This window comes from Pelodiscus sinensis, chromosome 20 (assembly GCF_049634645.1).
Source record: "Pelodiscus sinensis isolate JC-2024 chromosome 20, ASM4963464v1, whole genome shotgun sequence".
Taxonomy (NCBI): Eukaryota; Metazoa; Chordata; order Testudines; family Trionychidae; genus Pelodiscus; species Pelodiscus sinensis.
This window is the reverse complement of record NC_134730.1, coordinates 4,370,770-4,638,792: the sequence shown is the minus strand read 5'-3', so window position 1 is coordinate 4,638,792 and position 268,023 is coordinate 4,370,770. Positions and strand designations below refer to the sequence as shown.

General features: G+C 50.2%; 2 long non-coding RNA genes across 2 annotated transcripts; one reads left to right on the top strand and one right to left on the bottom strand.

Annotated features, from left to right (window-relative positions):
* Positions 1–116,890: 116,890 nt before the first annotated feature.
* LOC142819082 (uncharacterized) lies at positions 116,891–134,385 on the bottom strand. The gene is made up of 2 exons (XR_012896779.1): positions 134,269–134,385; positions 116,891–118,389 (listed from the first exon to the last, which is right to left on the bottom strand). It is a non-coding gene; the product is annotated as an uncharacterized LOC142819082 (long non-coding RNA).
* On the top strand, positions 124,975–243,741 carry LOC142819081 (uncharacterized). The gene is made up of 2 exons (XR_012896778.1): positions 124,975–125,119; positions 243,522–243,741. It is a non-coding gene; the product is annotated as an uncharacterized LOC142819081 (long non-coding RNA).
* The last annotated feature ends 24,282 nt before the right edge of the window (positions 243,742–268,023 follow it).

Here is a 268,023-nt window from a genome sequence, read left to right as displayed (position 1 = left end):
GGCTCTGGGGCTCGGTTACTGGGCTCCAGAAGCTGCATTGGGGCTATAAAGGGCATCTTTGAATCAAGAGACGCTCCTGCAGCTTTTCCCTAGCAGGCAGGTTGGGTCTGGGGAAGGGAGGGGACGTATGATGCGGCTTTCCTGGGCCTCCTCTGAACAGGTGGGAGACTGGCCTGGGCTGACCCAGGGCTCTTCCGGTGGTGCAGGCTTGTAGCCCAGGCTCAGGGAGGAGGAGCGGCTTTTCGCCCCGGTGCTCTCATGGACCTAGGTCAGGGGCAGGGACCCTTTTTTGGGGTTGGAGGCTGCTGACCCATGGAAAAATCAGACAGGGCTGCACACAAATGAGAAGCAAAAAAACCCTCCCTCAGTGACGTGGCCCGACTGGGAAGGAGAAAGACACTCCGGACCGTCCCCTCCCATGCCAGCGCCGAGAGGGGCCCAGCCCAGTGGATTCTGTGGGCTCCTGTCCCACGGTGGGGCAGTGGGGGTGCTGAGGCACCAGTGCAGGCTCCCCAATGCTGGCAAGTGGGAGGCTAAATCTATCCCCTGGGCCAGAAGTTCCCCAGCCCTAGGTCAAGCCCACACTGCCTGTCTCTGGTGGGCTGAGCCCCCATGGCCCCACAGTCGTTGGCCTGCAACGCTCGGACTGCTCAGCCTGAGGAGCAAAGGGCCTGCTTATGAAAACCAGCTCTGGGAATCCAGAGGCCGCTGGAGGTTGGCTGCTGTGATAAACCCACTGAGCAGAGAAATAGTTTCAAAGATGACTCACCCTGGGTGAGACTGACTTCTTAATCCCCTGCTGCTGAGGGCCTGGATGTTCCAGGCAGCTGTACTGGAATCTACAACCGCCATGCCTAGGCTCCAGCCTGAATCTAGGGACTGCTCAGTGGCATAGGCTGGGAGACCAGTGGCTGGGTCCCTGTGTTCCTCTATCCCTATGCCGCTTCAGGTGGGCAGGCAGAACTGAATGAAAGCGGAGTCCTGCACTACCTGCTCTCACAGCTCAGCGGGTCTTTGCAGCGAGGGCGAGACGGTGCCGCTGAGACCTGTACTAAGCTTCCTGTGCTGACCCTGTTCTTCAGAGAGACGTCGCAGGCCCTGTAGTCCTAGGGGGCCGACCCAAGGCTGGATTCAGGGAGGAGAAAGGCAGCCCTCGCCTCAGCACAAGCCAGACTGACAGAGTGATGATGGTGTGAAGTTTGCAGAGCCTGGCGCAGAGAAGTGCATGTCATTGACAAGCCAGAGCAGGGAGTGCAAAACTGGTCATAAGAATGGCCAGACTGGGTCAGACCAAAGGTCCATCTAACCCAGTGTCCTGTCTGCTGACATTGGCCAATGCCAGATGCCCCAGAAGTAGAGAACACAACAGGGAATCCTCATGTGATCCCTCTCCAGTCATCCATTTCCAGACCAACAGAGGCTAGGAACACCATTCCCACCCATTCTGGCTAACAGCCAGTGATGGGCCTAACCTCCATGAATCTATCTAGCTGTTTTTTGAACCCTGTTAAAGTCCTGTTCTTCACAACATCCTCTGGCAAGGAGTTCCACAGGTTGACTGTGCTGTGTGAAGAAATTTTTCCTTTTGTTTGTTTTAAACCTGCTGCCTATTAATTTCATTTGGTGACCCCTACTTCTTATATGGTGGGAATAAGTAAATAACTTTTTCCACACCAGTCATGATTTTATAGACTTTTCTCATATCCCCCCTTAGTCTCCTCTTTTCCAAGTCTTTTTAACCTCTCTTCATATGGGACCCGTTCCAAACCCCTCATCATTTTTGTTGCCCTTTTCTGAACCTTTTCCAATGCCAATATCTCTTTTTCGAGATGAGGTGACCACATCTGTACGCAGTATTCAAGATGTGGGCATATCATGGTTTTGATTCAGACTGAAGTGGAAACTGGGCTGACAGCAGAGGAAATAGAATAAAGGTGACGCCACAAGAGGGCGCTCTTCTCCCACAACAAAGTTTCTATGGCAGGGTTAAAACATCCACCTGAAATTCTGGCTTCCTGACACTGTGGCAGGCATTTGTGTGGAAGTGGCTCCCAGCGCCGGACCGGGACGTTTGCCAGCTGCCTGTGGAGACCAAGGTTCCTGTCTGGGGAGAATTCCCACATGGAAAACAGGACTCTTGTGAGTTACAGGGTAACAGCACATCAGGATAAAAAGCCAGTGAACTTGGAGACCACTGTGGCTTCCTGCTCATTGGAGAAGCGGGGCCTGGAAAGGAAGGGGAATACTCCAGACGCACCCACAGAGCCGTGTGGAAGCTCGCGGCTAGCGGATCAGGGGGGTGGGAGACATGTCTCAAATGAGATGCTTCAGCAGAGCTGCACGGGGCCCCAGAATGGGAATAGTGGGGGTGTTGTTGGCCAGGACTGGGGTGCACTGGCACAGTGGCATGGGGAAGCCCATAAAGGGAACGGTTTTAGTCATACTCTGTTCCCATTCCACCCCGTACGTTCCTGTCCCCACCAGGAGCTTGTGGCACAGTCAGATCACGGAGGGTCAGACTGTTCTTTGCAATACTGAACGGCCGGGTGCTGCAGTCCTTGGAGCCCCTGCAAGACACCCGCATGGCTAAGTGCATCCCCGGAGTTCTGCCAAGGCTGAATGTGGGCAGGTCCGGCCCTGTTGGGAGCAGGCTTAGTGGCCATCTCCACTAATGGAACAAGACAGCCAGCTCAGAAAGTCTAAGCAAACCCCACTTCATTATTTGCTCTGTGCCCCCTTCTTCCCCGGCATGTTCGGCTCTCGCTGGCGTTTTCACCGCTGCGGGCAGAACTGTCATCGGCCAAAGCGCTTCAACTTAGCAAAACTAGAGAGGGGAGGGGAAATCAGGGTCTTTGTGGGGGGGCTTCTCACTTCCTCATGCAGCTCTCCAGCAAAGCCACTGCTCAGTGGCCCTGCTGTGCCTTGACTTTGCTCTCCGGCCGGGAACACAGAGGCCCTGGAGAACTAGGGGAGGGGAAGGGGAAAGGAAAGCAGGAAGAAACTACGGCTGGATTCTTCTCTTCCGTGTTCATTGCAGAGGGGCTCTCGTTACTGTCCGAGAGAACGGAGGGTTTCTTCGTTAAATGAAACTGCCCCCAAGGCCTACTCAGCACCAGCCCAGTGACCAGGCAATCTCGCTGCCATTCAGAGGGTCAGAGACTGGATTCCAGCTCTGTGGGGTGGCGAGTCTGTGGTGGTAACATGCTTTCGCCCTCAGGAACTGAGCATTTTATGTCACAGCTCAGCAGTCCTCGGGCCCAATCAGCAGAGTCAGTGGGCACAGAAGGAACCAGCCCTAGAGGATCTTGGAGAAGGGAGAGAGAGTTGCATAGAAACCTTTCTCCCACAACAACAAAAGGTCTTAAAATGCACCTAGGAAGGGAAAACCCTTTACAGAAAGATGGAGCGAAACAGCCTATGGATACAACTTGATAAAGCCAGCAATACTGGGAGATAGAAGGGCACACTTCAAAGCCAGTGATCATAGAATCATAGAACCATAGAGCTGGAAGAGACCTCAGAAGGTTATCAAGTCCAGCCCCCTGGTCTAGGCAGGACCAATCCCAACTAAATCAACCCGGCCAGGGCTTTGTCAAGCCAAGACTTAAACACCTCTAGGGATGGAGACTCCACTACTCCCCTAGGTAACCCATCCCAGTGCTTCACCACCCTCCTAGTGAAATAGTTTTTCCTAATATCCAACCTGGACCTCTCCCACCACAACTTGAGACCATTGCTCCTTGTTCTGCCATCTGTCACTACTGAGAACAGCCTCTCTCCATCCTCTTTGGAACCTCCCTTCAGGAAGTTGCAGGCTGCTATCAAAACCCCCCTCACTCTTCTCTTCTGCAGACTAAACAGACCCAAGTCCCTCAGCCTCTCCTCATAAGTCATATGCTCCAGCCCCCTAATCATTTTGGTTGCCCTCTGCTGGACCCTCTCCAATGCATCCACATCCTTTTTGTAGTGGGGGGCCCAGAACTGGACACAATACTCCAGATGTGGCCTCACCAAAGCTGAATAAAGGGGAATAATGACATCTCTGGATCTGCTGGCAATGCTCCTCTTAATGCAACCTAATATGCCATTCGCCTTCTTGGCTACAAGGGCACCCTGTTGACTCATATCCAGCTTCTCATCCACTGTAACCCCCCAGGTCCTTTTCTGTAGAACTACTACTTAGGTGGTTGGTCTCCAGCTTGTAACAATGCTTGGGATTCTTCCGTCCCAAGTGCAGGACTCTGCACTTGTCCTTGTTGAACCTCATCAGATTTCTTGTGGCCCAATCCTCCAATTTGTCTAAGTCACTCTGGACCCTATCTCTGCCCTCAAGCAGATCTACCTCTCCCCCTAGCTTAGTGTCATCTGCAAACTTGCTGAGGGTGCAATCCATCCCCTCATCCAGATCATTAATAAAGATATTGAACAAAACCGGTCCTAGAACCGAACCTTGGGGCACTCCGCTAGAAACCGACCGCCATCCTGACATCGAGCCGTTCGATGTAGCTAAGCAGCTGATGATGTAGATTTCAGGGCATAACTCAGTTGACTCTCTGGAAGTGGGGGAAACATTGCCTTGGCATTGCCCAATTTTTCAGGGGGGAAACATGAAGGCCATTCCTGGAGATCAGACACCAGAGAGAGAAATATAAACCTCCATGCTTCAGGTTATACACCATGAACTGCCTGGGGGTCAGGAAGGAAATTTCCCTAGACTCTGGTTATTCTATCACTGCCTGGCAGGGTTCTTACACCTTCCTCTGAAGAAGCAGGGAGTGGGTACTGTTGGGCTGTGGCTAGACCGCAGGCTTCTTTCGGAAGAACCTCTTTTCGGAAGAGATCTTCTGAAAAAACATCTTGGCTGTGTCCAGACTCAGGGGTTTTTTCGAAAAAAGTAGACTTTTTTTGAAAAAACCTCACCTGCGTCCAGACTCAAGCCGCGTTCTTTCGAAATTAAATCGAAAGAACGCGGCTTTTCTTTTGATGGCGGTAAACCTCATTTCACGAGGAAGAACGTCTTCTTTCGAAAGTTCCTCTTTCGAAAGAAGGCATTCTTCAATGTAAATAGGGCTTCTTCGAAAGAGAGCATCCAGACTCACTGGATGCTTTCTTTCGAAAAAGCAAGCCGCTTTTTCGAAAGTTCAACGTGCAGTCTAGACGCTCTCTTTCGAAAGAGGCTTGCAGTCTAGACATAGCCCTTCTGAAAGAGAGCGTCCACACTGCAAAAGTGCATTGAAAAGTGATCTGCTTTTTCGAAAGAGAGCATCCACACTGAACGGACGCTATCTCGCATCTAAGCTGTGATTACTATGGACGGAGTAGCCACCGGGACACCTGTACTTTTTCCTCTTTCCTCTTCTTTTGAAAGAACTCCCTCTTTCTTGTCCACACACGCCTTTCTCTGAAAGAGCTCTTTCGGAAAAAGGCTTCTTCCTCGTAGAAAGAGGATTACCAACGCCGGAAAACCCCTCTGCTCTTTCGATTGACTTTCAGAAGAATGCGATTGCTGTGTGGACGTAGCTCAGGTTTTGTCGGAAAAACAGCTGTTTTCCCGACAAAACTCTGTAGTGTAGACACATCCCTGGAGACAGAATATTGGACTAGATGGGATGTTGAGCCAGCTGGCAATTCCTATGCAGCTGTCTGCACTGGGGAGGGGAAATCCAACAGTATCTTTTCACATATTCCACAGCAGGGTTTCCTGTGGGGCAGCAGAGTCCTTCACTGCATCCCTGGCTGAACAGAGGCCAGCTGAGCCTGAGGGCCATCAGCTGCACTAGGAGAGTGGGAATGTCCCCAGGCTGCCTTCTCCTGCCCCAGGGGCCTCTGGGCAGCTGCCAGGCCTCTGAGCCCCAAGCCGCGGGTGCCGTGACACAAGCCCTGTAGAGTGTGCAGTGACTGGAAGGAACGTGCTGGAAAAGGGGGTTCCTATCTTCCCACTGCTGTCCACTCCCCCTCAGTCTGAATCCAAGGGGGTGCTACCAGGAACCTCCCCGGGTAAAGCCAGCACCTCCTAATGATCCAGCAAGCCTGGCAGCTGATCGAACCTGCTGTCCTGACAGGCTGCCCGACAGAGGCCCAAGGGCCCTCCCTCCTAGCAGGAGACTCTATGCTTATTAGTAGCCCGGCTGACGGGCTCTCTTCAGTTCAGAGATGTCCTGCCACCTGCCACCTGCCACCCAGCATCTCTCCCTACCCCACTTCCCTTTGCCTTGAGGAAGCAGCCATGTGGGGCAGGTGGATGTGGGGAGGACCCTCGAAGGCAGCCTGGTTCAGGAGCAGCTGTGTGTGAATGTGGCCGTTTGTAAAGGGAGCTTGGCGAAGGCCCCTCGTTTCTGTGGCCAGCAGCATTCGCGAAAGGCTGGGAAGGGCGGGGGAATCCCCCCCCCCATCTGCTTCTCCCAGTGCATGGAGTAGATCTATGGAGCCCCGTTGACGTTAGTGCCAACAGATTTACCTCCCCCCAGCCCCAAGGGTGTGACCTGACAAGCAGACCAGGAATAATAATAAAAAAAGAGCTAGATAAATTCATGGAGGCTGGTCCATCAATGGCCATGAGCCAGACTGGGCAGGGATGGTGTCCCCAGCCTCTGTTTGTCTGGAAATGGGCGACAGGAGAGGGATCATGTGATGATTATCTGTTCTGTTCACTCCCTCTGGGGTATCTGGCGTTGGCCAGTCAGCAGACAGGATACTGGGCTAGATGGGCCTTTGGTCTGACCAAATAAGGCCATTCTTATGTAATGCCTCGCCCTCCTCTCAGAGGAGGTTAGCATTAGCTCCATTTTACAGGTGGGGAAACCAAGGCACAGAGAGGAAAAGTGACTTGCCCAATGGTACCCAGCAGGCAAGGGGCAGAGGCAAAACTAGAAGACAGAGCTCCTGAGTCCCGGCACAGTGTCTACAAGCAGGAAAGAGTTCTGCTCCTCTCTGGACCGCACACGCCCAGCCTGGGAGCTGATGTACTAAGCCACCTCAGTGAGTAAAATAAGGGTCCCGTCCTAAGGGGGGAAAGAATGGAAGGCTGGCTGGGGGCTGAGGGTGGGGGAGTTGAACACAAACTCCAGGGTCTTTTCTCCGTGACCTTACTTGGTGTTAGCGCTTTTTAACAACAGGGCAGGTCAAACACCAGATTTTCCGTTTTGTGCAACCGTTTGAACCCTCTCCCCCAAAACATATTTTTCACACGTCAGAAAGTTTCATATTTTGTTAAAAGTTTTCATATTTTGCTTCATTTCATTTTGAATGGAATGATTGTTTTTGTTTTTATGGGGCAGTGTAATGAGATCCAGAGGTGGGAAGCTACATTACATTCAGGGTAGAAATAAGGTGTATGTTTTTAACACTGCGGGTAAGAAACAATGGGAACAACTTATAAGTGACATGGTAAAGTCTCTGTCTCTTGAAATCTGCCTTTGTGAAATAGATGATCCTGCTCAGGCGAGATTCTTTGGGTCTGTGATGCCGGAGCTAGGCCTTTGCTCATATGGCTTGAATTCATCCTCTTTTCCTAACATCCAGTTCTGGCCACCCCTTTGATAACCTTTGTCACTCACCTGTAAATCCTCCCTAGTTTCTCTAGCAATGGTCAGTCGTTCTCCACGTCTAATGATGGCAAGACAAAAAGTGATGGTCTTAATCTGAGGCAAGGAAGATTTCTATTGGATATTAGGAAAAGCGTTCTAACTCTAAGGCTGTGTCTACACTGGCAGCTTCTTAACATAACATAAGAATGGCCATACTGGGTCAGACCAAAGGTCCATCTAGCCCAGTAGCCTGTCTGCCGACAGTGGCCAGCACCAGGTGCCCCAGAGAGGGTGAACCGAAGACAATTGATCAAGTGATTTGTTTCCTGCCATCCTTCTCCAGCCTCTGACAACCAGAGGCCAGGGACACCATTTCTATCCCCTGGCTAATAGCCTTTTATGGACCTAACCTCCATGAAATTATTTAGCTTCTCTTTAAACTCTGTTATAGTCCTAGCCTTCACAGCCTCCTCTGGCAAGGAGTTCCACAGGTTGACTACACACTGTGTGAAGAAGAACTTTCTTTTATTCGTTTTAAACCTGCTACCCATTAATTTAATTTGGTGTCCTCTAGTTCTTCTATTTTGAGAACAAATAAATAACTTTTCTTTATCCGCCCTTTCCACACCACTCATGATTTTATAGACCTCTATCATATCCCCCCTCAGTCTCCTCTTTTCTAAACTGAAAAGTCCCAGTCGCTTTAACCTAGCTTCATATGGGACCCGTTCCAAACCCCTAATCATTTTAGTTGCCCTTTTCTGAACCCTTTCCAAGGCCAAAATATCTTTTTTGAGGCGATGTCTTTTTTGACAGCTGTTCTTGCGCAAAAACTTGCCTGCTATCTACACTGCATGTGCGTTCTTGCACAAGTAAATTTAAAGTCTAGCGTTGTAAAACAGGGCTTCTTCCGGAAGAGTTATTCCTCTCCCCACAAGGAATAAGCCCTCTTGTGCAAGAGCTCTTCCTCAAGAGGCCAGTGTAGACAGGCAACACGAATTTCTTGTGCAAGAAGCCCCTATGGTTAAAATGGCCATCAGGGCTTTCTTGTGCAAGAGAGCATCCACACTGCCATGGATGCTCTTGCGCTAAAGCACATCTCTTGCACAAAAGCACGTGCCAGTGTAGATGCACTCTTGTGGAAGATTGTTTGCGCAAGAATTCTTTTGCAAAACAGTTCTTGCGCAAGAAGCTGCAGTGTAGACGTAGCCTAAGGGTATTTAAGCTCCCAAATTGCATTAACAGGAGTGTTGTGAACAAGACACGAGAAGTCATTCTTCTACTCTACTCTGTACTGATTAGGTCTCTATTAGAGTATTGTGTCCAGTTCTGGGCGTCGCATTTCAAGAAAGATAAATAGAAAGGAACATAAACACTGTCAAATCACGTGTAAAAATGTAATAAGAAAATCAAAAAAAGATTTTGAGGAACAGCTAGCCAAAAACTCAAAAAGAAATAACAAAATGTTTTTTAAGTACATTAGAAGCAGGAAGCCTGCTAAAAAACCTGTGGGTCCCCTAGATGATCGAGCTATAAAAGGAGCAATCAAGGACGATAAAGCGATTGCGGAGAAACTAAATGATTTCTTTGTTTCAGTCTTCATGGCTGAGGACGTTGGGGAGATTCCCGAATCTGCACCGTCCTTTGTGGGTGATGAATCTGAGGAACTGTCCCGGATTGAAGTGTCATTAGAGGAGGTTTTGGAACAAATAGAAAAACTTAATGTTAACAAATCTCTGGAACCGGATGGCATTCATCCAAGGGTTCTAAAAGAACTCAAATGGGAAATTGCTGAGCTATTATCTGTGATTTGTAACCTATCCTTTAAATCGGCTTCCGTACCTAATGACCGGAAGGTAGCCAACGTGACACCAATATTTAAAAAGGGCTCTAGAGGCGATCCTGGCAATTACAGACCGGTAAATCTAACTTCAGTACCGGGCAAATTAGTCGAAACAATAGTAAAGAATAAAATTGTGAAGCATGTAGAAGAACATAATTTGTTGGACAAAAGTCAACATTGTTTCTGTAACGGGAAATTCTGTCTTACTAATCTATTAGAGTTCTTTGAAGGGGTTAACAAACATGCGGATAAGGGGGATCCAGTAGATATAGTATACTTGGATCTTCAGAAAGCCTTTGACAAGGTCCCTCACCAAAGGCTCTTGTGTAAATTACATGGCCATGGGATAAGAGGGAAGGTCCTTTCTTGGATTGAGAACTGGTTAAAAGACAGGAAACAAAGGATAGGAATAAATGGTAAATTTTCAGATTGGAGAGGGGTAACTAGTGGTGTCCCTCAAGGGTCAGTCCTGGGACCAATCCTTTTCAATTTATTCATAAATGATCTGGAGAAAGGGGTAAGCAGTGAGGTAGTAAAGTTTGCAGATGATACAAAACTGTTTAGGATAGTCAAGACAGAAGCAGACTGTGAGGGACTCCAAGAAGATCTCACCAAACTGAGTGATTGGGCAACAAGATGGCAAATGAAATTTAATGTGGATAAGTGTAAAGTAATGCACATCGGGAAAAATAACCCCAACTAAACGTACAGTATGATGGGAGCTAATTTGGCTACAACAAATCAGGAAAGAGATCTTGGCGTTATCGTGGACAGTTCTCTGAAAACTTCCACGCAGTGTACAGCGGCGGTCAAAAAGACAAATAGGATGCTAGGAATTATTAGGAAAGGGATAGAAAATAAGACCTAGAATATCTTACTGCCCCTGTATAAAACTATGGTACGCCCACATCTTGAATACTGTGTTACAAGTGTGGTCTCCTCACCTCAAAAAATATATTTTGGCCTTGGAAAGGGTTCAGAAAAGGGCAACTAAAATGATTAGTGTTTTAGCAGTGCCTGCAGTACTTGTGCTGAGTTCATGTCCCGGGCCCCACAGACAAACATCTGCTTTTGACAGGGCCTGCCTGTTACTAATAGTATAACTCTTGCTCACTTTGGTGCAAGCCCCAGGCCTTACTCCAGGCTAAGTTTCTAAAGTATCTTGAAAGGCCCCCACATGTTTAGATTAGTAAACTAGGTTTATCCTTCATACGTCTAACTTCAAATGCTGGAACGACACGTGCACACAGACAGAATATACCCGTGGGCTACATCTAGACTGGCATGATTTTCCGGAAATGCTTTTAACGGAAAAGCTTTCCGTTAAAAGCATTTTCGGAACAGAGCGTCTAGATAGGCAGGACGCTTTTCCGCAAAAGCACTTTTTGCGGAAAAGCGTCTGTGGCCAATCTAGACGCGCTTTTCTGCAAAAAAGACCCGATCGCGAAAATGGTGATGGGACCTTTTTTGCAGAAAACAAATCTGAGCTGTCTACACTGGCCCTTTTGCACAAAAGTTTTGTGCAAAAGGGACTTTTGCCCGAACGGGAGCAGCATAGTATTTCTGCAAAAAGCACTGATTTCTTACAGTAGGAAGTCAGTGCTTTTGCGGAAATTCAAGCGGCCAGTGTAGACAGCTGGCAAGTTTTTCCGGAAAAGTGGCTGATTTTCCAAAAAAACTGGCCAGTCTAGACACAGCCATTCAGTAGAGTACAAGCTTTCCAATGATACCTTAGAAGATTATTTTGCATAACATATTTCTAGTTATGCATATTCCTATTGATAAGTATATTTTCATGATGAGTAGGGAGGGCCCTCTTAGGCATGAGCCCAGCACAAGCAAGTTACAAGATACTTTATCCTACAACAAATGGCAAGGTACAGACTGGGAGCAGAGGTCCCTTCAGTTTCGTGGTTCATGTGAAGACAGAGCAGCCAGGACTCCTTTGGCCAATGACTACCACGTTAAGTTCTTTGGCTGTTATGTCTTTTTTCTCAAATCCCGTTTTCTCTCCTTTCACGTGGACACGGTCTGACAGTCTCATTCCAGCCCCTAAGGCTATCAGCCTCATCTGAAAAGCACAATACATAATTTGACTTGATTTCATTCCGCTTGCCTTGGCCAGGCCTCGTGCTAACCCAGAAACTCAATCATGTCTCATCCCTGGGGAGGCTGATCCCTCCGGGCGAGGGCTGTGGGGTCCCGGTGTACTGAGTGGCTAGTCAGCTTGGCTCTCTACCTGGCGGGTGATAAATGGGGGGGCTTGGATTCTCGTCTCTGTTGGTCTGTTCAGCTGGCGCTGTGTGACTGTGAAAGGGAGGAAGTGACTGAAGGGAAAAATGAGAAAACTAATGAACTTGAAAACCCAGCCGAGGAGAGGATGGAAACGTGGCTGGAGAGCAGGACTGTCGCCACGTCACAAACAAGCGAGTCCCACAGACAGCCCACGCCTCTTGCATGGCAGGTGGAGATTTTAGAGCAGAACACGCAATGGAGCTAGCGTGACCATATTTCCCTCTGCTGCCACAGGACACCAGGTGAAATGACTCAGATTCAATCGAGTCCAATGGCCGCCAATCAGCACTGAGCTCCTGTTAAAAAGAAAGACTGAGTAGCTGGCGTCTTTGTATTCACCTTCTTACCTTTAAGGTTTGCTTGGGGAGACGTGACGTGCACACATTTCTGGACCCCTCTCTCGCGCTGAGGTGGGGGTGACTGGCCGGCCTGACTCAGTCCTTCCTACCTAGCACACTCCAACCAGGGCTGGCCAGGGCCATTTTGACACCCCGGGCCTGGGTGTGCGGCACCGCCCCTGGGCGCACGGCGCATGCGCTGCCCGGCTCAGCTCAGCCACCGCTGCTGGCGCACAGCCCAGGGTGGGCCTCACCTAGCAATGTAGGGCCCTGCGGCTATGGGGGGAAGGGTGCTGCTAGCCGGTGCTGCAGGGATGGGGGGGGCTGGCACGCGGCACCTGATGGCAGCTATAAGGGATGCTGCACGCCCCTTAGAGCTGCCATCAGGTGCCCCCCATAGGTTGGCACCTTGGGCAGCTGCCCGACTCGTCTGGCCCTGGCTCCAACCTCCAGACCTGGCTGAGCCCCCAGAATGGGCCTGCTTCTCCTGGTACCTGGCACCGTGTCTTCTCAAGACGGTGGGGCGGCGGAGAGGGGGGGAGGAGGGGGTATGCAGGGTCACATGACCCCTCCCCAGATTTCTGTCGGAGTTCACACCAGAATGTGGCCAGCAGCATCCTTTTGGCTCTGTGCGAGGGATGGGACGGGAGCTGCTTTTGACGAGTGGAGGTGGAGGTAGGGATGACCTGGCCAGTGTTTTTCCAGAGCTCGTCCCTTCCGTCATGTCCCCCACTCTCCTCTGGCTAGAAGCAGCTTGTCCCTTCTTGCCAGCACGTGTAGGCAGGCAGCTGCTGGCCAAGAGGAAGCACCACAGCAGGGACGGCACTGACATCTGGCTCCGCACACTGCAGCTGTGCCTGGCCACCGGTCACCCCCCTCGTCAGCCACTGGACCCCCCACTTGCAGGGACTGAGGTCAGAACGACAGGCCTGTAGTTACCCCGGCCAAGGGAGCGACAGGAAGCAAAGTTTGCCTCTCCAGCCATAGCCTGCGACAACCCGGCTCACCGTGTCCTGCCGGCCTTTGCCTTACACCTCTGCATCCCGCTCTACCCACTTCCGCCTCCCATGCCAACTCCCAGGGTGGCACCGCAGTGGTGAAGCGCTAACGCGGGCTGGGGCTCCCGGCGAGTGGCTGGAGCGTCAGCCATTGGAGGAATCAAATCTCCACCTCCAACGAAACGAGACTCCCCATCAGTCGCTGAATTCATCGGCAGTGGGAAAGTCTCCTTCTTAAACCATCTGTCCGCCACCTGGGGGCACCAAAGCTGCACGGGAGGGTGTAGTGTGAGCAGGGGCCATTCCTGAACTGGCTGACATCGCGCCCTGTCCCACGCTCCGCACTGCGCCCTGTCCCACGCTCCGCACTGCGCCCTGTCCCACGCTCCGCACTGCGCTGACTGCTGAGGCTGCTGAAGAGAGGTGCCCATTGGTTTGTGCTCCCGCTTCTATTCTGGACACTACGGTACCTCCTGGAAAGGGGCGGGGGGGAGGGGGGAGTCTGACTGGGGCCTCACTATCCTGGGAGAAGGAATCCTGGGATCCTCCATGGCCACATGGTCAGGACCTTGGGTTTTATAACCCTCCATGAGAGGGCACCTCCAACAGCCCCCTGCCCCGCCGCCCCATGCACCAGCTCTGAATGCACCAGCTCAGAGAGAGCCAGGCCACTAGAATCACCGGCACCTGGGCTCTCCCTCCTCCAGGCGCCAGCCTGGCTCAGCTCGTGGAAGACGAGCAGATCCGCAGCCCCAGGCCATACGGCTGTGGCACAGCATGGGGGGGGGGGCTGGTGCAGGGTGGTAGCAGGGGTCGGGTCCCCACACTCACTCCAGTGGTGGGAGCTGCAGGGACCCAGCATCCCGCTGCCTCTGCTCCTCTGAGCTGGCGTCACTCAGGGGAGTGAAGCCGGCGGGGACCAGGCCGCTCTGCTTCTCGCTGCCGCAGTGAAGTGGCGAGGGCAGGTGTGTGTGTTGTTCCACTTCCCATGGCTCCGGCTGCTGCAGCGTGTCCACGGGGGCCCCGTCCCTGCTGCCGGCCCCAGCTTCCCTAGGTCGCCCTCTGGGTCGCCCTGACCCCTGCAGGCTATGCGGGGGAGGGGACTGTCCCATCTGTAGGACAATTGGGGCAGCTGCTGTGGGCTCCTCCCCCCCAAAACACGGGGCCTGGAGTGGCCGTCCCAAATTGTCCCCTCTGGTACTGGGACCTGCGCTCCTCAGCGTAGTCAGAGATAATCATATTAAAAACAAGGAACAAACTACCGAAGCCATCGACGGAGTCTCCAGTCCTTGATGTTTTCTAATGAAGACTAGATGCCTTTCTGCTGTGTGCTTGGATCAAAACGTAGCTCCTGTGATACGCAGGAGGGCTCTCCTGTGCCAGTTCTTCTCCAATTCTTGTTGAATAATGACCAGGGCTCGACGATCTATGTAATCTAGTCGCCCGGAGCGAGTAGATTACAACCCGGAAGAGCAGGGTTCGGGTGATCTGCGCCGCGGCTCGGCGAGCCCTGATAATGACTATGGGCAATTGCTGGGCGGCAGCTCATTTAATTCTGAGCAGTCAGCGTGTGCCAAGGGGCTGGCGAGGTCCTTGATGCCAACCTTGCAGGGGAGGGGGGGTGTGGCAGTGACATCACAAAGTCCTGTTGCAGGACCTCAGCCTGTAGAACAGGGGTGGGGAACTTCAGGCCCGGGGGCCGGATGCGGCCCCTGGCTTGCCTGGATCCAGCTCCCCCCGCCCCCATTACCCCACCAGGGGCTGGCGCACACAAAATCCACTAGGCTGAGCGCCCCTAGGCTCTGCTGGGTGAGGGGAATGTGGGGAGGGTCTTTCTCCTCCTCAGTTGGACACCACGTCAGTGAAGGGTTTTTGTGTGTGGCCCTCGACTGATTTCTCTGTGGGTCAGTGGCCCCTGAGCCAAAAAAGGTTCCCCAGCCCTGCTATAGGGGAAGGTGATGGGGAGGCGGTGCCCTCACAGAGAGACCGTGACATCAGCCAGGCAGGACAGAGGTGCGGGAAGGATGTGGAGAAATTGGAGAACGTCCAGAGGGAGTGAGAGCCTGTCGCCGAACCGGCCAGGTGAGCGTAGGGGCGCTGGCGTGAGTGAGTTTGCTCAGCTGTTTGCTTGCATTGTTCCCCCTGTTTCAGGTGATTTCAGTTACCATGGAATTGCTCTGAGACTGATCCCTTTGGTGCCCGGCTGGGCCATGTGCTGAGACCTCGCAGCCCCCTCCCCAGATTTCTGGCAGGGTTCGCACCGGAACAGGGCCAGCAGCAGCCTAGCCGTGCTGTGCCCGAGGGAAGGGGTGGGAGTGGGGGATCGGGATCACCTGGCCTGTGCATTTGAGAGGTCATCTCTTCCCTCCCGCTGTCTCCCCCATCCCCATCTTGCTCCCCTGTGGCTGGAAGCAGCTTGGCCCTGCCTGCACAGTGTTCAAAGGCAGCTGACAGCTCCAAGCTGCTGCTGGCCATCAACATAACCCAGCCCCCTCCTCATCAACATAACCCAGCCCCCTCCTGTTCCGTGGCTAGAGCACGGGCAGGAAGGGGTTAAGCCCTAAGGGTGCACTGAGCTCCAGGGCTCAGAGACTGTGTCTGCAGGGCCTTGAGTGAACCCGGCCCGAGAGGTGGCTCAGCAGGGCAGGGGGCGCAGGAGACGGAGCAGCCCCGCACTCCCCGAGGGCAGGGCCGAGGGCTGGGACAGTGTCTGAGGAGGGTGCTCAGCCCTTGCCTGGGGGGCTGCTGGGGAGCCTGCCGGGTGGGGGCGCAAACCCACTGGAAACAGCTTCCTCCCCCACTGCAGGCTTCGCTGAGGGGCAGAGAAGCTTCTGCGGGGGGCTTGGCACATGCAGGGCCCTGGGCCGTAGGGTTGGGAGTTTTCCCTGGGCGCCAGCCCAGCCAAGGCGGGGGAGGAAGGAGACTGCCGGCCAGGCCAAGGTGTGGGTGAGCTCAGGGGTCTGACCAGGAGTTGGTTGCCCGCACTGGGTCAGGAGTGGGGCATACCCTGCTGGGGGGGAGGGGCTATGGAGGAGCAGCAGGGTGTGGGGAGTGAAGGGGCACAGCAGGGAGAGGACAGTGAGAGAGGGCGCATATAAAGGGCTGATGGGGAGGTGCCACGTAACCAGCCACGGCCTGCCTGCGCTCACCAGCCACCAGCCAGTGCTGCCTGGAAAGGGGACGGGGCGAGGGAGCCCGGCTGGCCAAGAGGAGGCGCCGCAGCAGGGCCAGCACGGGGAGCATCTGGCTCCGCTCACTATAGCTGTGCCTGAGCACCGGCCTTGCACGCTCACCCCCCTCGTCAGCCACTAGACTCCCCCCCACTTACTGCTGGGGTATAAGGTTACTAGGCAGTCTTAACAGATACCGGACACACTTCATGGGGGGGAGAGGGTCCGGCCGAGAGGGGAGCAGGGCTGGCCACGAGGAAGGGGGGGCCGGAAAGCAGAGCTAGTGGGGGGGAGGTCGGGGGCTAGGTGGGGGAAATCGGTGGGGGGTGGGGTGGCCAATGGGAAGCAGAGCTGGTCAGTGGAGGAAGGGGGGAGGGCGGAGTGGGGCTGGCTGGGGGGAATCGGGAGAAGGGGGGCAGCCAGCAGGAGTGAGGCTGGCCGGGGGAGATCGGGAGAAGGGGGGCAGCCAGCAGGAGTGAGGCTGGCCGGGGGAGATCGGGAGAAGGGGGGCAGCCAGCAGGAGTGGGGCTGGCCGGGGGAGATCGGGAGAAGGGGAGCAGCCAGCAGGAGTGGGGCTGGCCGGGGGAGATCGGGAGAAGGGGGGCAGCCAGCAGGAGTGAGGCTGGCCGGGGGAGCTCAGGAGGAGGAGGAGGGGAGAACTGGCTGCCGGAAGCAGGGCTGGCGGGGGGGTGCAGCGGGGCTGGCCGGGGAAGATCCGGAGGAGAAGTGGGGGAGAACCAATCGGCTGGCCAGAGGGGGGGGGGAGCGTACCAGCTGGTGGGGAGTGGGACTGACCCGGGCGGTGCAGATCCCAGGGCGCTCCCGCCCCCACATGGTCCAGGCGAAGCGAGAGTCCGTCCGGCTGCAGCTCCACCATGCGCTTGACCAGCGCGCAGGAGGACGGACCGAGCTGCTCCTCCTCCTCCTCACACGCAAGCAAGGCTCCCAGCGCCGATCGTGCCCCCCTCCCAGCCACTCCCCTCGCCAGGCTTCCAGGCGCCCAGTCAGAAACCAGAAAATACTGGACATTGCACACTGCACACTGCACACTGAACACTGCACACTGCACACTGCACATTGCACATTGCACACTTCACACTGCACACTGCACATTGCACACTTCACACTGCACACTGCACATTGCACACTGCACATGTCCGGTATTTTCTGGATTTTTTTTACTGGTCAGAGCCCCCAAAAACCGGACACCTGGCAACCCTACTGGGGTGAGAGGGCTGGTGAGCACGGATCCGGCCAGCAGCTGGTCCCGTCAGGACTGTCGGGAGGGGAGGCAGAAAATACAGGACAATTGGCCCATTTTTTAAAAACAAGTCAGGCCACCTGCAAGAGGGCTTAAAGACGGGACTGTCCCTTTAAAACGGGACAGCTGGCCACCCGAAAGGGAGACATGAGGCCGCCAAGCCCCCGGAAGGGCCACGGCATCCTGGAAAGTCAGAGCGACTTTGGCAAGAGCGTTGTCAGGTTGCAGCCCCCCCAGAACCTGCCACTCTGCTGACTGTGGAGGAGCTGCCTTAAAATCCATCTTCTCCCCTCCCCCACTGCTCACGTCCCTCCAGAACCGCAGGGAGGTCAGTGCCCCGTCCTCGAGCTGCCGCTTCTTCCTGCCAAGGTGGCACCGAGGGAGGGAGCCAAAGGCACTGGCCAGCCCGCTGCGCTTGGCATCACGAGCCCAGTGTTCTTCTTGGGCAGGTTTCCACAAGTGCTGGCTTCGCTGGAGCTCCTCCTGGCTTATGCCTGGGAGAACATGAGGGGATTCAGCCACATGGTATAAGAAGGGTTAATGGCGCTGGGGCACTGATCCTCCCCGCACAGGGGCATGCTCACAGCCCCAGGAAGAGAGAGCAGGGCACCGGGGCATGCTCACAGCCCCAAGGAGAGAGGGCGGGGCACCCGGGGCATGCTCACAGCCCCAAGAAGAGAGGGCGGGGCACCCGGGGCATGCTCACAGCCCCAAGGAGAGAGGGCGGGGCACCCGGGGCATGCTCACAGCCCCAGGGAGAGAGGGTGGGGCACCCGGGGCATGCACACAGCCACAGAGAGAGAGAGGGCGGGGCACCGGGGCACGCTCACAGCCCCAGGGAGAGAGGGCGGGGCACCCGGGGCATGCACACAGCCCCAGGGAGAGAGGGCGGGGCACCGGGGCACGCTCACAGCCCCAGGGAGAGAGGGCGGGGCACCCGGGGCATGCTCACAGCCCCAAGGAGAGAGGGCGGGGCACCCGGGGCATGCTCACAGCCCCAGGGAGAGAGGGTGGGGCACCCGGGGCATGCTCACAGCCCCAGGGAGAGAGGGCGGGGCACCCGGGGCATGCTCACAGCCCCAAGGAGAGAGGGCAGGGCACCCGGGGCATGCTCACAGCCCCAGGGAGAGAGGGAAGGGCACCGGGGCATGCTCACAGCCCCAGGGAGAGAGGGCGGGGCACCCGGGGCATGCACACAGCCCCAGGGAGAGAGGGCGGGGCACCCGGGGCATGCTCACAGCCCCAAGGAGAGAGGGCGGGGCACCGGGGCATGCTCACAGCCCCAGGGAGAGAGGGCGGGGCACCGGGGCATGCTCACAGCCCCAAGGAGAGAGGGCGGGGCACCGGGGCATGCTCACAGCCCCAAGGAGAGAGGGCGGGGCACCGGGGCACGCTCACAGCCCCAAGGAGAGAGGGCGGGGCACCGGGGCACGCTCACAGCCCCAGGGAGAGAGGGCGGGGCACCCGGGGCACGCTCACAGCCCCAGGGAGAGAGGGCAGGGCACCCGGGGCATGCTCACAGCCCCAGGGAGAGAGGGCGGGGCACCCGGGGCACGCTCACAGCCCCAGGGAGAGAGGGCGGGGCACCCGGGGCACGCTCACAGCCCCAGGGAGAGAGGGCGGGGCACCCGGGGCACGCTCACAGCCCCAAGGAGAGAGGGCAGGGCACCCGGGGCACGCTCACAGCCCCAGGGAGAGAGGGCGGGGCACCGGGGCATGCTCACAGCCCCAGGGAGAGAGGGCAGGGCACCCGGGGCATGCTCACAGCCCCAGGGAGAGAGGGCGGGGCACCGGGGCATGCTCACAGCCCCAGGGAGAGAGGGCGGGGCACCCGGGGCATGCTCACAGCCCCAGGTAGAGAGGACGGGGCACCCGGGCATGCTCACAGCCCCAGTTTTCAGCTCCCTTCCTAACCCCATTTCTGAGGTACCAGTGTCCAGGCACTGGTTTGACTTGGAGGCTTCCTACTTGCTCTCTGCACATTCGGATGTCCCAAGGTGCACTGCACTGCCCTGCGGAAGCCCTGGTTCCCCCAGAATGCTCTGCTGCAGCCCTTATCAGGCAACGCGGGAGGTGCAGACCGACCCAGCGGACAAAGGATCGTTTAGTGCAAAAAGAGACCGCTGGGTTTGCTGCAGCCGGCCAGCGTAGTGAAGTTTCACAAGGTTTCTATCATTCCTAACGATTCAAGGTGTCACATGACCAGCGGTAGCAGTCAGGAGGGAATCTCCTGCCGGCTGACACAGAAGAAGGGATCTGGGTGCCGTGGAGCGTGGCTGCTGTCTTCCGCAGCTGATGGACGTGGCCACAGTCGTAACTGGATGGAACATTGGTCCGTTGTAAGGCGGCGTGACTCTTCTGGGGCCCTATGGGTGTCACGGGCTGCAGCAGGAGTTCCCAGCGGCTGTGGCAGTACGATAACCCAACAAACTAACCCAGCGCAGGGCAATAGACACTGTGAGTAAGGAAAAGGGGATTCTGGCCCCCTCGTGTGCTCCACAGCCCAGGGCGGGGACGCAGACCTAGAATCATAGATTAGGGTTTGTGGAAGGGTCCGCCTCCCTCCTGGGACCCTGACCCCTGTTCTGTCCACTATCCCACCCTTTGAGGGCTGCAGCAGGGCCCTCACCTGCACAGGTTTTAGCCCTGGGCCTCAGAGTAAAGAAGGGTGCATTGGGCTGAAGCCCTGGGCCAGTCATGGCTGAGTAGTAAGCCCTCTTCTAGCCCCGTGGGGATCGGGAGCCATCCAGCACTCCCTGCTAGAACCCCTCATCCCCCCCTGCAGCCTTTAGCAGGGCTGGCGGTTCCTCCAATCGAGCCTCTTTCTCACTGGGTTGTTTGATTCTCTTCGCACTCACACTCCTCGCTCCCCTTCCCGCTGCCCCGGGGAGACTTTTAAAGAGGGCCTGTGGCAGCCTGATTCAGCTCACCTGGCTCTTAATTAACCTGCAGCTGCCCCCTTTCCCTTTTAACCTTCCCTGTCACAGGTTGGAAGAGGCCTGCGGAGGTCACCTGCTTCAATTCTCTGCCCAAAGCAGAACCGACGCCAACTAATCATCCCGTCCACAGTGTCCTCAACTCTGGCTTCGAAACCTCTAGGGATGGAGATTTCACCCCCTCCCTAGGGAACCCAGCCCAGCGTTTCACCACCTCCCAGTGTTTCACCACCACCTTCCCTTGCAACAAACCCCGTTGCCAGCTTTGTCCACATATTCCTCTGCTGATACCATTATTGGACCTAACCAAGTGAGTTATAAGATCAAGAACACATATTCCTGCACATCCAGAAATATAATCTATGCTATCATGTGCCGACAGTGTCCGTCTGCTTTGTACATTGGACAAACGTCTCAGACACTTCGCCAAAGGATCAATGCCCACAAAACAGATATCAGACAGGATCACAAAGAAAAAACAGTTTCTTGCCATTTCAACCAGAAAGGACACTGTCTCAGCAACTTAATTACCTGCATCCTGCTTCAGAAGCCTTTTAAATCTGCACTTGAAAGGGAATCCTTTGAACTGTCATTCATGCTAAAATTCGACACTCTACGCGTGGGTCTCAACAAAGACCCCAGCTATCTTACCCATTACAAAGATAGCTTCCCCAATGATCACCTCTAATACCATTAGCTCACAGACATTTACCTCCCCCCCTCCCCGCATTCCCCTTCTGTTCTGAAATTTGATTTGTCCTTTTCATATGTGTTCATTTTTTAAAATTGTATCCTTTGGTATCTATGGTTGTGCCAATTTTCTTCCACATATTGATCTGAGGAAGTGGGTCTGGCCCATGAAAGCTCATCACCTAATAAACCATCTTGTTAGTCTTGAAAGTGCTGCACAGTCCTGTCTTTTGTTTCACCTCCTAGTTAAGTAGTTTTTCCTAATATCCAACCCAGACCTCCCGCGCTGCAACGTGAGACCATTGCTCCTCGTTCTGCCATCCGTCACTACTGAGAACAGCCTGGATCCATCCTCACTGGAAGCTTCAGGTAGTTTCAAGTAGCTGAAGTCTGCTATGAAATCCCCCCTCACTTTTCTCTTCCGCAGACTAAATGAACCCAAATCCCTCAGCCTCTCCTCATAAGTCACGTGCTGCAGGCCCGTCAGCATTTTCGTTGCTGTCTGCTGGACCCTCTCCAATGCATCCACATCCTTTCTGTAGTGGGGAGCCAGAACTGGATGCAATACTCCAGAGGTGGCCTCAGCAGTGCCAAATAAAGGGGAATAATCACTTCTCTGGATCTGCTGGCAATGCTCCTCCTAATGCACCCTAATATGCCATTAGCCTTCTTGGCTACAAGGGCACCCTGTTGACTCATCTCCAGCTTCTTATCCACTGTAACCCCCAGGTCCTTTTCTGCAGAACTGCTGTTTAGCCAATTGGTGTAGATTGCCACGGCTCACTGCATTATCAAGCGTGTCATGAACTGACCTCTAAGTATGGACAGATTGTTTTCCCCAGGCTCATGTGCAGAGGAGACCCCTTGTATATTGCTTGCAAGTGGGGAACACTTAAGCTTCCCCAAAACATGCCTCACTAACAGGAAACTTGATTCTAGAGAAGATTTGATGAAAGAAAGAAAGAACCTGCAGCAACAACAACAACAACAAATCCCAACAGTTGAACGGTTGACTTATTTCCACATTGCAGTTTTTTAAACCAACCCACGTCATCCTATCCTAACCAATTTTATTTTGGAATTTGTGAATGGAGAATGTTAGCGAAATGGCCAGCAGTGTTTTTGGGGGGTCATGTTAATATGTCCCATCTCTTCAATGAAAACCATTTTTTAAAAGCCGCACATTTTTCATGCAAAAGAAGCATTTTGACAAAGTTGGGGATTTTTTTCTCTCCCTTTTTTGACACTCAAAAGGGAACCCCCCCCTTATATTCAAACAATTCTGACCTGTTCTCATATGGACAGGTGAGGCAAAAGCATCAGGAAGTTATGAACTCTTACAAAGCATCAGTGATCCTTTGTCCATGCAGAAGTCTTGGACCACAAAGAAAGAGGAGAGAGGAAGTCCTAGAACAAAGCCCTTTATGAAGAGAAGGGATGAGTCTGAAATTTCTACAATGCATCAACAGCTCTTTGAAGAGGTATCAGATGTTCCTCTTGGGTTACATATGAAAGAGGCAGCACCTTTAATTTGTAGAAAGCTCACTGACCATGCCAAGGTTTTGGTTTAAAATATTTACTCTGAAACATCAATTTGCTACTTCTCTGTGAATGGCACAACATGGCTCTTTGCAGTCAGCACAGCTGCAGCCAAGCAGATGTCACCAGACCAGAATGCATTAAGCGATGATTAATTACTAACGGGCACATGTTGCCAACCCAGGTGCTCCAGACCCTTCCTCCCAAATGCCCCCAATCGCCAAAGGTTAAAACAACTGTGTAACTTGAATTTGGGCTGGTCCCCCTGTGACCCCTCCTGTTGGTCAGTTTCCCCAGATCTGAGCTCCATGACACAGTCCGTTTGTGGAAATGTGGGGCCCTCAGCATGGCACTGTCTGATCACAACAATGAGCAACCCCCAAAGAAAGTCACAGGACTTCAGCCCCAGGCTATTCTGGTTAGCAAACACCTGGGTCTCAGACCCATTGCTGCCCATGCAAGGGAAAGTCTTGTCCCTTTGACTCCCAGGCTTTTGTGTTTTGATTTGATTTGCAATTTACAAAGGGAGATTCCCAGAACAGGGGCTGTAATCCATGTGACTCTCTGGGCCTCCTCTCTGCAGCTGATGGCTTTTAATGCTGAGGATTTAGTGGAAATGGAATGGAATTTTCCTCTTAGCACAAAAGTGTTTACATTATCTGCCTATTAAATAGAAGGGAAGGCCTATAATATTTCCCCCTCCCAGCTTTTCTCCACTCCTACATAAAATGTGATTGCAGACTTTTATTATTGTGGACATTTACCAGCCTTTGGGATGGAAAACTCACCATGTCTATTGCCTTTAATTACATGCAGCCAGCTTCAGTTTTACTCATTAGCTGGCTGGGCTGTCCTGCCAAGTCATACAATGGCGAGCTGGCTGGAATATTTTTGTATGGAGTGACACACTGGCTAAGGAACAAACATCTGTACGGTGCTGAAGAGGCAGTGCTGGAGGGAAGGAAAGTGGATGAAAGAAAAAGAGCTGAAGGAGGAGAAAGAGAGAGAAAGGGCCCGGGTGTGTGTGGTGGTGACAGACCCAGGATGGAGTCATAACAACATTACAGTTTACTGTGAGCAGACTGCAACCCGGCACCCTGGGGGAGTCAGGGATTGCTGAGTAAGCTGAGATGAGCCAGGATATAAATAGGACTCAGCCTATAACGCACAGTGAGATGGTGCAGCTGAGGTCACACATTGGCCGCTATCCCAGGTTGTTAGTTACAGACAGTATGGGACAAATAAAGCCCAGCTGTAAATCCATCCGTCAATGAAGATACACTGAGCTGCCATGGCCTCCGGGCAGGGGTCCTGGGACAACGTGGACAGGGGGGTTGCTGAGAGCCATTGAACTGAACTGTAAGCCCTGAATATAGTGCAAACCGCTTCACACCGGAAGGGCAGCAGCTTTCCCCGCAGCCCTGCTCCTGCACCTGTGACCCTGGGTTGCTGCAGAAGATTATGCTGAGCCTGGAGCTGTATGGGCTGGATTCACAAGGCCTTGGTTATGGATGAGATGCACTTTAACCCCTTGTTTAGCTGGAGTGAGCCTGTCCAGTGACAGCTTCAGTCTGTCATTTGTGCTGCCTGTCACTTCAAGAGCCAGTTCCTCCTGTCATTCGGGTCAAACCCCTTCTGAGGTCAATGCAAGATGGGCTGGGACCCATCAGAGACAAAGGTCCTGCAATCCTCCTCCCTGCATTATTCTGAACTGGCAAGTAGGACTTGCACATGGAAAAAGAAAGAAAAAAGTACGGCGAGAGCGCATCAGAATGAGATCTGCGCTGCTGATGCGCATGCTCTGTTAACAACGCAGTGGATGGACATCACCAGATCAGCTGTCGCAGCATCCCTTGCAGAGGCAGGGCTAGAATGCAGGATTTCGTGCCCTGTGCTTAGACCAGTAGGGCTATGTCTACATAGCAGCGTTATTTCGGAAGAACTGCTGTTATTCTGAAATAGCACAGTCTGCGTCTACACAGCAAGCTGTTATTTCGACATAATATCAAAATAATGTTGAGCTGGAGGTCTTCTGACCTATCCTTTGCTGGATACTTTTTCCTGTCTACTTTTGCTCTGGGACTGGCTTCAGCCCTGGCAGTCCCTGGGGCTAGCAGGATTTGAGCCCAGCACCTCTGGCTCTAGAGGCTGGTGCTGCGTTTGTTTGTCTGTCTGGCCATTGGAGGACCCAGCCTTCCTCTGACGCTTTATCCTGCACCCCTTCAGCCTGGTGCCGGCTCCAGCCTCGGCCCACTGATGGTGGGTGCCTGGCAGTTTGCAATGCTGACAGGACACGAACCCACCAGCGGCTCCGGAGGCTAGTGACTTATCCGTCGGGCCATGGGACAACCCAGCCCACCTTCCCCGGATGCTTTATCCTGCCCCCTTCGGCCTGGCACCAGCTCCCGGCCCGGCCCACTGGCGGTGGGTGACCGGGTTGTATGAGGAGTGAAGGAAGTCAGAGGAAAAGTGCTCCACCTCGGACTCCTTGCTGTGCACACAGCGCTGAAAGCCGAAATAAGCTGTGTCGACTTAAGCTACCAATTGACATAGCGGAAGTTGCGTAGCTTTATTTCAGCTGTAGCCCTGCTATGTAGACATGCCCTTGGGGACCCTGCTGCTGGTCAGATATTAGGGGGCTGCCTAGTACACAAATGATTGGTGACTAGCTATAAATTATATGAAGAAATGGTTCCTCCAGGGACCCTGCTGTAGCCTTTAAAGGGGACACGTGGTCTGTAGGAGGGAGCATGGGATTCCAGCGGTCAGGGCTGCCCAAGGCCTGTTTTAAGTCATTTATTCTGCCTCCGTCCTCACCTAGGACATTTCTCTACACCCTTCCCACCAGTGCCAATCCTCTCTTCAAACACCTGCAGCAATAAGCTTACCTGCCCCCCGGCCTAATCTCCCTTCCTGCTAAGACACTTGTTCTTAAGGTCTTGCCTGAAATTTTCCATTTAGGGCTTCGGGCCCGGTGCTCCTGGCTTTACCACTCACTGATCATTCGAATAAGCCCCATTCTCCCTTTGATGGGATTTCCTTGCAGGTATTTACAGATTTCAGGCCACCCACTGAATCTTCTTTTTCCCCAGACAGTATAAATGAAGCTCTTCTCTGAGGCTGCCTAGCCCCCCAAGCCTGGTCTATTTCCAGGGCTGGGTTTGTGACCATTTTGTTTTTCACCTATTGTTGTGATCTTTACAGGAGGGAAACCGGCTGCTCTACTCCCACTGCAAAACGGGAGCGTTACTAGAACTGCCTGGGGACTTTGTTACAGAACCACCCGTGCTGTGTCTTGGGGGGTCATTCTGTGCCCCCAGACTCAGGACAGCTTCACCGCTAAGTCCAGAGGCTGTTTGGTGAGCCTGGGCCGCATTGTGGTGTTGCGGGAGCACATCCAGCCATCGGCCTCTCCAGGTGTGGACCTGAACTAGGAGGGAATTTCAAGTTTTGGGGTTTGACTGAACCCACCTGCGCTGAAACCTGTTAAATCCCTGGACGTCTGGCACAGAGTTAACCATCATGGCAGTTAAGAGACCCACATCAGGTCGTCGCCTCCTTGCAGTAGGGAGTGTAAATTGGGACGGTCCCTGTTCCAGAATTCTTGTATCCCAAATATTGTCAAAGGAGTTTTGTTTATACTCATTTACAGACAACACCTAGCTCTTCAACAGGAGGGCTCAATGCTCTACCACAGAGCTCAGTAATTAGTGTCATCCCCATTTAATAGATGGTGAAACTGAGTCAGAGTATAGTGACTTGCTCAAAGACACCCAGGAGGCTAATAATAGAGGGTATGTCTACACTACAGCACTAATTCGAACTAACTTAATTCGAATTAGTTAATTTGAACTAGTGCATCTAGACTTGAAAACTAATTCAAATTAGCATTTTGCTAATTCGAACTATCATGTCCACATTGAGTGGACCCTGAACCGAGGTTAAGGATGGCCGGAAGCAGTGCCGGCAGGGCATCAGAGGAGGACTTAGAGTGTGGAGCTGCTGTCTCAGGCTAGCTGAGGGCTGTGCTTAAAGGGACCCGACCCCCACCCCAGACAGACAGTTCTCAGGGGTTCCCCACTTGCTTGTCTAACATGATGAGGGATAGCAAAGCAGTCCTGTCTTGGAGTGCCCTGAATGCCCACACTCAGCACATCACAGCACTTGGCCATCAGCCCGGCTGCACTTGCCGCAGGCTGTGATTGCGGGGGGTCAATTGGGGGGCTGCAGGATCCAGGAGACCCTGCAGGAGAGCTTCCACCCCGAGGAGTCCACAGAGCCACCCCAGTCCTCCCCATCGGGGGCTCGTACCCCATTCCTCCCTCACCTCCTTCCACTTACCCCTCCCTAGCCCCCATTCCTGATGTAAAAAATAAAGGACACGTGTGTTCAAAAATAGAAACTCTCTTTATTGAACGAAACTTGGGGAGACTGGGAAAAGGAGGGAGAGGGGAAGAGAGAGGGTGGGAGAGGGGAGGAGGAAACCTGGGAGGAGGGAGCTGGAAGGGGGAAGCCAGGGGAAGAAGGAGGAGGGGAAGTATCAAACTATGGTACGCCATATCTTCAGTACTGTGTACAGATGTGATCTCCTCACCCCAGAAAAGATATTTTGGCCTTGGAAAAGGTTCAGAAAAGAGCAACTAAAATGATCAGGGGTTTGGAACAGGTCCCATATGAAGAAAGGCTAAAGAGACTGGGACTTTTCAGCTTAGAAAAGAGGAGACTGAGGGGGGATATGATAGAGTTCTATAAAAGCATGAGTGGTGTGGAGAGGGTGCATAAAGAAAAGTTCTTCATTAGTTCCCATAAAAGAAGGACTAGAGGACACCAAATGAAATGAATGGGTAGTAGGCTTCAAACTAATAACAGAAAGTTGTTCTTCACAAAGCAAATAGTCAATGTGTGGAACTCCTTGCTGCAGGAGGCTGTGAAGGCTAGAACTAGAACAGAGTTTAAAGAGAAGTTAGATAAAGTCATGGAGGTTGGGTCCATGGAGTGCTATTAGCCAGGGGGTAGAAATGGTGTCCCTGGCCTCTGTTTGTGGAAGGCTGGAGATGGATGGCACGAGACAAATGGCTTGGTCATTGTCTTCGGTCCATCCCCTTTAGGGTACCTAGTGTTGGCCACTGTCGGCAGACAGGCTACTGGGCTAGATGGACCTTTGGTCTGACCCAGTACGGCCGTTCTTATGTTCTTATGTTCTAAGCTCAGGGCTCAGGGTCGGGGGTCTCAGTGGACCACCTTGATTTTCATGCAGATCTGCTCCTGGGTGGCCAGGCTGGCAGCTATCCTGCCCTAGACGGCCACTTTCCTGTGTCTAGTGTGGAGGTCGTGGACGTTGGAGGCTTCCCCCCAAACCTCGATGAGGTCCACGATTTCCGCACTAGACCAGGTGGGTGCCCACCTCTTGCGTTCCCGGGCAGGCTCCTGAGAGCTTCCAGCCTGGTCTTGGGAAGAGGCGGAGGGCTGGGTGGCAGCGGGTGGCTGGCTCGTCTTGTGCCAGGTGCAGGGTCTCCTGGCTGGGTGCTGGCAGCCTTGCAACTGGCACAAGCACTGTAGCCAGACCATGCCCCTTTAAGGGCTCCGGGGCCCGGACGAGGGCAGAAGAGTTTCCCTGGTTTGGCCCAGAGTGGCAACACGGCCTCCCACTACACAGCCCTTAATTCGAACTACTTAATTCAAACTAGGCGTTAGTCCTCGTAGAATGAGGTTTACCTAGTTCGAATGAAGCGCTCCGCTAGTTCGATTTAAATTCGAACTCGCAGTTTGTATGTATAGACGCTATTAAAGTTAATTCGAATTAACGGCTGTTCGTTCAAATTAACTTTGTAGTGTAGACATACCCTGAGATCTTTTTTTACCTTTGTCTCCTTCTCTGTGTTGGCATGGTGATTGTTTCTCCACCGACCGATTCATCTTCCATGTAGTTGAATCCAATCTCCTTCCAGTTCTCTAATCTTGCAAGGTTATGGCGCAATTCCCATCTCTTTTTTACTAGAGACATAGGAGCTGCCAGTCCTAGGCTACATCTACACAGCGGAGCTATTTCAGGAACCTCCACAGAAGTGTGGCCCTTGACCACTTACCAAAGTCTTGGAGTGATCCAACCACTAAAAATGATTGCCCACCCCGATCTAGCACCTGTTAATATACTGTTACTAATGGCCAGGCCATCTGGCTGCAAAGTATTCAGCATCCCCCTCCAATAGCAGAGTCTCCCTTGCAGCATAGCTATGCTGACCTAATCCCCAGTGCAGACAACGGTAAGTCAATGGAAGAATTCTTTCGTCAGTTTAGCTACTGCCTCTCAAGGAGGTGGGTTACCTGCATTGGCAGGAGACTGGATCATTTTGTGTGTGTGCAGTCGAATTTGTTTTTTTAACTAACATGTAACTTACATTATCATATATCTAGTAGCCCAGTGTCTGTGTGTCTGTAACGCTGATGTACATGGCCACGCCCCCTGGCCGTGTACGTCAGCACCCCGCCCCCCCTCCCCCTCGTTCCGTGGTGGCAAGCGGCCGCAGGGCCCCCTGGACACCTCCCCCGCCAGCGCTGTTTCCCTCCCCCCTTCTTCCAGCCCCCTCATCCTCCCTTCCAGCCCCACAGCCCCTGATTTCCCCCCCCCAGCTCTGCTTTCCACCCTCCTTCCGGCCAGCCCCGCCCCCTTCCCCTCCCTGCATCACTCCCAGCTGAGCGGCGCTCCCACCGGGTCCCAGCGGGGGAGCAAGTGGCCCTTTGGGGTCCGTCGCTCCCGCCAGGCCCACCTGAGCAGCGCTTGCAAAGGGTCTCTTGCTGCCGCTTGCTCTCCCGCCGGGGCCCGGCCTAAGCGCTGCTCAGGTGGGCCCGGCGGGAGTGGCGGTCAGTTGGGCCCGGGGCGGCAAGCGTTTGGGGTCCGCGCTCCCCCCGCGTTGCAAGGGCCGCTTGCTCCCCCGCCGGGGCCCGGCCTGAGGGAAACTGGACTGGGACTGCAGCTAAGAAAATGCAATCTGCACATGTCCCCTAGAAAGTGACAACGCTGCAGTCTGGGAGTGAATGGCTCCTAGCCCAGAGAAGCTTCGCATGGCCCTTACGTGGCCTAGTTAGAACAACGACCTCAGGACTGGGGGGGTCTCCTTTCAGCCTGAGTTGTGGCAATGTGAACCCGTCATAATCTGCTGCCCAGCCATGGGGCCAATACCTCTGATTTAGGTAAAGGGCGTCCCTCCTATAAGTCACCCCGGTACACGTCCGTTCTGCACTGAAGTCGTTGATGCTTCTAGGAACTGACGAGTTATAAGTCCTCCCATTCCCCACTCTGAAGTTGCAGAAAAAACCCACAACAATTTGTGCAAATGGAAGTCAGCCGCGGGAAAAAAATCCCCACTTGAAGTTGTTTCGCTGTAAGTCCAAGTTTTTTGGAACGTATCTTGGACTTGTAGTGAGGCCGGCCTGTACCGAGGGCCTGATCCAGCGCCCACTGAAGTTAAGTGGGACCACCTGCCCACAGTGCCTGCAGAGGCTGTTTACATGCCTAGACCCAGGCGCCCACCCTCCGGACTGGACTACAAGAGGAATTAGCTGTTATCTCTGGCTGCATCGAGGAGTCAGTGTAGTGAGCTTGCTGACTCTGAGTGCCCCGTGCAGCCACTGATAGACTTCAACAGCCTGATTCCAAGCTCCACCAGGGAACTGCTTGAGTATAGAGGGGCTTATATAGGATTCTGCTTCTCTACTGGCCTCTTGGTTCAAATCACCTGACTCTAGATTGGGTGGGGGACTATAATTTCCATAATGAGCTTTTGTTTCCCTTTCCCAGTTGTGCAGGGTGTTCCTGGCTTTGTCCTTCCAAATCTCTGGCTGCATCTGATTCTAGTTTCCTGGTTGCACAGCGAGGCTTGGAGCGTTTGTTTCCACTCCGCGGTGTCAGCTCCAAGCAACGTGGGCCCTAATTGATTTCCGCTGCAAGTGGGTGGAAGGCTGGAGAAGCCAACACGTTTGTTCCAGGTGACCCCAAAGTTGAATCTGGCGGGTGGTCCCCAGAATGGTGAGGCATCCCCCTGGATGTAAAACCAGGATGAGACTAACTTGCATCTCCTTCTTCCAAAAAGGGAGCAGGGGTGTCTGCAGCTCTGGGTCCAAGCTGGAGGCATTTCTTGGCTCCTGTTTAGGAAAGGAGGCAGGCAAAAGGAATACACCGCAGAAAGGCAGGTCTCAGAATAATCCCATAATTGAAAATGATACGGGTGATGAGGGTGTGGTTACAATATCAGGGGCCCTTTACAGATCAGATGTAACTTGTGGCACAGACGGTGCCCGACTCTGCCAGTAGATGTCTCTCTTCCTCTCACCTAGGTTTTCCTCAGTAGGTAAAGCTGATCTCTGTGTCCCTCGCCCCATCATTAATGATCCAGGGGAGAGCAGGCGGCCCTGCCCTGCGGAGAGGGGGCTGTGCGCGAGGCAGGCGCGCAGGGAGCAGGGCTACTCCTTTTCTCTCTGGTTCATAGCACCCAACACCTCGTGTCACCCAGCAATCTGTAATTAATGAGCCGGGTTCACAGTGGCATCATTGTTTGGCATGTGTGGGATATTTAAAGAGCTGCCCCCCTTCTGCAATTACCTCATTGACAAGAAAGCAAGTGACACTCGGAGCGAAATGAAGCTTCAGTCAGAACTTGGGGCATGTGACTGAGCAGTAAATAATGATCCAGTGACCTAGCCCTGCAAATATTTACATCCCCCTGGCTTTGCTGATAGCAGGGGCTTGTTTTACCACCTCTCACCTAATCAGCAGAGGGCTGCAGTAATCCAGTGAAAGAGGCTTTGATTCCCTTTTCACCTCATTTGTAATTCCTGCCTCGGTGCTGACACAGGTTGGTGCCGTGGTACAGGGCAGTAGTAACCCCTGGCAAGGCATGTGGTGACATTGGGGGATGGGTAGGATTCAAAAACCTCAGGAGGTAGGAGGCCAAAGTCCTGGTCTCTACAGCCACCCAAGAATAAGGTTATTTTATTCCTCTCCTAAGTCCACTGTTGACCATGCCAGAGCGCTGCTGGAAATGTAAAAGTCAGAGTGGGCTATGCACATTTCCAAGTTACTTCTTTCATCCCTAGTCCTTACAGGTTCCAATCAAAATCAAGGCCTCGTTGCTCTATGGGTTGTACCAACACCTAGTAAAAGGCAGTACCTGGGCCAAAGAACTGAACTTAACGAGGCAGAATAGGATGAAGGTGGAAGAGACTGGAGAGGTGAAGTGACACGCCCAAGGTCACAGATTAGGCCAACTTCTCTTTCTTCCACGTTGATCAGGTAACATCTCGCACACACAATGCGGCAGAATCTCCATCACTCGAGATTTTGAAGAGCAGGTTAGACAAACATCTGTCAGGAACGGTCTACTCTAGATAGTGCTTGGTTCTGCCATGAGACTGGACTTGATGACCTCTCAAGGTCTCTTCCAGCCCTGTGATTCAATGATTAATTAAGGTTGCACAGGTGAGCTTAATTCTGGGATTCCCTAACTTCTGCATGCTTAACTTTGCAGCCTTCACGTTCTTATAGCTTCATTTTGTGTGTGTCTCTGTCACTCACACGCATGCTTAGATCAATCGTTTTATAACATAGCCCAGCAGAAGAGTGAATAGTAATGGGTAGGACTATTTATATGGTTCTTCAGAGATTCATCAGCTGTAGTGTGGCCTCTGTTGAAGCTCCACAGGTAGGCTGTCGGGGGCCATTCGTCGCTAGAGCGCAACGCTAGCTGCCTCTCCTCCCATGTGTCTCCCAAAGCAAAAAGATGCCTCCATGCCCCGGAGTTGGCTGCACAAAACTGGTCTTTGTTCACCTCTGAAGCTCACCAGCTCTTGGCTTCTGAGCTACAGCGGGTGCTGAACCGTGGGTCTGTTCGCTCTCAGCAGTGGAATTCCCTTGTCTAGCTGCCATTTTTAAGGGTGTTTATTTCACAAGTTGTTCAAGTCCCTAGGCCTCCGTTAGCAAACCAGGGTTTCTACCCGCTTCCTGCCAGCATCTTAGTCAAAGACCTCTGGTGGGGGCAGCTGTAGGACATGCTGCTTTGATTCAGGGCAATTATCTGCTGTAAAACACAAAGGGGTTCCCTGGGGCCTACAGACTAGGATTCTGGGGGCTCACAGAAGCAGCCTGAGCCATTTCCTGGCTGTTTAAATGGCGCCTTAATAACTTGCTGCGTGGGGCAGTTCAGCTTGCGCCATCTAATGGGCAGTTTGCCCTGCGCCGGCCTTGCTGCTGTGGCTTGCTGGGAGAGGACAGCTGAGGGTGGGTCTGCATTGTCATTGGCAGAGCCGAGTCCATAGGGCAGCCCTGCGATGTTGCGATGTGACAGCCCCAACCGTCCTATGGACAGGACCCCTGGGGTTCCTGGGGCTAGGGCCTGGTGTGACGGCCATAGGGGTCGCCCCCCGCGCTCACCGTGGCAACCCAGCGGCCTGCTCCACTCCACCCTGCCAGCCCTCCCGGCCCGCTGCGCTTGGCTTCTCAGCAGCAGTGGGAAGGAGAGGGCCCCAGGGCGCTCCGCTTCCCCTGTGGCGGAGAAGCAGGGCGCTGCTGGCTGGGAGCAAAATGGGGGGGGGGGCCGGTGGGTTTCACTTTCTGTTATCCTGGGCAGGGCAAAGAATCCTAGTGCCAGGGTGTGGATGGTAGTGTGTGTGTGTGTGTGTGTGTGTGTGTGTGTATCCCTGTGCGAGGGTGCGGATTGTAGTGTGTGTGTGTGTGTGTGTGTGTGTGTGTGTGTGTGTGTGTGTGTATCCCAGTGCGAGGGTGCGGATTGTAGTGTGTGTGTGTGTGTGTGTCTGTGTGTGTGTGTGTGTGTGGATCCCAGTGCGAGGGTGCGGATTGTAGTGTGTGTGTGTGTGGATCCCAGTGCAAGGGTGTAGATGGCATTGTGTGTGTGTGGGGGGGGGGGGGGGGTGATCCTAGCATGAGGACAAGGACAAGGGGGTGTCAGGGTGAGGACACAGTTTCAGGTCCTTTGTAGGATCCTGGTTTTGGGGGGAGATGCTGTCAACTTGCATGTGCTGTATTGCCAACCCCAAGTGTTCAAAACTCATGAATCAACCCCCCCCCCCCCCCCAAGAGACCGGCTTCTTGAAATCACAGCTCAGAATACACTTGGGGACTCTTTTCATTTGGTGTCTGGTGTTGGAGGTCTTTGGCTGAACAGGGGCACGTTTCCCCCCCACACTGAGACCTAAAGCCTTCCCCTTCGAAAAGCAGGCGGCTGGGATCGTCCTCGAATACCCTGCACCCACAAACCGGCACCATCCGCTAAGGCAGAGGCTCAGCGTTGACAGCGGAGCATGAGGCGTCCGGGAGTGACGTTCCCGGATCCGACCCGCCGGGAGGATTTGTGGACTGGCCCAAAGGTAAATCGTGTTTGCGACGCCCCGGCTGCACAGCTATTAAACAGCCCCTTAGCCCGAGCCCAGAAGCCCCAGTCAGCTGGCACCGGCTTGCCACAGAGTTTACGTGCAGGGTAGATGTACTTGGTCACCCTTCGCCCTGCCAGTGTCTTTCCAGTGTCCTTCCTCCCCTCCTCTCCCGGAGCCACAGTCCTCTGCCAATCCCCATTACGCTGGCGTCCCTCCCCACGACTTGGGCCTGGTAATGCTTCACTGGCATCCTTGGAGTGACTGTCCCAGCTCCTCGCTGCACGGAGCCTTTGCCCAGCAGCTGGTCAGTGCAGATGGAGGCCGGGGCCCTGGGAACCCCCTCGGTATTTTATGAACGTCTTCCTTCACCCCCAAATTGGGAAGATTCCCACCAAAGGCTCCCAGCGTTTTATAAACCCTAAGAAGCTCATTGTCACAAGACTCAGTGTGAAGACAGCCCCACAGAGCACAGCAGAGCCTCCGTCTGTAAATACACATAAATAACGCCCATTTCTCCCACAGGAGCCGTGACATTAGATCCATGTAACCTCAGTCCATCTGCCTGTCACCTCTCCCTCACCCACAGTGCCTGGGTATAATAAACAGGGAGCCCAGGAAGTGTGTATTCATGGGACACACAGGCACATTCACACACATACAGCTCTGCACACATGCAGACCCCTCACCCGCTCCGCCTTTTCCTTTTCTTAATTCCTGGGCTCCTGAATTTATTTTATTTTAGCCTCTTCTCTACAGAGCCCCTCCCCAAGTCCCTCACTGGAAGCTGATGGTTTTCACAGCCAGTTAGATCTGAGCTCAGGACACAATGCACTAGGGGGCACTTGGAGACCCACCGATGGGCAAGTCTCACCGATTTGCAGCAAACGGGCTGCACTGCTTTCTCCGGATTGGTCCGCTGAGGTCTGTGTGGCCTGCTGCTCCCTGCCACGGCGCCCCCTGTGGGGACAGGAAGTGCCCTCGAGGGACAAACTCAGTGTGAAAGGACAGGGATTCAAGGAGCCGTGTGTCCGATCAGACCTCTAGCTGCACCTTCCTTGCTGATGTTCTGGTTACAGCCCCTGCTGTCCGAATGCTCGGCGAGGCAAAGAACGATTTTCTCGCCAACTGATAAACTAACCGAAATAACGTTGTTGGACCCATGGCACAAGCAGCACACTGCCCTGGGCTGGAACAAGGGGCATGTCCGCCTGGCGCTGGACGTGGCTGGTGGCCTGGCAGGGGGGACGATTTGCCCCCAGCCTTTTACTACGATCTGAACCCTGCGACCGGGCCTGTGTCCCACACTGGCTCTAAAGGGTTAACTGGCGCTCAGCCCTGGTTGCACCTAGGCCCAGCCGGGAGCGGAGCTGGGTGGTGAGCACAAAGGGAGGAAGCCAGAGGGGGAAGAAAGCTGCAATCCCTCCCAGGTTGTTAGAGAGGGCAAGAAAGGCCTAGAGGGAAGCAGGAGCATTGAGCCTAGGGCGAGGCCTGAGGGAAGGCCACGGTAGGGGAAATGCAAGGAGTCAGTGATACGAGAGCAGCTCTGAGCTGCTTGCTAGAGGGTTGCTGGACTGGAGCTCAGAGGAGTGGGAGGGAACTGGGTTCCTCCGCTAAAATACCCTGAAACAAGGGGGAGAAGGACTATTGAGCTTAGAGCCTGGGCTGCCGGGAGGAAGCCCTGAGACCCGCTGCGCTGTACGAGAGCAGGCGGGCACCCTGCAGAGCGTGGGTAGAAGCGACGAGCTACGTTTGTTTGAGGCTGCAGGGCTAAGGCCTAGAAGAGGCAGGCCCCTGCCAGCAGGGGGCTCTAGACAAGAAGAGCCATGGCCAGCCAGCAGGCACACCCCTCCGGTGTCCGCTGATGTGACCGGAAAGGTTCCCGTTGCTTTGGACCAGGCTGCTGCGGAGCCTCTGGCAGTGAGTCGGTGGGTCTCCTTGCCCTGGGCACTGACGCCAGTGCCAGCGGGTGGCTCAGGAGAGGGCAGGAAAGTCCAATGGTCACTGGGCTGAGAGCAACAACTCATCTGACGAGCCCTCCGATGGCAACAATGGGCATGATCCTGCAGGTGCCCAGCTTCTTCCTCTCCCCAGCCTTTGGATGGTCCCTCCAGGGCAGGGCTACGACACACTGCAGTGTCCTTCCCAGCCCAGTGCAGGGCACTGACCCGGCAGTGCGTTCTGCATAGAGGCACCCGCACCGAGTCCTGTTGTCTTCCGTGGGGTTGTTGTGTCCTCCCATTGCAGGACAGGGGTCACGGCCCGATACAATCATTGGTGTCAGCAGATGTTGCACCGGGGCCTCGCTTTGCACAACCGGTGCTCATCTCTACTCCTTCGCTGGCTAAGCAGGGCTTTCCTCTGCGGGGGCTGGGGGAAGGGGAGTTGAACTGGCACTTTTATGAGGACAAATTAATGTTTAAATTAAAAACCAAAGCCAAAGCCAGAAATGCCAGGCTGGCCCTGCACCGTGCCCGGGGCATTCAGAGCGACTCTGCTGGAAAGGGACGTCCTCGCTGTACTTCCTGTAACATCCAGCCTGGCCGTGCCGCCATGCCCGCTCGGAGCTACGCTAGGGAGCGGGCGGTGATAAGCACGCCTTGTCTAATTTGCCGGCGTTCTGCTAAGCTGACATGTCTATGATTTATCTGTAGGAAGGAATAAAGAAGGGGGCACAATTACAAGCCTGACCTTCCATAAATTAAAAAAGAAAAGTTGTTTGTGCGGGTGGAGATTGAGTTACCAGCACAATGTGCTGTATTTAGAGGTGTCTGCCAATCGGGGAGAGAGCAGCCTGGATTGAAAGGGGCAGGTCAGATCTTAAGGATGCAGTTGCAGGAGTTGGAATACTGGATGGCAGAGAGGGAAAAGCTGGGTAATGTGCTGCAACGTTATAAACCAACAGCACCCTGGAGCTGGGAGCAAAGGCCCATTTGCATAACAAACAAGCGGATCGTTTTATTACGAATTGCTTTGCAAAATTGGATGGGGTGGGAAGCTGGGAATAAGTGGGTTGTGTTTTTTTGTAGCCTGCTAATCAACCAGGACCAACTGAATTCGCAATGCCCTGTTTTTTTTAGTGGTAGAAATGTAGCCGTGTTAGTCTGGTGCAGCTGAAACAAAAACCAGGACTGTGTAGCACTTTAAAGACTAACAAGACGGTTTAATAGGTGATGAGCTTTCGTGGGCCAGATCTGAGGAAGTGGGTCTGGCCCACGAAAGCTCATCACCTGTTAAACCATCTTGTTAGGACTGCATAGCACTTTAAAGACTGTTTTTTTTGTTTCAGCTGGTTTTTTTAGTTTGGGGAGGGACAAGGCTTAAGATGATGTTCCGGGAAGGGGAAATAAACACTCAGAGGCTACATCTACACTGGCATGATTTTCCGGAAATGCTTTTAATGGAAAAGTTTTCCGTTAAAAGCATTTTCGGAAAAGCACGTCTAGATTGGCTGGACGCTTTTCCGGAAAAGCACTTTTTGCGGAAAAGCGTCCGTGCCAATCTAGACGCGCTTTTCAGCAAAAAAGCCCCAATTGCCATTTTCGCGATCAGGGCTTTTTTGCGGAAAACAGTACTGTGCTGTCTACACTGGCCCTTTTGCGCAAAAGTCTTTCGGAAAAAGACTTTTGCCCGAACGGGAGCAGCATAGTATTTCCGGAAAATCACTGATGATCTTACATGAGATCATCAGTGCTTTTCCGGAAATTCAAGCGGCCAGTGTAGACAGTTGGCAGGTTTTTCCAGAAAAGCAGCTGATTTTCCAGAAAAACTGGCCAGTCTAGACACAGCCAGAGGGTCAGAATGTGGGACTGACCTGGCTCTTGCAAGTGCTGTGGTGGAGCACTGGGCCACCCTTCCAGAGGGGATTATTATGGGATGAGCAGGGCTCTCCCTGTGCATGGGGAGGTGCAGTTGCATTGTCCCTTAGACGGCAGCTTGCAGGAGACAGAGCTGGAAACCACTGAGCTCTGTGCTTCCCAGAAATCTCTGCTCGCCACAATGGCACAACCCCAAAGTGATCCCACTTCACACGGGCTGCACCGGGGGACAATCCAGGGGCTTCCCATTGCCCAGAAGTGCTCCCCTCGCGCCCAGTCGCTGAGCCCTGCCTGCCGGCTGCGCTTGAACCTCCAGACTCTAGTCGAGGCTTCTGCCTGCTGCCTACAAAGCTGAGTTCTGTTTCCCACCGTCTGCATACGCAGAACCGCAGTCCCGTTAGCTAGGAACGCAGCCGCAGCTGCCCCAGCCTTGCTTTCTGCTCTTCATGCCAATGAGGTTCTGCACGTGGACATTTCCTCATGCAGCAGCTACGCATGATATTGTGCAGCACCAGAGGAGAAAATGTGAAGTGATTAGCACTAAGTCCTTAGTTCGAATTCCTGTTTCACTGCCGCGTGTAGCCGCGGGCAGTTACTTCGGGCTAGTGGAATTTCAAAATGGTGACTGGACGGGAACATGCAAATAAAGCCTGGGATCACGGCTTCATTTGCAATTTCGAATGCCTACAATGGGCTCCCTAGTTCGAACTAGGGGGCTAGTGTAGACATACCTTGAGAATCACGGATGGCCTTACCATGAGGTAAACTGAGGCGGCCGCCTCAGGTGCCAGACTGTGGGGGCTGCCACTAGGACCCAGAGAATTGAGACCTTTCAAAGTTTTGGCCCAAGAGAGGGGGGCATGGAGGTGTCATTTGAGGTCCCTGTCTCAGATGCCAAAATGTTGTGGGCCGGCCCTGCTGAGAATGGTATGGGCAGAGCATGCAGGGTACATGAAGATGCAGACAGGCAGTTCCCGAGGACAGCAGCAGCAGGTGATGAGAGCAATCAGGTAAATAAAAGTCCCTAGTGACTCTAATGATCCCCCTTCTCCGTGCTGTCTTGGGGACATCTGTATGTCCCGACTGCGGGTGGCCGAGGCCACAGGGACCTTATGTTCAGGTACCTTGTGCCCCTCTTAACAACCCAAAAACAGAGCTGGAGGAACCTGAATTCTCCTGCGTTCCATCCAGATTGTTTGGTTCTGTCTGCTTCAGCCCAACCGAACAGCGAGATTAGCCACATCAGGCCCTTTCAAATCCTCCTTGAAAATGCAGCTCCTCTTTCCTTCGCTTGGCAAGTCTGCTTCTGCGGCTTTGAACGGTGAGTGACTTAGGCTGGGAGGTAGGTCTGGTTGGAGCCGTGATAGATGATGTGTCCAGAGATGCTTTACAGGCCATCATGGGGCGCTTTATTTGATGCCCTTTCGAAGCAGCCAAGTGATTTCTTATTTATGCTCAGTATTCATTTTGTATCGATTCCCTCCCTCCTTCCTCCCACACCGTGAAATTACTAAAGGACAAACAACGCCGGGGCCAAGGGAATGGGAGACGGGATTGCTCGAGGGAGCGTGAGTTAGGATGAGCATTTCACCCCCAGGTCACTGGTTCACAGCTAGCCTGGGCTGACAGCGACTGAAAGTCATTACTGGCAGGTGGCTGTGTGGTGACCTGTGGGAAATGAGCGGATGGCCCAGGTCCAGTCCCTACCAGACAAGTATCCACATTATAGAAACCATCAGCCCCGTGGGGAGCCACGAACTGGCTGAGCATCTCCGGAGAGAGGCGTTCAAACGCAGTCACATGTGAGAATACACATGGCAGTTTCAAAGCGGGTCCCCGTTAGTCCATGGCGCTAAAGGGCCTGTGATCGCAGGTGCCCAGGGAGCTGTGGTCACCTGGGTGGGATGGGAAGAGGTTGACTGGCGAGGCTAAGAGCCAGGGCAATGGGATGTGTTGCTAACAGCCTCTTGCTTTCGGGGACAATGGGATGTGTTGCATAGAAACACTGAACGAGGCCTAATTTCTCAAAAGAAAAATGTCCCCAAATTAGCTCAGGCCAGACAGCCAGGGCCGGGGAATTGTTCTCATCATTCTGCCACCGGGAAAATCAATGGCCCTCGTGCTCCCGAATCCCGCGGGAGCTTTAACAATCTCCCTAAACCAAAGAAACCGCCAGGGACAGGACCCCTCCCTCCTGCCATCGGCTCACCAACTGCGGGGAGGCGTCTGTCAGAGACGGGCTCCAGGGCAGGTTTGCCATTGCCCGGCGGGGTCCTGGCAGCGCAGTGTCACTCACAGCTGGGTTTTTTGCGGCCTTCTAGGAAGGGCACATTAATTTGGGTCAGATGAGCACTGATCCAGTCCCCATTCCCACCAGATCCTGTGTGCCTGTGGATCAGGGGTGGGGAACCTCAGGCCCAGGCGCTGTATGTGGCCTCCGGCTTGCCTGAATCTGGCCCCCGAGGTGCAGCATTAGGGAGCCTGGACTGGTGTGCCAGACCCAAAGCCACCCACTCGCAGGGCTGGAGCACACAAAATTGACTAGCTGGGCCCCCTTAGGCTCTGGTGTGTGAGAGGAAAGTGGGGAGGGCCTTCCTGCTTCTCAGTCAGGGGCGTCTCACTTGTGTGTGGCCCCTAGGGTTACCAGGTAGACCCCGCCAAAAAACCGGACACACTTTAGTGGGGGGGAGGGAGTGGCCGGGAGGGGGATGGGGCTGGCCAGGAGGGGGGCAGGGTGGGAAGCAGAGCTGGTGGGGCAGGGAGGGTGGGGGCCAGCCAGGAGGAAGGGAGGGGGATGGGAGCGGGGGGGGCGGGAAGCAGAGCTGGGGGGAGGGTCAGGGGCCGCGGGACTGGCTGGGAGGAGGGGGGGGGGCTGGGAAGCAGACCTAGTGGGGGAGTCGAGGGCCGCGGGGCTGGCTGGGAGGAGGGTGGGGCTGGGAAGCAGACCTAGTGGGGGAGTCGAGGGCTGTGGGGCTGGCCAGGAGGAGGGGGGGGGGCTGGGAAGCAGACCTAGTGGGGGAGTCGAGGGCTGCGGGGCTGGCTGGGAGGGGGGGGGTGGGCTGGGAAGCAGACCTAGTGGGGGAGTCGAGGGCTGTGGGGCTGGCTGGGAGGGGGGGGGTGGGCTGGGAAGCAGACCTAGTGGGGGAGTCGAGGGCCGAGGGGCTGGCTGGGAGGAGGGGGGGTCTGGGAAGCAGACCTAGTGGGGGAGTCGAGGGCTGTGGGGCTGGCCGGGAGGAGGGGGGGGGGCTGGGAAGCAGACCTAGTGGGGGAGTTGAGGGCTGTGGGGCTGGCTGGGAGGAGGGGGGTCTGGGAAGCAGACCTAGTGGGGGAGTCGAGGGCCGTGGGGCTGGCCGGGAGGAGGGGAGGGACCGGGGGAGAGTGGGAAGCAGACCTGGCAGCGAGGGGGGGGGTGCGTGTGTGTGCAGCCACTGGTTGCAGCCGGAGTCCAAGGGGCCGTGCCCCCAGCAGGCGCTCCCTTTAGTTGAGAGCAGAAGCCTGTCAGGGGTGGGGCTGGGAGTCCCAGTCCCTGCCCCACCTGGGTTTTGCGCGCGACCACAGGCTCCCAGCGCCAATCACGCCCCGCCTCCCAGTCGCTCCCCCGCCCCGCCCCGCCCCGCCCCGCCCCCGCCATGCTTTGGTCCGGCGTGCAGCCGGAAATTCAGAAAATACCGGACATTGCATATCTCCAGTATTTTCTGAATTTTTCTACCGGACAGATGGTGCAAATACCGGACTGTCTGGTAGAAAACCGGACACCTGGCAACCCTTGTGGCCCCCGACTAATTTTCCTGTGGATCAGCGGCCCCTGACCCAGAAATGGTCCCCTTCCCTGCTGTGGATGGACACTTGGCAGTCTGGTTCTCTTGCACATCCTCGGCCTGTCTCCCTCATCCAACAAATCCCAGCCCATCGTGGGAGGCCGCCCCCAGGTATGCTGGATGGTGCAGGCCGCGGGCACCTGTAGCAACTGTTCCCTTGCTGACCCCCCCAAATCAAACCAGGGACCTCTGCGCTGGCCCAGCGGGAGCTACCAATCCCGGCTCATGCTGGGGCTGCCACAGAGTCATGGGGCCTCTGAGCCGTGTGTCAGGCCCACACGTCAGTCCGGTCGAGGCACCCCAGAGAAGGGTCTGGAGGCAGGTGTTTCTGCTCCAGCACGACACGATTTGGATTGGCCACCCCAGCCGATCTGCTTGTGCCTTGGAAGCGCCTCAATCCCTTTGTCTCCGGATACTGTGTTTTCAGCGGCACAGCCCGCTTGAGACAAAAGCCCAGCAGGCGCAGGTGGCAGTTTGCAGGTGCCGCGTGGGGGGGAGGGTGTATTCGTGTGACACGTGCCAATGGGATTCCTGCTGCTGATGCCTCACCACATGCCACCCCCTGTGCCGCTTTCTTAGGTAGCTGCGTGGAGGGCACACCCAGAATCGCAGCAATTGACCTGCATTGCAGGGGCTCCACACACAGCTCCTTTGGAGTCAGGCAAATGAAGTGGGAGAAGAAAGTGGGCACTGTCATTGCCCCTCTCTGCCCCGCATTCTAGGGACACACTTGTATTCGAGGGCTCGGCCTTTTTCATTTTTCGAAACCACTTTGACGTTGAAAACCAAATTGTGTTTTTCTCCCTCCGCCCTCGGGAGCCCACCTAGCTTGAACTGGTTCCATCTGATGTTCAGAAGCTTCCAAGGAACAAATGTATTTTTTAAACAAGTTAAAAAAATAAAAGCAGCCACAAAGCGCAAGGCGCTCTTTCATCAGCGCGCTGGGCTGATGATAAGGAGTCTAGAGGGAATGAAACAGCCTGTTTGCAGGCATCCGCACCCAGGCTAAGCGAGGATTTCCCCTCCCTGCTTTGCTGGTGAAAGCATCCCCAGTACAAGATTCTTTCAGCTGGAAATGCCTGTAAATTGAATTTGAGTCATCCCCTTCCTCTGATACAGGCTTCCTGCATGGCCTTGGGGAAATCATTTAATCTCTCTGGGTGCTTCTACTCTGCACTACTATTTCGAGACAGACAGTGTTATTTCAAAATAACAACGTGAGCGTCTACACAGCCATTCCGTTATTTTGAAATTATTTCAAAATAACGGACGGCTTATTCCAAAATCTGCAAACCTCATTCTACGAGGAATAACACCTCTTCCGAAATAGCTATTTTGGAAGAATGTACAGTAGATGCGTGTGTAGATGCTCCACTGTTGCTATTTCAAAATAGCCCCTCACCAGGGCCTCCTGGGGCTCTAAATCAAGACAACACGTTTACAATAGAGAGTCTGCCTCGGACTCATTTTGAGGCTTCCCTGCAGCGTAGATGTGCTATTCCGGAATAGCGTATTTCCAACTAGCCGTGCAGTGTATCCATACTCTCTGTGTCTTAGCGCCCCATGGGGATAATAGCATTGTCCTACTACACAGGGGTGTCGTCAGGCTACACAGATGAGGCGAGATGCTGGTTTTGAGCGTAATGGAGGACAAGTACCAGCTGAGTATCTTCATTAAAAGCAGGAAGTGCTTGGTGTGTTCTCTCTTCATCTGGCACAAAGGTCTCATGTGGTCTTCCTTCTTTCAGCTGCGAATGCTCAGTTCTCCCCAAAAGCAGCCTTCAGAACTGGCCATCACCGCAAAGAGTCCTTCCCCCAAAGGGTTACATTTTGGCTCTGTTTTCTCCGGCAAGCAGCACCGGTGATCTCAATGGCATTTACTCTCCGAAGTCAGGGCATGGAGACTTACGGCAGAGCCATGGCCTTGTGACGTCACGCTTCCTTTGCTCTCCTCTGCCTGAGCTGAGTTGCAGCCTGGCCTGACTGCAGCCATCACAAGGCGCGTGCTTCTCCCTAGCCCATTTATGTCTGAAGAAATTGCTGTGCCTGGGTTCAGTGACATAGTGAGGGAGAGGCGGCGGGGGGGGAGGGGAGTTGCTCCCGGGCGCCACGTTGGGGGGGTGCTAATTTAGTCCCCCTCTGCTCCCCATCATCCCTTGGCTCGCCTGCTCCTCCTCTGCCTGCCGCTGCCGGCTGGAGCCTCCTCCCCGCCTCTCCACCCCAGCCCGACCCCAGATTAGGCTGATTGGCAAAGGGAAATGAAGCCGCGATTTAAATAATCACGGCTTCATTTAAATGTAAATGGCTGCCACGCTGAGCCGACAAACAGATGATCAGCTGTTTGTCGGCTCAGCGCGCTAGTCTGGATGCTCCCGTACCGACCTGAAAGCCCTTTATTGACCTCCCCGTTATGCCTTGTAGGATGAGGTTTACCGGGGAGGTCGATAAAGGGCTTTCATGTCGGCAGGGGAGCGTCCAGACTAGCACGCTGAGCCGACAAACATGTCGGCACAGCGCAGCAGCCATTTAAATTTAAATGAAGCCGCAATTATTTAAATCGCGGCTTCATTTCCCTTTGCCGAACAAACAAATCTACATGGCTCCGTCGACGGAGCCATGTAGTTTAGACATATGCTAAGGGTCCCAAACCTTCCCTGATCAGCCTCATATTGCTAATATGCCTGTAGAAACCTTTCTTGTTGCCTTTCACATCCCTTGCCAGCTGCAATTCCAGTTGTGCTTTGGCCTTCCCAGTTACACCCCTGCGTGTTCGAGCAATATATTTATGCTCCTCCCTAGTCATTGGTCCAAGTTTCCACTTCTTGTGAGCTTCCTTTTTGTGTTGGCAAACTGTTCCAATGGGTAATTACTCTCCCCATTAAAAATATCCCCCTTATTTCCAGTGTGAATTTGCTCAGCTTCAACATCCATCCATTGCATTGTTAGACCTTTCGCTGCTAAACTGAAGTACCCATTAGTAAATGTTTGTTCCTTATGTATGTATATAATAACTTTACAGCAAGGGTGGGTGAGGTCTAAGGTCCAGGGGCCAGATGCAGCTCCCGGCTTGTCCGGATCCAGCCCCTGAGGTTCACTGTTCTTCCCTTCCCCCCCTCAGCACGAGGGAGCCTGTGCTGGCACTCCAGCCCCCCCCCCCCCCCGATGCCCCACCATGGGGCTGGAACACACAACTTCTACTAGGCTGTGGTGTGGGGAGTTTCTTTCTTCTCAGCTGGGGCCCACATCGGTGAGAAGTTTTTTGCTTCTCACTTGTGGGCAGCTCCTGACTGATTTTTCTGTGGGTCAGCAGCCCCCAGTCACAAAAAGGTTCCCCTGCTTTACATAATGGTTGATACCTAGAAGGACATCTCCAAGTACTTGCCAAATCTGGGAAAATTCAGATGTAGATCTCAACTTTGCAGCTGAGGTTCTTTCTATTAGGGAAGATAGTCCCAATCACAGAGGGATACCAAACTCGGGGTCTGAGAGCCAAATGAAGAGTCCCTACAATGCAGCCCACAGATGTGTCCCCAGAAGTGGCAAATGAGGACAAAATAGTCAAACCCGCAATTTTATTTACCGTTGGTAAACTCATTCAACGAGCAATTTCTACCCAAGGAACAACCAAGTACAAGTAACTCTGATGGGTAATTATGTAAATTAAATGCAATTATATGCAGTTCCATCAAGCTGCTGGATGTTGCCATTGCAGCCAGGATGTGCCAAAGTCTGGGCCTAGGCCTGCTCCTAGACCAGTGTTTTGGTTGTAGTGACTATTCCACCTGAGCCGGTCTCGTTGTGACTCATGGACAATGAACCAAACTCCACTCCAGTCAATGGAACCTGACCCATTTACATGAGTTGCACATTTGTTCTTTTCATGTCTGGGCTTCCGGGACTCTCCAGTCTTTGCAAGGGTCTTCCCAACAGGTCAATTCTTGTATCTGGGGGTATGTCTAGACTACAGGCTTACGTCAACATATGTTTTGTTGACAGAATCTGTCGACAAAACTTACGTCGACATAGAGTGTCTAGACTACATCCAGTTCTGTCGACAAAGCAAGCTGCTTTGTCGACATAACAGTGTGGACGCAAAGGACAGTGTAGATGCAATAACGCCTTCTATCGACAGAACTCTGTTGACAAAAGGCGTTATTCCTCGTAGAATGAGGTTTACATACGTCGACAAAACTGCTGAGTTTTGTCGACGTTATGTCAACATAACTCAAAGGCAGTGTGGACGCAGGTATAGTTTTGTCAACAAAAGTCCACTTTTGTTGACAAAACCCTGTAGTCTAGACACACCCTGGGTGACAGAGTTGGCTTTCAGTTCTCCGCAATAGCTCTCCAAATAAAAGCACGCCAGGGGGAAGAAGCTCTCGGTGAAGGTGAGAAATCTGGAAGGGCAGAACCTCACTCAATTAGGACTCATCTCCCATAAGGTTTTCCTTCTCCAAAGAATCAACTAGGATTATGCGGACTCACATTAGCAAAGCTTTGCTAGCTGTTCTTCCCTGGCCGGCGTCCTTTCTGTGAATGATAAAAATTCAAGGAGATTTGGTTGAGGTGTCACCTTTTTGAGAGTGGGGCTTTGTGGGTCCGTTTCAGAGGTGTGGAAGGAAGACATGTAGTGACTTCACTAGGCTGCTGGGCTTAGTATACAGCTTCCCAGAGTTCCTGTCTCTCTGCTTATTTTCAGTGTGACAGTCCCGGGAGCTTTACTGACTGAGAGGTGGCTGAGGTATCCGTGGAAACGCCGTTACAGTCCCCACGGGGAACGTGTACCACCCCCCCCTTCAGAAAACCTCCACTAAAGATGTGCCACTGAAACTGGGTCAGAGACGCATCATGGACTTCTTTCAAGCAGCTCTTTGCGAGAGACTGACCGCACCCGGTAATGTACTGACCCAACAGTAAGATAAACTATCAAATCCTGTTGCAATAGGGTTAATGCCTTTTGGGGGTACATTGTACTGTATGTATATTTTGTACATTGTAAGTGTTATTGTGTCATTGTATGTTACCTTCCCTAGTGGGTGGGGGATATTAATGAACTTCCTCCATTATTAACCTTTGAAGCTCCCTGGAACGATACGCAAATGTTAGTTCAAACTGGAGCTTGCAGACATCAGCAAATAAAAGACTTTTGGATAAAAATCTGGGGTTGAACATGTCTCTGGGTTTCTTCCTGGTACAGTGAATGGACAGGCTACCTGCCCCATGGATGGCCCCAGAACTTGGCCTACTGTGGCCCTTATCAGACCAGGGGCTTGTTTTGAGCTGAAACTTTGATGAACTTATAATTATAAGGATGCCTCACGGATCAGGTGTTAAAAGACTGCTCCTGCAAGAGCCCATGGCAGCATTGGGAGGAACTCTGGTACGTTTATTGGCATCCTTTTATTGTTGTTAATGTTTTCCCTGTCATGCTTTCGCCTGAGGAATAAAGTAGGCTGACTTAGTAAGAGTTGCATTGTATCTTCTGTCTGTAGCAATTTTCCTGTGATCTGTCTCTGAAGAGGTAGTGTGATGGGGTGTACCAACCCCGCACTGGCCAGGGGCGTGGTGGACAGGCTTATTGGTGGAGAAAGCCCCTCCCCCGCGGCCCTGCTGGGCATGCTCCAGATGCAGCTCTGGTATAAAGGCCAGGGAAGCTGATCAGTTGGGGGCTGGCCACCAGGGGGGAAGGAGCTCCTGCCCTAACCCAGGAGGGCCTGTGCCTGAGGAGCAGTGGCCTGAGGAGCAGCCCGAGCCGGAGGGAGACGCAGCCCCAACAACAAACAATGCCCTGTGCGGCCAGACAGGGGTAGGAAGTAGCCCAAGGGCAGGGAGCCAGAAGGCAACCCAGTGAGCGTGGTGTGTTTCGGAGGAACTCCCTGCTGAGCTGGTGGTTGGGGATGTGCCCACCACCAACAGGGCCCTGGGCTGGGGCCCAGTGGAGAGGATGGGCCCGGGCCCCCATGCCTCCACCTGTGTGACCCCAAGAAAGGGGAACCCCAGGAGTTATATGGACTCGGCCGCTGGGCCTGACGCAGAGTGACTCGGCCGAGGAGCCCGACTGCCCTGAGAGAAGGGGTCATTGTCTGGGCCACAGGACTGGATTGCCTCAGTGGCTGGGGCTGGACGGCTGGCTAAGCCGCCAGGGACTACTGGTGAGGGGCCAGTTTGCGGGGTGTCACCCCTCAGGAGAGGCTAGAAGCCCCGTGACAGGTAGCAAGCAGGGGTCCAAGGGTAACCTGGATACGGGGGATGACACAGTGAGGGAAAGGCTGCTGTCCAGCCTGGGAATACTTGGTCAGGAAGACCAGAGACGTGCGAGAGAGGCAACATCTGGGGAGCTAGAAGCTGAGCAGGGCACCCTGGCTGAACCACTGAGGTGCAGTTGCCCTGAACCATGATGCTCTTGCCCAGTGATGCATTAATCCATGGCTAGAACAAGCCCAGGCTATGACAAGAGTAAATCAGGGACCACATCTCTGCATCTCACGAAGCTGTACAAAGGCGGAGAAACAGCCCTTTCAGATGGGGGCAGGGTGAGAGTGATGCCCAAAGGTGAAATCATCTGCTTGGGCCACACAGTCCACTGGTGACAGAGCTAGACCCCAGGACTCTCCTGCTGCTCAATCAAGGGACCTTTCCCTTGAAAAACACCACTGCTAGGAGCCAAGCTCTGGACTTCAGACCATTCAGACTACACACCCCACGGAGCCACCCTTGAAGATCAGCACAGAAGCTCCAGCAGGTGCAGGATTCAGCTGCTCGGGTTAGCTGCTGGAGTTATGTCTGGACAGTGCCTTGCAAAGCTGGACAGGAATGAAATGTAAATAATATGAGACGTATGATGGATGAAACTCAGGGAGCTGTTCTGGAGTGAGAGCACACGTTCCCCTTTTCACTTCCTGGCGTGATTCAAAAGGCTGACGTTGATCTATGAAGTCCTGGATGGTTTGGGACCAGGCTGTCTGAGAACTTGAAGTCAAGGTCAACCGTGGTATAGAGATTTTCCTTACAGGTTTTCCCATTGGCTGGTGTGAGTTGTCACGGGGACATTCCCATTGGCTCAGGGCAATCAAATGGTTAATCAATTGCCATCTATGTCAGGGGTCAAAAATGCAATCTCCTAGCATGCCAGAGAGATCGCTGCAATTTCTCCTTTCTTGCTGGGCATTTTTAATCACCTCAGCACTTGGATGGCATGAAAACGTTATTTCTTGCCACTCTCACTGGAAGCTCTTCTCTTGGCTTCAGGAGCAGGTGGCACTGCAGAGAGAACTGAGGCCCAGGATCTCATTTCATCTGATCCGAATTCAGAATGCTGCTTCCCACCTCTTTGCTGCCTTTCCTTTTCTAAACTTTTCAGCTCAGTTAAGCAAGCAAGTCAAACTAATCCCAAGCGCCTCTCTGGTGCAGTCACAGAGTCCTGCACTTGGGACGGAAGAATCCCAAGCATTGTTACAGGCTGGGGACCAACCAGCTAAGTAGTAGTTCTGCAGAAAAGGTCCTGGGGGTTACAGTGGTTGAGAAGCTGGATATGAGTCAACAGTGTGCCCTTATAGCCAAGAAGGCTAATGGCATATTAGGTTGCATTAAAAAGAGCATTGCCAGCAGATCCAGATATGTCATTATTCCCTTTTATTCGGCTCTGGTGAGGCCACATCTGGAGTATTGTGTCCAGTTCTGGGCCCCCCACTACAAAAGGGATGTGGATGCATTGGAGAGGGTCCAGCGGAGGGCAACCAAAATGATTAGGGGGCTGGAGGATATGACTTATGAGGAGAGGCTGAGGGAGTTGTGTCTGTTTAGTCTGCAGAAGCGAAGAGTGAGGGGGGATTTGATAGCAGCCTTCAACTTCCTGAAGGGAGGTTCCAAAGAGGATGGAGAGAGGCTGTTCTCAGTAGTGACAGATGACAGAACAAGGAGCAATGGTCTCAAGTTGTGGTGGGAGAGGTCCAGGTTGGATATTAGGAAAAACTATTTCACTAGGAGGGTGGTGAAGCACTGGGATGGGTTACCTAGGGAAGTAGTGAAGTCTCCATCCCTAGAGGTGTTTAAGTCTTGGCTTGACAAAGCCCTGGCCGGGTTGATTTATTTGGGATTGGTCCTGCCTAGAGCAGGGGCCTGGACTTGATGACCTTCTGAGGTCTCTTCCAGCTCTATGGTTCTATGATTCTATGATTCTACGGTGCCACAGGTGGGGCCCATCTGGATTAGGTGTAAAACTTTAAAAAATGACTGAGTGGCTTAAGAACCTAAGTCCTGTTGTCCAAAGAAATGTCGGCATTTAGGAGCCTGGGTCCCCTTTAAAGTTCATGGGACATTAGCTAGTAAATCTACTAGGCGCTTTTAAAAATAGTTACCACATTACTTCGGAGGAGTTAGACGAGGGGAATGGAGCCCAGTGCGTTTTCCTCCTTGCTCTTTCCATTCCCAAATTATTATTATTACCAACATGTATTTCAATTAGCACCTAGAGGCCCCACTGAGGGTAGGATCCTATTGTGTTGGGTGCTCTACAGGCACATTGTAAAAGTCTGTTCCTGCCCCTAAACATCTAGGGCTTGTCGATGCTACACAGATGATCGAAGCTGCTAGTCGATCTTCCGGGGTTCACATGAGCGGGTGTAGTGAAGACCCACTAATTTGAACTGAGAGGGCGCTCCTGTCAGCACGGATAGTCTTCTTCCCCGTGAGGAGTAAGGGAAGTCAATGGGAGTATTTGCTTCCGTTGACCTCCCACTGTGTGGACTGGGTGAAAACTCAATTTAAGATAAGTCAACTCCAGCTACGCATAGCTGGAGTTGCATATTTTAAGCTTATTTTTGCCTTTTGCCCTGGTCTCCACTAGGGAGTTATTTTGAAATAACTCGCCTTATTTCAAAATAACACGGGGCATGTCTACACTACCAAGGCCGTTATTTTGAAATAAGGGGCTGGTTATTTCGATATAATAAGTCCTGCTTTCGACGAGGAATAACGCTTATTTCAAAATAGTTCTTTCAAAATAGTAGTAGTGTGGATGCTCCACTGCTGTTATTTTGAAATAATTACTCCTCAGAGTCATTCAAAGTCATTACTCCCCAGTGCTTCCTGGGGCCCTAAGTCGAGGGAGCATGTCCACATTAAGGGAGCCTGATTAATTTTGAGGCTTCCCTGTAGTGTGGACACACTATTTCAAAATAGTTATTTCAGGAGTTATTATTTTGAAGTAAGTTATTTTGCAATAATTTCTAGTGTAGACATGCCCTTAGAGACTAACAAAAAAATACAGATGGTATCATGAGCTTTTGGGGGCACAGCCCACTACTTCAGACATTGAGTGGAGCAAGAGGCACAAAACCCCCCAAAAATGTAAAGCAGAAAAAGAGGGGAGAAGGGGAGGAGAAAAAAACCCCGTCAATTAAAATGTCCATGAAACGATGCTAATAGAATGGGTCGTAAGTGTCTGATACTTCGCTTTTGACGTCATTTGGGTATTGACTATAACAGCCCATCCAGTTAATGTCTTTGTTCAGTCCCTGGGTAAATGTGTCCAGTTTGCATATGAAGGCCAGTTCCAAAGACTCTCTCCCTAGTTGATTCCTGAAATTGCTTTGTAAGAGAATAGCCACCTTTAAATCCATTAATGAGTGCTCAGGCAGGCTACAATGTTCCCCAACAGGTTTCTGTGTGGTACCATTCTGAATATCTGATTTGTGTTCATTTTTCCTTTGTCGCAGAGATTGTCCAGTTCGGCCAATATCCATGGCAGAGGGGCCTTGGCGGCACTTGATGGCCTACATCACATTGGTGGATGAGCTTCATGAGCCTCTGATGTGGTGGCTGATGTGGTTAGGTCCTGTGGCAATGTCACTGTGTGGAAAGAGTGGGCACCGGGATTGATTGCAGGGGTGGGTTGTGTGTGTGTGCGGTGTGCTGTGTGGCTGCTGGAAAGAATTTGTTTCAGATTAGGGGGTTGTTTGCAGCCGAGGACTGGCCTGGCTCCTCTCCCAGGCACTGGGAAATATCTGCAAGCATATGGGCAGATCTCTGGGTTTCTGGTCCGCAACCCAGCATGTAGTGTGGCAGGGCTAGTGATGCCAGCTGATTCCACCATGCTGGGTGGGCATCTGTGATGGACCGGACCGTGTCTGGGCACAGCTGAGGGCATCTGCTAAGGGTGAATTGCTCAACTTCGGGGCTCGTTACAGCCCCCAGACTGGTGACTTTTCCAAACAGGCCACAAACCAGTCCCACAGAGCACTTCAGCAGCCTGCTGGAATCCTCACGAGCAAAACTCCTCCGACACCCCAGCAATGTCCATGCCCCAGATGGCCCCGGGCCTCATACACCGGTGGGGGGGGGGGTCTTAGAACCCAATTCCACCTACCCCAAATGAGTTCTGTCTGGTTCCAAGAAACCAGCCACAGATCCCTGGTCAATTTACCCTCTGGACCTTACCCACAAACCATGCTTAGCCAATCCTTTAGAATCTATCATCTAAAGGTTTATTACCACAAGAAAGAAAAGCATGAGAATGAGGTTGCACATCCTAGAATCAGGATGGGTCCACAGTTCTTTCCGGCTCTTCGATCCCTGCACTGCTGCCTCTGGGATGAAGTGCCGAGCTGAGTACCAAGATGGAGTTGACCACATGGACTCTTTATACATCCTTCCTGGTCTCTTCTTGGCTGCAGCAGGTCACCTGGCCGGCGGCCTATCCCTGTGTTCCCTGCTGGCAGCCCTCAGGTGTCAGCCCTCATTCTTTAGGTGTGTCCTTGGCCCATTGAGAGCCATTGTCGCACAGGGCCTCGCTAATTAGCATATCCATAGGCCGGGCTCTGCCCAATGCTCAACCACATGCAGGGAAATATTCATTATCCATACAAAGTACATGCTTATAATTTCACACACAGGAATTTTACAATCACATGAACAGCGTACATAGGATTAGCAGACAGTAAGCTTCTATTCAACACCTGACATGGCCCCCTTTTATACCATTTTTTGGGCCAACACCCCCACCTATGGGTGCAGCAGTGATTTGGCTGCTTCCCTCAAATTCGGTAACGTGACAGCATCATTCAGAGAAAACCATGAGGAGAAAACATCCAGCTGGTGACGATTGCTAAGCGGATGATTCAGCAATGGGAGTTCCAGGAGAGGGTTGGACGCACAGGGCGGTTTGGGAGAAATTGGGACTGGGAGGGCATTGGGGTCACTCTGCACAAAAAGTCAGAGAGCAGTGGGTGCCAGAGCATGACCCGCACACTTGCAGGCTGGCGATGGGTGTCCAGATGAGAGCCACAGCTGCACTAGCATTTCAGGCAGCCAGAGTTGCAGGGCAGGTCGGGCACAACCCTGGTGTGGGTTGAACCCGAAGTGCCAGCAGGACATTCGGCTCTCATGCTTCTAGGCGGAAGATGATTGCACACTAGTGATCAGGAGGAAACATCGTCCTTTCCGTGCTTTGCATAAATATCCAGCTCCACGTTTTTCTTCGGAAGCACCAGGTCTGACCACTGTCGTTCTGCTCTCGATGCCCAATGTCTAATCTAGGAGAGCAACAGCTGGCGTGTCCGATATTCTGGGAAGGCCTGATGAAAACAAACAGAACTTGTCAGGCCCCGTGAGGAATGTGGGAAATGTAATCACTGGAGATAGTGATGCAGCAGGTGCGTCCGTGCAGCCTGAGACCCAGGGGGTTGATCCCAATGCAGACTCTGCATCTAGTTGGGGATGCCATCGCTCAGAAGGCAAATTTGTGGCCACTGAGGAAGTCTCCAATTTCCGGGTCAGAGCATGAGGAGAATGAAGCCCCCACCCAAAGCAATCTAAAGGCCATGGTGAAGACGAGCCTAATTTTCTGCGGCTGATTGACTTCAACGGAGTTATGGCTGCCGGGAGCTGAGCCTCAGGTCCGGTGGGATCATCATTTTGCAGAATGCGTCCTCCCGCAAAATGAGAGAGTCCCCGGGATGTGGGGAGCGGATGATCCCACCACGGGGGGTGCTGCATTTCCAAAGAGAGCAGTGAAACATATTGTTGATGGGTTTTGAATGACTGAGCTCAACAGGGGCCTTTGCGTAGGTTGGACCGGGCCTGCCTGCTTTCGGAGGCTAACAAACTTTACCAGCAGCGCGAGTTCTCTCTCACATTCTCTTTATGTCTTTCTGGCTGGCTGAACTATCCACATGCGCCTGGCTCCTGCAACTATCTGAGCAGATTAGTCTGGAAGGACAGGCGAGGGCAAAACGCTCACCCGCTGCAAGGTGCCATGCTCCCCATGCAATCCAAAAAGCTTCAAGTTTGCTTTAACCGCTTCCTTCCTGCCTGTGCTGGCAGCAAGCAGAGACCTGCCCCCGGTGGCCTGGCTTCCCACGGACGCCTGTGCAAATGCTGCACAGATGCCCGGTGTGGGGCAAGGTGGCTCTGGAGCAAAGAGGTAAATACGGTGGCGGGGATGGTGTGACATAGTGGGGGTGCCGGCCACTCTTGTGGCCCTGGATCCCCTCTGGTTTTGCATTCACTGGTTGCTGTGTTGTGCTGTGTGTGTGATCCCTACAGCCCTATGCTGGTCTGCAGAGATGCTGTGTGTGTCTGTGTGGGTAGTGCAGTGTGGGTCCCTGAGGGGAGGCGTGTAGGCAATGGCCCAGCTGGCCTGACACCTGGGCTAGGTGGAGGAATCTGAACAAAGCGAGAGGCGGGGCTGCCTGGGGGCTGAGGGACAGGTTGCTGGGAGTGTGAGTTGGTCTCAGCGGGGGAAGATGAGAGGAGGCTGGGAGCAGGAAGGCGGTTAAAGGGGCCTGGGTGACCCTGTTCCCAAGAGGAATAAGGCGTCTGCTCTTGGAGCTATGCTAACATCGTGCCTGTGCGGCACTGTGTCCCTGAGAACTGCTAACACCTACTCTACTGGCCGGCTGAGCGTCACACCTGGCTTGGATGGGGGGGCAGGGTTGGGGGCTCCCTGATGTGCTGTCACAGGTGGATAACTCGGCACACTCCTCTAGTGTGTTCTGCCCATGGCACACCGAGGGCTTGCCCTCGCTGGTGAGTTACCATATCTTATTGCCCTGAACCTGAACCCACCTTCCCCGCAAGCCCCGGACTCGCGCATGGTGGCAGGAATGAGAGTTGGCCAGCAGGGAGGGCGATGGCCTCAAGTCAGCTGCTAACAGGACCACGCTGTAGTGTGCATCCAGGCTAGTGCCATGACACAATCGAGGGCAGAGAATCCATGAACGGAGAGAGGGCACTAGTGGGGTCCCTCATGGGTCTGTCCTGGGACCCGTCCTATTTAACCTAGTCAGGGGCGGCCCGTGAGCCTAGGCAAACTAGGCAGTTGCCTAGGGCGCCTGAGGATGATGTCACAGGGCGTCTTGGCACCTGATGATGACGTCACGGCCATTGTCGGCCGTGCAGGCGGGGGCGCCGATCACGCCTTCCACCTGGGGTGCCAGCTGCCGCAGCTGGCCTTGGGCCGCTCCTGAACATAGTTATAAAAGATCTACAGAAAGGGGAAAACAGGGAGGTGGCAACATTTACAGCTGATACCAAACTGCTCAAAACTGCTAAGACCAAAGCAGACTGTGAAGAGCTTTAAAAGGATCTTACAAAACTAGGCGACTGGGCAATAAAATGGCAAATGAATTTTAATGTCGATAAATGCAAAGTAATGCACATTGGAAAAAATAGTCTCAACTATACATACAAAATCATGGGGACTAATTTAGCTATAACCACTGAAGAGTGAGAGATCTTGGAGTCATTGTGGATAGCTCTCTGAAAACATCCACTCAGGCTATGTCTACACTACACTGATGTATCAGAAAAAGGAATGCAAATTGCGCCCCACATTTTGGGTACCTTTTTCTGATAGTTTTTTCAGAAGAGGCTTTTCCAAAATGTGGCCCATCTACACTGGGCTAAAATCCTTCTCTTTCGGAAGAGCCCTTTTTCCTCGTGGAAGGAGGAAGACAGGGCTTCTGAAAGAGCATGTCTGCTCTTCCGCAAGAAAAAGCGGAAGAGCAGACACATTCCCTGGACATAACCTCAGTAGTTCCTTGGACATAGCCTCCCTGTAGTGTAGACATAGCCTCAGTGTGCAGCGGCAGTCAAAAAAGCAAACAGAATGTTAGGAATCATTAAAAAAGGGATAAGAATAGCTTATTGCCTCTATATAAATCCATGGTAAGCCCACATCTTGAATAGTGCATGCAGATATGGAAGCCTCATCTCAAAAAAGAGATATTGGCATTAGAAAAGGTTCAGAAAAGAGCAACAAAATGATGAGGGGTTTGGAACGGGTCCCATATGAAGAGAGATTAAAAAGACTGGGACTTTTCAGCTTAGAAAAGAGGAGACTAAAGGGGAATATGAGAGAGGTCTATAAAATTGTGACAGGTATGGAGAAAGTGAATAAGGAAAAGTTATGTACTTCTTCCCATAACATAAGAACTAGGAGTCACATAAGAACGGCCGTACTGGCCCAGTATCCTGTCTGCCGACAGTGGCCAGTACCAGGTGCCCCAGAGAGGGTGGACCGAAGACAATGATCAAGCGATTTGTCTCCTGCCATCCCTCTCCAGCCTCTGACAAACAGAGGCCAAGGACACCATTTTATCCCCTGGCTAATAGCCTTTTATGGACCTAACCTCCATGAAATTATCTAGCTTCTCTTTAAACTCTATTATAGTCCTAGCCTTCACAGCCTCCTCTGGCAATGAGTTCCACAGGTTGACTACACACTGTGTGAAGAAGAACTTTCGTTTATTAGTTTTAAACCTGCAACCCATTAATTTCATTTGGCGTCCTCTAGTTCTTCTATTTAGGGAACTAGAATCATAGAATCATAGAATAATAGGACTGGAAGGGACCTCGAGAGGTCATCGAGTCCAGCCCCCTGCCCTCAAGGCAGGACCAAGCTCCGTCTACACCATCCCTGACAGATGTCTATCTAACCTGTTCTTAAATATCTCCAGAGAGGGAGATTCCACCACCTCCCTTGGCAATTTATTCCAATATTTGACCACCCTGACAGTTAGGAATTTTTTCCTAATGTCCAATCTAAACCTCCCCTGCTGCACTTTAAGCCCATTACTCCTTGTCCTGTCCTCAGAAACCAAGAGGAACAAATTTTCTCCTTCCTCCTTGTGACACCCTTTTAGATATTTGAAAACCGCTATCATGTCCCCCCTTAATCTTCTTTTTTCCAAACTAAACAAGCCCAGTTCATGAAGCCTGGCTTCATAGGTCATGTTCTCTAAACCTTTAATCATTCTTGTCGCTCTTCTCTGTACCCTTTCCAATTTCTCCATATCTTTCTTGAAATGTGGCGCCCAGAACTGGACACAGTACTCCAGCTGAGGCCTAACTAGTGCAGAGTAGAGCGGCAGAATGACTTCACGAGTTTTGCTTACAACACACCTGTTGATACAACCTAGAATCATATTTGCTTTTTTTGCAACAGCATCACACTGTTGACTCATATTCAACTTGTGGTCCACTATGACCCCTAGATCCCTTTCCGCCATGCTCCTTCCTAGACAGTCGCTTCCCATCTTGTATGTATGGAACTGATTGTTCCTTCCTAAGTGGAGCACTATGCATTTCTCTTTATTAAACCTCATCCTGTTTACCTCTGACCATTTCTCTAACTTGCTAAGGTCATTTTGAATTATGTCCCTATCCTCCAAAGAAGTTGCAACCCCACCCAGTTTGGTATCATCTGCAAACTTAATAAGCGTACTCTCTATCCCAATATCTACATCATTGATGAAGATATTGAACAGTACGGGTCCCAAAACAGACCCTTGAGGAACTCCACTTGTTATCCCTTTCCAGCAGGATTTAGAACCGTTAACAACAACTCTCTGACTACGGTTATCCAGCCAATTATGCACCCACCTTATCGTGGCCCTATCTAAGTTATATTTGCCTAGTTTATCAATAAGAATATCATGCGAGACCGTATCAAATGCCTTACTAAAGTCTAGGTATATGACATCCACCGCTTCTCCCTTATCCACAAGGCTCGTTATCTTATCAAAGAAAGCTATCAGATTAGTTTGGCATGACTTGTTCTTCACAAACCCATGCTGGCTATTCCCTATCACTTTATTACCTTCCAAGTGTTTGCATATGATTTCCTTAATTACCTGCTCCATTATCTTCCCCGGGACAGACGTTAAACTGACCGGTCTGTAGTTTCCTGGGTTGTTCTTATTCCCCTTTTTATAGATGGGCACAATATTTGCCCTTTTCCAGTCTTCTGGAATCTCCCCTGTCTGCCATGATTTTTCAAAGATCATAGCTAAAGGCTCAGATACCTCCTCTATCAGCTCCTTGAGTATCCTGGGATGCATTTCATCAGGACCTGGTGACTTGCTGACATCTAACTTTCCTAAGTGATTTTTAACTTGTTCTTTGTGTATCCTATCTTCTAAACTTACCCTCTCTCTGCTTGTATTCACTACGTTAGGCACACCTCCAGACTTCTCGGTGAAGACCGAAACAAAGAAGCCATTGAGCATCTCCAGCATTTCCAAGTTCCCTGTTACTGCTTCTCCCTCCTCACTGAGCAGTGGGCCTACCCTGTCCTTGGTCTTCCTCTTGCTTTTAATGTATTTATAAAAGGTCTTCTTGTTTCCCTTTATGCCTGTAGCTAGTTTGATCTCATTTTGTGCCTTTGCCTTTCTAATCTTGCCCCTGCATTCCCGTGTTGCTTGCCTATATTCATCCTTTGTTAGTTGTCCTAGTTTCCATTTTTTATAGGACTCCTTTTTTATTTTGAGATCATGCAAGATCTCCTTGTTAAGCCAAGCTGGTCTTTTGCCATATTTTCTATCTTTCCTACACAGCGGAATTGTTTGCTTTTGGGCCCTTAACAACGTCCCTTTGAAATACTTCCAACTCTCCTCAGTTGTTTTTCCCTTCAGTCTTGCTTCCCATGGGACCTTACCTACAAGTTCTCTGAGCTTATCAAAATCTGCCTTCCTGAAATCCATTACCTCAGTTGTGCTGGTCTCCCTTCTACCTTTCCTTAAGATCTTGAACTCTATTATTTCGTGATCACTGTCCCCTATATTGTCTTCCACTTTCAAGTTCTCAACTAGTTCCTCCCTATTTGTTAAAACCAAATCCAGAACAGCTTCTCCTCTGGTAGCTTTTTCAACCTTCTGAAACAGAAAGTTGTCTCCAATGCAGTCCAGAAACTTATTGGATAAACTAATAAATAACTTCTCTTTATTGGCCCTCTCCACACCACTCATGATTTTATATACCTCTATCATATCCCCCCCCAGTCTCCTCTTTTCTAATGAAATTAATAGGTAGCAGGTTTAAAACAAACAAAAGGAAGTTTTTCTTCATGAAGTCCACAGACAACCTGTGGAACTCCTTGCCAGTGGAGGCTGTGAAGACCAGGACTTTAACAGGGTTCAAAAAAGAACTAGATACATTTATGGAGGCTAGGTCCATTGATACTTATTAGCCAGGATAGGTAGGATTGGTGTCCCTAGCCTGTTGTCAGAGTCTGGAAGTGGATGATAGGAGAAGGATGACGGGACGATTCCCTGTTCTGTTCAGTCTCTCTGGGGCTCCTGGCATTGGCCACTGTCAGAAGACAGGATACTGGGCGAAATGGGCCTGTGGTCTGACCCAGGCTGGCCTGGCCGTTCTTATATTCTTATGAATGCTTTTCCACCGTTCCCTTAGGGCATTCACCCAATCAGGGCCATACCTAGTGGAGCGCAGGGCTGAAGGCAACCCTCCCCACCCCCACCCTCTGCCACAGGCCCCAACCTCCTACCTCTGCTCTCCCTGCCCCTCCTCTTCCCACCCTCTCCTGCCCCCATTGCATCCTTTCACCCAAGCCCCTCGCCAAGGGCAGCAACCCCCCGCCCCCATACTCATCATGGCAGTGGGAGATGGAGCTACCTGGCAGCCTGCTCCGCCTCCATTTCCCTGTCCACGCTGGCCCCCGCCTACTCCCCCAATCGATGCAGGGCTCCAATGTGGAGGCCGCATTCTCTGCTGTGGTGATTGGGCATCACTCCATTGACTTGACCAGGGCTAGCAACGGACTTCCCCAGGTGCTGGGCAATGGGGGGGAGGTGGCTCCAGGCCCACGGAAGGGGCGGAGCCTCAGGCCGAAAGGGCGGGGTTAGCGCAGCCTGGCCTCAGCTCTACAAAGACCTCGCTGTGTGGGGCTCTGGGGTGATTTTAAAGAGCTTGGTGCTCCAGCCCCCGTGAGGCAAGTGCCTTGCTTTGTGCCTCCTCCCCCATTGATGGCCCTGGACGGGACTTTCCACAGACAGGTCAAGGCTGATTGACTGAAATCTCGTATGCCAGTGCAAATCTGGAGTCTCTTCCCCGATGCCAACGGAGTGACACCAGCCTAAGTGTTAGGGGAACCAAGCTCTCGGTATCTCAGAGACGGTATTCCCTAGGCGGACCGTTGGCTTGGTCTGGGAAGCAGGGCTCATGCTTCCCAGTGGCCCGAGAGCCACATAGTGACTTTCTGTCCCAAGTGGCCCAGTGTGTCCTCTGGCCTGGGGTCTACTTCACAATCCGTGAGTTTGCTGGGTCAGCCCGTCTACACTACAGATTGTCCTCTTTTTCTCAGTGGACTCCAGCTAGCGCTCTCTCCCAGGCCCTGGCTGTAAGTGGCACGTCAGGCAACGTAATTACAGTCCTGTTGCTACATTGCATCGTAGTGTGGCTGCTAGGGCTTGTCATGGCTCCTTCCCCACTCTGGCATGATAAATGCAGAAGTGGGGGCCAGAAAGTGTACCCCAAAGCCTTATCTACCAGGCTTTGGTATAAAACTTCCCCCAAAATCTTAAAAACCTAGATCTTGGGAATAAAACTTCCGCTGCCACCACCCAAATGTTGCTAAAGAAACTAGGGGAAAGATCATTTGGGAAATCTCACCCCTAAAATAAAAATCAAGGCACACAATTATGCCAGGTTAATAAAAAGAAAGGAAAGAACTTTTATTATTACAACAATATTCCTGTTGTAAGCATAATGACTAGATAGGAAGGAAACAAAATATACTCATGGAGAAACTCCATGGGCCTAGAACTTAGTTACAAAAAAAAGCCAAAACATCTTTTAAGCAGTGCCAGATCTCAGATCCCATACCCAATCCTTAAAACAATAAAACCTAACGAAACTACCTAAACTTTACCCTACTTACAGAAAATGAAGAATGGTGTCTTGGAGAGAGAGAGACATGCTTGTCCCTCTCTGTAGCTGCAGAGAACTCCCCAGAGAGACAAAAGGGAGAAAGGAAGAAACCCAAATTCCTTTGTCCCAGTTTGAAAAGTCCCACCTACATTCCTATTGGTCACTCCACCTGGCTAGGTGTAGTTAACCCCTTAATCCCCAGGCTGCTGGCTAACCCTCATAATCATGACAGGGCTGTATTCACGCTCGGCATAATCCCGCCAGGTGATGAGTGCACCTATGACGTGCTGAGCAGCCTCAACTCTCATTCACTTCAGTGGTGCTCAGCACCTCACAGGATCATGCCCACTGAGATTTCTGCAGCTGTTAAAATAAGAATAAATGCTTGGCATGGTTTGCAACCCACGGAGCTTCCACTCTTGCTCTGCCTGAGATCTGGTCCATGCTGAGCCACTGACTAAGGGAGAGGGATCTCGTCATGGGGCCTCAATGGGCATTTCTCTGACCTCTTGTTCATGCTGGTGTGTGTCCTGGTCTCTTCTTCAAAGCGTCTGAGACTGTCCATTCTTCTATCACTTCCTGCCCAGCCGTCACTTCCCTCTCTCCCCTCTTGCTCAGCAAACATGCCTGTTCAGATGGGTGATTGCATCCGCCCAATGAGCTTTGGGAAGGTGTTTTTATGTGCTCCAGATGAACATTTCCCAACAGAACAGTGCTCAGGAAAACGTTGCTTCCACAAAATCAGAATGTTTCAGGAGGACACATCCTTGGGGTCGACATTTTTGTATAGGAAATTCTGGTAGTGTTTAGTTTTGTCTTTGTTATTTTGGATGTCCTGAAAATAATATAACATGCTGAAATGATAACGTGCAAGTCAGACATTTCATGAGGGTCAGAATGGCTATGTCTACAGCTCTTTTCTGGGATACCTGAGGTACCCTGGAAAAGCTATGGCACGTCCACTTTCCCGAAAACAATTTCAGAAAAGCGGATGATTCTTTCGTCATCCCTGTAAACCTTGTTGTATGAGGAAGAAGGGATGTGCTGAAAGGTTTTTTCAAAATTTGGCACCATGTAAACAAGCCAAATTTCGGAAAAGCCTCTTCCGAAAGAAAAGCAGAAAAAGATACACAAATTGTGGTTTGCAATTTGTGTATCTTTTTCCAACTTTTCTTTGTAATGTAGACACAGCCTATGAAATATTTTGGGATAGTTGCAAAAAAAAAAAAAAATGCAGAGATTTTGACCTTCCAAATCTTGGGTTTACCTTGGGACAGAGCTTCTGGTTTTTGACCAGCCTAGTTTTGGTAGAGGTCAGGACAAACAGCTCACCTTGCTGATGGAAGGAGGACTCAGATGCCTTCGCACACAATGGTCTCATCTACTTGAAGTTTGAAAAGAGAGAGTCAAGAGTCTCTTTTTTAAAATAATTCTTATTGTAAATGACACAGAGTTATTTCAGGTCATGTGTCTGCTCTGGAATCTACACAGCCAATTCTTAAGCTTTTACAATCACATTTTCCTGTTGATTTTTTTTAAACCATTTTTCTCTCCCTGTTTGTCTTTTGGAATATGCCTACAAACTGATTAGCTAGTCAGGAAAGCCATGAATTGATTATTCATAAAACACTCTCAAATGCCCACTAGAGACATTAAAAAGAAAGAAAAACAGTCTAATTTCTTTAAGTGATAATAATCTTCAGTGTTGCCTTTAACAATCGCCAGCCAGAATTTTCAGACACAGATGACTCTTTGAGGTGGATGATGTCCCTTAATGCTGAAGAAGGTTTAGACTCTGGTGGTTTGACTCTCATGCCATGGAAGGTTTTCACCAAATTTTTGCACCTATGACTTAAAACCCAACATACCCTTGTGAAATCGACTATGGATCCCAGCACAAATTGATAGATACATCTGTGACACAGCAACATCTGGGAGGCTCCAAACATAGCAGTCGTGGGATGCGATGAAGAAGAGCCTGTTCAGCGTTCCCTTTGGGTGGTCCAGTCCAGCAAAGCCCTTAAGAACGTGCTTAACTTTAAGCACATGAGATGGTGCATTGATTTAAATAGGAGTATTTATTGGCCTAAAGTTAAGCAAGTGCATAGCTGGATCAGAGCTCGTAATGGGATGATTGAGTTGGGAGTTGGTCCTGCTTTCAGCAGAGGGTTGGACTCGATGATCTCCCGAGGTCTCTTCCAATGCTATGATTCTATACTATTTCCCTAGCTCTAAAGCTACTGTAGTCTGTGCTCTAACGCCACAAAAGTCCAGTCTAAAGCTGGCCGTGCTATTTGTGCTTTGCTATATTATGCAGATCGCTGGCCTCCCAACAACAGCCATTTGGAAAGCCTTGGAACTACACAGTTGAGCAGAGAGGTGCTGAAAAAGCGGCATGGCCAGGCTCAAGTTAATTTCACATTAGACTTCTCCAGGTCACAGGTCCATATGAAACTTCCACCGTCTGGGAATTAAGGCACTAAGGAAGGAGACATGAGGGACTGAAATGGTCTTCACGGGCAATGCCTTGGGCTGGCTCCACACCGCATTTCCCTGTTTCTATGTGTGATTATAAAACCTTTTCTCACACATTTCTGTGCATTGGGCTGGGCGAGCTGACGGCCTTTTCTTTTCATGTAGAGAAATTGACCAGAGGGAGCAGGCAGTGAGCTGTACGGCTCAGCTGGTTGACCATCTGGAAGTTAATCAAGGGGTCTGGGTTCAATCCTCTGATAAGTCATCAATTTCTTTCTCACCAAAAACATCTGGTTTTAGATGCTGAGTTATGAGCTAATATTAAATACAAAAGTTTATAGCATCACATATATAATATTGTTGATTAGAAGCATCAAGTAAAGTAATTGACCAGAGGGGACTTGGTGTGAGCAGCTGGTAGAACATCTGGAGGGGAGCCAAGGGGCTAAGGCTTAATTCCCAGGTCATCTATTTCTTTTCTCACCAAAAACATCTGGATTTGGATGCTGCAAACCTCTGGACTATTGTCTTGTGCAAACATTTCTGGGCTCATGCATTTTCATGTCGATCTACATGGAAATACGCAGTCCCAGGAATGTTTCTGTCCAGTGTTTACACAAACAGAATCCCTGAAGAACAACTATCAAGAGAAACCCAGCCAGGGAGGATGAAATCCTGGCCCTAGAAAGTCAGCGAAGATGCTCTCATTGACTTCAGGGGAGGCAGGGATTCCTGCAGACCGAAAACTCTGCCTGAACACTGAGCATCACAAAATGTGCATCTAACATCCTACGATGACCCAGGAATGTTCCTAATTTTGGGACCTGAGCCCATAGCCAGGACACTCCTTGCCAATGAACCTACGCCTGTCTCATTTGGAGCAGCTTCTGGATTCACATGGGAGAAGTGCCGCACATCCCTGCACTCCAGCTCAATTAGTCCGTGTAGTGTGGCCACCGGGTGTCAGCAGAGATTCACGGTTGAAGCAGCCAGCGCTGCGTTGCCTGTGGCAGCGACACTGCTCAGCACGCAGCGAGGGCAGCCATCATCCAAATGGATTGCAGCTGACTACGCGCCTCCATTTAATATGGGCACAGTGGGAGCGGGGTAGCTATCAGTGTGGGGCTTGATTCTCAATGGCTTTCACAGGAGATGCATTTCCCAGCCTTCCGGAAAATACCTTCGTAGGTGCCGTAATGCTTGATAAATGGGAAAGGAGCAAACGTTTAGTGCGTGCTCTGTGTACTGTGCGGATTGAGTTTCGCCAATTCCCTCCCCTCCGAGGGCCGGCCCCCTTCCTGTTTAAGACAGGGTGACCACCTGCAACTCAAGGAGAGAAAGGGCAAATCCATGGAAAAGGAGGGAGGGGCCGATTTCCAGCAGCAGTTCTGAGCTGTGCTACTAAATCCCTCTTTTCTTCTGCAGCACACAGGCCTGGGCAGGGCTGCTCTAAAGCCTGCGGCCAGATCCTCAGTGGGTGTAAACTGGCTTTGCTCCAGGCACTTGAACTGAATGAACATAAGAATGGCCTGACTGGGTCAGACCAAAGGTCCATCCGGCCCAGTATCCTGTCTGCCGACAGTGGCCAATGCCAGCTTACATCAGCATAGGGCCCAGCCCTCCACTTCTTCTGACCAAGTTTTTCTTAATAGTTCCCTACTGGGTCTGAACCGGAAGGTACTAAACACGGCGCCATGGACAGACCTTAACGGCAGGGTGAGTGGCCCCATACTCCGAGCCCTGAAGATCCCCAGCTGCCACCTCTGCAGTTGCGACCTTATGGCCCTAGGAGCTCTGCATATGGTTCCCTTTGTCACCTGTCAGTGCCTCTGGGCATTGATCAGCAGACTGGTCCCTACTGGCCATCCCATTCCCTCCAGGGGTGGAGGGTCTTTGTCCCGATGATTCCCTTCCTGTGGGTCAGATCACCAGGCTGGGCCAAAGAGTGTGCAGGGCCCAAGGCAGCACGCTGAGCCACACACTTTGGGCAAGGCGCACCAGGCTGGGCCTGCAGATCTCTAGCTGGCATAAATCTATTTAGCTGTGTGCCCTGTACCTGTAGGGGTGCTAAGCTAAGCCTCCTCCCTAGGGTCCGATTGAAGTCAGTTGAAATTTTGCATTGGATTTCTCATTAACAAATTAGGGAAATGCAACCTAGATGGAGCTACTGTAAGATGGGTGCAAAAACGGGTGGAAAACCATCCCCGGAGAGCCAGTAATCCGATCATAACGTGTGCACAGAGGAACAGTCTTCCTGCCGCACCTCAGGTAGCGGTTGTGTCCCATCCCTGGCCACGAATTCCCGTTGTCCATTGGTTTATCCTTATTGCAGAAGCGTAGGTGTTCTTAGCTGTGGATGCGTGGGTTCATCCATCCATGGTCCCATTGTCTGGATTTATCGAATTGCAGATGAATAGACACCAGGGTTAGGACACCAGGGTTCCATTTTTTGCTGCACCATAGACTTCCTGGGTGACTTTGAGTAACTAGTCCCTTGGTCGCTCTGTGCTTCACTTCTGCAACTTACAGCTGGGGATAATAGCGCAGCCCTACCTCTGGGGGCAGGGTGAGGATAAATACTTTGAGGTGCTCAGATGCGATGGAACAGGGGGGCCCAAAAAGTATTTTCAGGTACACAGAAGGCGTCCTGCAGCAAGAGGTCCCAAGGGTTAATTATGAAATAGCCGCGTCACAACCGTATTTCCCCCTTTTGTCCTGGTTCTGTGGGAAGAGGTAAATAGGACCAAATGATTTAGCCTCTCTCTGCCATTCATTATTTCATATCCCTGTCACAAATTTCGGGATGTAGGACTCCCCTACACTGTCCGGGGTGTCCAGGTGCTGTGGAAGGCTTCTTTTTACAAGGCTGGGGATCACCTTCCCCATGAAGCAGGCCTGAGTTACACGATCATACACATTTCCCCAGGGACCTGCCTCGTCGAGTGCGTAGGATGTCATCTTTGCCTTTTATTGACAGCAGTATTTATTCCATGCCTTGCATCCTTGGACTGTAAAACTATATTTATCCATGTTACATATTTATGTATTTTTAAAAGCCCTTGGAAGGAAAAAAAAAAAGAATGAGTTAGAACAAATTCAATACCTGTCAACGTATGAGGCAAGACCGCCACCTAATTCATCCTTGCAAAGTTCTGCTCACCTCATTTGTCTGGAGCATGTCTATTGTTTTGACGGGTGAGTGAAAATATATTTCCTGTCACTGCCGTCAAGGTAAAGGACAGATGAATTTGTTTGCATTGCGGCAGGTAAATTTTCATGAGAATGTTGCTAGACTCGGATGAGTTTGTGGTATGGCCTGGGGAGAGAGTGGGATTAGCACCTTAGGCAAGTCTTCCATTTTGGGAGTTCCAGGGAGAACATCAGGAGCTGGAATGAATGCATTGAGGCTGGTTCTGCCTTGGGCAGGGGGCTGGACTCAATGACTCCTGAGGTCTCTTCTAGCCCTGGGATTCTATGGCTGAAGCTGCAGGTGCTTCATTTTCTGACCCTTTGTTTCAGTGGTCAGTATGACAATTAGGCTGTGTCTACACTACAGAGATTTTTAGAAGAACGGCCGTTTTTCCGATAAAACTCATGGAGCGTCCATACCTCAAGCGCATTTTTGCACAAAAAAATTCAAAAGAACAGAGGGGTTTTTCGGGGGTTTTCTACAAGGAAGAACGCCTTTTTGTGAAAGAGCTCTTGTGCAAAAAGGTGTGTGTGGACAGTGGAAGAGGGGTTTTTTTGGTGCAAAAAGAGGAAAGAGGTAAAAGCACAGGTGCCCTGGTGGCCATTCTGTGCATAGCAATCAGAGCTTACTTTCAAGAGTGTGCCCACGCAGTCTGGATACTCTCTTTTGAAAAAGCGCATTGCTTTTTCAATGCGCTTTTGCAGTGTGGACGCGCTCTTGCGCAAGAAGTTTTTGCGGAAGATCTCTTCCGATAAAAACGTCTTGCGCAAGAAGCCTGCAGTCTAGACGTAGCCTCAGAGATGGGCCTGAACTGCAGAACTTGGCTCTAGAGAACCCAGAGTTGGAGTGTGCTTGGTGGAATGAACACCATTAGAGTTGTAAGAGGGAATTGAAGCAGGAAGATGTCCAGTTGAGAGCATTAGCCACTACGGAGCTTGAGCTAAGGGAGAAAGTCTTGTGGCAAACTCTCGTACCCTCTATGGATGGGGAGTATTGGGGGACCAGTAATACACAATGACACATGGACTCCATTTGAATCCAAAGCTATCTTGGGCTGATAATGCAACACCTGTTACGTTCCATCAACAGCTTACTCCCATGTGCCCTGCTCCTTCAGGCAGCTTTTAATTAAAAAGTAAATACTCGTGTTATCTAACGTCTCTGGAAAATAGAAGGGCCTTTGGTTCAGAGTTGGCTTTCCCATTAATGCCCAACAGGCGTGTTATGAAGTGCTCATGAAGTATATATAAGTGCTGTTATTTTGAACTTTCACAAGTAGTTGACAGATTTATGCAGGAAATTAAACTGACATAATCTGCTGGAGAGATTTCGAAGGCGGCTGCTAAATGAACGCCGAAAAAATAAAACAAGAAGGGGGGTGGGTATATGTTAGCTGCTGGGGAAGGGTACAGAGAAAACTGGAAAGTGTGCTGGCTGAGGTGTGTCTACACTGCACCGTTATTTTGAGGTAACTAGTGTTATTTCGAAAGAACAATGCGAGCATCTACACAGCCATTCCGTTATTTCGAAATAATGGATGGCTTATTCCGACTTCTGTAAACCTCATTCTATGAGGAATACGACTCTTCTGAAATAGCTATTTTGAATTAGGGTGTGTGTAGACGCTCCACTCGATTATTTTGAAATAGCCCCTCCCCAGGGCCATTCTCCTCCCCAGGGCCTCCTGGGACTCTAAATCGAGATAGTACGTCTTCATTAGGGAAGCCTGCCTTGGACTAATTTTGTGGCTTTCCCGCAATGTAGACCTGCTATTTCAAAATAAGCTATTTCGGAATAACTATTCCGGAATAGCTTATTTCAAAATAATCGCGCAATGTAGACGTACCCTTGTAGATCAAATATGCTGCCTATTGAGTGCATGGGTCTTCTTTACAGAGGAGAGGAGCTCGGTAATATTTGTAATGATTGGGGATTGCAGGAATCACCAGAAGTGAGGAGGGGGTGTGGACAGTCACAAGAGGGTTATTACAGGAAGGATTGGGGCTAGAGCAAAGGAGATGGCAAGGAATGGAAAGGAACAGAAAAGAGAGGGAGGAGTAGAGAGGAGCGGGGAGGCAGGCACATGAGTCTCAGGGTCTGAAGCATTGGGCATACGTGCAAAGGGGCAATGCTTAGTAGTTAGGCTGTTCTCTCTGCATCTCCAGCTCCATCTCACCCATCTGGGTCCCCCATTTCCCAAAGAACGTCAGCACACGCTTACTGCTAAGCATGCGCTTTGTTAAACAGAGGACCTGGGCAGTGCTTGCTGAGTCGGCTCTCCGTGGATTGGCTGGCGTGGCTCTGCCACCACAGGGAACGTGAGGCACTCCACCAATTTCAAGTTGAGGTGGCCTCCGTTGGGAAACTCAGACCTAATTCCATGAGCTGGCGGAAATTTTTCAAATGAAAAAGGATTTTTATGTTGGGAAAAAGGCCTTCAAAAAATGTCACCGATGTTCTGTTTCTACACGAAGAATGTAGCTTTTAAAAGGCGGCTTCACAATGGAAAAAAAATCAAAACCAGTATCCAAAAGGTAATTGGAATGTCACAGTTGTGGGAAAACAGGGTTCAGTTCTTTCAGAGGTGCGTGTGTGTGTGTGTGTGTGTGGGGGGGGGTATGTCTAAACTACATGGCTCCGTCGATGGAGCCATGTAGATGAGGTTTCTAGACATAGGGAAATGAAGCGGCGATTTAAATAATCACCGCTTCATTTACATCAAAATGGCTGCCGCGCTGTGCCGATCAGCTGTTTGCTGGCACGGCGCGGTAGTCTGGACGCACCGTGGTCGACAAGGGAAGCATAACGACAATGAGGCATAACGGGGCGGTCGACAAGGGAAGCCCTTGTCGACCGCAGAGCATCCAGACTACCGCGCTGTGCCGCCAAACAGTTGATCGGCACAGCGCGGCAGCCATTTTGATGTAAATGAAGCGGCAATTATTTAAATCGCCGCTTCATTTCCCTATGTCTAGAAACCTCATCTACACGGCTCTGTTGACGGCGCCATGTAGTCTAGACACACCCTGTGTGTGTTCGTTCCTCCATTCGTTCACTCAAGAACTTCCTAAACGGTGAGAGCTAGGACCACCACATGTGGTAGGCAGCGGCCTCGTCTCAGAACTGAGAGCAAGGTCAGAGTGGGGTTGTGCCAGGGCAATGGGATGTGCCGGGCAGCTGGCTGTTTCACATCCAATGGAAGACAGTGCTCTGCCAGCAGGGAGTGCTATACTCCAGAATGAGCGTGGGGGAGGGCAGTAAGTGCCCTAGCCCCAGGGAGCAGATGCCGGCCAGGCAGCACGGACCCCACTGCCCTGGCCAGCTCCAGGGAGCAGTCGTTGGTCACCCCCCAACTCCTGCCCTGAGTTGCCCACCCCTTGCCCTGATTCTTGCACCCTCCATACTCTGCTCGGAGACCCCCACACCTCTGAACCCTCTGCCCTGAAGCCCCCACCCAACCCCTGCCATGACTCCTGCCCCCCCAAACCGCTGTACTGACTCTTGCACCCTCACACTCTGCCCTGAGCCTCTCCCATACTTCCCACCCTCCTCCCCCAACTTCTGCCCCCCTCATATCCCCACCCTCTGCTGAGTCCCCCACACACCCCATCTCCTGCCCTGAATCCTGCACCCCTGCCCTGAGCCCCTCCTCTGATGCTGACTCCTACCTGCCACCTATCCCCAGCCCCCTGCCCTAAGCCCCTTCTCACCCCGACCCTGACTCCTACAACCCCATTTTCCAGAGTCCTGTCCTGAAGGACCCAAGCAATGCTGGGTAAATCTTCTAGCATTGCAATAATTTTCTTTTGGATCAAACTCTAAAATACTTAAAATAAAACTTGAATGAAAACAATTTGGAAACCTTCCCCCCGCACCTTCTGCCCCACAGAAAATGATGTTTAAAAGTTCAGAATTTGGTCTAGGGCTCTGCAGGTTGCGCCTGTTTCTCACACGTATTGTTATATCATCAGGCCTGATCCATGTCCCCCAGTCTACCTGCCTTTAAAAATCTTTGGCTTCAGTAGTTACTCCTGATTTACCCTGGTGTAAGTGGGAGGAGAAACAGGCTCTCAAGCATGGTAGGATGAGATTTTTATTTGTAAAGGTCGGCAAACCAATTTCACCGTATATGCACAAACCCACAAATACATTTCCATCGATAGTAATTGAAATGTACAAACAGACAACGTAAGAAAAACGATGCTGGAGAACTTACTAGAATTTGATGTAAGGAGAATCCCTTTGTGTATTTTGACAAGTGGCATTGATGATCCATGTTGGTATGCTTATAATGCTGTAATTTTTGAATTTCAACATGCACGGTCATTACATAATTATTATCTGACACCCCCTTTCCCTGCCTGATTTTCCCCTCCTCCATAATTTCCTGCAGCTGGGAACATTTAAATTGATCATTTAAAAAAAATGTTTAAAAGGCAATGTGATATGATCTGCTGAAATGATACAAAATGAATGCTGCCAAGCCAGCCTATCGAATCCATGGCATTTCTTGGAGCACAGAACTGATCCATAGGATATACTGGACGTTTTATTTTTCATAAGGCTCGTATAAAAATGTGTTTTCTCTCTTGCTGGGAATACCGGCTTGACCATCTGGTTTATGTTTGCTTTACTCCTGCCGACGAGGAGAGGAACATTTTGAAAGGAGGGGAAAAAAACCAAACCAGTTTTAGCTGGTAGTGTCTTGAGTCCAGAGTCTCTTGTAAATGGAGCCCAATCAGTAACAAGCCAGGGGACCTGGAAGCACTTCCTGTTAACCCTGCGTGGCCTCTATTAGCAGAAGCAACATGGCACCCAACGCGGGGAAGACTGCGGCAGAGCCGCCGTGACAGCACATCTGTGGAGAGCATGGTCTGTGTCATACCGGCTAGCACTTTAATAACATAATGAAAGCCACATTCCTATAATTGTGTAATATATGGGCTCAGCATTGTAACATCACTTGTCTAAATGTGATACAAATTGGTTGCAGAAGCTTAGCTGCTTTGGCAACAGCTTATTCAAGGATTATTATTTTCATATATATGTTACAGTTGACTTCAGCCTCATTTGATGCCAGCAAGTATTATATTTAGCGTGTCATGGACTCGGAATTAACCCTCTATAACAACGTTTGTCCTCACAGTAAGTGGCACGCTGGTGTTTGGTGTCTAATCGATAAGGCTGAACAGTTTTATTCACCACAACATCACATGATCCACACCTGAATGGCTCAGATGAATATCCACAGTTAAACTAGCTAGGAGAAAGCACTAGCAACTTCTTCTGAAGTGTCTAGTGGTAGCCAAGAAAGAACAAAAGCAAAGTCTCACTGAGAAAGCACAGTGTGTGTCTTCTTTCGAAGGGCAAGTCTGTACAGCAGGGCTTATCTTGAAAGAAGCTACACAACTCGTAGCTTATTTTGAAATTGGGAGCATCTACAGAGCACTTATTTCGAAATAGAGCACTCTTCTTCCGACTTCCCTTTCTCCTCGTACAATGAGGGTTACAGTAAGAAGCCCCGAGCTTGACAGTATTTCGATATTATTGCCTGCTGGGTAGATGTGGACTAAGTTATTTCAAAATAACGTTGCTGTGTGGACATACTGCCACAACTCTGTAGCTTCTGTCCAAAGCGCTGCCCCTGCTGACCTCTGTGCATGAGGAATTTGAAGGCGCAGTACGTGAAACCCCAAAAGACAGTGCTAAGGTGGCGAGTTTTGGATGGATGTATTTCTGGAGGTTTTATCATGTGACATTATCTTTAACTGGAAATTAATTTTGAATTCCTGGAGACTGCAGGACCATCCTGGAGTGTTGGCAACGCTGGCTCCATAGCACACTCACCTTTCCCGAGGGCCCAGACAACCTCGGCGTTGGTGAGAACAGCCCCTTTAAAGGTAACATGCGAAAGGAGGACTATTATTACTCCTGTCCCGTCCAGAGACTGGGAGAATAGCTCAAGCCCCTAGTTGGCCCGTGACCACAGTGTCTCTGTTTCACAATGCTCCTGTGAGCTATTAAAGTTCTAGCCTGCCCGTTATACTGATGAGGCCCAGAGAAGTGTGGTAACCCAGGGAATTTACCCCGTGCCGCTCATGTCTCTAACCACAGAACTTAGGGCTGTTGCTACACAGCCCAGCACCAGGAGGGGAGCTGTGGGGGATAGGACGTTGCCAACTCTCCCATTTGCTACAATAGCATCGGGTCTGGGGGGAGTTGGCAACCCTGGAGCAGGGCAGGGAGGGAGGGAGGCTCGCCAGCAGCCTCGGGGCAGCAGGTGGGAGGTGAGGGTGGCCAGGGGCCCAGAGGAGCAGGGGACGGCCCTGCAGCCGGCTGGAGAGAAGTGGTGCTTTGAAGGGGAAACCACCATCGCTCTCCAGCTGCCAGCTGCACGGCTGCTCCCTGCTCCTCTGGGCTCCTCCGGCCCATGCGTGGGCCGCTCTCTTCTGCTTGGTGAGTGGGGGATGGATGAGGTGGCTGGGGGCTGCTGGCTCTCCGAGTGCTCAGCACGCCTCTCAGGCTGACTTCTGAGGGAGAGGCGAGTCCCCTCCTCTGCATGCAGCCAGCCATCCTGAGCCTGCACCCCCCTGACCTCCCAAGGAGGGAGCTGGCCTCTTCGCAAGGGGGGAGGAGTTGTGCTCAATGCTGGGGGGTTTTGGGGGCTAGCTACCAGCCTCCATTTGGAGAGGGAGGGGGTGAAACAAGAATGCCCAGGCAGCAAAGGATACTGGGTGTGTGGCGGCCTAAGAAGGCCGCCTGTCGCTAGCCCGCTGCTTTTACCTCAGACAAACTCACCACTCACCCAGGGCGGGGGACTGGGAGAGACTCGTCACACACAGATCGTCTGCCCTCTCCTCTCCGCGCCTCTTCCCAGAGACCCCAACAGGCACACGCAACGGGCCTTCAGTGTGAGCCACCCACCCTGTTCTTACTTTGCAGCCCTTCCATCCCAGCCAAGTAACTATGGTGCCCTACATGGCTGTGTATTCCGCCTACGGCTAGGGACAACCTTGACTGAACTATCCTTCCTCTCGGAAAAAAAAAGCCAATCAACAATGCCTGCAAGAAAACAAAACAAAAATTACAGCCGCTTCCTCTTGCAAGTGATTTATAAATGAGCTAATTCATCATAGAACCAAACTGGAACAGAAATGGTTCAGTACTTGAGGCTTTGGAGCATGGAGGTAGAATCCATTGAAACTGACTCTTCCACTTGTCAATTTTTCCATTGGGTGGCAGGTTTGGTTTTTAAACTTATTTTGTCTTCCCCGAATGCCCTACCGGGAGTTTTTCTTGTTGCATGGGCCCAACGTCACCGGCTCTGGGGACATCCCTTGGCACTAGGAGTGCTCCCTCCCGGTATAATGTGAGTGAGTTTCTCAGTGAGACTTTCCTGCTGCGGCAAACTTGTAAAGCAGGGTGGAGGAACATTCTGTTCAGACCAGAATCAATTTCCGCTGCTTCTAATCCTGGGAATTGCTTTCCAGATCCCATGCTCGGGGGTTAATTGGGGATTTTCCCGCCCGAAGCGAGAGCAGGTTGAAAATCTGGGCGCGCTTTTTTCTCACATCACTTGAGTTCAGTCTTTTCAGGGTGTTGTTGCAAGTGGTTTCTCACGCGGCTCTGAAAGGGGATGGAATGGCCGTTTGACGCTGGACGCATGCCTGGTTCATGTCTGTGGTTGGGCCCATGGGGGAACGGTGCTGGATTTGGGGTAGAACTGTTCCGTTTCCCACTTTGCACTGAACCAAGCGCAAGCCTGACGCTTCAGACGACGCTGCCAATATTTTGCCCAGCACGGCTGCTAATGATACTCAGGGAATGTTTTCCCTCCGCAGATCTCACAACACTTGCAGGGGCTGGCAAGCCTCACTGTCTGCCTCCCACAGCCAGGGAAGCAAGGCACAGGCAGTGCTTTGCCTAGATCACACGGCCCAAGAGCAAGTCACGAGGTGTCCTAGTTCCCAGCCAGAGCCCGATCCATTAGCCCCCACGGCTCACATCTTAGCTGCTCCTCCGGCTCCAGATCCAACTTGCGAAGGGGGAGGGTGGGGGACGCTGCTCTCACGCATGCCAGTGTAATGCTGAGGGAAAGCCCCTGAAATCACGTGCTCCGTCCTGGTGCGAAGGGGGCCTGAGAGACGAATCAGGCCCATAGAGACCAGCCATTGCAGCCCCTTGCCCTGAGCATGCTGGGTGTATTGCAAAGGCAGCGCCGACAGCCCGATCCTGTGTTGCACCAGAGGCCTGTTGTGAGATGAGGAATTCTGGCTTCGTTCAGGTGTAAACATCCCCAGCAGGCCCGTACGCAGGGCAGGGGCGAAGGGCGCGAACGCACCCCCATGGTCCCCCAAGTAAGCATCCTCCGGCTGGCTGGGGGAAGGCAGGAGCAGCACGCTGCCTGAGTCTCCCTCCCCTGTGCTCCGGCCGGCTGGGGGAAAGCTGGGGCTGATTTTCCTGCTTACTTGAGGGACCATGGCGAGCGGGGGGATGTTCACACCCTTGCGGTCCACATTTACACAAAAAAGCACCCCTCCCCCCACAGAAATTCATGCATACGGGCCATGTCGAAAGGATCTAGGCCCGTCAGGCAGGGTGAGATGGTATGGTCTAACAGAGAGTCTGCTGGGCCTTGGGAGACCTGCAATCTAGTCCTGGATCAGCCATTGGCCTACTGGGTGACCTTGGGAAGCCATTCCCCCTCTTGGTGCCTCAGTTTCCCCTCTGTACAACAGGGAGAAAGTTACTGGCTGCCTTTGTAAAGCTGCAGATGGGAAGTGGGAGGTATTGCTGAGGCCACTTGTTGGTTTCAGGGGTGTCTGTTCTGGTCCTAGCCACACGGATGCCAGGAACATACTGTTTCTGGGCATGATGACATGTCTGCTCATCCTGGCTGGTAAAGTAAAGAACGTTGTCCTGCCATTTCAAAGCCCTACACCGAAGTCCAGGTGCCCACTGCGCGAGGGGGCAGGTTTGGCTTTCTTTACTGCCAATAAAGGAGAAGCTTGGGGCGTGGCCCAAGAGAGGGTGATGAGGGGAAAGCCCTCGGTTCAGCACAAATCTGAACGATAACCAGGTTGAGTGTCAAAGACGCTTAAACCAAACTCAAAGGATGCCCAAGTTACCTGATTGCTGTTTGCTAGAATTCAGAGTTTTCCCTTGCTCCCTCCCTCTTGAAGGGGACCCATAAGAGGTTGTGCTCTTAAGAGCTTACCTGTGGCATGTCCAGGAGAGACCCCAGGCTTGGACTGCATTGTCTGAAGATGGGTAGCAAAGAGAGGCACACACAGGTGCTTAAATAACCCACTTCCGGCAGTGGGTAGAAAGCTCCCTGCATATGACTCAAAGGGGGAGGCGACACAACGACGCGGCTTATGCACACGCGTGTGTGCAGGCGAGCATACGTGTGCTTGTGTGCCCCTGCTCCTGCGCTGAGTTCTGGGGTCACTCAGTAGGTGCATGCGCTTGGGTGTGTGGGACATGTCTGCCTGTGACTGCGTATGCATGCGTGTGCTGGCTGTGAGTGTGCACGTCTGTGTGTACTCAAATGGACATGACTGTGTGTGTGTGTGTGTGTGTGTGTGTGTGGGTTGCTTCCCAAATGCAGTGTGAGAGGGGAGACGCCATTGCACTGAGGATGCAACGCCCCGGTTCCGTCCTTCTCCCCGCAGAGAACGCCTTGGCCAGGCAGGAGGCGGGAACGCCCAAGCGGAGATTCCAGCTGCGGAGCTGTGGGATTCAGCCGCCTGGCTGGTGTGCAGATGGCTGGTCCTGGGGCCTGTCTCATGTGGGAGACTCCCCTGGAGTCTGGAGGGAAGGCGCTGCAGGCCAGACGCCTGTCACGCTGGAATCCCTCCCTCTCCAAGTGGGCGGCCTTGGGGGGATGCCTGGGCTAGTGACCCTGTTGCCGAGAGGCAGAGGCCTGTTTGTTGCGGGGGCCAGGTGACACTGGAAACCCTGAAATGCCGGCGAGGTGGCTGTGGGTGCCAGCTGGCCTGCAGGGCCTCCGTGGCATGGCAGGCACCCCCAATGAGCCCGTCTCCCCTTGGCGGAGCAGGCTGGCCGCACGCCTGCCCCCTGCATCGCTGCAGCTGTGTCCCTCTCGAGGAGCCCGGGGGTGGCAGCTCGACCGGCTGACTGAGGAGAGGCTGTGCGGTGCCGCTGTCAGCCGGATGTCACACTTGGCCCGTCTCGCAGCTGACAGCCCCTGTGCTGCAGCCCCCCCACCCCCCAATATGGTACATCTCGAATGTAAGTAGATTCTCCTCTTTGTAATCCTGGCAGTTCACAGGGCAGCCCAGCCACGGCTGCGCAGCATCTCCAGCAAGAGACCCCGTCGGATCTCCTGGAGGTCCCACCCGGGGCTTGCCGGCAGTCAGAGGCCCACAAGATACCTGCTGGGGCGGGGCAGAGCCACCCCGGCATCCCCTGCCTGGCACAGCGAACGGGGCAAATTCCCTTTGATCCAGAGCGAATGTAAAGGAGCGTAGGCTGGCCGGGGGCCGTTCGTAGAGGTTCCGCTTGGCGTGGTGCCTGCCAACAGCTGGGCCCACGTCTGCTGCGGGTTCAGAGCCATGCGGAGGGGGGCCTGTTGGACGAGGTGGGTGTCCTGAACTGACAGCGTGTTCCCAGCGCTGGGGGCTGAGGTGGCAGGTCCCTCCATTGTTTCCCGCGCGGAGGGTTTGGTACCGCTGGCAGTTGCCGTTAATCAAACAACAGGCCACCCACCAGCTGAGCCGGGGCTGGGCTGGGCCACAGCAAGAGGGCTGTCACCCGCCCAGTCTCATTCTTCCTGTGGCACAGGGTGCAGGGGGCCGGGGGTCTGGTCTCGCTCGGTTCTTCGACTCAGCTCATCGCCTGAGTATCTGAGAGCCTTTCAGTCGCGCATTAAGCAGCACGACAAACATGGGGCACGTTCCTGCAGCCTCTCTCTGGGGGAGAACGGGGTGCTGGGGACTCTTCTGTTATCGCAGGGTTTGCGTTAGTTCCTTTTTCAAACGGGCACGTACATGCTGGGATGTTAAAGGAGGCAGGGAGCGGAAACGTCCGGGCACCTGGTGATTGGGCTGGTCCTTAGCTCCTGGGGGAATTCACTTGGCAGTGTCAGAAATTAGAGCGACACTCTGGGTGGCCTAACGAGCACAGCTGGTTTGCGGTGGGCTGCCTGACTGGCTGGGCGTGTCAGCAGACTGGCTCTGGAGAGGAGCAACAGCAGCAGATCGACGGCTGCTAGAATTGTTCGCCAGGGTTGCTCTGGTCCCGAATCTTGGCTTCGGTTCCTAACTTGGCTCGAACCGGCTCTGGCTCCGTCCCTGGCTACCGACTCCTGCTGTAGCCGCTAAGTACAACCCCATGTCCCGGTCACTGGTGCACAGGCTCAGGCAAGTCCCCGAGGTGGTTCTGGCTCCTTACAGGCAGATGCCCACATCCCACAGACACTCCTGCACACCTGATGCTGACTGGCAGCAGAGCCAGCTGGACTCTTCTCTGGGCAACCTTCAAAGGTGCCTGTGAAGCCTTCTGGGGGAGAGGTGTCCGACCATTTCCTAGGCTGGCCTGTGGCGAGGACGTGGGTCGCCTCGGCCACATTAACCCACTCTGCCCTCAAAACGCGCCAGTGTAGATCTACGCTGGTCCCGGTGAGCTAACACCCAGGGGAACTCGGGTCACGCCAGCTTTCTAGAATCAGTCCAGACATTGGTCCTCACACTCGCTGCCGCCAAGGGCTGAGAGCCCGCGGGGAGGTGCGGAGCGTCTCTCAGCGCCCGGGAGCTGCAGGAGGAGTTGAGCCGGGAGCTCAGCACGTTGCAGGATCACGCCTATGATTTGTGCTGACATTCGAAGACGGACCCGGTGGCCTCTCCCCTCTGCAGGCTGGTTCAAACAGAGGGACGTCTGCCTTGCCCAGGTAACCAGCACTGATTTCTGCAGCATTGCCCAGAATTCCCCAGAGTGGAAGAGTTTTCTGAGTAATTTCCCAATGCTTCTTGCAATACACAAGCATCGTGCATGAATTAGTCCGAAAACGGGTCTCTTACCTAGCTCAGGAGGCCAGCTCATCCCTCAGCAGTGGAACCCATTGGAACAGGGATGCCCCCATCTCGGTCCTCTCAACTGCACCTCTGCATGGCGAGCCTTTTCTAAGTGCCCTGCGTGGCGAGTGTTATTTCATACTTGCTCAATGCCCGCTGCATCGGGATGCCTCTTGCTTATCATCCTGTTACCGTGCATGCAGATTACTTGCTTTCCTCCATATCAGCTACTGGATGGGCGGGGGAGAGCCACGGTGGGGATTTGGGTGTAAGAGGTACGGTGGCATAGAGGATGGAATTCCAGCTCTTCTGCTGGTCTGTGGCTTGCTCACTTCCCCTTTGGGAACCTCTTCTTCCTTCCAGCCCACCCTTTGTCCAGACTGGAAGCCCTATGGAGCAGGGGGTGGGGGAAGGGCTCTCTCTTGCCATGTACCATCTTCTTGGTGTCACTGTAATGCAAATCGGCATTACTACTTGGCTGCCCGGGGCTCATCCACGTTTCTGGCAGCGGGGCATCCATTTGAGCTGCTTTGGAAAACTCAGCTCCCATACTGGGCAAGTCCCTCCCCCTCCCGCTGGTGAAAGTGAATTCAAGCCCATGGGCAACGGGTGTGGTGATTTTCACCAGTGCTTGTGAAGAAAGAGACCAAGGGTTTGAGATCGAATGGGAGAATTTGGCCACAGAGTGCCAGAGCAAATACAATCCAATTAGTTTCATTAAGGTTACACCTCGTTCTGTTAATTAACTTCTTGTTCTTGTCCTTGGCGAAGTAGAAATTATTTTTTAATCAGCCCAACACTGCACATTGAGGAGCAAGCCAACCTTAGCCTCATCTCGCAGAGAGGTGTCAGAAGAATTAGCGTAATGAGCTTGTCACTGGCTGCGTAAAATACGGCTCTGTTTGGCACACAGACCCTTCTTTGCTTTTTCCAAGGTTAATTAAAAACCACGGTGCAGGAGAGGGTCAGGCTGGATGGAGGGAGGCAGAACCTGGGATCTGGCCAGGGCTGCGATGAACGTTGTGGGGGAGCTAAGAGGCAGGGAACATGTGCGTGGTGATGACCAGATGCAGCACTTGCAAGAGGCTCCGTGTCCCGGGGCATGGGACCTGACCAAACACTGCGGTTGGCCTGCGGGGGTCCTGCATGTGTAGGTCGGCAGTGCCTGTGGGCCACATGTAGAGCTCCTGCCATGCGAGGTGGATGGATGAAATGGCTACAGCAAAGTTAGATCAGCCTGATGGGGAAAGCAAAGGCCTCCCCTTCCAATAGCCCGGCTGGAGAAGCCAAAAATAAAAAGGCTTTATTTTTGACAGATCTGCATCTAGACTGTTATTTTTTTAGAAAAAACTCCATTTTGAAAAAAAGTGGCGTCCATGTTTATGCTAATGAGGCGTGGGATATTTAAATCCCAGCTTCATTAGCAGTTTCGACGTGCCTAATCTACATTTCTCTGTCGACAGAGAGGTATAGTCTAGACACACCCTGGGGTTCCTCTAGCTCTGTCAATGCCACATCACTGCCAGATAGCTTCAGATCATCACAAACCTGCCTATCCCGAATATGAAAAAATATCAGGGGGCTCTGTGAGCTAGCTCAGCTCAGAGTGAGCCTTGGGCAGCTTCTGAAATGTACAGGCCATTTGCCGGTCTCACTGACACCGGCGGAGTCACTTGTGATTTACACCAGTGCAGATGAGAGCAGAATGTGACCCCGTTTAGCATCACTCGGTTCTAAAGTCTGATCGGAGGAGAGGGAAATCAAGAATCCCAGAGGAATTCTCAGAGTGGGCATTAAACACTTCCGTGCTCAGTGGGACTTTAAAAATCGTGGTTCATTGTGTGGATTATTTTCAAACACCAAAACCAAACCAAACCAAAAACCCAGCCCACCCGCATCTGTTAGAGACGCAGAGATGGGGGCCAAGTAACAATCCAGTACTGAGACCGAGAGAGGTGAATCCGGCAGGAGGCAGGGAACGTTTGACAATGCACGCTCTGATTATGTGGGAATGGGAGGAGAAAAGAAATAGAGGGACAAGGCCTGAGCTGAACATACAAGAGGAGTCGCAGTGAATGTGCATCCGTAATGGGCCCCGAATGCTCCCCAACACCCTCACTATTCTGGTTGCTCTGGACTAGTTTTGGTAGCAGGCCGGCTTTGTCGGAGGCACAATCTGTTCCTTTGCTGTTGGCAGAGCCCTTGCTTTGCAGAGTCTTCCAGTAGCCACCTTTGGCGTACACAGCAGCCGCAACTGTGTTGGACACCACTACATCTGGAGCCCCTCTGGTGCCCTATGCTGCATTACTGGATGCTAAGCCACTGCAGGCAGCACCGGCTCTGCCCCCATCCCTCTGGATGGCCCCCCCATGCAGCCCCAATTCACCAAGTGGTGATGAGCAATACGAGGACACAGGCCAAAGGTCTCATGAGGAGCAGGGGGTGGCCAATGTTGGGAATAATTCTCGGACACACTGGGTGCAGGTGAAAACAATCAGAGGATTTATTGAACACACAGCGCTGGTGGAGTGTGGACCAGTGGGTTAGCCCGGAGAGCTCTAACTTAACCAAAACATACATTAGATTATATAGGTAGCAGATGGACGGAGGAGAAGTGATTTGATAGGTCTAGCAGTGGAAGTGAGATATGCACATAAGCCAATGGTCTACATCAGTTAGGGTATGTCTACACTACAAAGTTAGTTCGAACTAACGGTCGTTAGTTCAAATTAACTTTCATAGGCGCTACACTAGCGCTCCGCTAGTTCGAACTTAATTCAAACTAGCGGAGCGCTTAGTTCGAACTAGTTAAACCTCATTGCACAAGGACTAAGCCTAGTTCGAACTTACTAGTTCGAATTAAGGACTGTGTAGACCCTTAATTCGAACTAGTGGGAGGCTAGCCCTCCCCAGCTTTCCCTGGTGGCCACTCTGGGCACCACCAGGGAAACTCGTATGCCCCCTCCCGGCCCCGGAGCCCTTAAAGGGGCACGGGCTGGCTACGGTGCCCGTGCCAGGTGCAAGCCTGCCAGCACCCAGCCAGCTGACCCTGTACCTGGCACACAATGAGCTAGCCACCCCATGCCCCCCAGCCCTCCGCCTCTTCCTGGGACCAGGCTGGTGGCTCTCGGGAGCCTGGCCAGGACCACAAGAGGCGGGCACCCGCCTGGTCTAGTGCAGACATCGTGGACCTGTCCACGAACTCCGCACTAGGCACAGGAAAGTGGCCGTCTAGGGCAGGAGAGCTGCCAGCCTGGCCACCCAGGAGCAGGTTTGCATAAAAATCAGGGTGGTCCACTGAGACCCCTGACCCTGAGCCCTGAGCTTAGAATGGCTGTACTGGGCCATTTGTCTCGTGCCATCCATCTCCAGCCTTCCACAAACTTTGGGCAGGGACACCATTTCTACCCCCTGGCTAATACCCAACCTCCATGAGTTTATCTCACGTCCCTTTAAACTCTGTTCTAGTTCTAGCCTTCACAGCCTCCTGCAGCAAGGAGTTCCACAGGTTGACTCTTTGCTTTGTGAAGAAGAACTTTCTGTTACTAGTTTGAAGCCTGCTACCCATTCCTTTCCTTTGGTGTCCTCTAGTCCTTCTATTATGGGAACTAATGGAGAACTTTTCTTTATGCCCCCTCTACACACCACTCCTACTTTTATAGACCTCTATCATATCCCCCCTCCGTCTCCTCTTCTCTAAGCTGAAAAGTCCCAGTCTCTTTAGCCTCTCTTCATATGGGACCTGTTCCAAACCCCTGATCATGTTAGTTGCCCTCCCCTCTCCCAGCCTCTCTCTTTCCCTCTCCCACCTCCTTTTCCCAGTCTCCCCCAGTTTTGTTCAATAAAGAGAGTTTCTATTTTTGACCACACGTGTTCTTTATTTTGTACATCAGGAAGGGGGGCTAGGGAAGGGTAAGTGGAAGGAGGTGAGGGAGAAATGGGGTACGAGCCCCCAATGGGGAGGACTGGGCTGGCTCTGCGGGCTTCTCGGGATGGAAGCTCTCCTGCAGCCCCCCGATTGCCCCCTCCCCCCGGATGGCAGCCTGCGGCAAGTGCAGCCGGGCTGATGGCCGAGTGCTGTGATGTTCCGCGTGTGGGCACTCAGGGCACTCCAAGCCAGGACTGCTTTGCAAGTGGGGAACCCTGAGAACTGTCTGTCCGGGGTGGGGTCGGGTCCCGTTAAGCACAGCCCTCGGCTAGCCTGAGACAGCAGCTCCACGCTCTAAGTCCTCCTCTGATGCCCTGCCGGCACTGCTTCCGGCCAGCCTTAACCCCGGTTCAGGGTCCACTCAGTGTGGACATGCTAGTTCGAATGAGCAAAACGCTAATTCGAACTAGTTTTTAAGACTAGCTGCGCTAATTCGAATTAGCTTAGTTCAAATTAACTAATTCGAACTAAGTTAGTTCGAATTAGCGCTGTAGTGTAGACGTACTTACACAGCATCTCTGCCCATTGTCAATTCAACATGTGATCACTAATACAGGTAGTTATTCCTAACAAGCTAAATGAGCCAACATAAACAGGATGGCAGCCCCCAGAATGACTATATTGCTGTAAGCGCATTAGCTGACATTGTGATGACTCCATCTTGTTCTGGCACAGTCCTTGGGACTCAAGCTCATTAATCTGAAAGCACAAGAGACAGTGAGAAATCCGCACAGCCTGGCTGGTACCAGCCGGGCCTTATCGGAGAGAAGCCCCTTTGGAATGTAGTTGTCAGGGGAGCCAGGGTCACGGTGACTGTTGAACTGTTTGCTTCTCAGGCTTGGCCTGATACTTTCAGATTTGAGTTTTTCAGTTCTCAGCAAGATACCATTGGCTGCCTCAGTTTACCCTACTGATTAATTGGGCCCAACAGCCTGGTTAGGTGTTTGCGATTGTGGCATTCCCAAGTGTCTAGAAATGGTTCTTCAGCAGAAAGACACAGGGAAAAAGGAAAGCCAACAACCCCAGCAGCCTCCTTCTGTAAAAAAAGACAGTAACTTAGGCTTTAATAAAACCTTGGGGTGTGTCTACACTACATGCCTCCTTCGACGGAGGCATGTAGATTAGCCAGATCGGAAGAGGGAAATGAAGCCGCGATTAAAATAATCGCGGCTTCATTTAAATTTAAATGGCTGCCCCGATCTGCCGATCAGCTGTTTGTCGGCAGATCGGGGCAGTCTGGACGCGCCGCGCCGACAAAGAAGCCTTTCTTGATCGGCACAGGTAAGCCTCGTGAAACCAGGTTTACCTGTGCCGATGAAGAAAGGCTTCTTTGTCGGCGCGTCGCGTCCAGACTGCCCCGATCTGCCGACAAACAGCTGATCGGCAGATCGGGGCAGCCATTTAAATTTAAATGAAGCCGCGATTATTTTAATCGCGGCTTCATTTCCCTCTGCCGATCTGGCTAATCTACATGCCTCCGTCGAAGGAGGCATGTAGTCTAGACACACCCATAGTGTTAAGCAATCTGCTGTGAAGAGTCTTAACCACAAACCACAGGAATTTACCAGGGAAAAATTGGAGTGGGACTGAGAGTTGGAAAGCACCTACAGTCATTAGCTGAAGCTTAAATATGAATTAAATTACTTCTGCTTGAGTCGATCCATCTATTGCAAAGATTAAGCCTGTTAAACATTTCTGGGGGGAAGAGGGAGGAAAAAAGACTGCAGGCTGGTTTGACATTTCAGTGTGGTGAAGATAAGAATTAGGGGTGTATATAGACCACTCAGCCAATCCAACAATCTACAGGTGTCCCCCACATACTCTCCAGGTTCCTTGTACCCAAGGCTGCTGTTTTCTCTGCTATCCCTGTTAGAACCACAGCCTGTAGGAATGACATCACTGACTCTATTCATCACCGCTGTGTGTCGTCTGCATGTGCTGCCATTGGGAGCGTGAGGCGTGTTTCCAGCAGTGACATGTGCCAAAACCGGTCCCCAGTGCTTGGCAGAGAATCCATTTCAGCAAATGGGCAAGAGCAAGACAATGATCTGTCAGTGTGGGATTGTGTCGAGTTTAGAAGACTTTGGAGAATCTCATATCTCACCCTTGCGTGTCTCCATCTGGCATGCGTGTGATCTTGCATTTTTGCTGGCATGGGATAGGTTGAGTAACACAAATATCTTGGTGACCTGTGAGCAGGCTGCTCGCTCCATTTTTCTTGAGGCTCCTCTCAAGTAATAAGCACCATGACAGCTCCCCGAACAGCTGCTTTTACTTGGCATTGTATTAAAGTAAATGCGTGTCTTTGCTGTAATTGGATAGAATTAATCAGTTCATAAGGGCTCTGTTGCAAGGCAGCTATAAGTGCTGTACCAAAACCACAGGGCTTAACTGGAGAGCTCCTGAACCAAAATCCTGGATTCAAATTCTTTTGGCTATTGATTTCAATATCTGGACTTTGGTGTGTATGGGGAAGGGGAGGGAGCTGTACCTGTCTCTCTCTAACGGGCCAATGAAAATCCTAAATTAGGCATTTCCCACTCCTCTGAACTCTGGGGAAGTTTGGATCCAGAAGTTCTAGGGCTGTCAGCGTTCCCGAGTGGATGGACTAGACACCATTTGCGGCAATTGTATCCAAGCCACGCGGGCGGGAAAGGTGGTTCTGTTTCTTCCTACGCACCCAGATAGAAGGCCGTTCATTCTGGGTTTAAATCCATTATTATTTTCCCAGGCCCATGTGTACACCAGCCACAATTGTCTATGCAAAGGACAACCATGCAGTGTGCAGCGGCAGTCAAAAACGGAAACAGGATGTTAGGAATAATTTAAAAAGGGATAGAGAATAAGACGGAGAATATCTTATTGCCCTTATATAAATCCATGGTACGCTCACATCTGGAATACTGTGTACAGATGTGGTCTCCTCATCTCAAAAAAGATATACTGGCATTAGAAAACGTTCAGAAAAGGGCAACTAAAATAATCAGGGGTTTGGAATGGATCCCATATGAGGAGAGATTGAAGTGACTAGGACTTTTCAGCTTGAAAAAGAGGAGACTAAGGGGGGATATGATAGAGGTCTATAAAATCATGAGTAGTGTGGAAAAAGTGAATAAGGAAAAGTTCTTTACTTGTTCCCATAATATAAGAACTAGGGGCCAACAAATGAAACTAATGGGCAGCAGGGTTAAAATAAATAAAAGGAAGTTCTTCTACACACAGCGCATAGTCAACCTGTGGAACTCCTTGCCTGAGGAGGATGTTAAGGCTAGAACTATAACAAGGTTTAAAAGAGAACTAGATAAATTCATGGAGGTTAAGTCCATTAGTGTCTATTAGCCAGGATGCGTAGGAATGGTGTCCCCAGCCTCTGTTTGTCAGAGGGTGGAGATGGATGGCAGGAAAGAGATTGCTTGATCATTCCCTGTTCGGTTCACTCCCTCTGGGACATCTGACATTGGCCACTGTCGGCAGACAGGGTCCTGGGCTGTATGGACCTTTGGTCTGAACAAGTATGGCTGTTCTTAATCTAGCCCTAGACAAAGAATGCAAAAAAGTCAGTTACCAGTAAACATTCAAGGGGCCATCTCAAATTATGCAAGCAATAAGGGGAATGTAAAATCCTGACTACATGGTGTGTGGCTCATCCCTAAAGAGCGGCACTGTCAAAGGAGCGGTGGAGAACATGTTGCGGCAATGCCCGCCTGCTCTCAAGCCTCATTGCTTGCAAGAGTCGCCTAATCCCCTTTAATCTCATTGCTCACATTCCAAGTAGCTGTAAGGCAGGGAGGTCAACAAACCGGATTGTCTAGCTGAGGGGCCGAGTGGCAGAGGAGCTGAGAAGATGTGCTGGAGGCTCAGGAGGGCACATCGTGATCACTATCCTGCCTGCGGCTGGAGTCACGGATGTGCCGAGCAAAGTGCCGGGCCAAGGAACAGAGGGGATGCTGCTTCAGCAGGATGTCGATGGCTATTTTTGGGCTCTTTAAAGAGCTGAATTTTGAGCGGGAAAGGGAATGGGCATCTCACATCTCTGCAGGGTTGGGCAAAGGCCGCGCAGCCTGCCTCCAGCAGACAAGGGCGGGTGTGCGGCATCACTGCAGGCCAGGGGGGCCTTGCCCATCAGCCCTTCAGAACAGAATCTGTCAAAGCCCCAGAGCGTCCTGTCTCACCACGAGGCTCGTCTGCTGCAGCCTTCAGAGCATGGGGCCGCGTGACTGTCTGGTGACGAGACTAAATTCATAGTAACCTAGAACACTAGCACTGGAAGGGACCACGAGAGGTCATCAAGTCCAGTCCCCTGCCCTCACGGCAGGACCAAGCACCATCTAGACCATCCCTGAAAGGTGTCTGTCCAACCTGCTCATAAGTATCTTCAGTGATGGAGATTCCACAACCTCCCTGGGCAATTTATTCCAGTGTTTAACCCCCCTGACAGTTAGGAAATTTTTCCTAATGTCCAACATAAACCTGCCCTTGCTGCAATTTCAACCCATTGCTTCTTGACCTATCATTAAAGGTAAAGGAGAACAATCCCCCCTCCCTTGTAACACCCTTTTAGATACTTGAAAACTGCTATCATGTGCCGTCTCAGTCTTCTCTTTTCTAAACTAAGCAAACCAAGTTCCTTCAGCCTTCCCTCATCACTCATGTTCTCTAGACTGTTCATCATTTTTGTTGCTCTTCTCTGGACCTTCTCCAATTTCTCCACATCCTTCCTGAAATGTATCCAGAACTGGACACAATACTCTAAGGCTGCGTCTACACTGGCATGATTTTGCGCAAATACTTTTAACGGAAGAGTTTTTCCATTAAAAGTATTTGGGCAAGACAGCGTCTATACTGGCATGTGCCTTTGCGCAAAAGATTTGCTTTTCCACAACAGCATCCGTGCCAGTGTAGATGCTCTCTTGCGCAAGAAAGCTCCAATGGCCATCGTGCCTTCTTGAGCATGAAATTGATGTTACCTGTCTACACTGGCCTCTTGCGGGGAGCCTACTTTTCTGCCCAAGTGTTATTTTTTATTTGTATTTCCTGACTGCCCAGGAGGAACTGAGTTTCAGAATCTCAGGACGGTGGAAGGACAAGATACTGTAGTGCTGCGTTGAATAAGGATGATTTTCTGAGCTGGGGTCACATTTGGTAAAGCGCGTGGGGCTCTTCCCCAACAAAACGCCTGGAAAGAGTTAAGGGAAGGGTTTCTGGTGTGTGTCCTATCTAGTTAGTGGAATCAGGGAGGGTATGTCTACACTACGGTGTTATTTTGAAATATCTTATTTAGAAATAGTTAATGTGAAATAAGTTATTTCAAATAACGAATCTACACACAAAATGCATTTTGAAATAGCATCCACACTGAGTGGATACTGAATTGCATTTACGTTCGGCTGGAACCAGGTCCAGCAGGGCATCAGGTCAGGACTTACTGTGTGGGGCTACTGCCTGAGGCTATCTGAGGCCTGTGCTTAAAGGGACCCCCCTGGACATCCGGTTCTCAGGTTTCCCTGCTTCCTTGTCTACTTCGATTAGGGACAGCAAAGCATTTTGTCTCTGCGTGTTCTGGTTGCCCTCGCTCAGGACACCACAGCACTCTGCAACATGGAGCCAGACCTGCCCCGGGCACTCTGGTGCTTCTCTTGGATGCGTTGCTGTGAGCCTGGCTGCACTTTCTGCAGGCTGCCATCCGGGAGGTCCATCGGGGGGCTGTCAGTATCCAGGAGGCCCTGCGGGAGACCTTCCACCCTGAGGAGCACTAAGATCCTCCCTGGTCTGCCCCACTGGGGGCTTGTGCCTCATTCCTCCCTCACGTCCTTCCACTTACCCCTCCCTAACCCCCGTCCTGATGTAAAATAAAAGACACGTATTTTCATGAGCACAAACTCTCTTTATTTAACAAAACTGGGGTGGGGGAATGAAACTCTGGTGAGACTGGGGAAAGGAGGTGGGAGAGGGGAGAAGAGAGGGTGGGAGAGGGGAGGGGGAAACCTGGGAGGATGGAGCTGGAAAGGGGAAGCAAGGGGAAGAAGGGGGAGGGGAAGCTTAGGGCTCAGGTTTGGGGTTCTTGCCAGACCAACTTGATTTTCATGCAAACCTGCTCCTGGGTTTGCATGTGGCCTTTGGGGCCAGGCTGGCAGCTATCCTACCATAGGCAGCCACATTCCTCCGTCTAGTGCAGAGATCATGGACGTTGGGGGCATCCCCCCCAAACCTGAATAAGGTCCATGATCTCCACCCTGGACCAGGAAGGTGCCCTCCTTCTCTGGGCCTTGGCAGGCTCCTGGGAGCTGGCAGACTGCTCCTGGGGAGCGGTGGAGGGCCGGCTGCTAATGGCTTGCTGGTTCATGTGTTGGGGACACTGGGTCAGGGCAGTGACTGCTGGTTCTGGGCTGGCAGGCTTGGAGCTGGCACAGGCACTGTGGTCAGAGTCAACCCCTTTAAGGTCTCCGGGGAGGGGGGAGGGAGAGGAGTGTTGGTTGAGGTGGGAGTGGCCACCAGGGCACCCTGGGAAGGCTGGAGGCCCCCTATTTCGATATAAGTGTCTACACAGCACTTATTTCAAAATAGCTAGTTCGAATTTGGCGTTATGCCTTGTAGAATGAGGTTTACCAAATTCGAAATAAGCAAACCGCTCTTTCGAATTAATTTCGAAATGGCAGTTTGGCTGTGTAGATGCTAGTAAAGTTATTTCGAAATAACAGCTCTTACTCCCTCCAGGTACGCTGTGTAGACATACTTGGATGGAGTAAAAGACCCTGAAAGGGGGACCTGCTGGGCTCGCTCACGTGGAGATCTGGCTTTGTTACAGGAAGAAGAGGGCTCTGTTGCATGCTGGAGTGTGTTTTCTCCTTTCTCTGCGCTCCAAGCGTGCAGTTTCCCCACTCAGCTTGTGTGTCTGCTGGAGCCTCCAAGTCCCTTTAAAAGACAGGGCCGGGGCCCTCTGTTTCCAGCTGTAGCGGAAGGACTTTTTCCTTCCCACACCTGTGCAGAAACAGGAAACAGAGCCACAGGGCAGTCCCACCAAGCCCGGCAGTGACTGATCATCCCCTCAAGGACAACTGGGGGAAGATCCCCCCGCTAGCATCACCAACCTAACTCCCTTCATTTCTACACAGGATCGAGACCATGTTACTCCTTTAGGGAGAGTCCGATCTGGGAGCCATAAATCACAAACAACGTGTTTTATTGGAGAATCTCCTGCTCCGTTTTCATAGGAGAATGGGAGGCAGGTTGCGTTGTTGTTCTTGTGTATGAAATATTCTAGCCGACGCCATTGACAAGGCTAGATGGGGAGAACAAACTGAAGATAATGACACTTCTCTCCCCTGCCCTCCCTCCCTTTCTTTCTTCTCTTCCCCCTTTGTCTCATGCTTCCAAGTTAAGAGGATTGTTAAAGCACATTAACGAGCTCTTGCTTTGAACTCAGAATATGTATGCTGCAAAAAAGCCCCTGGACCATCCTTACTTAATATGCCCAAATATGATTAGTGTCAGACTGTGAAATATCACTTCCTTATCTCCGGGAGCCAGCAGACAGGAACATTTCTAGGGATCAGGGACTTTTTATTTTGTTGGCAAAATGCAGACTTTGAGAACAAGATGGTCCCTTCACTGACGTTTCTTTCTTAAGCCTTCAGAGAATCTCTCTCTCTCTCTCTCTCTCTCTCTCCCTTTCTCTCTCTCTCTCTCTCTCTCCCTTTCTCGCTCTCTCATTTTTCACTTCATCATCTGGCCTGACATTAATTCATGATCAAGAGACATCATCTGCAAGAAATGGCAGACGGCTTAGCCAGGTTTCGTTCTCACCCATGTCACTGTCTTTCCTCCATCTTGTCACCAACCACTCTCTTTTCCTGAGGTAAACTGGAAGAGGTGCTTCAAAGGATGCGCCAGCTGAGGAAACTAATTATTTGGGCCATATCATAAACTACATTGTTGCCGTTTATCTGCCAAGAAATGCTGTTTTGGCATAAAAAAAATACCCACCCTGATTTATTTACTTATTAAGGGTCTTGCATGTCAACAACTGCAAACTGTGGATAAAGGATTTGCATCTCCTGTAATTTCATGGATCTGTGCAATGGTTCTGTCAAAGCAGGAAGGGGAGATGGGGGGGAGAAACTATTATTAAAATGTGTTTCCATGCCACTTTCTTAACTCTGTGTGCAAAAAAGGGAGAATAAGAGAAACTCATTGCAAATGTTTTATTTCAGCACCTTAGAATGCTTTGTGTACAGGGTAGTTTGATCCTAAGGTTGATCATAGATGGAAAATTGAAACCTTAATCCAGATATCCAATCCAGGTCGGGGTGGTCAGATCTGGGATTAGCCCATTATTGCTGAAGGAGATAATCATGAAATTGGAATCTGGGTTTTTGGGCCCATTAAAGTTCAGGGGTTACTGAATCTAAGTCTCAGCTAAGACTGTAGAACAAACTCATTCTTTCTCTCTGTTAGGCTATGTCTACACTGCATAAAATAATCCAGAATAGTTATTCCAAAATAGTTTATTTCAAAATAGCATGTCTGCACTGCAGGGGAGCCTTAAAATGAGTCCGAGGCAGGCTTCCCTTATGTATACATGCTATCTCGATTTAGAGCCCCAGGATGAATAGCTTAGAATGGCCCTGGGGAGGGGCTATTTCAAAATAGCAGCAGTGGAGCGTCTACACACGCCTTATTTTGAAATAGCTATTTTGGGATAGGCGTTATTCTTCGTAGAATGGGGTTTACAGAAGTCGGAATTATTTCAAAATAACAGAATTGCTGTGTTGACGCTCACATAGTTATTTCAAAATAATGGCTCTTATTCCAAAATAACTTTGCTGTGTAGACACACTCTAAGTGGCCTAAGTGCTGCTACATGGGACAGTGAACCATGTGTGGGTTACACATTCATTGGTGCCTTCTACTGGAGGGGATCACAGTTGCTTGTCTTGAGCTGTAGGGTTGATGCAGACAGTCTCTTCAGTTTGCCGAAATTGTAGGGGTTGGTGTTTTTGGAGGGTGTGTCTCGGATTTCTGCTGTCGCCATAAAGTTCTGAGTAGGCACCACATATGACATATCAACAACTCCAAAGCCCTGTGTGTGGATATGTTACTATTGTTATATGAACTAGAGAGAACTGAACAACTGAACTATTCCTCCCTCTCTGGTTCATGACATTCCTAACTTTTGTATCTTGGTTCCTTGGTTTCGACCAGGACTGGAAGCTGAAAGACTGAGATACAAGGAGGGTGGCTGTCTCTATAGATCAGCCCAAAAATCAAGCTGTCCTGCAGCTCTCATGAATACTTGATATCAAGAATCTGCAGAGGTTTGACTGCCTTCAGAGAAGCATCCCTGCAAGGTTCAACATTCTGGACTCCCAGGATATGTATACACTACAGGACAAAGTCGAAATAAAAGATGCAACTTCAGCAACGTTAATTGCGTAGCTGAAGTCAAAGTACCTTAGCTCGGCTTTTGGCGCTCTCTACACTGCAGGGAGTCGAAGGGAAGTCAACTTTCCTTACTCCTCATGAAAGCAGGACGACCAGCATCGACCGGAGCTCCCCTTTCAGTTCAAATTAGCTGTCTTCACTAGACCTGCTAATTTGAACCCTGAAAGATTGACAGCAGCAGCTTCCAGCTTCCTCTGTAGTGCAGATGTACCCCCAGTGGCTAATCGGAAGCATTTCTTGGCTAACAGTGTCACACACCAACTGGCTAGATTCACTCTGTGAATACAAAGTAAACCAGGGCAGTCTCAACGCAGCAGTTTTGCATTTAGTTTGCCATTCAATGCAACTTTTCTGGTTCTTCTTTATTTGCCCCACTTCCTTGGTTTTGGCTGATCTCTTGTTTGCTGTATGCACTGATAATGAAAATGCTATTTTCCTGCATTTGAAGGTGCCAGCTGTAGTTCTTTTTTCTGGTCCAAATCTCCTTTTGTAAGTTGGTTGGAGACACATGTAGGATCAGCAAAGCTAGTCGATCTGACATTGTGCATTACATCTCAAGTGTTTTCCAAGAGTTAGCTGTCTGGAGCGATTCTTTTCTCTGTTTTCTTTTTTTCAGGTTAACTGGCAGCCCGAGGCTGAATTGGTCCCTCCTTGTACCCAACAATACTAGCTGTTAGGCTGGGGTGCCAAACAGGGGTGCACCGGCCTGGCGGGATACCAGGAATTTCCCGGTGGGCCGTCGGTCTGGTGGGCCGTTGTGTCCGCACGCTGTTGCCCCTCACTCTGAGTGGCTCCGCATCTGCGCTGTGTGTGGAACGCAGAACCTGACTCGCCGCCTGCACAACATGCTGGATATGACGCAGGGGGCGGGGCTTGGGCACACAGGGATGACATCATGGGGAGGGCCGTTCCCGACCCATTTCCTGGGCCTATTTTGATTTCCAGTACACTGCTGGTGCCAGATGCAAAAAGGAAGATGCCCAGTAGTTGAAAGGAGGAAGGGGAGCAGGTAGATCTGATTATCCGGGGTGAGCCTGGCTGGAGACATGGATCTGGGGAGTTGTAGCCAGTCTAAACCCCCGAGTAAGGGGAGGAATGCATCAGCTCCTGAGCTGGGGGGTTGATTAAGACATGGGAGTGTGTGGGTAGGCAGGAGGACAGTCTGCAGGAGGGGTGCCTGCCACGAGGTGGCAGTCAGCAGAGCCCAGCCAGGCTGAAGGTTCGGTTGTCTGCACATTATTGCTGGAAACTGGTAGGAGCACAGCCTCTTCCGGGGCCTCAGAATCTGTACAGTGGCCAGAGCAGGCCACCGGCCAGCCAAGAAACTGAGGCAGAGCGGCAGCATCGCCACCTCTGGCCGCAAAGGGAGCACGCTGGAGCAGCAACTTTACTGCAACCCCCATGCCGCCGCCAGCATGGCTTTGTTAACCTTCCCCCCAGTTCTCGCTAGGAGCGCCGGCTGCTCCTCTGAGCTTCAACCAGGCTTCCTCTGCAACAGCGGACACATCACTTAACTCTCCGGGACAGTTTGTGAAGTGGGGACAATAACCCATAACCTTCCTTACCTGGCCTGGGAGCCTTCATGGGCTGGGATGAAAACTTCAGCAGCAAATCTAATTTTGTCTCCATGGAAGCTGCTGGATACTGAAAATCTGCCTCTTATTTAGGTGCCTGAACAGGGGAGGGGCTGGGGTGAGCTCTCCTGAGAATCTGGCAATTCTTGTTTGTATATTTTTGTATAAATCTAAGTGAATAGAGGTCCCTGTTCAAAGCCCTAAGTGTTCCTGCCACAAACTACAAAAATAATTGTGCAGGACTTTGCCACTAGAAAGTGCCATGTAAGTGCTAAGTGACTGTGCTTACTAGCTGATTACAATTCCTCTAGAGATGCAAGGTATTCCAGTGCAAAAGAGACAGCTGGTGACTGAGTTGTTTAGCAACCATTTTATTTCGTGCAACTTCATGTGAGAAACGAATTCTTAATAGGAACAAAAGGGGAAAAAATGTCTAAGTTAAACATTCCCATGCTAGCAGCCGGGAGGGGACATGAATTTACGGACACTGCTTTTGAAATCCAGAACGGACTTTGGAACCATTGCTGTTTGCCAATGGATTGTCCAATGGACAGTCCAGCCAGAACCAGCCATTTGGATTTTATAGGCAGGAAATGTTATGAGCTACTGCGCTTGGGTTGCTTTCTGACAGCAAAAACCATTTAAAACTGCCAAACACATTCCAGCCCCAGCTGTCCCTTTGCACTAACAGCTCCCTCCTCATCCTTGTCATGGTGTCCCCTTGGCTTTGAGAAAATTTGCAAACGGCGTCTAAAGAAACAAAAGAGAAATCGAGAGAAGCGTTGCCAGAGGCATAGGCCAAAATCGTTTTCACACAAGGCAAATGCTGGGAGAAAAAAAGGAGGGTTCTTCCAAGGGAGCTCTGTGCCCCTTGAAAACAGGAAAGAAAAAATGTGGGCCCCAAAGTTCACAAGCACAAAGCTTCTGCATGTCTGAGTGCGGTTAAGCAATTGCTGTGTCTTCTGGAAGGTACGTGCAGGGCCAGGTTTATTTTTGGTGCAATTGCAGAGGAGTTACACCATGGATAAATGTGGCCTCTACTGCACCAAGCAAAGCCCGTTTTCCATTTAGCTCTGTGGTGACGTATGCCGTAAGTGGGACATGTTCTCTTTGTGGTGCTTAGTTGACTTATTGCCTAGTTTTAGCCAATGGAATTATCATGCTGTTAACACATGGTTTGTGTGAAATTCCACTCTGCAATACCCATGCAAAGAACTCCCATTGCTGGTATAAGAACACTTCTCCTGGGAAGTAACCGTAACATGTTGCTAGGACACAGCAGTAGGACTTAGTGCTGGAATCGTGGTCCTGCTGAATACCCTTCACTGTGCTGCGAGCACTGACCGGTCACCTCCATGGAACCAGGAAGCTGTGTCCAATGTGTAAGGCTCTATTAGGGTGTGTCTACACTAGCTCATTAGTTCGAGCTAGGTAGGCAAATGAGGGCAATCCGAGTTGCAAATGAAGCCCGGGATTTAAATATCCCGGGCTTCATTTGCATGTTCCCAGACGCTGCCATTTTAAAATCCCCCTTAGTCCGAACTCCGTACCCGCGGCTACACACGGCACGGAGTAGGAGTTAGAATTAAAGATCCTAATTCGAACTACCGTTACTCCTCATTCCACTCTCATGTGCCCTCATTATATAGGCTCAGTAGCATGCTGCTGCCAGCGTCATGTGGTGGTGCAAACCAGTGCAGTCCTATTGGCTTCAATGGAGCAATGCCAATGTACATCAGCTGAAAACTTGGCCTCCATGTTTCTCCTGTGCAGATTGTCCAGGGTCAGACATAAGTGGCCAGCGCTTTGTCTCTCCATTAAAGCTGAATCTCTTGGGTACGTCTAGACTGTGTCGCTATTTCAGGATAGACATGCGCTCCATCTTCTGGTGCTGCTCAGCCAGGGTCTCTGGAGCTTAGCGCTTGAGCCTCTGCAACTTGAGCTAAAAGCCAGCTGGCTGTCACGTCGGGCTGTAGAGCAGGCTCTTTCTCTCTCTCTGTAAGTGGTCTAAATTGCCAAACACGCTGTTAAAGCTGCTGGAGACCAAATTCCTTACAGTGGAGGTATCCTGAAATAGCTATTCCGTGTCTTTTGAACCAGCCAGTTATTTCGAATAGACTTTGAAATAACAGGCTCGCTATTCCGATGTCCCTGTAACCCTCGTTCCACAAGGGTTAAGGGATGTTTCGGATCAGCGCTTGATTTCGAAATTAGATCAAAATAAGATGTGCAATTTGCAAAGCTCAGATTGCCTATCTTATTTCGACCTATGGGTGCAGTGTAGGTGCACCCTTGGGCTACGTCTACACTGCGGAGCTATTGTGGGATACCTCATCCTGAAATAGCTATTCCATGTCATAAGAGCAAGCCCGTTATATCAAAATATAATGGGCTTGCTCTTCCTAACCCCCAGGATCGGACCCCACTGACGACTCCTGAGCTATGTCCATTCCCCCCCCAGGATCGGACCCCACTGACGACTCCTGAGCTATGTCCATTCCCCCCCCAGGATCGGACCCCACTGACGTCCCCTGAGCTGTGTCCTTTCCCCCCCCAGGATCGGACCCCACTGACGACTCCTGAGCTATGTCCATTTCCCCCCCAGGATCGGACCCCACTGACGACTCCTGAGCTATGTCCATCCCCCCCCCCAGGATCGGACCCCACTGACGTCCCCTGAGCTGTGTCCTTTCCCCCCCCAGGATCGGACCCCACTGACGACTCCTGAGCTATGTCCATTCCCCCCCCAGGATTGGACCCCACTGACGTCCCCTGAGCTGTGTCCATTTCCCCCCCAGGATCGGACCCCACTGACGTCCCCTGAGCTGTGTCCTTTCCCCCCCCCAGGATTGGACCCCACTGACGACTCCTGAGCTATGTCCATCCCCCCCCCCAGGATCGGACCCCACTGACGTCCCCTGAGCTGTGTCCTTTCCCCCCCCAGGATAGGACCCCACTGACGTCCCCTGAGCTGTGTCCTTTCCCCCCCCCAGGATCGGACCCCACTGACGTCCCCTGAGCTGTGTCCTTTCCCCCCCCCAGGATCGGACCCCACTGACGACTCCTGAGCTATGTCCATTTCCCCCCCAGGATTGGACCCCACTGACGACTCCTGAGCTATGTCCATCCCCCCCCCAGGATCGGACCCCACTGACGTCCCCTGAGCTGTGTCCTTTCCCCCCCCAGGATAGGACCCCACTGACGTCCCCTGAGCTGTGTCCTTTCCCCCCCCCAGGATCGGACCCCACTGACGTCCCCTGAGCTGTGTCCATTCCCCCCCCCCCCCCAGGATCGGACCCCACTGACGTCCCCTGAGCTATGTCCATTCCCTCCCCCCAGGATTGGTCTCCACTGACGTCCCCTGAGCTGTGTCCTTTCCCCCCCCCAGGATAGGACCCCACTGACGTCCCCTGAGCTGTGTCCTTTCCCCCCCCCAGGATCGGACCCCACTGACGTCCCCTGAGCTGTGTCCCTGAGGGTTAAGGGACTTATAGAGTTAATGTTTTATTTCGAAATTTGGTGCTGTTTAGACAGTGACAAATTTCGAAATAAGCTATTTCAAAATTACTTCAAAATAAGATACACAATTTGCATAGCTTATTTTGAGGTAAGGGTGCTGTGTAGATGGCATATGGCTTTGTCATCAGATTGGCCAGCTCGCTGCAGCAGTGTTTAGATTCTGGGTCACTGTATGTTCCAAACAGGATCAGTGTATGTTGGCTTTGCCTGGCCAGCAGGTAATAGGTTAACCCTTCGTACATACTGCAGCACCCAGTTCACCATGTGGCTCCAAGTGGACCGTTACAGGGCCAGTTGGACATGGTGTCATTGCTGAAGGTATGCGACAGAGCTTGTTTGAAGGGTCTCAGAAGATTTATCACTTGCTGTTTAATGTGTTCTGTTTCTCAGTCTGTTACACTGATATTTTTGAATTAAGTTCCCTTTATAGCCTTAGGGCAGGTGGCTAGCTAAATCCAAACAGCTATTTTTAATGAACGGGACTTTTGTTCCTTTGGACTGGTGGCTAACTTCAGAGCCTGCAGCCTTACCCGGAGGCCAAGAATGCACTCTTAGCCATATGTCAAATCAACAACCACTTTATGCCAAAGGAATCTGAAATCACCAGTCAGGCATTTTGGTAGGTGTCCTCTCTCCTGGGGGAGATAAATAGAACAGGGAAAGGCTTGGTCTTGAAAATGGCTGGTACTTAATGAGGTGTATTTGGGGTCTAGAGTTTGTGTCTCAGGCGCTTGCCTTTGTTTGTGTTTGTGGGGTCAGGTTTTTCCAATGTTCTCCGGGACTTTTAAAATCCCTCAGGGTGTAACTCAGTCATGTTATATATTTAAAGAAAAAAAATCATTAAAAGCCATTCAGGTCCCCAGCGGGCATCTCTACTTTCAGAGAACCTATAAACCCCGAAATTCTAGGTCCCGGAATGCAGTGCTCATGGGGTGCTATCTACATTCCCACACAATTCCAATGCTTGAGAGAGGGTGTATTTAGTCACTGCTATTTTGCCAGGCCTCTGTATCTCAGGATATGTCTACACTACCACCCTAGTTCGAACTAGGGTGGTTAATGTAGTCATTCGAAGTTGAAAATGAAGCCCGGAATTTAAATATTCCGGGCTTCATTTGCATCTTGCCGGGCGCCGCTATTTTTAAATCCCCGTTAGTGCGGACTCCGTGCCCGCGGCTACACGCGGCACGGAGTAGGTAGTTCGAATTAGGCTTTCTAATTCGAACTACCGGTACACCTCGTTCCATGAGGAGTAACGGTAGTTCGAATTAGAAAGCCTAATTCGAACTACCTACTCCGTGCCGCGTGTAGCCGCGGGCACGGAGTCCGCACTAACGGGGATTTAAAAATGGTGATGCCCGGGAAGATGCAAATGAAGCCCGGGATGTTTAAATCCCGGGCTTCATTTGCGACTTCGAATGACTACATTAACCACCCTAGTTCGAACTAGGGTGGTAGTGTAGACATACCCTCAGAGATAAATGATCAGAACGCAAGACCATATATTACAGCCCTGGCCTGTGTGGGTTGTTCAGGTTACAAATACTGTAATGAGGTCGCATTATGACGATATCTCATTATATCTGTGTTAAGAATGAAGCCAGAGCATCTGCCGCAGTTGGCATGTCATTGGGCAGCTGGAGGGACACCTAAAAGGGGCCTACTGAATGAATCGTTCTCTCAAACAGCACTTAGATTTAACAACGTATGAAGAGTGGCCTAGGCTAGACAAGGCATGGGAGTCCTGTTTGTGTCCAAAGTGAGGTGGATAGCATGGGAAGAATTCAGACTCAGATTCTATCTTCTTTTGAAGGATCTTCTAACTACTCGTATGGGGCAAATAATGAGCCAACAAAGAAGACAATAGCAAGGACATTGACATGAAGTTCAATGGAGGAATTTTGAAGCATTGAGAGATTTATTTCTCTAGGATGGATAATCTACAGCTTGATTCCACTTCAGGATTTTGCATGTCTCCTATGGGTAAATAACCAGAGAGAAAGAACACCAGCTTCACTGGGGACAGAGGGAACTTCGGGTCTAAAATGATATTTCCTTCCCTTCTCTACTTGATAACTGAACTACTAAACTCCAACTCATTACTGTTCAGGTCTTTGAGCTATGTCTGGTGATATTATCATTGTATGAAGTGGGGAGCTGATTCAGAGAAATCACTTGACCAGTCCATGGACAGGCTTGGGCGAGGCCCAGAATAAGAACAGCCATGAAAATTCACTGGACTCTTGAACAGAACCTGACCTCCACTTTGTATGAGGTTTGAAAACGTTCACTTTTCTCCTTCATTGCTTTTGGGCTGCCTGGTTTTGGCCATTCTGCAAGCCGAAGTGCCAAATTATTATATAAAAAAATCATGTGATATTTTCAGAGCAGGAAGTCCTGGAATCTCATGAAAACGGGTTCGCCTTGGAGATTGCTGGCCCCGTTTTACAGAACCAAAGAGCTTGGAGAAGGGTCCGAGACGCAGCCAAACTTTTGGGCACATATTCAGATTGAAGCTGGCTGGTTATATAACACACCTCATCAGATGTGCAGCATGTTTCCTTTCACTGAGCATGACTCAGCCTCCCTCCTCCATCCATTGTTGCCTTTCCTCACTCCCTTTTAAAGATCAACTCTGAAGAAAAGTTACTTCCTGACACTGCCTTTTCTCTCAAAATGATGTTACAGCTTCTAAATCAAGGCTAGGTCAGTAGCATCACATGGATAAGACACTCTCTTCCTCTCATGTGATACCGTTTTAGTAGAAGATTAAGCTTTTAACCTTGAAATAAAAGCAGCTCTCTCTCTCTCCTCACACATACACCTCCACTATCATTTAGATACAACATCAATTCCTTCTGCTTGTCTGGGGAGCAAGCCATCCTGAGACTTGATCTTGGGAATTTAATCGTCTTCAATGAAGTGTGAAACCGAAGGCACATACAGAACCAGAAATGAAGGGATGTGAGGAGGCAGATACTTTATCCGTTGCTAAGAAATTCAGGTGGATCCGTTCTCTAGGATGTCAAGGAGATATTTATTGTATGGGGATCGTATGAGGTTAGATTTTCCGGTGGGGGTCACCTGGTTCATTAAGTGGATCCCAATTCCTACCCGAGAGAACCATTCATCTTTTGTATGGGTCCGTAGAGCAGCAGCCAGAGTTTCACCTGAAGTTGATCATCAGCAACAGAGTGTCCTGCAGAAAAGGACCTGGGGGTTACAGTGGATGAGACGCTAGATATAAGTCAACAGTGTGCCCTTATAGCCAAGAAGGCTAATGGCATATTAGGTTGCATTAGGAGGAGCGTTGCCAGCAGATCCAGAGAAGTCATCATTCCCCTTTATTCGGCTTTGGTGAGGCCGCATCTGGAGTATTGTGTCCAGTTCTGGGCCCCTCACCACAAAAAGGATGTGGACGCATTGGAGAGGGTCCAGCGGAGGGCAACCAAAATGATTAGGGGGCTGGAGCATATGACTTATGAGGAGAGGCTGAGGGACTTGGGTCTGTTTAGTCTGGAGAAGAGAAGAGTGAGGGGGGATTTGATAGCAGCCTTCAACTTCCTGAAGGGAGGTTCCAAAGAGGATGGAGAGAGGCTGTTCTCAGTAGTGACAGATGGCAGAACAAGGAGCAATGGTCTCAAGTTGTGGTGGGAGAGGTCCAGGTTGGATATTAGGAAAAACGATTTCACTAGGAGGGTGGTGAAGCACTGGAATGGATTACCTAGGGGAGTAGTGGAGTCTCTATCCCTAGAGGTGTTTAAGTCTTGGCTTGACAAAGCCCTGGCCGGGTTGATTTAGTTGGGATTGGTCCTGCCTAGAGCAGGGGGCTGGACTTGATGACCTTCTGAGGTCCCTTCCAGCTCTATGGTTCAATGATTCTATGATACTAATGCCTCCTTCATCTGTGAACATTGAGCAGGCGGTAGTGATATGTCTCATGTTTTTCCGTGGGGGACTACACATGCACATAGGGGAGTCCTTGATTTTCCAGGTGTGCATTAGATCCCATGCTTGGTTCGGATTTGGTTCTGAGTAGCAGGCCAGCCCATCCTCACTTTTGTGCTGCTGCTGGCTGTGCGACTGTCTCTAGAGCTGAACTACCAGCCAGCCGTCACTGCTCTCCGGCCACCCAGCTCTGACAGCGGAGTGCAGCAGACCCCGTAGCGTAGCCAGATTGCATGGGGGAGACCATCGTGTGTGGTCCATGATTTTTCATAGCCACAAATTTGATAGGGCCCTTCCCTTAGCCACCCAGCTTGCCTGCAGCCAATCCCTCGCCCCACTTGCCCAGGGCAGAGCTGTAGCTCTGGAGAGGCAGAGAGGCAGGGCTGACCTTTACTTCCAACCCTCCAGCCAGCTAGGCTCTGGGGCCGGCTTTTTGCCAGCCCCACGAATCCACTGGGGCTTGTAGGCGCAGCAGGGGACATTCCACACAATGGCCGCCGAGTGGAGAAGGGAGCGTGGCAGATGGGAATAGCTCTGTCGGCTGACCAACGGCGAGCGGACGGCAGCCACGTCATGGCCTCCCTTCCAGAGGTTGCTGGGATGCGGCTCTGCTCAGGCTCACAGGGGCAGAAGAGGAGTCCACCCCCCTGGGGCTTTCAGGCTCTCTGTGGGGCAGGGGGTGGGCTCCAGGGAACGCCCCTGGCCTGTAGTGGCCTCCCCACCCATGGCCTACAGGCTCTGTGCAGGGAGGGAAGCATCCAGCGGCTGCCCCCAGCCTGCAGCGTCTCCCCCCATGGCCTGCAGGCACGTCACAAGGAGGACAGGATCCAGGGGCTTCCCCTGGGACTCAGGCAGCTGCTATTCTACAGCCTGCAGCCATGGGCGGCAGGTTTGTATAATTTTTGGTGGTGCCCCATTAGCCACGCCCCCTGGCCCCGTTAGCCACGCCCCCTCTCCCCCTCCCGTTAGCCACACCTCTGGAGGTAACACGCTCGCGGCAAGATGGACACATGACCAGAAGTAAAAGGTGTCATGTCACCCCTCTCGAAGGGCTTTTCCCACCATCTTCCTACCAACAAGGATTAGTTTGGCCCCCACCAAACCCCCCGCATGCAACTATCCTGCAGTTGCATTAACCCAATGTGTGTGACATTAACTCTTGCGGCGTCTTGTGCAAATACAGCCGTTCTTGTGCAAGAACCCACAGAGCATCCACACTGCCCGCCTGCTCTTGTGCAAGGAAATGTACAGTCTGGCGTGGTAAGAGAGGGCGTCTTGCGCAAGAGCTACGCTCTTTTCTAACAGGTGTAAGCTCTCTTGTGCAAGAGGGCAGTGTGGACGCTCGGCAGGGATTTCTTGCGCCAGAAACCCCTATGGCTAAAATGACCATTGGAGCTTTCTTTGGCAAGAGAGCGTCCACACTGCCATGGATGCTCTTGTGCAAAAGCACAGCTTGCACATGGCAGTGTGGACGTGTTCATGTGCAAGAAACAGCCAGTGTAGACATAGCCTAAGAGTTTCCTCCCATGAGCAGAATGAGTATTGTGTTGTGCACCAGTACTGAGTTCATGTGGCTTGTTTGGATGTGCCACTGTGGCAGCCAAGGGCTGATGGAGACCCACCCCCCTCCATTAGCCCTTCTCTGCCCCCTGTGCCCACTCCTCCAGTAGCCCCACTCTGATCATGTGAGCTACCCTTCCTCATCCCCTCCCCTAACACCTCCCTCTACCACCTGCCCTGCATCTCTCCTCTGGTGCTGGTCCCTCCCCTGCAGGTGTCTGCCCTTCTGCTTCACCCCCCGAATCCCCTGGCACCTGCACCCTCCTGGTGCCTCCCCCTTCCCTCACTGCCCCTGCCCCCTTTGTCCTATTTTTCCCTGATGCCCACCCCCTCATCACGCTCTGCCCCATTCCCCTCTTGCCCCTGTGCCTACACACATGACTTGTTCCATACCCGCCTTCCTCATGCCCACCCCTTCTTTCTGCCTTCTCCCAGCACCTCCCTCTAGCCCCCAATGCCCTTACCCTCTCCTCTCCCAGCGTCACCCTGCCCCCCTCCCACTGACACCTCCCCTCCTGCCCTTTTCCTCATTGTCTGCACTTGGCCCCCTGGTATTTGTCTCTTCTCCATGCTGCCCCTAGGTGCCTTCCCCTTTCTTCTTCTGACCTGCCCCCCTCCTCTCAGCACAAGCCCCTTCCTCTCCCACCTCTTCCCCCTCCCCTACCCTCTGCCTTCCAGTTTGCAGGGCAGCAGGGCTGGAGTCTGCGATCAAGCCCCGCTGTACATCGAGGGGGTATAGGCCGCTCTGGAGTCCACTGCCTGTTCCTTCTGGGGCTGTGGAGTCTGGGCGTCCGCTCTGCGGGGTTGCCTGCTGGGTTCCGGCTGCCGCAGGAGGGTGGGCACCTCCCTGAGCTCACCCCATGGGCCCGGGTGGACCCCCCCCTTGTCTGCCACGCCGCTGGCATTTAAAATACCCGGCGCGTGGTATGAGCCACAAGAGCGCAGGGCGGGGCTGGTCCGCCGCACCCTCTCGCTGCAGTGGTAGACAAGGGGGAGGCTCCCATGGCATTGTGGGGGGGAGAGCAGGACCCCAGGCCGGGGGGTTGTCTGGGATTGCCCGAGAGGGTGGCTCGCCTTCCGATGGCACTTGCCTGGTGCATCATGTGGAATGTGGGGACAGGGCAACAGCTGCTTTGATTCCCATCTCACCCCCCCCAATTGCGTGGGCTGGGCTCCCGGCTTCTCCGCAGAGCTGGGGCACCAGGTCTGGGCCTGGCCAGACTCCCTCCCCCTTGTGTGCCACGCCGCCGGCATTTAAAATACCCGCGCGTGGCGTGAGCATGTGCCGCAAGGGTGCGGGGGCAGGGCCGGCCTGTCGCGCCCACTCGCTGCAGTGTCCGCCCAGGGGCGAGGCCTCCAAATCCCATCACCCCTGTCTGGCGCGGCGTGCGCGTGAGCTGCAAGGGCACGGGGGCGGGGCCAGCCTGCCGCGCCAGCTTGCCATGGCGTGAGGCCAGTGGCGGAGCCCCTGCGCGCCGTCACACTGGGGCTGCGGGCACCCCGTTCCAAGTCCTCTTCTCCTCCGGGGACGCTCTGGGGCTGGGGGAGGAGCAATAGTCAGAGCCGGAGGAGAGACCCAGCTCCAAATATCGGTGAATATTGCTGGAGCCTTGGCACCACGAGCCCATAGAACTCGCCACCCATGCCTGCAGCAGCCAGCCCCCAGCATTCAGCAGCCCCTCCCCCCTTGGCCTGCACCCTGTGGGGGTTGGGTGAGGCTCCAGGAGCTGCCCCCGGCTGGCAGCAGCCTTGGGGAGGGGAGCAGGGAGCTCCAAAAGCTGGGTCCCTGTGAGCACTGGGTCCTGCCTGCCCCTTTCCCTCCTCCCCGGCAGCCTCTGTGGGAGGCAGCGGCGCAGGGCGGGTAGGCTCCGAGGAGTTAAAGTGACTGGCCTCAGGGCACCCACCAGACCAGGGGCAGAGCCAGTCTCCTGAGTCTCAGCCCACAGCTCTAACCAGTAGGACACACTACCTCTCAAATGAAAACCGCTGCAGCCCATGAGGGCGCCAGTGCCCCTAACAAGCAACAGCCTCCCCTCCCTGGTCATGCTTTCTCCTAGGGCCGTCATGCCTCTGGGTGGCTTCAGCATCTGTTCCCACGTGTTCACTTCGCCCCACACTAACCACCTCGTGATCCCGCACCGTTAACACACAGGGGGGTTCAGTCCTTCCCTTTGTTCCTCCTTCATCGCTCCCAGGAAAGGTCTGATTTCAGCCGCCGGGCGTCTCTTCGGCCTGCCCCTGTGGCAACTCCCCTCCTGCTTTCAGGGCTGATGGCTCAGTTGAGAAGGGGCTGGTTAAGCACCAGGAGGGCGTCAAAGATTTCCACCCGCCGGGGGTGCCACTCAGACACTGGGAGCCTGCCGCTTAATCATGCCCAGGCTCTCTCCTCCCTCCCTCCCGTGACCCTAGGGCACACAGGCAGGGCGTTAGCCCCTTGGAAAGGAGGCCTCCAGAAGGTTCCCTCCCTTCATCAAACTCATCCCCCACCACCCTGTCTGCCACCCGAGAGGGGAGCGGTCATGCATGGCCATCAAAGGGGCCTGTGGAATGTGCCCTAATCCAACACCCCTTCGGGCAGGGGCCAGCACCCCGTTCAAAGCAAAGAGCCAAACCACGTCAACATTCAGACCAAGTGGCCAGCAAAGATCCGTGTAAGAATGCCCATTGCATGACTGAAAAGATATCTCTCAGGGCACGGGGTTGTGTGTGTGTTTGGGGGGGGTGCAGGAGTATTATGGCGGGGGCTAGCCATGTGGGGTGCAGGACTCAGGGCTGGGGTGTAAGAGGGCTCAGGGCAGGAGGCTCAGGTGTGGGGGGGCTGCAGGAATATTATGGCAGGGGCTAGGGATGTGGAGGTGCAGGAGTCAGGGCTGGGGTGTAAGAGGGCTCAGGGCAGGTGGTTGAGGTGTGTGTGGGGGGGGGCTGCAGGAATATTATGGCAGGGGCTGGGGATGTGGGGGTGCAGGAGTCAGGGCTGGGGTGTATGAGGACTCAGGGCAGGAGGCTCAGGTGTGGGGGTGCTGCAGGAATATCATGGCAGGGGCTGGGGATGTGGGGGTGCAGGAGTCAGGGCTGGGGTGTATGAGGACTCAGGGCAGGAGGCTCAGGTGTGGGGGTGCTGCAGGAATATTATGGCAGGGGCTGGGGATGTGGGGGTGCAGGAGTCAGGGCTGGGGTGTATGAGGACTCAGGGCAGGAGGTTGAGGTGTGGGGGGGGGCTGCAGGAATATCATGGCAGGGGCTGGGGATGTGGGGGTGCAGGAGTCAGAGCTGGGGTGTATGAGGACTCAGGGGCTGGGGTGTGTGGGAGGTGCAGGTGGCCAGGCAGGCTGCGGGGGATGGGCAGTAGGGTGTGTATGGGGGGAAAGGCGGGGGAGGGAGGAGCTGGGGCCAGATTACTTTACCTGCTGCACCCGGGCAGCAGTGGCTGGACAAGGGGCCAGGCCAGGATCACCGCAGCTGGATCGTGGCCTCCCCCCGTCCCTGTGCTGCAGCAGGAGGGGAACCGCCGCCCGACCTTCCTGTGGCCTCATGCGGGCTGGGGAAGCACTGAAGCGGGGGCCAGGGCCATGTGGCGGTGGCGTTCCGGAGGGTCCTGGGGCAGGGCCATGTGGAGGGCGGCTGCCCTGTGTGCCTGGGCTCCGGCCCCAGGAGTCGCCGCCCCACGGCCCGACTCCACCTCGGGCACACCGGGGAGCGGGACAGTTGTGGCTCGTGGGCTGTAGGTTGCTGACCCCTGTGCTAAGGCAATGCGGCCCCATGGATCTTTCCCCTCCCCCATCCCACCCTGGACGCACAGGGCAGGCTCACGGACCAGCGGCTTCGAAGTGCTGCCCGGCTCCCAGCGAAGCGGTGCAGATATTTCACCGCTGAAGGTGCCGGGGGGAGACCAGGCTTTTGCGGAGGGCTCTTTGGAAGGCACATCTGGCCCGAGGCAGCGGCACTGGGAAAGGTCTCCTCTCGGCAGGGCGTCTTCCTATCGCCACTGCCTGCTGAACGACAGGCAGCCCAGTGAAAAAGGGAAAACAAATACATGAATAAGTGAGCCCGCCGGGGGCCCAGCAGGGTCAGGGAGGCCAGGCGTTCAATCCTGAGCAGAGGCCAAGGTTAATATTTGACTGAGATACCCAGTCGAGTGTGGAAGGCGAAGTGATAATGGCAGGGAGTCGGCGAGTCCCCACTGATCTTAGCGAAACACAATCAGCCTCCATCTGCTTCCTCAAGTGCAGGCTCCGGAGGAGCCCAAAGCTCAGGAAAACCCGGTGACCTTTTCTTTTCCAGGATGGAGAGCTACAGCCCCGCTAAGGCTGGTCTCCCCAGACCCAAGCAAGCTTTGCAAAATCCATTGGCTGTGATCGCTCCCGTGCTTGCGCAGCCGTCTGGAAATCACCCACATGTCAACACAGACGCTGTCCATTGGCTAGTGCTCTGCACTGAGTCTGGACCGTTCTCAAAAGGGGCCTCGATTCGACGTAGAATCCTAGAATCCCAGGGCTGGAAGAGACCTCCGGAGTCATGGAGTCCAGCCCCCGGCCCAAAGCCGGACCAACCCAACTCAACCATTCCAGCCAGGGCTTTGTCAAGCTGGGACTTAAAAATCTCCAGGGATGGAGATTCCACCCCCGCCCTAGGGAACCCAGCCCAGTGCTTCCCCATCCTCGGAGTGAAATAGTTTTTCCTAATATCCAACCTAGACACCCCCACTGCAACCTGAGCCCATTGCTCCTTGTTCTGCCCGTCACTACCGAGAACAGCCTCTCTCCGTCCCCTTTGGAACCTCCCGTCAGGTAGTTGAAGGCTGCTGTCAAATCCCCCCTCGCTCTTCTCTTAAGCCCAAATCCCCCAGCCTTTCCTCATAGGCCATGTGCTCCAGCCCCCTAACCATTTTAGTTGCCCTCCGCTGGACTTACTCCAATGCCACTACATCCTTTTTGTAATGGGGCCCCAGAATTGGATGCAATACAGAAGTGGCCTTATCAGTGCCAAATAAAGGGGAATAATCACTTCCCTAGATCTGCTGGTAATGCTCCTCCTAATGCACCCTAATATGCCATTAGCCTTCTTGGCTACAAGGACACACTGTTCACTCATCTCCAGCTTCTCATCCACTGTAACCCCCAGGTGCTTTTCTGCTGAGTAGCCAGTCAGTACACCTGCTGTAACAGCGTTTGGGATTCTTCCAGCCCAAGTGCAGGCCTCTGCACTTCTCCTTCTTGAACGTCATCAGCGTTCTTTTGGCCAAATCCTCCAACTTGTCTAGGTCGCTCTGGACCCATCAACGTATCTACCTCTCCCCCTAGCTTAGTGTCATCTGCAAACTTGCTGAGGGTGCAATCCATCCCTTCATCCAGGTCATTAATGAAGATGTTGAACTAAACTGGCCCTAGAACCGACCCTTGGGGCACTCCGCTTGATACCAATTGCTAACCAGATATCGAGCTGTTGATCACTACTTGTTGAGCCCGACAATCTAGCCAGCTTTCTAACCACCTTACAGTTCATTTATCCAATCCATATTTCCTTAACTTTCAAGTGAGAATACTGTGGGAGACTAGCAAAAGCTTTGCTAAAGTCAAGGTACATCACATCCACTAACTTCCCCATGTCCACAGAGCCAGTTACTTAGTTAGGGTATGTCTACACTACAAAGTTAATTGGAACTAACAGACGTTAGTTCGAATTAACTTTGATAGGCGCTACACAGGCAAACCACTAGTTCGAACTTAATTCGAACTAACGGAGCGCTTCATTCGAACTAAGTAAACCTCATTGCACGAGGATTAAGCCTAGTTCGAATTAACTAGTTCGAATTAAGGGCTGTGTAGCCACTTAATTCAAACCAGTGGGAGGCTAGCCCTCCCCAGCTTGCCCTGGTGGCCACTCTGGGCACCACCAGGGAAACATTTCTGCCCCCCTCCTGGCCCCGGAGCCTTTAAAGGGGTACGGGCTGGCTACGGTGCCCGTGCCAGGTGCAAGCCTGCCAGCACCCAGCCAGCAGACCCTGCAGCTGGCACGGCTCGAGCCGGCCACCCACTGCCACCCAGCCCTCCGCCTCTTCCCGGGACCAGGCTGGCGGCTCCCGGGAGCCTGCCCAGGTCCGCAAGAGGCGGGCGCCCGCCTGGTCTAGTGCAGACATCGTGGACCTCGTCCACTATCTCCGCACTAGGTACAGGACAGTGGCCATCTAGGGCAGGAGAGCTGCCAGCCTGGCCACTCAGGAGCACGTTGGCATGAAAATCAAGGTGGTCCACTGAGACCCCTAACCCTTAGCCCTGAGCTTAGAATGGCCGTACTGGGTCAGACCAAAGGTCCATCTAGCCCAGTAGCCTGTCTGCCGACAGCAGCCAACCCTAGGGACCCTGGAGGGGATGGACCAAAGACAGTGACCAAACCATTTGTCTCGTGCCATCCCTCTCCAGCCTTCCACAAAGAGAGGCCAGGGACACCGTTCCTACCCCTTGGCTAATAGCACTCCATGGACCCAACCTCCATGAGTTTATCTCACTTCTCTTTAAACTCTGTTCTAGTTCTAGCCTTCACAGCCTCCTGCAGCAAGGAGTTCCACAGGTTGACTATTTGCTTTGTGAAGAAGAACTTTCTGTTGTTAGTTTGAAGCCTGCTACCCATTCATTTTATTTGGTGTCCTCTAGTCCTTCTATTATGGGAACTAATGAAGAACTTTTCTTTATGCGCCCTCTCCACCCCACTCATGCTTTTATAGACCTCTATCATATCCCCCCTCAGTCTCCTCTTTTCTAAGCTGAAAAGTCCCAGTCTCTTTAGCCCCTCTTCATATGGGACCTGTTCCAAACCCCTCATCATTTTAGTTGCCCTCCCATCTCCCACCCTCTCTCTTTCCCTCTCCCACCTTCTTTTCCCAGTCTCCCCGAGTTTTGTTCAATAAAGAGAGTTTCTATTTTTGAACACACGTGTCCTTTATTTTGTACATCAGGAAGGGGGGTTAGGGAGGGGTAAGTGGAAGGAGGTGAGGGAGGAATGGGGTATGAGCCCCCGATGGGGAGGACTGGGCTGGCTCTGTGGGCTCCTCAGGGTGGAAACTCTCCTGAAGCCACTTGATTGACCCCCCCTCCGGATGGCAGCCTGCGTCAAGTGCAGCCGGGCTGATGGTCGAGTGCTGTGATGTGCTGAGTGTGGGCACTCATGGCACTCCAAGCCAGGACTGCTTTGCTGCCCTTCATTGAGTTCGACAAGCAAGCAGGGAACCCCTGAGAACTGTCTGTCCGGGGTGGGGGTTGAGTCCCTTTAAGCACAGCCCTCAGCTAGCCTGAGGCAGCATCTCCATGCTCTAAGTCCTAATCTGATGCCCTGCCGGCACTGCTTCGGGCCATCCTTAACCTCAGTTCAGGGTCCACTCAGTGTGGACATGCTAGTTTGAATTAGCAAAACGCTAATTCGAACTAGTTTTTAAGTCTGGATGCGCTAATTCGAATTAGCTTAGTTCGAATTAACTAATTCGAACTAAGTTAGTTCGAATTAGTGCTGTAGTGTAGACATACCCTTATAGAAGGCCATCAGGTTCGTCAGGTATGACTTGTTCTTGGTGAATCCATGTTGACTGTTCCTGATCACTTTCCCCTCTTTCAGTGCTTCAAAATGGATTTCTTGAGATTCCTCTCCATGATTTTTCTGGGGAATGAGGTGAGACTGACCGATCTGTAGTTCCCTGGATTGTCCGTCTGCCCTTTTTAAAAGATGGGCACTTCTGGAACTCTCTGAATTATTTAAGGAGAAAATCCCAGAGCACAGGCTGTCAAGCTGGTGCAGCTCAATTTCATAATAGCTTGATCCACAATAGCAAGTCATGGCGAGAGCCCTTCAAATCCTTGGATATCCACTTTATCTCCAGGGGAATCTGCCTCCGTGGATGTGGATGCAGGTATCTGTGGCTCCTTTTTGCAGGTACAGATGAGATGCGGATACCAATTTTGTATCACACAGGGCTCTAATCATGGTCTGTGGGGTGTCTGGACTTGAGTAAAGTCCTGGATGCTGAACTGCGACATCATATTTATTCCTACTGACTTGGGCAAAAGCCCTTTCCCATGAACTGAAAAGTGGCTGAAGAGCGATAGAAGTAGTGTTGATGGTGCAATCCAAGGATCCCCGATGAGGTACACTCGCTGGGGATCTGCCCCGGGGCGCTGATAAGTGTCTATGTGCAGGGCTGGGGGAAGGGGTCTGGTGGGGTGATGCAGAGAGCTGTAAAAGGACTCAGTTTTGAGTCCTATTATTGTACAGGAGAAGCTTGCAAAACCACATGTTAAAGAACTGCACTCCTTATAATCTGTTGAAAAATGGGATCTTCCCCCCTTCTCAGAACAGATTTAGTAGCAGATGCTGAAGAGTTCACTAATTTTAGACAATATTCTCCCATCTGTGTATTAGTGTAGCAGAAAGCATGATTAGTACTAAACGACAGTTGCAAGGGTGGCACCAGCCTCTCCCTGGTGCAGAGGAGAGGGGCTGAAGTGGGCTAGACAGAAAATCGGGGGGACTGGAGGCTGTACTATATATATACCCCCCAAACATGTGGCCCAGAACCAATGTGGAGCAGGGACAAGACGCCCAGCCTGGGGTTCTTACCGTGTGCCAAGTTCCAGGTGCTAGTGCTGGCTGAGCAGGAGAGGGATGGGACTTTTTCTTCCCTTGATTGGGCTGCTCCTCTGTCCGGGTCAGAAACACCTCCAGGGATCACCTTCCCCTGTGCTTCCTGCTCCCATTTCTTCCCAGCTTTCCTCCTCTCCCCATTACCCAGCACCATTTTCCCTATGGCCAGCCCTAGATGTTCTCAATGTTCAGGGTGGCAGCTGCTGGCCTGGTGCCCAGCTCTGAAGGCAGCTCTGCCAGCAGCAGCTGTGCAGAAGTGCAGATGTAAGGGTGGTAGGGTCTGGCATATTTAGAGCTGGGTGCTCAGCTAGCCGCCACCACTGTGTCCACTCTGCCGACAGGGCTGGTGGCTGGAGAACATCAGCTGCTGGCTAGACACCCAGCCTTCAGCAACATCACAGATGTACATCACATCTGGCAACATCACAGATGTACATCACATCTGGCAACATCCCAGATGATAGTGCCAGACCATACCATTCTTTGCACTGTATGTATTTACTTTGGGCTGTATTCCAGTACTCTTACACACAGTTGTGAAAGTAGAAAGAATTATATTGTAAGAGAAAGATGAATTATACTGTAATAAATGAATAAGTTGAAGGAATACTGTTTGTCTCTGAACAGGAAAGAGGAAATTATGTTCATGTTGTTTGTAGGTATGCAGATCAGAGTGCTAGCCAGGTATGCCTGGGATAACAGGAAAAGGAAACATTAGGGCTACGTCTAGACTGGCATGCTTTTCTGGAAATGCTTTTAACGGAAAAGTTTTCCGTTAAAAGCATTTTCGGAAAAGTGCATCTAGATTGGCAGGACGCTTTTCCAGAAAAACACTTTTTGTGGAAAAGCGTCCGTGCCAATCTAAAAACATCTACATGGTTTCGCGATTTTCGCGATCGGGGCTTTTTTGCGCAAAACAAATCTCTGCTGTCTACACTGGCCCTTTTGCGCAAAAGTTTTTCGGAAAAAGACTTTTGCCCGAACGGGAGCAGCATAGTATTTCTGCAAAAGCACTGACAATCTTACATGAGATCGTCAGTGCTTTTGCAGAAATTCAAGCGGCCAGTGTAGACAGCTGGCAAGTTTTTCCGGAAAAGCGGCTGATTTTCCAGAAAAACTTGCCAGTCTAGACACAGCCTAGGTGTTAGGCAGAAAGTAATTGAGATAACCAGGGAGATATGGACAGGAGATTGCTGTGTGCTTAATATGGAAATGAAGATACTTGACTAGTCTCATACTAATCATGTGAAGTTTTGCCACCTTTTAATCTTGTTAGGTTGGCTTTCTTTTGACTGTATAAATCTAAGGGGTTTGAGCCTTGTTTGGTACTCACATGTTCTGGGTGTATTAGCAGAGCGGCTTTGCTAATAAACAGAGCGGTCGGACAAATCTGTGAGTCCTGTGTTTGACTTTGACACAGTGAGTGATGCCTTACTCCAGGATTGGTCCCTCCCATCGGCTTCCATGGCACCCGTTTTAGAACAAGAGACTCTTCCATGGCATAGTATCCTAAGTCAGCCTTGTGGCTACGTCTACACTGGCATGATTTTCCGGAAATGCTTTTAACGGAAAAGTTTTCCGTTAAAAGCATTTTTGGAAAAGCGTGTCTAGATTGGCAGGACGCTTTTCCGGTAAAGCACTTTTTCCGGAAAAGCGTCCGTGCCAATCTAGACGCGCTTTTCAGCAAAAAAGCCCCGATCGCCATTTTCGCGATCGGGGCTTTTTTGCGGTAAACACTATTGTGCTGTCTACACTGGCCCTTTTTCGGAACAGTTTTCCGGAAAAAGACTTTTGCCTGAACGGGAGCAGCATAGTTTTTCCGGAAAAGCACTGATGATTTTACATGAGATCATCAGTGCTTTTCCGGAAATTCAAGCGGCCAGTGTAGACAGCTGGCAAGTTTTTCCGGAAAAGCGGCTGATTTTCCGGAATAACTTGCCAGTGTAGACAAAGCCTCATTGTTTTATTTACTGACTAGGACAAAACCATGTAGATGTTTCTATTCTATTCTACAGCTATTCTGAGTCTTCCCTAATGTTTTGTAAGCGGGGTTAACCAACATGTTCACTTCATTTGTAGCTAATATTAACTTGGGTGATGTTGCAGGAATAGGGTGGAGAGAAATGTATTTATTGTGCCTCAGATGATTATTTTTTGCATCTTCCTCTGATGCATCCATCACTTGCCACTGCTAGAGACAGGAAACCGGGCTGGATGGATCTCAAGTCTGAATCAGTTTGGCATTTCCTTTGCTCTTATGTAAAATGTATGAGTGGATGTAAAAGGGGGTTGGAGAAACAGAGTGGAAATAATAAAATAAGATGGGAGGTGGGCTAATGGCACTGACACCGACGTGGGAGAAAGATGTAGGAGGTGATAGGTGCAAATTAGGAAGAAATTTGCAGTGTAATATGCAGGTTTTGTTTTTTAGCCAACGCTTTTTTTGGACTGCCTGTGCAGACGGCATATCACAGACTGCGGAGGTGACAGCTTCTTTCTATGCTGCATTTCAATGGCTGAGGCTGCATTTAGAATGACGTATTCTTGTCTTCTTGGTACCTTGACAGCAGAAACATGTGGACAGGTTGGAGGGAAACTGAGAAAGGGCAAGAACAATGAAGTGATTAAAGGGCTGAAAGGGGCCGCGTCCTGCCGAAAGAGAGACATGACTGGTAATAACTTGATCTAATCAGCAAGCCCTTGATCCTGTAACCTAATCCTCAAGTCACACCCTCTGCCTGCATGGAGTACACTGCGTTCAATGCCACCCCGTTCCCTCTATATGGACAGGGCTAAAGGGTGTGGGGTAGCATGCAACCTTCTAGATGTAGCTGACATGCAGTCTCCAAAAAGGAAGAAGGATTCTTTTGGGGTTGGTGAAAAGGGGTTTTAACATTTGGGGGTAACACTGTAAAATTAAGAAGAGGAAAACGAATGGATTCTGTTAGAGGAGCGGTGTGCATGAGGGAAGTGCAGCAATATGTATCATGTGAGGCATTTAGACCTGGGCATAGGCAAAGGTAGAGAGCATATTGTGGGTACCAGCTCTACCCTGGCCGCAGCACTAGCTTCTCAACACCTGTTTCCATCTCTGATTTCTTCACCTCAGAACTTGAAATAAACCCTTCCCACGCTTCAAAGGTTCAATAAACTTCATCAATCCATTGGGAAGCCAAACCCAGAACATACTGGCTGCGTCTAGATTGGCATGATTTTCTGGAAATGCTTTTAACGGAAAAGTTTTCCGTTAAAAGCATTTTCGGAACAGAGTGTCTAGATTGGCACGGACGTTTTTCTGCAAAAGCACGTTTTGTGGAAAAGCATCCATGCCAATCTAGACGTTCTTTTCCACAAAAAAAAGCCCCAATTGCCATTTTCGCGATCGGGGCTTTTTTGCAGAAAACAAATCTGAGCTGTCTACACTGGCCCTTTTGCGCAAACGCTTTGCGCAAAAGGGACTTTTGCCCGACTGGGAGCAGCATAGAATTTCCGCAAGAAGCACTGATTTCAGACAGTAGGAAGTCAGTGCTTTTGCGGAAATTCAAGCGGCCAGTGTAGACAGCTGGCAAGTTTTTCTGGAAAAGCAGCTGATTTTCCAGAAAAACTGGCCAGTCTAGACACAGCCACTGGGTTCTTGAAGGGAAAGTCTGCTTTCCAGAGATTTCCAGAGCCAGCAGCTTTGTAGACTTTCAAACAAGTGCCTAGCTTAATGGGGGTTATTGGAGCTCAAGCTCTAGAGTCCCAGAGACCTACTCCCAGTCTCTGGCCTCGTTATCCTCCGCCATCCATCTTGGGCAATCATTGGCGCCAGTCAGAAAGTTCTAGGCTTGCTTTTCAGCGAGGTTCAGCGAGGTTTCAGTGCTGAATCAGGCCGTAAGGGTGTAATCCTTCTGTCCCCTATGCTGGTGTGAATCCTGAGTAACTCCATTGACCTAAATGGCATTTTGACACTGATGAAAATTCAGAGCAAACCCACTGAAGTTAACAAGATGAAGCTGGTGTAAAACTGGGCCTAACAAGAGAATGTTTTCCCCTCTCCCTGGTGCGACAGAGAGAAATCCTCGACACTTCATCATCGTTTCTTTTTCTATTCAGTGGCATTTGATCAAATATATTTAACATGCACAAATATTTGCCAAGCGAAGGAAAAAAAAACAACCACCCGAGTCCGACCAAGGTGTGATAATGACAACACCAGCCAAGTCTGCAAAGGGTTCCCTGTTCAAGTAGCCAAGTTAAACAAGACACAATTAGGGCCAGCGTGCCCCCCTGCAGCTCCCAAATGCGGGTTAATGGACCCGGAGAGGGTCAGCACTGGACCTAGCCATGGCTTGTTTAACTTGGCCATATGCACAGCGAACCTTTTTTCCTCTCACTTGGCGCGCTCTGCACATCTCACACCTGCAGGAGGCTCTAGGTCTGAAGCTTTGTGAGACTTTTTTTCCCCACGCACTTCATCTACATTGCTTAGTTCTGATAAAGAGCAGTGTAGTCCTGATTTCATTCTGCATTCTTCAACCAAAGGGGCAGTCGGAGGTGCTGATGAAGGATTCTAGTTTCTGGTATAACCTTACAGCTTGTGGCATTGCTAATTATTATGTAACAAGAACTCCAGGAAAGCTATCTTTTCTCGGGTGTTCCAGACTGAGCTTAGCTAGTTTCTACTTTTTCCCCTGGCTCTTAGTCCCCGCTTTAGAAACACATAGGCTACGTCTACACTGGCATGATTTTCCAGAAATGCTTTTAACGGAAAAGTTTTCCGTTAAAAGCATTTTTGGAAAAGCGCGTCTAGATTGGCAGGACTCTTTTCCGCAAAAGCACTTTTTGCGGAAAAGCGTGCGTGGCCAATCTAGACGCGCTTTTCTGCAAAAAAGCCCTGATCGCCATTTTTGCGATCGGGGCTTTTTTTGCACAAAACAAATCTCAGCTGTCTACACTGGCCCTTTTGCGCAAAAGTTTTTCAGAAAAAGACTTTTGTCCGAACGGGAGCAGCATAGTATTTCCGCAAAAGCACTGACAATCTTACATGAGATCGTCAGTGCTTTTGCGGAAATTCAAGCGGCCAGTGTAGACAGCTGGCAAGTTTTTCCGCAAAAGCAGATGATTTTGTGGAAAAACTTGCCAGTCTAGACACAGCCATAGAGCTAAACAGATCCATTGTTGGATAAGTGGCTTCTATGGAGGCTTTTCTGGCTTTCTCTGAAACCTCTAGTCAAGGCCACTTCTGTAAATAGGACACTGAGTTATGTCAAAGGACCACGGTTTTTGTTTGGAATGGAAATGCATATGTAACCCACAGAGCAATTCCAAAGGAATTCCCTTCCCTTTGCAATTCCTGTCCTAGCCTCACACCTTGCACATGGACCTCAGCAGATGCTGGTTGGAGGGATTAGATCTTATCTCGACAAAATAGTTCCCATGAGCCCCTTGCTTGGGGGTGGATTTACAATGAAACACACCATGACCTGGCATGGGGCCCTCCAATGACATGGGGCCCCCAGGGCCGGGGAGTCCATCGCCGGGTCTGGCACCGTCCCCTCCCGTGAAGATGGCGGCCGCTCTGTGGGGCAGCCAGTCCCTCCACAGAGAGGTCTGTGTAGGGGGCAGGAGTGCAGGGAGGCTCGCTTGCAGGCCGCAGCCTCCGTAGAGCTGGCAGGAGGTGGTGAGCAGCGGGAATACAGTTTAGAAGGCTTCAGAGGAGCATGGGGCAGCTGCACAGCCGGCCAGAGAAAAGCAGCGCTTTGGAGCGGGAAAGCGCTGAGACGCTCAGCAATTTTCAAGGGGTCTGTGAAGAAAACGTTAGACTACAAACCCAGTCCAGGTCCCTAGCTTTATTTCCATTTACTTCTTACTACTTATGATATAGGAGGAGGATGAAGAAAAAGAATGAAAAATGGGAGGGGCAGGAAGAGTGAATGGTCTTTTTCTTGGCTGGGTCTCCAGGGGACCCCCAAAAATGAAGCTGAACCCAGGGCCCCCCTAACTCTAGATCCGCCACTCCCCTTGCTTCTGTAAAGGCACAGTGCTGGATTTCCTCCTGGAGCCCTTTTCGTCTGTATGGACCATAGTGAAAAACCTCCACAGGTGTTCCCAGAGGCTTCCCCAGACACCGTATTAAAAAAAGGGAAGAGAAGAGGGAGATGCCCTGGTCTCAAAGTGCCCATTCAGAGACAATCTACACATAGCCATGGGTGGCTGTTCTCCGTCGACCGAGTCCTGTCCAAACCCTGAATGGTCATGCTGCACCTCCATCCTCCTGCTTCATTAGAGGGAGGGATGTTCCCTTTCTCTCCACTGGCTGCCACAAGGCATCCAATTTCCAAGCCAGGAAATTCTCATCTCAGGCGCATGCTCCTTTGGGGAGTTTGAGCGCATAGCTTGTGTTAGAACAAACGCTTGAAGGGGAGCAGGTACCCTCTGTGGAGAAGAGTTTAGTGCTTTTCTTGCAGCGTTGCTGTAGCCTCTGGCTATGCTGAGAAGCACTGGCACCAGTCAAAGAGGGAGGCAGTCTGGCTTAATGGATAGAACACTGGTTTGGAACTTCAGTGAGGTATTATTGTTGATTATCAGTTGGAAAGGAATCCAGTTGCCAACAGTACGAAAAGAGGGAGGATAGGTAGCAAGACAGATGCTCCGTCAGAGAGATGCACATTACTGAAGAACCTGAAGACAGACTAGCAAGAGGGGTTCTGCGAAAGATTGAAAGTGCATTGGCAGAGCTCAGAGTATGTTTAGGGCCTTGATTTAGGGTGCAGAATGGGATTAGCAATGAATGTTACCAGTTGGGATTGAGGTGCATTGGTAGAGTTGTGGTGGATGAAGTGGGATTCAGGAATGGAAGGGAGGCCCTCAGAAGGTGATCCAATCATTTGGGTGCTAATTTAGGGCCGAGGAGTATGGCTGTACTACAGATTCTCATGTAACCTTAGTCTTAATCTCTCTACTTGGTCCTGCCATGACCAAGTGGACCAGATGACAGTAGGTCAGATGATCTCTCGAGGTCCCTTTGTGTTCTACGCTTCTCTCTGTCCCTCAGTTCCCCATCATTACAATGGGAATAACAGAACTTTCCTAGCTGATACGGGGTGTTGTGAGGTGCTAAGTGGTGATGGGGCCAGATGAGCACCTACGGGACAACAGAGGTGCTTCTCTGAGGCTAGGGGAGGGCTTAGAACGGAATTAGTGGAGATTCTACAGATCCTGGCTGCTATGCAAGGCACCAAGGAGAAGGAGATCCTTGAATATAGAGGCTGTCACTGAGAGGTCTGTGGAGCCGTGTCGTCCATCCCTCAGACAATCATTAAGCTCCCCTGCAGATTTAAAAAGAAACAGAAAAAGAAACATTTAATGGCCCATCATTTATAGCTACCAGAGGCAAAAGCACTTTTCTGTTTTCTTATGGTTTACATGTGCTGGCCTGGGATTGCACGGGGTGCCTTGTTCATTTCAGAAACACACAAGAAACACACAGGGAACTTTTAAAGAGATGTTGTTGCCTATTAAAACCTCATTGGAACATTAGTGTTTCTCACAGACTTTCCCACTGAGCGAGCTTTCCCGAAGACTCAACCATAAGGACAATAAGTGAAAATTACAAAAATGTTTCCCATTGTACATTGACTCTGCCACCAGGGTCTGTGTGAGCCGGCCTCTTGCCCCCGGCCCCATGCTTGCAAACGGAAGGCTCCGAGGCGTGAACAGAGAGTTGTTATTAGCCCCTGGAGATTTGCTGAGGGAGAGCACAGGTTGGGTTGACTCCTGTGAATGAATGACTTCATTGTGTCTTCTCTGCGTTCGCTAAAAGTTGTGAATCTTAATTAAAAGCTTGATCGTTTGCATTTATGGAGACATTGTTCGGGCTGTTTCTTTAGCTGTTAACAGGTTGTAAAACATTTTAAGAGTCTCCTTTTTTATTGCGTTTATATCTGGTTCATTTTAAAAGAAGCAATTTTTATAAAAAGATCGAGAGCAGCTTAAGTAATCACAAAAGTGATAGAATAGTGCTGAACTAAAATACACACAGACTTCCTTTGTGGGGCTTTGCATTTTTTTGTCCAAACAGCTTTTTGTCATATTTTGACACACTGTGACTAATTTAATTGTTTTTGATAAAACTTTGTTTTGGAAAAAAATGGGAGAAAAACATTTCAAAATGGCCAAAATGTCTTGTTTCTACATTTTAGGAATGGAGGTTTTGGATTTTTTTGTTTCAAAATGTCTTTGAATTACTTTATATTTACAATGGTCAAAATTGAAACAAAATATTTCAGCTTATGGAAAACGGGTTCTTTTTAAAAATTTTGTTTTGTGAAAATCAAATTGAAATTTTGCCTTTTGATCTTGATTTGTAGTGTGTGTGTGTGTGGGGGGGGGGGGAATAAAAAATGTGTAATTGAATGGAAAATCATTTGTCCATCAGTATGTCAAGCAAACCTCTAATTCTGGCCAGTGCCAACCTTGTTACTTTAGAGAAGAAACGTTCTCGTGGGTCTACAACAACTCTTTTTAGATAAACTGCATTTCCTCTTCATAGCTCCTGACTCTTCATGCCCTGTATTTAAGCTGATGGGTCCTCAGGCAGCTCTGTCAATGCATCTCATAGCTGAACTCTAAGTCCATGGAGAAAAGGTCCGTCAGTGGCTGTAAGCATGATCGGACCCAGTTCAGGCATCCTTACAAACTGCAGGACCATCTTGAGACTTGCATGCTGTTGTGCCAGAGTCTGTAGTGATCCAATAGTGCTAGGATGGGACCATTCTTTTCCCCGAGTTCTCCTTCCCAAATCTGGGGGAAGTCCGCACAAAGCCAGTTCCACAGCTGGGATCAAATGCTACTCCGTCACGTGGGTGCAGCTCTCCAGAGCATCCTTCCTAATAGCAAACCATGGCTTTCTGGAGTCCTTAATTGCTGAAGGGGAGAGGCGGCTGGAGTTCTGCATCACCGTGAAACACTCTGGACAGAGCTATTTTTGTAGGACACACAAACTAGTTGAGCTGGTTGAGGAATTATTTTTCCTCCTTAAAAAAATCAGCAATTATGAAAATTTTGCTTTCACTTCCATCAAAGTTTTCTTATATGAAACTGATTCTTTTTTTGCCAGCCCCCCAGCTCCAATATTTCAGTTTTCCAGTGGATGGTTATTAATTTGTTTCTTTGTTTGTTTTCCAATACAATGCTAAAAAAAGTTCACAGCGTGGATATTTTTTCCACAAAATTTCCCCTTTCATAAAAAGCCTTTTTCTGCTTGGGGAAAAACATCAACAACCACCACATGTTGCTGGAACATTTGGAGCCAGCTCTAGTAATTAGCTATTATTAACAAACTCCCGAGGCTGTGTGCAGGTTTTGGAGTGCAGTGATCTTTGCGCAGAGCCGCAGCCTGTATGTGTTACACTGAAGCAGCGGAACGGTATGATCTTGTAACAACCGAATGTTCGCTCAGGGCGAAATTTCATGACAGGTGCTATTTCCTCCACAACAATACCATCTGCAATTATTTCCCAACATCTCGTGTCAGGGAAAGGTCTGTCCCAGGGAATACATCTCAGTGGTCTGTTTTCACTTTTGACACTCAGCCTTTCACTTGGAGGTGAAAGTTCACTGGAACCATGTCTTGGTGAAATATCATGTTATCCAATTCCCTGGCAGCTTCAGAGAGTGTTTCATAACATTTTTGAACCAGGAGTCAGCTTGATCTAACAGAGAAAACGGGGCATCTTTATTGTGTCCCCGTACTTTATCTTAGAGCAAATAAACCTTCGAATTCCGGAAGGGGAGGCAAAGCAACACAAGCCCCTTGTGCGAACATTCCCCTGACATCAGTCTTCCAAGGAAGTCAAAACATCAGCAGCCAAACCCTGAAGCCTTTACTCAGGCAAAACTCCCCCTGACCCTCAATAACAATCAACTGAGGATGTGAGGACTTGTTCTCAGTATTTTGCCAGCAAGCCATTCTTGGAAGAATAGAGTGGTAAGTAGAATAACACTTGGTGGTTGTAAGATGCATGTGTAGCTGCTTGAAAAACAGCTTAAGGGAGCTGCAGGTACTTTCTGTGTCCTGGAGCAATGCTCATTGGTCTGTTCTTGGAGAATTCATGTGGTTGTAGTACATGCGCCTATGGGACTATACTGCCTCATTTCTCCCAAGGAGGGCCCTTTCATGTCTCTACATTCACTGCTGTTTACAGAGCTGGACGCCTGTTTTGTGCTCGGCTAAGTGCAGACTGTTATTGGCAAGCCACCCGCTCTGCTCCCACTTGACTTTTGTTCTTTCTTGTTTTGTTCTCTTTAGCTAAAGAAAAGGGCTTATTAACTTGGCGAACCACTGACAGGTCTCTTTGTGACGTCCTGGTGCATGCACAGTCGGATCCCATGGCAGACCGTGGCTTCTCTTTGCTGGAATCGATACTTTTCTTTCTTTATCAGTCCAACACCAAGTGGTGATCTCTGACTGGTGCTACACAAACGCATTCTGGGCCTGTGCTCTGTTGCATTGTGAGGGCCCACACTGTGCAGAAGTGAACTTAGGATGCCCCTGGCCGATTGTACGCAGGCAGATCTACGGCTGTCTCACCAACAAGCATGTATTCTCCCTTGAAGCTGACTAGTCACACATACTCTAAAGACAGGCTGCCTAACCTGTGCTCTTGGTGGGGATGTTTATTGCTATGCTAAGGGAAAGGGAGCGTTCACGGCCAGGTTCCCTGCTACGCCCTGGCGCCACTAGAGCCCATGCAGGGAGACAAGCCCATGCCAGAATAGTTCACAGAAGAATCTTTTCTTGTTGAGTTGGACCTTCTAAACTGAGCTCCTTCAGATCTCCGGCGTCCGCTCTTGTTTCCCTCCAGAGACGTCAGAGCAAAGGCGAGGCGCAGGCAAACCTCTGGTCTGGCTCTGATTAGCGCTGGCTGCGCGATACATGAGAGAGTTGAGCTAGAGTCTTGCCCTCAGGCCCACTTGCCATGGCCCGTAGGAGCTGCAATCCGGCCATAGCTGGCCAGCTGAGAATTCTTCCAGCTGGTGGATTGGGCAAGCTGGCCCATGGAGTCAGGGAGCTGTCACTATCTGATGTTCCTCTCCCACATGGAGCCGATCTTTGGCCACTGCGCGCGCTAGCATGGCTGTGCTCACCTCTGGCTCAGGGACTAAACTTGCTTAGGGCCTGGGGGCAAAACCAACATTTTAGTCCAGGTTTCATTTGAGGTTCTGAGGTGAGTGGGTCGTCTCCCCATGTACTTCTGGAGACAGAAGGGGCCAGACCCCCACAGAACAAGCCGTCTAGGAGAGAGCATAGTGCAGTGAGCGGGGTGCCAGGCGTGGCATCCCAAGCCCGGACTTCTCTTCCCAGCTCTTGCTTGAAGTACCTGATGGCTCCCTTGGGCCATGAGTTTCCAGGGCATACTGATTCTGCTTGGGGCATGCATGTCTGCAGACGTCCGGGGCTAGTTTTCAGCAGGGCAAAGCATGCACTGGTTCAGCTCTTCAGTGGTGCTCAGAATGAGTGGCTAGGTTTTGAAAATATTGGCTTGAAATGCTTCGTGCCTCAATTTCCCCATGTGCAAAATGGGGACAATAGTGTGTCCTTGTCTTTTGCGATCTGTGGTTGAAGAGTAATAGGCAAGTGTTCAGTATGATTGATCGCCTAAGCGCCTTTCACTCTTGCCACTGGACACGTGAATGCGGAACGCACATCTTACACCACGGCACCGAATTCTTAAGTCAGGAGCAGCGGAAGCTCCATAAAAGGGGGGGGGGTGGTGCCCAAACTATGTCCCAACCCCTCTGCTGCCTCTTCCCCCCCAACCCTACCCCCCCACTTGCTCCTCTTCACCCCTCCCCCCTTGCTCGCCAGTGCCCAGTCTTAGACATTTAGGGCCCATGTACACAGCAGGGCAAAAGTCAAATTAAGCTACGCAACTTCAGCTTTGTCAATTGCATAGCTGAAATCGACATAGCTTAACTCGACTTTTGGTGCTGTCTACGCAGCAGGGAGTCGAAGAAAGAACACTCTCCTTGGACTTCCCTCACTCCTCGTACAAAGAGGGTTACAGGAGTCCGAGTAAGAAGTCCTCCAGCTCATCATTATTTCACAATAACAGCTTGCTGTGTAGACGCGCGCTATGTTATTTCGGGATAACCACAGCTACTCTGAAATAACGCTGCTGTGTAGACGTAGCCTGAGATACCACATTCCAGTGGTAGCCGAGCATCTCGGTCTTTAACGGCTTTTATCCTCACAACACTTTCCATGGTGGGGCAAGGCAAGGTTCCCCCATTACAGCTGGGCAAACGAGGCACAGACAGGGACTTAAAGGGATTTAGGCTCTTGAAGCAGATTTGAAAACCTTGCTAGGTTCCTAAATTCCTTTGCAATGTGGCCTCCGTGTTTTGTTCCTTCATCTGTTCGATCTGGACTAGCGAGACGACGCGCTTTGCTCCAGGTCTCTCACAGGAGTGACTGGTCAACCAAGTTCTAGGCTACTGCCCTGTTTACAGGAGCAGCTCGTAGTCAGGGGAGCTGACAGCCATGCCGGGACCCTGGGCCAGGTGCGGGTATGGGTAGCGGGTATGCTAGGCAGGGGAAGGTGTTGCCCTCCCAAACTCCACCCCCAGAACGCCTACTGTAGGAGTTCTGGGGGCGGAGTGTTGCTGTCCCCAAGAACCCACCCTCTGCATGCTCTAGGACTGGGGAGGGTTGGGCCCGTGTTGCCTGCCCTCCCCGTGTTGGGGTGTGTGGACTGGGCAGAAGGGGCGGAGTTGGGGGCAGCCCCACATTCACCAGCCACCATGGGCATGAGGGAGGGCTGGCAACACACTCCAGGAAGGGGTGGGGTTTCATGTGGAAGGGGCGGAGCTTCATGTGGAAGGGGCGGAGCTTCATGTGGAAGGGGCGGAGCTTCAGGTTGAAGGGGCGGAGCTTCAGGTTGAAGGGGCGGAGCTGAGAGCATTGCCCAGACCGCTGCGCCCTCTCCCCAGTGCTGCCTGGAGCATGCCGTGCTGCAGCCCCTCCTCCCCAAGCGCCCTAAGAGACGCCCAGAGCACGTGGTGCCGTGGCAGTGGTGGTAGCGGGAACCCTGGGGCCCTTTGATCGTTTGGCCCTGGGGCAGTAGCCCTCTTGGTCCGCCCCCCCCCCCCATTGGCGGGCCTGTCCTAGCCTGCACCACTGGCTTTTCAGCGAGCACCAAGCACCGTCACGCTGGGGCTGGTCGATGAGCCAGCCTCCCCACTGCCCTCTTCTGTGCTGACCCCTCTGGGCCCGTCCCCCCTACCCCGTTCGACAGAGGGGCTCGTCCCTCCGCCCGCCGGGATTTTCAGGGGCGACCGAACCCGGTGCAGAATTCTGAGAAGAAAAGCGCTGGCTGCCGTGACGCAAATTCTTCCCCGCTCGGGCCTGGGGCAGGGTCAGCCTGGCCTCACATCTGCAGGGAGATGACGGGGCCTCTGCCTCTGAATGGCAGTTTCGAGCTATTTATCCTAATCCGATTACCGGCTAATTCAGTGCCAGTCTGTATTATGGAGGCCTGGCTTAATGGAGGCTGAAGAGGCCGTGTTTACCCGTCAAGTGTGGGGGATTATCCCCTCGAGGGGGCTGGCTGGAGGAATCCGCCTGCGTTGGGCAGGGTGGAATAATGCCAGTTCAAAGCACTCGGAGCGGTGGGGCTGGAGGCTGAGCTGCCAGGAGCCCTTTGTGTCTCGGGGGCTTTGTCAGGGCTGTCAGCTCTGCCTTTGCTGCAGAGAGAGCTCTGAGGAGACTCCCTTGGGACCGGGGCTGGGGGTGGGAAACAGGCAGTGCTGAGCGAAGCCCGGCTCCTTCCAGTTTGATATTCCCCTTTGGAGCCATTATACACGAAACAGGTTTGCTGCCCTTGCGTTAACCCCCCAGTTCCAACCCGCCCTCCTCCTTAAAGTGCCCTTTGGAATTGAACACGTTTTTACATGGACGTGCCGGCAGGAGACGGGCAGGGGCGAAGTTTGCTGGCGCAGAGCTTTAACTCACTTACCCCTCGGCTCCAGAGACCCGGTTCTGGCTTTGCCTACAAGGTAGTGTGACTCCTGGGGGTATCGGTCCACGTTTGTTCGCACCATTAACCCTGCCACCCCCTTTGGCTATTGGTAGGCTCTGCTCTGCAGAGGCCCAGGACTGGACTGCAGGGGGATTACTGGTCAGGACTGATAGAGGTGGTGTGGCAGAGCCGCGTGGCTGTGGGGTGTAGTCTGGCATAAGCAAGTGCCCCTTAGAGCTGCCATCAGGCACCGCGCACCCGGGGCTGGGAGCTGCAGGGCGCCCCCTAGAGCTGCCATCAGGCACCGCACACCCGGGGTGGGGGGGCTGCAGGGCGCCCCCTAGAGCTGCCATCAGGCACCGCGCACCCGGGGTGGGGGGCTGCAGGGAGCCCCCTAGAGCTGCCATCAGGCACCGTGCACCCGGGGTGGGGGGCTGCAGGGCGTCCCCTAGAGCTGCCATCAGGCACCGCGCACCCGGGGCCGGGGCTGCAGGGTGCCCCCTAGAGCTGCCATCAGGCACCGCACACCCGGGGTGGGGGGCTGCAGGGCGTCCCCTAGAGCTGCCATCAGGCACCGCGCACCCGAGGTGGGGGGCTGCAGGGCGTCCCCTAGAGCTGCCATCAGGCACCGCGCACCCGGGGTGGGGGGCTGCAGGGAGCCCCCTAGAGCTGCCATCAGGCACCGCGCACCCGGGGTGGGGGGCTGCAGGGAGCCCCCTAGAGCTGCCATCAGGCACCGCGCACCCGGGGTGGGGGGCTGCAGGGCGTTCCCCTAGAGCTGCCATCAGGCACCGCGCACCCGGGGTGGGGGGCTGCAGGGCACCCCCTAGAGCTGCCATCAGGCACCGCGCACCCGGGGTGGGGGGCTGCAGGGCACCCCCTAGAGCTGCCATCAGGCACCGCGCACCCGGGGTGGGGGGCTGCAGGGCACCCCCTAGAGCTGCCATCAGGCACCGCGCACCCGGGGTGGGGGGCTGCAGGGCACCCCCTAGAGCTGCCATCAGGCACCACGCACCCGGGGCCGGGGCTGCAGGGCGCCCCTTAGAGCTGCCATCAGTCACCACGCACCCGGGGCCGGGGCTGCAGGGCACCCCTTAGAGCTGCCATCAGGCACCGCGCACCCGGGGCCGGGGCTGCAGGGCACCCCTTAGAGCTGCCATCAGGCACCATGCACCCGGGGCCGGGGCTGCAGGGCGCCCCCTAGAGCTGCCATCAGGCACCATGCACCCGGGGCCGGGGCTGCAGGGCGCCCCCTAGAGCTGCCATCAGGCACCATGCACCCGGGGCCGGGGGTGCAGGGCACCCCTTAGAGCTGCCCACTTCTCCCCTTCGTTTTTCTAGCATGGATTCAGTTTCCCTCCTGTGATTTTCCTTTGATCTCCCCGCCGTTACCATCACCAGTAGCTCCACCAGGGGCCAAAGGTAGGCAAGGAACTTGATTAGAGTTGCATGATACCTTGTGGATCCATGTGCAACATTTGATCTCATTGTTGTTCTACAACGTAGAATTAGAAACTTACCAGAAGCATCAAGTTACAGTGGGAGTGGTCTAGGTTGGATATTAGGAAAAACTATTTCCCTAGGAGGGTGGTGAAGCACTGGAATGGGTTCTCTAGGGAGGTGATGGAATCTCCATCCCTAGAGGTTTTAAAGTCTCATCTTGACAAAGCCCTGGCTGGGATGATTTAGTTGGGACTGGTCCTGCCTCGGGCAGGGGGCTGGACTTGATGACCTTCTGAGGTCTCTTCCAGCTCTATGAGTCTACGACATTCACCACCAGGTAGGTGGTATCTCTCTCTTCTGTTGTGTGTGCGTGGAAGGGACCTATAACTAAGCAAAGCATTTAGCAGAGCTGCCCCTGAAATCCTAACTAGAGACATGTTTGCAGTAAGCTGACTATGAAGACTCAAAAATGACCCTTCGATCTCTTACAATGCTCTGCCGCTTTAAGCTTTGAGCCACCTTTGCTCCCTCCAATTAATGCACTGGATTTAACTTCCGGAAATCTGGGTTAATTTGTTGCCACAGACTTCCTCTTAGAAACTTGGGGTATGTCTACACTATAGCACTAATTCGAACTAACTTAGTTCGAATTAGTTGATTCGAACTAAGCTAATTCGAATTAGCGCATCTAGACTTAAAAACTAGTTCGAATTAGCGTTTTGCTAATTCCAACTAGCATGTCCACACTGAGTGGACCCTGAACTGAGGTTAAGGCTGGCCGGAAGCAGTGCCGGCAGGGCATCAGATGAGGACTTAGAGCGTGGAGCTGCTGCCTCAGGCTAGCCGAGGTCTGCGCTTAAAGGGACCCGACCCCACCCCGGACAGACAGTTCTCAGGGGTGCCCCGCTTGCAAAGCAGTCCTGGCTTGGAGTGCCCTGAGTGCCCACACTGGGCACATCACAGCACTCGGCCATCAGCCCGGCTGCACTTGCCGCAGGCTGCCATCCGGGGGCGGGGTCAATTGGGGGGCTGCAGGAGAGCTTCCACCCCGAGGAGCCCGCAGAGCCACCCCAGTCCTCCCCATTGGGGGCTCGTACCCCATTCCTCCCTCATCTCCTTCCACTTACCCCTCCCTAGCCCCCCTTCCTGATGTACAAAATAAAGAACGCGTGTGTTCAAAAATAGAATCTATCTTTATTGAACAAAACTGGGGGAGACTGGGAAAAGGAGGTGGGAGAGGGGAAGAGAGAGGTTGGGAGAGAGGAGGGGGAAAACTGGGAGGGGGGAGCTGGAAGGGGGAAGCCAGGGGAAGGAGGGGGTGGGGAAACTCAGGGATCAGGGGTGGGGGTCTTGCCGGGCCAACCGCCTCCCAGCACGGCGAGGGATGGGGCCTCGGCGTCACCGGGGGGATGGGGTGGAGGATGCGGAGGTTGAGGTGGGGGGTGTGGACATTGAGGAAGAGGGTGTGGGGGTTGAGGAGGAAGAGGTGGGAGGGGGCAGGAGTGGGAGGAGGGACAATAGTTGGGGGGCAGCAGGCGCAGGACTGGCACGGGGCACCATGCTCTGCAGCAGGACCTGCAGGTTTGTGCTCAGCCCTCATACCACGGTGCGGTGCCGGGCTCGCAGGGCCCCCAGGTGCTGGCCCCAGAACTCCTGTTCCGTGCTCGTGGTCCGGAGCAGGCCGCGGGTGCAGGACCATGTCCTGGGCGGGGTGGTGCGCCCTGCACAAGCAGCTGGTGCAGCTGTAGAGAAAGAAGAGAAGTGGGCAGTTCTCCCTGGGGACGCAGAGGATGATGCTCAGCACCCCCCTGTGACGTGAGGGCGACCGTGCCCTGCACCGTCAGAGCCGCTGTGCTTGTACAGAGGCCATGGTCAGGATGTCTGGCTCTCCCCAGGACTGGGAGCTGCCCCAAGACCACACCCATGTCCCTATGCCATGTATAGTATGGCTGGGACAGCGGGGGGGAGGGGGAGATGTCCCCTGCCTCCATGTAGAGGGGACATGTGAAGGGAAAGCATCCTGCTGGGTCCTGCCCCGGGGTCGGGAGCATGTCAGGTCTCTTTGCACAAGCATGTGCCTATTGGGCCATGGCCCCTGGGTGTCACGCAGCTGGAGCCACCTGCCCAAGGGTGGCATGGCACGTGCTCACATGTGCACAGGTGTCTGCGTGATCCATGGAAGGCATGGCCCACGCACGTGGTCTCTGGTCTCCCTCCTGCCTCCCCCCCCCCCCAAACTACTTAATTCAAACTACTTACCCAGTACGGTCTCCCTGGACGACCCTGCCGACTCCGGTGCTGGGACATCCTGCGGTGGCCCCTCCGGTGTGCCCGGGTCAGGGCCCTCCGGTCCCGGCTTGCTGTCCCCCGGGCTGGCACGGACCGCCCCGCCCCCCAAGAGTCGGTTGAGGGCAGAGAAGTAGGGGCAGGTGGCAGCCCCTGCTGTGGCGCAACCCCTGGTGGCCCTGGCGTACGCCTGACGCAGCTGCTTGACTTTCAGGCGCACCTGCTCCTGGGTGCGCCTGTGTCCCTTTCGGGCCATAGCAGTTGCTATGCGGCTGTAGACGGCCGCGTTCCTCCTCCTAGTGCGGAGATCATGGAGATTGGGGGCCTCCCCCCAAACATCAATGAAGTCCATGACCTCCGCACTAGTCCAGGAGGACGCGCGCCGTCTACGGCCCCTGGCTGGCTCCTGGGTGCTGGGGGTCTGGGCGGGGGACACGTCACTGCCACTGGCTGCCTGGCTCATCCTGCGGCCACTGGGTCGGGGCAGAGATCGCTGGCAGGGCTGTTTCTGCAAAGTGCCGTCTGGCCAGAGTCTACCCCTTTAAGGGCCCGGGGCTGGGGGAGAGGAGAGGAGTTTTCCTGGTTGTGCCCAGAGTGGCCAGCAGGGCAAGCTGGGGAGGGCGAGCCTCCGAACTAAAGGGCTACACAGCCTGGCTGGGTTATGACAATAATGCAAGGAAATGATCATGGCAGCAAAAGTGGCAGAACCCCACCCTTAGAGATGGAGCCCTTTTGGCCATGAAAGTTTTTCCTGCCTCTTCCCTGTGTTCTACTAGTTCTGTGGCCAGCTAATTGCAGTCCCCTTGCTGTTAGCTCGGTTCCTTGCCCACCATTGAGTTCAGTATGGTTTGTGTCTGCTAGGTGATAGCAAACATTTCAGCCATTGAATTCTTCCATCCGCTTGCATATCTACTGAGATTATAGCACTTTGTGGGCAGGAGCTGTGTTTTGGTTAGATGTATGCACCGCACCAAGCGCAATGGAGCGCTAATCCCCGAGTGCATCTCCGGCACTCCAAATAAGGAACAAAGGTAACAACATTAACATGCTAGTGGCTGGAGTGGTCGGGAGTGCTTTTGGGAGGAGCAGCATGAGAGCCAGGATAGTAACCCCAGATACCAGCCAAACACCAGTACAGTGGCTCTTCCCACAAGGGGAAGATTTTGCAAGGGCTGGGACACCAAGCTAGAACTCAGGAGAGTCCCTGCTATGCCACAAACCTCCAGGGTGACCTCAGATAGGCTGTGTGTGCCTCAGCCCCCCATCTGCACAACAGGCCTCACAGCAGTGCCCCACCCCACACTGAGCAGTAGCAGGATCAATGCATTCGAGTGTGAGGCGCTACATGCCATGGCCGTGGGAGCCCTATTTGTACCTAATGTCAATAGATCAATGGCCCCCTGAGATTTCCTTTTCCTGTAGGACCACTGCCGCCCTGGGGGATTTCCCATCCCTGCATGGGCAGACTGCCGGGAAGAAGCAGGGGTGTTCTAACTTGCAATAACCCCGGCCCTTCCCTGTGTCCCTGGGAATCTCTCTCTGGGTATGTCTAAACTACATGCCTCTCCGACAGGGGCATGTAGAATAGGCTACCCAACATAGTCAATGAAGTGGGGATTTAAATATCCACGGCTTCATTAAAATAAAAATGGCCGCCACGCTGTGCCGGCTCAGCTGATCGTCGGCACAGCGGGCGAGTCAAGACGCGGATCGGTCGACCGATCCCTTATGCCTCGTGAAATCCACACTTCATTGACTATGTTGGGTAGCCTATTTTACATGCCTCTGTCCGGAGAGGCATGTAGTCTAGACATAGCCTCTGAGGCTATGTCTAGACTACATTGCTTTTCCGGGATACCTTCTTTCACCATCCTTGTAAGCCTTGTTCTACAAGGCATAAGGGATGTGTCGAAAAAACACTTTTTTCCGAAATTTGGCACCTTGTAGACATGCCAAATTTCAGAAAAGCCTCTTTTGAAAGTAAATTGGAAAAAGACATTTGCATACCGCACAGTGCGTATCTTTTTCTGATTTAACACTGCAGTGTAGACAGAGCCAGAGAAGTGTCTTGTCAGATGGATGCCGGATTCCCAACAGAATAAAACCATCATTCTCTCTGTGCAGAGCCTTCAACAAGGCCCCCTCCCTCAAAAAGAGTTGAGAACCCCCCACCCCCGTTATTTTTCTTCTGTGATTCTGGAATCCAATCTGGACCAGAAGCAAAATAGTCATCAACATCCCCAGCCAGCTGCTCCTGTTGTTTCTGATTGGCCCTGAAGCAGAATGTTCCAGAAATCTCCTAGGAAAGCCTTTTCCCATGCGATTTTTCAGCCTGTTTTGGCAGCCGCGTGGGGATTTGGATCAACGGTTATTTAAACATTGTTGCACTTTTAGCCTTTGCTCTAGCAACAATGGAACTCAATACACAGCTGTCCTGGTAATGCAGCCTCGGAGTAAGTTTTCTATGCGGAGTGTTGGGGCACCTATCAGAAGGGGAGACCACATGGTGCAGTGTGTGGGGTAGTGGCCTGGGAGATCACAGAGCTGTAGTGTCACATTGGCAAAGTCACCTGATCTTTCTGGGCAAGTTTCCCCTTTTTGCCCATTTAGATGGAAAGCTACCGAGGGCAGAGACTCTCTCATGGGTTTGTGCTCTGTAATGGAGCCCTGGGCTCAGATGGGAACACTCGGCCCTAGAAATAATCACAATCGTGAGAAACCAGCATATGCAGCTTTGCACTTTGCACATAAGTGACTCCAGAAACACAAAGCAAGTGTGCGGAGCAGCACTCACAAATGCCTGCAGAACAAACCGATGTGTGTAGCCTGGTGCTCATGAGTAACCCCACAATAGCAGACCAGAGTGAGAAAAGGGTGTTTAAAAATGACATGCTTGACTTTCAGTCTGTCCTTCTAATGAGCACTTGGCTTTCCTCTTCCTCCTCAACTCTCTTTTCAAGTGTGAACAGTTATTGTAAGTGAAAAGGATCGTCTCAAAATTTGTCCACAATGTTGTGTCCATCTGCCTTGACAGCCTCTCTTTAACATTTTAAACCCACTCCCTGCACTAGCTTTTATCTCTGTGGGACTCCATGCCCGAGGCGGTTCATATATTTAGCATTTAGCAGCAAAAGCCTCCGAGTGAAAGCATGACTCAGGCTCTAATTTTCAGCCATTCCACCAGCAACGCAGCTGTATTTTAATGATTTACGGTAACCTCCCTCCCCTCACAAAGAATTGTTCCCACTCACAACATCACTCTCTGATGTGATCCCTGCCCTCTGAAAATCATTTCCTCATTTAAGGAACGGGGATTGAATCAAACCACATGTCTATCAGATCTGAACCCAAGAGTTTTCCGATCATTTAGAATCCGAGGACCCTAGGGCTGGAAGAAACCTCAAGAGTCATTGAATCCAACTCTTTGCCCCCTGCCCACTGTCTGTGGGAGACTGTCTGAAAAGCTTTGTTAACGTCAAAGTAGATCATGTCCACCAAGTTCCCCGTGTCTGCAGAGCCAGTTACCTTGTGATAGAAGCATTTGCAGCATACTACACAGAAGATATTTCAGGCAGAGGTGCCTCTAGATGAGAGCAACTCAGCATGGTTTCTGGATCAGGTAGAGATCTATTCATCCATCCGTCTCTCTATTCATCCCCACTTGTCACCTCTCTATACACTACTACTGATCTATCTTCACATTTCCTATAACTCTCATAACCGTAGTGTCAAGGGTTGGGATTTTCAAAGGAGCCTACGGGTTAATGGAATTTGGGCTCCTGTTTTTTCAAGATTATTCTCATTTTGTAGGCTTCCATTTCCCTTTTGGTTTGTGTAGAAGGGCTGCAGCTTGTAAGAACACTTCAGTAAGTGTGGGTATAAGATTGTCTGTGCTAATGTCTAGCCATTAACTGCTAGACACACCCCTGTCTGTCAGGCAGGCCCAACATCTTTACTGCCCAGAGACAAACTACTGGCTTTTCTTCATAACACTCTAGATTGAAGCAGAGGTTAATTTGGTGCTGTATGTACATGGCTGTGTCCAGGTGAGAATGATATGGGGTGGGCATGATACTATGGGCGTGTGGTGGTGGTGGTGGGGGGAAGCCTGGTGGACATGCTGTGTGCTGTATGGGAACAAAGGGGGAGGATATTTTGTTATTTTTATCCCCCCCCAGAAGAATCCTGGAGAACATTTGCAGCTGCGCTAATAGTCAGACTTGGTTCAGTTCATTTGATGACTTGCTGGAGTGAGACAAGGATTGGGCCCATGCCAGTGAGGAGAACCAGGCCCTGACTTGCCACTAAATATCTTGCACAGGAGTTTGATCCTAAACTGAGGTCAATAGGCATGGTCCTATGCTGCTCTGTGCCGACTGAAGATCTGACACTTGTCAGCATGTTGCTAAAATCTGGAGGCGCTAAAGGCTTGCTGACCAATGGAATTACTGGTCCAGCCTTGCGCACACACCCGCTCGTGCGGTTGGAACACCAGCACCGGCTTCCCGCTGCAGGGAGAGCCCCAAGCCGTGTGGGCTGGATCCAGCTGGTGAAGGCAGAAAGCGGCTCCATGCACCGCTGCTCTTCCTCGCTATGGCTGGCGGAATGGCAGGGCAGGAAACTGCTCACTTGGAGGCTTTCCCCGCTGCTCCCATTGGCTAGAATACTGGCCATTGGGAGCAGTGGGGGGCGGAGCCAGGTTAACGTTATCTCATCCCCCTCATGCTCAAACCCCTAACCCACCCTCCTCACACATCCTTCCTGCCTAGACTGCTCACCTCCAGCCTGCTCCTGCACCCGTTTCTCCATCATGGAGAGTTGGCTGGTGTCTGCAGAAAGGTTTGCATGGAGCAGGGTGGGCCGCAGGCCAAAAGGTTTGAGAACCGCTGCTTTAGTGTACAGTTAATTCCTTACTCACGCTGGCGTTCAAAGCAGAACGTGCCTTTCTTTATTGTGACACAGGCTCACGTTCCAGTCACATTAATGCAGACCTAGCCACAAGCCTGTCCCTATTCTTCTGACTGTGGATGGACATGGTTTTAAGGAGAGCTGTAGCAAACAGATCCATGCAACTGGCTGCTCTAGGGATTCTGTGTAGCAGGGAGCATGTTGGCGCTGTGATTGTTACTGATGAGCGTTAGTGGTGCCACAAGGCTAACAGAAGGGACCAGTGTGGTTAGGGTGTGTTCTGGGAATTATTAATCCATGGGAAAAAATATGTGCCCAGTCCCAGAGGATCGCGGGCTGTGGAGGCTCTTAGTGAAATCTCTGAATTATCAGCCTGATGACAAGTAGCCGCCTATGAAATGGTGAAGTGGATGACACATGATCTCAGCCCCCCTCTCCATGTATTACAGGGATTTGGCATAATGCTGCTTATCTTAAGGGCATTATGCAAATGTGGTGCTTATTCAAATCTTGACACACTCATCTGGAGCAGGTGCATTAGAAACTCACTTTCCGCTGAGGTTAATCTGTCAAATGACAAGGCTGGTTTCATCTCCCGGGACTTATCCTTCCCATGAGGTACAGTTCAGCTCCTGGCCTTTTCTTCGCCAGCTCCCGCAGCACGTCCTGAAAAGGGGACATTTCTGAGCCGAGCTTCCTATTGCTAAGTGCTCCCAGAGAGATGCGGCTGCAGCTTTTCCCAGCCTGAGCGCAGCTAGAGGGGTGCGTTTCCCAGGGATGTAACATGCAGCGGGGAACTTCAGGAAGCGGTTCGCTCAGCTGCAGGAAAGCTCCCCTTGCCGAGCCTCTGTCCACACACCAGGAGGCAGAGTTTGGAGCTGCAGCTGGGGGGTGCTCTAGAACAGAGAGAGACCTTCTCATGACGGGTTGGTTGGAGGCTCACCTGGCTGGCTGTGTCCTGAAGACCCTATGTACTTGCTATGCAGACAAAACTTCCATTGCCTTCAATTGGATCTGCTCGCATGCTAGCAAGATGTTATGTTCCCGCTGGAACCTCCTCTCCCAGTCCAAATGCCTATTCGATCTGCTCATACCTCTGCCCTCTTATTATTTGTGAGCACGCGTGAACATAGCGTCTCCTCTGCAGGCTTATCCTTGTACCAATACCCATATTCACACAAGAGCCTCAGCTCTCTGCTGTACCCCATTGAAAAAGCTGCTGTTATCCACTGAGGGAGAGGAAGTGATACCATGTGACTTTGGTGACCTGGGTAATGTGTAGAAAATAACTGAAATGAACAATACATAGTCTGGAAACTGTCTGTTTCTACTCTGTGAGGAATAGCTCTGAATAATGAATTCCGAGATCAGTCCACAAATGCAGCAGACTAAATTCACTACACATATTATTTTCAGTTAATCATTTGACTACATCTATGTAGCATATTGAGTAATGACAAGCGAGTTTCTTTTGCCCAGTTTCCCTGGCTTTCATGAAAAGGAGAGAAACTGATTTCATCCAGGTGGCTTCCAACCAACCCCTTGACAAAATGAACCTTCTAATATTTTTACTAAGTAGGTGGGGCTAGTTTCAAATTTCCCATTTAAACTGTGTCTGGCAGAAAAATGTTTTTTTGACTACATGAAGGGCATCTCCCTTGCAAACGCTAGCCACTTTGCTTCAGCAGCTGGTGAGACTTAGCCGTGAACCCTTTAATACTATCTATCTTCCCACTGGCTCTCCATACTGGCGACTATGCTCAGCTGATCGGATTCTCTTCATTTTAGACACAGAGAGTCACAGAAGTGCAGGGCTGGAAGGACCTTGAGCAGTCATGCAGTCCAGTTCCCTGCCCTGAGATCAGGACTAAATAATAACTAGACTATTCGTGAGTGGTGTTTGTTTAATCAGTTCTTAGAAGCCTCCTGTGTCGGAGATGCTCTAGGCAATTTGTTCCAGTACTTAACTGCCTTGATAGTTAGGAAGTTTTTCCTAATGTCCAATCTAAGCTGCCCTTGCTGCAATTTAAGCCCATTGCTTCTTGTCCTATCCTCAGAGGTTAATGAAAACAATTTTCTCCCTCCTCCTTGGGACACCCTTGTAACATTCTGCATCAATTGCAACCGAATGCTGTGATGTTCCCTGGCGCATGGCTCTTTAATGGGAGTGCACTTGTTACCTGATATACCTGGCACATTAGCTAGTAGCACAGCAGTTAAACTAATTCACAACTAGATTCCAGTCGTACTAGAAATGCTCGGAGGACACCCCTATTGCTTCCTTAGCCTGGACTGATCTCTTCTTCTGTAAGACAGGACTATGTAGCACTTTAAAGACTAACAAGATGGTTTATTAGGTGATGAGCTTTCGTGAGCCGGACCCACTTCCTCAGATCAATTTGTGGAAGAAAATTGGCATGACCATATAAACCAAAGTGATACAATAAAAAAAAAAAAAGTGAACACATATAAAATTGACAAATCCAATTTTAGAACGGGGGAGAGTTGTCAATTTTATATGTGTTCAATTTTTTTTATTGTATCCGTTTGGTATATATGGTCGTGCCAATTTTCTTCCGCAAATTGATCTGAGGAAGTGGGTCTGGCCCACGAAAGCTCATCACCTAATAAACCATCTTGTTAGTCTTTGAAGTGCTGCATAGTCCTGTCTTTTGTTTCAGCAAGACCAGACTAACACGGCTGCATCTCTATCACTCTTCGGCTACGTCTACACTGGCATGATTTTCCGAAAATGCTTTTAATGGAAAAGTTTTCCGTTAAAAGCATTTTCGGAAAAGCACGTCTAGATTGGCAGGATGCTTTTCCGCAAAAGCACTTTTTGCAGAAAAGTGTCCGTGGCCAATGTAGACGCGGTTTTCCGCAAAAAAGCCCCAATCGCCATTTTCGCGTTCGGGGCTTTTTTGCGGAAAACAGTACTGTGCTGTCTACACTGGCCCTTTTGCGCAAAAGTCTTTCAGAAAAATACTTTTGCCCGAATGGGAGCAGCATAGTATTTCCGGAAAAGCACTGATGATTTTACATGAGATCGTCAGTGCTTTTGCGAAAATTCAAGCGGCCAGTGTAGACAGCTGGCAAGTTTTTCGGCAAAATCAGATGATTTTGTGGAAAAACTTGCCAGTCTAGGCACAGCCACCTTCTGTGTTCTTTGTTAGAATGCGGGGGGCAATGTTTTCCTCTTTTAAAAAAAAAAAGTTTTCCCAAAATATCCTGTTTCATGCTGAGATAAAACGGGAGACCTGAGAGAGAGAGAGAGAGAGAGAGAGACAGGCAGACCCTAACCACGCAGGGTGCAGGTTGTTGGTGGTAGGGGTCCATCTTTCTCATTATGACCAGAATCCTGGCTCTGAGAAATCTTCCTGTTGCAAGTTTGTCAAAACCGAGACATTTCCATGAAAATCTCAGTTTTAACAAGTAGGCAACTTCTAATAAAACCATTATTTGTGGGGAATTCCTGACCGGCTCTCTGGCCCAAACTTCCCAGCCAGCTGAACTGAGCAGAGAACCTGATTTTGGCAGTGGGTTTTGTGGAAGATGATATTCTGCAGAAGTCCCAAACAGCTGCTTCCCTGTGTAGGGGGCTAAGAGGGAAGGCTGCAGAGCCATGAAGACTGCAGCTAAGTTGCTACCTTCTCTGTGACAAGTGTGTGCCCCACCCCATACTAGAGCCATTCCCAAAGCAGCATCTTTTCAGGAAGCATTAGCTTGCTGGCATGCTCACCAAAGCCATCCTGGAAGTGCCTTGGCCAGCTGAAATGGTACAGAAGGGGTGCAAAGCCTCGTATGGGTGTGACCACCAAGTCCTGCATCAAGCCTTGTTTTCTATCGAGCTTGCTTATTGCATTTCCCAAGCCCTGATTCAGCAAAGCCCTTAAGCAGGTGCTTAATTTTAGCCTTTGAGTAGGCTTCTGGCTTCAAATTAAGCAGATACTCAGGTGCTTTGCTGAATCAGCTGCTGTGGTGGGGTGTTTGCACCAGGCTTCACGGGAAGAGGCTGGGATAGGGAGGGGCTAATTAAGCTAGGAGGGAGGGGCTAATTAAGCTAGGAGGCTGCACCTGGGGGAGAAGTAGGTTGGCTAGACAAGCCCTCATGGAAGCTGCAGTTCAGCTGAGCATGTTCAGGATGGCTGGTACAAAGCTAGGAAGCTGAGGCCAGAAGGGCAGTAGGTGTCAGTCACTCGGGGAGAGTGAGTTCAATGGGTCAGAGCCCTGAGAAAGAGAAGGGACGTAGGAAAGAGCTCAGGGAAATAGCAGTGGGGCCTGGGAATAAGCAAACCCTGGCTGCTAGAGAGAGGGTCCTGTGCTGGGCCCCTGAGTAGTGGGTTTCAACACAAGCGGCATAGTCTTGAATTAAAAGGCAGCCTGGACAGGCAGCCCGTTCAAGGAGAGGTTGATAGGCCCAGAAAGGGAAACCCATCGAACAGACTGATTAAGCCACATCGTGGAGTAAGGGCACTAGGTGCCAGGCTGCGAGAGGAGAGGGGGTCAGAGCAAGCGATGACAGGGGACATTCCCTGAGCAGGCAGGAAGAGGGGCCTGAGCAGGGAGTGAGCCCACTATAGGATCTCATTGCAGATCTTTTCTCAAAGGGTTTTTTACATGCAGGGGATGGAGTGAGGGTAGGAGGGGGTGGTTACTAGGTGCAAACTTAGATCTGTGTGCATTAAAGTGACTAATATACACCAAATGCAATTCATAAAGAATCCTAAGCTGCCAGTTAATACATCCCTTATAGTCCACTTTGAAAATGTGTTCAGTTCTCTGTGGATTGAGTTAGTAGGGGTCAATACTCCTGTGCACACCCAGCTTATTTGCACTAGTGTAACAGTCCTCTGATTGCTATCCCACGCTGCTTTGCATGATGGCCGGAACAACCTGCCTGTTTTACCCATGTGCTTTCTGCTGCTCTGGGGTCATTTCACAAGAGACCTTAAACTAACACTATTCTAAATCTAATCCAATTCAACAGTCCTTCTAGAACCACCAATGTGGCAATATGCAGCCTCTCAATAAAGAATGAAGTGATATAACAACAGCTGCTCCAAATCAAGCGAGTTTTGCCCCAGCCTGCCTCCCAATGAGTGCCCAGGGATGCAAGGTGAGAAGGTTAACAAATCTAAGCTCTGGCGGATCAAATTGGCTAGAAGTTCTAAAGTTGAGAATTCTCTCCAGAGAGCTCTCAACAAGGTGCCCCCTTTAGCCGGTTACACCATAGAGCATGTTTAAAAATAAATGATCATTCAGAAGACAAAACCGTGTTAGAGTTGGACGTGGGAACCTTACATTATTCTGGCCAACCTACTAACTGGTGCAGGCTGAATCTCTCTAATCCAGCCCTCTCTAGTCCAGCAACATCCGTGGTCCAGGATGATGTGAGTGAGCCGGATGTCCACTTTTAATGGGTGTGGCCAAATTTCCCGCAGTCCCATAAAGTTTGTTTCCAGCCACCAGTCCTGGCTCTCAGTGTTCTGGGCTGATATTTAGCTCTAATTTACCCAAAATGTTGTCTAAGAGCCCAGCAAGCCGTGGAAGTGTTGGTGTTGCTGCTAGACAATATGGACCTCCCGTGATTTGGCAAATTCTCTGGTTCAGCACCAGTCAGGTCCCAAGGGTGCTAGACTAGAGAGATTCGACCCGTAGTAGGTTATCTACCAGCTCAGTGGTTCCCAAACTTTTCGGCATCACGCCCCCCTTCTTGATTTTTGAAAAAACTCTCACGACCCCCCTGCCAAAAAAAAAAAAGCAGCAAAACTTGAGAAAAAAAAAAAAGGAACTTAGCGGGGCAGAAAAACTTGATGGGGGGGGTTGCCTTGTGCCCCCCTGGAATTTCTTCACGTGTCCCCTATGGGGCACACCCCCCAGTTTGGGAACCCATGTACTAGCTCGTAGTAAATCATGTCCTTGTAATGTCCTTGTACTAATAGATCCCCCTTTGCCTACTAGCTAATTGTAAAGCATACCAGTATCATGCTCATATATTCCCCCTCCCACTGCACTAGTATATAGCCGTTCTGGCCAATCCACTAGCCACACTCAACTCTCCTTTGTTTTTGCTTTATGGAAACGAGATGGAATCGGCCAGAGAGAGGCCCTGCTTCTGTGAAATGCTCTTCAGCCCCAGACGTTGCAGCCTTGTGTTGTTGATCGTTTTGGAGCTATTTCCTTTTGTAAACCTACACTAGAACTCCGCACACAAAGCCCTTCAGCTGTTATCAGCCGCTGACACCAGAGTGCAGGCCCTCGTCCTGCCAGTGAGAGCAGCTGAGTCAACAAGCTAGGAGAGAAGGGAAATTTGACTAAGAGGGGCCTTTGAACAAATCCAAAGGAAGCAGCCGGCAAGATGGGCTGCTGTCTGGTACTTACGTTATTTTTCCAAGCGGCTGAGCCCGAGCATGAAATCCCCCTCTATTCGCTGAGCATGAGGCCGTTAGCGGGAGCGCGTTAGCGAAAGGTGGTTATGATGGTGTGGTTAATCATTGTTCCGCCCCAAGAACAGCCTCTTCTTAGAAGAGCTGGACTCTGGCAAGCCCAGATACTGGACAACGGGGGAAGTGTGGAGACTAGTTGTTAAGCAAGCCATATGGCACGTGGGTGCGTTGTGTTACATCACATAGGAAGACTGATGGGCCCGGAATAATCCGGGTAGGCTCCAAGCAAACCCAAGGCCAGCTCACCTCCTGTCTCCTAAGAAAGGCTGTGTGAGAACTGCTCTCTTCCTCCCTAACGACTCACTTTGTAGCCCTACGTGGGTCTTCTACTTCATGTGAGCCAAGCGGCTAGTGCAGGAAGGGGAGGAATGCACGCTCTTTCCATCTGACATGCATACACGGAGCCTAGGCCAAAGTCCAAAGATGCCAATAGTGGCCTTCCCATTAACTTCCATGGGCTTCTGGACTAGGCCTAGACTGGGCACAAGGAAGGCAACTCTTCCTGTTTTCCGCTGCACCACAGGCCTAACTCCGTCCTTGTTTCTCTGCTCAGTTCTGGGCTGGGAGCCAATGGCTTTGTTAGCGATGAAGATACGCTGAGGTACATGCACCAGGGCCCTGGTCTTTGCTCTTTGGAACAGACAGACTGCTTGGCTACGTCTACACTGGCATGATTTTCAGGAAATGCTTTTAACGGAAAAGTTTTCCGTTAAAAGCATTTCCGGAAAAACTTGTCTAGATTGGCACGGACGCTTTTCTGCAAAAGAACTTTTTGCGGAAAATCGTCCGTGCCAATCTAGATGCACTTTTCCGCAAAAAAGCCCCAATCGCCATTTTCGCAATCGGGGCTTTTTTGCTGAAAACAAATCTCTGCTTCTACACTGGCCCTTTTGTGCAAAAGTTTTTCGGAAAAAGACTTTTGCCTGAATGGGAGCAGCATAGTATTTCCACAAAAGCACTGACAATATTACATGAGATCGTCCGTGCTTTTGCGGAAATTCAAGCGGCCAGTGTAGACAGATGGCAAGTTTTTCTGGAAAAGCGGCCAGTCTAGACACAGCCTTCGAGTTATAATTTTGTCCCCAGAGGATGTGGGGAAGAGGTGCTGGCCAGGAAGAGGGTGGGGGTTTGTCTAGCGTAGCAGTCACATGGAGATGGTGCTCCTTGTTAGGCCATAGCTCTCCGAACACGAGTTCATTCAGCTGCCTCCTCTCCACAGCAAAACCATTTTAAACACACACTCCTGAGAGCTGACCTAGAGGAGCAGACTGGGAAGACCCACGTTCCAGCTACCCCAGTGTCCTGTCTCTGAGCCAGTGGCCAGTGCTTCGGAGAAAGGTGCAAGAACCCTGCAATCACAGATGTGGGATACCCTGGCCCCTGCATGTGTCTCACCCGATTTCTAATAGTCAGAGATAGGCTTATGCCTGGAAGCACAAGGTTCAATATCCCTTCCAATTTTTTGTTGTCATGACAACTACTACTATGAAAATTCCCACTGGGAATTACAACGTGACCTAATAGTCCTAATCTAATATATAAAGGAGAATGTTTGTGCTCTAATAACTTGGACACTATGAGTATGTCTACACTGCTACCCTAGTTTGAACTAGGATGGCTAGTGTAGGCATTCGAACTTGCAAATGAAGCCCGGGATTTAAATATCCCAGGCTTCATTTGCATGTTCCCGGGCGCCGCCATTTTTAAATGACCCATAGTTCGAACTCCCTGCCCGCGGCTAAACGCGGCACGGACTTCGTAGTTCAAATTAAAGCTCCTAATTTGAACTACTGTTAACTTCCTCGCAGGAGGAATAATGGTAGTTCGAATTAGGAGCTTTAATTCGAACTACCTAGCCCGTGCCGTGTTTAGCCGTGGGCAGGGAGTTTGAACTACGTGTCATTTAAAAATGGCGGCGCCCGGGAACATGCAAATGAAGCCTGGGATATTTAAATCCCGGGCTTCATTTGCAAGTTCGAATGCCTGCATTAGCCATCCTAGTTCAAACTAGGGTAGCAGTGTAGACATACCCTGTAAGACCGACCACAACCAAACTTTCCATGGGAGGAACCTTTCCTCCAGGAGAAGGTTTTAAGGGACTGTGGGAGGGAAGAGAGGAGAGACCGACGCCTCTCCTCAGGGCTGCACGGAGCTTGGCAGTGTGGGGAGAAGCGGCTTCCCTGCCATGGCTGGAAGCATATGGAGGCCCCTCTTTAATACTGCGATTGACTTGGGGCCTCGCGGCCGACCAATGGGCGGGTGGGTTGCTGCTGGGGCTCGCTTAAGGTGGAGGGGGTGGGGCTGGTGTTACCGCTCAGCTGCCACTTTGAAAAAATGTCCGGAAGGAGGGGCATCAGGGACCCAGAGGTGGCGGGGGGGCTGGACCATTGGGAGCAAGTGCGGGGAGGGCAGGATTGTAGGGGGATGAAGGAAGTGGGGCTGGACAATCCTGCAGGGAGTGAGTGAGAAATGAAGCCCAAGGAGGAGGGGGGGGGTCTCCTTTGAGGGGCACTGGCCCAAGGGGCAGCACTAGATGATGCTGGGTGGGTGAGGAATTAATCCAAGCCGGGGGGGGGGGGGATTCCTCAAATCAGGACACTGGTCCTGGGTTTGCTGCTGGATGATCCTGGGGCGGGGGGTGAGAGATGCAGTCCATGGGAGGGGCAGCTGGTCAAGGCGGTGGTGCTGGAGGAGGGACTATAGAGATGGCAGCAGGCTCAGGTAGTTGACTCATAGTTTCATCAAAAAAGAAGGGAGAAGAGTTTGAGGTGTCACCTTGAAATCTCTCCGATTCAGTGACGCATCCCTATACTCAGCTCTTGGATGAGAATTTGCAGACCCAGCACACCTATCCCCTACGTCCCAACCGAAAACCCATTAGCTTCTACAAGGATAATTAGCAAAAATACCATCTGATTGGAAGCAAAACACTGCACTATTGAAGAGGGGCCTCCGTAGGCTTCCAGCAGTGGTGGGGAAACAAGCCAGGGTGATCTGGGGGCTCTCCCTTCCCCTGCGCTTTTAATGGCTCCCAGATTCATGACATCGGAGGAAAACAGAGACCTAGTTTCTATTGTGACTTTTGTATCTCAGTTTGCCAAGTCAAATAGCTCCGATTCTCAACATTGCAATGCCTCTTTTTGGAGTCAGAGATTTTGCTTGATGCAGCTGTAGAAAAGCCTGGGGGTCTGCTATAATGGTCAGATGTCAGGCACTGGCAGCTGCGGCGTGGCTGGGGGCTGTCAGGACCAGCTTCTGTTTTTCTAAATTTTGTTCCTCCGGTTTCCCGTGCGACGCCGGGTAAGTCCAGCTAATATGCATATAAATGTCAATCCCTTATTATATCTTGCTAAATTCTTGGCTTCGATCAATTCCCGTGGCAATGAGTTCCACAGTCTAATCACTGGTAGTGTGAAAAAGAATTTCTCTATATTGTTTTGAATGTCCCACCTTTTAATCTGATTGAATGCCACCCATGAGACTAGATTGGAGGGAGGAGTTCCATTTGATGACTGGGCATTTTATTCTTTATCTCCCTAGAAGTTTTGTATGCACCATGGAGGAGGCAGGCCAGCCATGGAGCCTGGTTTAGAAAGGAGAATGGGGAGGTGAGGTACTGAACCACTATTCCCATGAGGCACCACGGCAGTATAAGTCACATTCCTTGTCTCTGGGCATTCTGTGTTGAGGATTGTACAGTCACTGTGTCTAAAGCTGATTTTGAAACAGAATTCATAAGCTTTTGCATCCGTGAGGTTTTACAGGACTCCACAAAACTGGGAACTCCTAGACCATTTTTCAGCCTAATGAACCCCCCTCCCCAAACTTTTCCTATGAGTATAATTTGAAGTCCTTTTCATATTCAGAAAGTATTTACCCAAGAGATCTGGGTGATTTCATAGATCATAAAAGCAAAACTTCAGAAGTAATATTTTATTTCACAGCGGAGGTCTTTGCGGTGAGGTCAGGTCAAGAATTTCAGGCTTGGGGGAGAGACGCCAGCCCTTAAAGAAGCGGTATGAGGTCTAGAGGGGGACAATGTCGTGTTTTCTGAATCTTCCCCACGTGGCAGCCAAAACAGTAAATCTGAGTCTGAAGAAGATGCAGTGTGAACCCCTGGAGGGCCTGCCTGGCCTACGGTGCAGCAACAGGGAAAAGCTGGAAGCAAAATGATCACATTTCATTCTGGGAACCCCTTGAGTTGCACCTTTGGCTATAGTCTACACTATTTTTGTGTGTGTGGAAATGCAATGCAAATGAAGTGCTCATTAGCATTTTCTCACGCTTCATTTGCATCGTCTCTTCTGATCCGTCTTTGGGCAAAAGGTTTTTACGCAAAAACATGCAGTGCGGACGTTTCCGCAGCACACCTCTCCGGGAGAGGCATAAGGATCTTGCGCAAAAAGGGGTTTTTGAGCAAAACGGAAACATCCACACTGCATATTTTTGCGCAAAGACCTCTTGGGCAAAAATGGATTGGAAGAGACTATGCAAATGAAGCGTGAGAAAGTGCTAATCAGCGCTTCATTTGCATTGCCCTTCTGCAAAAACCAAACAAACGTAGCTTAGACGTAGCCTTTGAGGTGTCCTAGCCTAGGTCAGCCTAGGTCTCACAGGTGCTGTGAGAAGCAGAAGAGACGGTGGCATGTACCTGCCATGCCTGGAGACTAATAGAGACGCTGCCTGGACCACAGCTGCCCTCTGGAGGGATTCAGTGGACAAACGGTAACTTTTGTTAAAAAATATAGGGCCTGTCAGTGGGGAGAGTGGCCAGGCTTGACTTGGGGGGGCCCAAAGGACTGTGCTAAGCTGGGCTTGGATAGTTCAGTTCCCCGAAAGGCACAGATGGGCCAGTCCTGCTCTCTGAGCTGGCCAGGGTCAAGGAGGGCAGAGTTCACACTCGGCTCACCACAATGCCCCTCTACCAGGAGATTGCAATGGGCAAGGGAGTCCCCAGCACACCAGTAGCAGGTGCCATAGGCAGGGCTGCTCGCAAAGCCAGGGAGAGGAGAGAGCCCCCTCTTTGCTCTTTAGCAGGGGAGGGGGGCCTGTGTGGCACAATCCTCCTCCCACCCCATGAACCCCTGCTCACCCCTGCAGGGTCGTTCCCTTGGAGGGCCAGTGTGTCTGCCTGTGAGGCGAGGATGAGCCCCGCCGGACTCTGGGTTATCGTCACCGGAACTTCCTCACTTGTTGGTTGTTACGACCAGGCCGAGTGTTTCCAGACCTTTGATTTACTTGCTATCCCTGCGCTGGAAGCCAGGCCGCCCTCCAGAGAGGAAACCCTTCCACAAGCCTGAACGCTTCCTGCTCCCTTTCCCTATGGTGTGTACTAGTGCCAGGCCCACTGACTCGGGGGATGCACAAGGAGCAGTTGCCCTGAGGCCCAGCAAGTCCCAACAGCCCAGAGCTCCTGGATGCTGCCACAGCCTTTCCATTGCCGCCAGAGCACTGCACGGCATGCCCCGGGGGGGCGCTGAGGTGTCCTAGCCCCGCCCCTTCTGTCTGAGGCCCCGCCCATTCCGGGAGCACAGAGCCATCCCGCCCATTCCGGGAGCACAGAGCCATCCCGCCCATTCCGGGAGCACGGAGCTGCCCCCCTCACCTTGCCCAGAGGCCTGGCAAGTCTTGCCTCCCCCCCGCCCAGTGCTCTTAAAAGCTAAGGAGCTGTCTGTCCTACAAACTAGATTATTTGTACCTAGGCCCCATGAAGCAGCAGCAGCAGCAGCAGCAGCAGCAATGCCTGACTGTTTCTGTTGTGGAAACCTCACTCCTAACTAGGAAAAAGCAATTCATGGGCTTTCCGGACCCCATTCAGGCTCCATGCTGGATCAGGCCAGGCTTGGACAGCGGACTGGTGAAGGCTGGATGAAGGTGATCTTGAAAAAGGACTGATTGTTCCAGCCTGGTTCTTTAAACGGGGGAAGTGGGAGGTAATGGGCAATTAACTTAGCAGCCTGCAAGGCTGGTGCCCCATGAAAATAGTAATAATAATGAACCCCAACAGAATTGGCTTTGTTCTGGAGCTGAGAAGAAACTCCCTGGAAATAAGAAGGCAAACGAGAAGAAAATCACACTGCCAGAAAAAAGATGGTGGAGGGGGAAAAAAGCTGCAAAAAGAACAGGGAGAGGTGACTGGTGTGTATCGGCGGAAGTCCAAGGGGCTCGTTCTCTATTGCCCCGCACCTTGGGCTGTGGCTGACACCAAGCAAAGCAAGAGTGTCGCTTGCTACCATCCATCAGGAATTCTGCACAAGAGCTGGCTGGGAAAAGGGGAAGGAGCTGTAATGGAATCTCGTGTATCCCCCCCATTCAAAATTTAAAACTGGGGGGAAATTTTAAAATGGTGGAAAAATTAGCCCCTCTCAATAACTGATCAGCGCACAAGTTGTGTGGGGGGGAGGGGAGACAAGGGGGAAAGAACTGTGAAAATGTTCCGAACACTTTATTTTATTCAACTGATGCCGTTTCATTGGCATGGTGACATTTGAAAAATGTCCCAGCAGGTCTCATAACTGAGGATCCGATTAGGCAAGAAGGAGAGATTCGGGTGCCGGGTGCAGGGCAGGTGAAAGTTGGGTTCTGGTTCTCTGCTTCTGCATTGACATCTATAGAGTGCGTGTAAAACAACAAGTTCAGGGTGGTAGCATTTCACACCCGCCTTGCACAGGTGTGAATGGCTGAACAAGGAGCTTGGGACGTGAAGCACCAGAACCCCTAGTTTGTGCCCAGACTAATAAAAACGTGTAAACACAAGGAGTCCTATGGCACCTTAGAGACTAACCGATTTATTAGGGCATAAGCTTGCATGGGTAAAAGCCACTTCATCAGATGGGTTGAATTCTCCAAGGCTATGTCTACACTGCAGCTCTATTTCGGGATCCACATCTTTTGTGCGCGCCCGTTATTTCAAAAAATAATGGGCTCACTATTCCAACGTCCTCATAAACCTCATTGCATGAGGCGTATGGGACATTTGGAAATAGCAATTTATTTCAAAATAAGTTCTGTGTAGACAGCACCAAATTTCAAAATAAGATATTTGGAAATAACATCGAAATAAGATACGCAATTTGTGTAGTTCAAATTGTGTATCTGATTTCCACCTATGGTACAGTGTAGATGCCCCCTAAGGTGCCACAGAGCTCCTGGTCGTGCTTGTAAATCCAGACTAACATGGCTACGCCCTCTGAGACTTAATAATTACATGACAAATGCTAGTTCACAATGCAGTTCACAACAGGAAGTGGAGCTGGTCAGGAATTTTTCAATGAAGCGTTTTTTGTCAGAAAATACCGACTTTGGCAATCCCTTGCTTGTGACCAAGGGATGGTTTCCAAAAATTTCCCATTTCAACAACTTTCTGATCTGAGCGAAATAAAAATTTGTCAGAATGCCCCACTTGTACATTTTCCGAATGAAGAAGTTCCATTTTTTTTGTTTGAAAGAATTTGGTTTCAAATTTTCCGTTATAATTAAATAAAAAAGGGTAAAAAGGTAGCGGAGAGCGGAGACAAAACCTTCAGGTCTCCTTGACTTGCCTGCATGGCAAGAGTGAAAGGGAGTGCTGTTTCTAAAGTTGCAGTGGAAATGGCATCGCACACAACACCTCATCTTAAACATCCCAAGCCCACACTGCCCTTAAAGCGTCTGATCCTGAAAAGCAGATGGTAGATTTTGTTTTTCACGTTTGCCAAAAAATGTTCTCCAAAGCCAAGCCAAGGCTTATGTCCCAAGTTTCAGCACAAAGGGAGCTTTTATTGCCATTATAAACCTGAAAATATGGTTTTTATAAAGCAAGTGCCAACATAACCTTAAATACGGCCTGGCAAATGTAAGATTTCAGTAACGATCCTACCTGATTTCCAATGCACATCTAATGAGAAGCTCCCAAATGGGGAAAGGAAAACAACTGAGAATTTACAGTGTAAAGCCAGCCTGGTAATTGTATTAGCAGCCGCTTATAAGCAGAATCAGGCTCTCAGCTGTAGCTGAAACCCATAAAAAGCACACCATTAATTTTATTAAGAGAAGTAGCCATTTTAGTCCTCTGAAAGCTCTGGAGTCTGTAAAGATAAGGTGATGGACTTTTCTCACAGCTGAAATAGCTACATCTGGAAAACAGGTCTGCCATTATACACTGAATCTTCAGGAAGCCCGGCAGAAATGTATTCCAGCAAAATATATTAACCACAACTGCAGCCCTTGGCCATAAGCCTACCCGCCTTACCATATATACTTGGCATGGAAAGGCTGCATATTTTCCCACTGGTATCAGAATATTTCCCAGGTTCATTAGAAAGATCAAAACTCTGGTCACTTTGTGGGTTGGGTCAGGGCAGGTAAATCTCTACTTTTGTGTTTAGAAATCGTGTTGCCAATGGAAAATAAAAAATCCCCCCTCCAATACTTCCCAATGCAATTTAATTATTACCCAGCCTTGAGTTTGTGCTTTCCTAGCTGGCTAAGTGGTCATATATTTCATACGTCCTGCTAATTTGCTGTTAAATTTGCTATTTATATGATCCTAGACGATTTGTGAGGCTTTATTGAATAGAATATATATATATATATAAAATGTTTTTTTACTGGGAGCAAGTTCTTTAAAGGAGATGGTTTTTCACACCATCGGGCCACTTTCTCAACTTATTGACAGCTTTATGAGCATGGCTGGAACGGGACCAGCTCCCTTTCTTCCTTAGCACTCCAGACCGAAAAAGCAGTTTTTAAATTAGGGCCTGGGAGCCTTCATTGCACTCCAGCATTCCCCAGGTACAAAGCAACACGCTGGCCTTTCTTAATCACTTTTCCAGACTTCGGCCCACTAAAATTAGCGGGCTCTTAGGTCAAATGTTTATTGTCCCACGGTCATGGCGGGAGGTTTATTTACCGCTACACATCTGTATTCGGCATGCATCTATATTCTGGTTTTGCTCTGCAATTAACCAGGGTTGTTTAGAGTCTAGAAAAAACAAACAAACAAGCTTGTGCTTTTGATCAAAAAGTCCTCCCCCCCCCCCCGAGCCTAATTCCTGTCTTTAAAAAATAAAGTGCAAAGCTTCCATTTATTCCTCCCCCTACCCCCTTTTATAGCGGTATCTTTATTATTACTTTGTACTGAGGTAGCTCATATTCTCAGCCTGCCCCAGGCTCCCTTTCAAAACTGTTAATGGGAATTTTAAAGTTTTGAATTTCTGTGGTTATATTTAAACTCCTCCTCCTCCTTGTGGCACAGGAAGCCCAGGCCTTCCTCTTTAAAGGGACAGTTGATGCTTTATTCCTTTTAACGTAAAGAGCAAAGCCCAGGGGGTTGGCCATTACGCTGCCCGGGGGAATTGCTTTGTCTTTTAATTGTACTTTGCTAGTGAATTAAAACTGGGGGGAGTTAGGGGGAGTTAGGTGCTCACATCCCACTATAACCCCATGGGTGCTGGGTAAATCGTGCTGCATGGAAGTTGCTTGCTGGGGTGCCAGGTACACAGTCTACACTCTCTGTGCCGCCTTGATGGAGTTGTTCCCATGCCGCCTGGGACGGGCAGCCTCTAGGACTGAGAGGGAGGATCAGCCTCCATGGCCCATTCTGATCCTGCCCAGAGGGGGCTGATGACAGTGGATGGGACTTGCCATGCCGATGATTTTCTTGGGGACATGGGAAATGCCAGATTGGAGAGCGAGTCAGATGCTTCACAGCAGGGAACGAGGAAGAAGGTGCAAGGAGGACAGTGGGAAAATCTGCCCCCAAAGGAATCTCTTTCTAACCCCTCCAAGGAAGGTATTGGGGTTAGCCTGGGGCATGAGGCTTTAACTCCCTTCCAAAATCCTCCCTTTAAAGCAGCAGCCCCAACGCGGTGCCCGCGGGCATCATGGCCCCACGCGGGCAGCCCCTGCCCCGGGCGCATGGCACATGCGCGGTGCTGGCCCCGGGTGTGTGGTGCGTGGGAGGCCCCGGGCACGTGGCGCGTGGGAGGCCCCGCCCCTGGATGCTTGGTGCGTGAGCGGCCCCGCCCCTGGACGCCTGGCTGCCCCAAAAGGTTGGGGACCACTGTGTGACAGACCGGGCCGTGTCTGGGCACAGCTAAGGGCATCCGCTCAGGGCGAATTGCTCAAATCCGGGGTTCCTTACAGCCCCCGACTGGCGACCTCTCCACACAGGCCACAAACCAGTCTCACAGAGCGCTTCAGCTGCCTGCCTGAAGTCTCCCGAGCAAAACCCCTCCGACACCCCAGCAATATCCGTGCCCCAGATGGCCCTGGGCCTATATACAGGTGGGGGGTCCTAGCACCCAATCCCACCTACCCCGAACAAGTTCTGTCCGGTTCCAAGAAACCAGCCACAGATCCCTGGTCAATTTACCCTCTGGACCTTACCCACAAATCACGCTGGGCCAATCCTTTAGAATCTATATCTAAAGGTTTATTATTACAAGAAAGAAAAGCCTGAGAGTAAGGTTATTAAAGTACAGTACGTTACATGCACCGAATCTCCCAGTTCTCGATGCAGGCTCTAGCAGAGATGTTGCAGCTGCTGGTTAAAAGTCCTTATTGCACATCCTGCGATCAGGATGGGTTCCCAGGTCTTCTGGGCTCTTCAATCCCTGCAATGCTGCCTCTGGGATGAAGTGCTGAGCTGAGAACAAAATGGCCTCGACCACATGGCCTCTTTATACTCCTTCCTGGCCTCTTCTTGTATGCAGCCAGTCACCTGGTCAGAGGCCAATCTCTATGTTTCCTGCTGGCTGCCCTCAGGTGACAAATCCCATTCTTTGGGTGTGTCCATAGCCTATTGAGAGTCATTGTTCCACAGGGCTTTGCTACTCAGCCTGTCCATAGCCATGCTTAACCACATTCACAGAAATATTCAGCTTCCACACAGATTACAGATTCCTACCTACACACACAGACATTATACACTCACATAAATAGTGTACATAAGATTAACAAACAATAAGCTCCCATTCAATACCCCACATGGCTCCCCCCATATCAATTTCTGGGGCCAACACCCCCACCTAGGGGTGCAGCAGCGATCTGGCTGCTTCCCTCCAATTTGGTAATGTGACACACTGCTTTAAAGCATGGCTGGTATAACGCAGAGTGAGGGAGCCAGCTTGAGAAACTGCCCAGAGCTCATCCCAGATGGAGGCCACTGAGCCGTGATCCGATGGCCAGGCTGTCTGATATGGGATGCAGTAGTACAGTCGAGTAATCGATAAGCAAAGCTTATAGGTTAATGCTGTAGACGACATGCATTTCCCTCCCCTGCCAGTACATTTTTTAGCAGGCTGGCCAGCAGCCCAGCTCAGCCCTGGCTCACGCTGGGTCCAGGACCTACCCCCGCTGTGGCTCTGCATTTAAAGTGTATTAGGAGCCAGGCAGGCAAGCAGCCCAGCTCAGCTCCGGCTTGTGCTGGGTCTGAGAGCTCAGATCCCCCCTAGACAGGGGCTGCTGCCACCCTATGCTGCTGCGGACCAGCTCCCACCTGGCAGCCGTGCTGCTGCGTCTCTGATGCAGTGGCTTCCGGCCCTGCCCTCGGGGACTATAGGATAGCCGAGTAACCGATAAGAATTCATGGTGACTCGACTATTCCATTAACCTATGTACAGCCCTAGATCTGATCACTGCTGGGAACCTGGGCCCCCTTGTCCCAGTCCCCTAGTGCGCGGGAAAGCCTAGATGTCAACGCCCACAAGATCAGCCCTGCTCCGGGAGCATCTTTTCCTTTGCCTCTTCCCCGTGTCGGTCTCTGCCCGGGGTCCCTGCTGGGGCGCCGTAGGAACGGCAGGAAGGGGTTTTGCGAAAGGAAGGGTAGCAAATGGGGTACACAAGGAAAGGTGCCTGGAGAGAGTCAGAGGGCAGGATGATGCACCGGCATGTGCCTTGTGTTGTTTTCCCCCCAAATAACGGAAGCCTGCCCACCGGCTCCCTGTCCAGAGCCTTGGCTGTGCCAGCCCGTTACTCCGGAGCTGCTGGCGACAGTCTCCGCCCGCCCACAGAATGAGCAAAACACTCCCAAACTCCTTAGCATCCTAGAATCCCAGAGCCCTCAGGAGTCACTGAGTCCAGCCCCCTGCCCAAAGCAGGACCAACCCAACTCAATCAACCCGGCCAGGGCTTTGTCCAGCCTGGACTTAAACACCTCTAGTCCACCTGGACTTAAACCCCCTCCCTAGGGAACCCAGCCCAGTGCCCCCCCCACCCTCCTAGGGAAACAGTTTTTCCTAATATCCAGCCTAGATCTCTCCCACTGTAACTTGAGCCCATTGCTCCTCGTTCTGCCATTTGCCACCACTGAGAACAGCCTCTCTCCACCCTCTTTGGAACCTCCCTTCAGGAAGTTGAAGGCTGCTATCAAATCCCCCCTCACTCTTCTCTTCTGCAGACTAAAGAACCCCAAATCCCTCAGTCTCTCCTCATAGACCAGGCGCTCCAGCCCCGTCAGCATTTTGGTTGCCTTCCTGCGGGAGTGGGCCAGGACATGCTCACTGGCTCCTCTCTTTGATGCACGCGCTGGACACTGCTCGGGAAGGGCTGCGAGCAGCAGCAACTCCACATGTGCTTGTTGTAGGGCTGGGAGCCGCACGCCCCCAGCCTTCCGGCAGGTGGCAAGCAGCTTTTCTTTGCTCATTGCTTCATACCTGCCTTGCGAGAGCCAAATGAGCCAGCCATCAGCCGAGCTCCTGCCTCCCTAGGAAACCTCCCTGCTGCTTTGTGGCTGTTGGAAATCAATAGCCGAGGCTGAAAGCCACACTTGTTGCTGACAATAATCTCCCTCTCTCTCCTCCTGCTCCCCCTGGACCAGACCCACTGCCCTCTATTCAGTCTCTCACTACCTGGTTTTCGTTTTTTCTGCTGAACAACCCCCCCCCCCCCCCCGCCATCATTCCCTGCCTTCTGCCGTTAGCGTTTCTAGGATGCCGTGGAATGGACTATGCTGAAAACCTCCTTAGCTCATGCCCGTCACAGGGCAACTGGCCCCCTTAAGAGGGAGAGGGGTCCAGAGTGGACCCATGACTGGCCAGCAAGCTGGACAGAGACACAGCGAGGGTGTGCCCCCCGCCCTGCCGCTGCCGCCACACAGTGGTCAGCAAGCTGGGCAGAGGGGTAGCAAGGGTGTGCCCCCCACCCCGCCGCCGCCACACGGTGGCCAGCAAGCTGGGCAGAGGGGTAGCAAGGGTGTGCCCCCCACCCCGCCGCCGCCACACGGTGGTCAGCAAGCTGGGCAGAGGGGTAGCAAGGGTGTGCCCCCCGCCCCACCGCCGCCACACGGTGATCAGCAAGCTGGGCAGAGGGGTAGCGAGGGTGTGCCCCCCACCCCGCCGCCGCCACACGGTGGTCAGCAAGCTGGGCAGAGGGGTAGCGAGGGTGTGCCCCCCGCCCCACCCCCGAACCTGGCGCATGGCTATGCCCGACTCTGGGAGGGGGGGGAGCTTGTACCTCATCTTCCTCCCCCCCCTCAGTTTGGGGCCAGGCCCACACACGCACTAACCCGCCGGTGGAGATGGAGGAGGGTCGGGCTGGGGACGGAGAGGCGGGGAGGAGGCTCCAGCTGGCGGAGGAGGGATGACGGGGAAGTGGAGGGGGACTAAATCGGTGCCCCCCCTAGTGTGGCACCTGGGGGCAACTGCCCCCCTCCTCCCCCGCTACGCCACTGAACCTGGGCCTACAGGAGAGCCGTCTGGGAACAGACTGGAGGGGCCCGGAAGAGGCAGGAGAGAGCTGCCAGGGGACAAGCGAGGAGGCGGGAAGGGGCGGGCAGAGAGTGTAGACGTGAGGCTCTCGGTGGGAGAGAACGCGGGGGGGAGAGGAACTGGGGCCTAGCAGAGATCCTGGAAGACAGGGAAGAGTTTATGTCACTTCCTTTGGACTCTGAGTGCCCCGGCAGGCAGAGGTGACTCGTGGTAGGGCAACTCGCCAAGATCTGAATTGCTAAATGAGGTGCCCCCACATGCCCCTCTCTGCACGCCCTCCCCCTGCAGGCACCAGTAGCCCTGCTGGCAGGCATGAGACTGTAAGGGCATGGCTACACTAGGCAATTATTCCAAAATAACTAAATTCAACATCAGAACTCCCGATTTTACAGCATCAAAAGCGTGTGTCCCCCTGCGGGGAAGCCTCGAAATGAGTCAGAGGCAGGCTCTGCTGTTGTGGGCGCTCTCCCTCGAAGCCCTAGGGAGGAATTAGTTCGAGTGACTCTAGGGAGTCGTTGTTTCAAAATATCGGCGCCGGCGCCTCCACACTCCCGCTATTTCGAAATAACTGTTTCGAAACTGGCGTGATTCCCTGAGGAAAGCAGGACAGATTCCGAAATAATGGGCTTGGTCGTGTGGACGCTGCACTTGTGATTTCAAAATAAGGGGGGTTCTTTTGCAATAGCTCCCTAGTGTAGACTAAGGCAGTGACCTCGCCAAAGGACTAATTTGGGCAGAGCAATGGACGGGCCGCTGGGAATCAGGCTTTGAATGGCTGCCGCCCAGTACAGCGTTAGGGGGAAGTACGTTTGCCACCAGCCACTGAGACAGCGGCTCTGCTGAACAGCCCAGCCTGGTCTCTGGATAAAGGCGATTCTTCTCTCCTGGTCCCAGCTGAAATACAGCAACCTCAAGGGAAAGGCTTTTGCCTCTGGGCTCCTCTCTGACAAGAACAGATAGCTCCTAGCCTGCCCAGGGAGGTGGGGCAAATTCTTCCTTCCTGTGGCAGCAGTGTGGGCAGGCTGGTGGCAGCAGGCAGGGGTCACAGTGTGAGGGCAGCTAGAAGGAAACCAGACTCAGTGGGAGTGAGCACAATGTGGGGGAAGGGCTTGTCTAGGGATGGGGCAAAGGCCTGCCTGGCTACTGTCCCGATAATGGACAATTCAAACTTGCTGAGAGGGGGAAAAGCCGATTTTCTGACCAGGCCCGTAGTGAGACCCATCACACGCCCCAGTTCGTCCATGGTGTAATGGTTCGCGCTCTGGACTTGGCCTCCTGCGAGCCGACTTCCGAGTTCCGTAGAAGCGGGTTCAACAAAGAATGTGATGAGTTCGTGGAGGAGACGCCAAGAGTAGCAATGGGCCAAGACAGTCAGGGACCATGCTCGGGGTCCTGCTGAGCTCTCACTGTCAGATCCGGGACTGGGAAACACGAGAGCGATTGCCGCTAACTGCCCTGTTCTGTTCACGCCCTCTCCAGCATCTGGCACTGGCCACTGTCAGAAGACAGCATGTTGGCCTAGATGGACCATTGCCCATCCTGGTTCAGACCATTCCAGTCCACATGGGTGCTCTCTGCATTGTGGTGTGGGTGCAGCTGGGAGAGCGGGGGACACGCCTGCAAGACCCCTTTCCCCCAGCAGTCCGGTACGTCAGGATGGGGCAGAGACAGGTGAGGAGTGGGGGAGGGGAGATGAACTGGTGTGAGGAGAGAAGGAAGAGCAGCCTCTTTGGGCTGCAGTAAATTACTTCTCTCTGAAGGAGCCACATTTCCTTCCCAGGGTCTCTTCTGGGGCAAGGTGGCGATGCCTTGGCCCATGCACAGGGCCTGGGGTTATCCCAGTCAAGTCTTAAAGGGCTTGCAACTCAGACACCATTCAGCAGCTGTTTTTCAGACTTTACAGAAACATCTTCCTTTGCTAACAGAGTACATTTGGAAATTTACAGGGTGAAACAATTCTCCAAGCCACCATTACAGGGGGTCAAAGATGCAACCTTAATATAAGAACTAGGGGTCACCAAATGAAATTAATAGTCAGCAAGTTTAAAATAAACAAAAGGAAGTTTTTTCTTCACTTAGTGCACAGTCACCCTGTGGAACTCCTCGCCAGAGGATGTAGTGAAGACTAAGGCTCAAGAAAGGGCTAGATAGATTCATGGAGGTTAGGTCCATCAATGGCTATTAGCTAGAAGGAGTAGGAATGGTGTCCTTAGCCTCCTTTTGTCTGGAGATGGGTGAAGGAGGGATCATGTGAGAATTCCCTGTAGTGTTCCCTCCCTCTGGGGGCATCTGGCATTGGCCACTGTTGGCAGACAGGACACTGGGCTAGATGAACTTCTGGTCTGCCCCAGTCTGGCCGTTCTTATGTTCTATTGTTAATATAGAGAGGCTACTGTCTGTTCAAAATAAAAGTCCCACCAGAAATCCTGGGTCCAAATGCTCTGGATTCTGGAGCGGTTCAAATCCCAATCTAATGTGGATCTAACTTTTTCCTCCCAGACACACGGAAGCAGACATTTGTGACAAGGCACTTGTGAACAATCTTGGTAAGGGACCCTGCTCAGAATAAGAGCTAATTAGATTCAATTTCAAAATGCTGGGCCTAATTCTGTTGTTACAATTCAGGCTCTGCGGTAATTACGGCGTGCAGAAAAGAGGCTTCTCATTTTACTCCCAGCATCATATTAGCGCAAAAGGGGGTTTCTGTTATATTTTGTTTCACTGCTGCCGCTAATGAATGTGTAAACACTCCCCAGCATAGATTTTCCAGTTTACTGGGGTTGGAGTTCACGTCAATAACACGCGTCCCCGAATGAAGCGCTCCTTTCGTTAACCTCGCGCAGCCACTAATTAGCAGGTCACTTGCAGGTCAGAGGTGTGCTTATGCTCTGCTTCTTGGATGTCTGTTGTGTTATTACGGCAACTGTAAATGCCACATGCAGCAGACTTGTCGAATGTGTTTGGAAGGCTAGCCATATAATTAGGGTACATTATCTGAAGGCGGAGCATGCCAGCTGACATTCAAGAGGCAATAATAACTTAATTTTTTTCTCTTCCCCCCCAAAAAAACAAATTGATCATCAAGGAGAAAGTGTAGAATCACCCTGTGATTTGCAACGGTCTGTTCCAGGGCGGGCAGCCCAGGAACACAACCACAAATAAATACATAAGGCCTCCCCCCAAGCAAGCTGGCTGCAGTTGCACAGAGCAAGGGGTCAAGCCTCCCTCAGTTATGGTATTGCCAAATACATGCATTCAGCAGGCTTGCACGAGCCCCCCAAATCACCAGACTGGTGTAGCAATCGCAAGAGGTTTTTAAAAAACACATGTTGGGTTCTCCAGTTTTTAAACCTTTGAGACTCACGTTTTCAACAGCCTTGGGGAGGAGAGGTTGGCTTGTCATTATTATGGCATCACATGACTCCAGAAGCTGGAGCTTTTAGAACATTCTTTGCCATTATACACGCTGTGGCTTTGCTCCCCGCAGAATGTACGTAGATTGCAAGCCCCTCGGTGGACAGGGAATGTCGTTTCGTTCTGTGTCCGTACAAGGCTAGTGACCAGCGTCCTGCTCTGTGACGAGGGAACGTAGCTGCTCGGGTAGGGAGAATAACAAAGTAAGAAGAGGAAGCCACATGTTTACAGCCGGTTTCCCATTGATGATATTTATTCACTGTATACAAACATATGCAGCCTAACTTTAATAGCGTCTATACATAAAAACCACTAGTTCGAATTTAAATCGAACTAGCGGAGCGCTTCATTCGAACTAGGTAAACCTCATTCTACGAGGAGTAACGCCTAGTTCGAATTAAGTAGTTTGAATTAAGGGCTGTGTAGCCACTTAATTCGAACTAGCTGGAGGCTAGCCCTTCCCAGGTTGCCCTGGTGGCCACTGTGGGCCAAACCAGGAAAACTCCTCTCCTCTCCCCCAGCCCCGGGGCCCTTAAAGGGGTAGACTGGCCAGACAGCACTTGCCAGAGACAGCCCTGCCAGCGATCTCTGCCCCTGGCCCAGTGGCCCAACAATGAGCAGGCTGTCACAGTGACAGCCAGCTGTCCCCCTCCCAGTCCCCTAGTACCTAGGGGCCAGCCAGGGGCCGTAGACGGCACGCTCCCTCCTGGACTAGTGCGGAGGTCATGGATCTCATTGAGGTTTGGGGCAGGCCCCCAACCTCCATGATCTCCACACTAGGTGGAGGAACGCAGCCGTCTATGGCCACATAACGGCCACCATGGCCCGAAAGGGACACAGGCGCACCCAGGAGCAGGTGCGCCTGAAAGTGAAACAGCTGCAGCAGGCGTACACCAGGGCCACCAGGGGTGGTGCCGCAGCAGGGGCTGCCACCTGCCCCTATTTCCCCGCCCTCGACCGATTCTTGGGGGGCGGGGCGGTCCGTGCCAGCCCGGGAGGCAGCGAGCCAGGACCGGAGGGCCCTGACCTGGGCACACCGGAGGGGCCACCACCAGCTGTTCCAGCACTTGAGTCAGCAGGGTCGTCCAGGAAGGCCATACCGGGTAAGTGCCAGCACTGTCCCCTACCCGGGGGGGAGGTGGGGAGGGAGACCAGGGACTGCGCGCGTGGGCCATGCCTCCCACAGATCATGCAGCCACCTGTGCACTTGCGAGCACGTGCCATGCCACCCTTGGGCAGGTGGCTCCAGCTGCGTGACACCCAGGGGCCGTGGCCCAATAGGTACATGCGTGTGCGAAGAGACCTGACATGCTCCTGACCCCGGGGCGGGACCCGGCAGGATGCTCTCCCTTCACATGCCCCCCTACACAGAGGCGGGGACATCTCCCCCCAGCCCTGGTCACACTATACACGGCACAGGGACATGGGTGCGGTCTTGGGGCAGCTCCCAGGCCCGGGGAGAGCCAGACATCCTGACCATGGCCTCTGTACAAGCACAACGGCTCTGACGGTGCAGGGCACGGTCACCCTCACATCATGGGGGAGGGGCTGGGCATCATCCACTGTGTCCCCAGGGAGAACTGCCCACTTCTCGTCTTTCTCTACAGCTGCACCAGCTGCTTGTGCAGGGCGCACCACCCCGCCCAGGACATGGTCCTGCACCCGCGGCCTGCTCCGGACCACGAGCACGGAACAGGAGTTCTGGGGCCAGGACCTGGGGGCCTTGTGAGCCCAGCACCGCACCGTGGAGGCCTGGATGCGGACAGAGCTGCAGCTCCGCCGGGAGCAGCTGGCTGAGGACCAAGCCAGAAACGCAAACCTGCAGGCCCTGCTGCAGAGCATGGTGCCCTGTGCCGGTCCTGCACCTGCTGCCCCCCCAACAACTGTCCCTCCTCCCACTCCTGCCCCCCCTCACACCTCTTCCTCCTCAATGTCCACACCCCCCACCTCAACCTCCGCATCCTCCACCCCATCCCCCCGCGGACGCAGAGGCCCCCTCCCTCGCCGTGCTGGGAGGCGGTTGGCCCGGCGAGACCCCCCACTCCTGATCCCTGAGTTTCCCCTCCCCATCCTTCCCCTTGCTTCCCCCTTCCAGCTCCTTCCTCCCAGGTTTCCCCCTCCCCTCTCCCACCCTCTCTCCTGCCCTCTCCCCACAGTTTCATTCCCCCTCCCCAGTTGTGTTGAATAAAAAGAGTTGTTATTTTTGAAAATATGTGTTTTTTTATTTGACATCAGGAAGGGGGGGGCTAGGGAAGTGGACGGACGAGAGGGAGGAATGGGGCACAAGTCCCCGGTGGGGCAGACCGGGGAGACTGTTAGCGCTCCTCAGGGTGGAAGCTCTCCCGCAGGGCCCCCAGGATCCTGACAGCCCCTCGATGGTCCTCCCGGATGGCAGCCTGCAGACAGTGCAGCCAGGCTGCCGGCAACGTGTCCACGAGACGCAGCAGAGTCACCGGGGGCATGTCTGGTGAGCTCTCTAAGACACAAATGCTTTGCGAGGTAGACCAGCAAGCAGGAACTCTGAGAACTGTTTGTCTGGGGTGGAGGTCGGGTCCCTTTAAGCACAGCCCTTGGCTAGCCTGAGACAGTAGCTCCACGCTCTAAGTCCTAACCTGCCGGCACTGGTTCCGGCCATCCTTAACTTCGGCTCAGGGTCTACTCAATGTGGACATGCTAGTTCGCATTAGCAAAACGCTAATTCAAATTAGTTTTTAGGTCTAGATGCGCTAATTCGAATGAGCTTAGTTCGAATTAACTAATTCGAATTAAGTCAGTTCGAATTAGTGCTGTAGTGTAGACATACCCTATGTGTGCACTGCTGCTCTGCCAGGGTTCTGGTGGCTTGCAATAGAAGACAACTTAAGCCTGTTAGAATCATAGGCTACGTCTACACAGTGAAGCCATTTTGGGACACCTCCGGTAACCCGAAGTAGCTATTGCTCATCTTAAGAGCAAGCCCATTATATCGAAATATAGCAGGCTCGCTACTCCGATGCCCCTGTAAACCTCAATGCATGAGGGATATGGGACATTTCGGAATAGCGCCTTATTTTGAAATTTGGCGCTGTGTAGACAGCACCAAATTTTGAAATAAGCTATTTCGAAATAACGCCGAAATAAGCTACACAAATTCCCCACCCTCCTAAGGAAATAGATTTTCCTAATATCCCACCTAGACCTCTCCCAGTGCAACTCGAGGGCTAACAAGCTATGTAATTAATATTTAATTGATATTAATCAATTCTTACCCACTTCAGCGGTGGTTCTCAGAGTGGTCTGTGGACCACTCGTGGTTTCCGACCGTCTTGCAGGTGGGCTGTGGGCTTGGGGCACACAGGATCTTCCCAGTAAAGCTCAGAGGCTCCTACAGTAAAGGTGGGGAGGCTACAGTTCTTAGCAGGTAAGGACGGGACCCTGTCCGGGATTTGTTCTTCGGATCACTGCTGTCTAGCCTGAGCCTAGAGACACAACCACGGACCTCCCAGACCCTCGTTCAGCAAAGTACATGAGCACATCTCCTGCTGTAAATCCTGCCTTGCCTTGGCCCTTCTGGGAGGCAGAGGGGGCCTGCTGGGAGTACACCGAACTGGGACAATTTTTGCTGCCCTAATGACACTTCTGAGCTCCCTAAGCCGCCCACGCTTGTGCTGGAGACGAGTTTGGGGATCCCCAGCACTGGGGATGGTGAAAGGTGATTCGGGACTAGGGCTGCCAGATGGTTTCAACAAAAAAACCGGACACGCTTGACAAGACATCACAATCGACATTCCATCTGATTTCGAAAATACCGGACACTTCTATTTTCTCCATTTGTTTCCCAAACAGAAAGCTCAGATACTGGACTGTCCGGTTCAAAACCGGACACCTGGCAACCCTATTCAGGGCGCCTGGGACCAAGTCCATTTTATCTAACCTTGCACAGTGTGACAGACCATAGAGACAAAAGGCAATCGGTCACAATATAGGGAAAAGTCACTGTCCTTCTAAATAAAGCCCCCTCCCCCAAGAATTCGAGGCACCCTAGGGTCAAACAACCCTGAATTTCAGATCAGGTTCAGGTGCACCCATCAAACAGCCCCCTCAGCCCCTCTGCGGGGTGTCTTCCTTGGCAGCTGGAGGAGGTCAGATGTCCTAGTGTAAAATCAAAGTGAAAACTACCTTTGACACTTGTGGAGCATGGAAATGTGAAGAGCAAGTGGCGGGGGCGGGGTGGAAGGACCTTCCCCTCCCCGCAGCACCCTGTTGAGGAGGGCTCCCGAGAGCACTAAAACAAACCTCTCCTCACAGAAGGTTTCCATGCACGAAACCCCGTATTCTAAACGCCTCCCCCTCCCTCTGCCGCACACCAGCCACTGCAGTCCAGTGCGCCCCCGGCTTGGGCTGCGGACAGATCCTGAGCGGGTGGCAAATAGCTTTGCTGCACTGACGCCAAAGGAGCCAAGGCAGTTCATGCTGGCTGAGGAGCCAGCCCACAGGCTCGGAGTTACTATTTGGGTCTAATGACACAGGCACATTCCCGCGCACACACAAGCGGGACAGGGAGGGCCAATCTTGTGACTTTTACTCCCCCCCGTTACTCTAGTCTGTGTAACGATAGACACGGACTCTGTTTTTTAAATCATGCGGTGCAGCGTGCAAGCGTAAAAGATGCCGACCGGAGGAGCCGGGTTAGGGAACCTTCTGTGGGCCGAGGGCCACTGACCCACAGAAAAATCAGTCGGGGGCCGCACACAAGTGAGGAGCAAAGACAAAACCAAAGCCCTTGCTGATGCGGCCCTCAACTGAGAAGGACAAAGACCCTTCCCACATTCTCCTCCCACGGCAGAGCCTCAGAGGGCCTAGGCTAGGAAATTCTGTGTGCTCCAGCCCCCAGTGGGACCAGCGTGGGTCCCCAATGCTGGGGGGAGGAGAGCACCGGGCCTTAGGGTCTGGATCCAGGCAAGCCAGCCTTAGGATCCCCACCCCTTCTGTAGAGGGTTGAGTGCCTGAGACAGTTCCTACCGAATTCCTACAGGTGTCACACACACACACGATACTTCTGCCTTTTGTGGTGTTAAAGGACTCTCTGAAATTCTTCGTAATAGAAGCAGCTCAAAAACAGATGTCTGTGTGGTCTGTAAACCGTCACCCCCGTCAGCCTGGCTCTCAACAAGGGCTCGATATTCATAGAATCATAAAAAAGTAGGTCTGGAAGGGACTTTGAGAAGCCCAGCCCAGCCTCTGCACGGTGACAGGGTCTAGTAAACCTGGCCCAGCACTGAGCGGTGTTTTTATCCAACTTGTTTTTAAAAGCCTGCAATGACGGGAGTCACACACCCTCCCTTGGAAGCCTGCTCCAGAGCTTAACTATCCTGAGAGTTCGAAAGATTTTCCTACTATTTAACCTAAATCTCCCTGGCTGCTGATTAAGCCCATTGCTTCTTGCCCCCCTTAGACATGGGGAGCAAGCGATCTCCATCCCCTTTGTAGCAGTTGGACTGTTTTCATTTCCCCGCTCTGCCTTCTTTTCTCAAGGCTAAAGAGGCCCGGGGTTTTAAACTTTACCGTCTATCGGATTTGTTACTCTTCCCAGTCCTCGATGCTATCAGCCTGGGTCTGAATAGAGCAGGGGTGGGCAATCATTTTTTGCTGGGGGCCACTTCAGAAATTTTTGAAGTGGCCCTAGGGCCACACAGGAAGAGGTGGGGCATCACATGCAAGGGGCGGGGCATCAAATGGAAGGGGCGGGCCAAGATATTTCCGGGTTCCCCACCCCCAGACAATGATTAGTCTAGGGGTGAGGGAGTACCTTTGCCTCTACTCCACGTTTCCCCTAGGTGCCCATGCCTGGTCTATAATTCCAGACTGGTATGTATCTGGTCTGGTGAGTTCTTGTGGGCTCTCCTGGTGCCTCTGTTGCACGAACAAGCTGTCTCTGAGGCTGAGCAATTTTCCTCCTCAATGCTGCTCCTCTTGTAACAAGTTTTTGTTTTTCAGCTACTTTCATCCAAGTGGAGCAGGCTCTCAGTGAGCCTGTTTAGTACAGCTGTGTCTACACTGGCAAGTTTTTCCGGAAAATCATCTAATGTAAAATCATCAGTGCTTTTCTGGAAAAACTATGCTGCTCCCGTTCGGGCAAAAGTCTTTTTCCGAAAGGCTTTTGCCCGAAAGGGCCAGTGTAGACAGCATAGTTCTGTTTTCCGCAAAAAAGCCCCGATCGCGAAAATGGTGATCGGGGCTTTTTTGAGGAAAAGCACGTCTAGATTGGCCACAGACGCTTTTCCACAAAAAGTGCTTTTGCGGAAAAGCATCCTGCCAATCTAGACGCACTTTTCCAAAAATGCTTTTAACTGAAAACTTTTCCGTTAAAAGCATTTCTGGAAAATCATGCCAGTGTAGACGTAGCCTACATGCTCATTTAGTCTCTGGATTGGGATAGTTATTGACATGTCTAAGGGTATGGCTAGACTGCGGAACACGGGGGAGAGGGGCGGGGGTCTGGATACCAGAGGTATCCCGAAAAAACTCTGCCATGTCCAGGGAACGCGTTTGCTCTTCTGCCTTTTTTTTTTGCAGAAGAACAAACTCGCTCTTTTGGAAGCCCTTGTGTTCCTCGTTCTACGAGGAAGAAGAAGGCTTTCAAAAGAGGGGTTTTTTTTTCTGATATTTGGCCCAGTCTAGACGGGCCAAATGTCAGAAAACCCTCTTCTGACTAAAGAATCTGAGTGGAGTGTATTTTGCGCAGCTTTTTCTGACTTGTAGTCTAGCGGAACTCTCTGTGTGCACCTACAGACAAGCGATACAGGCCAGTCGCATGTCCAATATGCAGCTTTCTAATGCACTGCACTATTACTCAAACCCAATTAACTATCTCACTCTCTGTAGTATTTTACACTTTACGCATTGTGCGTGCATGTGTGTGTGTGTGTGTTGGGGGGCAGGCAGGGAATAACAACCACGTGATTCATGTGCCCTTAAGTGCCTCAGCTGCACTATGCCCACACTAATCTACCATTACAGTGACGGCTTTTAATTCTCTAACTTTTGAGCAGCCTCAAACCTGCCAGTGAAATATATCCTTCTTTCTTTCTCCCACACGTGAGAGAGAGAACTTGTCCTCAAGTTACACTGGCCTGAATTGCGGTACGGGCGATCGTCTCCTTCACCAGTGACAAGTTTAAGGACTAATAGATTGAGACTCAAGAGGGTTAAAAAGGGGAGCTTGCGATCCAAAATAGGATAGAGCTTTTCACTCCAAAGCACTCACACATTGGTCAAACTTGGGTGTTAACTCCAACGTAATCCATCCTGTAATATGGGTATAAATGAAAACACAGGCACTGACTCCATGGGTAACACACCCATGGAAAAAACAGGGGGTACTCAGCACCCATCAGCCATAGCTGTTAGGTGGGCTACCAGTCAGATGTGGGAGGACAGCCGATCAGCTGTTTGGGGGTTGGCAGGAAGTGCTCAGGAGAGAGCGGAAGGCAGTGAATGGTGGATGGGGGACCTTGAGGGGAAAGGGTGGGGTGGGGTCAGGAAGAGGTGATGCAATGGTGGAGCCTCTGAGAAACAAGTGGAGGGGGGGGCCGTGGGGTGGAGACGGGATGGAGAACTCACAGGGAAAAATAAACCAGAGCCTGTGAATGAAGGGAGAATCGGGTTCTGCATTTTTAGTCCTGAAAGATGGTGACTGTGATATCATACCTTAAAATTATGACCGTGTTGTGCAAAGAAAAGCGATGGTAGGTAATGTTCACGGGGTTCCCATTTTTGTTTCCTTTTGAGACCTACACAGCTGGACTCATGTAATGGCGGGAATGGAGGTTTCTCACTGGATGAATCCAAACATAGTTCCAGTCCCATTTTGACAGTGTAAAACCTTTAACAATACATTTCTTTTTAGAACAGGCAGCCTAGACAGAAAGCCTCCTGGCACGGGTGGTGTAAAGAGGGCTGGGGCATGCACGGCGAGAGATCTGCGTTACTCGCTCCGGAGGAACGAAGCCTGGTGGAATTCAGAAGGATAAAATTATTCTTGTGTGCTCAGTTTCTACCTGCCCACCCTCCCCTCATGGATGCAGGTGCTAGCCATGGGGGGAAGCACATGGAAGGTGCAGAACCTCTTTCACCACATCTGCCCACCCACTGAGCCCTTTCTACCAGCATCACTTAACAGCCACGCCAGAAAGCAGCTTCACACAGCCGCCATTTTGAAATGCCAGGGAAGCCTGCATCCATTATGGCCCCAATGAGAAATTTCTCTCCAGAGTTACGGTGATCTGTGGAACAAGCAAATTGTGGCTCTTATTCAGTGCTTGGCTAAAGGCTTGTTACGTACACAAACATAGCAATAGATACAGATCTGGGAGCTGCTTCTAGCACCAAGCATTTCAAACAGCCCTTTTAACATACTAATAGTTCCCTAGGCAGTTATATTGGCAGCAAGTTACCCATCCTATGGAATGATGGAAACTGAGCTTCCAAACAGTTTTCCTCTCTTCCCCGGCATGGCTGATTTTCCACTATGGGGAAGTAAATCGCAACACAGCCTGGATCCTGGCTGCATGGAAAGGCAAAGGCCTGTCTCCCCAACCCTTGTTCCCCCACAGATGACAGAAGTCATTTGTAGGAGAAATGAAAGTGCTTACATAGGATGTGGAATGTGCTTAATATCTCTTTGCTACATCACTGGCCACAGCATGACTCACTGCGCTGCAGCAATCCCAGATAAGGAGCGAGCAACGGCTCACGCGCGTGTGGGAAATCTCTCATGTGTGGGTTCCTGGCTTCTGCCACAGGGGCCAGGGCATTGGCTGGGATTGGCAGAGTCACAGCTCTTACGTGTGAAATGTCGTTTGTGCGTGGGGCTCTCGTTTCAGCCGTGGGACCCCCTGGCTGGCCTTTGGCGGTGCAGCCCGCTATTCTAACAGCCCCATCAGTGCTTGGGAGGGCCTGAGACGCCAGCCCCACCGGTGAGCTGCATTGCTCAGAATTCACAGATGTGGCGGGGGAGGGGGCAAGATTGCCCGTGACAACAGGGGGTAGCAAACATCTGGGATGGAGACTGGGGGGATGGGAGGAATGTCTCAGCTTTAACGTGGGGCCTTACAAGTCGGGTGGCCACCGCTGCAGCTCCAGAACCCAGGACACATGCCCACTGACGTGTGTGTGTGGGGGGGGGGGGAGCAAAGGGGACAACGGCCACGGGGCCCGACAATTCTAAAGGGTCTGGGGCTGCCGGCTCCCATCGCTCCAGGCCCTTTAAATTGCTACTGCCGCACCGCGAGGTGCACTCGGGGGAGGGGGGGAAGCTAGGGCTGGGGGGATCAGCACAGCGCGTTCTGGGTGGCTGCCCTGTCCCTACCCCTTCCACCTGAAGCCCCTCCCCTCCTGGGAGTGTGTAGCCTCCACTCCCTCACTTCGCTGGGTGCCCGGTGTGGTTGTCAGCTCCCCTGCCAAGACATCCCTTTGGTTGCATGAACTTGCCGAATGGTGTGGACCCTCCTCCGCCTGCGTGGCCTTGCTCCCTAGTGGGGTCTTGTATGCACAGTGTGTATGAGGTCATGCCACGTGGTGGACACCATGCCACGCACTGGACACCATGCCATGCGGTGGATGCCATGCCATGTGGATGCCATATGATGCAGAGTACACCAGGCCATGCGGTGGGCACCATGCCGTGCAGTGGGCACCATGCCATGCAGTGGACAACATGCCACATGGCGGATGCCATGCCATACGACGGACACCATGCCACGTGGTGGAAACCATGGCATGCAGAGGATGCCATGCCACAAAGAGGACAGAGGGCGCCATGCCACGTGGAGAATACCATTTTGCAAGGCCAGTTCGCACTGGTGAGGGTGGAGCAGTGTGTTGTGGAAAATGGCAACTTCTGTGCATCATAAGAACATAAGAATGGCCATACTGGGTCAGACCAAAGGTCCATCTAGCCCAGTAGCCTGTCTGCCGACAGTGGCCAGCGCCAAGTGCCCCAGAGGGGGTGGACCGAAGACAATGATCAAGCGATTTGTCTTGTGCCATCCATCTCCAGCCTCTGACAAACAGAGGCCAGGGACACCATTTCTACCTTCTGGTCAATAGCCTTTTATGGACCTAACCTCCAGGAATGTATCTAGCTTCTCTTTAAACTCTGTTATAGTTCTAGCCTTCACAGCCTCCTCTGGCAAGGAGTTCCACAGGCTGACTATGCGCTGTGGAAGAAGAATTTTCGCTTATTAGTTTTAAACCTGTTCCCCATTAATTTCATTTGGTGTCCTCTAGTCCTTCTATTATGGGAACTAATGAAGAACTTTTCTTTATTCACCCTTTCCACCCCACTCATGATTTTATAGACCTCTATCATATCCCCCCTCCGTCTCCTCTTTTCCAAACTGAAAAGTCCCAGTCTCTTTAGCCTCTCTTCATATGGGATCTGTTCCAAACCCCTGATCATTTTAGTTGCCCTTTTCTGAACCCTTTCCAAGGCCAAAATATCTTTTTTGAGATGAGGAGACCACATCTGGCCTCCACAGAGAAAATCACATCCTGTTTTATAGAGTACCCCATTTTATAGAGTACCATACAGGGAGAAACATTAAAAAACCAGGATTGCCTGGCTTAAGGCTGGACCCTGGGTGGCCTACTTGTGACTCAAGGCTGTGGTTGGCATCTACAGGGAAATGCTTAGTACAGGGAGGGATCTTCTAGGAACAATTAACAGTCTGAATTCCATTGAGTGCAGTCGGAAGTGGATGGGGCCTACCTGGCAATGGGCTGTAGTCAACACTAGGACCATTGGAAGTAAAGGGGGAAATCCGTATGTCAGTGCTCACACCAGCTAAGAGGCTGGTGGGGAGGCCTGCAAGGGTGAGGAATTTGCCTGTCAGGGCTGTGGAGCCATTTGCCGAGCTATTCTGTAGAACTTTCTCTGACCCTACGGCATCCCCTCTGCAGGGGGAAAGGACCAGGAATCCTCACGGCAGCCCCTTCCATCCTGCCTTCCCCGATGGCCTTTAACCAAAGCTCTCTGAAGAAGGGGCTTGTGCCATCATGACCCCATTGACATGTGTTGTTAGCCTCTAAGGTGCTGTAGGACCAGTTGTTATTTTTAAAGTTTCCCCTGCAGCTTGTTACCTCAGAGCTGGGCGTCATCTTGCGTGAAGTGCGTGCGGGTTTCGCACACACCCCTCGCCCCTCTGCCATCCCTGGAAACTGAACTTGGCACTACTTTCCCCTGGACTGGATCTCTGCTCTGGTAGAAACGGGGCCAGGACTTGCTCCAGATTACACCTCAGTGGGAAACTTTTCATTCTTTTCCAGGTAGCTCATGAAAATAGAGGCCCAACCTCTCTTCCTGTAGCACGATCCTATTCTAGAAGTGCTCCAGACACGCCATCAGATGACATGGAAAGGGACTCAGGAGAACCGTTCCTGCCTGGGAAATGCACCTTTCAATAAGTAAGACCAAAGCCTGAACACGTGCCCAGCTCTAGCACAACTGAGGACAAAGCAAAGTAAGGGATTGCTATGCTTTCAGCATGATCCCTCTCCACCCCAGCTTCACTCCGCTCTCCCTTAATTCATCATTTGCCGTTAACTTTATCTGTGTTGAGTCATCCAAATGAAATGCCCTAAGACTCTGAAAAATAATCTATTTTTAATTATTTGTGATGTAGATCGCTAGCCCATAAATATTCCACTAGTACCTGGTGGGGTTTGCCACCAGAACTGTCCTGCTGGAATCAATAAACAGTTGATTAAAAACCTTGTTATTTAATATATTCTGTAACCCTAATCTATTCATTAGAAACTTAATCACTTTCATGTCACCAGCTGCTGTGATGGAGAAAAGAGCTGTAGCTAATTATTAGCTATTTTATAACGCTAATATTGGATTTCTAATGCATCCCTGGTGGCTGTTACGCCAAGCTGTTTGTATATCCCACAAACCTGTGTTCTGGCAGTAGGCAGGGCCAAACATCCCGAACTCACGGCCGTCTGGATAACCCCAAGACATCGTTATTTTGCACATGCACACACAGATGGCTCCCAGGCTGTTTCACCAATGAAACGTCTTGATATTCCTCACTTCCACAGACATCTTGATAGTTAACAATTGCTGGCTAATGCACAAGCAATCAGATCTCCCCATTCCACCTGCTGTTCTGAGCAAGCAGGCTGGCTCGCAGCTGCGGCCAAAGAATGTGATCTGGCTGGAGGAGAGTTGTGTCTTTTGCTGGAGAGTTACCCTTGCCTGCAGACTTTTGTAATAGTAAATCTACAGGTATTAATATCATTACTTATTTGTATGACGGTAGTGCCTATAAGCCAGGACCAATGTTCCCTGTAAGCAATGTACTCGGATGGCCACCCAGAAGAGATTCAAATGCAGCCCAGCTGCCCACAGCCAGCAACATGTGTTTCTACTGATAGTGCACATTTGCACATGCCTTGGTGCACATAACAACATTTATTCCACACACGGAGGGAAGAAATTAGAGGACCCCTTTGTGTTAGGTGTTGTACAGCCTTGTAGAAAAGATACAGCACCTGTCCTGAAGATATTATAGTATAAGTACAATAGATGGGAGAGAGAGAGGGGAGCACAGGAAAACAATGAAATTTGTACGGGTCAGTGTGAAAAGCAGTGTTCACTGCACACCAGCTGCAAACCGCTGTTATATTTATGTCAGCATCATGGCACAGAAGACTTCTAGCACTTCTAAGCGTGTCTGAATAATACCCAAGACTCTGTTCCCGTAATACGAGTAACTTGGCCACTTCCCAGCATAGGCTCAGTTGATAAAAGCAGGCTTGGCAGAATTCTGTTTATTTTTTGATCATTTCAATGGATATAATTACTGTTTGTTTTTAAGCTGTTTTCCAATTTTAAATTTTCAGTTTTTGCAAATATTGGGGCGGGGCCAGGCAATAATTATCTAGTAACATTTGACCTTGAGATTCAAAAAGTTAAAGCTTTACCTGTTAATATCCAAGTTGTCAACATTTCATGTCAAAACATGCAAAGTAAATATCCTTACATCAAACTACAATAGTTTCTCAAGCAGCATTTTTCTTACTTTGTCTATCTGTAAATTTAGATTTTTATCAATGGAAATATTTTTCTTGGTTTGTGAATCTGCACAGGGAAATTGACGTTTATTGACATTGACTGATAAAAATCTTATCCCTCCAGGGCTAGATATAAACCAGATGTGCACTTGTTGAAGTGTGTCTTTGTGAATGGCTGGCAAAGGCTTAACTGCCCTGATGTGTAAAATGTTTTCATCAATCTGGTGCAAGCCCTGTGTATAAATAAAGTCTAAGATCCATGTAAATATTTTGGACATCATAAGAAGAACATCCAGATTCCAGAGCTATAAGAGTAAATTCTAACAGAAAGAGTCTCAGGAGGAATAGCAACCCTCATGCACTAGGACAGGGTGGGCAATAAGCAGCATTTGGGCAGGGCCTGGTTTACCAGGGTTAGCCCCTGGTGGGCCGCCAGATGTTTTATTTACCTGAACGTCCACAGATATGGCTGCTCGCAGCTCCCATGGGAATTCCCAGCCACTGGGAGCGAGGGAAACAATGTCCCAGTCTGCGCCACTTCCTGCAACTCCCATTGGCCAGGAACGGTGATCTACAGCCAATGGGAGCTGCGAGCAGCTGTACTTGTGGATGCTCAGGTAAATAAAGTGACTGGCGGCCCTAACCCTGGCAAACTGCATCCCGCCAGCAGGCTCTACTTATTGCTCACCCTGGTCCAGGATTTAAGACAATTTCTGGCTACTGGGGATTAGGAAGAGACTCATGGGACAGATTATCCTACATCTACCTACTGTGAAGTTTCTTGCACTTTATAGAATCATAGAAATGTAGAGCTGGAAGGACCCATAAGAGGTCATCAAATCCAGCCCCTTGCATGGAGGCAGGACTAAGTAAACTTAGACCATCCTCTCTCTAGTCCAGTGGTTCCCAAACTTTTCAACATCACACCCCCCTTTCTGATTTTTGAAAAACTCTCCCCCCCCCAAAATGGAACTGAGCAGGGCAGCAAAACTTGATGGGGGGGGGTCTGGATCACTTTGCACCCCCCCTGGAATTTTGGCACGTCCCCCAGTTTGGGAACCCATGATCTAACCTGTTTTTAAAAATTTCTAATCTCCCTTGGAAGCATATCTCAGAGTCTCACTGCCCTTAGCAGTAGAAAGCTAATCGCTAACCTAAATCTTCTTTGCTGCAGTGTGATCTGATCATTCCCTGGCCTATCCTGAGTGGATATGGAGATGAAGAGATCATCCCCTGCTTTGTAACCGCCCCCCGGATCATATCTGAAGACTCTTATCAGATCCCTCCTCATTCTTCTTGTCTCAAGACCAAACGTGCTAGTGATTTGAACTCTTCCTCACAAACGATGGTTTTGAAACCACTGATCACTCTTGTCGCCTCCTCTGGATTGTCTCCAGTGTGTCTACATCCCAACCTGGACACATCACTCCATCTCAGGTCACCCAGTGTGGAGTAGCCTGCAGCAGTTACCTGCTGTGTCCTAGGTACTGTGCTCCTGTGAACACAGCCCTTTCTAGGGGACTCGTATTCAATGTGTCATCCACTATGCTGCTCTCTGGCAGTGGTACCGCCCAGACAGTTATTCCCCGTTTTGTAGCCGTGGATTCGATTTGTCCCTCTGAAGACAAGTACAGGCAGACCCCGGGTTACGTACAAGATAGGGACTGTAGGTTTGTTCTTAAGTTGAATCTGTATGTAAGTCGGAACTGGCGTCCAGATTCAGCCGCTGCTGAAACTGACCGCCAGTTCTGACTTGCATACAGAATCAACTTAAGAACCCCAAGTCAGCTGCTGCTGAAACTGATCAGCAGCTGATTCCAGGAAGCCCGGGGCAGAGCAACTCTGCCTCGGGCTTCCTGTAGTCAGCGCTGGTCAGTTTCAGCAGCGGCTAAATCAGGACGTCTGGGGCAGAGCAGCTGGGGTGCTGCTGGGTTGCTCCAATAGCGCCGCTGCCCGAGCCCCTCCGCGGCTTGCTCTGCGTCTTCCTGGTCTGCAGACCAGGGAGACGCAGAGAAAGCCCCAGAGTACACGGCCGGCAGGACATAAGTCGGATCCGCGTAAGTCGGGGACTGCTTGTACTTTGCACGTACCTGCTTGTGAAGCATCTGGTGCTGGGCCACCGGTGGAATCCGGATACTGAGTAGGACAGGCCACGGGACTCATGTAGCTGAGCAATTCCAATGTAAAAGATTTCCCTTTTGTTTTTTCCAGTTCGCTGGCTCTGTGCTTTTCACAGCACTTTGTGACTCATTTACACCTGCGCCGGCAAACGCTCACCCTCCTATTTCATTCCCCTCAGAGCCAGCTTTAGCCCGATTCTCCTGATTCCCCTGAATTGGGCCCCGCGCCCTAAACCCGGAGGTGTGCTGGTGTGCCAGGCGCGCTGCGGAGGGGGCGTTGGCCCCGGAGGAGGAGCGCGGAGGTGTCTGTGCCGTGGGAGGGGGTGTCGGCCCCTGGGTTTGGCTGGAAGGCGGGACTCTGCCCTCTAGCTGGGGATATAAAGGGGCTGTGAGTTGCTTCTTTGTGTGTGGGGTTTTTTTTGGGGGGGGGTCAACCAAATGGTTAACCCCGTCGAAACGGTTCGAATTGGGCCCCGCCCTTCCTAAAGCCGGCCCTGATTCCCCTCAACCGTGGGACAGGTCACAGGGGTAAAGCTGTCACAGGCCTAAATGTCTGCAGGCCTGGAGTCTTTGGCCCCCCCACTGCCCTTGTTTGTGCAGGGTTTCCACACAGCAACGGGATGGGAGTGGGGAGGAACATTTTAAACCATGGGATAAGGGGATTTGAATGTCCCAGAAATTGCTGGAGGGACTCAGACGCTATACCTGAAACCGATCTCAGCGTATTTAAATTGACCAAATTTCAAGATGACCGTGTCTCTTTAAACCAACCTGAATGCCCGTTTCCGATTGAAGGGTATGTCTACACTGCAGAAAAGCAGCCATTTTCCCAGAAAAACTATACATACGTCCACACTGCTCTTGCGTTCTTTCGAATACAGGGGTTTTTCTGACAACTGTAAACCTCTTTCTATGAGGAACAAGCTTTTTCGGAAAAAGGCATGTGTGGATGCAGAAAAGGGAATTCTTTCAAAAGAAGAGGACTCCAGGAAATAACACAGGTGCCCCGGTGGCCACTACATCTGTAGTAATCCCAACTTAAATGCGAGATATTGTGGACGCTGTCTTTCGAAACAGCACATCGCTATTTCGTTGCACTTTTGCTGTGTGGACGCTGTCTTTCAAAATAAGCTTTTCTGGAAGATCTCTTCTGGAAAAGCTTCTTCCGGAAGAAGCTTGCAGTCTAGACATAGCTGTGTGATTGTCCCCATGTTTTCATGGACATGCTGTAAAAAACAACCCTCATAACATTCTTCAGTTTGAAAGCAGTAAAACGTATTTTGGAATATGGGGGTTGGGGTGAAGGGCAGTGTTACTTGTAAGCTGGGCGCTTGTGTGGCCGCCCAGGAGAGATTCAGGTGCCATCCAGCTGATTAGCAGAGTGCCCGTAGCTGATCCGAGCCAGCAGCATGTATTACTATTGGTGGTGCACATGTGCATATGCCTTGGTGCACACAGCAAAATGTATTCTGCACAGAGATGGAAAAATGTAGAGGGAACATGTGCGAAGGGCAGGTTTGTTTCCAGGAAGGGATATGGCAGAGCATGGCAAAAGGGGAGCTGGGTGAATGAAAAAGCTTTTCACAGGTGTAGGCTCCAGAACGCTGATGTCTGAAAGGAAGAAAGGAACAAATGCTTAAATGTTAAAAACAAATCACTCACACGCCCTCAAAAAATAAAACCACCCAAACTCGTAGAAAATCGTCTTGTGTGCTCATTTTCAAAAACACGGCATTGAACTTTTTTTATGGGCTTGGCAAACTTCTGGCAGCATCTGGCTCAGCTGAATATTATACCTAATAGCCCAGGACAGCTGCGATAGCCCAGAGCGCTGTCTGCATTGACGCTGCGTGTGTTGTACTGGAGGCTTTTCATTTCATGCCGGGTGTCTACAAATATGCTGCAGTAATTCCACCAAAATTAGCATAGATCCTTCGCAAGAAATACCGGAGAGACTAAAGAGAAACCTCTCTTTTCCGTGTCTGCCTAAACACACATCTGTCTATGTATCTATCTGTGTAGCCATCAAAAAATATTTGTTGCTTTCCTTTTAAGATACTTAAGATCCTCTTGTAGATATTGGGCACACAGCCAGGGTGCTAGTCAGGCTGGGCAAATGACTCTATCTGGTTTATGCTGGGTCCTCCTTCCACGTCAGTTTCAGGACGGTGCCGTGGCATGTTGCAGTCAATGGAGTTAAACGGATGTACAAATGAGGAATGAGGGCTGATGTTCCCACATGATATTGGGCTGTATTCTTCTTAAACTGCCATAGCTCCATTGATTTCAGTGGATCTGAGGAGCTAGTCCACTTTTCACAGGTGTAAATGGCAGCGTGTGCTACAGCAGATGGGCTGGGGTTTGGGGGAGAAGTGGTTCCGTTTTTCTTATGCTGTGAGCCACGTTTACAAATTGCGGGCCAGAGCCATCCCCATGTGACTCCGTTATGCTGCGGCGGCTTTGTTGAAACTGGCGGAGTCGCCCCCACCCAAAACTGGAGTGAGCCAATGGAGAGCCTAACTCAGTGCCAGCGCGTTACCCAAGAGAATCCGATTGTGCCCTGCCCCGCACAGGTGTTCGAGAGAGTGCAAGGGCACTGTGAGATGCAGCATGGCTCCTCATTTCACTGCTTCCTGCTGCCCGGGTAGCCCCAAGCAGATGGAAAGCCAGCGTAACCAGTTACAGTGGGATTCTGCCGCCATGGGGGAATCCGATGGGGTCTTAGAGCTGGCAAAGCTGGCTCCCCCCTGCCCAGGTGATCCCCAGCGTGGGGAGTAGGATGGCCAGGAGCCTGGTTTTCCACTGGAAAGTCCAGTTGAAAAGGGGGCCTGATGACGTGTGGGAGGGGCAGGCTCTGTAGGAGCAGGGAGGGGCCTGGTAGAAGAGGTGGGGCAGGGAGCCAGGGGCAGAGCTGCAGGAGGGGAGAGTCCTGCACTCCTACTTGAGTGTCTAGTTTTTCAATACAGGCAATCCCCGGGTTACGTACAAGATAGGGACTGTAGGTTTGTTCTTAAGTTGAATCTGTATGTAAGTCGGAACTGGCGTCCAGATTCAGACACTGCTGAAACTGACCGCCAGTTCTGACTTACATACAGAATCAACTTAAGAACCCCAAGCGTCCCCAAGTCAGCTGCTGCTGAAACTGATCAGCAGCTGATTCCAGAGCAGCTGGGGTGCTGCTGGGTTGGTCCAGTAGCGCCCAGAGTGGCGCTGCGGGACCAACCGGCAGCGCCCCAGCTGCTCTGCCACAGGCGTCCGGAGAAAAGCCTAGTCTGCTGGGGGGGGGGGCGTACTAGCTGTGCCCCCCCACCCCACTAGACCAGGAAGACGCGGGCGGTGGACCGAGAAGCACCGCGGTCCCGCCGCCTGAGTCCTTCGCGGCTTTGCCCCCAGTCTCCCTGGTCTGCTGGAGACCAGCAGACCAGGGAGACGGGGAGCAAAGCCGTGGAGGACCCAGGCGGCGGGACAGCCGTGGGTCGTCTGGGCTGCTCCGCTGCCGGCTTCCCCGAGGCTTTGCAAAGCCGCAGGGGGGGGGGGGGCTCAGGCAGCGGCTTTGCTCCACATCTTCCTGTAGATGGGGCAGCACATGGAGCCTCCTGGCTGCACCTCCTGCTAGCAGCCAGAGGGACATGTTGCCACTTTTGGGGAGCTGCCCAAGGTAAGCGCTGCTTGGAGCTGCCCCTGAGCCCCTTCCCATACCCCAAGCCCCTGCCCTAGCTTAGACTCCCCTCCCACACTCCTTCTGGAGCTTCCTCCCATGCTCCAAATTCCTCATCCCCTGCCCCACCCCAGAGCCTGCAACCCAAGCCAGAGACCTCACCCCTCCCGCACCCCAACTCCTCATCTAAAACCCAGTCCCAGAAACCTCAGCCCTCCTGGAGCCCTCACCCCCTTCCCAATCCCTCAGCCAAGTAAAAAGGAGTGAGTGACCGTGAGGGAGAGGGAGGGACTGCGAGTCAGGGCAGGACCTCAGAGAAGGGGCGCAGGGCTGGGGGTGGGTCAAGGGCATTCTGTTTTCTGCATTCAGAAAGCTGGCAGCCCTCTGTGGGAGAGGGTCAGTGTTTTTCTCTGTGCACCAGTCTCCTTTCCACACCAGGTTGCACTAGAAGAGCCCTGTGGTGCTGTGGGCAGCTGGGCGTAGCTTGGTTTCCATTACTAGCCCCCTGCGTTATTTAGTCCTGTAGTTTTATCAGAGCTACGCATGAATGAGGCTCTTGCCTTCTGAATGGAGCTAGTCTGCAGTCTATGCCATTGGGCTCCCTTGCCCTGTGAACCCACTGAAACCAATGGCACTTATGTGGGGTAAGGGCCGAGGAAAAGATGAGTCCGGTTCCTGGGAGGTGGCCATGGGGCTGTGATATTTACTGCCCTGTTCAATATCTCAGCCCTCTCATCTGTCCACATGGATGAGCAGCCATCTTGTTCTCTAAGCTCAGTGCAGGCTGTGGCTGAGGAGACGCACATAGATACTCTCTCTTGAGGTGATTTTCTACCCTGGTACTTTTCTCTCTCTCTATCAAAACGTTTTTCCTGCCGCATGACAGAATGACATCATCACGCTCTTACGCCGCCAGAGAAAGGGGGGTTGGTGAGCAGAATAAGCAGCGAGCGCAGCCCCCTAGTTTATTTTCACAGATTAATTGACTATAAGGCCATGCAGAGATCGGGCCCAGTTAAGGTGGCCATATTTCCCTATGCTGATACTGGACACCTGGCAAAATTACTCATGTTCAATGGCCGTAGGTACAAAGGTGAGCAACGTGCGGCCTGAGGGCCACATGCGACCCTTTGGGGTTCCGTGTGTGGCCCTCGAGACATATTGTTTACCGTTGTCCATGGACAGGTTTGCCAGATTCTGCTGGTGTCCATCCAGGCCACCCTTTTCCCAAAGCAACACACACGAAGAGCCCATGAAGTGAGGTCCGTGCTGATGGCACACAACATTGACTGTGGGAGCCATGTGCTCCCTCTTCATCCAAGCATGGCGCTGCCACGGTTCAATTGGCACACCCCGCAAATTCGAGGTATGCAAGCGCAGCGCAAGAGCAAAACTACCGGATCCTGGGAGACCGTTTTGGTTACGACAAGGTGGCAGCCCACGGAGATGAAGGAGGGCCCCTCCTGCGGCCATTCACTAGCACAGGGGTGAGCAATAATATTTTGCCAGGGGCCACTTCGGAAATTTTTGAAGTGGCCCTGGCTGCACAGGAAGGGGCGGGGCATCAAGCGGAAGGGGCGGGGCATCGAGCGGAAGGGGCGGGGCCAAGATACTTTCAGGTTCCCCACCCCCAGACAATGATTGAGTGCCTTTGCCCCTTCCACGTTCCCCTTAGGTGCCCATGCCCTTGGTGTGGGAGGAGACTTACCACGCTCCTCTGCCCTTAGGCCAAACAGGGCCTGCGGGCGGGGGAGCGCACGAAGCCCCCTGCACTTTCCCTCCACCCAGCGAGCAGTGCAGTTCAAAGCGCCGTGTGCTCCTGGCAGGACGGGAGGAGGCTTCGTGCGCTCCCCCACCCCCAGGCCAATTAGTGCTCTGCACCTGCCGTGCCTGGTTGGGCCCCCAGCATGGACTTGATACCTTCTGAGGCTGCGTCCTCTTGAAGCTACATGGAGGGGGGCACAGCACACAGGGTCACAGCCCCCCCCCCCCCGCCAGATTCCTGTGAGGGTTCACGCCAAAACATGGCCAGGAGCAGCCTTTCAGCACTGTGCAGGAGGGAATGGACAGGAGCTGCTTCTAGTTAAGGGGGTGAGGGCAGGGAGTAAGGATGACTCGGCCTATATATCTCAGCAGAGACCATCTCTTCCCACTTCTTAACCCCCCCCGCCATCCCCGCCCATTCCCCTCTGGCTAGAAGCATCTTGTCTCCTCCTGCCCATAGAAAGGCAGCTAACACCTCCAAGCTGCTACTGGACACTGACTTAGCCCAGCCCCCTCCTGTTCCCCGCTGCAGTGGGGGCAGGAAGGGGTCATGACCTAAGCTGGCCTTGTGCCACCCTGTTACAGGCTAAAAAGGACCATGGTGACCACCTAGTCAGACGTCCTGTCTGACACAGGCCATAGGATTCATGCCCTGTAGAAGTGAAGTTCTCCTTGTTCTTGCAATCTGCAAGAAACACCGTTCTCAGGCAGAGTTCCTGCTAAGGCAGCCGCACACAGAAAACTCTTCTCCTGCCTACCTCCTCTGGAGAGCCGTGCAGCAGCACTCACGCAGCTCCGGCGGGCAGGGCCAGCGGAGATTGTGTGGTGAGGGAGCCGCTAGGGTCGGGGGCTGGGACCTGCCACGGCCGCGTGGTGGTGGGCGAAGGCCTGCTCTGGTGGCTGGGACTGGGAACGGGACCTGCCGCATGGTGGGGTGTGTGTGTGTGTGTGTGTGTGTGTGTGTGTGTGTGACAGGGAATGGGACATGGCTGGGGAGAGAGGGTCTGCTCCGGCAACCAGGTGCCATATGCAAATGACAGAAGCCCCAGTGTGGGTGAGGTGGCTGCATGCTACCCTGCTGAGGTGTCTTTATCACTCCTAGCAGGCCCTAGGCATCAAAATACCTTTGCAAATCATGGCCAGGCCCTCAGCATTTTTTCCCCGTCTAAGGAATCAAAGAGAAAGTGCAGCTGATTGAGCAATCGAGCGGCTGTCCCCAGCAGCAGAGTGAGCGAGAACCGACTATGGCCCAGATCCTCAGCTGAGGTAAGCTGGAGTCGTTCCTGTGAAGAGAAGAGTTCTGTGGCAGCATCTGCCAGCAAAGAATCTTGCCCTTTATCTTCACATACATTTTTGTGGCTGATGCAGAGTGAGCAGGGGAGTTTCCACTGTGGCTACATCTAAACTGCAGGCTTCTTTCGGAAGAAGCTTTTCGGGAAGAGTTCTTTCGAAAGCGAGCGTCCACACAGCAAAAGCGCATTGAAAAAGCGATCTGCTTTTTCGAAAGATAGCATCCACAGTGATTGGACGCTATCTCGCATTTAAATTGGGATTACTATGGACGGAGTGGCCACCAGGGCACCTGTGCTTTTTCCTGAAGGCCTCTCCTTCTAAAAAAAATATAAAAAACCCCTCTTCCCCATCCACACACACCTTTTTCTGAAAGAGCTCTTTCAGAACAAGGCTTCTTCCTTGTAGAACGAGGTTTACCGCTGTTGGAAAAACCCCTGCATTCTTTCCACTTTCTGTTGAAAGAATGCAATTGGGCTAAGTCTACACTGTAGGCTTTTTGCGCAAGAACAACTGTGGAGCGTCTACACTGCATGCGTGTTCTTGAGCAAGTAAATTTACAGTAAAGCATCAGACAAGGGGGCTTCTTGTGCAAGAGTTATTCCTCTCTTGCACAAAAAGGCAGTGTGGACGGGCAACAGGGATTTCTTGTGCAAGAAACCCCTATGGCTAAAATGGCCATCAGAGCTTTTTTGCACAAGAGAGCGTCCAGACTGCCATGGACGCTCTTGTGCAAAAGCATATGGCAGTGTGGACACGCTTTTGCACAAGACCTTTTACGCAAGAACTTTTGTGCAAAACAGTTCTTGTGCAAGAAGCCTGCAGTGTAGATGTAACCTTGCAGTTTGGAAGTTAGTGTAGTTTTTCTGGAAAAACAGTTGTTTTTCCTGAAACACTCTGCAGTGTAGACATACCCTGCCAGACCAGTGTGGTGTTGGGTAAAACCGAGGCAGCTGCCTTGTCATACGTGGCTTGGCTCAGTTGATCATACAGCATCTCAAAGCATGTGACTTTTAAGGTTAAAGGCAGTGCTCATTAACGACGAGCTGCTAAACTGGTTGCAATTGCTGTGGCTCATCATTGGTATCGAAATATTATGCTTTATAGGTACATTACCCTGCTGTATTTTACTAGGCTGTGCAGATTGAGAACTTGCCCTGGCAGTAAATGTCAGGAAGGTTACAATAAAATTGAACACAATATTATTAAAGCTGAAGCATGTCAGTATGGAGTGATCATGTCCCTACACTAAATGTTCTTTACGATTGCTTCCTTAACCTTCTTTAGGAACTGCGTGCGTACTTGAAAATACAGCCATTAAAAGGATCAAAGCGTAGAGGTCGCTGTGGCTGCCCAGAAGTTCATTAGTATTTTCAGTGTAGATGGGAATTCTGTGACCCATTAGCTCAAGTAAATTAAACATTAACATTTCAGCTTTGCCAGGGAAATTTCAATACAGCTGGGTACTACAATCCAGGTGCTGAGGTCTCCTCGCATTCCCTTTAGCTTTCACAAAACAGAACTGACCGCTGGCCTCCTAATAACAAGGCGTGCCCCATCGGGGTGCATTGAGCATTGGGGGAGGGGTGCACCTCACAACAAGTGCCTGCCCTTTCAGGGGTCTGCTATTAACATGACAATCCCAATCTCACTTCCCCGGAAAGCAAATCAATAGGCAATGCCTCTTTGAGAACAATTTCCCTGACCTCCCAAGGTCACCCATAGCAAGGTCAAGCAGCAGAGATCAAAGGCCCAGCTGAAAGATGCATGCCCCTTGCTGACTTGGTTGCAGAGAGAGAAATCAGTCTTACCCTGAATGACTTCCCTAATGTAAGAAACTGGCATTATTTACGCATGTTCCAGTTGTAGCTAAATCAAAATTAATCTTAAGAAAAGTTGAGTCGTCATGTCCCAAATCATTCAATTCTATTATTGTTTTAGGGGACAGCTGTAATGAAAAACTCGACAGAAAACAGCTGGGTCGAACAGGCAAATAGATTTGGGTTAGAAATTCTTCAAAGATCAAGGCTATTTGGATCGAGGCATTGGATGAGGCCAAAAGAAAGTAGTATCATATATTTAGTTACTTTTTGTTGTATGTAGTATTGTTCTAGCTGGGTTGGCCTCAGGAGAACAGAGAGAGCAGGTACATGAGGGAATCTCTTTTATGGGACCAACTGCTTGTGAGAGAGACTAGCTTTTGATTTTACACTGAGCTCTTCTTCAAGTCTGGAATTATTCTCCTAGGTTCATGCAGAACTAGCGTCGAGTATTTAGAAGTAACATAAGCAGAGTTTACCTGTTCAGTTCTGAGGAATGTTTCCAGAGTCAGAGCCGATGGACAGAGACATTGCAACATCTTATCAACGAATCTGGGCCTATTTCTGATTCTGAACACCTTGCAAACCAAGATTTTTTTCCTGGTTCTTAAATAGTTTGTGAACTATTCATAATGAGATTTCAGGCGATTCTGTAGCATTGAGAAGATAAACTCGGATTAGCCATTTCAAACAATAGGCATTTTTTTCTGATTGCGCATCCTTAGTGTTATAAACAGATTTTGTTTCATCTTGAAATTAAATTTGATTTGTGATAAACCCAGTCTCTACTATGAGCCTGCAAATTAATGTTCACAAGTATTTTTATGGCCTCAATTTGGCTATCCTATATTTGTGAGCAGCAAATAACAAAGGGAGGTGGGATAAACCAAATTGTATGCCAGATTCTGATTAGATAGTCAGTGTATGAACAGATTATAACACTCTTTGACCAGCTCTCTGCTGTTCAGATCAGCATTCCAATGTTGGGGCGTGCATCTGAAAATAGCCTATTGAGGTCTTTGCCTTTTCCTAGTTTATTAGCCTTAGAAAAACTCACTACTGTATTGTGCAATTAAACCCCAATACTCTAGGTTTCCTTAGGAGTGTCTCTGCACAATGCAGGAGTATTTTTAGGGCATTGTGTGAGCACAGACTCACAGCATCAGTGTCCTGAGGCATACACCTTGCACACATTGTACCTTGTGTTGTCATAAACCAGAGTCAGTGCGTGCACTGGGTGTTTGCAGTGTCAGGGCCCATTGTAAGATCTGCCAAGGAGGATGGAATCCGGGCACTGATCATGCTGTTGAAAGCCCCCGCTGAGCTCTCTGCTTGAGGAGTGGGAGGACACTGGGCCTACTGGGGCAGTGACTCAAGTCATCCTGTCTAGAGGGAGTGGTATGGCACAGAGCGCCTCAGGAGCACGTGGGGAGCAGGCCGAGGAGTGCTAGCAATGGCACAGGGGCCACAACCGGCTTCCCTCGCAGCACTGATCCTGGTCCCGGCATGGAAAGGGCAGGGCATGGCTATGTTCTTCCTTCTGCCCTTTTCAACATGGCTGCAGTTCCCCTTGACTGAGCTGTACCCGGGCCTTTTATACAGGCTCCACACCAGGAGCATGCCCAGTTGGTTAAAAGGGGCGGTGCTTCCTCCACCCACAGGCCTTTCACCCCCCCTCCCTCGAGTGTGGGGTATATCCACCCCACCACAGGGACTAAGACTGAGCAGTGATCTCAGGCCTCAGCGTGGGGGCTCAGCACGTTCAGAGAATCAGGCCCCTCAAAGGCCTCTCTGGTTGGGCCCCAAATCACTTGTGTCCTGTTGAAATCTTGGTAGAGGGTGATGGCTGGATTCTCCCCCTTTTCTCTCGAGCACACGTCAGTCCCAAACTGCAGTTTGCTTGGATGAGTTAGGGTCTTGTTTCCACCATTTCTGCTTTTGGCCGTGTTCCTAACACAGTTTAAGAGCCGGCGTCAGGGATTGCATCTCTGGTCATTTACAATGGGCTGCTGCCTTTCCTGTGGCGTGCTATCACAGATAGACACACTTCAAAGCACTCGTTCCCCTGGCCAGCCACTTAGTGCCGCCATTGGGGCTGCCATTGTTTCCAAAAAGCCAGACTGTGAGGGTAGTAGCAGCAGCCAGACGAATGGTAAGAAAGCAGGTAAGGAAGGGGATTTGGTCCATGCTGGTGCCCTGAAAATACAGCGGATAGGCGGTGAACCTGGGGGAAGGGAAAAACAGATGGCAACCAGGCCAGGTCCCCGCGCGTTCCACATCTGTGCGATCTCATGTGCACACACAGACCCAAGTGTGTTGATGCATATGCATGAACGAACACACGTGCTGACAGGGGCCCACACAGCAACATCCATGTTTGAGTTTCCACACATCTATATTCAACATGACTGTGTGAGTGCACAGAAACATGCCTAGGTGCCCACGTGTGTGCATACAGATGTGTACAAACTCACACCCAGAAACACACAGGCACACATAAAATAACAGCTGCTTTGCATACTTCTCCAAAGGAAATGGCTGTTTAAGTACCCGCACAGCCTGACCTCAAACAGCAGTGAACGATGCATTCGTTGTAAGATGTCCTGTAGAAATCCAATGGCATTTTCCAGCCATGCTGAGAGTGCCAGGCTTGCGGCAGTACAGGAAAGTGCGACATGTTAAGAGCAGTGCTGCCTCTTGCATCAGTAGGGGCATTGATCGTGGGATTTCTGCTTTGCAAAGCAACAGACAAGGTGGAAGTATGAGGCACCCTCAAAAGGGCCAATGGGCAAATTTGGATCAGAAAGCACCGTCAGGATCTGGCCACAGATACTTATAAGACCTACCCAACCCTCTTCGCTGAGATTTTCAAAGAATCTTACAGGATGCTGGGATTTTTCTCTCAGCAGGTTGACTTTTGAGATTTCTCTTGGCTCTCAAAGGGATCACAGTCTTCTTGTCTCCCAGGTGCTCCGAGCAGTGGGGAATGTTTGCTATGTGTTAACCAGCACTGCCCAGCATTGTAAGGCGAGGGCACTGCAGAAAGGCACAGCTGTCTTCTGTTACCATGCTGATGGCTTGAAAGGGATCACGGTCTGTCCCCATGTGAAGCCCAGTGGTAACACCTGAGAGAAGCAGATGAAAAATTCAACCACGGTGTTTCAATTCTGGTGAGGATTCTGCTTCACAAAGAAAAGCCACACTGGACACAAGGCCGATGTCTGTTCCTGTGTCTTTGTTCCTCCTGTGACCTGGTGGCACATTACAAAACTACAGGCACAACCTAACTGGCCAATATTTTCTGGATTTCAAAACTTGGATTTTTTTAAATCAAAATTTCAAATGTTGCTGGGGAAAAGGGGGTGAGTTCTTTTCCTCTAGGTGCAGCCAAGTTCAGCCCCTCTGTTTTCGGGTTGCCAACCTGAGAGATCCAAGAGAGGCTGGGGTTTCACAGAGCACTGAACAGCTGGGCTCTGATGATCAGGGCTCCCCTGAAGTAAGATACCCGAAGTCACTACTCACTTTTTAAAATCCCGGCCTTCTACCTATAGATCATTCAAATGGGTTTCTGAGAGAGAAATCTCAATGAAGAGTGAATGAAAACTGCTCTGCCTTATTCAAGGAATGTCCCTGCTGGATAAATACAGAGTGAGAGCAAATCTGACGTGGCTGCACCATAAAGGATAAATGAGCCACTTGAATTTGTGAAACTTACAATGCCCGTTGTCCTTGTTACAGCCAACAGCTGGAAACCATTTCAGCTCAGGGGGGCTGTGAACTGGAGTGAGAGTAAGAATTTAGTAATGCCTGTGGGCCAGGAACCACCCTTTCCTACACCACTTTCTTTGGGTGAATATTAGATGCAAAGTTTAGGAGACAGAGCTTGGCTGTAAATGTTGAAATTAATATCACAAGTGCATAATTATATGGAGACCTGTGATGTGAGGGACGTCATTGGTTGTGAAAAAACAAAACAACCAAACAAAAAACCCCCAAAACAATCCCCCGAAGGGTTTAGCGAGGATCAAAGATTTTATTCATATAAAATTAGGACTTGTATTCATTTTGGATATTCTATAGAATAATTGATCCATCTTCCAGACAGCAGTTGCAATAAAACTAGGTGATCATTAAAGTAGTATGCATTGGATATATTTTCCTCTTCCTGTTATGGCCTGAGAGCTCATTAAAAATCCACTTGCCTCTTGAGGTGTCTTGACACTAAAGGTGATGATGAATACAGTGACAAAGCTTGCTAATAATTTCAGACACTCTCTTTTAGAATGAGATGGTGACAGTTTCAGAACTTGTTAGAATGTAGTTATCTGTATTTATCGTGTTTAGTTACTTCCTAATGGACTCAGAGTGGAAACAGAGCATTTAGCTGAGCAAGTATTTATTTTCTTTTTGGAAGAACATTTTAATTAAAAATGAGCTATTAAAAAAAATAAAGGTCTGGACAGCTGAAAATTGCTCAGTTGACACCTCTTGGCCTCAGTTCAGCAAAGCATGCTTAATTTTAATCACATGCTTTAGTCTCCTTTACTTCACACGCACCAGTGCTTTGCTGAAGAGGGATGGGATTATTCATATGTTCAAAGTCAAGCTGGCACTTTAGTGCTGTGCTGAATCAGGGCCTTCAAAACGGAACACTCCTCTTTGTCTGTAGCATTGGACAGAGGCAAAGTGAGATTCCTTCCCCAGCCCTGCTCCCCTAACAGGTCTCAACCTCGGCTTAGAAGGACTCTTTCTGCTGAGAAGACATCCGTTAGTTCACTGTCCATGGCTAGATCCCTGCAAATCCGTGGATAGCTGCTGTATATCCGTGGGCCTCTGCATCTGTGGCTCATTTTTGCAGATGCAGATGCGGATACAAATTTTGTATCTAGAACCCTACAAATCTACGGCTATTTGCTATATATCGGGGGGTATCTGCATCTGAGGATGTGGATGAAAATATCCGTAGCTCATTTTTGTGGATATGGATACAAAATTTTGTATCCAGCAGGGCTTTATCCATAGCCCATACGATCTCTGCTGACCCTGCCAATGCAAGACCAAATTAGTGCAGGCTGCAATGGGGTGACTTGCTCACTAGAGTGGAACCCACCAGCTAGAGGCAGAATTTCAAAGACCCCAATGTGAACAAGGGTGACACATTCAAACGTGCCCAAGTACTATTTTCAATAATTTAAGCATTGACAATCAATGCGATTAAGGCCCCTAGATCCCTTCTGAAAACAAGATTTAGGCTTTTAGATTAGGTAGGTGTTGCAAAACAGCACAGCGACACGCTAATGCTTTTAAAAATCTGGGCCGAGGTGCCTAATTCTTATTTGTTTTTACTTACTGTAGATTGGATACCTATTTTCCTTAGGCTTCTTTGAATATCCCATCCTGGATCTACATTGGTCACCAAATGCTTCCCAGACTTAAGCTAAATCTGACACAGAGCCCAAGAGCGAAGGCAATTTCCAATCCTTTAAGCCTTGTCTTTAAGCCTTGCATCACAGTTGCTGCTTCCCTTTAAGAGTTGCCATGCTCGTTCCGGTTTCTGTGTTAGGCTGTTTCAGCAAAAACAACAAGGAGATCAGTGGCACCTTAAAGACTAATTAAACCATTTTATTATGGCTTAAGCTTTTGTGAGCTGCAACTCCAGCCATGAGGGCAGGGGACTGGACTTGATGACCTCTCGAGGTCCCTTCCAGTCCTAGTATTCTATTCTATGATTCTTTTTATCAGATACATGAAGTGAAAGACAAAGAGATAGTAGGGGTACAGAGACGGGAGTGTTACATCTGAGCTCATTCAGTCAGGGTGCATGTGGATAAAGTGAGAATACCTGCAAGGACTTTGCTTAGGATAATGAGGGAGCCATTCCCAGTCCCTATTCAGACCTATTCTGATGGTGTCAAATTTGCTTATGAATTCCAGCTCAGCAGTTTCACACTGCAGTCTGGGTTGTTTCTCTCCTTTCAGGATGGCAACTTTCAACACTGTAACTGAGTGCCCAGCGAGGATAGAATGTTCTCCTGCCAGTTTTTGTATGTTACCATTCTCGATGTCTGATTTGTGTCCATTTATTCTGTTGCACAGAGACTGTCCGGTTTGTCCAGTGTACATGGCAGAGGGGCCTTGCTGGCACATGATGACGTATAGCACATTAGTAGAGATGCAGGTGAATCAGCCTTGGATGGGTGGCTGACGTGCTTAAGTCCTACGGTGGTGTCACGAGGATAGACGTAGAGAAAGCATTGGCAAAGGAGTTTGTTGCAGGAATTGGTTCCAGGGTTAGTGTTTCTGTTGTGGGTGTGTGGATGTTGGTGAGTATGTGTTTCAGGTTCAGGGTCTATAGGTGAGGACTGTCCTGCCTCCCAAGGTCTGTGAGTGCAAAGGATCATCATCTAGGATAGGTTGTAGATCCTTGAGGATGTGTTGGAGAGATTTTAGCTGGGGGCTGTAGGTACTGGCCAGTGGTGTTCTGTTGCTTTCTTTCTTGGGTCTGTCCCATACTAGGTGACCTTTGGGTACCTCTCTGGCTCTGTTAATCTGTTTCTTCATTTCCCCAGGTGGGTACTGTAATTTTAAGAATGCTTGGTAGAGAGTCTATAGGTGTTTGAGGAATTGGAGCAATGAGGTTGTATCTCAGAGTTTGACTGTAGACAATGGACCATGTGATGTGTTCTGGATGAAAGCTGGAAGTGTGTAGGTAAGTACAGTGGTCAGCAGGTTTCTGGTATTGGGTGGTGTTTATGTAACCATCACTTATTTGCATGCTAGTATTCAGGAAGTGGATCTCTTGTGTGGAGTGCTCCAGGCTGAGATTGCTAGTAAGATGGGAATGGCTGAAATCCCGGTGGAATTCCTCAAGGGCCTCCTTCCCGTGGGTGCATACGATGATGATGTCATCTATGTAAAGGAAGGGCACATGGGGTGAGAGCTAAGGAAGTGTTTGAAGACAGCTATAAACATGTTGCTCTAGAGTGGGGCCATACAAGTATTCTCAGCACTGCTGCTGGCCTGACGGTATCAATCGTAACTAAATCTGAAATGGTTGTGGATGAGAACCAAGTTGGCCTTGCATCCTGTAGGAGCAGGAAGGCTGCCGCCTTCCTGAAATGCATTATGCCTGCTATGTGAGCTCTTCATTTTCTTTCATTCACTTGATGCTCTCCGAAATAAAGGACTGTAAATCATGTTTTAAAATACATTAGTGTAATGTTTCCAGAGTTGATACTAAGTGAGCTTTTGGGATCACATCAGCTCTTAAATCTTCTTTGAATTCCCTCATCCCTGAAGAATTTAGAGTCTATCTCATCACAAAACACATTTCCATCCCAAAATCCCACTCCCCACTCTTTTTTTTGTTCTATTGTTCAGCTGTTTTTTTTATTGGGTAATTGATGACTTCTAGTGAACATCTGAGGTCTGTGCAAGATTGCTCTTCTCTTTTCCCATCTAACTCTGTGAAGGGAGAGGAAAGGAATAGAAAGGGAATGTGTGAAATAAAGAAGTAGAAAGTGACAGCTGATTCCAACATCTAAGAACAGGCTTCAGCATCTCCTCTGGCTTTGATTAGTAAAATACTTTTCTTGTAAAGGGGCGAGAGGGACAAGATGACTGAGTTGAGGCACCATTTGGGAAAGGAGTTGGGAGCATTAGTTTAATGCCATGCAACAAAACAAGAATTCAACAGTGATCGTGCTCCCTGGTTTTCTCTGTGGGAGCTCATGGGGTGACATAATTGCAGGGCACAGAGGGCATGACTACACAGCAGGGCTAAAGCTGAAAGAAGTTATGCAACTTGAGCTATGTCAATTGCGTCACTAAAGTCGAAATAGCTTATTTTGGCTTTTGGCACTGTCTAAATAGCAGGAAGTCCGAGGTAGAGCACTCTTCCTCTGACTTCCCTTACTTCTCATACAATGAGGGTTATAGGAATCAGAGTAAGAAGTCCTCCAGCTCGACATTATTTCGACATTATGTCGACATTATATCGAAATAACTACTTGTAGTGTAGACACGGGCTATGTTATTTTGGAATAACGCTGCTGTGTAGACATAGCCAGAGAGTCCAGTGATCAGTATATGTTCATAAAGAGAGAAAGGATATTTCTCCACTCTGTTTCTACCAAATTTGATAGATAAATTTGTTCCCAGGCATACTGGTCACAATCCTGCCATGTCCTTGGCACTCTTGCTTGATCCAGCCAAGCATACAGAACTGGGTCATGCTCAAAGTGTGTACATGGATAACTATTTTGGTGAGGGGTCTGATATGAAACAGTCCTGCCATGAATGCCTTAGCACAAAGGTGCCTGGCCCTGGCAGAGATGACACAAGTTTTGAGAACTTATACACCAGTATAACTGTGTCTGCCTTAGGGGGTTGTACGGCTTTCTTTCTGTTGGTATAGTATAAAGTGATACAACTTTTATGTGTAGACAAGGCATTAAGCTTGTGCTGAACTTTAAGATGGCATCCGTGGGATGACTAGCATGCTGGAAATGTCATAGATCTGGGGGCCAAAAGATGATACTATGACAATCTAACTTAACCTCCAGCATGGCAGCGATTCATCCACAAAGTTCATAGCCTGGGCTGAATTAGAGCATCTCTTTCCAGCCCTGATTTGATTACTTCAATAGCTGGAGATCCTACCATCCCCTTGGTAAGTTGCTCCAGGCGTTAATGGCCTTTAAATTCAATGTGTGCTACAGTGTGTTGCTGGATTGGGCCAAAATGTGCAGTGCCCATTGGCCTCTTCTTGGGCTCCCCGTCTGCTCTTGAATATGGCAACATTTGTCATCAGTTCACGTTTTTACATGAACAAGAAACTGTCTGTGGGTGGATCTGTAGCTGTGTGGCTTTATGGATGAGATGATCACCAACTAGGCTTCTGTAGCCCCCCAGGGAGCTTGGTTTAACATGGCAAAGGGCTGCAGTTTCCAGGTGAGCCAAGAAAAGTTGTTTTGTGTCTTGACAGTCAAATATCAACAAGATCCTACCTGTGCCTCAGTCGTCCTGCCTCCCCCCGCCCCTCGCCCCCCACCCTGTGCAAGTCGAAATCTCTTAGAAGTGTACCAAGAAACCTCACTTTCTTTCAAATTGGTCCCACAGGATTGGCATGAGAACCCTTGTCAGCTGAAGAGGCTGCGTGATGGTAGAGAGCGGATACAGCTGTTGACCTTGCTTTTGGGAGCTGAGAGAGGACCAAAGCTCCTTGGTTTGACTTGGCCTCCCTTAAAAATGGCTTTGAGCAAGCAGGTGCTGCAATCTTTGCAAGCTGATCCCAGAGCCTGTGAGGGAAGTTTAATCAATAGAGAAAGTCTGAGATAGGGATAATGTATAACCTCTGTCTGACCCTACCATGCATCGCAGCTGAACAGGAGCCCTTTGTTTAAGGTTGACGGAGCCATAGGAGGTATATTTGGCTTCTGGTCGTGAGCTGATGTTAAACATTCTGCCCACAAGGACGCTCCTTCGCTTATCTACAAATAAGTATTGATTAAGAGAAGTGTAAATCTGCCCAAGTACTGACCCTGCTCTGTGGAACTGGTACCAAAATATCAGAACTATTGAAAAAAATTAAACTCCTCATAAATAAAAGCGTCAGATATTGAATTGTTTTAAATTAGAAAAAGAAGACTTGTATACAAGAGCCTCACAAAATCTAATAGGACAAGGCCCACAGGGGAGTTAATCCGGCCCTGGCTATACGGACGAAGTGCATTAGAATACCAGCCACATCAGAAAAGGGTTATCATAGAATCCTAGAACTGGAAGGGCCCTTGAGAAGTCATCAAATCCAGTCCCTTGCCCTCACAGCAGGACCAAGCACTGTCTAGATCATTCCTGATAGTTGTAAGCATTTATCGCTTACTGTAAGCAGTGGTCCCATAGTGTCACATTAAACCTGCTGCCCCATGGGGAAAATGGATTGTATTAGACCTTGGATGGTGTTAAATGTAATTTCGCTCCTTGGGTCTATCTATGCTGCAATCAGAGATGTGACTGCAACCTATATGGACGTGCCAGAGCTAGCTTTGATTGAGCTGGCTTGAATAACAACAGCAGGGAGGTGTGGTAACAGTTCTACTCCAGAACAACCTATTGCCTCATGGCCAGGAAGAATCTCTGTCCCAGAGTGGCCCACATCTCAGGTGAGTATCTTAAGCGCTGGCTTAAAGGTCATAAAGGTACCTCTCTTTTTGTGTGTGGCCATTTTGTGAATGTCCCCAAAATTGCCTTGTGAATCTAGCCTGAAAAAAGATCATGTTTGACTGAAACTTTTTGGGAAATTTGTGTCAAATTCACAACGAGGTTCAAGTTGACTGAAACTTTTTTTTGGTGAATAAATTATTCATCTAAAAATGTTACCAAGCTCACAGGCCCACAGATCTGTAGCCACACATGCCCTCACGAGCCATTTCTGACACACCAGAGATCGAGAGAGAGAGAGAGACTTAGCGACCAGCTCCATTTCCATATGTATTTTATGGCACAAGCAGCTCACATCTCAGTTCAGGGAGCCCAGACTGGAAGCCTGTTGAGGACGGTTGCCTGGGAAAAGGGGATTATTGAGGGTGTGGTCGGTGTGATTTCCATATGCTGGTACTTTTAATCCTTTACATCAGCCAACAGACTTTTAAAAGGGGGGAAAGAATTTACATCAGCAAACATTGCTACTATATCCCATCCTATTATTTTAAAGTAGCTCTGGGGAATCCGTGCATTTTCTATTCAAGATGAGGTGCCTGGCACTAAAAGCCTTTGTAAATTATCTTGCCACAGCCTCCAGCAGCTATGCTACCTACTCAGCCCATATTTAGCATTTGTGAATTGAAAGAGAAACAGGCGCTATTTGAAACTAGACCTCGGGATGAATTCTATGTTGTCAGAAGCGCCCACCTTTCTGCTGAAGAGTGGGGGCTCATCTCACCTGGCTTGTAGGTGACCAAGAGGCTTACAGCAGAGAAGGACTGATAAATCAACTTCAGCGGGTGTGGTCTGCGCAGACTGGGTTTGTATTTGCCCCTTACGGAAAGCATCATTGTATGAAGGAAAGGAAGACAAGCTTGAAAAAGAACTTAACACTGAACTCTACACTGCAGAGCGATTTCAGGATACCAGAAGTATCCCAAAATAGCTATTCCGCATCTATCGAAGCAGCCCGTTATTTCGAAACAGATTTTGAAATAACAGGCGCGCTATTCCAACGTCCCGGTAACCCTTGTTCCACGAGGGTTAAGGGAATTTCGGAATAGCGAGTTATTTTGAAATGTGGCGCTGTGTAGTCAGCACCAAATTATAAAATAAGCTATTTTGAAATACACTCAAAATAAGCTACACAATTTGTGTTGTACAAATTGCGTAGCTTATTTCAAGCTAAAGGTGCTGTGTAGATACACCCTTACTAAGTGCAGGGAAAAAAAAGATTAATGCAGAAAAAGGGAAACACTTGTGGGGGAAATAATTAAAATCAACCCACCTGTTTGCCCATCAATCTTCTGCATTTCTCTTATTAGATATCACACTATTGCTGTCTGAGGGAAAAATTAGCTTCTTCCATGACCATGGTGTCTAACCATTTCTGAAGCAGTAGTTAGTATAGTTGTTGCTGCGATAGCGAGCTAGCCACATTATTCTGAAAATGTAAATAATATGGTGGTTACTGCTATAGCCAGTTAGCCACACTCAACTGGCCAAATAGCTACATGTGGCTAGTGGCTAGTATGTTGGACACCACTGTCCAATGTCAAAGCCAAACACACTGATGGGTTAACAGCAAGAGACCTGGAAGTTTGGCTGGCTTTGCTTGTTGTCCTTAGGCAAAATATGCTAGTTTAGCTCTTCATCCTGGTTTTGTCCCCTCTGGTATCTCCTCGCTCCCTCCCCCGATTTTAAACATTCAAAGTCCCATAGTCATGGTAAGTCATTCAAATGCCTAAGGACCATTAAAGAAGTTGCCTGCATCAATTGCCTGTAGAATAAATGCTGCACATTTGTGAAAATGTAGGTATTCAGATGCAGACTTTTCCAGTGGAGACACATGCGCTGTGCAATCTGATAGGGGGTAGGACTGAAGATAGGGCAGATATAATCAGCTTAATCTGCAACAAGGGAGATTTAGGTTAGCTATAAGGAAAAATGTTCTGACAATATGGATAGTTGAACACTGGAAGTCGGGCAATACTGATCACTGGAGGATTTGGAGTGAGTTAGGGTGTGTCTACGCTACACGCTTATTTCAAAATAAGCTATTCTGGAATAGTTATTCCGAAAGGCTACGTCTACACTGGCCCCTTTTCCGGAAGGGGCATGTAAATTTCAGCAGTCGTCGTAGGGAAATCCGCGGGGGATTTAAATATCCCCGCGGCATTTAAATAAAAATGTCCGCCGCTTTTTTCCGGCTTTTAAAAAAGCCGGAAAAGAGCGTCTAGACTGGCCCCGATCCTCCGGAAAAAGTGCCCTTTTCCGGAGGCTCTTATTCTTACTTACTTTGAATATAAATGATCTTTGTGTACAGAAAACACAACAGATATGATCTCATCCATAGTAAAGACTCGGTCTTTTAAAAAATTCTTATTTTTTCAATTGTAGCATTAACATTTCTGAGCTTTACGCACAAGTATTAACAAACCTTGTGCCCAGCCGGTATTTGTGACCCTGAAAAGACCCATTTGTGTTTGGCCTATCTCTTAGCATTATCTCTACATTTCATTTGTTCAGAACCCCAAAATGACCATAGGATGGGAGGCAAGGAAGTGGTTTGGGCCAGGCAGTCCCACCTCAAGCAGCTGCAAAATATGGGTGGGTGGAGAAGCTCAAAAGAATACCAGACCCACTCAGTAGCAGGTAGCTAGTGGAGGCAAATAGACCTACATTAACAGTGTCCTCATGACCCTAGCTTGGAACCTGGTGGAGAAGGTGGGTTGGGCCTGGCTCCCCTACCAACCCTACAGGGCCAACAGCCTCCTCTGCCACAAGACAATCTGGATGGACAAAGAAGTCCCTGAAACCTGGGACACAGGGACCTCAGGACATAGGATACCTCTCCACGGCAGTTGGGAGGGGCCTTCCCGGCATAGGCACACAGAGGCAAGCTATCTCGACTCGAGCTAGTGCCTAACAATGGCAGCGTGGCTGCAGCAGTTTGGCCTAGCCGCTCAAGTGCCCTTAGGTCTGTACTCAGCAGTTGGCCCAAGCTCCTCTCATGCCATCGCAGCTACTTCCAAGCCCTCGCCCGATCAGAGCTAACCTGTCTGTTCACCTGCCCTGGGCATCCCCTCCCAGGAGCTGTTCGTAGACACAGCGACAGACTCCATTCACCTCTCCCGGGACACTTTTGCAAACCCTTGGAGGAGTAAGGCCCTACGAGACTCTGTGGGATGATTCAGGCCTGTGGAATTAGGGCAGGCCGAATGCAAACGCACCTCCCCATGGTCCTCCACGTCAGCGTGAGACTGGGGTGGTGCATTGGCCCAGCCTCCCTCCCCCGTGCTCCAGCCGGCTGGCAGAAAGCTGGGGCTGATTCTTTCTGCCTAAGAGTGTGGCCATAGGTGGGGCTGGGCCGTGAGGGGCGGGACAGTCACTAGCCCCTCCCACGGCTCACACCCTCGCCCCAGAAATTCCTGCGTATGGGCCTGTAGGACCTTATTTATTAGGATCCAACCCGATGGCTGCCAAGCAACTAGAAGCAGACTCATCATGACATCATGCTCAGGCACCAGGGAGAGCTACAGTAGTGACTGGCCTGCACTTTATTTCTCTGGGCCACCAAGGTTACCGGGAGCCATACTTTCCCCAGAACGAGCTGTCAGGCATCTGGCTGCAAGCTTCAGCTAACCTTTCAATGGCTGCTTCCCTGAATCCGTAGCCTTCTTTATACCATGACCCCATGGACGTCATTCTGGGACTTTAGGTAAAACGTGTGTTGGTGGATGATCCAAAGGGCCAGTTTCTCTGTTGATCGATTTTTGTCTGCTGAACTGGTGGGAGAAAATGGCCAATGACATGGTCCTGCCATGGGGGCAGGGGACTGGACTCGATGACCTCTCGAGGTCCCTTCCAGGCCTAGTACTCTATGATTCTAATATTCTACGATTCTATGACTGCGGCTTAGGAACTGCATTTCATTAGTGCCCAAAAGGCCAGGTCAGGCTTGAAGGAATGCCACTGGGGAAGTAGAAGGAGTGGTGGTGGTGGAGGGCGGGAAGGGGAGAATACCAAATATACAAGGGCAAAGGGGCAGAGTTAAGGACTTAAACATCAGGAGAAGTTTGGCTTTGAGATGGCGGAGGCTAAGGAGCAAGAGGAAGAAGCCAATAGTGTCAAATGTTGCTTTTAATGAAAAGGGCCCAAAAGACCAGATTCTCAGCTGGTATAAATCAATGTACCATGGCTGAAGTCATTGAGCGATATGATTGACACCAATCTGGCTGAAATCCTGGCCATGGATATGTGCGTCCAGCCATGAAAGGGTTAACCACTTTAACAGGCTGGCTCCTGCCATGCCTCACCCATTAGAAGCCCTGGCTACACGCGGCACGGGGTTCGAACGAGCGGGGATTTAAAAATGGCGGCGCCCCGCTTATGCAAATGAAGCCCGGGAAATTCAAATCCCGGGCTTCATTTGCAATTGCGGTATGCCTAAACTACCCCGCTAGTTCAAACTAGCGGGGTAGTGTAGACATATCCGTACAGACTAATTCGGCTACCCCTTGAAGCTTCTCTCATAATTGGATTGACAAGGGCTGCCTGCCCCTCACGTTCTGGTTTGATCATGTAAAAATATCTACTAATAGAAATACTTAGCTCTTCTCTGGGGCCTTTCCCCTCAAGACGCTGTACAAACTCTGGGTGCGTCTACACAGCACCCTAGACTCGAAATAAGATATGCAATTTGGCTGTGTGGATGCTCCGCTTGTTATTTCAAACTAAGGGGGGTTATTGTGAAATCACTCCCTAGTGTAGACCAAGGCCTAGGGTAATGCTTCCAAGAACAGGAGCCCGCTTTTCATCCCGGCGAGATTTTGGAACCAGCTTATTTATGATGCTAGACTCTGATGTCGGGAGCCAGAACAAAACTTCCTTTTGGTGAACAGTGGAAAGTTTCACTACATAGAATAAACCTTTGTGATTTGGTTTCATTTTCAGAACCCTTTAGCAGAGCTGAAAGGGGCTTTATCTGAGCCTGATAAGTCCTTAAAGATTTGCCACAATACACATCAAAGGCTAAGTAGCTCTTGGCTCCAAGACATCCTGTCCAATCTCACCTGTGAGTCTATATCCTTGTGTTTATAATTTGTGCTTTCTGGCTCACAGGAAAAGTAATGAGGGAAGTAATGGTTTAAGCTGAAGCTAGGAGAACCCAAAGTGACCTCTTGATGATATGCCCCAGCAAACTATTTGCCTAGGAGATATAGTCTGACTTAGTTTGTCCCTTTTTGTTCCTAATTGCAACAGAAGCTGCATATTTATAGAAAGTCTCGCTTGTAAAAACAAGCTAAAATCACTAGGCTCCAAGCATATTTAAGTGCCGAGAGATTTAGTAGAGTTTGTCTGCTTGTCGTATGGCAAATTAGTTCAATGGCTGCATATAGCACTGTTAAGTAGGGCAGGCAAGCACCATTCTGAAGGAAGCATAATTCATCCTAATAGTTGGCTCATGAGCAGCGCGTCATATCAGCAATAAATTAATATCTTGTGTTATGGAATTATGGCCGTCTGCTCGCAGAAGTGATTGAAAAGGAGGCTTCCCTCCCTCCCCCCCCCGATTTCCCCAGGTAGTCCTCTAAAAACCACCAAAAAAAGCACTCACTGGGGTTCTCCATTACTGCAGACTCCAAACCAATGTTTCCTTTAAGTTTTTCCATTCCAGTGCAGAATAAATGTTGTTGTGTGTACCAAGGCATGCATGGATGTGCACCACCACTAGAAATACATGCTGCTGGCTGTGGGCGCCCTGCTAATCTGCTGGGTGCAATTGCATCTCTCCTGTGTAGCTGCCCAAGCACTAAGCTTACAGGGAGCACTGTCGGGGGGGGGTCCATGGGAATGCACCTCTTGCCTCCTCACTTCTCAGACCTCATAACTGCCCAGTCCCCACTTTCTGCAGTCTTCTGAGGGTCCATATATAGACCCCCAACTGCAACAGACCTTCAGGTAGTTGGACACATGGGTGGGGTGTGTGAGACGTGATGGCTGATCACTATCAGGGGTTTCTCTGATTTTTTTTGTTTTGACCATCAAATTTGGTTTTGCTGGGAGAAAAAAACCCTCTGAAACTTCAGTAAAAAGTAGTGCAGAGAAAGGTAATCCCATTGTACAGAGCATTTTGCTGGCAGGTAATCCACCAATGGAATAATGAGATGGATTCTTTGGGATTTCTTCTTGACAGATATGCTCTAGCAGTCAGTGGTCTCCAACCTTTTTACACCCAAGATCACTTTTTAAATGAAAGACTAAGCCAAGATCTACTGCCCCGCCCCTTCCTTGAAGCTCCGCCCCTTCCTTTAAGCCCCGCCCTCTCTATTCTCCTCCTCTCCATCACTTGCTATCCCCAATCCTTATACTGCTGCTTTTTTAAAAAGGTTTTTCCAACATTTGGAAGAGGTTTTTTCAACATTTGGAAGTGGTGCTCAGCCAGGGTGCACCACGCTCCCCGTGGGCCGGTGCAGAGAAGAAGCTGCCTGGCCAGCTGGCTGTGGCCATCAGCCCGGAGGAGGCTGAACCGCGCTCCAGCTGATCGGGCGGCTTCCCCTCTGTGCCTGCCCACGTGGAGCTTGGTGCACGCTGGCTGAGTGCCATGGCCAGCTGGCCGGGAAGCCGCTTCTCTTAGCTCCCGCCCGGCTGCCCTGCACTCAGCCCGGGAAGCTTGCTCCAGCACAGCTGGAGCTAGGCGCAGCCTCCCTGGGCTGAGCGCAGGGCAGCCGGGCGGGAGCGAAGAGAAGTGGCTGCCCGGCCAGCTGGCCATGGCGCTCAGCCAGGGTGCACCAAGCTCCACGTGGGCAGGCTCAGAGGAGAAGCCGCCGATCAGCTGGAGCGCAGGGCAGCCTCTTTTAGCTGAATGTGTGAACAGGTTCGTCACCGAGAGTCAACTACAAACTAGTCTATCACAGAGAGTCAACCATAAGTAGCCACCACCACGGCTGATGGCCCTTTTATTGCGCACGCTCGTGCTTCCACCCGAGCCGGATCCGTCGGTCAGCGGAGTAGGGGGGTTCGGGCCCGCCCCCTCTCCAAACCCCGGCCCAGGGCCCTAAAGGCAGGGACCCCCGGTCCCTCCCTAGCGGATGGGGGAATGCCCCAAAATGCACCCGCTCACGGGCTCCACGACCCCGCCCTGGGCCGCTTCCTACTCCACCAGGCCTCCTGGCCCATCCCTCCTGTGATCTCCCGTCTCACCTCTCCGTCCTTCTTCCCTCCTCCTACTCCGTTCGCCTCCCCTTGCACTGTGCCGACCCCGGGTTTAAATTCCCCGCTGGCTCCGCTCCCCCTCTTCGTCACTTCCCCAGCGACCTCATCAGCCCGCGCCTCGCCGGCACTCCCCGCGCCGACTGCCGGCGCGTTCATGCAACCCGCCGTGGCGGGCCTGACCGTGCTCTCCACCCCCAGGTATGTCCGCCCGGCGTCCCCCGGCGCGCTCTGAGTGCGGGGCGGGAGTGCCCCATCACAGAATGCCACAGTCAGCTGGCTGGGGTGTTTCAGCCCTCCCGACCTCCCAGCTCCCACCATTCCTCACAGCTACTCACCTGTGTTGTTGCTCGGTGAGTAGCTGCTCCTCAAATGAGGAAATCTAATGTAAATGTACTGCACAGGCGCGCAGTTCAGAGAGGGCTCAAGAGCTACTCTTAGAGCCCCTGAGATCTACCAGTAGATCTGGAGTACCTGTGGAACTCCTTGCTGCAGGAGGCTGTGAAGGCTACAACTAGAACAGAGTTTAAAGGGAAGTGAGATCAAGTCATGGAGGTTGGGTCCATGGAGTAGTCTTAGCCAGGGGGTAGGAGTGGTGTCCCTGCCCAAAGTTTGTGGAAGGCTGGAGAGGGATGGCACAAGACAAATGGCTTGGTCACTGTCTTCGGTCCATCCCCTCCAGGGTCTCTAGGGTTGGCCACTGTCAGCAGACAGGCTACTGGGCTAGATGGACCTTTGGTCTGACTCAGTACGGCCATTGTAAGCTCAGGGCTCAGGGTCGGGGGTCTCAGTGGACCCCCTTGATTTTCATGCACACCTGCTCCTGGGTGGCCAGGCTGGCAGCTCTCCTGCCCTAGCCCGCCACTTTCCTGTGCCTAGTGCGGAGATCGTGGATGAGGTCCACAATGTCCGCACTAGCCCAGGAAGGTGCCCGCCTCTTGCGGTCCCGGGCAAGCTTCCGGGAGCCGCCAGCCTGGTCCCGGGAAGAGGGGGTGGGCTGGGGGACATCGGGTGGGTGGCTCTGTGCCGTGTCAGGTGCAGGGTCTGCTGGCTGGGTGCTCCTGGCATAGGCACCGTAGCCAGCCCGTGCCCCTTTAAGGGGTCCGGGGCTGGGAGGGGGGCAATAGAGTTTCCCTGGTGTTGGCCAGAGTGGCCACCAGGGAAACCTGGGGAGGGCTAGCCTCCCACTAGTTCAAATTAAGGGGCTACACACCCCTTAATTCGAACTAGTAAGTTCGAACTAGGCTTAATCCTCGTAAAATGAGGTTTTCCTAGTTCGAACTAAGCGCTCTGCTAGTTCGATTTAAATTCGAACTAGCGGAGCGCTAGTGTAGCGTCTATGAATGTTAGTTCGAACTAACGTCCGTTAGTTCGAACTAACATTGTAGTGTAGACATACCCCTGGTGACTTGCCTGTTGTGGCAGAGCCAGCCTGTTGCAGGTGGGCCTCACTTGAAAGAGGTGACAGATTTAAAAAAAAAAAAAAACTTAAATTTTTTGGACCTAGCTGGGAATGGAGAAGTGGTTTGTCGCAGCCCTGTTCTAGTCTGGAATCCAAATCTAATCCAGACCCCACACTAGCTGTTCACCCAATGCACACTAAAATCAGCAGGAGGTATTAAAGTGACAGTTCTGAGTTAACACAATTCTCACAAATTCAGGACAGTTCTTAATTCTAGTCCCCATAAAGTTCTGTGGTTTTTAGAATCCTAGAACTGGAAGGGACCTCGAGAAGTCATTGAGTCCAGTCCCCTGCCCTACTGGCAGGACCAAGCACCGTCCAGATCAACTCTGATCGATGTCTATCCAACCTGCTCTTAAATATCCCCAGTGATGGAGATTCCACAACCTCCCTAGGCAATTTATTCCAATGTTTAATCACCCTGACAGGTAGGTAGTTTTTCTACAGTTTTTCTACTGTCTTACTGTTAAGATTCCATAGTTCCATGTTATTCTAGGTCCCCCGGATAGCTCTTAAAGGTGATCTATTCTGCATCCCACAGGGCCTATCAAAGGTTCTATATAAGTGAGCTTATTTTCAGAGGGGCTAAGCAGTCAGGGTATGTCTACACTACAGCTCTAATTCAAATTAACTTATTTCAAATTAGTTAATTCGAAATAAGCTAATTCAAATTAGTACATCTAGACCTAAAAGCTAATTCGAATAATCGATTTTTGCAAATTCGAATTAGCGTGTCCACACTGATTGGATTCTGGGTTGCATTTAAGGGCAGCTGAAACCGGTTCCAGCAGGGCATCTGGTCAGTAGTTGCTTTGTGTGGCTGCTGTCTGAGGCTATCTGAGGCTCGTGCTTAAAGGGACCCCCCTGGACAGCTGGTTCTCAGCTTTTTTGCTTGCTTGCCTACCTCGCTGAGGGACATCATCTCAACTCAATCATCCCAGCCAGGGCTTTGTTAAGCCAGGACTTAAACACCTCTAGGGATAGAGATTCCACCCTCTCCCTAGGGAACCCATCCCAGTGCTTCCCCACCCTCCTAGGGAAATAGTTTTTCCTAATATCCAAACTAGACCTCTCCCACTGCAACTTGAGACCATTGATCCTTGTTCTGCCATCTGTCACCACTGGGAACAGCCTCTCTCCATCCTCTTTGGAACCTCCCTTCAGGAAGTTGAAGGCTGCTCTCAAATTCCCCCTCACTCTTCTCTTCTGCAGACTAAATAACCCTAAATCCCTCAGCCTCTTCTCATACGTCATGTACTCCAGCCCCCTAATCTGGAGCTAAAATTGCATATCTTTTTTCAACCTATGGTGCAGTATAGACATAGTGCCTTAGGGAGACTGAACGCTGTAGCCAAGACAAAAGGTGGAAGAGGTACATTCTTAGGCTCCAAATGCCATTTTTGCTAGAGCCTTTTTAATAGATGAAAAACTCCACTCCAGGGGCAATGTAAATCAGCCAAGCAAATGGGTTTTCCAAGACTGAAGATGGTTACAGACCGTGTTTGTAACACAGCATGAATACAGCGTGGGAGGATTGCTGTCTTTTAAGAGGCACTTGAGATTGTATAAGGAATTGTTCTTTATTTGAAAGACTAAATCAGTCTCTTGTGTCACATAGCCTAGATAGGGCCATTGTGATCCTCTAGAATCATCTCCTGTGTGACACAAGCCACAGAACTTCCCCACATTCATTCCTTCTGAGCTATAGTAGATTTTTTAAAAAAGTAAATCTTGATTTAAAAATTGCCTGCAATGGAGAATGCACCACAACCCAGGGCAGGTGCGGGCAGACTTTCCGGGCCCCTGGGCAGGGTGGGAAGGGTCCAGCTTTGTGCTTCCAGAAGGGGCGGGGCTTCAGGTAGAAGGGGTGGGGCTGAAGGCAGCCACTTTGCACTAAATCCCCCTCCTCCTTGTGCCAGCCCTTAGAGATGCCCAGAGCATGATGTGCGGGCTCTGGTGTCAATTTAAAGGGTCTGGGCAGTGATTTGTCCAAAACACCGGGGTGACCTAGGAGCACAAGCCCTGTTGAGTGTCAGTAGGAATTGCATCCCGAAATCGTGGTTCAAAAGCTGGTGCAAAGTTGATGGCAGTGTACTCATGGACTTCTGTTGAATTTGAATCTGGCCCTCACTATGTTTATTATAGAGTTTCACCTTTGTATGACAGTGATAAATGGGACAGCACTTCAGTGTATTTTGTCCTGTAGTTCATCCACTGACTGTACACGTGTTCTTTGTTGTAAATGTGATTGACTACCTCTAAGCTGAAGGCTTGTGCCTGGACTCTTGGAACCTCTCCTCCCACTCTCCTTTCTTTATCCTAGTGATTTAATGCTCTTTTCTTCAAGCCGGGGAGATTTCAGGTGCATTAGACACTTTCTGGTATGAAAATCTCTCCATTTGGCCTTTCAGAGGGGTGTAGCCCAGCGGAGCCAGGAGACAGGCGGACGCACCACGTGAGGATCTGGCCTGGGGTGTATAATAAATCCACCATGACTCATTTTAGAAGGCTTGAGATGATTTTTTCCCCTTATTGAATGGGAGCCCCTATTCAAATGTAACCCGCACCAGAAATCACGCTTTCCTGGACTGCAACCAAGCAGCACAGTGCTTGTGGCAAATCTTTTTGTCTAAGACCAAATATTCCTAATGCTTCCCAAGTCCCTTCCCTGCCTGTAGCACTGCAGAGGCATTAGTGTTAGATTTAATTTAATAAAATATCTGATTTCCCTTCTTCCTCCAGGCCTCAGCACCCTCTTCTGTCTGTCCTAGCCAGTTGTTCCAGCACAGGAAATGGAGCAGTCAGGAAACTATTAGAGATCCCTCTGTAGGAACAGATGCCAGAGGCATTGACAGAAAGCACCATGGATCCTTCATGTAAATCATCACAGAGTCCAAACTGTAGATTGTATCTAGCTGGAATTAAGCATTTTGTTGTGATATTTGCCATCCTCGGGGGGAAATCCAAACTTGAGTTGCAGGGGGTTGTGTGGGAATGACCTGTGACAGAATTTGGCTCTTTATATCATAAAGATGGATATTTTCCTATTTTCTTTTCCTTTCAAAATGTATTTCAATAATAGTTTTTGATCACCAAGCCCTTAGCTGGGTGAATTTCTTAAGAAATCCCCCTTCTAAGAAACCTTTGCAATGTTGCTAGAAGGCATGCTGGAATTTGCACCATTATCCCTTATGAAACAGACTACTGGACCAGCTCAAGGATTTGTGAATACCTCCCTCTATAAGGCCTGGTGTACACTGGAGTGGAAAGTTGAGCTAAGATACACAACTCCAGCTATCATCTTTGAAAAATCATGGAAGTTGGGAGAGATTCCAGAAGACTGGAAAAGGGTAAATCTAGTGCCCATCTATAAAAAGAGAAATAAGAACAACCCAGGAAACTACAAACCAGTCAGTTTAACTTCTGTGCCAGGGAAGATAACGGAGTAGATAATTAAGGAATTAATCTGCAAACATCTGGAAGATAATAAGGTGATAGGTAACAGCCAACATGGATTTGTAAAGAACAAATCATGTCAAACCAATCTGATAGCTTTCTTTGATAGGATATCAAGCCTTGTAGATAAGGGAGAAGCGGTGGATGTAGTATACCTAGACTTTAGTAAGGCATTTGATACGGTCTTGCATGACCTTCTTATCAACAAACTAGGAAAATACAACCTTTGGGGCCGGTTCTGTTCGATATCTTCATCAACGATTTAGATATTGGCATACAGAGCATGCTTATTAAGTTTGCAGATGATACCAAGCTAAGAGGATTTGCAAGTGCTTTGGAGGATAGGGTCATAATACAAAATGATCTGGACAAAATGGAGAAATGGTTTGAAGTAAACAGGATGAAGTTTAATATGGACAGATGCAAAGTGCTCCACTTAGGAAGGAACAATCTGTTTCACACATACAGGATAAGAAGTGACTATCTAGGAAGGAGTCTTGCTGAAAGGGATTTAGGGGTCATAGTGGACCACAAGCTAAATATGAGTCAAAAGTATGACACAGTTGTAAAAAAAGCAAACATGTTTGTGGGATGCATTAACAGGAGTGGTGTGAGCAAGACATGAGAAGTCATTCTTCCGTTCTACTCTGTGCTGATTAGGCCTCAGTTGGAGTATTGTGTCTAGTTCTGGTCACTACATTTCAAGAAAGATGTGAAGAAATTGGAGAAGGTCCAGAGAAGAGCAACATTTATGACCTATGAGGGAAGACTGAAAGAATTGAGATTGTTTGGTTTAGAAAAGAGAAGACTGAGAGGGGACATGAGAGCAGTTTTCAAGTATCTAAAGGGTGTTACAAGGAGGATGGAGAAAAGTTGTTCTCCTTGGCCTCTGAAGACAGGACAAGAAGCAATGGGCTTAAATTGCAGCAAGGGAGGTTTAGGTTGGACATTAGGAAAAAGTTCCTATCAGGGTGGTTAAACACTGGAATATATTGCCTAGAGGGGTTGTGGTATCTCCATTTCTAGAGATATTTAAGAGCAGGTTGGATAGATATCTATCAGGGATGATCTAGACCAGTGTTTCTGAAAGTGTGCCGCAAAATCACTTTGAGAAACACATTAACTGGCCGCCCTGGTTTGTTTATTTACTGGTGCTGCAGCCATGGAGCCTCGCAGCTCCCATTGGCTCTGTTTCATCCTTGCAGCCAAGGGGAGCCGCGGGAAGTGGTCCTGCCATGAGGGCAGGGGACTGAATGTGATGATTTCACTAGGTCCCTTTCAGTTCTAGTATTCTACGATTCTATAATATGAATCCCATATCTGCATTAGGTGGGCCCTTAAATACATAAATGCCCATGTACTCAGATCCTGGGGTGTGCTGAACCCCCATTCTAGGCCCTAGCACAATCTCCTTCCTCTCACCCCAGCAACTCCTGCATGCCATTGAAAAGTTGTTCACAGCAGACACGAAGCACTGGAAGGGAGGAGAAGTGGTAGTTTGTCAGGGCAGCTGGAGGGTGCTTTGCACCCAATATTTTTTTTGCTATGGGAGCTCTGGGGCTGGAGCACCCACTGAGGGTATGTCTACACTACAGAGTTTTGTCAGAAAAATGGCCGTTTTTCTGAAAAAACTCCAGTTACGTCCACACTGCAATCGTGTTCTTCTGAAAGTAAATCGAAAGAGCAGAGGGGTTTTTCCGGCGTTGGTAATCCTCTTTCTACGAGGAAGAAGCCTTTTTCCAAAAGAGCTCTTTTGGAAAAAGGCGTGTGTGGACGGGGAAGAGGGAGTTCTTTCGAAAGAAGAGGAAACAGGAAAAAGCACAGGTGCCCTGGTGGCCACTCCATCCATAGTAATCACAGCTTAAATGCAAGAGAGTGTCCATTCAGTGTGGACACTATCTTTTGAAAAAGCAGATCGCTTTTTCGATGCACTTCTGTGTGTGGATGCTCTCTTTCAGAAGAAGATTTTTCAGAAGATCTTTTCCAAAAAAAGGTTCTTCTGAAAGAAGCCTGCAGTCTAGACATAACCTGAGTCAGCACCTATACTTATTCGTATATTATCATTAGATCATTATTTCTGTTGAAACCACGGAAAGACACTTGAAGAGTCCAGAGTGCTAGGTACATTTTATCTGCACTGATATTGTGGGGAAAGGTTGGAAAAAATCTCCAGAGGAAATTCATCTGTCAGAAAAAGCTGTTTTGTCAAAATCAAGAATGGGAACATGTTCATTTTGACATTAAAAAAAAAAAAGTTGAAGTGTTCAATTTCAGCCTTGCTAGAAACAAATGTTTTAATTTTTTATTTCTAAACAAATTTCAGTTTAAAATATTATATTATATTATATTATATTATATTATATTATATTATATTATATTATATTATATTATATTATATTATATTATATTATCAAATAATTTAAAAGGTCAAAATCAGAATGAAAATATTTTTTTTATTGAAACAGAATACTTCAATTTACCAGAGATTATTTTTAAAAGTTCACTTTGAGGGAGATTTCAAATTTTTGGTAGGGGGTGTTGTGATCTGTAAATGTAAAAATGTAAAAATGTTAAAATTATCCAGGGAATGGAAATTCAACCAGCTGTCATTGGGGTTTTGTAGTACGATAGCACCTTTGGATATGTGTAGCATTTGGACCTAAGCAAAACAATAAACAGGATTCAACTATATTCTCTACTCAAATCAACTCACAAAATACAAGAGTTCCACTCTATGTGGTTTTGTTCTCTCTCTCTTTCTCGTGTGCGTGTGCCTTCAAATATGTATTGCCTACGGCTGACTGAAAATCTCTCCATAGAAATTGTTTTGGACAGAAGACATGGTTTTCAGATAAACAGGTTTTTTTCATAGAAAACCAAAGACTAAAACCAGGATTTTTCAGCCAAAAGCTGGGGGGAAAGGGGAAATTGGGAAGTTTTCAGATGAGAATTTTTGGTGGTTTAGATCACATTTTTTATTTTTCAGCTTTTTCACTTGAATGCCCAAATTTTCAGTGGGGAAAAATGACATTTTTCAATCCGCTCTTGTATCGCACTTTCTCATTTCTGCTCTAACTAGCACTTCCAAGTGCATCATAGGCAGAGTTTGTAGGGCTGTGGAAAAGCAGAGAAGCTGTATATAATGTCCATTCCCCAACCAAAGGCATTAGAACAGTCACTGTTTCAGTCTCAGGCTGGAAAAAGCTGGTCTTTCCTCTGTTTCAAACCATCCGAAGGATGGTACAAATCTGTTTTACTGGACTGTTCAGATAATGAAATCACTCTGTTATCTGGAATTTCCAAAACTTTTGTTTCATGCAAAGATGCTGTCACAGAGAGCCAAATGGACCACTTCAATGTGATAGCAGATGGACAAGCCTCTTTACTGTTTTGATTTGGGAGGTGAGGGAGTGGTTAAGTTAACAAATGTCAGACATCTGTGGTGTTTGCCTATGTCCCAGTTTCCCAATAACGTTGCAAACTCGGTTCCAAGTGTAGACAAAAACCAGTTTTCCCAGCATTCATGATCTCATCCAGAGGGTTCATATATGTGCATCCAGCTAGGAAAGGAGATGCGGTGAGGACCAAAGTGCCGTGGCGTAGGAAATGGTGTCAGATGTGCATACTGAGATGAAGTCAGAGGAGACTCACAAGAGGCTGAATGTGACTCCTCAGCCTACAAGTGTTGCGGAGGGGAGGCGGCCGGAATGCTTTGGCTCAAGACCGCAGGAGGCTGAGCGGAAACCAGAGAGAGATGAAGATTAATGGGCCCGATGTGATTCCATCCGAGAGGTAGTAAAGACTTCAGTTCCGAGCGAAACTGAATTGACGACCTGCAGAATGAGCTCAGGTTGCAAAGTGCGAGGTCGGGGGTGGAGAGGAGGAGGAAGTGAGCGCTCCCTCACAACGGATGGTGAAGTTTAGGGCAGTGGACAACTCTGAACTCCGTTGAACCTGCTGCCACATCCTGTTTCCAGGGCGACTGACTTGGAGTTTAGAAACAGTGTTTTTGGAATGTGAGGACTGGATCCTGATCAGTGTTATATTACAGTGGTACCTAGACGCTCAGTCAAGGTCCCATTGTGCTACGTGTACAGAGAGATGGTAAGAGAAAGCACATTCCTTTAAAGGCTTACCATCAGAACAGGCATGGCAGGCAGAAGGAGCGTCGTCTCCATTTTAGAGAGTATACAAAGACTATTTGACCTGCCCAAATGCACAGAGGAAGCTTGCGACAGATCAGAATTAAACTAAGAAAGGAACCCACATTTTCTGATGCCTAGGTCAGCTCCTTACTCACAACACCATTCTTCTTATCTAACAACAACCTTCTGTTGGATCTTAGGCCAGGTCTATTATAGGGGAGAAAGTCAACTTAAGGTATGTCGACTCTAGCTGTGCTATTTTCGTAGCTGGAGTTGTGTGTCTTAAGTGAAATTTCTGCAGTGTCCTCACTTTCCCATTGACTTCCCTTTACTCCTTGCGACCCTGTGGAATACCAGGTTTGATGGGGGCATTGTCAATGGTCAATTTAATGGGTCCTTACTAGACCTGCTAAATCGAACTCTGGGAGATCGATCTCCATGCCATTGATCTCTGGGTAAGGTCAAACGTATATGGATATGTTGTCACTCCATGCAGAATCCCTTACTAGTGACTTTGCAGGGAACAATTCCAGAATACTTGAAAGCAGAAATCTGAAGATATATTATTCAACCTCACGTGCTCTTTGAATAACTATCTTGTTGGACCTTGAAGAGCCAAGAAACCACAACTGGACAACGTGCTCACCACTTCTACATGCACAGCGATCATTGTGAGATGTGCATTGCAGTACAAGTGCCTCAGTTTCTGTACGTGTGCAGGCTGGCACAGTGGTCAGAGCTATGCCCATGTGTCAGTGAGAAACATTATGCCTGTAGAGCAGGGGTGGGTGAACTTTTTGGCCTGAGGGCCACATCGGGTAAGGAAATGATATGGAGGGCTGGGTAAGGCTGTGCCTCCCCAGACAGCCAGGCATGGCCCGACCCTCCCCAAGACCCTCACCCCCTATCCCTGGGGTGGCCAATAATTTGTAATGGGGGGGGCACGCCAAGATTTTGGCAAGTGCTCAAGGGCCTTGTTTTTACTGAGGGGATTTGGGGTCTGGGACAGAGGTTGGGTGCAAAAGGGAGCTTGAGGTAGGAGCCTGGAGTGCAAGAGGGGGTGTGGGTGAAGGAGGGGGTTGTGATCTAGGGCAGAGGCTTGGAGCAGAGGGGCTTTAGGAGGGGGTGCAGGGTCTGGCAGGGAGTTGTGACCTGGGGAAAAGGGGTACAGAGAGTTTGGCTGGTGGCCTGGGGCAGGTAGTTGGGGGGGGGGGGGGAAGAGGGGCGCCAGAGGCAGGCTCTGGCTGGGAGGCTCTTACCTAGGCAGCTCCCAGTCAGCAGCCCTGCAGGAACCTGAGGGCTGCAGTCACAAGCTGCTCCACATGACTCTGCTCTGGGCAGAATGAAGGAGTGGGGGGGAAGGAGGGAGAGAGGGATGGAGGGAGGGAGGAGGCTTCATTGGCTGCCCCTGCAGCCAGCAAAATATCTCAGCTTCTATTGGTTGGAAACTGGCCAATGGGAGCTGAGTCATTTTGCTAAGGGGTGGGACAGAGCGGAAAGCCTCCCTCGTCACTTCCAGAATAGAGCAGCCACATTTCAAGCGGCTGCCTCTGCACTGTGCTTCAGGGTCTGTAGTGGAAATGCGGAAGACGATTGTGAGGTTGAAGAAATTAGGGGGTGTACCACAATTGTGCCTGCATTTTCTTACAGGCCTGGATGCTCTAGGCAGCCATTTATGCTTTTTGCTTCTTATTTTTCTTTTGTTATTCTCACAGAGTGAGCTGTTTGCTCAAGATGGCACAGTGTAGGGATGCACTGTTGATTTTCAGCAAGTTCTGGGACAGGTCCCAAGGCCATTCACCTGGCAGTTATCTTTACTGAATGTTTCCCACCTGATAATGCTAATTATTTGGCCCGGGAAAATATGCAAAGTATCAACAAGCTAATTACTGGATGTGGGAAAATATGCAATGTATCAACGATCTTGTGAGGTTCTCGAAACAACAGGAGTGATTACCGTAGATCCAACAGTATATAAGTGCCGGGGAAATTCCTAACATTGGAACCTCGGCATAGACTGAAGCCACAAAAAGTGCTACACACCGGCCACTGGGCTCCATCCGTTGTCCTTCTTCAGAGGGTTCCCGACAGCAGAAGGGACATATGCATTGCATTTTATTCTGAGGCTTGCTTAGGCTTAATAAGCATTGTATCCTCTCCTAAGATTTTCTTCTAAGGTTTGTTTAGGCTTCATAAGTATTGAATTTTATTCTCAAATTTGCTTAGCAAGCAGTGTACTTTATTCTAATATTAAGCATTGTGTTTTACCTTAATTGCTTAGTTAAGTTTTTAAGCCTTCACCCAATTTTTGTGCTTATTGCCTCTGAATCCTTTAAGGGAAGAACCTTTGCCTCTTGGCAATATAGAGTTCCAGCGAGGCAGCCGCGGGCCAGATCCAGTGGCTTGGTGGGCCAGATCCAGCCCGCTGGCATCCTCTTGCCTACCCCTGCCCTATCCAATCCCCTCTGCTCCCCACACTCTGACCACATTTCCAGACTCCTCCTCCTCCTCCTCTCCCTGCCAGTGTTCCCTATAAGCTGAGTGCTTGTGCGGCCTGTCAGGAGAGTTTCCAGTGCTGTCCAGCTGACTTGCACAGAACCCAATACAGCTGCACCAACAGACATCTCTGCTTTTCCCACCTCTCTGGGTGTCTGGGGGACCTGGGTATTTTTAAAATGCCATGAGTATAATTAGGCTTGGAAAGATGTGGTTTGTATCGGTAACAGTCGATTCCACAATATCTGCAGCGTGATGAAAAAATATTTCCATCGGTAATAATCAAAATGTGCAACTAGGCAAGGTAAGAAAAGTGCTGCTTGAGAACCTCCCCGAGTTTGATTTAAGGGTAGTTACTTGGCATGGTTTGACATGTGATATTGACCCTTTCTGGTTTAAGAGTTTTGAAGCTTTACTTTCTTGAATCTCAGCATCCACAGTCAATAAATCGTTGTTGTCTGACCCCCCGGATTTCCTGCAACCGTGAAAATGTAAATTGATTAAAACATGAAAAAATACTTAAAGATAAGCATCAATAGTCTGTCAAATGGTAAAAAATAGAAAGTGAGTTCTGCCAAGCCTATGTATAGCAGGGTGCTTTGCCTATTAATGTTTCCCTCTGTACGCTCCGTACAGGATTTCACCCACTTTAAGCCAGACCTTCTCTTTGCAGAAGACCTTCTCTCCCATGCATGGGCAGTGAGTATTATAGGCAGGGGAAGGCATTGCTTTCCCAAACCGCCACCCTGGCCCCGCCCACACTCCGCCCCCAGAACTGTAGGCGTATGGGGGCGGAGTCTTGCTGCTCTGGAGTGCCCTCGCTCCTCGTGCTCTGCAGCTGGGGAGGCTTCTTGCGGCATGCCCACCTCCCTCCCCATGATGGGGGCGTGGCCTGGGCTGAAGGGGCGGGGTTAGAGGTGGGGTTAGGGCGTTGCTTCCCCCAGCCCCACCTTCACCAGCCGCCCATACTCCCAGGTCTGCCCAGTGAGAGCGAGTTTCCTCTGGGCTGAATGAGGCACGGGGACTGAAGCAGCAGAAGTTAATATTGGTGATGTGCATCTGTCAGACAATACAGTTGGCTGGAGATAGCGTCGCATGGCTTCTCTGCACGCCCCATTGGGCACTGCTTGGCCCAGGAAGTACCAGGCTCCATTCGCCTCCTTTCCAGACGGGCTGTCTGATGGCAAGTCGTGTTTGTGTCTGAAGAGCTGAAACACCCACCCCCCCTTGTCAGATTAAAATGAAAAGAAGAATTTTGTTTGATTATAGTTCCTGGTTCACTTGACCTTCCTGAGCAGGCAGGAAGGGGGTGAGAGGGAATCAGTGCTCCAGGGACTCTGTCTTGGCTTAGCTCAAGCAGACTTTGTCAGGGAGTAGCCATGGGGGGAGATAGCTCAGTGGTTTGAGCATTGGCCTGCTAAGCCTGGAGTTGTAAGTTCAATCCCTGTGGGGGCCACTTAGGGCTCTGGGGCAAATCTGTCAGGGGATGGTGCTTGGTCCTGCTGTGAGGGCAGGGGACTGGACTTGATGACCTCTCAAGGCCCCTTCTAGCTCTGAAGAGGACTTTGGTTGCTTCCAGTCCTCCTCACAGGATCCTTGTGGCAGATCTGCAAGGGATGTAAACTGGTATCTCTCCCTGCTGTGAAAAGAGTCATGTCCATTTACACTAGCCAGGGCTCTGGCTGATGTGTGGCTCAGGTGAGAGCTGGTTAGCAGGGAGCATCCTACATCTTCCCCCCATCTCCTTGCACGTGCTTCAAACACAGGTGTGTGTGAGGAGATCCCAAACTTCACCTGGGCTGCCAGTGCATGCACTCTATATAAGGGAGGGTATGTCTACACTACAGCACTAATTTGAATTAGTTAATTCGAACTAGTGCATCTAGACTTAAAAACTAGTTCGAATAAGCAAAATGCTAGTTCAAATTAGCATGTCCACACTAAGTGGACCCTGAACCAAACCGAGGTTAAAGCTGGCCGGAAGCAGTGCCGGCAGGGCATCAGACAGATTAGGACTTAAGGTATGTCTACACTACAAAGTTAATTTGAACTAACGGACATTAGTTTGAATTAACTTTGATAGGCGCTACACTAGTGCTCCACTAGTTCGAACTTAATTTGAACTAGCGGAGCGCTTAGTTCGATGAACTGGGGGGGGGTCAGTTGGGGGGCTGCAGGGCTGCAGGAGAGCTTCCACCCCGAGGAGCCTGCTGAGCCACCCCAGTCCTCCCCATCGGGGGCTCGTAGCTCGTACCCCATTCCTCCCTCACCTCCTTCCACTTATCCCACTTATCCCTCCCTAGCCCCCTTCCTGATGTACAAAGTAAAGGACACGTGTTCAAAAATAGAAACTCTCTTTATTGAACAAAACTCGGGAAAACTCAGGGAGACTGGGAAAAGGAGGTGGGAGAGGGGAGGAGGAAACCTGGGAGGAGGGAGCTGGAAGCTGGAAGGGGGAAGCCAGGGGAAGAAGGAGGAGGGGAAGTATCAAACTATGGTACGTCATATCTTCAGTACTGTGTACAGATGTGATCTCCTCACCCCAGAAAAGATATTTTGGCCTTGGAAAAGGGCAACTAAAATGATCAGGGGTTTGGAACAGGTCCCATATGAAGAGGGGCTAAAGAGACTGGGACTTTTCAGCTTAGAAAAGAAGAGACTGAGGGGGATATGATAGAGGTCTATAAAAGCATGAGTACGGTGGAGAGGGTGCATAAAGAAAAGTTCTTCATTAGTTCCCATAATAGAAGGACTAGAGGACACCGAATGAAATTAATGGGTAGCAGCTTCAAACTAATAACAGAAAGTTCTTCTTCACAAAGCAAACAGTCAACGTGTGGAACTCCTTGCTGCAGGAGGCTGTGAAGGCTAGAACTATAACAGAATTTAAAGAGAAGTTAGATAAATGCATGGAGGTTGGGTCCATGGAGTGATATTAGCCAGGGGGTAGAAATGGTGTCCCTGGCCTCTGTTTGTGGAAGGCTGGAGATGGATGGCACGAGACAAATGGCTTGGTCATTGTCTTCGGTCCATCCCCTCCAGGGTACCTACTGTTGACCGCTGTCGGCAGACAGGCTACTGGGCTAGATGGACTTTTGGTCTGACCCAGTACGGCCGTTCTTATGTTTTTATGTTCTAAGCTCAGGGTCGGGGGTCTCACTGGACCACCTTGATTTTCATGCAAACCTGCTCCTGGGTGGCCAGGCTGGCAGCTCTCCTGCCCTAGACGGCCACTTTCCTGTGCCTAGTGCGGAGGTCATGGACATTGGAGGCTTCCCCCCAAACCTCGAAGAGGTCCACAATGTCCGCACTAGACCAGGCAGGCGCCTGCCTCTTGCTGCCCCGGGCAGGCTCCTGGGAGCCGCCAGCCTGGTCCCGGGAAGAGGGGGAGGGCTGGGGGGCATCGGGTGGCTGGCTCGAGCCGTGCCAGGAGCAGGGTCTGCTGGCTGGGTGCTGGCAGGCTTGCACCTGGCACGGGCACCGTAGCCAGCCCGTGCCCCTTTAAGGGCTCCGGGGCCGGGAGGGGGGCAGACGAGTTTCCCTGGTGGTGTCCGGAGAACTAATGGCTGTTAGTTTGAATTAACTTTGTAGTGTAGACATACCCGGAGGGGGGAGGCCTCTCTGAGTGTGCAGTCCTGCTGGGAAAGTGGCCTGCAGAGCAAAGGCCCATTCTTCATGCAGCTGGGACATTTCCTCCCTCACTGCCTGAAGCCTGTGGCATGAGGGAACGTACACAATGGCAGGCGCTGAGGGAGGAAACCCCCTCGTACCCCTCTATGTCAGGCCGCTTCCCCTCCAAACGGGCTAATATATTCTCCCCACAGCTCATGCATTGGAAGCAAAACCTTTGTGGCTCCTCGCGCTGCCCACCAGCGGCAGCTCAGCCCAATGCCAGATGCCAGCCTCCAGCCTCCTGTGATTAAACACACGCCGGGGCTAACACTGCTCTTTCCCTGGAAATTCAGCTGCTGCAGAGCTGCCCTTTCCTAAAGGCTCCCCCACTCCACCTGTCGTCCGAGAGGAAACGTTACCGATTGCACGCTGAGGCGGTCAAAGCTGCCTAGGAGATTTGATATGGCTGTGTGTGGGTCTGAGGGTCTGAATCTCAGGCTAGGGGCCCAGGCCTGTGCTGCTGAGGTGGCATGGGAGGGTTAAGCTGGGGAAAAGGGGGTACAGGGTACCTCATTCCCATCCGGCCATAGCACGTCTGGAAGGAAGTCTGGATAATTCACCTACTGGCTCATTGTGGTCCCAAGAGGGTATGGCCTACTAGCGTGGCATGATAGTCAGCCTTCGGCTGTTGTGGTGTGAAATATTTGTTACATCGATCCTTTGCTCATCCCTGTGGCATCTGAGGCTTAGCAAAGGTAGTTAGGTACCTAATGCCCATTTTTCATTGTGGGGGGAAGGGAAACATCCATGTCTCCCAACCAACTCTAGCCACACCAGCAAACTTGCGTCTCAGAGTCCTGGGGCCTTTTCTCCATCATTCTTTTCTATAGTTAGGCCTTGTCCTTCTCAGGTCTCACGAGTTCCTCACTTTGTCTGCTCATTTCCCTTCTCTTCACTGGCCTCGCAGTATTTGCAGACCAGTGATGAGGGGAGGGACGTTGCATTCCATGATTTTGAGCCTGGCTCTGTCTTTTGGACTTGAGAAACCAGCTTCCCTGGCCTGTGATGGTGGGGTGGCATGGGAGGGTTAAGCTGGGGAACAGAGGGTACAGGGTTCCTCCTTCCAAATTGTTCTGCTTTTGAATTGGTGACTAACTGAAACGACAAAGATGTGGGCATCACACTAGGGATGTAGGCGACTACTCGAGTAGTCGACTAGCCGATAGGCTTAGGCTTATCGGGTAGTTGAGTCACTACTCGACTACTTGCTCCCCCCCCCTTGCTGCTTCTGTATCAGAGGCAGCAAGCGGGGAAGCTGAGGGCAGCTGGCTTCAAAGTCAGTTCCCCACAGCACTGTCTCCATGGTGCGGGGGTGGCAGGAGGGGAGACGCAGAGCTGCAGTGGTCCTGGAGCTAGCACGGGCTGGGACTACTTAGTCCCGGCTCGCATCAGCCCTGGGAGCTGCCCCCACTGCAGCTCTGCTATTTAAATGTAGTAAGGCTTTTATTACATTTAAAATGCAGAGCCGCAGCAGTCCTGGAGCTGGCATGAGTCGGGGTCGCTCAGTCCTGGCTCGCACCACCCCCGGGAACTAACCCTCACCCCCTACACACCCGGCTCCTACTACATTGAAACTTCAGAGCCGTCGTGGGGGTAGCATTTATCGACTAATCAAGTAGTTGATGGAAATTCCATTGCCTACTTGATTAGCTAATTAACCGCTACTTAACATCCCTATATCAAATTAGAAGCTAGTTTTAAACATCATTCCCTTCCTTTGCTATAAGCCAGCACTTCATCCAAAGAGCCCATCTTCGGCGGGGCAGTAAGGCATGACACACACTGCATGCCTGGGCGATTACAGTGCGCTTTGGGTGTTACAATGTAAGACATGAGGCCAAAGGCCGAGTGGCTTTCACCCTCTGACAAGTGCAGTGATTAACCTGAAATGCTCGGCATGGGGCATCTGGCTGCTATTATGAAATGGAATTTATACATCACAATAAGGCACACAGCCATGGGTGTTTGCTGGGCATTACAGACATGATGTCATTAGCAGCCTGTCTGAAAGTTCCAATTATGTCCAGATTTCTAAAGCCGTAAATAAAGAGTAACAGATGACAGGGTGATAAGTGGCCTACGCCTCCCGGTGCCTCCCGCGCCTCCTTAGAGAGAGTGGCTGCCCGTCACCTGGAGCTGAGCCTTCACTGACCACATGGGTTGCTCTCCCAAACATTTTGTTTTTTGTTACTCCGTGCTGCCGCGTTCGTCACCGCCCTCTTTTTACACACCCAGAATACATCCCTCTCTCTGGCTTGTGGGCACGTCTGAGCTGCTCATTAGGAACGACAGGAAACTGTTTGCCAGCCCAGTGCCGGGGTCCCAATAGCAGAAACAAACCCCCTAGGTATCAAAATCAGAACAAGGTTTCAAACGTTGGAGGTGTTTGGATTTGCACCACTGGGGTCACTGTGCTCAGCTGTGACTTTCCAAGCTGAAACTCTGGGTGATTCCAAAGTTTTGAGGTGATTTGGATGGGAGGCTTGTTTTACAGGCCCATCTCTTAAAGTATAGAAAAAGTCACAGGCTTTCTGATGGTAAACGTATGCACTTGGAACCATGTAGTTATTCATTACATAATCCTATTGGCTGGAACGATTATTGTTCCCTCCTTTTCATTAGACAGACAACCTTCTAATCTGGGATTTCCTAACTCTTGAGTGCTTGACTTTGTAGCCTTGATATTCGTTTGATATACGTTTTTTGTATGTGACAGACACATGTAATTGCTCGTGCAACCTTCCCCAGGAAGGAAAAGGGGCGAGTTTCTTTTTATGTATGCAGTGGTGGAAATTTAACCAGTTAATAATAACACATCATATCCTCAATCTCTTGCTTTTAATCTGGGGGGTGGGGAACCTTTTTTTGGGTCGGGGGCCACTGACCCAAAGAAAAATCAGTTGGGGGCCGTTGACGAGTGAGAAGCAAAAAAGAAAAACCAAACCCGCACCGATGTGGCCCCTGACCGAGAGAGAGAAATACATTCTCCACAGTCCCCTCACACACCAGAGCCTGGGGGGAGGGGGAAGCAATCTAGTAGACTTTATGTGCTCCCGCTCCACGGTGGGATGATGGGGAGACTGGAGCACCAGAACGGGCTCCCCAATGCTGGGGGCAGCCCGGAGCCTGGGGATTCGGATTCAGGCGGACAGGGGCTGCATCCGGCCCCTGGGCCTTGGGTTCCCCACCCCTGTTTTAATCACGGCTACACCCCACTATTACACCTTTGAATTATAAACTCAAAGGTAACATTAATTATATAACAGGAAAGATTAGCTCCGTGAAAACAAAATCCATTCAAACCCAAGGTTTATAGAATACATTTCCCTTCAAATTGGCAGCAGAAAAGGCTAATCGACATGCAAGAGGCAAATAGGAAGGCAAAATGCTCTTTTACTTCTAAGTTAGTGAACTTTTCTGGTTAAGTGTGTGGCCAGATTGGTTGAAGATGCTGTTATTTCATCAGCCCATGGCCCCAGCTGGTGCTGGTTTTGAAATGGAATAAAGTATCCAGCTCTGTCCCATGTCCCCTCCCCTCTGCATTAAAATCTGGGGGAAAAGGAGTTTACGTCAAACATTTCCACCCTCCTTGTCCTGCCTGAGCTCAGACACCAAGGCAAGAGTGGGGCAGCAAGACTGGACAAACCCGGATGCAGTTCCTCCATTGCCTGTTGGAGGAGCACTGAAGGTGATGAGCAGGCTGACCCACGTGGTAGCCCAGCCAAACTGGTGGATCAAGGGGTACGTGTAGACTACAGGCTTTTGTCAACAGAGGCTTCAGATACTGTCGACAAAGCTTCTGTCGACAAAGCGTGTCTAGACGACATCCAGTTCTGTCGACAAAGCGTGTCTAGACGACATCCAGTTCTGTCGACAAAGCGTGTCTAGACTACATCCAGTTCTGTTGACAAAGCGTGTCTAGACTACATCCAGTTCTGTCGACAAAGCAAGCCACTTTGTCGACATGACAGTGTAGACGCAAAGGACAGTGTAGATGCAATAATGTCTTCTGTTGACAGAACTCTGTCGACAAAAGGCGTTATTCCTCGCAGAATGAGGTTTACCGCCGTCAACAAACTGCTGAGTTCTGTTGACATTATGTCAACAGAACTCGGCGGTAGTGTAAACGCAGCTATAGTTTTGTCAACAAAAGGCCACTTTTGTCGACAAAACCCTGTAGTCTAGACACACCCCTAGGAAAGATCAGAAGCCAAGAAGCCTGTAAATGCCTGATTAAAACCATAACACAGAGCAGAACAGAGAAGGGAAGTGAAAATTACGAGATCTCCAACAAGAGGACTTGGAGATTCATTAAAATTAATGGTGTCAAATATCAGAGGGGTAGCCGTGTTAGTCTGGATCTGCAAAAGTGACGAGAAGTCCTGTGGCACCTTATAGACTAACAGATGTATTGGAGCATAAGCTTTTGTGGGCAAAGACCCGCTTCATCAGATGCATGTAGTGGAAATTTCCAGAGGCAGGTATAAATATGCAGGCCAGAATAAAGCTAGAGATAACGAGGTTAATTCAGTCAGGAAGGGTGAGACCCACTTCTAGCAGCTCTGGGAGGCAGGCCAGTCCTTGCCCACAGACAACCTGCCAACCTGAAGCAAATTCTCACCAGAACCACAGTAACTCTAACTCAGGAACCAATCCATGCAACAAACCTCGGTGCCAACTCTGCCCACATATCTACACCAGTGATACCATCACAGGACCTAACCAGATCAGACACACCATCACTGGTTCATTCACCTGCACATCTACCAATGTAATATACGCCATCATGTGCCAACAATGCCCCTCTGCTATATACATTGGTCAAACTAGACAGTCCCTATGTAAAAAAATTAATGGACACAAATCAGATATTAGGAATGGCAATATATAAAAACCTGTAGGAGAACACTTCAATCTCCCTGGACACACACTAGCAGATCTAAAGGTAGCCATCCTGCAGCAAAAAAACTTCAAGACCAGACTTCAAAGAGAAACTGCTGAGCTACAGTTCATCTGCAAATTTGACACCATCATTTTAGGATTAAACAAAGACCGTGAAGGGCTACCCAACTACAAAAGCAGTTTCTCCTCTCTTGGTGGTCACACCTCCAGATCAGCTGCTAGAAGTGGGCCTGATCCTCCCTGACTGAAGTAACCTCGTTATCTCTAGCCTTATTGTGGCCTGCATAGTTATACCTGCCTCTGGAAATTTCCACTACATGCATCTGACAAAATGGGTCTTTGCCCACGAAAGCTTATGCTCCAATACAACTGTTAGTCTATAAGGTGCCACAGGACTCCTTGTCACTTTTATTAAAATTAATGGGTATCAGGCATCTAAATCCCTTCTGCAGCTTGGCCAGTCTCTGCCACTGTGAGGATGGGTGGGTGAAGGTTTTATTTTTTGTTTTTGGTTTTCTTTTTCAAGCCTGCTCTTGTTTACTTTTGGTCTTAAACATTTTCAGTCAAGTCATGGAAAAATCCAGGCTACTGAATTTCGGATAGGCCCTTGAAGGGTATCTACTGAGGTAAAGTTTAGATCAGGCTAAGAAAGTTTATAGTTAAGCTGTATTGATTCAACAAAAACCGCTTGCTGCTCCAGGCCTGACACAAGCATCCTTCAACTTCAATGGAGTAAAATACAGCGAAATGCTTTGCGCTTACTAATAAAAGGCAGCTTCCTTGCCAGTTTGCTTAGACCCTGCAGTTAGAGCCTCTATGTGACAGGAAAGGAGCATGTTTTAAAGAGCAATATTAATAATAATAGCAACATTAAAGTATAGGGAAGGGTTACAAAGGTAATTGTGAGATTTTGCTCACTAATGCGGGCTATTAGCAAAAGATAATCACCTCTAGCTCCAGCGCCTTTCACCCTCCAGTGTAGCGGAGGTGAAATAATTCCATTCAGTACAAAGGTAATTTAGGTTGTGATGGATGATGCTCAGAAGGTCATCGTTCCTGTTCGAGGAAGCCTCCGGATATTCAGGGGACAAATTGTCGAGCTGATGAAAATGCATCATAAATTAGACAATCGGAATTCCAAATACCGCAGTAACCGTGGTGCGTTGCGTTGGAATTGGGTTCTCAGCTCCATCCCTCAGGGCTGAGTGCATCATTTTCTTAGCCCAGTTCAACTGGGAGCCTGTCAGGGGGCCTCCGTGATGTTTTGGCTGAACAGATCTTGTCACCATCCTGGGCTGAGTGAGAAGCCTTTTTGCAGAAAAATCAGGGGCTGGTGTAAGTTCATGACCATCAAAAGGCCCCGTCAAAATCAACCGTTCCACAGAGGGTGGTCTTCAAAAGTTTAAAACCTCATATGGGCCAGAGCCTCGGGACAATGTAACATGGGTGCTTGGGCCAGGGGGGGTGGACTGGGGTACTGGAAGCAGCCCCAAGCGAGATGAGCATGGAGTTTAAAATTGACCCTGCCAGGCCCAGGGCCCTGTTGCAGATGGGTCCTATGGACTCTTCTGAGATCATGGAGAAGACTCAGACCCAACCTACCTCCATCTGCTTGTTGTCAGCCCTACACACCTGCAAGTACCATAGTGCACTGGGCTATTCCCCGAGCCCACATAAGTTACTATTTGGAATACAAAAAAGAAAGGGAGAAACCAGGCTAGGAACTGGCTCTTCATAACCCCTTCCTAAGTAGTGTTCACAGCCTCCTCTACTCAGGGCTGCCATAAAAAGTCAAGATACTTGCTTAGGGAAAATGTATATTTGAGTAGTAGAATCCATCCTCCTCCCCATGGTTCCTGCCATTTCATGTCAGTATCTAAGGGGTAGCATGAACCATGAGGTGGAAGAAACTATTTGAAAATATGACACTGCATCTGCTGGATAAGGGATTGAAAGCAAAGGAAACAACAGCACACAGACAGTCACGAAAGATTTAGGAGATTGTTGTGGACAACTTCCTGGGTTAAGTGCTGAAGGAACCAACCCGGGGCCATTCACAGCTCAACCTGCTGCTCACAAACAGAAGAACTAATTGGGGAAGTAGATATGGGTGGCAGCCTGGGCAGCAGTGATCATGAGATGATTGAGTTCCTGACCAAAGGAAGAAACAAGAGCAGCAAAATACATACCCTGCATTTCAGAAAAGCAGACTTTGACTCCCTCAGAGCGCTGATGGGCAGGATCCCCTGGAATGCTTCCATGAAGGGGAAAGGAGCCCAGGAGAGCTGGCTGGATTTTAAAGAAGCCCTTATTGAAGGTGCCGGAACAAACCATTCCGATGTGCAGTAAGAAAAGCGAATATGGTAGGCGACCCGCTTGGCTTAATAGTGAACTCCTTGGCGAGCTTAAACACAAGAAGGAAGCTCACAAGAAGTGGAAACTTGGACCAATGACTAGGAAAGAGCATAAATATATTGCTCGAGCATGCAGGGTGTAACCAGGAAGGCCAAAGCGCAAATGGAATTGCAGCTAGCGAGTTATGTTAGCAATAAGAGGGCTATCAGGGAAGGTTTCAGATGATTGGAAAAAGGCAAATGTAGTGTCCATCTTTTAGAAAGGGAAGAAGGAGAATCCAGGGAACTACAGACCAGTCAACCTCACCTCAGTCCCCAGAAAAATCATGGAGAGGATCTTCATGGAATCCATTTTGAAGCACTTGGAAGAGAGGGAAGTGATCAGGAAGAGTCAACATGGATTCACCAAGGGCAAGTCATGCCTTACCAACCTGATTAGCTTCTATGATGAGGTAAAGGGCTCTGTGGATATGGGGAAGTCAGTGGATTCGATATACCTTGACTTTAGCAAGGCTTTTGATATGTTCTCCCACAGTACTCCCAAGTTAAAGAAGTCTGGAGTGGGTAAATGGACTATAAGATGGATAGAAAACTGGCTAGATCATCTGGCCCAATGAGTAGTGATCAACGGCTCGATGTCCGGTTGGCGGTTGGTGTCAAGTGGAGTGTCCCATGCTAAGTTTGCTGTGTGCCTGTGTGGGCACGCACCAAGAATTTGAATCCTGCCCAACTCCTCAGCTCTGGCTACAGCTCCAGCAGCCGCCTTGTGGCCCACCCTGGCTGTAGCTCCAGTGGGGAAAGGCTGGACCTGGGGCCAGGGCTGCATGGAGGCTGCCCAGCTGCTCCCAGAGCGGGGCCGCATGGTGAGTGGCTGCCTTGTGTGCAGAAGCCAGGGCTGCAATGTAGCTGCTCCTAGGGACAGCCACACTATGGCCCCAGCCCTAGATGCAGCTGCACCGCTGGTGACCCAAGATATAATTTCAACAATTGTCTAAAGTTTTTTAAGTCAATCTAGGAACCCAGTTCCTCTTAGGATCAAACCCCAAAACCGGGGTCAATAGGAGCTTTCCCCCCTGGATTTCAAAGGAGGTTGGAATAGGCGGTAGGTGCAGACTTAACTGATGGGTGACTCCCAGTGGGCTCATGTATATAACGACAATAAACCACAGTGGCGTTGACCGTCCCGTGTTTTATTTTGTTTCTTGAGATTGTTCCCCGGTGTGCGATTGTGCCACTGACCCCAAAATAGGATGTACAGCTCCAGCAGACTGCATCATTAAGCTATTTTGTCCAAAGCATCTCTGGGTTATGCATATTTGTATTCAGAAGCCTATTTTCAGAGAGCACAAGGGGGCAACTATCACAGTGATGGTTTACAGGGGGATGATAGGACAAGCATTAAGCACGACTTATTGGAGAGAAGACCTTCCATTGAGACAGGTTCACGGGGGAAGCAAGGGGAAATGAATTAGTCAGCAGTGACCTCATGGAACCACTGAATCATGGGGTTGGAAGAGATCTCAGGAGGTCATGTGGAGGTGGTGATGATGTGGGGTTTAAAGGGCCATTTAGGCCTAACTTCATCCCACTGTGTACCACTGCCTATCCCCAGGGCTTGGCCCGGTGCAGGCTTCCTGCTCCCCATACGTCTTCAGCAGCCTCCTACCCATGGGCTTGGTACAACTCTTGCTGGTCACCACCATGCAAGTGAAGTGCAGGCTGCAGGCCAAGAGGTAATGTAATCCATAGGCACGCTTCCTGCATCATGCAGGGTGGCTGGCAGGAGCAGGACATGCAATGGACGCTTTACCAATCCCGGGGCAAGAGAAGGTGATAGGAGAAAACCCAAACTTAGCCCCAGAGGGTCAGGCTCTGTTCAGACCCAGCATGAACCCAACCCTGTAGTAGGATCCTGTCAGGCCCTCACAAGACTGATGCTGCCTATCAGCAGCACATCTGGGACTGGCCTCATGTGGGAACAGCTTAGCATGGGGAGAGCAGCTGTACCATTTTCTCTGCACTTTCTACAGTTCTGCACTTCAGAGAATGGCTTTGTTTCATTCTGGGGCCCTGCCGGAAGAGTCTGGAAATTCTTCATTTGTCCATCAAGATGTGCTTCGTAAGGGAAGCAGCATCTTTGTAACCACAACTACATAGATTTGAACCTGGTACCTCTGGAGCTTAGTAGAGTAGCCTCTACTGCTTGAGCTATAAAGCCAGCTGGCTGGCAGCCAAACCTGTAGAGGTCTCTTGTACGTGGTCTCTTGTACGAGGTCTCTGTTGCTCATTGTAAGTGGTCTAAGTGCCACTACATGGGACTTAGCCTAAACATTTGGGCTGTGTCTAGACTGGCCAGTTTTTCCAGAAAATCAGCCGTTTTTCTGGAAAAACTTGCCAGCTGTCTACACTGGCCGCTTGAATTTCCGCAAAAGCACTGACTTCCTACTGTAAGAAATCAGTGCTTCTTGCGGAAATACTATTCTGCTCCTGTTCAGGCAAAAGTCCCTTTTGTGCAAAGCTTTTGTGCAAAAGGGCCAGTGTAGACAGCTCAGATTTGTTTTCTGCAAAAAAGCCCCAATTGCGAAAATGGCGATCGGGGCTTTTTTGCGGACAAGCACGTCTAGATTGGCACGGATGCTTTTCCGCAAAAAGTGCTTTTGCTGAAAAGCGTCCGTGCCAATCTAGACGCTCTGTTCCGAAAATGCTTTTAATGGAAAACTTTTCCGTTAAAAGCATTTCCGGAAAATCATGCCAGTGTAGACGCAGCCTTGGGGTCTAAACTGGGATGACAATAACCGGAGCAAGACCATCCCTGGAGAAGCCCTTGAAGAGAAAAACCACGAGTGATCCAAAACCAAAAACACCATCAGCACAGCAAAGGGCAGCTAATGCCTTGAGCTCTAGCCTTCAGAGCAATGGGGAGTGAGTTATTTCAAAGGAAGGGTTTTTTCTCGAAATAGCGCTATTCAGCAATAGCGCCATAACGCGATCATGCAAATGAAGCGTGGGAAATTCAAATCCATGCTTCATTTGCAATTTCAGGTGTCTGCATTTGCTTTCCTCTCTCGGAAGAGGAGTGAAGTGTAGACATACCCTAACAGACTGGTTCAGGGTCAAAACCCCCCTGCCTGTGCAGAACCGCTGACCAGAGGGGCTTTGTGCAGAGGCTCTGCAGAGCAGTCAAGAGGAGGCAGTGTAGTAAGTTGCTAGAGTGGTAGCTCGTAGCTGCGCTGGGAGTCGGGAGAGCGGTCTAGATTTGGAGATTGCTCTCATGCTGGCAAAGGCAGATACCACCCATTAATCTCTGGTGCTACTGCACCAGAACCAGTGCACTCTCTGGACCGTATCCATCCCCTGTAATCAGCCGATCTCCACTGGACCCAGTGGGAGTCCTAGGGACAGATCCTGACCCTTTGGAAAACATGTCTGTGGTAGTCTTCTCACTGGGGAATGTTGGGCCCGGAGAGGAAAGCGTTCACCTGTCCCTTTTCATTCTTCTTGCCGGGGTGCCTCGCTAGCTGCCTTCAGTGCTCCGTCTGGCAGCAGTTGATTCTAGCAGCAGGCAAGTTCAAAAGTCTTTGTCTCTGTGTGAGTGCTGACAAATCCCAGTGAGCTGCCACACAGCCTCAAACATCAAAGGGCTGGCATGTGTGTTTTCTGAAGCCGCTTTCTAGGTTTTACTGGGCTGTAAAATACAGTGAGGAGGATATAAAAACAAAGCCATGATGGACTTAGCAGAGAGCCAAAGCAAGCAGGGAGCGAAAGGAATGAAAAAGAGAAAAAGGGGGTAATGTGCAAGGAATGACGTCTCGGCTCGGTGTCAGGAGGAACAGAGTCCTGAAAAACTGTGAAAAGCATAAAACTGGTTTAGCCATTTAAAAAAAACCCCAAAAAACCCTGATAAAAATGAATAAAAGGGGAACTTCAAAGCATAAATTTCCCAAGTGTCTGACACTGATGTCTTGAACAGTTGTTTGGTGAGAGATAGCGGCAGCGATTTTAATGAACTTTCAAGAGCGGTATAAATAGGCACAGACAATGAAAGGCGATCGCATTAAAGCAGGGCTGTGTGGAGAACTAATTGCAACCCAGGATCTAAATGACAGCGTATTGTTTTTATTTATACGTATCAAATCTTTTGCTTAAAAATAAAGACTAACGTGCATTAATCCGGATTTTCTGGTGAACCAACCAGCTTTATTTCAATGAAGGCCTTAAGAAAATACTTAGGCTGCTGAGCTGAAAGGCGGCAAAGGGGCGACGGCAGAAAAGCAGGGAGGTCTTTTGTTGGCCTGTACCAAAGATATACATAATCCCACTCCCATGTCTCACGTGAATTTCACAGTGCGGCAGTTGAAGACTCAGCAGATCAAAGCAATCAGAACTAGGACAGACCTCTAAGTAGGTCAATGTGCCCTTCACCCGGGTCCAGAGCAGGATTGTCTCTTGCACTTTGGGTTTGCGGGCCGGAAAGGTTAATTTTCACGGACTCTCAGCCAGTGTTAAATGGGCAGTGCTCCCGTGGAGGAGGAGCCTCAGTGAAGTTCCGGTCCAAGAGTTCCAACCCCCTGAGACCTAGTCCCAAGAGCAGCTGCACCGCAACCCAGTTCCAGCTTCGGTAGCTGGGTTGCCATGTGTCACGGCTGCCGCCAGAGCAGTTCCAGCCCCTGGAGAAGCCCCGCTCTGCCACGTGGCTTGGCCAGCCGGGAGCAGCCCTGGCCCCTGAAGCAGTAGGAACAGCCTCACTAAGGCCCTGGCTCCAGCTGCCACACACGGGACAGCCTCCCTCCATGCAGCCCTGCTGGCTGGGCTATGTGACATCCCCCAAAGCTGAAGCCGGCCGCACCCCTCATGTGCCAGCAGGGAAGTAAGTGCAGCTGCATGGCTCTGCGAAGGAGGTGGGCGGGTGTGGAATTCCTTGTGCATGGCAGCGCCGGCATGCACCTTAGAGGGAACTATGTACCCCACCCCAGACTAGGGGTCAGCAAATGAAATTAATAGGCAGAAGGTTTAAAACATACAAAAGGAAGTTTTTCTTCGCTCAATGCACAGTCAATCTGTGGAACTCCTTGCCAGAGGATGTGGTGAAGACCAGGACTTTATCAGGGTACAAAAAAGAGCTAGATAGATTCATAGAAGTTAGGTCCATTGATGGCTATTATCTAGAATGTGCGGGAGTGGTATCTATAGTGTTTGTCTGGAGGTGGGTGACAGGAGAGGGATCGTGTGATGATTACCTGGTGTTTTGCCTCCCTCTGTGGCATCTGACACTGGCTGCTGTTGGCAGACAGGACATGGGGCTAGATGGACCTTTGGTCTGACTCAGTGTGGCTGTTCTTATGTCCCATCTCATGTCCTGGGTGGGGTATCTCCATGAAGGACGTGCCCCAGGCACCTGCCTGGAGCAGAACAGGCCTGGTGCTGAGGTGAGACGATCTCCCCCACCCCACGTGGGATCTCCCGGTACTATGCTCTCATATTGATTTTGCTGTATTGTTTCACACTGTGCTCCCACTAGAGCAGGGGTTCCCAACCTGGGGTACGCGAAGCTTGTCAAGGGGGTGCGGGAAATATTTGGTAAATAACTAGATTATCCTAATTGAAATATTCCAAAAGGAGTAGTGGTAGTGAAAAGAGTTGTGGATTCTAGAGTCTAGAATTTATTTCCTTTCATATTGAATAGGGGGTACGGGAAGCTAAGGGGGTACGGGGACTGAAAAAGGTTGGGAACCCCTGCACGAGAGTGTAGTTTAGACCACCTGCCTCAGCTCTAGAGACTCACAGAACATGGACCCTGATCTGTACCTCAGTCTGATTCCCAGCCAGCCTTTCCTCGCCTCACCGTTTGGACCCAGTGGAAGTGATGTTTAACTCGCTAGCTCTCCGGAAGTCCCCACAGCAGCACCCATCCGACCAGCACAGCAAGTGGCTTCTGACTGTTGCGAGGAGGAGGCAGGTGAGTTGCAGCGGGTGCGTGCGGCATAACATTCCCGCCTCCTGCCCATTCCGCCCACCTTTCCGCACATTGCCGCGAGGAGGCACCCAGGAGCAGGCGGTGCTGTCGCCTGACGCCTTTAGTTCTGCAGAGCGTTTGGCCGGGCACTGCGACACAAAACAATGAGTTGATTCCTAGGAGGGGAATCAGGAGTCTAGCATGTAAACGTAACTCCTACTTCAGGCCAGAAGAGTAGAAACTGGAGAAAACCCAACCGGGTTTCATTCGCGACTTTAATCACCTCCCATCATCATCACCTTCATCAATCATCTCAGTAAACGTTTAGGTAGTTATAAATGGAGAGAAATAAGCCCCTCTCCCCCACATAACCCGCCCCCCCAAACCTTCCTGCTCGTTTCAGTGGAAACCAATATTAATCATCAACTTGACACCGTATTTGTTTGAGATTCGACTGCTGCTGGAAGCCATGTGCTTTTCATGTACTTCTGTGTTTCTTCTGCCTCGTGAGAAGAGGGACAGGTCAGAGACAAAGACATTTCTGAGCTTCTCGGTGACCACAAATTAGAATGGCTTTAATGATCAGCACTGTGATCGCCTTCTGTGTAGGGGAAATGGAGGGGGAAAGGGCAAGGAGAGAGGCCAAGCGAAGGAAAATATTTCCGTTTCTTGGCTAGCAACTTAGAAGAAGCTTTCCTTTGAAACAGGGAAGATGATTTGCTTCCGTCACCTGCCCTTTTTTCTACCAGATAGAAACTGAAATACCACAAGAGGCCTTTTTGCCTCTAAAGAAGAAGCACAATTTGGAGAGACGAGCTTGTTCAGAGGAAAAAGAAGACCCCCAAATGTTCCCTGTTTTTAGAAACAAACTGGGTCAAGAATGTCTTTTTGAGATTCGGAAAGGGTTAAATAGCATGCAGAGGGACTAGCCGTCCAATTTCATGAGACCGCTCATTCTTTCTGGAGGTGTCACAAGTGCCTCCTTCAGACTGCTGAGTTGGACACAAGGGTGTTCGCCTCAGTGATATTTGTGGGTTAGAGGAATTGAGCCCCCTTACGCATTTCATACAAACCACTGATCAGTGAACAAATAGTACTGACGTATGGATTCTTCTAGTGTAGCCACACCTGAAGTGGTGGCTTACAACAGAAGAGCTCTGTGGATAATGACCAATCACCCCAGACCAATGTTCCCTCTAATTTTGCCATGTTTATGCTAATGAGACATGGGATATTTAAATCCCAGCTTCATTAGCAATTTCGATGTGCTTGATTTGCATCCCTGTGTCGACAAAGGGATGCAGTCTAGACGTAGCCTGAACGTGCCCAGGCTGGCGTGCCACGTGACAAGAAGAAGGGCTTACGGCAGGGCCAGAGCCGTTAGCTGCGGTACCCGAGCAGAAGAGTCAATTTATGTGACACCCAGACAGGAGGAGCAGGTGCTGGCCGGCGAGTGGCTCTCTTCTACAGGTTCACCGCAGTAAAAGCTTCCTAGCATTAGCTGCTACGTGTCTAGGAGACAGAGATGTGGAGAGCACTTGGCTCTGAGGTGCTAAGCCAGGCTGATAGAGACTGAAAGTCAAACCCTTGGAGGCTTGGCAGAGGTTCCGTGATACGTTGAGTTAATGTTGCTGCCCATGTGGGGTTGAGGCAGTGAAACCTGGGGCTGGACATCAGACAGGGATTTAATATCAGAAGGCCCCCTTGGCTGCTAGGACCCACCATCGAATCTCTGTTCTGATGCCAGCTGTTGGATGAGGCCTCTTGGCGGGGAGGGATGTTGGAAGGGGGGTGCTCTAGGACCCTGCAGAAGGTGCTAGGAAGGGATCTAAACTAGTCCCAAGGTGGGTTTACTTGGCTAACAAACTCTTACCCTATCACAAGTCTGGAGTGGAGTTGCAGGGGGCGGGTTTCTTACTGAGGCTTTTAAAGAGACCTATTGAATTTCTCCGAGAGCACCCAGCTCCTGGAGATGGCTCTTAGAATAAGGGAGCAAAGGGAGGATTGTGATGATGTGTAGAAAGCCCGGTGGGGGCAACCGTGGCCTGATCCCAGGGCACAGGAAACCTGGGATTGGAATGGGGACCTCAGTGTGAGTCTCCTTGAAAAGAGGAGGAAGGACGACCGGGGGCAAAGATACACGAATGAGACCCCAGAGAGTTGGCTGTTTCTCCTGGCTCTGCTACTGCTCCCCCCCGGGTGCACTGGGGTGCATGAGGGAGATCTGGGGTGCAGAGGTGCCAAGCTTTTGCAACTCCCATTGGCGAAGTGAAAAAACTCCAGTTACGTCCACACTGCAATCACGTTCTTTTGAAAAAAAATCAAAAGAACTGAGGGGTTTTTCCGACATTGGTAAACCTCTTTCTATGAGGAGGAAGCCTTCGGAAAAAGGCGTGTGTGGACGGGGAAGAGGGAGTTCTTTCACAAGAAGAGGAAAGAGGAAAAAGCGCAGGTGCGCTGTGGCCACTCCATCCATAGTAATCACAGCTTACATGCGAGAAAGCATCCATTCAGGCCGTGTCCACACTCAGGGGTTCTTTCGAAAAAAGTACCCTTTTTTCGAAAGAACTTCCCCTGCATCCAGACTCAAGCCGCGTTCTTTCGAAATTATTTCGAAAGAGCGCGGCTTTTCTTTCGATGGCAGTAAACCTCGTTTCACGAGGAAGAACGCCTTCCTTCGAAAGTTCCTCTTTCGAAGGAAGGCGTTCTTCAATGTAAAGAGGCCGTCTTCGAAAGAGAGCATCCAGACTCGCTGCGTGCTCTCTTTCGAAAAAGCGGATTTCCTCTATCGAAAGATCCGCCTGCTGTCTAGACGCGATCTTTCGAAAGAGGCTCTTTCGAAAGATGCTTTCGAAAGAGCCTCTTTCGAAAGAAGCCTGCAGTCTAGACACAGCCTCAGTGTGGACACTCTGTCGAAAAAGCAGATCACTTTTTCGATGCGCTTGGAGTATGGACGCTCTCTTTCGGAAGAAGTTTTTCGGAAGATCTCTTCCAGAAAAGTTTCTTCCAAAAGAAGCCTACAGTCTCGATGTAGTCTCAGGAAGCGTGGCAAGGCCAGCATTAAAGCTGCTGCTGATTAACATTAACGCAGCCTGAATTCTGCCCTCTTGTGCACATGCGTTCTGATGCAAGGTGCACTTGTGTTCTTGTGCTATGACATCCATCGTACTCCTGCTGCACTGAGAGCACCCAAGAGCAGCCTGATCAAGCTTGCCCAGAGGATTTCAAACTTCTGCTCCAAATCATGAGAGCACTAGAGGTTTTCAAAGAAAAGGCCTCTAGAAATGTTTAAAACAACCTAGTGTTTCCTCCCCCTTCATGGTCAGGTATGGCTGCCCTGTTCGGACTGAAATGCTCAGTCTAAGGCATGTAAAACTTCAGCCCAAATGATTAAAGTCTGGCAACTGAGAACAGGGTTGCATTGTGGGAAGTGCTGAGCAGTCTTAAAAGTAGGAGGTGCTACCAGCCCCACCTATAACTACATACAAATAAACTACCAACAGACTTTATTAAGGCTGCTAAACAAGTACAGAAAAGTTAGGGAAATGTCAGGACTAAGGTTCCCTGTGCAACCCCTACTTGCAAATATATTATGAACTCGCCTTTAATTCCACTATCAAATACTATTTTTCAACAAAGCTCAGTTGCAGTGTATGCTTGGGCAGTAAAGGGTTACAACAAGAGCACCAAGGACAAAGGATGTGCTTCTGGATGGATGTGCTGCTCCGGAGAAACACTCCATAGATCACTGACAAGACTATATCTTGGGACACTTTACCAGAAATGAAACATGCTCCATGGACAGCAAAATTCAAAACATATTTGATCTGCACCTCCAAGATGTGGATTCCCACCGTGCATTGTCAATCCAAACCTGTCCCCAGAACTGACCTGAAGAATTTTTGCAGTTGCTTTTGGAAAAACCCTGGGTATAGATCACAGGAGCAGCTTTACGATGTTAAATGAAAGATGTAAAGATCCTAATAAAAACAGAAGTATCCAAAAGTCAAGATGAGGGAGCCCTCCTCATCCAAAAATATTTCTTTGGTTCTGTCTGTTTTGCTGCAATTTTTGTCCCATAAATCAAAATGAGTGGCAGGGTCCCGAGAGTTAAAAACACACACAAAGTTTTCTATTGTAATGAGAGCAGGAAGGGGAAAGGATAACAGTGAACTGAGAGCCAGGGACTTTTCTCAATGAATTACTGCTAGGCAAATTAAAATGGCATCACAAATAAGACATCTTAATAACAATAATGCTGAGCAGCCTTAATCATCTTTTCAAAATCCCTTGCAGCTATGTTGCTTAATAAGGAAATATTAAGGTCAGTGTTCTGGTTTTTTTTATTATAATCCACAGCCTTTGAACCCAATCTTAAGTTAATATAAATCGCCTCTGTTGACTTACATTTGCTGTGGTTCTGGCCTTTATTTATTTTTGTAAAAAATCTTTACCTCTACCCAAACTCTTCCATCAGGAAAGGAAAGCAGATTTCAAGACTGCTGGTTCACTTCAATTAAACCCTGTGCATTAATCATACATTTGGCACTATAAATGTTTCTAATTAACATCTCGCTTAAAACCACATGTGCTTTAGATTACTTTCAAAAGATCTATCTGTACAGGTAACCTCAGGAAAACCATTAACAGATGGCTGGACACATCTGAAACGGGGACTGACGTGAGGCATTTGCCAATTATACGCCTGAGACAGCAAAGCAGAAGTCGGGTTATTAACATTTATAATTGAAGGCACCTGTAAGGGTGGTGTCCCTGAAAGACAGAATGGAACTCTTCCTGCTTGGGGAGGGATGGCTGAATTTGTTGCTGCAATGCAGGCTTGGGACTTTGGGCTCAGCCTGACAGATTCCTTTTGTGACCTTGGGCAAGTCACTTAATTGCTCTCTGCTTCAGTTCCCTCTTGGTCCATAGGAGATAATATCTCCTTTCTCCAACCCGTTCTCTGTCTTATGGAATTAGACTCTGGGAGGTTCTGTATGTGAATGTAACTATCTCTACACTCCCTTTTCCTTCTCCTAGAGTCAGGCTATGTTTTACTCCCTCATTTCTTGCTGGAAAGTCTTTTGTTAATGCTGTGAGGAAATCATTTCCACAATCCCGAGGGAGAAAGGAGCAGAAAATGTCTCTAGTTTTCTATATCTCCTCTGTTGCCTCGGCAGCACAATCCTTCACTTCTGGGTTTCCATGGTAGTTTGTCTCCCATTTTCTTCTTCCAGACAGTGATCACTGATTCTAGACTCTAGATCCTGTAGGACTCTAGTTTTTCCAGATCTCACTCTTGGACTATGTCTACACTACAGAGGTTTTTTTAAAAAAAATGGCCGTTTTTCTGAAAAACTTCACTTACATTCACACTGCAATCGTGGTCTTTTGAAAAAAATTGAAAGAACAGAGAGGGGTTTTCCAACATTGTTAAATCTCTTCCTATGAGGAAGAAGCCTTTTCCCAAAAGAGCTTTTTTGGAAAAAGGCATGTGTGAACGGGGAAGATGGAGTTCTTTCGAAAGAAGAGGAAAGAGGAAAAAGCACAGATGCCCTGGTGACCACTCCATCCATAGTAATCACAGCTTACATGCGAGAGAGCATCCACACTGAAAGGATACTATGGGTACGTCTAGACTACAGGCTTTTGTCGACAAAGCCTCTGTCAACAAAGAGCATCTAGACGACATCCAGTTCTGTCGACAAAGCAAGCCACTTTGTCGACATGAGCGTGTAGACGCAAAGGACAGTGTAGATGCAATAATGCCTTCTGTCGACAGAACTCTGTCGACAAAAGGTGTTATTCCTCATAGAATGAGGTTTACCATAATCGACAAAACTGCCAAGTTCTGTTGACGTTATGTCGACAGAACTTGGCAGTAATGTAGACACAGGTATAATTTTGTCAACAAAAGGCCGCTTTTGTCAACAAAACCCTGTAGTCTAGATACACCCTATCTGTTGAAAACGCAGATAGCTTTTTCGATGCGCTTTTGTGTGTGGACGCTCTCTTTTGGAAGAAGTTTTTTTGGAAGCTCTTCCAGAAAAGCTTCTTCCGAAAGAAGCCTGCAGTCTAGATGTAGCTTTGGTGAGGGTTCTGGAAGTAAGAACATTTTGATTATGGACCTGCCATGATCTGGTCTGTTTCTCTGGGGATACCTGGCAGTCTTTTTACGCACAGATGCCAACTTCTGCCCCTTCCCGCAGAAACTCTCTCCCTCAATCCACCACTGATTGGCCTGTGATTGGTGGTTGCTGAGCACCCACTGGTTTCTTTCCCCTGGTGGAGTTGGTGCCTAGGCTTTTATGGCGGGTTGGTATATTCTGTTCTGAAGGAGGCTGTTTGCTCTGCAGTCTGGGAGGTCACCGGCGCTAAGGCCATGGAGTGCAGAGTGGTTTCGTATCCTTGCCATCTTTTCTAAGCCCGTCATGCCCTGCCCTGACAGGGATGTAAAAACGTAGTCGAGTACTCGCTTCTCCCCACTTGCTGCCTCTGTATCAAAGCCGGTCCCCCCCAGCACCATCTCTGTGTTGCTGCATGCACCCCCCCACTATTATCTATCAGCGGCAGAAGTGAGATTGGGGCAGGGGCAGAGGTAGGGGAGGCTGCCACAAAGCAGCCCCTGTCTGTGGCAGCCTGAAGCAGCCTCTGTCAACTGGCTGTGGGCAAAGGCTACTCCGGCAGCAGCCCCTATCTATGGTCAGCCCAGGCTGCCATGAACCGGGGCTGCTGGACCCAGTCCAGGACCTACCCTGCTTCAGCTCTGCCTTTTAAATGTAGTAAGAGCCAGGCAGGGTAGATCCAGGACCTGGGGTGAGCCGGGACTGAGCAGTCCCCTGCAGTGGGGTAGGTTCGGGACCCAGTGTGAGCCAGGACCGAGCAGTCCCCTGCAGCAGGATAGGTCCAGGACCCGGTAGGTCCAGCCACCTGGCTCTTACTACATTTAAAAGGCAGAGCCATAGCGGTCCCGGAGCCGGCACGAGCTGGGACTACTCAGTCCTGGCTTGCACTGGCTCTAGGAGCCGCCCACTGCAGCTCTGCAGAGCATCTCCCCTTCTCGACTAACGGTGTAGATGATAAAAATTGTATCGACTATTCGCTTAGCCAAATACCCACTCATTAACATCCTTAGCCCCTGGATGACCCCATCCCATTAAAAAAGGGAAGAAGGATGATCCAGGGAACTACAGATCAGTCAGCCTTCCTTCAGTCCCCGGAAAAATCATGGAGGGCGTCCTCAAGGAATCCATTTTGAAGCACTTGGAAGAGGGGAAAGTGACCAGGAATAGTCAACATGGATTCACAAAGGGCAAGTCCTGTCTGACCAATCTGATTAGCTTCTATGATGAGGTAACTGGCTCTGTGGACATGGGAAAGTCAGTGGATGTGATAGACCTTGACTTTAGCAAGGCTTTTGATACAGTCTCCCACAATATTCTTGCCAGTAAGCTGAGGGAATATGGGTTGGATAAATGGATAGAAAGCTGGCTAGACTGTTGGGCCCAGCGGATAGTGATCAACAGCTCGATGTCAGTTGGTGGTAGGTTTCTAACAGAGTGCCCCAAGGATCTGTTCTAGGACCGGTTTTGTTCAATATCTTTATTAATGACCTGGATGAGGGGATGGATTGCACCCTCAGCAAGTTTGCAGATGACACTAAGCTAGGGGGAGAGGTAGATACGCTGGAGGGCAGGGATAGGATCCAGAGTGACCTGGACAGATTAGAGCACTGGGCCAAAAGAAATCTGATGAGGTTCAACAAAGACAAGTGTAGAGTTCTGCACTTGGGATGTAAGAATCCCAAACATTGTTACAGGCTGGGGACCAAATGGCCAAGGAGCAGGTCTGCAGAAAAGGACCTGGGGGTTACAGTGGATGAGAAGCTGGAGATGAGTCAACAGTGTGCCCTTGTAGCCAAGAAGACTAATGGCATATTAGGGTGCATTAGGCAGAGAATTGCCAGCAGATCCAGAGAAGTGATTATTCCCCTTTATTCGGCTTTGGTGAGGCCACATCTGAAGTATTGTGTCCAATTTTGGGCCCCCCACTATAGAAAGGATGTGGACGCAGTGGAGAGGGTCCAGTGGAGGGCGACTAAAATGATGAGGTGGCTGGAGCACATGACCTATAAGGAGAGGCTGAGGAATCTGGGTTTGTTTAGTCAAAGCAAAGAGTGAGGGGGGATTTGATAGCAGCCTTCAACTTCCTGAAGGGAGGTTCCAAAGAGGACGTAGTGATGGACGGCAGAACAAAGAGCAATGGTCTCAAGTTACAGTGGGAGAGGTCTAGTTTGGATATTAGGAAAAACTATTTCCCTAGGAGGGTGGGGAAGCACTGGGCTGGGTTCCCTAGGGAGGGGGTGGAATCTCCATCCCTAGAGGTGTTTAAGTCTCGGCTTGACAAAGCCCTGGCCGGGTTGATTGAGTTGAGATTGGTCCTGCCTTGGGCAGGGGGCTGGACTCGATGACTCCTGAGGTCTCTTCCAGCACTATGATTCTGTGATCACTAGGGTCCTGGAACTTAACGGTGGGATGAATCTTCACAGCTTTCCTGATTTAAGAGTTTTCCCAACTTAGTTCCCTTGTTCATGTACCAACAAGCCATCTTCGCCCTACTGGGAGTCCCACGTCAATTGCATATCAGCCCGGGAACAGGCACATGCTGTACCTCTTCCCGGGTTCTCCCCTGGCTCCCTCTCCTCTTCTGCCCTTGCTGCCTCTTGAATCTCTCCGTTCCTTTCCCCTCATCTCCCCTTTCCCTTCCCCCTCCGGGCTCAAGTGGCCATGGGACTGTGCCATGCTTCTGCTCCAAGTGGGGTAACTGGACTAGGGCTGCCTCTCCCTCGCCGCACAGCACTGGTCTCACTGGGCACGGTCTGTGCTGATCTGATGACATCATGGGGCAGGGCTTCTTTAAGTGCCCTTCCTGCTGCCTCTGCTTTGCCTCTGATGGAGGTGGCCATGCACCTAACAAGTGCAGGTACCAAATTCATGCTCTCTGCCTGGTCTGAGCGGGTATTCCTGAACCCTGGAACGGGATGGTCACTGATACTGGCAGTCGCTTACTGGCAACAAGGGTTACACTTTTAGAATATACCCTACGCAATTTGCTAGGTTTAGTGCGGGGATCTGACTTGGATGCTTTAGGTCAGGGGTCTCCAACCTTTTTAACCACAAGATCACTTTTTCAGTTTAAATGCAATGTAAGATCTACCTCGAACCCAAATATCCTTGCCCAGCTTCCTTCCCGCCCCTTCTTTGAGGTCCCGCCCCTGCTCCACCCCTTCTCCAAGGCCTCACTGTGCTCCCTCCAACCCTCTTCCTCCCCCATCCTCACTCACTGTCACCGGGCTGGGGTAGGGGGTTGGGGTGTAGGCTCTAGTCTTAGGACAAGAGGTGTGGAAAGGTCCCTGGGCTTAGCCCAGGGCAGGGGATGGAGAGTCCGGGGGGTTCAGGGTGCAAGCTCTGAGAAGGAGTCTGGGTGCAGGGGGATTCTCAGCTGGGGCAGGAAGTTGAGTGCAGGAGGAGGTTCAGGGCTGGGACAGGGGTTCAGGAATGAGGTTCTGGCTGGACACCGTTTAACTGAGACAGCTTCCAGGTGGTGGAACAGTGGGGTAAGGCAGCTTACTCCTACCCTGGCTCTGCACCACGCCTGAAAGCAGCTGGCATGGACAGCAATGGCTCCTTAGCACCATGTGCTGCCTCATCTACAGGCACTGAGCCCACAGCTTCTACTGGCCACGATTCCCTGTTATTAATCAATGGGAATGGCAGAAGTGGTGTCTGCAGGCAAGGGCAGCATGTGGAGACCCACTGCTCTGCCTTTCTCTGGGGCTTCAAAGACATGCCAGCCACTTCCACGTCCAATTCCCACAGGGATAATGACTCCAACCACGGCAGGTTTGGCATTTTAGAACTCACTGCTCAAAGAATTAAATGTAAGCGTAAGAGAGAAACGAAAGGTATGAAAGGCACAGACCAGTCACAAACCTAAACTAACCTACTTTGCAAGCAGGAAAAGTAGTAACAACCCCCCATGTGTGTGTTGGGTCAGGAGAGGAGAGGGAAGGACAGTGCGTGTTTGTGAGAATCACAGACACACACACACTGTGTGAGCAGTGGTAGCCCGTCCATAGAGGCAAACTAGGCAGGCACCTAGGGTGCCAAAGTTAAATGGCATTGAGGGGTTTGGAGGCGGGGGTGCCGATCGCGCATTTCACCTAGGGCGCCAGTTGCTGGCAGCTCGTCTAGGGCCGCTCCTGTTGTGAGAATGACAGAGATTTGCATTGCCAAGCGCCCTGTGTAGAGATGGGGTACAGGAGTGGGAGGGAGGGACATTCTGACATCAGTGCCCCCCCTTCTCCCTCACATACCCTGCACAGCAAGTAGGAGGCTTCCGGGGAGGGGGGCGGGCAGATCCAAGGCAGAGGGCAGGAGCAGCATGACAGTGGGCAAATAAGTGCCAGTCATTGATAGCTTCCTTGCCAAACCGGTCAGGGTCACCTGTCAGAGGCTCCAAGATCTACTGGTAGATCCCGATCTATTGGTTGGTGACCACTGCTTTAGATCTTTCATTTACACTGCTGTAAATCAGAAACAACTCTGGAAGAATATAAGATGGATGTAAAATGCATGTGAAGGAATATTGAAGTTCATAATGTTTCTACTTAAGGCTGGCATTTTGTGGTCACTGGTTACATCATCAAACATGTAGCATAAGAGCAGTTTGGTGGCCCCTCTGCACATGGTTTTGGCAGAAACAAGATAACCTCTCCCGCAGATACCGATGAAGTTGAGTCATTTGTTTTGTGAGCCCAAATATTCAGAAAGGGCATGAGAATGTCAGTGATATCTTTTGCTCTTCGTGAAGTGCCGGGGTTTTATTTTGAAACAATCCACATCTGGGAATGGAGAACCGTAGCTCTGTCCTGTAGTGATACCGTTCAGTACCTTTATGATCATGATTAAGGCATTTTACTGTTTGTGGTTCCAGATTTTTTAAAAAGTTAAATGTTAAGATTTTTTTTCATCCCTCATGGTGTCACTCCAGGGCAGAGTTAAGATTGTTTGAGTGTTTTTAAATGATACATATGCATACCTTCACTTTGTTTGGATTTCTCTTCAGAGTAAACTTACCTCTGAATTTCCTGAGTTTATAAGGCTTACTTTTGGGATAGTTATGGCATCCTAATTTTTTTAAACCATTAAATCACTAATATGCACTCAACTTTAACTGCATCTTAATAGAGGTTTTTGTCTGGTACAGGATAATTTCCTTTAATTCTCAATTCATTTAAAAGATCATATATGAACAATAAACTAATGCAAAGAGAATGCTACCATGCAATACTTCAAATGACTTGAAGACATGTAGTACTGATCTTAAATATTTGTTTATATTTAAACTTTCAAGAGCAGGTTGCTCTGGTGTGTTGGTGACTATAAAGCTGCCAGAAGGCGTAGGCCAGTTTAATTAGACTTACAGTTGATTTGCAGCATCAGAGCACCACAAAGCTGCTAATGCATTACCTTAAACTTCAATTAACTTACTGTGGGAAAGGGTCGTGCCAGTGTTATGTGAAGGAGGGCCAGGTAGGCTACGTCTAGACTGGCCCCAAATTCCAGAAAAGGGATGCAAAGTAGGTAAGTCAGCATAGGGAAATCCGTGGGGGATTTAAATATCCCCCGCGGATTTAAATAAACATGTCCGCCGCTTTTTTTCCGGCTTGGGGAAAAGCCGGAAAAAAGCGTCTAGACTGGCCTTATTCAGGTAGGAATAAGAGATCCTCCAGAAAAGGGCTTTATTCCCTTTTCTGGAATTTGGGGCCAGTCTATACGTAGCCACTGGGTTTAGTCCTTGAGTCCAACTGCCTTTAAAGACTTCTCCAGAAGTGCTAGTAGAATTCTGCTGGTCATAGCCTTCCCTTTGCTTCCCTTATCAATCCGCTATAATTATGAAGTTCTGATTCATATTAATATTTTAGCTTTCCCTTTCTTCTATTTGTATAGCTAGCTTCACTTCTGCGGTAGTTTTTTTGCTAGAAAAAATGAAAACTGAGAATGTTGGGGGGGGGGCTGGGGGAGGATGAAAATTCAAAAACATCCCCAGAAACCAGACACTTTCCATGAACATTTCCATATAATTAAAAGCCCAATTTTCCATAGTATGCCAGCTGTCCTGGAACATTTTCGCCTAGCACTGGTATCTCAGAGCACATCTACACTGCAGGGCAAAATCTGAATTAAGCTACGCAACTTCAGCTACGTCAATTGCCACAGCTGAGGAAGAAAGCTGTAGTGGATAAAAATGGATCTGGTTTAAAGGAGAAGTGAAGGTAGTTATAACATTGGAAGAGAGGAGAAGCTGACCATAATGAATATGGATCATGAGCTTTTAACTATAGAAGACAAGGAAGCAAAGGGACACAAGAAGAAATCTCCATCGCCAGCAAAGTTAAAGGATTCTAGGAAAGAATTTAAACGTGCTAATAACAAAAAGAGTCTTGATACTAGTATTGCTCCACTATTAGGGTACGTCTAGACTACATGGCTCCGTCGACAGAGCCATGTAGATTTGTTTGTTTGGCAAAGGGAAATGAAGCCGCAATTTAAATAATCGCGGCTTCATTTAAATTGAAATGGCTGCCCCGCTCTGCCGATCAGCTGTTTGTCGGCAGATCGGGGCAGTCTGGATGCTCCCCTGTCGACATGAAAGCCCTTTATCGACCTCCCCGGTAAACCTCATCCTACGGGGCATAACGGGGAGGTCGATAAAGGGATTTCAGGTTGGCGCGGGAGCGTGCAGACTAGCGCACTGAGCCAACAAACAGCTGATCAGCTGTTTGTCGGCTCAGCGCAGCAGCCATTTAAATGAAGCCACGATTATTTAAATTGCAGCTTCATTTCCCTTTGCCGATCAGCCTAATCTACATGGCTCCATTGACGGAGCCATGTAGTTCAGACACACCCTTAGAGAGAAATGGTAGAATCATCAGCAATGCAGAAAAGACAGAATGTTCAATGAACGTAGCATGTATTTGAAAGAGTTTGTCTGCCCATCCATCCGTCTGTCTGTTCAAGACCTGCTCCTAAATGGTAAGAGTTAGGACTACCAAATACCTCTTATCATAATGTAAAGCAACGTCATGGTTTGGTTATGCCAGGAAAATGGGATATGCCTAGAATGGGCTCACTCCTTATACAATTATACAGAAAAGGGACAGAATTTCCAGGCAGATGAAAAGGGCTGGCTGGGGGGGGGGGAGGGGAGGTGCCTCTCCTCCCATCCAGGACTGCCCCAATCCCAACCCTCCCACACCCTTCATCAGGGAGCGAGGGGAAAGTGCACAGTTTGCTGCGTTCCTCACTCAGTCTGGGGAGCAGGGGACATGCCCCCCTCCCCCCGCTGTGCCCACTGTAGCTGCAGTGGCTATGGGGAGACACTTCTCACCTGGCCCCAACCTGCTGTGGTGAGAAAGGGCAGGGAGAGTTGGGCTAAGTAATCTGCCAAAAGCACGTTCTCCACACTTGTCCAATCTCATAAGAACAGCCATATTGGGTCAGACCAAAGGTCCATCCAGGCCAGTATTCTGTCTGCCGACAGTGGCCAACGCCAAGTGTCCCAGAGGGAGTGAATCGAACAGGTAAAGATCAAGCGATCCCTCTCCTGCCATCCATCTCCAGCCTTTGACAATCTCACTCATACACTCCACAGAATTATTGTATGGAAATTAGCGGGAGAGAGAGGTTGTGGTTCGGCTTTTACCTTTTTCACAACAGTCCCACTTAAGTTATTTGAACTGTTGACTAGACCTGCTTTGTAGCTTATATAACTGTAATTAGGTACAACAACCATTGAACTAACTTATTAATTACACCATAATTTCTTTAAGCACAGCCTGTGCTTAAGGTTCCAAATTTATTTTAATTATATGAAAAGTATGAGGAGTCTGTCATTTCATTTTTAAGATAATTTAGGACCAAGAAAGACTGGCAATGATGCAATATCCCTTAAAGGTCCCAGTTTTTAATACGATGGGGACTAATTTGGCTACAAGTACTCAAGAGAGAGATCTTTTGTATCATTGTGGATAGTTCTCTGAAAACATCCGCTCATCAGTGTGCAGCGGCAGTGAAAAAAGTAAACAGAATGTTGGGAGTCATTAACAAAGAGATAGAGAATAAGACAGAAAATATCGTATTGCCTCTATATAAAACCATGATACGCCCACATCTTGAATACTGCGTACAGATGTGGTCACCTCATCTCAAAAAAGATATATTGGCATTGGAAAAGATTCAGAAAAGGGCAACAAAAATGATGAGAGGTTTGGAATGAGTCCCATATGAAGAGAGATGTAAAAGACTTGGACTTTTCAGCTTAGAAAAGAAGAAACTAAGGGGGGATATGATAGAGGTTTATAAAATCATAACTGGTGTGGGAAAAGTGAATAAGGAAAAGTTATTTACTTATTCCCAAAATAAAAGAACTAGGAGTCATCAAATGAAATGAATAGGCAGAAGGTTTAAAACAAACAAAAGGAAGTTTTTCTTCACTCAGTGCCCACTCAACCTGTGGAACTCCTTGCCAGATGATGTGGCGAAGGCTAGAACTTTAACAGGGTTCAAAAAAGAGCTACATAGCCATTGATGTACGTAACCTCCATGAATCTATTAGCCAGGATGGGTAGGAATGGTGTCCCTGGCCTCTGTTTCTCTGGAGGTGGGTGAGGGAGGGATCACGTGAGGATTCCCTGTTGTGATCCCTCCCTATGGGGCATGTGGAATTGGCCACTGTCAGCAGACAGGATACTGGGCTAGATGGAACTTTGGTCTGACCCAGTATGGCCCTTCTTATGTTCTTAAGTGCAAAAGGAAAATCACCTTATTTCTTGAGTTACAACTGACTCCTCCAAACACATTTAAATGAAAATTGGCAGTCAGATTTTTGGTACTTAATTCCCCCCCTCCCTTTCCCTTACACTGCTGAAAACAAGACATGTTCCTACTGAAGTCAATGCAGCTACACTGGTGTACAAGTGGTATGAATGAGATTGGCACCAAGCTTCATGTTTAGTGTCAAACGATACTGAGTTTTCATAAATATGATGGAATAGAACTCTGGTCCAGATCTGCATTAATTAGCACACTATTCCATAGACTGTCCCACCAAAATCAATGGAAATGCTTTTAAAATGCTCCTGAGTGTGAACAGGGAAGGGAGAATCTGAGTCTATGAACTGCATCACAACAACTCATTTCCCACTTTTGGCATTTTCACATTCTTATCCACATCCACCCTGATTGAATTAGCTCTGATGACACACTCCCATCTCTGCTATCTCTTTCCTTTGTCTTTCATTTCACGCATCTGATGAAGTGAGTTGCCACTCATGAAAGCTTGTGCCGTAATAAAATAGTTAGTCTTTAAGGAGCTACTGTACGCATTGTTTCTTCTGAAATTTGTCAACACTTATTTTTGTTAATATATAGGATCTTTGTGTTCGAGCAGAGACTTGCCCTCAGTGTGCTTTTGATTTTTGTGGGGTGCCCTCTGGGAATTTCCTTTCTGATGGACATGTCTGATTCAGTGAAGTTTCCATTAAACCCTTTGGTTCCAGTGAAACTGTGCTTCCTACTGAGAAAAGTTTAGCTCAGTTTTTTTTATCACCTCTCCTCATTTTGGCAATAAGGAAGCATTTAAAACAACTGACATTTTTACATACAATATTATTTTAATGAATCGCTATTAAAAGTGGAGTTGACAACTTTGAAAGACGGTGCTACCCAAAAGCGCTTCCGTTCATTCACTCCGCGAGCATTTTTAGCAGCTGCCAAAGATCTGACAGTGCTAGGAATAGGTAAATCTCTCCCAGGTGCTAAATTGTCAGGTCTTGTCTTGTGGAACATGTCAGAAGCATGCACCTGCTTCATTGAGAAACTGCATCTGCAACTCCTATGGAAGTCAATGGGCATTTTATGTATGCAAGGAATGCGGGATTTGTCCCTTGAACATTTCAAGATTGTCCCAGAATTTTCCCTCCCTTTTCTCTTTTTTTTTCCAATTTCCATATTTTGTTTTTTTTTACCCAAACAATAGTCTCTTTTTAAAAAATCAGACAATTGTTGGTCTTCCAAGACTAACGGGCCTTTATGAACAACCTTCCAATAATAAACATGTACACACACCCCAGCATTCCAGAGCCATTCTACAGTAACAAATTGATGTGCAGATGCCAAGAAGAGAGCAATTCTGGTCAGGAAATAAACGTGTTTTCGATTGCTGAGGTGTTACCTACTGATTGTCATGATTACCACCGTGACAACTACCTTACTGGACACTTAGGCATGTGACTCTACTGCCCTCTTCTGGATGAAGTCAGAACTGACTCACTGTGTCATAGGCCCTATAAATCTTGCAGCTGGTGGTGGTTCTCCTTTAGTGCAAATGGTCAGGACCTTTGTCTTTGAAGCTGGGACTGCTGAGTTTTATCTCTGCTGCCCTTGTAAGATGAACTGTGGTGTGCATTTAAAGTCCAAGGGAAACAGGTTTTTAGTGGTTATTACATGATGATTCAGTAGGGTCTTTCCAGCAAATTCCTGGCGCCAACATGAAGACAGTATGAAGAATTAAGAGTGAGCCTCATAATCACGTTCTTTGTCTCTGTTTTGTCGTCTTTACAGATGAGCTTGGGTTGGGCAAAGCTGCATGATGGTTTGAGATCATCTGTGCTGCCACTGTGTACCGGTGTTGTTAGAAGAGGATCGAAACCCAACTGGCAACATGCTGAAAAGGCTACTCCTCTGCTGATACCCAATTAGCTGATTATCGCAAAGGGAATTGAGAATGAAGCTTATCTTTCAACGCATCATGTGCCCAAATAAATATTCAACACACATTTAATGAGACAGTTTTATGAATTATTTAACTATAAATGGATGGATAAAAGAAACCTTACACTACTGGTTCTGAAGCTTGTAAGGCAAGGGCAAAAATCTGGTGAACATTAAAGGAGATGTTTTATCTCACATTGTATTGGATCATTATATAAATAATAACCGTGAAATGCATGCTAAAGGGACACTCATTGCCACCTGTCAGAAGTTTTTAGGAGATCAGGTGAGAGAAGAGGCCTTCTGAAATTAATGGCAAAACTTCCATTTAATTGACTAAGGTCGGGGCACTGCCCACATGAAGCCTCATGCGAATGACATTATCCCCTGTGAATCTGTTCTTTGAACTGTCAGGGCTTGTTTCTCCCCTTGCTTACAGTAATAACGCAAATCAGGAGAACTCCATAGAAGTTGATTCGTTTATGCTGCTGGATGACTGATGTGAGAGGAGACTCAGGCTTGTTGTCTGCAGTGGGAATTCTTGATTGCATAGAGTCTCAAAGATTGAGCCAAATATTTATCTTAACCATCGCATGCAGGGGAGGGATGTTTTGTGGCAAATCTTCCCCCTCCTCTTAAGTTCCAGCTTTTCACAAGTGATGACAAAATGAGCTATTTGCCAGGTCACCCTCTAACGTAGGAATTCAGCACATTTGGGCTGGAATATTAGAAAGGGCTCAGCACCTCCACAGCGTTAGGTTTTTGGGACAATTCCACTCCCATTTAGGTACCTCAGTGAATGGCCGCATTTTCAAAAGAAGATCAGCATGCTGAGCTTTGAAAAATTGCCCCCAGGGCATGATCCAAAGGCTACTGATGTTAATAGACTCTCTTTGACCTCAGGGGGCTTTGGGTCGTCCCTTCCACATGACAGTGCTGTGAATATATGAACTGATAAAATCCGTTTCAGAAGTCCCTGGTCTTTCATTAAATTCCTGAATGGTCTGACTTAGCTTCGGCAAAGGCCATGTCTTCATATTTGGGCTCTCAAGGCAATTGGATGGGCTGGCCCGCTGAGGTTCATGGGACCTTGGGTGAGACAGCTGGGCATAAGTGCAGAGTCCTCAGCAGAAAATCTTCAGCCGTGGAAGTCCTAGCCAACCATGAGCAGAATCAGCATGAGTATGACACAGCATACTGCAATAGCCATCGTTTTATCCAAGCCTTCCCCATTTCTGATTATTGGCAAATGATGACCAAGCATCGGGTGGCTACCCTATTTAATATCTGTCCCCAGGTTTTCCCAGATCGCCCCTTTTTTGCGATATTTTCCGGCACAACTCGGTCAGAGTGCTCCAAGTATACATAAGATCATAACATAAAAACACAACAATGGTCACACTGGGTCAGACTAAAGGTCCTTCTAGCCCAGTGTCCTGTCTTCTGACAGTGGCCAATGCCAGATGCCCCAGAGGCAGTGAACAGAACAGGGAACCATCAAGTGATCTGTCTCCTGTGGTCCCTTCTCAGCTTCTGACAAACAGAGGCTAGGGACACCATTCCTGCCCATCCCAGCTAATAGTCATTGATAGACCTATCCTCCATGAATTTATTTAGCTCTTTTTTTGAATGCTGTTAAATTCCTAGCCTTCACCACATCCACTGGCAAGGAGTTCCATGGGTTGACTGTGCACTGTGTGAGGAAATACTTCCTATTGTTTTAAACCTGCTATCTATTAATTTCATTTGGTGGCCCCTACTCCTTCTGGTGCAGGAATAAGTAACTCACTTTTCCTTATTTATTTTCTCCACACCAATCATGATTTTATAGACCTCTATCATATCCCCCCTTAATCTTTTCTTTTCTAAGTTGAAAAGTCCCAGTCTTTTTAATCTCTCTTCATATGGCAACCATTCTGTATCCCTAATAATTTTTGTTGCCCTTTTTCTGAACTTTTCCCAATGCCAAGATATCTTTTTTGAGATGAGGTGACCATATCTGTACGCAGTATTCAAGCTGTGGGTGGACCATGGATTTATATAGAGGCAAAAAGATATTCTCTGTCTAATTCTCTATGGGTATGTCTACACTTGCACCCTAGTTCGAACTAGAGATGCAAATGCAGGCGACCGAAACTGCTAATGAAGCGGGGATTTAAATATCCCATGCTTCATTAGCATAATCTCGCCCGCACGCTATTCCACTCGCCAGCTGATTCGACCCAGGAAGTGCGCTCCGGGACATGTTAGTTAGAATCAAGCCCCTTGGTTCGAACTAATGTTACTCCTCAAAAAGTGTAACGTTACTACTCAAAAAGAGAGCACTTCCTGGTTCAAATCAGATGGCAAGCGGAATAGCGCACAGGTGAGATTATGCTAATGAAGCATGGGATATTTAAATCTCCGCTTCATTAGCAGTTTCGGTTGCCTACATTTGCATCCCAACCTTGAACTAGGGAGCAAGTGTAGACGTACCCTATCCCTTTTTTAATGATTCCTTACATTCAGCTTGCTTTTTATTTATTGCTGCTGCACACTGAGTGGATGTTTTCGGAGAACTATCCACAATAACTCCAAGATCTCTTTCTTGAGACCTTAATTTAGTCCCCATTCTATTATATGTATAGTTGGGATTGTTTTATGACATGCAAATTATTTTGCATTTATCAGCTTTAATAGTCATTTGCCATTTTGTTGCCCAGACATCTAGTTTTTGTGAGATCACTTTGAAGCTCTTCAGTCTGCTTTGGACTTAAATATCTTGAGCAGTTTTGTATCATCTGCAAATGTTCCTACCTTCCTGTTTACTCCTTTCTCCAGATAATGTATGAATATGTAGAATAGGATTGGTCCCAGGACATATGTCTGCGGGACACCACTAGTTATCTTTCTCCAGTCTGAAAACCGACCATTTATTCCTACCCTTTGTTTCATATCTCTTAATCAGTTAGCAATCCATGAGAGGACCTTCCCTCTTATCTCATGACAGCTTAAGAGCCTTGGATGAGGGACCTTGTCAAAGCTTTCTGCAGAAAAGGACCTGGGATTACCGTGGATATGAGTCTGTGTGCCCTCGTAGCCAAGAAAGGTAACAGCATATTGGGGTGCATTAGTAGGAGTACTGCCAACAGATCTAGGGAAATGATTATTCCTATTTATTCAGCACTGGTGAGGCCACATCTGGAGTACTCTGTCCAATTCTGGACCCCCTGTTACTGAAAGGATGTGGACGCATTGGTGAGAGTCTAGCAGAGAGCAACAAAAATGATTAGGGGATTGGAGCACATGACTTACGAGGAGAGGCTGAGGGATTTTGGCTTATTTAATCTAAAGAAGAGAAGAGTGTGTGTGTGTGTGGGTGGGGTGGGGGGGAATTTGATAGCAGCCTTCACCTATCTGAAGGGAGGTTCCAAAGAGGATGGAGAGAGGCTGTTCTCAGAGGTGACACATGTCAGAATGAGGAGAAATGGTCTCAAGTTGCAGTGCAGGAGATCTAGGATATTAGGAAAACTATTTCTCTTGGAGGGTGGTGAAGCATTGGGATGGGTTCCCTAGGGAGGGGGTGGAATCCTTAGAGATTTTAAGTCCTAGCTTGACAAAGCCCTGGCTGGGATGATTGAGTTGGGGCTGGTCCTGCTTTTAGTGACGGGTAGGACTTGATGATCTCCGGAGGTCTCTTCCAATTCTATGACTCTTTGAATATATATCTGATGGATCCGCCTTGACCATATGCGTGTTGACCCTCTCAAAGAACTCTAGTAGAGTGTACATTGCCAACTGTCCAGTTGTGTGATCTCCAGATCATCCCAAGTGTCCTTCACTCTGTTTTGTATCTCAGCAGTGGCAGCCCTGAGATTAAAGTGAATCGCAATGCAGTGCAATGTTTAGGTTGGCTGTGTCTAGGCTGGGTGGAAAGCAGGGCTCTTTGCAACTAAAGCAATGTGATTCTTAACACTGTACTATGGTTTGGGGTGCTTTCCACTTGTGATAGATGGGTGGCCATAAAAATGTGGTAGAGTCTCTTAAGCCCAGTATTTGCTTAGAGTACCAACAAGAATGCCAGTCTGTAACAGTATTAAAAGTTGATTTTTAAGTGACCAAATGCCTAGCTGGAATTCGAACAACTTCTCAAAATTATTACACACTCACGTGCCCATCAGCCTTCCGACAGTAACAATTTTCAGTTGATTCTGATCGGTGTAACATAGTCATTTAGAACAACAAGGACCCAATCCATGGAGCCACTTAGACATTTCTCTTGCATTCCTCCAATAAGGACAGGGTTTTTACTTGCTTGTAGCAGCGGTGAAAATAACTGGTTTATTATCTATCATCACAGATTAGATTTTGTTGAAATTTGTTTTGGGATGAAATTTTCACAAGTGCCTAAGTTCCTTGGAAGACCAATGGGACTTATTCTCCTAAATCCCTCAGGTGCTTTTTAAATGTTTTGGACTATTCAGTACAACTAAGGCTACGTCTAGACAACTAAGGCAACTAAGGCTTCTTGCACAAGAAGCTTTTTTCGGAAGATATCTTCCGAAAAAACTTCTTGCGAAAGAGAGTGTCCACACTGCAAAAGCGCGTCAAAAAAGCAATGTGATTTTTCAAAAGATAGCATCCAGACTGTCTGGATGCCATCTCTCATGTAAGCTGTGATTGCTATAGACAGAATGGCCACCAGGGCACCTGTGCTTTTTCCTCTTCCCTCTTCTTCCGAAAAAACTCCCTCTTCCCCGTCCACACACGCCTTTTTCAAAAGAGCTCTTTCACAAAAAGGCTTCTTCCTCATAGAATGAGGATTACCAATTGCGCAAAAAGCCCTCTGTTCTTTTGATTTACTGTCACAAGAATGTGCTTGCAGTGTGGACGTAACTCAAGTTTGGTTGGAAAAACAGCTGTTTTTCTGACAAAACTCTGTAGTCTAGACATAGCCTAAAGTACAATCTCGTTCAATTCACTGTCAGCTCAGTCCTGCAAGGTGCTGACTATACGATATTCCACATGCTTAAGCTCTTTACTTCATCAGGGCCTTGAAAAGTTTGAGCCCTGTAGCAGTGGAATTCCAATCAACAAGCGACAGTTGTCTATGGTGACTCTTTAGCAAGTAAAAGAAATAAGAATGCAAGTGCCCTTCCTATTTCAGTACTGAAGAAATAGGGAAAATGTATAATATTTTGCTAAAATGTATAGAACTCCCTGAAGTAGATCATCCTGATCCAGACACCCTAAACATTGGATATAGTTTAAAACCAAACCCAGAGCTGAATCCCAAGTTTGCAATGACCCCTTATCTTTGCAGCGATGCCAGGACTCATGTGTTTCAAGCTTTGGAATGTTGGAAATCTCGATCCAGACACTACAGGTTGGTCCCATCACTACAAAAACACAGTACTTGACAGCAATCTCAGGGTAGTTTTACACCAATGTACCCTCAGTGATTGCAATGGAATGCCTCCATGTTTACATTTTGACAAGGTAATCGAGAGTGGAATCAGAACCACAGACTCGGGAGAGCTCAACTTATTAATTAAATAAACCAGGAGCCTCTGAAACAAAAGCTGAAGGATTCAAAACAGGAAACCTGGATTTTCTCTGGTCAGTTTTCCCCCCAATAGCTGTCCCTTTCTCACACAGGGCAAAAAGTCTGAGCTGTAGTTTTCATTGTCACAGCAAGGGTCCCAGATCCTCCATAGCAGCGTTGTGCAGGTTCTGTTATCTCCCCAAACTCTGTCGTATTCCAAATATTAGGTTGTAATATTCTTACCCCCCAAAGTGCTCAAATAAAAATGGTTTCTTTTGCCGGCTGCACTGAACTGATGTGAGCTCCTTTTTGTCTGGTAACAAACCTATTTGGGTGTATTTGTCTTACAAATCTTTTCATTCAAAAAAGTCAGTCTTGTTAAAAGTAGATCACTCCAAATGCACTCTTTTTTCACTTAATGTCTGGATGTAAAGGTTTGCTTTTAAAGGGACACAGAGAAAAACTCATAGTTCAGACTTCTATTTTACTTTCTTTCTATATCATTTCTTTATAGTCTTCATTCAACAGCCAGTGAAACTAGATTGCTCAGTTTCGTTTTCTGTTGATAGTTTCACTTTAATTTCTACTTATGTGGAATTCCATTGCTTCTGGGAAAAGCCAAATTCCTCCTCAAAGAAAAAAAATTGCCTGTTATACCAGAAATTTAAATAATCACCAGGCAATGTTATTCATATTACGTTATATAAAATCGTTTAACTAAACCTATATTTTGAGTTTCATCTTGATGGTCCCTTTAACCTAGTATACATTCAAGCTATTATGAACGCGCCCCATAATGTCAAACAAATGAAAAGCCACAAAGAGCTAGATTTTTTTCAAAGGCTGATTAAAAACTTTCATCTATGCTGGGTTTTTTTTTCCATTTGGGTTTTTGGCTTATCAAAATATTTCCATGAAAACCTTTATTTTTTGTCCTCCCCCTCCAACCGCCCCAACACACCAAAACTGAAATATTTCAACTTGACCCCTTGCTTTCAGCTTCCCTCATATGACTTGTGTGCCCCACAACTCTTTGCAAAAATTCCTGAGACAGCATTGCAGCAGAGGATGCCGCATGGCACACTGGGATACCTACCCATGGTGCACTGCACTCTGCGCAGATACAAGCATTCCTGGTTACTTGGCGCAGTGCTGGTCCAAGCAGACAAGCTTGCATATGACAAGTGATATACTAACTGCAGTTTCTTTAGGCTGACCTAAGGTGTGTCCACGTTTGTGAGTAAATGCTTTTGTAACGTATACTACGGACAGTGGAAAAACACCACTGCTGATCAATGAAATGAGTATGGTTAATCTGTGTGCTGATGAACTAGTAGAAGCTCTTTTTTTTGGAGCCAATATGGATCCAATGATCCAGTGTCATGGGCTCCTGTTGATGGGCCAAACCAAAGTTGGATTATGAACAAGCTTATGGTGCTGCTCAGAGTAAAGGGTGTGTGTGTGTTACTTGTTATATCCTCGTATTCTGGTCAAGGTCCAGTTAGGACAATTCAATCCCATCACTGAAATTCCCTCTGCACTTCTGTTGAGCAACATACTCTCTGTCGGTTTGTGCCCAGGAATCAATTGCCATCCAGCAATGGGCAAACTGACTCGTGTAGGTATTTCTAATGGAGGGAGAGCTTCGTCGGGTTGAAGGGGGATCTGTAAATTCAAGCGATGTTATTTCTGCGACATTTTGTCTATTCAGACGTCTAAATGTGGTGCTTATATAACCGCTCTTCCAAGTCGTGTTGGCAGCAAGATCTGGGTTAGGGTTCAGGTTCCTCTTAGCCGTGCAGAACAGAACTGGCATGAGATGCACAGCAGGGATAATACCACTTTCTTACCACTGCGTCCAAGATCAAAGTGAATTTTAACCCAAACCAGCCATAACCGATGACTTAGAGAAAGTAGGTGTGTCTGTGCAAATATGGTCTACTCCTGAGCTCTTTCCTCCCACATGCCAGGGGACAGCTCATTCCGACCTTGGTGCATACTTGCCCAGAATGCAGAAGTAATAGCATCTGCCTTTTCTCTTCGCACTGGATCCGCTTAGCATGCTGTGTAATTAACGTGCCCTGGCTTCCATCCCAGGGCAACAAGAAAAGGCATCGCCATTGACGGTGCACTAGTAGGGATGTGTTGCCCACGCCAGGCAGCTCATTGCCGAGAGAGCAGTGCAGGACAGTGTGGCTGCATGCCAGCTGACCAGTAGATTCTATTGTGGTGGCCAATGGCGAGGCGGTCAAGAGAACAAACAACGAGGAGTCTGGTGGCAAAACAGATTTATTTGGGCACAAGCTTGCGTGGGTAAAGACCCACTTTGTCAGATGGTGCTGCCCACGAAAGCGGATACCCAAGTCAATCTGTTAGTCTTCCAGGAGCACGGGACCCCTTGTTGTTTTTGCAGTAGCAGACTGACACAGCGACCCCGCTGCTCAAGGGAGTAAGTCAATTTGCTGTTGCTTGTGTTAACCAAGGGCACCCATGGAACTGTCACAGCTCAAGAAACCCCCATTCACTTACTTCAACCCCTCTGGCACCAGGCAAAGGCTCAGTCCATCCAGGGTGTAGCTACAGTATCTGTGCACTGGGCCTGGCTGCAGTGAGGTTAACCCCTTGGTCATATGAGGCCTACATGGACTCTCAAAAGACCCATTCTGTGTATTTTAGGCTCATTGTTCTTCTGGATCCTTGGCTCTTTATTTGTGGCTGCTGCTGGGAGACCAAAGCACAAGATGTGCACAGGCCCACGAGGCGGACGGCCACCACAGGCCGATGTGCTTTCTGCAGGCCTGCAATGGGAGCAGGCAGGTACATTTGCCTCTGTCTAGACGAGGGTAGGGTCCGATGTGGCCCCTGGCTTGCTTGGATCCAGCCCCTGAGGCTCAGGGCTCCCCCCAGCATTGGAGAGCCCATGCTGTTCCACCATGGGACTGGAGCGCACAAAATCTACTAGCCTGGGCCTGCCTAGGCTCTGTCGTGTGAGTGGAATGTGAGGGGCGTCTTTCTCCTTCTCAGTCAGGGGCCACGTCACTGGGGGTTGTTTTGTGTGGGTTCTGTGGGTTTTTCTTTTTGGCTTCTCACTTGTGTGTGGCCCCTGACTGATTTTTCTGTGGGTCAGCGACCCTTGACCCAAAAGTTTCCCCACCCCAGTCTAGACTGAGCAAACAAAGCGAGGAACGGCCCATTTCATGTTGCCATGGTATTGCATTGGCAAACACAACAGCATCCACCTTGAAGGAAATGGGTAATATGTTACTTGGAAACATTGGAGGGGAGTGTTGTGACAGGTAGGCTGCTGGAGGCTGCCGTTTGAACAACATTAACTCACCCGTCTCTGTTAGACCTTCTTTTCCAGGGCCTGTAGGTTCTGAGAGTATTTTATCCAATGTATTTCCTTTGGACTGTGTCTAGGTGCCAAGAGACAGCATCTCAAAGGAGACAGAGGCATTCCTTGGATTTCCACTCAGCACATCTTTCTGGGAAGGCTTTGGCTGTCAACATGGCCCAGAGAGGCCTTCTTTGGTGTAGCCACACTTTGGCCCTCTTCCAGGGGAACAGGAGAATCAGCCATTTGTTTAGTGAAGCATCTTCCACTGGCTGGACTCCTGCAACAGTGAACCAAATGATCTAAATCAGCATGCCCAATTCCCATGGACATCACGTAGAAAGGAAGTGGTGAACAGATGCCCTAGTTTTCAGACTAACTGGAGGAGCCAAATATCCTTGAGTCAGTGGACAGCTGGCGTCAGGAAATGTGTACAGTTGGCTGCTCGTGAAAGCCTTCAAGGTAGTTGGGAGCACATGCTTCCCTTTTCTTGACAAGTCACATTTCTTACACTTTGGCCTTTTACCGCTGGCGGCATTGCATTGTACTGTGTTGATTGGCCAAGCAGGCAGGCCTGGTGTTTATGACATGACAAACGATGCAGTGATTGAAGTGAGGTGCTCTTTCATTTCTTGGACATGTGCTAAGGGATAGCTGAGCTGTAATGAGGCAGGTCGAGGTCTGGAAAAAACCCCCCGTCCCATGACAGACTTGTGGTGCTCAATGCATTTAACTCACTGAAGAGGAGGCTCCAAAGCAACTCGATCGTGGTCTCTAAGTCCCTGCACTGGGAAAAGGTTTCTGACATTTAGCAAAAGTGGAACAAGAGCCAACGGCTGGAAGTTAAAATTAGAAACATTTAAAATGGAAATAAGACACAACTCCCTTACAGTGGAGATAATTAACCATTAAATCGGCTTACCAAGGGAAGGCATAAATTCAGCATCGCTCTGAGTCTGTCAGCTGAGACTTGGCTGTCTTTTTAAAAGATGTGCTCTGGTTCAACCACAAGGAATTGAGCTGGGTTGTGTCACGTGTCAACATACAAACAAGACTTGCAAGAAGTGCCCTGGAGCTTTTCCCAGGCTGGCCAGTCTAACCCAGAGGAGCCTTGTGTCTAGACTGTACCACTACAAAAGAGCTCCATCGGGCCTGTGTGGTCCTACAACAGACTTAGTTGGGATTGGTCCTGCTTTGGCCTCTAGGATTCTATGATGTCAGAGCCCCATGGTAGAGCAGAGTGACTACCAGAGCTGACAGGAACGTGGGCTTCTCCCGCTAGAACATTTAGACTTTTTGTCACAACATTGAAAACATACATATTTTTGGCTGAATAACAAAACACTCATATTGATCGGAACATGCTGTGGTGGGAACTCCTGGGAGAAGTAGGTCTTGTGCCTCATGCTTCCATGTGCTTCTGTTGGCTGATTTGGAACCCATCCCCCACGAGCCCTATGGTCTGCCTTCACATCTAGGGGAGGCGGCTGCATCGTGGGATTGCCCATCTAAGTGCATCATGAAAGATGGAGCCTGGCCCATTAAATGAGAATGGGGACACGAGGAAGCCTTCCTACACGCCCTGTGAGGCACCATGACAGACCACCCAAGTCAAAATATTACTGTTTTGGGTGGAAGTTTCTGTTTTCAGTTGTTTTGGGGGTTTTTTAATGAAAAATTAAAACATTCTATGGAAAGCCAACACTCTAAATATGTTAGTCTGGCTGGAAAGTCAATTTTTCCACAGAAAAAATGGTTTTGTTGGAATCTTTTCATCTATTGGTTTTAGAGCGCCAACCACCATAGTGCCTGCATGCAGCTCCATTCAAGATATTTGACCAGGGCACTGGGACATTCGAGAACAGACTTCCCTCAGAATACAGCCCATGTCTTGCAGTGCCCCCGGCACATGTCATCACAAGCCACTTAGTCAGGGCGCTGTGGATACTTGATTTATATGGACTTGATCAATAAATCCAACCATTATGTACTTCTCCCCTGCCTCCATACAAAGAACTCCTCATCAGAGAGGACATAACTGTCAAGGTGTCAGAGCCCGACAGAGCTGCACAGCAGTGTGTCCTTCCAGCAGGGATCTGCAACTCTTTCAATACAAGACTATTTTACGGTGGGTCGTATTTTTCTCCTGAAAGGCTTTGCCGAGTTAATGCAAGGTAGGCTATTGCATAAATCACCCCCAAACAGCGAGAGGAAAGCTGCTGCGTGTTTCCTCTTCTCGGAGATATTGTTCTCAGTTCATCAGTTTTATAGCCGCGCCGTGGAGATGCTGAATACCTGACTCTGGTTAAAAGTTTAGGATGCGCCGTTAAATCTGGGCAGCTGCTGGCTGTGTCTATACCCGTTCTTGGCTGCAAGTCAGCAGAAGGGATTTGGAGAGTGTCATTTCATCTGAAGGGCTGTCTTGTTGTCCTGTTGGCCTGGACAGCTTCTGGAAGCAGTTTTCTTGGGCTATCAAAATGTTTCTAATAAATCTTAATCCGGCATCCGTGCTATGATGAATGATCTGATTCAGTACTAGGATCTTGGCTCCTGTTCCCAGTGGAGAGAGGCTGCTCCAGGACTGTGTAAACCGTTACCTCACTGCTTTAGATTCATCCAGAAGAAATGGCATTGCATTTAGAGGCTGAGAGCTCCTGAGAATTTGTCAGTTACTTGCACAAGTCAGAGTTTCTCCCCACAGGGAAACGTCTGCTCCTAGATTAGAGGCTTCATGTCAGTCCAAATCTAAGAGTTCTAGGCAGTGGTACCCCCTGAAAAGGAAAAGGACCATATGCTGGAAAGCACAATCAGGTCAAGAGAAATTGTGACCCATCCAGAACCTTACACTACATCCAAGCTGAACGAGAAAGCTTTGCACTTTGGAAGAGCTTCTCTGTTGTTTCTATATCAATAGTACCTGGGGGCTTCTGCTGAAATAATGGTCCTGTTGTTTGGCCCTGGACAAACCCAGTCCTGGCTTTGAGGCCCTCGTGCTTCACACAACACACAGGGTGCGTCTAGACTTGCCAGCTGTCTACACTGGCTGCTTGAATTTGCACAAGAGCACTGACTTTGTAAATGTACAAAATCAGTGCTTCTTGTGCAAATACTTGCGCAAGAGGGCCAGTGTGTAGGCAGGGAAGAATTGTTTTGCGCAAAAAAGACCCGATGGCTAAAATGGCGATCAGGGCTTTCTTGCGCAAAAAAATCGCATCTAGACTGGCCACAGATGCTTTTGCACAAAAGCATCCTTGCCAATCTAGATGCTCTTTTGCGGAAATACTTTTAACAGAAAAACTTTTCCGTTAAAAGTATTTCCGCAAAATCATGCCAGTCTAGACGTAGCCACATTGTCTCATCTCCATTTTGTAAATGGGAAACTGAGGCCTAGAGATCAGAGCCATGTCTACATGGCAATAAAAGATCCGGAGCAGCAAGTCTCAGAGCCGGGCTCAGTTGACTTGGTCGGGGTTTGCAAGGCTAAAAATAGCAGCCCTGGCTCTGAAAACCAGCCGTGGTCTCAGCGCCTGGGCTCCAGCCCAACTGTCTGCGCCCCACAGCACAAGCCTTGCAAACCCAGGTCACTTGTCACGGGCGCTGAGCCTGGATGTGGCAGGTTTTGCTTTGCAGCATGAGCGCATCATGAGTAATGTGCCCTGGATCCCACAGGGAGTCAGTGATGGAGCTGCAAAAGCGACGAGGAGTCCTGTGGCACCTTATAGACTAACTGAAGTGTAGGAGCATAAGCTTTCGTGGGCAAAGACCCACTTCGTCAGATGCATGGGATGGAGCTGGGAGCTAGACCCAGATTTCCTGAGGTTCAGTCCAGCGCCTTAGTCCCATGACCACCCTTCGTTTCTACACCATGCCTACTTTGTGTTCTGTGAATGCCCCGTTTTTGCTGTCGGCTTCCAGCAGTGAGCAAGCCCGCTGACATACGCTCTTCTGGGGAGACTTCTTAGGGTCTTCAATGGAACGGGTAGGCCCACACCTGATTCTCTCCATGACTCCAGTGTGATCTGCTACAGAGACCCAAATGAAGGGGCATGCAAAGATCATTCAACCAGGAGACTTCGAAAGGCTATGGAGGGCCTCCGTTTAGAGTACAGAACTCTGCCGTCTCAGTCTCACAAGCCTTTCTTTCTGGCATGATGGGAAACAGTGTGAGGGGGAAACAGAGCCGCCGAAAAACCGGTACCCTCAAGTTCAGAAAAAATAATGTTTAAAACAAGAGGCTGGTGCTGGAAATCGCTCGCTGTTTGAGCAGCACTTTGCTCACATCGCTCAGGAGTTGCAGGACCAGGGTCATAGATTAGATTCTTTAAAAACTGCACCAGAAAAGCACAACTGGGGTAAATTGTCCCAGTTCTTTTGAGTTGGGTGGATATCTACACACGTCCGCCCCTCTGATGTGAGCAGCAATAGTCCACATCCGAGGGGTGAAAATAGGATTTCACCCCTAAACTCCCCCGTTGCCAACGGGAAGCTGTTTTTTCCCACGGATCCCAGCATGACTCCCTGCTCTCCTCCGGGAGCTACGGGGGAATGACGTTAAGAAATAGCTCTAGGGTAGCACATAAAAGCCAGCGGAGCCATTCGAGGAGGTGGAGAATGAGATTAGTGAGTTGCAAAGCTGTCAAAGGGCCTCCCTTCTATCCAGGACACCTTCTCCCTGCTTCTGGCATAACTTAATTGGCAGCTCTGGGCAAGAGTCTCTCTGCATGTCAGGATTTCCCTGATGGAGAAAATCAGGCTCATTCGATCAGCAGCCAAGTATGCTCAGGCTGGGCTTAGTTTGCAACCCAGGGGAGGGGCCCTTTTTCTTTTTGGTATTATTAGCCTAAAATGTATCCCGGGAAAGGCAGAGCTCTGTTTCCCAGGCCCACATAAGAAATCGCTCTCCTTTCCTTCCCTGCCTGAGTTGCCATCTGGAAAACAGGGTCTGGGATCCACATATCGCAAAGAGAGTGGGGATGGGTCCCAGAGCACCAGGAGCAAGCGGGATACTGGTGCTACAGGCAAGCAGCCGCCCAGGGCATTCCAAGTGGCACTGTAATGTCCCCCATGGCAAGTCACTTGTGTGCTGAGACCAGGCTGCCCTGGACACTTGGATGGGGTCTGGGCTATCTGGTTTAGGCACAGAGGAGCTCTCATCCAGCCTGGTTCGGCCTCCTTGTGCTGCCAAAAAGGCCCCCCAGCAGCAAGTCTCAGAAGTGAGTCAACTGGCGTGGGGGCTAAACACAGCATCGATGTTCCCCAGGGGGCTGGAGCCCAGGGTTTGAAAGCCTGGGAGGAGGGCGGGCCTCAGAGGCCAGCCTGAGTGAAGATCCATGCTGCTGGTTTAGCCTCAGTGCTCGAATCGGAGTTAGCGGACCAGGGCTCTGAGATCGCTGTTGCTGGGTGTGTTCTGCATCGTGGCTGTGGCCTGAAGTCCTCGGCCGGCCCCAGCACAGTTACACCGTGAGCAAAAGAACCGCACGAGAGTCTCCCAGTGCCGGCCTTGACCAGGCAGCTCTGACCTAGATCAATCTCCTCAGTGGCTGAGAAGTTGGATCATTCTCCATTCAGCTCCTTGGCGCCGAAGCCTCCAAGGAGGATGCGTTGGGCGTTCCCTAGTTCCTAGACTGAGACAAGTTCATTGCATGTGGGCGGCCACCTGCCATCAGATAGTAATTGCTAATGAGGAGCAGGTTGCTCGTTACTAACACCTATGACCTGGGAGGGGAAGTTGGCCATTGCTCTGAGACAGCTGGACTCTGGTGCCGCTCATATTGTTATTAATATGACTCGAGGGCTGTGTCTAGACTGGCAAGTTTTTCCACAAAATCATCAGCTTTTGCAGAAAAACTTGCCAGCTGTCTACACTGGCCACTTGAATTTCTGGAAAAGCACTGACGATCTCATGTAAGATTGTCAGTGCTTTTGCGGAAATACTGTGCTGCTTCCGTTCGGGCAAAAGTCTTTTTCTGAAAGACTTTTGCGCAAAAGGGCCAGTGTAGACAGCAGAGATTTGTTTTCCGCAAAAAAGCCCCGATCGCGAAAATGGCGATCGGGGCTTTTTTGAGGGAGACCACATCTAGATTGGCCATGGACGCTTTTCCACAAAAATTGCTTTTGCAGAAAAGAATCCTGCCAATCTAGATGTGCTTTTCAAAAAATGCTTTTAATGGAAAACTTTTCCATTAAAAGCATTTTTGGACAATCATGCCAGTGTAGACGTAGCCTGCGAGTGGCTAGAGGCAACAGCTGAGATAGGGGCCTCCTGGCGTTAGGCTCTGCACAAACACAAAGTGAAATCCATAAAGCTCCCATCGGCTACAACAAGGCCAGGGTATCTCCTGTACAGCCAGTCCCTGCCCTGACGAACATACTGGTTAAACAGAGGTGACAGAGTCGTATTATTGCCATGACTCAGAAGGGGAACGGAGGCAGAGAGCCTAAGGGTGGGGTTTTCAGCAGTGAAGCCAATAGGACCAGAGTTAGGACTATCCCTGAACTTTTTTGCCAATTCCAACTTAAGTGACTTATCCAGGACCACATGGGGAGTCGGTGGCAGAGCCAGGGACAGGGCGAACAGCTCCTGATACATAAGGCCATCTCTGTTCGTCTGAATTGTGTACACAGCTCGTGTCTTGGAAAATTTCTCATGTTCCTTTTGTAGCCTATTCTACCCTCCCCCCGTGCAAGGAATAGCCGAGGAGTGCCTGAGTTACCCACCACCTTAGGGACGGTGAGGTTAGGAGGATATCCGCGGAAATGGTGGCTGGCCCCCTACTGGAGACTCCTCCCTCAGGCTATGTCTAGACTGCAGGTTTCTTTTGGAAGAAGCTTTTCCGGAAGAGATCTTCCGAAAAAACTTCTTCTGAAAGAGAACGTCTACACAGCAAAAGCGCATCGAAAAAGCCATCTGCTTTTTCGAAAGCTAGCATCCAGGCTTCTTCCTCATAGAAAGAAGTTTACCAGTGTTGGAAAAACCCCTCAGTTCTTTCGAAAAAAATTGAAATAATTCCATGATTAGTGTGGTTTTTTTGTTGGCTCCAAGGGTATGTCTACGCTGCAGAGGTCTTTTGGAAAATGGCTGTTTTTCCGAAAAAATTTCACTTACGTCCACACTGCAAGTGTGTTCTTTCGGAAAAAAATCGAAAGAACACAATTGCAGTGTGGACGTAAGTGAAATTTTTTCGGGAAAAATAGCCGTTTTCCAAAAGATCTCCGCAGCGTAGACATACCCTCAGAGCCAACAAAAGAAACACACCGATAATGGGATTATAATGACACTTTTATGGAGAGGAGCAGGAAGGTCCAGGAGGAGATGGGGCATTTCTCAATGTGGTGGGCGGAAGAGACCCCGTTAGGAACATAACTGTTGGCATTCTGCTCCCCAACCCTTCCACAAGGAGAAGCGCTCCCCTGAGTTCCCTCACCCCCCCCCCCCTCCCGTATTTCTGACTCATGTGCCTCCTGGCCCTTCGCTGCCTGGTCACTCAGCAGCCTGGCCATCAAACGTGAATTCAGCATCCTACCCCCTCTCTTTCAGCCCGCAGAGGGCCACTCCCTTACAGACAGCAGGCTAAGGGCATCCAAGAGCAGGCATTCATTTACAGCCCATTGTGTTCCTCCAGTCTCTGGACACTGGAGGAAAGAGGGGAGGCGGGAGAGAATTCTTCCCATAGAATCAGTGTTAGGATATCTGTTTAAGAAGCTGGGGCAGATCCTTGGTGGATATAAGTCAACACCGGTCCATTGAATTGATTAACACCAGCTGATGATTTCAATTTTTTGTTCTGATTACTTTTAAGGATTTGAACTGAGATCCAGCCTCTCTTATTCTCCCCAGTTATTATACTTACTAGAGTCATTTCTGATGGGTATACAGGCCATTCCCGTTATCAGTCGCCCTGCTATACATCTGTTCCGCACTAAAGTTGTTGACACTTGTAGGAACTGATGTGTTTTAGATCCTACTATTCCCTGCTCTTAAGTTGCACACAAAAAAACCACAACAATTTGTGCAAATGGAAGTCAGACACAGGAAGAAGATTCCCCACTTTCAGTTGTTTCGCTATAAGTCCAAGTTTTTTGGAGCGTATCTTGGACTTATAGCAAGGGTGGCCTGTATCTCAGATCAGGTGACTGTGGCTTTCCCCAGCTAATTTCTCTCCCCACAAATCGTCCTCGGTTCTGGAAATCGTTTTCTAACTGAAACCCACGCATCAGCAATAAAAACTGGTTCTGACTCTCCTAGTAGCGCCATCCAATTTTGCTGTGAGCAACACCTGTATAATGCCACAGTAACCACATCGGTAGTCCACAGAATCACTCCAGATTCCCACAGTAGCAACCAAGCATAGGATTTCAACCAGTGTTTTCACACTTTTCACTATATAGCACAGAAATCTTGTGGTCAAGTACTAAATTGGAATTCAGGGGAATTTGGTCAGTTTCCAGTGCGACAAACCTGGTAAAACTATCAACAGTGACTTAGGAACCAGAGATTCATTCAAATTTTTCCCAAATGTCAAATGAGAATGATAATATTTCCTTCCTCCCCACTTTGTCTCACTTCCCCCTTTGAAAGCTCAGATTTTCAATGTGGCCTAAGGGGTTTGCATTGGCACTGGAAATGACCATCCAAATCCCCTACCCTGCTTCAAAAAATCTCAGCCTTCAATTGCAAAGTCTTTGGGGAAGAGACTGGGCGATTTTTGTCCTATGTATTTGTAGAGCTCCTAGCATAGTGATGCACTGGTCTCATTTAGGGGCTGTAGGGGCTAATGTGATAATACTAATGATTGTTTTGGACTTGATTTTTGCACACGATTTAAAATATATTTTAAAAGCACCATGTGGGCATGTCTACACTACGGGACAAAGTTGAATTAAGATACGTAACTTCAGCTACCTTAATTGCGTAGCTGAAGTCCAAGTAGCTAAACTCAACTTTTGGTTCTGTCTACACTGCAAGAAGTCAAAGGAAGGACTTCCTTCGAAATCCCTTTCTCCTTACTGGCATTCACCGGAGAGCCCCTCTCAGTTCAAATTAGCTGTCTTAACTAGACCCACTAATTCAAACTCTGGAAGATCAGCAGCTTCAATCTTCCTCTTTAGTGTAGACGTACCCTCTGGCTACGACTAGACAGGCCTGATTTTCCGGAAATGCTTTTAACGGAAAAGTTTTCCGTTAAAATCATTTTCGGAAAAGAGCGTCTAGATTGGCATGGACGCTTTCCCGCAAAAGCACTTTTTGCGGAAAAGCGTCCATGCCAATCTAGACGCGCTTTTCCGCAAAAAAGCCCCGATTGCCATTTTCGCAATCGGGGCTTTTTTGCACAAAACAAATGTCAGCTGTCTACACTGGCCCTTTTGCGCAAAAGTTTTGCGCAAAAGGGACTTTTGCCCGAACGGGAGCAGCATAGTATTTCTGCAAAAAGCACTGATTTCTTACAGTAGGAAGTCAGTGCTTTTGTGGAAATTCAAGCGGCCAGTGTAGACAGCTGGCAAGTTTTTCTGGAAAAGCGGCTGATTTTCCGGAAAAACTGGCCAGATTAGACACCGTCTCTATGTTTATGTACGATCTTCAAGAAAGCCCTCCATTCTTCACCATAAGCATGTCAGATAGGTAAGGGATGTACAAAGATCTCTTTCCCCTGTAATGGAAATGCAGCCACTTCTGGGGTGAAGCAAAGTCGAGTGTTCAGTGCTTTTAGACAGGAAATGAAAACGATTATTCAGCTGAAGCAGCTGGGGAGATTTAAGAATTAAAGAGGCAGAATGCAAGTACCTGAGCCTGAATTGGGCTAGTACACTGAAACTGAGCAAAAAATACTCCTCTAACATTTTTTTCTGAATCTCTCAGAGAACCATAATTTCCCCAAATTTTGGTATATAATCGTGTCAAGCACCTCTTGATGGCAGCAGTGTGGGGACTACACACCAAATTAATAATGGCTTGCAAATGTCCAAATAAATTCCTGCAAAAAGTGACATTTTAAAGGAGATCTGATGATAAAACTGCTGTGGAGGCAGAGTTAGGATTTCCCAGTTCCACATTTAATTAACTCAGTCTGACTTTTATAGGGCTTTGTGTTATGTGTTTTCCTGTTCAGTAAACAAATAGCAGAAAATTAAACCAGGGCAACTGCCAATGAATAATAAATTTAATTGGAAAATAACGAATGGCCAGGGGGTGCCACACGGTTTTGCAAAGATAAAGTTATTTGTCTTGGAACGCTTCCACTCACGTTTGTCAAAACTTGAGATACAAAAGAAACGATTGGGAAGAAATATGGGGCTAGATAGGGAAGGGCTACGGTACAGCCTAATTCATTCTGTAGAGTTAGATCTGCAGAACCTGGCGGAGTGAGGAGCTCTTTTCAAGCACCTAAGAACAACTTTTAGTTGACACTTTGCTCTGCAAAATAGCATGGCAATGTAGCAGGGTTGACACATGCCGCAGCGCCTCCTACTGGTGACACCGGGAATTAGCTCAGGTGGTTGGAGTGCCCACTCTCAGTTCAGTGCCCACCACTCTGTTCTCATAGTCCTCACACCGGCCACCCGGACCAACTGCAGACGCAAAATCTAGCCCCTCCCCTCAGCAGCAAGCCAGTCTGGATAGGATGCACTCCAGTGTGACAAGGTGCAGTGCAATGGAGAAGGGGAGGGATCCCAGGTCCCCTGCTACTCTGGGTCACTGCCCAGGGACTCTGGCGGCAGCCTTGTCCCCCTCTTCACTTCCCCCAACTGCTCGTGCTTCCTGGGCCACTTCCCTGTGACCCTCGCACCCCGTCAGCCATTGTATCAAGGCCCCAGCCTGGGAGGTACCAAGCAGGAGCTTTTCTCCAGCTCCCCCAAGTATACCCAGCACAGCTCCATCTAAGGTGCTGCTCCTTCAGAACCAGTCCTCCCCCCTTCACTGGTCAGGACCCAACTGCCCTCTGCACAGCCCAGCAGCTCCTTTATAAACAGGACTGCCCCAGCAATCTGCCCTTTGATTGGCTCCCTCTGAGCCTCTCCCTGATTGGAAGGGGTTTGTGCAGCCTCCCTCTGGCCTGCTTTTAACCCCTCCCTTGCCAGACTCACTAGAGACAAGGAAAGAGGAGTGGCTAGAATTTGTGAGGTCCAGATAAGCAGGAAGGAAAATCCTGTTAGCATCACAGGAGGTAAGGGTATGTGGCAAGATCTCGCATCTTGCTGGCTTTTTGTTCATGAGGGGATGGGGGCAATAAGACTAGTGTTGAATGAAAACAATCAACATTCTGCTCTTTTATTTTCATCTCCCCATTTTATTGCTCGCAAAGGTGGGGGTGATGCTTTCTGGGGTTACCCAGTGTTGAGAGGCATCTCCCTACTCTTGTCTGCGCCTGCCGGGGTTAAGCTCCCTGACGCTAGGGAAATGATTATTCCCCTTTATTCACCACTGGTGGGGCCACCTCTGGAGTATTGCGTCCAATTCTGGACCCCGAAAGGATGTGGACGCATTGGAGAGGGTCCAGCGGAGGGCGACTAAAATGATGAGGGGCCTGGAGCACATGACCTACGAGGAGAGACTGAGGAATTTGGGCTTCTTTAGTTGGCAGAAGGGAAGAGTGAGGGGAGGGGGGAATTTGATAGCAACCTTTAACTTCCTGAAGGAGGGTTCCAAAGAGGATGGAGAGAGGCTGTTCTCAGTAGTGACAGATGGCAGAACAAGGAGCAATGGGCTCAAGTTGTGGTGGGAGAGGTCTAGGTTAGATGTTAGGAAAAACGATTCCACTAGGAGGGTGGTGAAGCACTGGGATGGGTTCCCTAGGGAGGGGGTGGAATCTCCATCCCTAGACGTTTTCAAGTCTTGGCTTGACAAGAAGCCCTGGCTGGGATGATTGAGTTGGGGTTGGCCCGGCTTAGAGCAGGGGGTGGGACTCGATGACTCCTGAGGTCTCTTCCAACTCTAGGATTCTATGACTCCACCAACCCCTTGACAACGCAATCACTGCCAACCAGGCCACTGCAGGCCCCGCTCTGCCTGTAGAGGGGGGCCCACATCCGCCTCAGGACGCCTGCCTCTGGAGTGCCCAGTCCCGGTTCCCTGGGACAGTCACAGAGCTCTCAGACGTGCTGCTCCCACAGGAATAGTACGCGATGGCTTACAACATGCATCTCAGGATCACTGCTCTGCTTACCATCCCGCACTTAGATATAGCTCTAGTGAAAACAAGAGTAGGAATAAGAGATCCTCCGGAATAGGGCTTTATTCCGGAGGATCGCACCAGTCTGGACGCTCTTTTCCGGCTTTTCCCCAAGCCGGAAAAAAAGCAGCGGCCATGTTTATTTAAATCCCGTGGGGGATATTTAAATCCCCCTCGCATTTCCCTATTCCAAAGTTCTAAATTAGCATGGCTATTCCGAAGAAGGGGCCAGTGTAGAGACAGCCTGAATGTATATGCCACAATTTTACAGCCCCACTGCCCGAGTCAGCTGTTCTGGACCACCCCCGGGTGTCTAGCTGCTGTGCAGTCATCCCCTGAGCGCCCTGCCTGTCACGACACAGGCTAAAGAGTAGGATGAACAGCGTGATTCCAGCTTTTAGGAGAGACCTTCCATGACATTCTTTTGCAGAACTCAGGGGATCCCTGTGGCTTCTGGCTGCAAAATGTTCTTAGGTCACAGTGGGAAAGATGCTGCTACATTTTTGCAGCATCTGGTCTTGAAGCTCATCATTTCACAAAGGTCGGTACAATGGAACTACAACTACCTTATTTACTGGCTTCCAATTTGGAGGGTTGAACATATTCTGACTTTGGCTGACATTTGTAGAGTCGCTGCTTTTCATTTCAGCCCATTCTTGGTTTATTTTTAGCATTATAAATTGACGTGTGTTTCCATCTTTTAGAAAATGAGATGCTTTCCACTCAGTTCGGTCTCTAGTTAATTTGATCCTCTATTTAATTGGATCCAAAAGTCTGGAACCAAACCTTTCATATATAGCATTTTCATGCTTCACTCTGATCATTTTTGATTGAATTCTAATTCCTGTTTAGAGCCATCTCAGGTTATAGAAAATTGCCATTTAATTAATAAGAAAGACCCAAACTCAAATCAAAGGGCATGTCCACACTATAGAGTTTTTTGGAAATAACTCCAGCTATTTCAGAATAACAAGGTGAGTGTCCACACAGCAAGCCCATTCTTTCAAAATAACTTTGAAATAACGGGCTTGTTATTTCGAAATAATTACCCCTCAGTCTACGGGTGCATCTACATTGCACTGTTTTCTCGGAAAAATGGACGTTTTTCTAGAAAAACAGTACTTGCGTCCACACTGCCATTGAGTTCTTTCGACAGAAAGTCAAAAGAATAGAGGGGTTTTTCCGATGGCGGTAAACCTCATTCTATGAGGAAGAAGCCTTTTTCCGAAAAGGCTTTTTCAGAAAAGGGCTTGTGGGGACACAGAAGAGGGAGTTCTTTTGAAAGAAAAGGCCTACAGGGAATAGCACAGGTGCCCTGGTGGACACTCCATCCAAATCACACGTTAAATGCGAGATATTATCCAATCAATGGGGACGCTATCTTCCAAAAAAGCACATTGCTTTTTCGTTACGCTCTTGTTGTGTGGACACTCTCTTTTGAAATAAGCTTTTCCAGAAGATTTCTTTGGGTATGTCTACACTACAAAGTTAATTCGAACTAACAGCCATTAGTTCGAATTAACTTTCACAGCATCTATACATGCAAACTGCTAGTTCAAAATTAATTCGAACTAGCGGAGCGCTTAATTCGAGCTAGGTAAACCTCATTCTACGAGGACTAATGCCTAGTTTGAATTAAGTAGTTCGAATTAAGGGCTGTGTAGCCACTTAATTTGAACTAGTTGGAGGCTAGCCCTTCCCAGGTTGCCCTGGTGGCCACTCTGGGCCAAACCAGGGAAACTTTTCTGCCCCCCTCCCGGCCTTAAAGGGGCATGGTCTGGCTACAGTACCCATGCCAGTTGCAAGCCTGCCAGCACCCAGCCAGCAGACCCTGCACCTGGCACGGCACAAAGCAGCCACCCGCTGCCACCCAGCCCTCCGCCTCTTCCCAGGACCAGGCTGGCGGCTCCCAGGAGCCTGCCCGGGGCCGCAAGAGGCGGGCGCCCACCTGGTTTAGTGCAGAGATCGTGGACCTCATCGAGGTTTGGGGAGAGGCCTCCAATGTCCATGACCTCCTCACTAGGCACAGGAATGCGGCCGTCTAGGGCAGGATAGCTGCCAGCCTGGCCACCAAAGGCCACATGCGAACTCAGGAGCAGGTTTGCATGAAAATCAAGGTGGTCCAGTGAGACCCCCCGACCCTGAGCCCTGAGCTTAGAACATAAGAATGGCCATACTGGGTCAGACCAAAGGTCCATCTAGCCCAGTAGCCTGTCTGCCGACAGCGGACAGCACCAGGTACCCCAGAGGGGATGGACCGAAGACAATGACCAAGCGATTTGTCTCGTGCCATCCATCTCCAGCCTTCCACAAACAGAGGCCAGGGACACTGTTCCTACCCCCGGCTCATAGCACTCCATGGAACCAACCTCCATGAATTTGTCTAAATTCTCTTTAAATTCTGTTAGAGTTCTAGCCTTCACAGCCTCCTGTGGCAAGGAGTTACACAGGTTGACAATGTGCTGTGTGAAGAAGAACTTTATTTTATTAGTTTTAAGCCTGCTACCCATTAATTTCATTTGGTGTCCTCTAGTCCTTCTATTATGGGAACTAATGAAGAACTTTTCTTTATTCATCCTATCCATACCACTCATGATTTTATAGACTTCTATCATATCCCCCCTCAGTCTCCTCTTTTCTAAGCTGAAAAGTCCCAGTCTCTTTAATCTCTCTTCATATGGGACCTGTTCCCAACCCCTGATCATTGTAGTTGCCCTTTTCTGAACCCTTTCCAAGGCCAAAATACCTCTTTTGAGGTGAGAAGATCACATCTGTACACAGTACTGAAGATATGGCGTACCAAAGTTTTATACTTCTCCTCCTCATTCTTCCCTGGCTTCCCCCTTCCAGCTCCCTCCTCCCAGGTTTCCCCCTCCCATCTTCCACCCTCTCTCTTCCCCTCTCCCACCTCCTTTTCCAGTCTCCCCAGAGGTTAATCCCTCCCCCCTCCCAATTTTGTTAAATAAAGAGAGTTTCTATTTTTGAACTCACGTGTCCTTTATTTTTTACATCAGGAAGGGGGGCTAGGGAGGGGTAAGTGGAAGGAAGTGAGGGAGAAATGGGGCACAAGCCCCCGATGGGGAGGACTGGGATGGCTCTGCAGGGCCTCCTGGATCCTGACAGCTCCCCGATTGATGCCCCCCAGATGGCAGCCTGCGGCAAGTGCAGCCGGGCTGGTGGCTGAGTGCTGTGATGTGCCGAGTGTGGGCACTCAGGGCACTCCAAGACAGGACTGCTTTGCTGTCCCGCATCGAGTTAGACAAGCGAGCGGGGAACCCTGAGAACTGTCTGTCCGGGGTGGGGGTCGGGTCCCTTTAAGCACAGCCC